This window comes from Schistocerca americana, chromosome 1, assembly GCF_021461395.2.
Source record: "Schistocerca americana isolate TAMUIC-IGC-003095 chromosome 1, iqSchAmer2.1, whole genome shotgun sequence".
Lineage (NCBI taxonomy): Eukaryota > Metazoa > Arthropoda > Insecta > Orthoptera > Acrididae > Schistocerca > Schistocerca americana.
The window spans coordinates 253,221,290-253,444,745 of NC_060119.1; the positions used below are offsets into that span (position 1 = coordinate 253,221,290).

General features: G+C 40.4%; 1 protein-coding gene across 4 annotated transcripts; it reads left to right on the forward strand.

The window, feature by feature from the left end:
* The first annotated feature begins 13,075 nt into the window (after positions 1-13,075).
* On the forward strand, positions 13,076-136,072 carry LOC124558188. 4 transcript variants are annotated; one of them, XM_047130904.1, is made up of 4 exons: positions 13,076-13,141; positions 91,441-91,542; positions 129,760-133,015; positions 135,822-136,072. In XM_047130904.1, the coding sequence occupies exons 3-4, from the start codon at positions 129,809-129,811 to the stop codon at positions 135,927-135,929; spliced, it is 3,315 nt and encodes a 1,104-aa protein (XP_046986860.1). In that variant the 5' UTR covers positions 13,076-13,141; positions 91,441-91,542; positions 129,760-129,808; the 3' UTR covers positions 135,930-136,072. The 4 variants fall into 4 exon arrangements, with proteins under 4 accessions (XP_046986860.1, XP_046986857.1, XP_046986858.1 ...); XM_047130901.1 differs by having other exon boundaries at positions 129,760-136,061; XM_047130902.1 differs by lacking the exon at positions 13,076-13,141 and adding an exon at positions 13,985-14,032 and having other exon boundaries at positions 129,760-136,061.
* Positions 136,073-223,456: the final 87,384 nt, after the last annotated feature.

The window sequence follows — 223,456 nt, forward strand, 5'->3', positions numbered from 1 at the left end:
ACGTAAACCCGATACTGAGCTTCCTACGATCAATGAAAGAAGAAGCTGATGAACAACGTAAGAAGGAGAAGGAAGAAGATGAGAAACAACGTAAGAAGGAGAAGGAAGAAGATGAGAAACAGCGTAAGAAGGAGAAGGAAGAAGCTGAGAAACAACATAAGAAGGAGAAGGAAGAAGTTGACGAACAGCGTAAGAAGGACACAGAGGCAATAATTTCGCATATAGGGGAAATTCGTGGGGAATTACTAACAATAAAGAAAGAATGTGGAGAAGCAAAACAATTGTCAATGGTAGCACAAAAAGTAGCAGGCCTAGCCCAAACAGCAGCAACAGGGGCAATGAAAATCGCAAAAGTAACTTCTCAACTTGCAGGTCGCTTGCGACGTGCGACACAAGCCCACTCAAAATCCCTAGCGTTCTTAAAAACCCAAGGTAATATTGCGGTTACGAACATCACGAAACGAATGAAAGAAGTAGAGTGTCGGATAGCGAAACTAGAGCGAAACGGGCACACGAGCACTGCGCGTTCGGATACCAATGATGGAGTACACAGAATTGTGTCTCCGAGGAGAAGCCCGCCGTGCTCTAGCCCAGTGACAGAGTGCGGAACTAACAAGGCACACGCAGAAACACTAGTAATAGCTCCAATAATTGTAGCCCACTTAGGAGAGTGAATTCTGAGTGCCACTGCCACTGTGATACAGAGGTAGCACATCACAGTTATCAGCAAGATAGATCAGGACACTCAGCAGACGTGCAAGTATCGGAAACGAGTGACAACACCCGTGCGAGGATCGGACCGGATTTTGATCACAATCACTTCCTGTCGATACTAAAATTCCACAAGTTCAGAGATAATGGAGGGTCGATGCATCCCAAGAGCTGGGTGATGCAGTTTACAAACTCATTACCGTCATCATGGCCAACCCTGGCAAAATTAGATTTCATGTGTGGAAACACCGAAGGCCAAGCCGCGGAAAAGATGCGGGATGTGGCAGCGACGTGTCAGACTTATCAGGAATTTGTTGATGCGTTCCTGGGGATCTACTGGTCAAAGGAAACGCAAGACAGGATTAAATAGGAAATAATATTTTGTCCTGAACTGGAAGTGTCCGGGCAAAGGAGCGCAACCAAATGTTTTGATGATTTACTCAAGAAGAATCAATTTTTAGATAGTCCATCTAGCAAGGGAGAAATCATCAAATTTTGTTTTTCCAAATTGCCTGTTAGGTATCAACAGACACTTGTCGGCAAGTGTGGATCTGATATAGAAGCATTCAATAGTCTATTGCGCGAACTCGAAGTAGTCTTCGATAAACAAGACGCAAAGGACAGGAAGAAGGCGCAAAATAATAAATACCACGGGCCAGCAAGGGCAGACGACAACAGATCGCATAATCGCGCTCGTCAGTTAGGAAATCAGGGTTACGGAAATCAAGGTTACGCAATTCAAGATTATGGAAACCAGAGACACGGAAACGAGAACGTTAGGGAACAGGATCAATCTAAACAAGGAAGCTGGGACAGGAGGAATAACGAACGGCAAAGCGACCGTAACTGCAGAGAGCGAAATCAAGGACCACAGGAGAACCAGGAGATTGAAATTAGACCTGCAAATCCTAATGCACGTCAGAGGAGGGGGAGTCTGACAAGGGATTGGCGCTAGTCCATGGGACTCCACCACATCTCTCACACAAAGAAGTTCGTGGATTAAGTAGTAGTGTAAGTGGTGTACATAGTGGAATAGGCAAATCTATGAACCTTTCTTCGGGGAACGAAAATCGTTGCATTAATAGATTAAGATTGCTAAAGTATTAACACGCTGCGTTGTCTCGCATAAGAATTTACTGCTGCTATCCTTTTTTTTCTGTTCGCGACTTCCAATGTCGGTGGAGTAGGAGACACTATCTTTCCATGATGCAATGTTTTAGTCCTTTCCTGTCTGGTGTCCATGTTGAGGGATAATGATGAGTGAGGAGATGTCGCACAAACGGGCGCATACAAGAACGTGCTCTTAGAAGCGTTCTGAGAAGTCGTGATACGCTCCATAGCGGCCACAACCAGTTCGTGAGACGTTCATACCAATGCTTGCAGGCACGCGTCAGTGCACTGCAAGATTGTGGTATATTGCGTGATTTCGAGGATGAACATGTGCAGTATAGTTTTTACAGTGATCGTTGTCTTGCAAGTCAGGGTGAACCTGTGAGCGTTTGACTCCAATGGTGCCCTAGGGCCTAGACGGTAGAAATGCGGGCATAAAGCCTACCATGCCAACGTGCTGGTTGGGGATTTAGCGTGCTGCTTGTGACTGTCACAGATGAATAACCAAGGAATTATACTTGGAAATTCGTGACATACTGTGTAGCTGATGTGCGGTGGGCGACGGAATCCTCAACAGGAACCAGTCCTGGCTTGGTCATATTACATTGCCTCTGGAAAGGTGTGCTTTGATCGCGAATACTGCATAACATAGAAAAAGAAGTTGCAACTATAAATTTATTGTCTTGTATAGCCATGGCTAACCCATTCTCTGGAGTTTCTGTGAGGCGTAGTGAGAACTCGGAGGCCATGTCGTACGGCGCGCACATCACTGTCGTCAATAGCGGCGAGCAGCGAGACATCTCAGCGTAACAGGAATTATGTAAGAGTGTTGTATAAGGTAAAAAAAAAATAATAATAATAGAGAGAGTACCATATACTAGGATAAATTAAACTTTAGGATTTTACAATAACTATATCCTTAATATTGTGGCGGTTTTCTACCACAAGTGTTTGGCGCGCGCCTGTTGAGATGCTATTTTTCAGGTCACCAAACCACAGACCGGAGATGGAGGGACGACAGGCGAGCGAAAGTAGCATAGTTGCATGTTCTTTATAGCACAGTAAAACTTAGACATGCATAACAACATAATTGAATTAAAAGACATAGAATGTAGATCGTTGGCAAATGGTAGTTAATTCTTGAGCATGTCTACTGTCGATCTATATAATTAATAGTAATATTAGTGCGGGCCCGCACATTTATTTCTTCATCCAATATAGCGTCACACACCATGTACAATAGTGAGATCGGTCTCTACACAAATATCAAGATAAATTATTTCCATGATTTTGTTATGATAGCTACAGATAAATAACTATGAAATTAAAAATTAGAGTGTCTGAAATGACAGACCATCAATGTATCGTTATGTAAATTTATTATAACATAGAAGGTCATGGGGAAAAGGTATAAGATTTTTGTAAGAATTGTGCAGATGACGGGTATCATGGCAATGCAGAGGCCAGCCGGAGCAAAAGCAAGAGGTCATCGGCTACCTGCAATAAAGAGCGTCAGCGCGCCACCTGACGTGAAGGGCGCGAGAGCATCCGCTCCTACAAGCTGACAGTCACCGGGCCGTATACCTGAGGGATTAGGCGGCAGACAATCCTCGCCGGGCCACAAGCGAAAGTGAGGCTGGCCGTTGACACTGACACGCGACCCACATGCGACAGCCTGCTAGCTCTCCGGACGTGGCAGCCGTTTGGAGGGATTCCCTGCGGCAGACCATGTTGTCGTGAGTACACGAAGAAGATCACATATTGTGTCAGAACCTGCACCTCATGTGCCTCAGGACAGAAAGGGACGCTATATACTCACCTGTTTGGGTTTTTACAACTCACTAGCATTGGCCGATCCGCATACACAAAGCAGTATCGTGCCACACACTCTACAAATGAATGGTCTCATTTCTAACTTCTCCTCTCTATTAGAGAGCAGGTGTAGCAATCGCCGCTCCTAGTTCGATCCTGTATGGATGACCTCACACACTTGTGGAGTCACTCCACATGCCATCATCCCTCGTCGGACTGCAATATTGGGAAACGTAAAAGTACTGTCCAGCGAGAGAAGAGACCTAGACTAGTGATGTATCCCAACAAGTAGACCTCAGAGACAATTAATCGACGTGAGGAGAGCCTATCACTGTGTCTTCCTACTGTACTGCCGTCATCACATGCGTGGGTCTTGGTTCAGTCTCAACAGAGTACTGCAGATGCTCCAGCATACCCTATTGCTGTTGCAACAACATAGCATCAACACCCGACGTTTAGCCCTATGTGATGTCAGTACTGTGGAATTTGTGAAGTGCTTCGAATATTTCTAACAATGTGATGTAGTGCCTCATTCTCAGCACAGTCGTGAACATTGTGCAATGTGGAAGCACAACTTGACACCCCATGAACCTTGTTTTTTTTTCTTAAATTTCTTTCTCTAGTGTTGTTTTTGTGATGTATGTTATACCTTGTATGTGTTTGTGTTTTACACTGTAATTCTTATTACAAATTACTGTATTGTTCTCCACATTGTGTTGTTTTTTTTGTATTTGGTATTTATTGTTGTGTGTATGCAAACAGTGTGCCTGAAGTCCCCATAAACTGAAGCAGATACCACCACTGTCATTTAGAATGGACCATCAGTTCAGGGAACATTTTGTAAAGGTTATTCTTGCTGCAGGGAGACAGAATGAATCGGAGGTTGTAACTAGATTCTGAAAGCTCACAAAGAGATTGTTAACTTAAATAGTATCATGTGTGAGTGAGTTCAGGTTAGTTTCATGATTCAAATTGTTGTAAAATCTTGGGCATTTAATTGCGGAGCACTCCAACTCTGATTGTAAAGAATAAACTGCTCCATATTTGGCTCACATGCCTGGGCCATATTTAGAGCGTGAATGTCTGTGTGAAACGGTGTTTGGAAGGGTCTCCCTGGGTATGGATGTGTGATGTGAGTGTTAGTGTTCCATATTAAGAAGGTGAAGTTGGCTACATCATAAATAATCCTCCCTCTATGAGCTGCATTTTTCGGTTGCAGTGGTTTTTTTTATAGAGTGTGGCATGTGGAGTCAGTTTGTAAGATTGTTCTTGGGCGATTGACTCACTACCTTGCTCCTAAGTGAGCCAACCGCTCACCAATTACAATCTAAAATGGCGTAGGGGCTATGAGAGGTTTCATGAGCCCCCACTCATATTTCTATCTTACGATTTTCCTCTGTAGTTGCATGCAGTGAAGGGTCGCTGTTCCTTCACACGCGGACTTCCCACGCAGCGTGTCTCGTCGCCCGGGTGGTCCAGTGACAGGCGGGCTCTGCGGATCTGGAGAGGGTTAGGCCGACGGGTGTGAGGAAGTCGAGTGAATGCTTTGCAGATGCTGACATTGTCAAGGGACGCGCCCAGAGGGATCTGAAGTGGCGGCTGGGCTGGAGGTTCCGTTGCTTTGCAGAAGCTTTGCGAAAACACTTTCTGGCGGGCTACCAGCGAGGCGTGGGAATGACTTGTGTACCCAGGCAGTTGTGGCGGGAAAATTCCCGCGCTTTCTGAAAAATAGTAACTGTGATTGGCTTGCTCAGGGCATAGCTCCGTGACGTAGCAAAACCAGCGAAGAAATTGGCGCAAGAATCTCCATTGGTGGAATGGCGGTGTTCCGGCAATGGAGTGGAATTTTCCGCCGGTTTTCGAGGTGCTGATTAGAACGTTTAACCACGGCCACTGTCATGGGGGTGGGAATGTTGTGTGTTCGGCCTGTACGGATGCTCTAAATAGTCGGCTCTCGCCTTTCGGTCGAGGACGTCGAAGCAACCAGCCATCGCCTCCGGTACGCCAGATCGTGTTCTGGCAGTTAAGAAGACAGTTTGGTAATGTATGTCCGCAGCACCGGCAGATAGGGATTTTCCTAGGTGATAATCAGAGCTCAGCAGAGCGCGCCTGTTCGTCTTTTTCTAACTTTGTTCTGTCTTGAGTAGCAGCAATTAATGTTGGATTAGCTGTGTGTCTCTCTTAAGATTTGAGTGGCAAGGAATTGGCTCCACATACCACTTCGTCATAAACCTCACAATCTAGTTTAGGGACAACTTCACCTTCACAGCATTCGTTTGTGTTTCCAATTTGAGCCAATTTGATGTATTATAAATGTTTCATGTGTTTTTGTTTATTATTTTGTGTTTAGTCTTAATAAATCATATTGTTATTTTGGACAGAACTTTCATTCTGTTAATCGGTAGAGCAACCCATCATTTCTCACTACGTTAATGAAACCTTCCTTTACTTAACTTATTTATCAAATTAAATTATTGCAGGTGTCAATCTCTTTTCTACTCCACTTGCATGGTAGATTACAGTCAGTTCGCGTATATTTTTTAATCCTTGTGCAACAGCAAAAGTCGGAGTTAGAATAGGGGGGGCTTAGAGCATCATTTACATATGTAGATTCTAGAATTTAGTGTTAAATACACTGCTACCCTGGCACCTCGCAAACTGATAGCGATTACACGCTTCCGCTGTTGTAGAAATCTGCTCCAGAGGCTGCAGATTCCGTGTTGAGCTGAAAGTGGTAACCAAAGTACGGAGAAATATTCTTTGGGGCTCTGTTGCATAGCAATCAGATTGCTTTGAGTTCTGAGAAATGTCCAGTTACTATTGTGGATTCGAATGATCCATGAAGTTACTTCATTTCCGAAGAAAACATCGAACTATTTCACTAGAACTGAACGCTCCCGTCGGAACTGTTCTCAGCTGGTGTTTATTAGTAAATCACAATAGCAGTACATCGTTGGGTGTATAATAAGACGTACCTTCTTGAAATGAACAATATGTTATTTATCTATTAACTGATTTCCTTCCATATGCACTTATATTTTACAATGTGAATCAAAAACTCGCAATGGCGTCGATTTTTTACATCACAAGAATGGCTCTCATCCCCTAAAATTACTCTTAACAAGAACAAACAAAAACTATCTATCCTAAGAATAATTATGTGAGCGCTGACCGCCACAGAGTAATAAACAATATCTTTGTCTCTCTCTCGCACTGTCACAGCAAGTTACTCTGCATGATACATCATAATGATACGAGGCAAGGATTTCCATGCACTTTCCTCATTTGTGACAGAATTGACAGTGGCGTGTTGCCTGTATTTTTCAACTATATAAAGTCACAGGTTGTACAGTTTTTCCCCAAGGTATTAATGTCAGATCTGTCGGAGTCATACAGTATTGCTTGGAACAGAATAATAGGAGCTCCTAAAATGAGACTTTTCTTTACTTGGCACGTGGATAGAGCATGGAGGAACAACACCAAGAGTAAAATTCTGCACAAGGAAAACAGAAATGAGGTATACAAGCTTGTTAAAATATTAATGCAGGAGGGAGAAGTTGCTATGTTCGAAGAATCGCTGCAAAAGCACTCCAGAAGCTGTGTAGTGATCCAAATACATCCGAATTTGGTCATTAATCCAAAATCTACTATGAAAAAAAAGTGAAGTGTTGGGCATATTGCCACAGGATACAAGCTGCAGTCAATAGTGTTTGAGGAATCTGGATTGTGTAATGCATTCCATTTCCTCTTTCCACTTCAAAAATTCTCCTTCATTAGAGAACTCCAGATTTCATACTATTTGCTGAGCAGATTGGAAATGATCAATCCAAAACTCGGCTTCAAATGTACCCATAACACACTACAACTTCTACACAACACTCCTTGTACAAGCAACCGCAGTAAAATAAGTGGACTGCAAAAAGGCGAGGAAAAAGCAAATTCTTTCTCTGCAACACACTAAAAAAGGCGACGAACAAACGCTCACGCTGTCAAACACGGCACACAAGCAAAAGCTCAGTCAACAAATCACTACAAAAAGCACACAATAAATAAATGCTCTCGCAATAAAACTAACTTAATAAAAACCGGTGCCCCGCACAGTGACAATGGCCAAATACCATAGGATGTGCACTACACGGCCTGGACCAAAGTCTTTACCCTCGACTGTTTTAGTTAGCATATGGGACAGGTGTGGATGGGGGTGAATTGACAGGACTTGTTCCATGTCCGGGACTGTCGGTAACGTTTCCTCATGCATAGATGTGACTTGCGCAATTATGATTGAACCATCAACTCCGATTCCACCACATTTAATATCTGTGTACCTGCTACAATCTCTCTGCACTGATGTTTTGTGCCCATACATGTATGATATGTGCACACATATCGTTGCGTGTGTACCATGATTTTAGATTGATAATCCATCGTACGTCCTTCCAGTCTGAAAGAAGTATTACCTATCAATATTTTGTATCGCAGTGCGATATGAATGCATGAAATTCTATAAAAAAGGTGGTGTGTTAATGTTGTGTACATGTGACAGTGAAAGCTATTACACAAAAGTTATTCACAAAAGTGTGTTCCTTTCGTGCTTTTTCTGATTGAAAGATTCATGAATGACAGATAGTAATTAAGTCTAGAGGAACACTAGTAGCTGTATGAAAATTATGAAGTTTGGAAATAGTTGTTGTTCTGCTAGGAGACTCTGAATACAAAAAAATATTAGGACGATATGTGGCGATGCCTCATTGCTTGCTTGTGAAGACACAGCTTCGTATTCTGCTTGTTCATCTAATGTTTACCTGTAAATATTGTTATCCCACAGGCACTTACTGACTAACTGAATTTTCTTAATTCCAAGTTTCCTTGGTGTGATACAGTGTTGTATAGTTGTTTACGGCTTTCATCCCTATTTGGCAGATGTGTCTGAACGTTTATTCTGGATTATTTGCCCAAATCACTTGAGCATAGTGCTAGAATCATTTCCGAAGCAGGACATGGACGATTTATTCTCGCAACCAAGCTGTAATTTATTCCGTGTCAGTTATACATCAGCTATCTATTTTACAATGGCAAATGGAAGAAATATGAATTTTTTATAATCTGAGCAACATCCTGAACCCTGACCGTCCAAAAAGATAAAAGGTGGGGTCAACTTATAATGTAGCCCTACAAACTCAAATTAAATCTACATCATACAGTTCAGTCGACCTGTACAGCTCAAACGAAGCCCACAATACCAAAAAAGCAATATCCCCAACCATGGAAAGTGGAGTAGGACATTTCCCTTAACATACTGTATATAGTTCAAATGAAGCCCTCGATACCAATAAACCAATGCCAAAACTCCTAAAATCCGAAACGGAAATTTCAAATAAAAAAACCACAACCACAAACTACACACTTACATAGCTCACAAAACACCACCAAAACCAAAATCCCGAAGAACTCAAAAACCCAAAAAGCCCCATGTTCACGAGATCAGTTAAATGATAAATGAAATACCATAATTATAAAGCAGGCAAAACATCACATTTATGAAAACACATACACACAAATTCTCCAGAAACGCACACAGCCTCCCACCTATAAACGAACACAGAACCAGCTGATAACGCTCCCCAGAAACAAAAGCAACAAAATAAAAGAACAAACGAAAATAAAAATCAATCACACCTATAAAAAGAGCAAATAAATTGATCCTTTCCTAAATAACCTCTAAACAACCCCCCCTCCCCAAACCATAACTTGCCCCATCAACCCCACAAACAATACCCACAATCTCCCTCCACTCCCCACAAATACACACAAAAAGCCCCTCAAATCAACACACTCAGCCCATACATTCTCATTGCAGGTTGGAGGAGCACCACTTTTCACTCCCTATAACATATTTAATTGCACGCCAAACCCCCTCTATGTATTAAAGCAAGCCTCTAACGTCATTGTCTTTAAATTGAATACTATTGTCAACTGCTAAGTGTTCATAGCTCCTCTTTCTCTATCCCCTATGCAATGAAAATGCGTCTGAAGTAACAATTCTACCCCTCTTAGTGAACCTCGCAAGTTCCCTGCTACTATGACTCCACAAAACCCTAAAAACACAATCAGCATACCCACCTCCCGAAATAACAACTCCCTCCCACACCCACAAACCAAACTGATAACCACCCCTTCCATGCTTTCTCTTACTGAACTGCGACCCATCAATGACCCCTGGCACACCCAACTTCCCCCTACACTTTACATACTTTGAAAACATCTCAACAAAAACAAAAACAATCTAAAACGGTTCTAACACTCCCCTCTGTCTCATGCACCTATAACAAAAGTAACATGTAAGCAAAACAATCCCTCTTATGGTCAATCTAAATGTAACGTGACATACTGAATGCCAGATAATGTCATGCTGACAATGCCGTCTGTATAGCTCTCTGGTCTAAGGTGCCAGATCACTTGTCAACTTCATGCACTGCCCACAAGCATGGCACCTAAGATATTGTGCTATTAATCCTCAGAGGTTGCAGAAACTTTATTATCAACAACATGTTACCACCCGGAGTGCCATGTAATGAAAAGCTGGTAAACTTATCAGTCATATACAACACTGGCAAAAAAGATATTAAATTTCATTCTGCATGACAAACACGAAACCAATCAAACCTAACAAAAATGTCACACACACACACACACACACACACACACACACACACACACACACACACACATACACACACACACACACAAACACGCATAGAGAGAGAGAGAGAGAGAGAGAGAGAGAGAGAGAAACACATAATAACTCACTGAAAACAAACCAATCACTTCCAAATCCACATTATTGCACTGACTACCTAGACTCAAATAAGCCGATGTTACCACAGTGATAACCAAGACTCAGATGAACCCCATAGCACATGCTAAACTCCACACGTAGCACACACCAGCAGGGGGCACTGTAATATACAACAACACGTCATCTACAAACATGACCAACTCAAAAACATTGCACCATAGTGATGTCACACAGCACAACACCATTCCATCATGGGTCGAAAGTTGTCAACTTCACTCATTTGCCATTATTGAGAAAAGAAAAAAATAATTTAAATCTTCCTAACATGGAAACAGAAATTAATATTAAGATTGGTGATGGTTGGATTCGCCCTAATAGTACACAACTTTATAAGATGGTCAATCAAATATTAAACTAATTGATAATTATGTTTTAAAATTGTGTGGTATTATTAAAATTAAAAAAGGAAATAATATTTTAACTAGAATTGAACATCATTTTATTTCTTATTCAACTCTTATTAAAGTAAAACTAAACAGAATGAAATAATTTATCTTTTAGAATTGTTTGGTGGATATTTTAAAGATTATAAAGAAATTGTTTTTGGAGGTGATTTAACTTGGAGTTCGACAAAAAAGTCAAGAAAAGTCTATTCTTCGTTGGACTACTGAGAATGATGATTCTACACTTCCAAAAGAAGGTAAAATTGTTATAAAAAGTGTGGAAATTCTTGTTTCTGTTGTTAAATATGAATCAGAATATTCACCTGAATTAGAACAAGAAAGACTTCAAAATCCAAAAATTCCAGTTCTTTTTTCAAACTACAAACAATCGAATTTGCTGGTTTACAGGGAAAATTAAATTTCGAACCAGATATTACTAATTGTTATAATTCTGCAGTAGTTCATATGCCTTACCTTACTTTTGTTGTTTTCCAAACTCTGTTTTATTCAAAATTATCTTATTTATGTATTTAATACATCTAGAAGAATGAATGTTTTAATTACTCAAAAACAACAATGAAAGTATTTGCGTCCTTTAATATCTCAAATGATACAACTGCATATGTTAGTATGTACAGTAAAAAGAAAATTTATAATTACGTAATATTAGAAAAATTAAAGAACTTTTAACTACTTGTTTTCATTTCATTTTGAAATATTTTAGAAAACTAGAGAAGATAAAAACAGAAAACTTTAGTTTTTCAAAAATTAAAACATTCCTGAAACGAAAACATTTGGAATTTAAATTTATTATTTTTTTCTTTATAAATAGAAAATCACTCAAATGGTAGCATTGTATAATTATTAACTGAACTTAACAATTAGAGCTAAATTATCAGCACTTAAACAAATATAAATCATGTTTCAAAAGCTGAAATTTTACCAACTACATTTGGAGAAAAAGTTTTATTACTTTTAGAAGATAAATTTATTATTACTCTTTCAGATCCTAATATTAAAATCTTTTCAAATTGTGATGATAAATTAGATAAAATTATAGGATTAGAATTTATTTATTGTGGTAAAATAAAACAAATAAAGATAGACCTTTTCATGTTATTGAATTTAAATAAGTTTTTTAATTTTTGTATTTATCCTTTAATTAAATTAAAATTTCTGTAAGCTTTTTTCAATAGCTTAGTTCTGTTGTTCATTTTGTTTTGGTTGAATTTATATAGAATTAGATTGGTATATACTGCAATTGCAACCTGGAATTTTTACTACAAAAGGCTTTTTGGCCCAGATTTCTCGTCAATATACTACTAACTAAGATTTGAGTTAGATTTGGAATTTTGTGTGGCTTTGTGAATTTGATCCATTTCATTGACCTCAATTTCAAGATCAGAACACTGTAACTGTACAGTTAAGCTAATTGAAGATCTAAATTTTTATTTTCTTATCATGATTTTCACACCATAATATTGACATACTGAAATTTTTAGTTAGAGGAACTTCAGTTTGATTTTACGGTTTGGGCATCCACAGCTTCGATACATGATAGAAATGATTAAAATTTTTTTATGATTATTATGCGTTCAAAATCAGTTACCTTTTTTATAGATGTATGCATCTGAGCGTACAATTAAATCATCGCAAAATCGTTTGTGTATGATCCAGTAATAAAGGAACTGCTATTAGGTACTGCACCTCCCAAAAATGCATTTCATAAGGTTTTACTAGTTTTTTAAAAAAATATTTCTAAATGACTTCATTTTGCTGTTGTATTCATGGGACTAACTTTAGCCATCTCAGGTTACATCTGTTTATGTTGTTCCACTTCTTTCCCAAGCGACCAATATTAATTACTTAATTAGTCTCACTGATGCAATTTATTAACTTAGTCCAATAACAATTTCGAGCACTTTAAGAAGTGAATTGTGGCATGGACACAAAAGGATTAACTGAAAAAATTAAGCATTAATGACAAAATATGTTCTCCAAAAGTTTAGAATACACTTAAATTTAGTAAAAAAAAAAAAAAAATCGCGCTTGCCACAAACAATTTGTTACCGTCAATCTCTCACTGATGTTTATATCGAAAATCCGTCGAAAGTTCCATCACTTCGGAACGTATATCGACTATCGATATATTTTAATGACGTGCGGTACGAAGCTGCGAAGAAGTGCCGTGCTTAAATTGTGTGTATGCGACAGTGAAAATTTTGCTGTTGTTATAAACTATTTCATCTCATTGAATTGCTTTACAAAAGTAAGTTCCTTACGTAATTTTTCCTGTTTGTCAGATTGTAATAAAGTCTTTCCGGAGCTGTAGAACTATTGTAGTGGAACCACTTCTGCATGTTTGAAAAATTAACTATGAGATAGTCTTTTTCGCTAGGAGATAATATAATCTGAATAGAAGAAAATGTGTCGATGGTTTATGGCGAGATGCTTGGTTACTTGCTTGTGAACACGCAAACGTATGTTGTTAAGTCATATCGTTTTACCGAAGGATTACCAATGAATATCGTCATCCACCACCTTCTTCTTAACTAACTGCATTTCGTAATTTGCACGTTTCTTCATCGACGTCGAAAAATGTTGTTCAGGTATGCAGTCGTATTTGGAAGGTGTATCCGCAACGTTTGTTTCGGATTATTACTCCAGATCACTTAAACGTAGTACTGGGATGATTCCTGAAGCAGGTCTTACGCGATTACCTCCAGCAACCAGTCTGTTATTTTCTTGTGTTCCGATACTGTTGTGTAGGTGAAACTTAACATTTATTTTCCGTCCTTTTTATTGTTTCAGTAGAGTTCCGTAAACGTAATTGTGGTTTGACATGCTGTAATATAAATTTCCTAAAGTGTGTCGCCCATCATTTTCTTTTATGAGGATAAGATTATCCATGCAGTAGAACGGTGTCATTAATACTGCAATACGGAAGTGCGCAATTCGGCCTGTCTGCTTTAACCCATGACGTCATCAAGATGGCGGACACCCGTATTCCCAGCGCATGCGATATGGCAACAATCAATACACTAACACCACATGCGGTACGAAGCTGTGAAGAAGTGCCGTGCCTAAATTACGTGTATGCGACAGTGAAAATTTTGCTGTAGTTATAAACTATATAATCTCATTGAATTGCTTCTCAAAAGTAAGTTCTTTACGTAATTTTTCTGTTTGCCAGATTGTAATAAAGTCTTTCCAGAGCTGTAGAACTATTGTAGAGGAACCACTTCTGGATGTTTGAAAATTAACTATGAGATAATCGTTTTTTCCGTAGGAGATAATATAATCTGAGTAGAAGAAAATGTGTCGATGGTTTATGGCGAGATGCTTAAACGTTTCGGATTACCAATGAATATCGTCATCCAACACCCTCTTCTTAGCTAACTGCATTTCCTAAATTGCACGTTTCTTCATCGACGTCGAAAAATGTTGTTCAGGTCTGCAGTCGTATTTGGAAGGTGTATCCCCAACTTTTGTTTCGGATTATTACCCCAGATCACTTAAACGTAGTACTGGGATGATTCCTGAAGCAGGTCTTACGCGATTACCTCCAGCAACCAGTCTGTTATTTTCTTGTGTTCCGATACTGTTGTGTAGGTGAAACTTAACATTTATTTTCCGTCCTTTTTATTGTTTCAGTAGAGTTCCGTAAACGTAATTGTGGTTTGACATGCTGTAATATAAATTTCCCAAAGTGTGACGCCCATCATTTTCTTTTATGAGGATAAGATTATCCATGCAGTAGAATGGTGCCATTAATACTGCAGTACAAAAGTGTGCAGTTCGGCCTGTCTGCTTTAACCTGTGACGTCATCAGGATGGCGGACACCCATATACCCAGCGTGTACGATATGGCAACAATCAATAAACTAACACCACCGAGGAACAAAGACATAAACCGCGCAAAGTAGAGGGCTTTTGGCGGGGACAAGCTTAATATAGAACAATAAGAATAGTGTCATTCAAAAACTAACAGAAAATCGAATATTTCATTTTACCTTTATAGCTCAAAGAACACACCGATACCAGGCACCTCCTCCTCCTCCTCCTCCATCCACTCCCCCCCCCCCCCCCCCCCCCGCAAACCCCAAAACGCGAAATAACAAATACTGAAACCCACTCCAAACAATACCGCATACACTCATCCCTAGTTTGAGTGACAGAGACATGGCTCAGATCCATAATTTCCATGCACTGCTGACACTTAATACATTCCACCAACTGGCCATATAACTGTTGAACTTTGATTGTATACGCCATATTGTTGCCAATAGCAGCAACCAACCAATTAAATTTCGTTGTTACATCATACATAGCACCAACAGAAATCATAAAATATGGTTTTCAGACTATTAACAACTCGAACTGACAGTTACAAAATCAAAAATAAATCACTTGCAAGTAACTAACAATACTAAAATAACACACTGCCAAGGCAACAAAAAACTCCCACAATATCGAGTAACACACAGTACTAAGTGCAATGCACACTGTCACCACATACAAACAATTTAGAAACATGAACATCCCACACTGGAGTGCACAAACGCTTACTCTAACACACCCTTTGCAAACACAGACCATTTAGATCACACTGTGCGTCAGTGATATGACACAACACACCACAGTTATGTCACGAGTCAAAGCAGATGGGCGGAATCGGACCCTTCCATTGGTTTAACAAATAGATTTTTTTGTGCTGTACAATCAAATGTTTTGGCAAGGGCACAGAATAAATTAACAGGAGACTATAATATTTTGTAATAAGCTCTGCCAGGACTTATGAGTATATGTATGTTTGGTTTTCACCATGCAGTGGCTGATAGGAGATACTGTAAAGGCATTCTTCACTTATGGTTACACCTATCAGCCACTGCACTGACTGTCAACTTAATTTGTGTGGACAGTATAACATTCCCATTGGTGTCACCGGCTAGTGAGAATGTCACATCTTTTGATAATACAAATGTCTGCTCTGGCAGTAAACACAAATGTTGGAGATGGTCTGTGTGGATACAACAAGCTGGACTTTACATCATTTTTTTTTCACAAGATTATAAGGCCAACCACGAATGACTGTAATGCATTCAGGCAACAAATACATGTAAATCTGATAGCAGCATTTTATTCACTTTAGCAGTCTCTGACTCTTCACTGTCCACTGACGAAGTAGAATAGGTCGTTATCTTTGTTATAGCCATTTCTGTCAACAAGTGTTACACACTGAAGCTGATAGAGACGTGGGATCATCCTTGTATTTGTGAAACAGTTTCAGCTTGGTATTGTCTTCATCATAAGGGGAAGCCAATGTATAGTGGGAATCAGCTCTGAAACAACTGTTGTGATGTCAAAATATGATTTTCAAGAAGTCACGTAAAAGTTTTACTGACCTCTTTAGCCCCTACAACCTCATCACATGGTCCTTTACCATGCACAGTAGCAAAAAAAATAACGTTCCAATATAACATCAGAATCTTCCTGTTGGTGGGACACATTCATGAAATTCTTTCTCTTTTGGTATTGGGCAGCATATCCATCCAAAATGTGATAAATATGCTTTGGGGTTCGGAAAATGGTATTTTAAGAAATTGTGCAGGTAAGAATGTACACACCTTGTATCTTGCTGGAGACAGATATTTCCACATATTACACAAGGGGTATTGCATTAGCATTTGAATCTCTGTAGTAAGCTACAAATGGTTGAATTTTAACCCAAGAATTATTCCAATAGAATCTGTGTTTCTTATCATGGATGATGGAGAAACTCTGCAAAATCTCAAAAAACAAAATATTCATTTATTTTTTCTTTAGTGAATTTAAAGAGGCATGATTGTTGCTGTGTGATAAGTGAGTGTGGTGGGAGCTGTTGTAAACTTGGGCCAAGTTATGTATTGGACTGCCCCTGAAATCTTTGTTGTGGTGACACTGAGCTGTATGTATTGGACTGCCCCTGAAATCTTTGTTGTGGTGACACTGAGCTGTAGCACTGCCGAATGTCTAGGTTAGGTTGGAAGTTGTCAATTTGTTTGTGTGTTGGCGAAGCCAATGAAAGTGAAAGCAGACAATCTGGTTGTGTTAACTATTTGACCTGTAGTGAAGCCTAATGTTTACGTTCATGCCATATTGAAAAATACAAGGGAGATCCAATGCGTAACTTTTACCCTAAACTTGATGTAAGCATTTCAGTGAAACCATGTGTTGTTGTTGTTATCATCTCTAAAACTAATTTGCCTGTAGTTAGCCATCACTTACACTGATCATCCAGAACACTATGACCACCTACGTAATATCCGGTATGTCTACCTTTTGCACAGATAACAACAGTGACATGTTGTGTCATGGAAGCAAGGCTTTGGAGGGAGTCGGCTCCACACCTGCACACATAAGTCACCTAATCCCCATAAATTCCAGGAAGTTGTGATTAGCTTTGACGCAACACTCAATCGCATCCTGGATGTGTTTTATTGGATTCAGATCTGGCAAGTTGGGGGCCAGCACATCAATTGGAACACAGTGGTGTGTTCCTCAAACCATTCCAATCACTCTCCTGGACTTGTGACATGCTGCAATATCTTGTTTATAAATGCCAGTTTCATCATGAGACATGATTGTTGTGAAGAGGTGTAAGTGATCTGCAACCAGTATACAAAACACCGTGGCCATCGTGGTGGCTTGCATGAGCTCCACTGAACCCATTGATGCCCACATGAATGTTCCCTAGAGCACAATGGAACTGCCACCAGCTTGTCTCCATCGTGCAGGACAGGTGTCAAGGAGCTGTTGCCCTGGAAGACGACAGATTCATGCTCTCCCATTGGCATGATGATGGTGTCAGGTTTCATCAGACCATGCCACAGTGCCAACGTGCAGTGCCAATGGTGATGTGTCCATTTCGGTCGAGGGGTGAACATTGGCACATGTGTGGGTCACCAGTTGCGAAGATCCATCATTAGGAGTGTTCAGTGCACTGTGTGTTCAGACACACTTTTATTCTGCCCAGCATTAAAGTCTGGTATAAGTGACAGTACATTCCACCCCCTATCCTGTGTTACCAGTCTGCCCAACCTACAACGTCCGACATCACAATCTCACCTTGGTCAAACTCAGATAGATCGTGTGCCATTCCCATTCTACACACAGACAGCATGCTCAGGGATACTATATGAACCATGCATGCACCTGACCAGCTGTCATTCCTTTTCAGGTAACGGCACTATCACCTGGACGAGTTATATCAGTAGTAGGTCAGTCATCATAATGTTCTGGCTGATCAGTGTACCTATGTGTAATTTTGTCAATGCCATTCATACTTAACAGTTCAGATAGGTAGACAGATATGATTATTCAGTCATCCTAGAGCAGTACGAGCTGTATGGATGTCATCAATTGTTGGTACAATGTTCCTTATTAAATAAACATTCATGGATTCTTGCAATTTTGACACTTCTTATAATTAGCTTTAGAATATTTATAATTATGCCATACAGCCCAGTGAAAGAAGACCAAAAAATGTTGGTTTGGTGGGTGGGGGGGGGGGGGGGGGGGTAGAGATCGAGGAGTAGTCACAAATTTTTGCACATTACTAGGAGGGAGTGACACAAACAACATACTAAAAATCCAGTGTGGTGTGAGCATTGGGATGGGGTTGGGTTTAAACGTAATTTTTTTTATATATTATTCTCAAATACTCAAAAATTGTAGTTCCTAGCAAAAATGTTTACTTATACAAAATCAGACTACATTCAATTTTCTACAAAATAAACCTTATTCAGTTTTTCCCTAGTTTCCACATTCAGGAGATAGAAAAATTGCAATTATTAAAAATATCATTCTGACAGTATAAAAGTAATGTATATCTTTAAATTAAGTGTGTTAGAAACAAATATGAAATGTGTGTACAACTCCTAAATGCAGTAGAGCCATATTGAAGGATAAATTGTGTTCCAGGGTGTAGCAAGGTAGGGGGGAGGGGGGATGTGGGTTGGAAGTGCGAGGGAAGGTAGGTCACCAGATTGTGTTCGTGCAGTTCCCTTCTTCATAATCCTGCTAACTGAAGGTCAAGCAGGAGATTCTCCAAAAAGTTCAAATGGCTCTGATCACTATGGGACTTAACTTCTTAGGTCATCAGTCCCCTAGAACTTAGAACTACTTAAACCTAACTAACCTAAGGACATCACACACATCCATGCCCGAGGCAGGATTTGAACCTGTGACTGTAGTGGTCGCGCGGTTCCAGACTGTAGCACCTAGAACCACTCGGCCACTCCGGCCGTCTGTGATTCTCCACTCCACCTACCACACTACATCACAAGAAGCAACTACAGCGTATTTCATGAAGTGATACAGGCTCTCCAAAGAATACTTTATGAATCACTGGCCAAGCAGTGTGCAGACATACCCAGGGAGTGTTTATTTTGCTTAAAATGTGTGGACATTACATGGAATGTAGATTTGATAACTAATAACAGTAAGACGGGTAATGCAAAATGACAGAATCTGTGTAAATCTCTGCACACAGTTCTACACTACTAGAAGGAAAAATGATTCTTAGTCATCCATAAGTGTGGTGCTGACAGTAATCTTTGAAAGTGTTGGTGGTAAAGGGATTACATTGGTAAATGTGACACTTTGCTGTTGTGCATCATTGGCAGCATATTGTGAAGCTATGTAATTATGTTGTAGTCATATGTTAGTAAGTTAGAGAATGACCAAAAAGTTACTACACTTCTCTCACCATCAGTTGTGTAACTGGTAGACTCGATAAATCTTTTCCATTCAGGAATTACTGGCACTTGTCGAAATGAGTGGAGCCACTTACCACACATCCATAGTGTATCGTCCAAGATGGGCGTGAATATGTCTGATCGAATGGGACTGATTATGTTCAAGTCTAGAACAGTAATCTGCTGTAATGCATTGCTTGACTTATGTTGAAAATTCTGACATTAGATAGACAATTTAAGCAACAGCAAATAGGTATTCCCGTAATAAACTGAAAATAATTCCACTAGATATATGCAAGCTGAGTGAAATTATTTTGTCTACTCACATAAGAGAACTGGACTGGAAATGCTGGGGCGCTATAGTTCGTCTGTAAACTGAAAAACGAGTAGTGCTCATGGTTGAGGAAGTTCTCTTTATCGGAAGAACACTGCCTCTGCTGCACAGGATAACTAAGAATCAATTTCCCCTCTAGAAATGTAGAACTGCGTGCAGAGATTTATGTAGATTCTGTCCATATGCATTACCTGCATTATTGTTGTTAGGAACTGAAATCTGCATTCCATGTACTGTTAACATGTTTTGAGTAAAATAAACACTTGCCCAGTATGTCTGTGCACTGCATGGCCAGTGATTCACAGAACATGCTGTAGTTGCTTCTTGTGATGTAGTGGAGTAGATAGAGTGGGGAATCGCCTGCTTGACCTTCAGTGTCCAGATCTATGAAGGAGGGAAGAGCACGAACACAATGCCATGACACATCTTCCCACACAGTTTATACCTTACTATAGCTCTGCTACACTTATATGTGGTATGCACATTTGATGTTTGTTTTTAGCCTACTAATTTAAAGATAAACATTAATTTTATACCGTTAGAACAACTTTTTTAATAACTGCGATTTTTCCATTGCCTGAACGCAGGAACTACTAGTCCTACAGAAAAAAATGAATAGGCTCACTTTTTAAGTAAATTTAATGTACTTTAATTTTGTACTGGAAAACGTTTTCGCTAGAAGCCGCAGTTTTCGGGTTATTCGTGAAAAACATGAAGAAGTCACCTTCTGACTTCCCCCACCCCAACACTCACATCTCACTGAATTTTAGTATGACACTCCCTCCAAACACTGTGCAAAGATTTGTGACTGCACAATTTTTCCTCCAATTTTTCTTCATTGAGTGGACTAATGTTGCTTAATACATGGGGTATTCATGAATATTAAGTAGCTGTCTATAATTATTTTAAATATTCACATACAGTGTAATAGATTTTACATAATAAATAAATTTTTAGCCTTTGGTTGAAGATATAAAGTTCATTTACATCTTTAATTTCTTGTGGTAGCCTGTTGCACAGTTTTAGGCTGTTATGTAGTGTATTATTGTGTTTTTTATGACTTGCTTTTCCTGTTTAGGTATAAGTAGCGACTGGATTTAGTTTCATGGTCATGTTTTGAGCTGTTTGTAATACAAGGGTGAGTATACTCTTTGTGTACATTGCAGTGTGGAAAAAATATTCACCTGGGACAATCAGAATTGCTAGCTTTTAGAATGAATTGGTACAATGGGTCCTATTGCTACCATTTGTAACTATTCATACAGCCCTTTTCCATACCTTGAAGACAGTCTGAAAGTTCACACTGAGGACTGAATGTATGTATCCAAAATATGTCAATATGGTGCAAGAATTCGCAAAGCATAACATACTGTGGATAGTCTCTTTGCCAAAGCTTTTATGTGCTCTGTCCAGTACGGCTGACAATCTACATTAAACCCCAAGAATTTGGTATCTGTTACTCATTCTAATACATCATCATTAATTTTTAATCTAGCATCAGTGCGTTTTCTGTTTAGTTGGAAGTAAAGCTATTAGTTTTCTTTAATTCTAAAGTTACTTTGTTTTACAGTGACCCATTGTTTGAGGACTGCATTAGCCTTTTCTTTCACCTGTGTTGGAGTTTTAGCTCTGATCACTATGTTACTGTCATCAGCAAACAGTTTCTCCATATCTGACACTCTGAGAAATAATTGATATAAATAAGAAAAAGGTTTGGGCCCAATACGCTCCCTGTGGGACACCTATATTAATATATTTTTTAATCTGGTTGCTGTTTTACTAGAAATCCCTGGAAATCCTTTGAAGTACATTAGATCTCAATTCATTGCACCCAGTTTTCTATGTATGACTAACATCACTTCTTAGCCACACCTCTTATTCCTACCGTTTTTCCAGCTTTTAGGTTTGGTCTCACCTTTTATGCCTTTTACTGTGTGTGTTTAATGTTCATTATTTTATAATTTGACTCTCCTGACTGGATCCATCCACTTTTAGTGGACCCTCTTTCTTCTGTGACTAACTTTGGAATCGTGGGACTGATGACCTCACTGTTTGGTCCCATAATCCCTCTCAATCAATCAATCAGTCAATCAATCTTATTCCTAGAAACTCTAATTTATGCAATAATATTCTGTACTCAGCTGCGATGAATGGCTTTGATAAGTCCAAGAAAATTCCATTCACATGACCACCTTTGTCTAGTGCCTCAAGAATGAGTTTTGTAAACTGTCCAAAAGCAGATTCTGTAATTCTTCTGTGCCTGAAATCTTGTTCTTTATTGCAAAGAAGTTTAAATTTGTTTAGGTACTTCATTAATCTGTTTTTCATTAGTTTTTCAATAATTTTGAAAATGGTGATTAGTAAAGAGATTGGTCTGTAGTTGTCTACATTTTCCACATAACCACTATTAAATATGGGTATTACTTTTGCTTGGTTTAGGTACTTGGAAAAACAGCCGGATGAGAATGCTCCATTGATTATTTTTGTCAGTGGAGTTTTTATGGTATTTATACATTCATTAAAGACAAAGGCTGGGATTTCATCTGGACCAGTTGATTTTTTATTTTTCAGTTGGTATATAATATGTGCCACCTCTCTGTTGCTGGATAGGGTACCACTGAGTTTGGTGATTGATCCTGGGTGAGTAAGACATATGCATCTGGATTTTTTTTTTAATTTATTGACAGTCTTGTTGAAGCAAACAATCACAAAGTTTGCTGTTTATTTTTTGTGGCTTCTTTGACTATCTCTGTTTTTAATAAAGGTAATCAGTCAATCTTGTCACACTTGGACAATAAGGGCGTGCATGTAAGCATTGTGATGGAAAAACAGGACTACATATAACAAATGTTGAAATGAAAGTGTCTAGGGCTGTTCACAGCAAGAAATGTTCACCAATTGGTCAAACCAATAATGATGCTGTTGTCAACCTTTGAGTGTGCAGAGTCAAATGTGACAAGATTTTGAATGTTTGATTGTGCTACTTGAGAGTCAGTTCCAGTGTGTGGTCAAATTGAAACTAACAAGTGGCCCCATGGTTGAGGCTGATTGCAAGAAGTTTTATACAAATATTGGGTTTTATGACATTTGTTTGACTAAGATGTGAAATAAAACTCAAGACAAATAGTTATGAAACAATATTTTCTATAATAATTAATAATGGAAATTATAATTAACAGAAATGCCCTGCCCTGAGTGACTATAGTGTAAAATTAGTGTATAGTGAACTACAGTCTGAAGGACGGTAAAACTGGATACATAGCTGCTTACTGTATTTTTTTACTGTTAGTGATGAAGGTGAAATCATTTTTTTGGATATTATGTCTTTGGTGTGTCACTTTGATATTGACTGTGTTTATAGTAACTTACTAAAGCAACAATTCTTTCCAAAAACATTGAAGGTAGGGTGATTAAGATATTCAGGGTCACTCAGTGAAAATTCTTATAAAGAAGCCATGTTGCATCTCAGTGTGAAACTAGCAAACTCAGTCCTCAGCAGTCAACAAACTCAAAATGAAAAAGTTCTGGCATCAGAAATTTCACTTGACCTATATAGCTCAAACGAAATCCACAATACCAAAAACCCACAACTCATACTGATACTTGTTATCTAAACCTAACATGACCAAAATATCTGCGAAACAATCAATAACATTATGCAGAGGATACATCACTACTCATCATACAGAGAAGATGTTGAGTCGCAGACAGGTGCAGTGAAGAGACTGCTGTACATTCAAGCTTTCAGCTAAAAGGCTTTCTTCTGAACTAGAAAACATGCACACATCCACACAAACAAAACTCACACACACATGACCACTGTCTCTGGATGCTGTGACCAGACCACAGACAGCAACTGTGCCTGATGGGAGCAGCAATCCGACATGGGCGATGGGGCTAAGGAGTAGGTATGAGGCAGGAAGGGGGAGGAATAGCAGAGTAGGGGTGGAGGAAGGTGTAATGCTGCCTATGGGAGCATACAGGGACTTAGTGGGAGCGGGTTAGGACTGCTAGGTGAAGTCGAGGTATTTTTTGGGTTGGGAGGGAGGGGGAGGGGGGAGGAGTTTGTGGAGACAGAAAAGGAGAGAATTAGAGAAGGGGAAAAAGAATGGGGTGCGACCATAGGTGACAAGGTTGTATGGAAGGGACTTCTTGGTATGGAATGGGTGGCAGCTGTCACAGTTGAGGTATTGCTGGTGGTTTTTAGGTCAGGTATGTCTGGAGGTACTGATGTAGCTATCCTTGAGGTGGTCAGTGTTGAAGAAGATGGCTTGTTGGCTTGAGGAGGACCAGTTATGCAAATGGGTTAAAAAGGATTGAGGTTCCGGAGAAACATGGGGTAGGGTGTCCTCATCCTCAGTCCAGATCAGGCGCGGCTCATAATTAAAGGCTCTGAGGCGGAGCCGCCCCAAAATATATGCTAAAGTAAATTTTGCAAGAACGTATTACATAATTTAAATTATCAGGACGAATTTCACATATTTCCCATTCCGATTAAAATAACGGCGGTCAACGTTTTTGGAACTGTTTGTATCGATAGACGTTTTCCGAACGGTTAGTAGTGTTTAGGCTGCGCCTTGGAACGTCTGTAAGCTGCATGTAGTAGCGGTTTGGGGGCGTGGCTTCTACGTAGTACTGCTCTTTATGGGCGACCCGAAGGCTCTGAGCTTGCAGCCTAAGGGTGTCATACCAACCACCACACATTTTTCAGGTTTCACTATCTATGTAATAAAGGAATGTAGAGTGGCTGAAATTTCGCTATCCAATCTCTGTATCTGCACATCTCTACTACGCTTCGATGCGTCATTAATCGACGTTTAGTATTATTGTTTTGATAATGTTTTACATAGTTGTTTTGTTTCAGCCATTGGCTATTTTATCTACATTTAGAATAAGTTTGCAAATATCCTGCCAGAGTGCACTACACAACAGTAACATACCAGTACTGCCATCTAGCGAGAGTTTCCTAAGTGGTTAGAGGACAAAGCGCGCGAAATTTGTCCCGTTACTTTACTTTCCTTGCTTGCTGATGCTGACTGCTTTTGTTGATACCATGTAATATTAGCAAGTTTCTTTTTCGGAGTATATTTTGCAAGATTTTAGTGAGTTTTACTTGCTGGTGAATATCTGCGACATACCGCGAGTGTGAAACAAGCGCAATATGAATTCAGTGTGCAATTTAATAGGTAAAAACTTGGAACACGGCCATAGAATGAAAGTGAAAGAACTTTGTGCATCCAGACCCGCATTAAAGATCTCTCCAAAACGCGTCTTTCCATATGATTTGCTGCAAAGTGTCAGAAAATGTAATGATGACGTATAAAAACACTTACCAAAGATTTTAACTTGAAGTTAGCTTCTAATGATATTTAGTACCTGATTATAGAAGATACAGTACGTAAAATTATGGGTAGAGAGTGATCTGCCCACCCCGTCCACCTGAATTCTTAGTTGTTTATGTCAGACTAATCTGTAGCATAACCCGAGGTCTGTGTTGGCTCCGATCGATAAATGTCGCAGCCTTCCCCAGTATAGAAACCACGAGCCGCGCCTGGTCCAGATCATGATGTCTTCAGCGAATCTGGAGTAGGTGAGGGGTTTGGGATTCTCTGTCTTTAGAAAGGATTCTTGTAGATCGAGTTTTCCCAAACTTTTCCTCTGACAAAACACTTTGAGAATCCTGGTACTTTGATGGAACACTTGGTTTATTTTGAAGGTTAATAAAATTTAAAAAAATGAGAAAAACTTTTTTACTCAGTGATCACTTCAATTTTAAATACGAACTGACAACCTAGAAATTATTTTTTTAAAAAAATAATTAGAACCCTCAAAACGTTAAAAAAGTTGCCACATTGTTCAAAGCTTTTCATGGAGCACTAACTCAGTTCTTGCAGAACAGCAGCATTCCATGGAACATAATTTGGGAAACCCTGCTCTAGATGGCCCCTGAGTAGGTTGGTATAGGATAGTACCATGTCGGTACTCATTGATGTGCGACAGGTTTGTTCGTAAGTGGTACCTCCAAAGGAGGCGGTTAAGGTAGTGTTCAAATAACAGCTGCATCATTGTCATTGGAGATGTTAGTGTAGAGGGAGGTGGTATCAACAGTGATGAGGAGGGGTCCTTATGGTAAAGGAACAGGTACTGTGGAGAGTCAGTGGAGGAAATGGTTGATTTGTTACGTATAGGAGTATAGGTTACGGGTAATAGGCTGAAGATTTTGGTCCATAAGAACAGAGAGGGCATGCAGCTTTACTGTATGGTTAAATGATGATGGCGTCCTCTTGGGTAAAATATTCCGGAGGTAAAATAGTCCCCCAATCGGATCTCCGGGCTGGGACTACTCAAGAGGACGTCGTTATCAGGAGAAAGAAAACTAATCGGGCAGGTAGGTTAGAAAATTTAAAAAGGGAAATGGATAGGTTAAAGTTAGATATAGTGGGAATTAGTGAAGTCCGGTGGCAGGAAACAAGACTTCTGGTCAGGTGAATACAGGGTTATAAATACAAAATCAAATAAGGGTAATGCAGGAGTAGGTTTAATAATGAATAAAAAAAATAGGAGTGCGGGTAAGCTACTACAGACAGCATAGTGAACGCATTATTGTGGCCAAGATAGACACGAAGCCCACGCCTACTACAGTAGTACAAGTTTATATGCCAACTAGCTCTGCAGATGACGAAGAAATTGAAGAAATGTATGATGAGATAAAAGAAATTATTCAGGTAGTGAAGGGAGACGAAAATTTAATAGTCATGGGTGACTGGAACTCGACAGTAGGAAAAGGGAGAGAAGGAAACATAGTAGGTGAATATGGATTGGGGCTAAGAAATGAAAGAGGAAGCCGTCTGTTAGAATTTTGCACAGAGCATAACTTAATCATAGCTAACACTTGGTTCAAGAATCATAAAAGAAGGTTGTATACATGGAAGAATCCTGGAGATACTAAAAGGTATCAGATAGATTATATAATGGTAAGACAGAGATTTAGGAACCAGGTTTTAAATTGTAGGACATTTCCAGGGGCAGATGTGGGCTCTGACCACAATCTATTGGTTATGAACTGTAGATTAAAACTGAGGAAACTGCAAAAAGGTGGGAATTTAAGGAGATGGGACCTGGATAAACTGAAAGAACCAGAGGTTGTACAGAGTTTCAGGGAGAGCATAAGGGAACAATTGACGGGAATGGGGGAAAGAAATACAGTAGAAGACGAATGGGTAGCTCTGAGGGTTGAAGTAGTGAAGGCAGCAGAGGATCAAGTAGGTAAAAAGATGAGGGCTAGTAGAAATCCTTGGGTAACAGAAGAAATATTGAATTTAATTGATGAAAGGAGAAAATATAAAAATGCAGTAAATGAAGCAGGCAAAAAGAAATACAAACGTCTCAAAAATGAGATTGACAGGAAGTGCAAAATGGCTAAGCAGGCATGGCTAGAGGACAAATGTAAGGATGTGGAGGCTTATCTCACTAGGGGTAAGATAGATACATCCTACAGGAAAATTAAAGAGACCTTTGGAGAAAAGAGAGCCACTTGTATGAATATCAAGAGCTCAGATGGAAACCCAGTTCTAAGCAAAGAGTGGAAAGCAGAAAGATGGAAGGAGTATATAGAGGGTCTATACGAAGGCGATGTACTTGAGGACAATATTATGGAAATGGAAGAGGATGTAGATGAAGATGAAATGGGAGATACGATACTGCGTGAAGAGTTTCACAGAGCACTGAAAGACCTGAGCCGAAACAAGGCCCCGGGAGTAGACAACATTCCATTAGAACTACTGTCGGCCTTGGGAGAGCCAGTCATGACAAAACTCTACCATCTGGTGAGCAAGATGTACGAGACAGGCGAAATACCCTCAGACTTCAAGAAGAATATAATAATTCCAATCCCAAAGGAAGCAGGTGTTGACAGATGTGAAAATTACCGAACTATCAGTTTAATAAGTCACAGCTGCAAAATGCTAACACGAATTATTTAAAGACGAATGGAAAAACTGGTAGAAGCCGACCTCGGGGAAGATCAGTTTGGATTCCTTAGAAATATTGGAACACGTGAGGCAATACTGACCTTACGACTTATCTTAGAAGAAAGATTAAGGAAAGGCAAACCAACGTTTCTAGCATTTGTAGACTTAGAGAAAGCTTTTGACAATGTTGACTGGAATACTCTCTTTCAAATTCTAAAGGTGGCAGGGGTAAAATACAGGGAGCGAAAGGCTATTTACAATTTGTACAGAAACCAGATGGCAGTTATAAGAGTCGTGGGACATGAAAGGGAAGCAGTGGTTGGGAAGGGAGTGAGACAGGGTTGTAGCCTCTCCCCTATGTTATTCAATCTGTATATTGAGCAAGCAGTAAAGGAAACAAAAGAAAAGTTCGGAGTAGGTATTAAAATCCATGGAGAAGAAATAAAAACTTTGAGGTTCACCGATGACATTGTAATTCTGTCAGAGACAGCAAAGGACTTGGAAGAGCAGTTGAACAGAATGGACAGTGTCTTGAAAGGAGGATATAAGATGAACATCAACAAAAGCAAAACAAGGATAATGGAATGTAGTTGAATTAAGTCATTAGGAAATGAGACACTTAAAGTAGTAAAGGAGGTTTGCTATTTGGGGAGCAAAATAACTGATGATGGTCGAAGTAGAGAGGATATAAAATGTAGACTGGCAATGGCAAGGAAAGCGTTTCTGAAGAAGAGAAATTTGTTTACATCGAGTTTAGATTTAAGTGTCAGGAAGTCATTTCTGAAAGTATTTGTATGGAGTGTAGCCATGTATGGAAGTGAAACATGGACGATAAATAGTTTGGACAAGAAGAGAATAGAAGCTTTTGAAATGTGGTGCTACAGAAGAATGCTGAAGATTAGATGGGTAGATCACATAACTGATGAGGAAGTATTGAATAGGATTGGGGAGAAGAGAAGTTTGTGGCACAACTTGACTAGAAGAAGGGATCGGTTGGTAGGACATGTTTTGAGGCATCAAGGGATCACAAATTTAGCATTGGAGGGCAGTGTGGAGGGTAAAAATCGTAGAGGGAGACCAAGAGATGAATACACTAAGCAGATTCAGAAGGATGTAGGTTGCAGTAGGTACTGGGAGATGAAGGAGCTTGCACAGGATAGGGTCGCATGGAGAGCTGCATCAAACCAGTCTCAGGACAGAAGACGACAACAACAACAACAACAACAAGAGCAGAGATTCTCTCAGTGGGAGCACAGTAACTGGCCACAATAGGGCATCTTGAGTGGTTGGGTTTACGGACTTAAGGCAGCATGGAGAAGGTGGGGGGTGGGGGTGATAGGGGTGAAGAGAGGTTCTGTAACGAGCCTAAGGATTTGGGACTGGAGATCCCGTTGGGTTTCTGGAATGGAGTCACCGTGGCAGGGTTAGTAGGCGGACAGATTTGGCAACTGGTATAGTCCCTCTGCAGTTCAATCACAGTGCTTGTAAAAATTTGTAAAATAGGTAAAAAACAGAAAATGTATTTTTGTGCAGTTTTGTCTTCCATTATGGATCCTAGATACCCTATCCTTAGCCAGAACCCAGCCCCACATATCATTCCTAATATATTTTTGCGCCTTTTTGTCTTCCACAATGCATCCTAGTTAACCTATCTGTAGCCAGAACCCAGCCCCACATATTGTTCGCGCATTGGAACCTACCTCATGTATTCCCACACAGACTGCCTAACCATCAGATTACAACCCCTCCTTTCACAGTGACATCTATCTGTTCATATTCCATCAGTCCATGGCCCTCACCAACTCAGTCTTGCAAAACGATGTAAATCCACCCCAAACCTCCTTGCAACACCTATCCACCATCCGTGTTATTCTCCTGCTGTGCAGTCCCAAAAGAAGAGGAGGTCTTTAACAAGTCCAGCATGATTGAATTTGGGAGTGGGGCAAATGTAAGGCTTTTGGAAAGGACTGATACTTCTGTGGGACTCAGGCATTTGGAGGCTCTTGCAGAGGTGTCGGATAGTGGTAATCCAAGGTGGCAGTTGAAACTCTTGCCCTCGAGGAAGTAGAGCAGCATGCACAGTGCGGCCTCAAAGAACTCTCCAACCTGTAAACCACCTACTGCCACCTTGGATTACCACTATCTGCCACCTCTGCAAGAGCCCCCAAATCTCCCTCACACCACCTCATAGCCAACAAACCCTGCCTTGCAGACCTGCTACATTTACGTCACCCGTAGAAACTTCTTCCCACCACCATACAGCACTGAGAACATAAACAGACATGAAACAGTTGTGAGCCTTTCTCCAAATGCCTTAGTCCCACAGAAGTATCAGTCTTTTCCAAAAGCCTCACCTTTGCCCCACTCCCAAATTAAATCATACTGGACTTGTTAAAGACCTCCTCTCCTTTTCACAGTCCGTACAGTGAAAAAACGTTTTTGCTATCAACCCTACCAATAAGACCCAACACGAAACCAATATTGGACCCTACCTGACTCAGTTCATTCTTCCATTCAACTGTGATCCACCCCCACTGACCTCAAACCATCCCTGTTAGCATTTCAGAATTTCTTAACCTTGGACCCTGCCTCACCATCATTTCCTAGATCCTACAACATGGAAACCAACTTAACATCTACAGTAGGAACCAAAATCCACCACCTAACAATTGATCCTGACCTGCCAACAAAGGCTCCACCACTGTGGTTTGAATTGCAGATATTATGAGGTGGAGGGACTCGACCAGCTGTCTGATTCATCCACCTTTAAAGCCTGCTACAGTGACCCAATTCCATAAATCCAACAGGATATCCATTCGCTCCTCAAATCCTTGGGCTGCTCCCAAAACATCTCCCCTGAGTCTCTCTGCCTCACCCCTATCACTCCCCACACTCTTGTCTTCTACATGCTGTTTATAGTCCATAAATGCAACCACCTAGGATTCCCGATTGTGGCTGGTTATTGTGCCCCCATGGAGAGAATCTCTTCTCTCATAGACCAAAACCTTCAGTCTATTACCCATAACGTCCTCTCCTACCATTTCCTCCACCAGTTCTTCACAGTTGCTGTCCTATACCACATGGTGCTCAGCTCATCACAGTTGACGCCACCTCCATCTACACTAAGATCACCAAAGCCCATGGCCTTGCTGCTATTGTACACTACCTTTCTCGACACCATGACCAACTACATCCTTACCCTCACTTGCTTCGCATTTGAAGACGTTACCTACAAACAAATCGGTACAGAAATTGTCACCTGCATGGCACTATCCTAGCCAACCAATTATGGGGCATCTAGAGGAGTGCTTCCTAACCACCCACAATCACAGATCCCTTATTTGGTTCATATTCATTGGTGACACCTTCGTGATCTCCAGAACATCGACTCAACACCTTCTCCCCCATTCACTTCACCTGGTTCTCCTCAACCCAACAAACCACCTTCCTTGATGTTGACCTCCACCACAATGATGGCTATATCAGTGCCTGTCCGTTTCAAATCTACCAACCACCAGCAATACCTCCACTTTGACAGCTGCTACCCATTCCATGCTGAAAAGTACCTTCCACACTGCCACCTGTGGTCATCACATCTGTAGTGGCGAGCAGTCCCTCTCCCGATAAACTGAGGATTTCTCTGAGACCTTCACAGACCAGAATTACCCTTCCAACCATGTACAGAAATAGATCTCCCTTGCCTTGCCCCTCCAGTCACCTACCATCTCCCACATACCCACCATCTAGCCACAATAGAGCACTCCTCTTGTGACTCAGTACCACCCAGGACTGGAGCAGCTGAATCACATTCTCCACCAGGGTTTTGACTACCTCTAATGATGCCCTGAATTGAGAAATATCCTACTAACTATCCTCCCCATCCTTCTCACAGTGCTATTCCACTACCCACAGAACCTGTGCATTACCCTTGTCTATCCCTACTCCAGTCCTGCTCCCAATCCCTCGCCTCATGGCTCATCCTTGCAATAGACCTAGATGTAAGGACTGTTCCATACATTCCCCACCAACATCTACTCTAATCTGATCACAGGCATCTCCTGCCCCATCAAATGAAGGGCTACCTATGAAAGCAAGTATGTTATCCACAATCTAAGCTGCTACTGTTGTGCTGCTTCCTACATGGGCATGACAACTAACAAGCTGTTTGTCATTGTGAATGGTTAGCGATGAATTGTGGCCAAGACACAGCTGGACCACCCAGTTACTGAACATGCTGCTCAACATGATGCACTTCTCTTCAGTGACTGCTTCACAGCCTGTGCCATGTGGATCCATCCCACCAACACTAGGTTTTCCACTACCCACAGAACCTGTGCATTACCCTTGTCTATCCCTACTCCAGTCCTGCTCCCAATCCCTCGCCTCATGGCTCATCCTTGCAATAGACCTAGATGTAGTGTAGTTGGAAACCGCTCTCTACAGTGTATCCTATGCTTCCATAACCCATTGGCCTCAGCCTGCACTAGTCCCTGTCCTCCATTTACCTAGTCACTTACCTGCTCTCACTCCGACACTACACAGTGTTTGATTTCACTAGCGCATCCTCTAGTCTTTTTCAACTCCTCTACTACTTTTCTCCTTTTCCGTGCTCCCCACCCCTCACCATCAAACCTCCCAACTGACTTAGCAGCCTTACCCTGTCCCCACCATGCCCCTGCATGCTCCCATAAGTAGCACTACACTTTCCCCAATTCATACCCCACTATCCTTCCCCTGCCCCATCCCATGCCTCTTCCTTACCACCACCACCAATGCTAGGCTGCTGCTCCCGTAAGGCACAACTGCAGTCCACAGTCTAGCCACAGTGGCCAGACCCTGTGGTCATTATTGTGTGAAACTCACCCTACTGTTGATACTTCACACATTTTGCCGTGAGGCCACATAACTGCAGGAACTGGATTGTAGTGGCCATGTAATTAACCAAAATGGCAACCAGCATATGACTCATAAATGTATTTATAAGATTCATAACTAGTAACAAACTGAAAACAAAAACTTATATGTGCAACATGAACTAAGTGGTGAACTAACAGTTCCCAAACTGAAAACAGATGTGTAGCCAATTACTAACAACTGTAAAATAACTCACTGAAAAGCCAACAAAAGCAAACTTCCAGAACACTGCCTCACTTACATCACTCATATACAACTTGTAAACATAGATACTCAAACCAAGAGAGCATCACTACAGATGACAAAATGCCATCTCCAGACACAATGCATTCCAAATATGTTGCACAAGCATGACATCATGTATCGCAACATATCTGTGTCGTGGGTCACAGCCTAAGGATGGTACTGCAGACTTTGTGTGACCTGGTCCCTATGGCACACTGTTCTTAAATTTATTCACAATTTGCTCCAGATGACATATAATATAAAATGCAGTTACGCATTTCATCACTGGCCACTCTACAGTGACTGCCAGACCATGAACATGTTGCTACGCTCCTTGCACTAATCGCTGTCTATTCGGAAAACTGACTCCGTGTTCATAAATGTGCAATTACACTCCATGCAAATCTTCATGTTCTCCCATCTGCCAGAAAAAACTGTGTCAGTGTTCACCCATGATGAGTGAGATGTTGAGCTCAGAAAAATCATTAATGTCATCCTCTACAGATACTGGCACATGATTTTCTTATAAAACATTATGATTATGATCATGTATTGTAATGTGATAGGTGTTCCTGTTATCACCTTTCCTTATTAACCACCACTCTGAGTTCTTTAAGTAATCTTTAATTGTGTAGTATGCATTACTTATGAAGAATGTTTTGGCTGCCTTTTAGGACAGATATATTTTAGTAACCTTTTTCATTTCGTATTATATAATAAATTGTATTCCTTGATAGAAAATGCTGTTTTGAGTTTTTGTTTGTTTTTCCCTGGTAAATGTAAGTCCGATTCCTTGGTATTTGCCCAACAGATTGGTAGATGTGCTCACTTGGTGCAGTAAGGATATCCAGTTTTTTTAAATAGGTATTTACAATAAGCCCTTCTACTACTTTTAGTTGCTATTCTTATAGTCCTTATCTGCAGTTTAAAATGTTTTTGCCATCAGTGCCTAGAAAAGGATCCTGTAGCAAAGAATATAATGTATGTAGGAATAGTATGTCACCACAAGTCATTGATTGCTACAAACTGATGATAGTATCCTTTTTGTCGGTGTCTTTGTGTTCGTTCCACAGTAATTGACACTCAGTATTCACCTCAAAAAAAATTGTGTGTCTGATTCAATCCACAGATTTGTTATCTATTCATAATACCAAATGAGGTGGCGCAGTGTTTAGCACACTGGACTCGCATTTGGGAGGACGATGGTGCAAACCTGTATCCAGCCATCCTGATTAGCCTAAATCGCTTCAGGCAAATGCCGAGATGGTTTCTTCGAAAAGGGCATGGCCAACTTCCTTCCCCATCCTTCCCTAATCCAATGGGACCGATGACCACACTGTTTGGTCTCGTCCCCCACATCAGTCAACCACCCTATTCATAACGCGACAGAATTGTTTTCCCTGAAGTGCATATTCTTTGTTTTCTTTATGTTCAATGTTAATTTTTTGCATATTGCCTAAACATAAATATCTTTGAGTGGTTCATTTGCTTTCCCTAATAGGCATTCAGTTGTTTTGTTAGTAACTATAAAGTTACTATCATCAACAAAGATCTCTTTTTTTGGTGTAGATTACATTGTCTGGAAAGTTGGTGATATATGTAAAGAACAGACTTGAGTCCAGCGCACTAGCATAAGAGATTTTCTTCTCTAACAACTATTTTACTAAAAATTTGTTGATGATAGACATGAACTATCTCTACCTTTTGCATCCTGTTTTTCAGGTAAGACTGGAGCCAACTTTTGCTGTTCTTCTTACGTTTAGTGATTCCAGCTTATTTAGTGGTGTTTTATGGTCAACAGTGTTAAAAGTCTTGGATGAGTCTAAAAATATGCCTGTAACACTGTCATCCTTGTCAAGACCCCCCAGAGGGCTCACAGCTCTTTTGTGAGTTACGTGCTGGGCTACCACATAGCCCCAGCCTTTGCAGCATTACTTCCTTTTGTGCTGCAAGCTGTCCTTTTCCCCTTCTGTCCCTCCATTAGCTGGTTTTCTGGTGCAGATCCCGTGTGGATCTGATTATGATTTGGGACTCAAGTTTCCACTTCTGAAGTTTTCTACAACTTTTCATTACACACACTTGGTCCCCGTTGTTGGGTTTGACCTGCCACCAATTTTCAAAATTATCCAGAAGTATAGATCTTGCAGGGAACATCACCCAATGCAGTGTATGTGCCACCTTTGTGCCTTTCCATATTTGCATCCTTCCATTTAATAAGGTAATATACCCAAAACCCTGCATGGTAGCCATCCTGTCGTGGGACGGTTGTCAAATACCTGCGCAATGGTAGCCACCTGACTACGCAGGGATCACACTGTTGTTGCCTGAGCTGAAAACTCCCCATGTATGCCAAAGCAGTATATCTCTGTTGTGACTGGAGCATGGGGGATTCCAAGCAATGGATTAGTAGTGAGGTGGTCGCTGTTGGGGCCAGGGGGCTCCCATGGGGGAGAGCCCCCATGTGGAGTGGATGGGACCATGCCGAATGAGCCACAGATGAAGTGCAAGAAGCTATCTCTCACTCGTGGCCATGCGGCCTCAACACTCTATGGAACGAAAGTCCTCTTTTAATGCAAAGAGACCTGACCCTAAAGTTTTCCCTTCCCAGGCTATGCTATGGAAGGAATGTAATGGCCACAAAGCCCTTATTCTCTGTGGAGAACTTAGGCAACAAGTTTGGAGAAGTGGCAGCCATCTCTAAAATGAAAAAGGGGCCAATTTTGATCAAAACAGCATCCCCTGCACAGTTGTGGGCACTGCTCACTTGTAACTCTCTGTGTGACATACTGGTGATTGTCATTCCCCATAATAGACTAAATGTGGTTCAGGGCATCATTTGCCACTGAGACCTGTTCTTGCAATCTGATGATGAGCTACCCGCCAACTTGGAATGATGGGGTGTACACTTTGTCCATCATGTACATAGGGGGTCAAAGGACAAAGGGTCACTACCAATGTCTTCATCTTGGCCTTTGAGGGCGATTCATTGTGTGAAAATGTTAAGATGATGGTATACCAGTGTGATGTGAAACATTATGCACTCTCCACCCCCCACCCCCTCCCCTATTCAGTGCTTCAAATGTTCGAAATTCGGGCACATGTCTTGGCATTGCTATGCTAGCCCCATCTGTAGAGATTGTGGACAGTTGTTGCATGCGAATGCTCCTTGTGCCCAACTCCCACCCCCAAGTATGTGTGTCAACTGTGGGAAGCACCATTCTCCCTGCTCATCAGATTGCCCTGTTTTCCAAAGAGAGGAGAGAATAGAAGAATATAAGACTTTGGACAAACTTACAAGAATACAAGACTCTGGGCACACTAACTTACCAAGAGGCCAAGAAGTAGTATGAGCCATTGTACCCAGCATGTAAAACACCCACACACCAGGGACATTGGTCCACATCTCCCAGTTGGAGATGAAACACCTTCCTGTGGCTTGGTTTTCACTGTTCTAACACCGGACACCAGCCAGTGGCTGAAGGAGTCACAGTCTGCTGGTCGCAGAGTTTGCGATTATCATCTTTACATGAAACTTATTCAGAGGAGCCCTTGTATTTATTGAAAGGAGAGGAAAGACAAGAAAAAGTCATCCAAGTAAAAGAACATTGCTGTGGCCTCTGCACCACCAGATCTCGCCTCTTTCACTCCTGTGGCCAAGGCGGAGGTTCTGGCAGCCTCTGAGGTCCCAGTACACGCCACATGACAGAACTCGGAACCTATTTATATTGATGCTGAAATCCCTCAGCCAGTTGCAGCAGGTGACGTAGGGTTTAACCTATCTCTTTGGTCCCTACATAGTGTCACAGTACATTGACAACATTGTTCTTGAGTAGAATTGTAGTGTTTTTTTTACCGCCTGCCTGAGCTACGACATCTTTTAAGCATTTCTCCTGCCTTCTGTGTTGCCCTGCAGGAGACTTGATTTCCAGAACGTGGACCCTGGCCCTTTGTGGATACTGAGAATATTAAAAGAATTGTGCCACCTATAACAGGGTGTCAGGCGGAGGAGGTTGCACATATATTCTGGACACACTGTATGATGAACTTGTGTCTTTTGATATATGTTTGGAGGCTGTGGCTGTTTGGGTAGGGGCATTTACCATCTGCAGTGTTTATCTCCCTCCTGCTGGGGAAGAACATATTGTTTGCATTGGTTTCTCAGCTCCTCCCACCTTTCGTAATCTTGGGTGATTTCAATGTCTATTACCCTTTGTGGGATAGAACCACGATTACCAGCTGCAGTCAAGACATGCGGAAAGACCTCTGGCACAACTTAACGTTTACCTCTTGAGTATTGGTACCACCGCACATACTTCAGTGTGGCATACACAACCTTCTTGGCCATTGACCATTCCATTTGCAGTCCTTGTCTTCTCCCATCCATCCACTGGAGAGTCCAGTGACCTTTGAGGTAGTGACCATTTCCCAATCTCTCTGTCCTTCCCTCATCATCACTTCCATGGATGCCAGCCCAGGTGGGCTCTCAACAGTGTTGCTGGGGTATTTTCACCTCTGCTGTTGCCCTTGGCTCCCCGCCGCATGGAGATGTCGATGAAGCAGGTGCAGTAACTACAACCATTCCTTCAGCAGCAGATTTGGCGATCTCCTGTTCCTCGGGCCCAGCCCAATGGAAGACAGTACCTTGGAGGCTCTCCAGTGCCATAAGCGGCACCAATTGATGGAGCACCTCATTGCCTTTAAATGGCTTGATGTCCGGGTCTGCCACCTAATAAAATGATGGAAGTGAGAATGCAGGGAACAGTATGTATCAACATCGGACCACGTATCTCCCCTTTGTAGGTTTGGGCAAAGGTCACATGTCTTAGGGTACCAGACATCTGCAGACGAAACTGGTACAGTAGAGTGTCGATTATCCGAACGTCGGTCAACCGAACGACCGCTTAACCGAACTGTGTACTTGCTCGCACCTGTTACTCTCTTAAGAAATCATAAGAATATTGACTTGAAAGACGCGTCCTACATGATCAGCACAGCATGGAATAGTGTAAAGGAAGAGAATTTGAAGAAAGCCTGGAATAAAATTTTTGACACAGAAGAAAATTCACAAGGTATGATTGAAAATGACGAACAGAATGATATGTCCGAAATTCTCGGTATGCTAAAAGAAATAGATTGCCGGGAATGTGATGAAGAAGACGTTCATGAATGGATGAATATCGATGATGCAGATCCAGGACACCAAATCATGCAGGACAGTGAGATTGTAAACATCATCACTGATAAAGATGACGCCGCCAGTATCTCATCAATCAGTGCTCCAGAAAGTGAAGATGAAAGTATACCAACCGCTTCTGAGGCATTCACTTGTTTAGATACTGCCTTGCGATGGTTTGAAGCCCAAGATGAAAGTGACCAGTTTCAGATATCTGTAATGAAAAAAGTATGTGACTTAGCTGCTTGTAAGCATGTAGGCTTGCTTAGACAGACCAAAATAAAGGATTTTTTTTAAACGTTAATTTTGTATACTGTGTGTATTGTTCATGCAAAATGTGTATGTAATATGTATATATTTTTGTTTAATAAATTGTGCCACATACTATATATTCCTACTGAAATTGCCTTTGTATGTTACTTTGTATGTTACTAAAAGAGATGCCTGTTTTTATGAATAAATTTACTGTACAGTACTTCTTTTTGGCAAATAAACATGTACAGTTCGATTATCCGAACAAACCAGTTTTCCGAACACCCATGTCCCCCAATTACTTCGGATAATCGACGCTCTACTGTATTACCTTAAATGTCACTGTCTACACAACCCAGATGCCATAGCCAAACATTTTACTCTGCATTATGCACAAGCCTCTGCATCTCAAAATTATAAAACCTGCCTTTAGTGTCCTGAAACAGTGGGTGGAGCAAAAGCAATGACCTTTTACTATACTCCACGTGAGCCATATAATTCGTCAGTGTTCTAGCCCACTGCCCTGATACAACCCCGGGGCATCCACAATCAATTGATCAAGTACATACCAGTGGATTGTCAACGTTATATCCTTGCCATCTTTAACTGCATCTGGAGTGAGGAAACGTTCCCATTGCAGTGGAAGACAGCATCATCGTCCCAGTACTGAACCTGAGTAAGCACCCTTTAGAGGTGGACAGTTATTGCCCACTAAATTTCAGAAATGTTCTTTGTAAGTTGCTTGAATGCATCTTGAGCCGGCAGCTGTGTTGGCTTCTTGAGCCTCGGGGTCTTCTGGCTCCATCCTAGGGTGATTTGCCGAGGCAGCTCCACTACTGATAATCTGATTTATCTGGAATCTGCCATCTGAACAGCTTTTGCTCAACGTGAACACCTTATGGTCACCTTCTTTGACCTGTAAAAGGCTTATGATGTAACATGGTGACACCACATGTGGGCTACCATACACGAGTGGCGTTTCCGGGGTCCGATCCTGATTTTTATCCAAAACTTCCTGTTGCATTGCACTGTGTGTTCCAGTTCAAGTTGGTGCTTTCCAAAGTCTACCCCCCCACCAACCCCCCCACCCCACCCCACCCCACCCCATTGCCAAGAGAACGGGGTCCCAGAGGGCCATCAATGGTGTAGCAGCAGCTGCGGAGTCCACAGTATCACTCTCTATGTATACTGACGACTTTTTCCTCTGCTATTGCTCCTCTAGTGTGGCTGTCACTGAACATCAATGGATCAATGGCAAGGTGCTATACAAAAGATACAGCCATGGGCTCTCATCCATGGCTTTAGATTTTCGGCTGCCGAGACTCGCATCATGGACTTATGTTGACAATGTACTGTTCATCCACAACCAGAAATTTAGCATGATGACCAGCTTCTCAGTGTGGTGGAGACTCATCGCTTTTTAGGACTGGTCTTTGATTCTCAGTTGACATGGATTCCCCATCTTGACAAGCTTAAGCGAAAGTGCTGGCTGCACCTTAATACACTTTGTTGCCTGAGTGACACCAGCCGGGGTTCAGACTGCACTACTCTTCTGCAGCTTTACAATACCCTGTTGTAATCCCATCTCAGTTATGCGAGTCTGGCATATGGTTTGGCATCGCCCTCAGGAATGTGGATACTGGATCTGATACACCACTGTGGTGTTTGACTTGCAGCAAGAGCCTTTTGAACTAGCCTAGTGAATAGTTTACTCGAGGAGGCAGGGGTTCCTCCATTTTGGATCAGGTACCACCAAGAGCTTGTCAGTTATGCTACACATGTTCGCAGCTCACCTAAGCATCCAAACTACCATCTCCTCTTTCCAACAACAGAAATCCATCTCCTGCACAGTGGCCAAGACCAGGGATTATGATCGAGGTCTGCATCCAGTCCCTCTTCTCTAAACTCCAGTACCTCTTCCACCTCTCCTCTGGGTCCACTCACATACACCTCCATGGTGCATCCCTCAGCCACAGCTTCATCTTGACTATCACAAGGTCTGAATGACTTGGCCCCTCCGGAGGCCCTCTGCCACCAATTTTTCTCCGTCCTTTGTGCATCCCGGGGCTCAGAAGTAGTCTTTACTGATGGCTCGACGGTTACTGTCCACATGGGCTTTCCTTATACCCACACGGGGCATACTGAACTTACTGGATGGCTGTAGTGTTTTCACTGCAGAGTTGGTAGCCATCTCTTGTGCTCTTGTGCATATCTGTTCTTGCTTCAGTGGGTCCTTCATCATCTCCAGTGACTCCTTGAGCAATTTGCAAGCTCTTGACCAATGTTACCCTTGTCATCCCTAGGTCATTGCTATCCAGGATTCCCCGTATGCCCTCAAGCAATGTGGACACTCAGTGACCTTTGTCTGGACGCCGGGCCATGTCGGGATCCCGGGTATGAACTTGCTGATAGCCTGGCCAGACTGGCTACCAGTAGACTGACTCTTGGGATTAGTATTCTGGAAGCAGACTTCAATTGGTGTTACCTTGTGAAGTTTTAGGAACCTGGAATAAGGAATGGCTCACTCTGACTTCACCAAGCAAACTATGGGTGATAAAAATGACTACGAATCTGTGGAGGTCCTCCACGCAGGCCTCTTGCAAGGACTTTACCATTCCTTACTGGGTCCACATCGGCCCTGCTTGGCTGACTCATGGTCGTCTCCTCTGCTGTGAGGATCTACCCCACTGTTGTTGTGGCACTTGTCTGATGGTGGTCCACATTTTGCTGGATTGTCCCAACGTAGCCACCCTGTGGAGGACTCTTTAATCTCCCTGACTTGCTACCACATGGTGTTAGGAGATGATGCCTCAGTGGCTGACTTAGCTTTAAATTTTATTTGTGAAGGGGCCTTTACAACTCTTTTTAGGGAAGGGCCACTTAACCTTATCAGCCTATTGAGGTATTGGCAGAAAACTCTGTTGCCTCCTCTTACCAGACTGGGTTCAGCTGTCTGGGCATGGTGGTCCAATACAGTCTTCACCCAACCGGCTCTTCGTACTCTTCTTCCTTACTGTCAGATTTGCTTATCTTTTGTGTCTCTGTTCTTCCCTTGCTCTGTATGTATTGCTAGTCTTTTCTAGGCAATTTCTGAGTGGAGTACCTGTGATACGTTGCAGGGACTGGGGAATGTATGTCTAATGAATACCTCTGGTAAGTGGCAGGGGCTGGGGAATGTGCCCGCCCCCTCATTGTACTCTGCTTTCGGAGGCTTCCAGCTGCTCCCTCAATGCGGTGCCTTGCCTGCCTTTCGTCCTTGTCTCCATTTCTTCTTTGTGTCCTTTATCTTGCCTTCATTGACATTTCATAGACCTGCGTGTTTTCTACCCCTGGGTTTTTTTGCGGTAGGCTATCTCTGATCTGCAGTCATGGATACCTGTATGTCTGAGGAAAAAGGGATTGATAACATAGTATTTTGTTTCCTTTTATAATCCTACCAACCAACCATGCTTGTCAAGAGCTTCAAGTGCCAGTTTTGTGAACTCTGTAATGACTGATGTCATGCTCCTCCTACTTCAGAAAACAAATTGTGCTTTGTTTAGAAGATTGTTTCTATTTGTGTAGCTTTTTAGTCTATCTTTCATGTTTGATTCAGTTAGTTCTGAGAATGCACACAGTGATAAAACTAGCATACAATTTATTACAATACTACCCATATTGCTTCCTTGCTCCCTTAGCAAGGGCAAAGCTTCTGTGAGGTTTTGGCACTCTGGAAAATACGTGATCTAGAGGACTCATTTATTACATTTGTTAATGGGGCTTGGATACTCTCTATGCATGTCTTCAGCACAGAGACTGGAACCTCATCTATGCTAGCTGAGTTCTTATTTTTTAATTTCTGTATTGTCTTTGTGACTTAAAGCTCTGTTGTGGAAAACAATAATGTTTTGCTTACTATGTGTCTTTGTGGATGCTTCATGTATTTTAGTAAGATTTTGCTGCAACTTCTCTGCTTTACCAGAGAAATAGCCACATAAAATTTGCCAATACTATAGGATTTTCTGTTATTCCACCCCCATTGTCTTTCATTTGCATGTTGTTGTACTAGCATCTGCCTTTTTCTGTTTCGTGTTCTGTGTCATCCCAAATTTCTACACTACTGTTTGTGGAAATTGCAACACCAAGAAGGAAACGCACGAATTCAATTAATTTAATACCACAGGTTAGGTAGATGACAAGTAACAAATGATTACCTTTTCAAATCTGTACATGTTCTTTGAGCTCTACTATTAATATGTTGTGTGGCTTGTATCTGAGCCCACAGATCCGTGACACCAGTTAGTGGAGGACCGTGACGCACCAGGTGCCGTTCAAAGTGCACGCAATATGTACAAGACAAGATCGCTTGTTGTAACCAATGGCACCCCAAACCATCACACCTGGTGTTTGTCCTCTATGTCGCTCCACAATGCAGCCCTCCAGGTTGTGCTCACCACAGTACCGTAGACACATATGCGGCAATCACTGCAGGACACATTGAAGCGGGACTCATCCGAAAAGATTACTTGTTGCCACTCAGCATCCCAGTGACAGCGTTCATGTGCCCATTGCAGTTGGAGGAGCTCATGATTTCTGGACAATGGAAGCCGACATAATGGTATGTGTGCAACCATTCCAACCTGCAGCAGATGGCAATGAACCGTCAATGCAAACAAGTTCACACCTGTTGCAGTGCTCCAGCGACAAGCCAACACTGTGGATGACACTGTACAGTCCGTAATGGCCATGTGGACAAGATGATGGTCATCCCTTGTCATGCTCATGTTCCATGTCCAGTTCCCACTCTTTGCTGCTTATGACCTTCCTCTATCCACTGTTTCCACACACCTATCACTGTCATAGCATCATTCTCTGTGCGAGCTGAAATGTCATGGTATGACAACCCTGTTTCCTGGGGACCAATCATTCTGCCCCATTCAAACTCACTCATATGCCGACACGGCTCCCTTTGATGTTGGCGAAGCATACTGGCACTCACTGTATTGTTTCCACTTTGTGTGACAGCTCTGCACCGAATGCATTAGACGCAACATCAACCCTGTTGGACCAACTTGAGAGGGCTCTGCTCGGCCTACATGTACCCCATCTTGCTGCAAAATGTATTACGTATTGCGTGCACACCTGTCGCCACTTCCACCAAGTGTGACACTATTCGGGTAATTCCTTCTTGGTGTTGCACTTTTCACAAAAAGCAATGTATGTTTTTATTTTCTGCATTATACAGTGTCCCAGGAGGAATGGTCAATATTCAGGGATGTGACAGATATAATCATTTGAAGCAAAAAACTTCATATGGACATATACCTGTTCCCGAACGTCTTCCTAAATAGAACTTATTTAATGTACATTGTTATTTATTTTCTGTATTATTCAATACTTCGGCAGGTTTACACATGTACAACAGTTAGTAAACATTACAATATGCATTTTACAAAGTACATTACACCTGCTGTACAGTTCACCATAAATGTTTGAATATTCCACTGTCAACTTTAATGTATTTGTGGACTTTTGGGAGGAAGTGTTGTGCTGCTTGTCTTGAGGCTTCTTCATGTTCCCTATTGACAGCAGTAGTGTCCGTGAGGCAACCAAGCAGTTCATCTCAAGTATTTAGCTTTTGTTTGTACATCTCAGTCTTCATCCAGCCCCATAAACAGAAATTTAATGGTGTAAGGTCTGGCAATCTTGATGGCCGGTTAATTGTAGTACCGTGACCAATCCAGCGATTATGGTAATTGCGGTTGATACACTGTGTGATCAAAAGTATCTGGATACCCCCAAAAACATAATTTTTTCATATTAGGTGCATTGTGCTGCCACCTACTGCCAGATACTCTATATCAGCGACCTCAGTAGTCATTAGACATCATGAGAGAGCAGAATGGGGCGCTCTACAGAACTCACTGACTTCGAACATGGTCAGGTGATTGTGTGTCACTCATGTCATATGTCTGTACGCGAGATGTCCACGCTCCTAAATATCACTAGATCCACTGTTTCCGATGTGATAGTGAAGAGAAATGTACACCACAAAAGCTTACAGGCCGATCTTGCCTGTTGACTGACAGAGACAGCCGACAGTTGAAGAGGGTCGTAATGTGTAATAGGCAGACATCTATAGAAAACTTAGATTTCATGGCTGAGCGGCTGCTCATAAGCCACACATCACGCCGGTAAACGCCAAATGATGCCTCGCTTGGTGTAAGGAGCATAAACATTGGACGATTGAACAGTGGAAAAACATCTGTGGAGTGATGAATCACTGTACACAATGTGGAAATCCGATGGTAGGGTGTGAGTATGGAAAATCCCTAGTGAACATCATCTACCAGCGTGTGTAGTGCCAACAGTAAAATTCAGAGACAGTGGTGTTATGGTGCAGTCACGCTTTTCATGGAGGGGGTTTGTACCCCTTGTTTTGCATGGCATTATCACAGCACAGGCCTACATTGATGTTTTAAGCACCTTCTTGCTTCCCACTGTTGAAGAGCAATTCGGGGATGGCGATTGCATCTTTCAATATGATTGAGGACCTGTTCGTAATGTACGGTCCGTGGCAGAGTGGTTACAAGACAGTAACATCCCTGTAATGCACTGGCCTGCACAGAGCCCTGACCTGAATCCTACAGAACACCTTTGGGATGTTTTGGAATGCCGACTTCGTGCCAGGCCTCATCGACCGACATCGATACCTTTTGTCAGTGCAGCACTCCGTGAAGAATGGGCTGCCATTCCCCAAGAAACCTTCTAGCACTGACTGATCATATGCGTGCAAGAGTGGAATCTGTCATCAGGGCTAAGGGTTGGCCATCACCATATTGAATTCCAGCATTACTGATGGAGGGCACCACAAACTTGTAAGTCATTTTCAGCCAGGTGTCCAGATACTTGTGATCAGATGGTGTATGTTCCCTCACATGTCTGGTAAAGTGTAGAGGGGCTCAGTCATCCTGGATGTACATTGCAGTCCACATTCAACAAACGAATTTTCCAAAAAATGCGAATAATTCTTGTCTCATCATTCGCTCTTCTAAAATGACTGGCCCTATCAACATGTCACCAATCATGTTGCACCAATCATTGATTGATAAATGAACTTATTTCCACTGTAGTGTGTGGGTCTTCCTGTGAGTATTGATGATTATTACTTAAGTTGTTTCCATGCTGTGTAAATTTGACTTGATCGGTGGTAGTATTAAAGAAAGCAAATCACAGTTGTCATTTAACCAGTGACAAAATTCAAGTTTTGTGGCGTAGCCTCCAAAGTCAAGATTTTGCATACACTGTATGTTTAATGAACAAGTTTTCTGCATTTAATGTTCACCATACTCATGTTTGTGACATATTGATACATGCAGAAAATTACCATGTGCTGGTAGTAGGACAACACTGCACCATTTCAACACATTTAAACAATGCTTTTTTCTCATACACTCTCAATCCCTCACCCTACTTCACTGACAACACACCATGGACAACTGTGCCCTCAGCATGCTAGTTTAACGGCAGAAAGACATCCTGGGCAAAAAGGTTGAAAGGAATGAGGTAGATCGGGCTAGAATAAAATGTCAGAAATTGGTGGGTAAGACTCATACATGTGTGTCCCTAGCCAAGAAAACAAATGTACTTTAAATGTGTTATGTCTCAGAAACCATTTGGAATGAGGCATATGTCTATGTGAAGTTTTTTTGCTTCAAATGAGAGTTTCCGTGATATCCCTGAATATTGACCATTCCTTCTGGGGCAACCTATATATTATTTTATCAGTGAATAAGTTTTTGCAACAAGCAATAAACTCCTGTATATTTTCATATCCATGATATTAATCTAGGAACTGTGGATTAGTGTAGTGCTTTTGTAAAGAACTGAGAAATTTAAGTGTTTAGAAGGACTTCCTTTCCTAAGCTGCTGTTGGGAAACTTTTGAAAACATCTCAAAAATGAAACACTTTAAGAAATTTAGAGAACTTAGCATCTACTTTGTTTTCCATACTCACTTAATCCCAGCAGATATGGAGAAAATGTTGACAATGACTAACACAGACCTCGCCCTGCTACATATTGGTCTGCTTAAAAACAATCTTGTTTTGTATTCGCAAGTGTTCCTTCACCAACTCACAATTAAATTGCCACAGTTGTATATAGTGAATTCCACTCACATGTAAACCTATCAATTACTCTTCTTCATGAATAGCAATTTATTAAAAAATTTTCCTTAATGGAACACTAACACATTTTTGAAAGTGAACCAGTCTCTGGTGCATATTCGTACAGTGATGTGATGTTTTATGTAATAAAATAATAAGTTATCCAACATTTGATTAAAATAACATTGTACTACAGGAACCAACTGGGCAGCACAGCTTTTGAGACTCTGAACTCATATTTGGGAGGATGCAGTTTGCTCTTTTTGACCACCCTGATTTAATTTTTTGTAAATCCTTGCTTGCAGATGCCAAATGGTTCTTCAGCAATGCCACGGCCAATTACTTACCCTATCCTTGTAAAAACCTGGGGTACTTATGTATTCTGTTTGTTACTACATTTGAGCATCTGTTTTCGTTGTATTAGTATGACAGCTCCTATATCATTGTAAGATGACCACTGGATGAATAAATTAATAAATAGTTACAGTGACTGATTGCTGTGGTTTAGATGGGTAGCAGTTTCCCTCTCCCCCAAAATAGAAAAACCTTGCTTATTGTCCAAGTTTTACGTGAATACAAAGCTGCACTCCAGCCAAATACCTCCAGAAAAGTCTTCCTAACTTTGAAATTTATATTTGATATTAACAAATTCTCTTCTTCAGAGATGCTTTTCTTGTTGTTGCAAGTCTGCATTTTATATCCTCTCTACTTTGACCATCATATGATATTTTGCTGCTGAAATAGCAAAACTCATCTACCATGTTGTGGTCTCTCATAATCTACTCCTATTCCCTTAGCTTTGTCTGTTTTAATATTACTACAGTCCATTTTTGTTCCTCTTAAAATCTGTTTTCAATGCACTATCCATTCCATTAAACTGTTCTTCTTAGTCCTTTATCATCTCTGACAGAATTAGAAAGTCATTGGCAAACTTCAAAGTTTTTATTTCTTCTCCCTGTATTTTTTTATTCAAAATCTATTTTTGGTTTTCTTCTCAGCTGGTTCAGTGTACAGATTGAATAACATAAATTAGGTTAGATTAGATTAGTACTTGTTCCGTAGTCACTTTGCAGTGACGTGGAACGCGTGTCAGGTTAATAAAAGGTGTCTATACAAGATATTACACTACACAAAATATTACATGACACTTGATATTTTTATTTTATTTATTTATTTATTTATTTATTTATTGTGGGGAAATTACCCACTTACTATATCCAAAAATTCATCTAATGAGTAGAAGGAGTTGCCATTAAGAAATTCTTTTAATTTCCTTTTAAATGCTGATGGCTATCTCTCAGACTTTTGATGCTATTAGGTAAGTGACCAAAGACTTTCGTAGCAGTATAATTTACCCCCTTCTGAGCCAAAATTAAATTTAATCTTGAGTAGTGAAGATCATCCTTTCTCCTAGTGTTGTAGCCATGTACACTGCTATTACTTTTGAATTCATTCGGATTGTTAATAACAAATTTTATAAGTGAATATGTATACTGTGAGGCTACAGTGAAGATCTCTAGCTCTTTAAATAAGTGTCTGCAGGATTAGCTCCAGCAATTATTCTGATTACACACTTTTGTGCAATGAACACTCTTTTACTCAACGATGAGTTACCCCAGAATATGATGCCATACGAAGGCAGAGAATGAAAATAGGCATGGTAAGCTAATTTACTGAGATGTATATTGCCAAAATTTGCAATGACCGTAATAGCATAAGTAGCTGAACTCAAACGTTTCAGCAGATTTTCAGTGGGGTTTTTCTAGTTCAACCCCTCATCAATGCATACACCTAGAAATTTTGAATATTCTACCTTAGCTACCAAGATAAAGGATAGGTACAACCCTGTCTCACTCCATTCTCAAATACTGCTTCCCTTTATACGTCCTTCAGTTCTTATAACTGCAGTATGTTTTCTGTACAAGTTGTGCATAACCTTTCACTCTCTGTATTTTATTCCCAATTGCTACTTTCAGAAAGTAAAGAAGTGTTGTCAAGTCAACACAGTCAGAAAATTTCTCAAGACCTACAAATGCTATAAATGAAACTTTGCCTCTTTTCTACCTGTCTTCTAAAATAGGTCATAGTCAGTATTGCCTCATGTGTGCCTACATTTCTATGGAACTCAAACTAATTTTCTCCGAGGCAGCCTCTAGCAGTTTTTCATTCTTCTGTCAGCATTTTGCTACCATGAATTACAAAACTGATAGTTCAGTGATATTCACAACTTTTTATAAATAATTACAACTTCAAACAAAATTAAGATATGTTGAACTATGAACTTTTGGTACTACACATACATTTAAAAATAGGGAGTGAGGTTGTAACACAATATTACTATATTTATAAGATTGTAGAGAGACAGAATGACTCGCCAAACATATCTTCATGAGGTGAAATTGCAGTCAGCCCTGCAGTTAATAGGCACTAGGCACAGAACACAACAGGTGTAAAACAAAGCCTAAAAATCTAGCTAGGGAGCTGGTAACATAAACACAATAGGCTGTCAGAAGGGCACTACATGAACCCTTCCATGACTACTGTAACAAACTGTAACTAAAATCTCTCTCACAGGACCAAAAGAAATTGTAGCCACAGATGAAGACTAGGGATGGCATTAAAGTAAGATTCTGCACACTCGTAGATTCGGGGTAACTCAGGGGCTGAGATTGAGGATAGCAAAAGCAGAAGTGCTGGGCTCAATTTTAGAATGTTTCTTTACAAAGGAAAGGAATCCAGGAGTACTCCTGCAGTTTTTAATTCTTGTGCTATTGCAAAGATGAGCAATGAAGACATTAGTCTCAGTGGGGTTGAGAAATATCTGAAATCTAAAATTGGACAAGACTGCATGCCCTGATGTAATTCCCATCAGATTCTGTTCAGAATTTGCAGCTGATTTAGCTCTTTCAACCATAACATATCTGATATCCTCAAACAGAAAATTGTTCCCAGTATTTAAAAATCTACAAGTGACACCTGTCTTCTATAAAGGCAGCAGAAGAGAGTTACAAAACTACTATCAGTTGCATTGCCATCCATCTCTTGCAGAATCATGGAACACATTCCAAGCTCAAATGTAATGAGGTGTCTAGAGGAGAATGACCTTGTCCATGCCATCCAGTATAGATTCTGATACTATTAGTCTTGTGAAACTTACCTCATGCTTTTTTCGCATCATTGTGACAGCCATATATTGAGGTGTGCAGATTGTAAATTCCCCCTCCTTGCTACTTTCATTGTCCACATTAAACAATAAACTAAGTCTTTTATGAGGATTTGAGAGAAGCAAAGATTACAGTAATCTTTCTAGTTTACTTAGCTTGTCATGTTGAATTGGGTCCAGTTCTTCTTGTCCTAGGGTCTGATTCTTGAAGCTGAAAATCTCACATTTTTGGCCCTCACAGTTGGATTGAACTAAATAAGTTTGAAGATTGTTGTTACAGAATTTTTTTTACATTAATATATTTTCTCACATTTTAGTATATTATACAGTATTTTGATTTTTCGTGTTAGTAAAGCCAAAATTACATTGTTCGCTCAAAAATACGTCTGATCACATCAGAGGCATGCTAACAAATCCTACACTGCGAAAGTAATAATGTTCCAAAGAGTTTACAATTTTTCTTAACAAATGAAGTTCTACCAGTTTCTGTTACCATATTAATTTCAATTATTATATCATAAATGATTACAGAAATAAACGTAGTAAACAGTACAGGATTGTGTAATTAATAAAAGAAATTTTAAATGTGCCAGTAATTCGTAATTCCAAATGTTTGTAAAAAAAAATAATTTTATCTGTACATTCAGAACCAGTACTTATTGATTATAACATCGAAAATGAAATATTTTATAAAATAATTCCTTTTCATAAATTTTAGCTTGAAAATAACATACTGTGTATAAAATATTACGAACGTCTTCAGAAAAGCAACTGATATAATATTGACTTGTCCAAAATTTGAAAAATAATACTGGTATCGACAACTACTGTTGAGGGAAAGTAATGCTAGAGGAGGATGTCCCATTAGAAGGTGGATGCATTATTTGCTGACTTCAAAAAATCATTAACTCATTATTACCACGCCAACATTTTCAAGGTGTATTCGTAAAGTTTTGATTGTCACATTGGAAAGAATCAAATGTGTGACCATGGAACTCGGGGTTAGCTTTTGTTCTCCTTTACATAGTCACTCTTCAAATGTCTAAAATTTTCCTAATGATGGATGACTTGGTGGAGACCTTAGTTGTAGAGCTCTGCATTTTGGCTCTTTACGAAATGTTCCAACTCAAGACTCACCTCATTGTTGTTCTCAACATATGTGGCAGGCAGTTGTTTCTTCATCTGAGACACCTGAAGAATTTGCTAGGTAAAAATGAAAATGCTGTTTGGCTGGGGCTTCCTGTCGGGTAGACCGTTCACCTGGTGCGAGTCTTTCGAGTTGACGCCACTTCGTAGACTTGCATGTTGATGGGGATGAAATGGTGATGATTAGGACAACACAACACTCAGTCCCCGAGCGCAGAAAATCTCTGACCCAGCCGGGAATCAAACCCGGGCCATTAGGTATGACATTTCATTGCGCTGACCACTCAGCTACCAGGGGCGGACATTTACTGGGTGCCAGCAGGTGTGGAACCTAGTGGCTGGTGAAGTTCGTCGTTTTCAAAATGTTTTGCAAGATGCCGAAAACTGATGCAGCATGAATTCTCAAATTTCACAATCACCTTCATTACCAGTATCATAGTCATCCTTCAAATGTCTCACATTTTTTCTAATGTTGGATGACTTGGTGGAGTCCGTGGGTCTTTGAGTGATTCGTGGCTCTTCTCAGAGAGGGCATTTGAAACTTCTTTCATCGTTGTTCAGCCCACACTGGAAACATCTACATGCCTGACCACTGTGTAATTTGACAGTGCGTTGTAGCCTTAGACTTTGAACAACTCAGTAGGGGTCGTTGCAGTATTTTTCCCTTTTCAGAGCAACAAATGAATTACATAGTTCTGCTGGGGAGAATTTACTTGCAGAAGAGAAGGGTTTAGGTTTGACTCCCAGTTTAATCTTCTGGGAAGTTTCAGAACACTATATATCACACAACAAGGAAAGATTTATTCTTCAAGGAAAGCTAATGTTTGAAGGTTGAAATTAGGAGACACGGAGTAATTTACTTTGTTTTGTTTCCAGAAATCATCATCTTAATCTGCATGCTCAGAAAGCATGTTTAATAGGGTAGTCAATCTACTGCCCATTTCCACAGAAAGGATGATTTATAAGGCAGAGAAGTAACTTCAGTTTTATAAAAGCAAAGTTATAGCAATTAAAGCATAAAATAATAATCACTTACCAATACTTTATCAAACTTTCGGTAAGTTTGGCAGAATAAATTTTTATAAAATGACTTACTTTAGTTAAATCTAACTTTTAGCTATACTTTGCATAATTACAGAATTATTAATAGGTTCCCAGAGGGTGATGCTGCAAAACTAAATACTGTATATCTGGCTCAAATGGTGTAAGGAATGAACAAAGATATTCTCTTTTGGAATCATTCAGGCAGTTTCTTTATTCATATAGAATATGATTAACAGCAATAAATAAAGCTTGATTCCATGAGATGTGACGTAGGAAAAGGCATCAATAAACTGAATGTTGTTTTCGACATATAAGATAAGCTTCTTTTTCTGTAGATTTTCGTATCCACCACTACTGAATTTATGTTTACCTTCTTTATCAAATCTCATTTCTAAAACGTCTTCTTGGCAAGTTATATCAGCCTCTTCAATATTTATGATAAAAGGGGTTTTCAACCAGTTACACACTTTCGGTTACAAAATATCTTCAAATTCTTTTTCCGTGCCCAATTTAAGTTTATTGAGGTGGCTAGTAAATCTATCCATATCCTCTGCATCTGAACATATCTTCTAAGATTAGAATGCAGGAAACATGCAAAATTCCATCTTCAATAGATAATAATGAAGTGGTTCAACTTTGTCGATAAAAAATGAGAATACTTTGGCAATCTGTAAGAGCTCTTGACTCTGCAGGCTGTCATAATTAAATCTATCGGAAATACCTGCCAAATAAAAGGCATCATTCTATACTGTTTTTAACTATTGACACAGATTAGTCTCTATTGCTTTCAAAAATTGTATGAGCCTATCATAAATATTACAAAATGAACCAAAAATGTACCCTTTGCCAGACACCAATCTTCTGTGTGCAAAAGTTACCTATTGAAATCTTTGTTACATTGTTGACAAAGCTATCAAAACATTCTATCAGTTTTTGAGTTGGATTTGATCTTGTTTCTGACTCAAAATCATATTAATGATGAATGGTGCCATGAACATAGATGTTTTTCTACAAGGTTTTGTCCTTTCACCACAAAATGAACACACAGAACATTTGACACGTCTTCTTCCAAATAAGCAACAAATCAACCATAGTGATGTACCATCGTTATGCTCTATCAGCAGCATTTGCAACAATATTATTCAGAGGAAACAATATTATATACTGATAATTCTGTTGTATCTGTAATGAGGTTTATTGTGAATAGCATTTCTTCTCGTAATATGTTTTCATCATAATAATGCGCACGTTGTTGTTGTTGTGGTCTTCAGTCCTGAGACTGGTTTGATGCAGCTCTCCATGCTACTCTATCCTGTGCAAGCTTCTTCGTCTCCCAGTACCAACTGCAACTGCAACTGCTGTGTTCGGATGCAGGCTGAGTTGGCATCCCTTCGCTCCCAGCTTCAGGCAGTGTTGGCTTCGGTCACACAGCTTGAGGCTGTTGCCAATGGGCATCACTGTGGGGGTCGGGATGGGGGTTTGTCGGGGACGGCCAGCTCGTCCCACGCATCCCCTGATCGGACTACGACTGTGGTTGCCCGGGATACTGCCCGCATTGAGGCTGATCCCTCACCTGTGGTAGAGTGGGAGGTCGTTTCAAGGTGTGGCAGGGGGCGAAAGACATTCCGGAGGGCTGAACGGAAAGCCTCTCCAGTTTGTCTGACGAACCGGTTTCAGGCTCTGTCTCAGGCTGATACTGATCTTCGGCCTGACATGGCTGCTTGTCCTGTTCCAGAGGTTGCCCCTCAGTCTGCAAGATCCGGGCAGTCGCAGAGGGTGGGCTTACTGGTAGTTGGGAGCTCCAACGTCAGGCGCGTAATGGGGCCCCTTAGGGAAATGGCAGCAAGAGAGGGGAAGAAAACCAATGTGCACTCCATGTGCATACCGGGGGGAGTCATTCCAAATCTGGAAAGGGTCCTTCCGGATGCCATTAAGGGTACAGGGTGCACCCATCTGCAGGTGGTCGCTCATGTCGGCACCAATGATGTGTGTCGCTATGGATCGGAGGAAATCCTCTCTGGCTTCCGGCGGCTATCTGATTTGGTGAAGACTGCCAGTCTCGCTAGCGGGATGAAAGCAGAGCTCACCATCTGCAGCATCGTCGACAGGACTGACTGCGGACCTTTGGTACAGAGCCGAGTGGAGGGTCTGAATCAGAGGCTGAGACGGTTCTGCGACTGTGTGGGCTGCAGATTCCTCGACTTGCGCCATAGGGTGGTGGGGTTTCGGGTTCCGCTGGATAGGTCAGGAGTCCACTACACGCAACAAGCGGCTACACGGGTAGCAGGGGTTGTGTGGCGTGGGCTGGGCGGTTTTTTAGGTTAGATGGCCTTGGGCAAGTACAGAAAGGGCAACAGCCTCAACGGGTGCGGGGCAAAGTCAGGACATGCGGGGACCAAGCAGCAATCGGTATTGTAATTGTCAACTGTCGAAGCTGCGTTGGTAAAGTACCGGAACTTCAAGCGCTGATAGAAAGCACCGAAGCTGAAATCGTTATAGGTACAGAAAGCTGGCTTAAGCCAGAGATAAATTCTGCCGAAATTTTTACAAAGGTACAGACGGTGTTTAGAAAGGATAGATTGCATGCAACCGGTGGTGGAGTGTTCATCGCTGTTAGTAGTAGTTTATCCTGTAGTGAAGTAGAAGTGGATAGTTCCTGTGAATTATTATGGGTGGAGGTTACACTAAACAACCGAACTAGGTTAATAATTGGCTCCTTTTACCGACCTCCCGACTCAGCAGCATTAGTGGCAGAACAACTGAGAGAAAATTTGGAATACATTTCACATAAATTTTCTCAGCATGTTATAGTCTTAGGTGGAGATTTCAATTTACCAGATATAGACTGGGACACTCAGATGTTTAGGACGGGTGGTAGGGACAGAGTATTGAGTGACATTATACTGAGTGCACTATCCAAAAATTACCTCGAGCAATTAAACAGAGAACCGACTCGTGGATATAACATCTTGGACCTACTGATAACAAACAGACCCGAACTTTTCGACTCTGTATGTACAGAACAGGGAATCAGTGATCATAAGGCCGTTGCAGCATCCCTGAATATGGAAGTTAATAGGAATATAAAAAAAGGGAGGAAGGTTTATGTGTTTAGCAAGAGTAATAGAAGGCAGATTTCAGACTACCTAACAGATCAAAACGAAAATTTCTGTTCAGACACTGACAATGTTGAGTGTTTATGGAAAAAGTTCAAGGCAATCGTAAAATGCGTTTTAGACAGGTACGTGCCGAGTAAATCTGTGAGGGACGGGAAAAACCCACCGTGGTACAACAACAAAGTTAGGAAACTACTGCGAAAGCAAAGAGAGCTCCACTCCAAGTTTAAACGCAGCCAAAACCTCTCAGACAAACAGAAGCTAAACGATGTCAAAGTTAGCGTAAGGAGGGCTATGCGTGAAGCGTTCATTGAATTCGAAAGTAAAATTCTATGTACCGACTTGACAGAAAATCCTAGGAAGTTCTGGTCTTACGTTAAATCAGTAAGTGGCTCGAAACAGCATATCCAGACACTACGGGATGATGATGGCATTGAAACAGAGGATGACACGCGTAAAGCTGAAATACTAAACACCTTTCTCCAAAGCTGTTTAACAGAGGAAGACCGCACTGCAGTTCCTTCTCTAAATCCTCGCACAAACGAAAAAATGGCTGACATCGAAATAAGTGTCCAAGGAATAGAAAAGCAACTGGAATCACTCAATAGAGGAAAGTCCACTGGACCTGACGGGATACCAATTCGATTCTACACAGAGTACGCGAAAGAACTTGCCCCCCTTCTAACAGCCGTGTACCGCAAGTCTCTAGAGGAACGGACGGTTCCAAATGATTGGAAAAGAGCTCAGGTAGTCCCAGTCTTCAAGAAGGGTTGTCGAGCAGATGCGCAAAACTATAGACCTATATCTCTTATGTCGATCTCTTGTAGAATTTTAGAACATGTTTTTTGCTCGCGTATCATGTCATTTCTGGAAACCCAGAATCTACTATGTAGGAATCAACATGGATTCCGGAAACAGCGATCGTGTGAGACCCAACTCGCCTTATTTGTTCATGAGACCCAGAAAATATTAGATACAGGCTCCCAGGTAGATGCTATTTTTCTTGACTTCCGGAAGGCGTTCGATACAGTTCCGCACTGTCGCCTGATAAACAAAGTAAGAGCCTACGGAATATCAGACCAGCTGTGTGGCTGGATTGAAGAGTTTTTAGCAAACAGAACACAGCATGTTGTTATCAATGGAGAGACGTCTACAGACGTTAAAGTAACCTCTGGCGTGCCACAGGGGAGTGTTATGGGACCATTGCTTTTCACAATATATATAAATGACTTAGTAGATAGTGTCGGAAGTTCCATGCGGCTTTTCGCGGATGATGCTGTAGTATACAGAGAAGTTGCTGCATTAGAAAATTGTAGCGAAATACAGGAAGATCTGCAGCGGATAGGCACTTGGTGCAGGGAGTGGCAACTGACCCTTAACATAGACAAATGTTATGTATTGCGAATGCATAGAAAGAAGGATCCTTTATTGTATGATTATATGATAGCGGAACAAACACTGGTAGCAGTTACTTCTGTAAAATATCTGGGAGTATGCGTACGGAACGATTTGAAGTGGAATGATCATATAAAACTAATTGTTGGTAAGGCGGGTACCAGGTTGAGATTCATTGGGAGAGTGCTTAGAAAATGTAGTCCATCAACAAAGGAGGTGGCTTACAAAACACTCGTTCGACCTATACTTGAGTATTGCTCATCAGTGTGGGATCCGTACCAGGTCGGGTTGACGGAGGAGATAGAGAAGATCCAAAGAAGAGCGGCGCGTTTCGTCACTGGGTTATTTGGTAACCGTGATAGCGTTACGGAGATGTTTAATAAACTCAAGTGGCAGACTCTGCAAGAGAGGCGCTCTGCATCGCGGTGTAGCTTGCTCGCCAGGTTTCGAGAGGGTGCGTTTCTGGATGAGGTATCGAATATATTGCTTCCCCCTACTTATACTTCCCGAGGAGATCACGAATGTAAAATTAGAGAGATTAGAGCGCGCACGGAGGCTTTCAGACAGTCGTTCTTCCCGCGAACCATACGCGACTGGAACAGGAAAGGGAGGTAATGACAGTGGCACGTAAAGTGCCCTCCGCCACACACCGTTGGGTGGCTTGCGGAGTATCAATGTAGATGTAGATGTAGAACCTACAGCCTTCTGAATCGGCTTGGTGTATTCATCTCTTGGTCTCCCTCTACGATTTTTACCCTCCATGCTGCCCTCCAATACTAAATTGGTGATCCCTTGATGCCTCAGAACATGTCCTACCAACTGATCCCTTCTTCTAGTTAAGTTGTGCCACAAACTTCTTTTCTCCCCAATCCTCTTCAACACCTCCTCATTAGTTATGTGATCTACCCAACTAATATTCAGCATTCTTCTGTAGCGCCACATTTCGAAAGCTTCTATTCTCTTCTTGTCTAAACTATTTATCGTCCATGTTTCACTTCCATACATGTCTACACTCCATACAAATACTTTCAGAAACGACTTCCTGACGCTTAAATCAATACTCAATGTTAACAAATTTCTCTTCTTCAGAAACGCTTTCCTTGGTATTGCCAGTCTACATTTTATATCCTCTCCACTTCGACCATCATCACTTATTTTGCTCCCCAAATAGCAAACCTCCTTTACTACTTTAAGTGTCTCATTTCCTAATCTAATTCACTCAGCATCACCCGACTTAATTCGACTACATTCCATTATCCTCGTTTTGCTTTTGTTGATGTTCATCTTATATCCTCCTTCCAAGACATTGTCCATTCTGTTCAACTGCTCTTCCAAGTCCTTTGCTGTCTCTGACAGAATTACAATGTCATCGGTGAACCTCAAAGTTTTTATTTCTTCTCCATGGATTTTAATATCTACTCCGAATTTTTCTTTTGTTTCCTTCACTGCTTGCTCAATATACAGATTGAATAACATCGGTTAGAGGCTACAACCCTGTCTCACTCCCTTCCCAACCACTGCTTCCCTTTCATGCTCCTCAACTCTTATAACTGCCATTTGGTTTCTATACAAATTGTAAATAGCCTTTTGCTCCTTGTATTTTACCCCTGCTACCTTCAGAATTTGAAAGAGAGTATTCCAGTCAACATTGTCAAAAGCTTTCTCTAAGTCTACAAATGCTAGAAACGTAGGTTTGCCTTTCCTTAATCTAGCTTCTAAGATAAGTCGTAGGGTCAACATTGCCTCATGTGTTCCAATATTTCTACGGAATCCAAACTGATCTTCCCCTAGGTCGGCTTCTACTAGTTTTTCCATTCGTCTGTAAAGAATTCGCGTTAGTGTTTTGCAGCCGTGACTTATTAAACTGATGGTTCGGTAATTTTCACATCTGTCAACAACTGCTTTCTTCGGGATTGGAATTATTATATTCTTCTTGAAGTCTGAGGGTATTTCGCCTGTCTCATACATCTTGCTCACCAGATGGTAGAGTTTTGTTAGGACTGGCTCTCCCAAGGCCGTCAGTAGTTCTAATGGAATGTTGTCTACTCTCGGGGCCTTGTTTCGACTCAGGTCTTTCAGTGCTCTGTCAAACTCTTCACGCAGTATCATATCTCCCATTTCATCTTCATCTACATCCTCTTCCATTTCCATAATATTGTCCTCAAGTACATCGCCCTTGTATAGACCCTCTATATACTCCTTCCACCTTTCTGCTTTCCCTTCTTTGCTTAGAACTGGGTTTCCATCTGAGCTCTTGATATTCATACAAGTGGCTCTCTTTTCTCCAAAGGTCTCTTTAATTTTCCTGTAGGCAGTATCTATCTTACCCCTAGTGAGATAAGCCTCTACATCCTTACATTTATCCTCTAGCCTTCCCTGCTTAGCCATTTTGCACTTCCCGTCGATCTCATTTTTGAGACGTTTGTATAATGCACATTAGCCATCAATAAAGCATTACTATTTGCAGTGTTGGACTCATCCAGTTTCATGGAAAATGATGAGTTCTGGACAATACTTGAAAGTTTTTTTTTTTTTTTTCTTTTCTTTTTTCAATCATTATCTGCTATTTTTTTCTATTTGTCACTTTATTGTGCTATTGCTTAGGGACAACATTTTTAAACTTTGTGTATATCCTTATGCACTGTCATTGACATAAATGCTTTTACAGAGGGTATTATTACACGTTCTCCAATATAACATTTTGCATTTAATTATGAATTGTGATTGTTGGCAGTCAATGTATCTTCGTTCACTGTATGTTGATTTTTAAATGATGCATTGATTGTTGAACAATTTTTAAATTTTTGTATTTTTTCTGAAAATATTCAATGGGTTTGTGTGTAATTTGGATGCTTTATAGAAAGATGTTCTCGCAGTTGACTTCATTGCCTAATTGTATAATGTTTATTGTTGCAATAAACATGTTGGATGTTGTTTATAATTTACAAGATTCTGTAAAGTTGCCTTCAGATACTCTGACAAATAGCCAGGTGTCCACATTATTTTGTATGAAGCTAAAGGCTCACGTTCATTCTCACAAATCTAATTGCATACGACCAGTGCGACCATGTACAAGAGCCTGTGCTGTGAATCTAAGGAGACTAGAGTAAATGGAGATGGCATTATGTTTGTTGAGAAAAGACATTGGGTGAAGCCAGAGGGTGTGGCAGTCTGCTATCTTGTAAGACCAGGACAAAATTTTCGATTAAAATCCTTTGTGAAAATTGCATTTTTCTACTTAAAGCCACAGTCATAGCTGAGTATGTGCTGAGATATGAAATATAGGACTTCTCACAATCAGATAGTTGATAAATTAATTTGTTGATGCAAAATTTGATTTGTTAAGCATGGACCACATCGTGGCGAAATAGACAATCATTTTAAGTCAAACAATTAGTTGTAATAGTTAATAGTACAAAAGGCACAAGATCCTTCCAGTCGTTTCACTACTAGCATGTATGATTTTCAGAATGTAAGCACAGAAATGGTTCTTTTTAGTCAGAGAAACACGGCAGTATTATAAGAAAATTACTGATTGAGCTTAGGTGCAATTAACCATTACAACTAAAATGAAAAGCGTACTCTGAATGTCAGATGAAGACTACCTTTGTCTCTTACACTTTTTCATTTTTTTCCACCTTCTAAGAATAGTTATGCCATTCTAAACACTGTAAATTTCATTTGAAAATGTTGGACAGTAAGGAATATATATTTCAGTCTAATTCTAACTTACCATTACTATCACTAGTGCACATAATATGTTATCTGTAAAAAGGAAAATTTATAGACTTAAATAATCATGCTATATGCAACAGAACACAATACTCCTGCACTGTATGAAATGAAATTTTTATTTCACTTTTACAAAAAAAATTAACTTAAAACTTATTAACCCGTGATCATGTTCACAATTTCAGTTCACTGTACTTCAGAGGTAATTACATTACTGTGTTTGCATTTATTTTTGTGCATGCAAGAAAAGACTTTCAGCGTTCTCACCGCATTCACTAAATTTCAGGAATAGTCGTGTTTATAAACTCTTCTCATAACTTCACTAACCATTAAAGTAATGGAATTCTGTCAATGTGCATATTGCATCATATGTGGAAGTAAGTGCACCACTTTACCACCAGTTACTTGTTGTGCTGAGACATGACAAGCAAATATCAAATATAACCCTGATACAGTCATATGCTCTTGTACAATAAAACGTAAGTGTTGATGGAACAAGCTTCAAAGTTGAGCCACATTCCGTAAAAACTGCAGCACATGTCTTGGCAAACTAACATGATAACTCCTCATTCACATGAGACATACTGTTAAACACTGAAGTACTCTCTTCATCCATGAAGTTGTTCTTCTGCGAGACCTTTGTCACATGATTCAAATGACTGTTTCTACACCTGAAATGAGAGTTCGTCTGCTGAGGAAGTGTGATTTTATTTCTGCATTGGATATTCACTTCATCAATGGGAGAAGACAGATTGCTACGTGCTGTAAAGAAGACACGTCAAGTTGCAGACAGGCACAATAAAAAGGCACTTGCATAAAGCCTTCATCAGTAAAAGACAGGCACACACCATTGACACATACAAGCAAGTACACCTCACATATACACGACCACCAACTCCAACATCTCGGGCTGGAATGCAAGTGTCTCATGGGATGCAAGCAGCAATCTGAAGGGGGAGGAGGGGGGAAGGGACAATAGTTTATGGGAGGGGAGAAAGATGAACACTGCCTGGTGGAGTGGGCAGGGACTAGACTGTCAACAGATGCAGTGTCAGGAGGTTGTGGGGCAAAGAGGTGGGGAAAAAAGGAAAGGAGTGGGGAAAGGCAGGAGAATGCATTGGCAGAGGGCTGCAAATAAACAGGGTAGGAGATGAGAATGGGGAGAAGATGATGGACAGAGCAGGTGGAAACTGTTGGATGGAGGATGTAGGGACAGTTTGTTACCAAAGGTTGAAGCCAGGATAATTACGGGAGTGGAGAATGTGTTGTAAGTATTGCTCCCATCTGTGCAGTTCAGAAAAGCCGGTGGTGGTGGGAAGGACCCAGATGGCTTGGGTAGTGAATGAACCATTGAAATAAAGTGTGTTGTGTTGAGATGCATGTTGTGCCACAGGGTGGTCTACTTCGCTCTTGGTTACAGTGGCTGGTTGGTTGTCATATCAATATAAAAAGCTGTGTAATGATTGGAGCGGAGCTGGTAAATGACATGGCTGCTTTCACAGGTGGACCATCCTGGAGGGGGGGGGGGGGGGGGGGGGCACAGGGATATAATCCATGTGGCGAGGATAGGTATTGGGACTGGCATAGGGATGGACAAGGATGTTTTGGAGGTTGGGTGGGTGACTGAACACCACTTTAGGAGGGGTGGGAGGTATCTCAGGTAGGATGTGTCCCCCATGATGATACATAGTCAAAGCCCTGGCAAAGGATGTTGATCATTTGTTCCAGTTCATATTGATACTGGATGATGAAGGGGACATTCCTGTGTGGTTGGTTCTTGGACTGGTGGGAGGAAACTAACCTAACCACCCAATGGTCACCATCCAGAGATTCCTTACCTCCAACCTAGCCTCACCATCCTTCCCCAGGTCCCTTCCTCAGAACACTAACCTTTCAATAGAAGAAAGAACAGCCATACAAAACCTCAAAACAAATCTTGATCTAATCGTCCTACCTGTAGATAAAGGTTCCACCACTATTGTTATGAACCGCAGTAACCACTGACAGAAGGCCTCTGCCAATAATCTGACTCCTCCACCTATAAACTCTGCCAGAGTGATACCATCCCAGAAGTCCAACACTAACTGCAATCCATGCTTAAAGCCTTAGGTCCTTCACAGAACATCTCCCCTGAATCCATTTCCCTCCTCACCCCTATGACACCTACATGCTCCCCAAAATCTACAAACCCAACAATCCTGGACACCCCATTGTGGCTGTTCATTGCAGCCCCACTGGAAGAATTTCAGCCCTCATTGACAAACACCTTCAACTAATTACCCATAATCTGCTGTAATCTAGCTTCCCACTTTGAAGACATCAACCACTTTCTTTACCGACTCTCCACCATCCCCACCCCATTTCCTCTTGGATCCCTACTCATCACTGATGATGCCACCTCGCTACACACCAACATCCCTCATGCCCATGGTATTGCCATTATTGAACCTTACCTTTCCCAATGTCCTTCATACTCCAAATCTACCACCTCATCCCTCATATACTCTACTAAATTTATCCCAGCCCACAACCACTTCTCAATTGAAAGGAAGGTATATAAACAAATCTGCAACACATAAAACCGCATCTACCTCCTAGCCACACTGTATCAATGTTCTTTTGCACACAACACAGACTTTGTGACTGTGCAGATTGTTGATGGTGCATCTAATGCCCCAAATTCTTTTCTCCAATAGTTATAATTATATTTTTCATATTGATCCCACTTCATCCCTCATCCTGCCGTACTTTAGCGTTTTGTTTTCCACACCTGTCCATGCCATACAAAATTTTATCCTCAACCTAACCCATCCCCCCTCCCTCTCTCTTCACTTATCGTAATGCTCACTCCCATATCTCACTATTCCTTTTCACCCACATTTCTGTACCCTTTTTTTTTGCATATTTGTGTGTATTTTTATGTATCTGTGCATATTTTTGCGTATCTATGTAAGTTTCTACGTGTCTTAATGTATTTCTTACACTTCCTTACACTTATCCACCTCCTCTCACAACCATAAATTCTTATTTTGCCCATTTCTGCGTCATTCCCATTTCCTTTACACCATTCCTGCCACAATGGACCCTTTCTCCATCTTTCTGCACCTGTTCAGAAAAGTATCCTTTCTCTGGCTAAAACCCAGTCCCACATCCTGTTTCTCAAATGCTGCCTAAACCACGGAATCCCCCAAATGTTCTAACTGTAAAGCTTCCTTCCTCTGGATATCCACTCCCTCCCCCCCCCCTTTCACAATGACTTACATCTTTTCAGATTCTGCCAATCTCTGTCCCTCATGAACCTGGTAGCCTACTGCAAAAACACATCTCCATGGCACAGGCATCCCAGAACCACCTCTGCTCCCTCTGCAAGATACTACTATTCTGCAGTCCCTACTCCAGACGTCACATCTCTGAAATTGAATCCCTTGCTCTCCAGCACCACCTCCATAAGTTATCCAACCTGCTGACACCCTTGGGGCACCACTATCGAACCCCAAATGTGCCCACAGTGTCCCTCCTTATCCATCCCTCATAGCAGCTAAACCGTGCCTATCTGACGTTTTCAACTTGCCACATTCCCCAAAACTTCCCAACAACTCTCCACCAAACCCAGAGCCAAAACATTCTCATAACACTGTTGTTAGCCTCTCCATCAAAATCCTCAGATCCACAGAAAATTTGCCCTATCTAGAGGTCTCATCTTTAGCCCTACACCAAAATTTAAGCATGCTGTGCTTGTCAAAGACCTACTCCACTTTTCCCGATCCCTACTGTGGAAACACTTCTTTGCCGCCAATCCCTCCAACTCAAACCATGTTAATTCCAACTCTGCATCTTCCAGTTTGTACCACCATCCAACCGTAGTCCTCCCGCTTCCCACCTAACCACCTGCTGGTCACATTCCAGGAATTCCTTACCTCCAACATAGCCTCACCATCCATCCCCAAGCCCCTTCCTCAGAACACAAGCCTTTCTATAGAAGAAAGAACAGCCACACACAAACTCAAAACAAATCAAGAACTAATCATGCTACCTGCAGAGAAAGGTTTTCACCACTGTTGTTGCGAACTGCAATGACTATGGCAGAAGGCCTCTGCAAATTATCTGACTCCTCCCTCCACCTACAAACTCTGCCAGCATGATCCCATCACAGAAGTCCAATACAAACTCCAATCCATGCTCAAAGCCTTAGGCCCTTCCCAGAACATCTCCCCTGAATCTATTTCCCTCCTCACTCACACACCCACATTCCACATGCTCCCCAAAATCCACAAACCCAACAATCCTGGATGCCCCATTGTAGCTGGTTATTGTGCCCCCACTGAAAGAACAGCAGCCCTCACTCACAAACACATCCAACCAATTTCATGTAATCTAGCCTCGCACATCAAAGACACCAACCATTTCCTTCACCAACTCTCCACCATCCCCACCCCTTCACCTGCTGGATCCCTACTCATCTCTGTTAACGCCACTTCCCCATACATGAACATCTCTCATCCCTCATACCCATGGTCTTACCGTTATTGAACACTACCTTCCCCACATCCTTCAGACTCCAAATCCACTACCCCATTCCTCATACATCTTACTAACTTTATCCTAACCGATAACTATTACTCATTTGAAGGGAAGGTATATAAACAAATCTGCAGCACATACATGGGCATCCACATGGCACCCTCCTATGCCAGCCTTTTTATGGGCCATCTAGAGGAGACCTTCCTAGCCTTCCAATACACCAAACCCTTAGTCTGGTTCAGGTTCATTGATGATATCTTCATGATTTGGACTCAGGAGCAAGACATCCTATCTTCATTCCTTCACAGCCTCAACACCTTCTCCCCCATCCACTTCACATGGTCTCCTCAATCCAGTGTGTCACTTTCCATCTTTCTATATATTGACCTCCTCATCTCTGATGGCTCCATGCACACCTCTGTTCACATTAAACCAATCAAACACCAACATTACCTTTATTTTGACAGCTATCCTCCCTTTCGCACCAAAAAATCCCTCCCATACAGCCTGGGCACCTGCTAATGGCATATATGCAGTGACAAAAGCTCCCTTTTTCTGTATGCTAAGGATCTCACCAAGGCCTTCACAGTCAGGCACTGTCCCCCAGACCTAGTATGCAAAACAAATCTCCTGTGCCACTTTCCTTCACACCCCAATTCTCTCACCACCCCCATGAACCAGCCACAAAGGAGTGTTCCCTTCATCACCAAGTACCACCCCAGATTGGTACAACTGAACCACATCCTATGCCAAGGCTTTGATTATATATTATCATGCCCTGAAATCAGGGATATCCTACCTGAGATACTTCTCACTCCTCGTGAAGTGGTGTTCCATTGCCCGCCCAACCCCCACAACATGCTAGTGTATTGGTATGCCTCTACCAATTCCAGCCCTTGCCACAAGGATCATATCCCTGCGGAAGACCCAGGTGCTAAACCTGCCCATTCCACCCACTCAGCACTTCCCATTCCAGTCCTGTCACGTGTTTATCCTACCCCATCAGGGGCTCGGCCACCTATGCAAGCAGCCATGACATTTACCAGCTCTGCTGCAATCATTGCACAGCTTTGTATTTTGCTGTGACAACCAACCAGCTGTCCACCAGGATGAACGGCCACTGCCAAACTGTGGCAAAAAGCGTGTTGCGGTACAACATGCAGCTGAACATTACATACTTGCTTCCCTCCACCACTAGTTTTTCTGAACTGCACTGATGGGAATCATCCTTACAACACATTCTACACTCCCGCAATCATCCAAGGCTCATCCTACAGCAACATACTGTCCCCACACCCTCCACTCAACAGTTTCCACCACCTCTGTCCATCATCTCCTCCCCATTCTTATCTTCCACCCTGTTTATTTGCATCCTTCTGCCAAAGCACTGCCCATCTTTCCCCTCTCCTCTCCTTTCTTGCTCCTTTTTTCCTCACCTCCCTGCCCCACAACCTCCTGATGCTGCACTTTTTGGCAGTCTAGTCCCTGCACACACCACCAGGCAGCATTAGATCTCTCCCCACCCGTACACTACTGTCTCTTCCGCTTCCCCGCCCCCTCCAGATTGCTGCTTGCATCCCACATGGTAGTTGTATTCTGGTCCAAGATGCTGGAGCTGGCAGTCTTGTGTGTGCGAGGTGTGCTTGTTTGTGTTTGTGTGTGTGTGTGTGTGTGTGTGTGTGTGTGTGCGTGTGTGTGTGCGTGTGTGTGAGTTACTAATGAAAGCTATGGCCGGGTGCCAGGAACTTAACATGTCTTCTTTACAGTAAGTAGTACTCTGTCTTTTCCTACATGTTTGATATTCCTGCCTAATGTTTCCATTGTTTGATTTTTTGCATGTTGACTTCAGACACTGAACAACTTTTTCTCAGTATGAACAGTAATAGTATCATGAGATGGTGCATTTGGATTGAGGGGACATCCTTTGGCAACACTAGAATACAAACAGCTGCATAACATAACAAAATCAGCATTACATATGAAAGTTTTTGGTCCACAGATATTATTACTACTTTTCTGAGCAACAGTTTGCAAAATAAAGAAAAATTTTTGAACATAACAATTATCACAGAGGAGAATAATCATATATGCAGGGGAGAGAGAGAGAGAGAGAGAGAGAGAGAGAGAGAGAGAGAGAGGGGAATTAATGTGTTGAAAGCTATAATCAATAATTTGTTGCGTAGTCACTCACTCAGTTAACTCAAACATAAACATTCATGGACAGCTGATATGACACCAGCTGTCAACAGCAAAGGAAAAAAAAATTAACACTAAATTCTGTCAAATAAATAGGTATCATACAGTGCAGCATTAGTCATTTATGAAGAATCTAGCATTAATTACATTTTGCATGTAAGAGAGAAATGATGAAAAAAATTGCAAAGCTGTGATGCAAGCACATGACACTGATGTTCGATCAAATTGAGCTTTGCAGAAACACTTTGAACAAGTACATTATGATGTATTTGGATAGATAAGAAAACTACTTACCAAGCAGTGACAGGAGAAAACACACACAAGGGTTAAAGAAATGTGCAAGCTTTTCAAGCCAGTGGCTTCTTCTGGTGAAAGAGTTGAAGGGGTAGGAAGAGGAATGAAGGAACAGTATTGGTGAAGTTTGGGAAAGGGGGAGAGTTTGGAAAAGTCGCCCAGAACCCCAGGTTGGGCAGACTTACCTGATGGGATGAGCAGGAAAAACTGATTGTTGGGGACACCACTGGATGAAATTTGAAAACCTAAGAGCTTAAAGAATGAAGATGGGGTAATAAGCAACACAGAGATTACTGACAAGACATTGTGGAAGAGTTATGAAGAGTGGAAAGCTAAGTGCATGTGGTAAGAGGTGGGGTGCAGGGAAAAATAGATAGATCAATAAATAAGAGAGATAAAAAACAAAAAGGGGATATGAAAGAAATTAAAGAAAGTAGTTAATGTAAATTAAGGTCAGGTGGATGGCGAGCATCAAGGACATGCTGTGATGGCAGTTCCCACATGCGGAGCTCCGAGAAACTGGTGTCGGAGGATGATTCCAGATGGCAAATGTGGTGTAACAGGCACCAAATGTCACGACTATCATGTTACAAAGCATAATCTATAAAAGGATATTGTGTGTTGCCAGTATACATCCTCTTCCTAAGCCCGTCCATCCAAACTGAACTGATAAAATGGTGGTAGTCATGTGAGTGTAAAAATCTGAATAGTGTATACATAACATCTGGTACACGATATCTCACTTAACAGGTGGCTCCCTATTTGATAGCATGTTTTGCCAGATGCAGAGCTGGTATATAGGTTGTGGTAGGAGGATGCATAGGGCAAGTCTTAGGCATGGGTGGTCACAGGGGTAGGGGCCATAGGGTAAGGAAATGAGTGCAGTAAGGAAATGAGTGCAGTAAGGAAATGAGTGCAGAAGGATCATAGTGTCTGATAAGGATATTGTGGGGAATGGAGGGGTGGGGGGGGGGGGGAGGGGGAGGGCAATGAAAAATTATTCTAGGTGTGGTGGGAAAAATATGATATGAGATGTGACTTCATTTCAGGGCATGCTTATAAGAAGCCATAGCCTTGTCGTAATGTCTGATTGATACATTAAAGACCAGGATAATACTGAGTGGCAAGAGGTGTAATTACGTCCAGTGAAGGCTGAGGTGAGAATGGAGGTGTATTGCTGTATAGAATTTGCACTGAGCAAATAAGGTTGCCTTGAATGCCAAGGCTGCGTGGGAGAGAACGTTGGTCATAGAAAGGATGGCAACTCTCAAAATGTAAGTATTGTTGTTTGTTAGTAGAGTTAATGTGGACAGAAGTCTGTAACTGATTAGCAGTGAGGATGAAGTCAACATCAAGGAAAGTGGCATGGGATTCGGAATAGGGCCAGTGTGTGATGGGAGTGGAACGAGCACAGCTTTCAGGTGATCTAGGAAATGGTTATCTTTAATGTTGGAGGAGAGTCTTTGCACTACAGTTTGCAGGCTTTGATCAACTAAGCATGTACGAGATCTGTTAAAAAAATTCTGGAACTATGTCCACAGTGTCCTTCCAGCTACACTCCTCCAAAATTGAGACTCCACTCCCAATGCCATTTCCACTTCCCAAAGCAGTCTTGGTTGTTGGATCACGCAGTGCGCCATCTGTGAATGGTCTTTTATCGCAAATCTTCGTCCTTTCAGGGGGTTTTCAGCTTTGGAAATAAAGAAAAAGTCCACAGGGGTCACATCTGGAGAGTACGGACGATGAGGCAGCACTGTGATTTCGTTTCTTGTGCAATAGTTACACACCAACAGGGATGCATGTGCGGGTGCGTTATCGCGCTGAAAGAGCCATGAACTGTCTACAAAACTCTACATTATACTCCACAAGCCACCTAATGGTGTGTGGCGGAGGGTACTTTCGGTATCACTATCTGATCCCTCCAATCCTGTTCCATTCACAAATAGTGCATGGGAAGAATGATTGTCGGTAAGCCTCTGAATTGGCTGTAATTTCTCGAATTTTCTCCTCGTGGTCAATATGCGAGATGTATGTGGTGGGAAGTAACATGTTGTCTGACTCCTGAAAAGTGCTGTCCCAAAATTTCCATAGTAAATCTCTCCGTGATGCACAATGTCTCTCTTGTAACGTCTGCCAGTGGAGTTTTTTTCTTGTTTTAGCATCTACGTAAAGCTCTCACGCCAGCTAAACGATCCCGTGACGAAACGTGCCGCTCTTTGTTGGATCTTCTCTATCTCCTCTATCAGTCCTACCTGATAGGGATCTCAGATATATGAACAGTGCTCAAGAATCAGGCGAACAAGCTCCCTATAAGCCATTTCTTTCATGGATGAGTTACATTTCCTTAAGATTCTTCCGATGAATCTGAGTCTGGTGTCTGCTTTTCTCACTAACTGTTTTATATGGTCATTCCACTCAATGTCGCTCTGCGTAATTGTGCCTAGATATTTTACGGCAGACGCTGTCTCCAGCTGTTAGTCATCAAGAGTGTAACTGTACAGTAGTGGATTTCATTCCCTATGTATGCACAATATGTTACATTTATTTATGTTCTGGGTCAACTGCCAGAGCCTGCACCATTCATCAATTCTCTGCAGGACGTTCTGCAAATTCTTACTACCTTCTGGCGTTGCTACTTTGGTATAAACAACTGCATCATCTGCGAATAACCTTAAAGACCATCCTACGCTTTCTACTAGATCATTTAAATATATTGTGAACAGCAACGGTTCTACTACACTTCCCTGTGGTACATCGGTTACTACCTTTACATTTGTCAATTTAGTTCCGTTAAGAGTGACGTGTTGAGTTCTTTCTGCAAGAAAGTCTTCAATCCAATCACAGGTCTGCTCCGATACTCCGTAAGCTCGTATTTTTTTCATTAACCGGCAATGCGGGACTTTATCAAATGGCTTACTGAAATCAAGGAACATGACATCAACCTGGGCGCCGTTGTCCACTGCGCTATGAATCTCATGGAGGAACAGAGCGAGCTGAGTTTCGCAGAATCTCTGTTTGCGGAATCCATGTTGATTTTTATAGAGGAGCTGTTCATTTTTCAAGAATGTCATAATTCTTTAACATAAAACATGTTCCATAACTCTACAACAGATTGTCGTCAACGATATAGGTCTATAATTGTGTGGATCTGTCTGACGGCCTTTCTTAAAAACGGGAATGACCTGTGCTTTTTTCCAGTCATTAGGTATCTTTCGTTGCTCAAGCGATCTACGATAAATTACTGCTAGAAGGGGAGCAAGTTCTTTCGCGTAATATTTATAGAATCTTATAGGTATCCCATCTGGTCCTGAAGTCTTTCCACTACTAAGCGATTGTAGCTGCTTTTAAGTTCCGCGATCATCTCAGTATCTACCATTTCGACGTTCGCACAACGATTGAAGGGAGTGACAGTGTTACGATCTTCCACGGTTAAACAACTTCGCAAGACCGAATTCAGTATTTCGTCCTTCTCTCTGATCTCCAGTTTCGGTGCCGGTGTGGTCGCTGAGAGAATGAATAGATGATTTTGACCCACCTACTGATTTTACATATGACCAAAATCTCTTAGGGTTTTTACTCAGTTCGGTTGACAACCTCTTACTTTCAAAATCATTAAACGCTTCTCTCATTGCTCTCCTTACGCTCATTTTCGCTTCGTTCTGCATTTGTTTGTCAGCTAGGTTTTTACTTCTCTTGGATCTTAGATGAAGTGCTCATTGTTTTACGTTAATAAACATCTCGTTCTCATTTGCACGATCCAAAACCCCTTCACAGATTACGAGGCAAAGATCTTTCTTGTCTTGACTCAGGAGCCGTGGAACGAACTTGACGGCAACAGAATGCATTCCAAAGACACTGTGTCAGGATTTCATGACATGATCCACTGAAATATTACATTCTTATGCAGTGTCTCGGCCAATCAGCCTTTGATTGGCACACACAATTTCGTTGACGTTCCTGACATGAGAGTCGTCGGTACTCGTCGAAGGGCGTCGCGAACGAGGAACACCTTTAACTTCCGTCTGGGCATTTTTAAGTCGCCAGGCTTCCTGCATCACTTGGTGTGTCTCTGTAAATGTTTTCTTGAGTTTCTCGGAAAAGTTGATGCAGATGCGTTGCTTCTCTAACTTGGACATCGCGAAATTCGCAAACTGTGCGACACAACGTTCTACCCAACACAGCACTGAACAAAACTAACAGATATACAACAATGAAACTTCCGGCAGTTACATATTGAACACAGGTGTATGCAGGGGTGCCAACCGCATTTTGCACCAACCACGGCCGCCTGTATGGCAGCCGTGCTCCAACATGCCACTACCACAAAATTACGAATGTTCCTGTGGTTTTTTTTTTAACAGACCTCGTATACGTTCGGTGAGTAATTTGAAGTCACCAACTATAGTGCTACCAGGGTGACTGGGTTTGTGGATGTTAGGAAAAAGTTAAAAGGTGAAAGTATTTGGTTTGTGTGGGATAAGAAGTTCTAGGTTTGAGCTATTAGTCGTTGTGAGGGAACTGAGATTTTAATGAGGGGCTGTAGGTCAGTTTGTATTGACCATATTGTTCTATATTTAACTGGTGTTCCATATTTTGACGTAATGCCTCAATTCACAAGCTTTTCTTTGCACTGTCCTTCCTGGCCCTACAAGCAACCATTTTTACACAAATTTACATTTGTATTTCGACGACTAACACTACAACACTGATCACAATTTTCTGGGATTTGTGGCCGGCCGGCGTGGCCGGGCGGCTCTAGACGCTTCAGTCCGGAACCACGCTGCTGCTACGGTCGCAGGTTCGAATCCTGCCTCGGGCATGGATGTGTGTGCAGGTTAGATGTTAAGTCCCATAGTGCTTAGAGCCATTTGAACCATTTTTTTCGGATTTGTGACTGCATCAGTCACTGGCTTGTTTATGGCATTAGGGTATCGCCATAGATTTTAACGTCCTTGCTTTTATCGTCATCTGCTCATGTGTCGCACTCATCTTGGACCTTTTTCTTGGGGGGGGGGGGGTAAGTTAATGGTATATCAGTAGTAAAAGCATTCAGTTGATTGTAACAGGAAAGACAATGTCAGATGCCGTACGTGTTCACTCACCTTAATGTAGTGGATAGAGGCATGGAGCTATGAAGCAGAGATAAATATCTTCCCAACCTGCAATATGCTAAAATTTGATTAATACAATTTCATATTTGTAACATATTTCGGACTTTATTATTCTATTACAAGGATGTTCTGCAGTATTCGATCTCATTCACATAAAGAATTCTCTCCCTCAAGAGTGAGTTTGTTCGATTTTGTGATCTCACTCTAATTCAAAAATAAAAGACGAATAGCAGTGACATTTATATTTTTGCTTGTTACAAATATTTGGCTGTTTTTTTCTGAACATGTCACAATTCCTGAGGGTGTGTTTAGTGTAAGCTCTCACATCTTCATAATTTCAAGAGAACTGACCATGATCCTAATGGAGAATGACTGACTTAACCCTCGATTACATAGAAATTTATAGGAAAACCTAACTATATTTGACATTACTTATCATTTGCTGCCCAATTTACTTTAAATTTTGGCAATGCCCTTCTTACTTTTTATTTTTATTCAATGTGCTTGTTCAACTTTCAACGATAGGAAACATGCCTATCTGTTTCACATTCATTCACTTTTATGAAACTGACAAATTCTAAAAAGATACTCACTCTAAAAAGTCATGTACGATTCAGCATTTCTATTCCACTGCAATATTTCTTTCAAGGCACTCTTAAACTCTTTATAATTCAACTTTGCATATTTCTGACTCACGATTCTTTCACTACATATTCACACAACCGACCCCACTCCATTGCCTACGCATCGTCGCCACTAAATGACATTGCCGACGCAACACAACAAAGCCCTATTCAACGGAAAAGATGGGACACTACAGAAAGTTCTAGAAAAGAATGGTTCAAATGGCTCTTAGCACTATGGGACTTAACATCTATGGTCATCAGTCCCCTAGAACTTAGAACTACTTAAACCTAACTAACCTAAGGACATCACACATAACCATGCCCGAGGCAGGATTCGAACCTGCGACCGTAGCGGTCACGCGGTTCCAGACTGAAGCGCCTAGAACCGCACGGCCACACCGGCCAGCAACGTTCTAGAAGCTACAGCTTGCCAACTAACGCCAGCTGCTGGGTAGCCCTGTGGGAAGGATATTGATCATGGTATCCTTATGTCCCCTCTGGCAATTGTTTTGAAAAATGCAAATTTTAGCCAAAATTACAACTCAAAATCCTATGACATTTACAAACATCTAATTTAGATTAAAAACAACAATTAACACCGATACAATCGAACAAATGTCTATGGCTTTACTAGATTTTTCAGTAGAACGACACTCCAATTCATTCATATACCAAAAGTTTACTGAAATTAACGACTTTGACTTGCATTGATTTAAGTTATTGATATCCAGTGGGCTATGTGATGGTAGATATCAAGCAATTATTGAACACAAAAACTGCACCAAAATTAGATAAATGACAATCATATAGAAAGATTTAACATTCAGTAAAAACTCAGACTGTATTGGCCCCGTGGTGTTGAGGGTCACTCAGTGTGCGGCCCCGGTTTCGCCCGCTGCTGGCTAAGTTTCATGCACAAGCACAAAACCAGTCGTACTTGAAAGGGGCGCAGGGCACCTCCGTTGATGCGTTCGCTGAGCTGCCATCGGCTAGACCTTTGTTGTCGCCGAATGAATAAGAGGGCGTTGTCATCCTGCAGAAAGGCTGTTTGATTGGGTAGCAGCAAGTGCTGTTAGCTGTAGATTTGCAGCTGGCAGTTAAGGCCTGGCCAGACAAAATCCGGCCTGCCGCTGAGACGAACGGCGCAGCAGGTGTCAGGACCCGTCAGTGGCCAGGGACGCCACACAGGCAACGGCCGGCCGCAGCGACTGTTGCTGCATCAGCTGTTACACTGTGGAAGGGGCTGAACCCCATTATTAAGCTTGCATTCGTAGCGCGATTGTCTTGGCGTTAGAAGATTTGGAATCTTCACGCGGGACATGTTATGTTTGTGCGAAGTCTTTTTTTTTTAATTGCAGAAATGAGTAACTCGCACTAGCAATACGAAATGGCACCAAGAAGAGGAGATTTTGGGTGCACGACATTAATAGCAAGAGAGAAAGCGTAGGAGAATACCATCGTCTGTGTATTGATCTAGAGTCTGACGAGGATAGGTTCTTCAAATATTTTCGTATGTCGCGAGAATGTTTCGAGGAGATACATCACCCGATAAAAAGGTAGCACCGAGAAGTGCACAACGAACTGGAGGAAGCCAATTGATACAAGGGACTGACTAGCCATTTGTTTGAGGTAAGTTTTACCGTTTGTGGCTCTTTGTGCTTCAAATGTTGTTGTTGTTGTTGTTGTTGTGGTCTTCACTCCTGAGACTGGTTTGATGCAGCTCTCCATGCTAATCTATCCTGTGCAAGCTCCTTCATCTCCCAGTACCTACTGCAACCTACATCCTCCTGAATCTGTTTAGTGTATTCATCTCTTGGTCTCCCTCTACAATTTTTACCCTCCACGCTGCCCTCCAATGCTAAATTTGTGATCCCTTGATGCTTCAAATAGAAGTCATATTAATTATTCCATTTCAGTTTTGCTGTATCATAGGAAAGGTTCGGCGGAAGAAAGTGCTATCCCACAACGTAGTTACAAGGGGAGTGATAAATTTATCTGCAGTGTTTACAAATACAGCAAACGATAGTAACATCTAGTTCCGTATGTCCCGCTAGAGAGAACTTTCTACTTAATAGATTGTTTTGTTTCATTGTATTCATAACATTGTTATTGAATTTAAACAAACATATCTTTGGTCGTGAATTATCTATTTGTTTTATCGGCATAATTGATTTTAATCTTTTCCAGATACTTGACTACAGGCGACAGTCACCAGACCATAGTGTTTTATTTTCGGTTAGGACGTTCAACAGTCTCAGATATCGTGAAACAAGTGCGCCAGGCAATATGGACTGTTCTACAGCCCAAGTATTTACCTACTCCAACAACAGAGATGTGGAAGAAATCTGAAGAGGGATTTCTAGAACTGGGGGTTTCCGAACTGCCTTGGAAGCATAGACGGAAAGCCTATCAGGTTAAAATGCCCGAAGGATAGTGGATGCCAGTTCTTCTGTTACAAACAGTTCTTTTTGCTAGTTCTCCTGGCGATCGTTGATCCATACTACCGAGTTTACAGTAGTTGATGTTGGAAGTTATGAACGTCACAGTGACAACACTATTTCTGAGAATTCAGCTTTCTATCAAGAGTATATTGAGGGCAAAAGTATTATACCTCCAAATCAGGATCGCGTGTATCATACAAAAAGTTGTATTGTCTGACCTCCTCTATAAGTCTGTCTGTGTCCATGATGCATGCACTACGAGCTGCAAGACAAAACCCACCTCACGCCACTGCTTCCAGTCTGACCATAGAGTAGTTGAGTGCGCCAACAGAGGCAAGCAGCCACTCCGGCTTGTGTCGAATCTGTAAAGGCCTGGCCAGACAGAATCCGGCCTGCTGCTGCGACGGACTGCGCAGCGGGTGGCCGGGGTCTTCTGTGGCCGGGGACGCCACACAGGCAACGGCCGGCCGTTGCGACTCTTGCTGCGTCAACTGTTACACTGTGGAAGGGACCGAACCCCATTATTAAGCTTGCATGCGTAGCATGATTTTCTTGGCGTTAGACGATTTGGAGATTTGGAAGCTTCACGGGGAACACGTTATCTTTATGCGAGGTTTTTTTTTTTTAAGTGCAGAAATGAGTAGCTCGGACGAGGAAGGACTCCTCCTTGCACTAGCGATACGAAATGGACCTAGAAGAGGAGATGTTGGGTGCACGACATTAATACCAGGACAGAAAGCTTAGGAGAATACCATCGTCTGTGTACTGAACTGGGGTCTGACGAAGATAGGTTCTTCAAATATTTTCGTCTGTCGTGAGAATGTTTCGAAAAACTGCATGTTCTGATTTTTAGGTAGCACCAAGAAGTGCATAACGAACTGGAGAAAGCCAATTGATACAAGGCACAGACTAGCCATTTGTTTGAGGTAAGTTTTACCATTTGTGGCCTCTTTGTGCTTCATACAGAAGTCATATAAATTATTCAATTTCAGTTTTGCTGTATCGCATGAAAGGTTCAGCGGAAGAAAGTGCTGTCCTACAACGTAGTTACGAGTGGAGTGATAAATTTATCTGCAGTGTTCATGAATACAGCAAACGATAGTAACATCTAGTTCCGTATGTCCCGCTACAGAGAACTTTCTACTAAATAGATTGTTTTGTTTCATTGTATTCATAACATTGTCATTGAATTTAAACCAACATATCTTTGGTCGTTAACTTATCTATTCGTTCTATCGGCATAAGTTTTTTAATCTTTTCCAGATACTTGGCTACAGGTGACAGTCACCACACCATAGCTTTTCTTTTCGCTTAGGGCGTTCAACAGTCTCAGAAATTGTGGAAGGAGTGTGCCAGGCAATATGGACTGTTCTACAGCCCAAGTTTTTACCTACTCCTACAACAGAGATGTGGAAGAAATGTGAAGCAGGATTTCTAGAACTTTGGTGGTTTCCAAACTGCATTGGAAGCATAGACAGGAAGCATATCAGGTTAAAATGCTCAGTTCTTCTGTTATAAACAATTCTTTTCGCTACATCTCCTGACGATCGTTGACCCATACTACAAGTTAACAGTAGTTGATATTGGAAGTTATGGACGTCACAGTCACAACACTATTTTTGAAAATTCAGCTTTCTATTAAGAGTATATCGAGGGCAAAAGTATTCTACCTCCAAATCAGGATCGCGTGTATCATACAAAAAGTTGTATTCTCTCACCTCCTCTATAAGTCTTTCTCTGTCCATGATGATAAAAACTGCCTCAGCCACTGCTTCCAGTGTGACAGGCAGAGCAGTTGAGTGCGCCAACAGAGGCAAGCAGCCGCTCCGGCTTGCGGCGAATCTGTAATCTGTGACAACCCGGCGGCGGCCGGTGCGGCAGGCTATATGCCGGTGCGTCAGAGCCGCACTCTGTGTGACCGCCGCCATAGTAACGAGCAATTCAACAGTGCAGCCTATCGGCTGCGGTTCAAGGCCACAGGCCGGACGGCCAGGCCGCATTCTGTCTGGTCAGGCCTTAATCTGTAACAACCCGGCAGCGGCCGGTGCGGCAGACCGCATGCCGAAGCGTCAAAGCCGCACTCATTGTGGCCGCCGCCATACAATAACGAGCGATTCAACAGTGCGGCCTTCCGGCTGTGGTTCAAGGCCACAGGCGGGACGGCCAGGCCGCATTCTGTCTGGCCAGGCCTTTAGTCCGAACATTGCGTACCTTCCGTGTGCGTAACGACATGTCACTCCTCTACTGGTCTCTACGAAACCATCATGGTGCTGATTGGTTGAGACACTTCGCATCTCTGTTCCTGACTGCGCGAACTCCAGATATTGCCGCCTGTGCTGGCGCTGCAGACCTGTCGTTGGTGACGTTCACATGACATCTATAGAGCTGTGACTGGACCTACTTGTTGCTTGTTTTCTTCTATGCGTTTTAAAATCGTTTTTGCGTGCTCTTCCATTTTGACAATTACACAGTATTATACATCGCTGGCACCATGTTTATTACGCATTTTATTAATGTTTTTTCGCTATGGTATGTCTAAATATCTGTTTAATTCTAGCGACTTTTCTAACATGCCAAAAAGCAATCCCCCCACCTGTCTATTATACGCCCGTAGTTTCATTTCATCTTTCACTACTTCCCACTTTTCCTGTAACCAATATTTCTCAACAAACGCCTTCTCAAACTCATCATACGTCATCCTGTCTAAATTTAGGGAATCAGCCCAGGTTGGAAGCCCCGTCTTCCTTGTGCCTCACTGCAAAATCTATCAATTTTGTTTCTACCCATTGATCTTTCAAGTCTGCCCAAAATGAAATTAGGTGTAGTCTCTGCTGGAATCTATTAAAATTCCTAACAAAAGCTTTTACTTCTTGCAAAGCACTTATGGTAATACTAGGTTTGTCACTCCTGTGTTGAGGTTTCCAGCTTCTGTCTGTAAAATATACATTACGAAATTTCCATAGTTGTTATTGTTAGTTGACCCGTTGCTACCAGTTCTTGATTTCATCTTGACCTTGTTGATTTCAGCTTCACTTCTTTCACTAATTGTGTTTACCTTTTTGCCACGTTTTTGCCTTTTCTTGTACAGAGATTAGTTGTGTGCTGGGGTGGCTACAATTCTCGGCGTAACCCGTCACAACTACTTCAGCCTCCACAATTATTAGTTCATACATATGATGTCATGCCTCATATTCTTCGATCCGCTAATTCCACTTGGTTATGAAGTGCTTTATATGCCCATCCTAAAAAAAATTAAGAAATGCATCTTCCGTTAATTGTTGTTGACTCTAACTTACAACATACTTTTTAAAAAGATATTGATGTGTAAATAAGGTCCTGAACCTGAAATACTGAATGTGAAAGTTATTGGAGAAGTGACATCTACTACTAAGGCTTAAGGTTTTTCATTATGTTTAAGTGAAAGATTTAAGACATTTATGGAATCTGATGAAATAATTCATTCAAAGCAATAAATATATTTTCAGAATTTTGGGATATAAAGTACGAAAAACACAGTTTTAATCTGCCAAGAAGTTTCATATCAGCGCACACTCTGCCGCTGCAGAATGAAAATTTCATTCTGTATAAAGTAAGAGACTGGATTAAAATGTTTTAAAAAAAGGTGGGCATAAAGTACCCCACCCCCACCTCCTTGGCATTGCAAGGGTTAAATCCGGCATGGCATGGTACGCCAGGTATTGACTCTCATCCCTTGTAATTTTAACCCTTTGCTCCGCAGTGGTATTCTTACAATACCACCATTTTATAAGCTTCTGTGCCTTTTCAACATTGTGGTATTGCCTGGCTACCACGTCCAGTAGCTGCCAGCAGGTGCCTTGTAGTGGTGTTTCTTGGAACTACGTCGTAAATTTCATGGCTACTGTTCGCTTAGCAGTTGTTCCAAAGTGTGCGTTACTAGTGAGTGCCTGTGCCTGCGTCTGTTGATGTCATGTGGAATAAATATCTACATATCTGTTGTTAATACTGCTAAACGTTAGTGGTTTGCATCATTTATTGTTAATGTACACAAGAATAATATCCAACACTGATATTTAGAATTTATGAACGCATTTTGTTTTTCTGTTCGGAATCATGGGTGGTATCGCTACAATACCAGTATAACCTATTACAGCCGGCCGAAGTGGCCGCGCGGTTCTGGCGCTGCAGTCTGGAACCGCGAGACCGCTACGGTCGCAGGTTCGAGTCCTGCCTCGGGCATGGATGTGTGTGATGTCCTTAGGTTAGTTAGGTTTAATTAGTTCTAAGTTCTAGGGGACTAATGACCTCAGCAGTTGAGTCCCATAGTGCTCAGAGCCATTTTAACCATTTTTTGAACCTATTACAACTATCGACAATATTTTCCGAAAATAAGGTTTACAATGTCATGCTTTTGATCATTTACAAAGTATCATACAAACAATATGTATAACTTAGTTGATATATGTAAGTGTGTATTACATAACTGTAATTATTTTGTAGGTCATTGTTAGACATGTCGAAGCTAAATAAATGTCTTAGAAATTTTGTGAAATTGATGAAGCCTTTGTGGAGGAACTCTTTGCAAACATACCCAGTGAGGGATCAGATGATGATCTGTTATCATGTGATGATGAAGAAACCGCAAAAACGAATGAAGCAGTTTCATCACCTATGATTTTTTATGAGAACCCTGAAGCAATAACAGGTGATAAATCTATCTCTGTTGGCGATTTAGGCCTAGGTGACCCAGTTCCATGCATTCCAGTTACTGTAAATCACAATAACTCAGTCTGTAACACTACTGTTGATGCGTCTGTAGACATGACAGATGATTCAGAGACAGACTTAGATGATTTGCCACTAATATACAGGATAGATAGTGATAAAATATGGGCACAAGTAAACAACACAAAACAGAAATTTCTTTTCACAGAACTGACTGGGCCATCAGTCTCTGATGACAGAATATCCTGCTGAAAATTTTCATTTGCTCTTTCCTGACATCCTAGTAGAAAGAATTGTGTACGAAACCAACGTTTATGCAACACGCAGAAGAGTGGTGGCATGAATCGAGTTCCCACAAACTGCTGTACTGAAATAAGATCATTTTTGGCAATTAATATTCTTATGGGACTGAAAAAGGTTACCTAGTTTCAGAGATTACTGGTCGTCTAACATGAAACTCCGAGACTCGTGCCTAAGCAGTTACATGTCTGTCAACAGATTTTCATGGCTTCTATCCCACATTCATTTTAATGATTTAACTACACAACCTCAAAAAGGCTCTCCTAACTATGATAAAATGTATAAAGTGAGACCTGTTCTTGATGTCTTGCCAAAAGCATTCATGGGTTACTACAAGCCCACCCAACAACTGTCCACTGACGAAGAAATGATTAAATTCAAGGGTAGATCATCCTTGAAGCAATACATGCCAGCTAAGCCTATCAAGAGAGGTTATAAAGTCTGGTTGCTTGCAGACCAAAGAGGATGTGTGTGTCAATTCGAAATTTACACTGGCAAATTAGGAGAGGCCACTGAGAAAGACCTAGGAGGACGGGTTGTAAAAATACTCTGCAAAATCTTAGAAATGAAAGTTTATGAAGTATAATTTGACAAGTAATTCACCTCAGTTCTATTGATGAAATATTTAAAACAAAAACAGATTCATGCCTGTGGAACTGTTGGGAAGGAAAGATAACACCTGCCAAAAGATCTAAAAGATGACAAAGAACTACAAAGAGGAGATTCAGATTGGTGGAGTAACCAAGAGGAATTCTTTGTCTCAAGTGGAAGGATAGAAAACGGATATATTTCTTGAGCAATTTTCACGCACCGTATGTGAAAAGTGTACTACAACCAGAAGACAGAAGGATGGAACAGAGCTGTCAATGAACGGCCCATTGCTTGTCAAAGACTATAATGTCCATATGGGGTTGTTTGTTGTTGTGGTCTTCAGTCCTGAGACTGGTTTGATGCCGCTCTCCATGCTACTCTATCCTGTGCAAGCTTCTTCATCTCCCAGTACCTACTGCAACCTACATCCTTCTGAATCTGCTTAGTGTATTCATCTCTTGGTCTCCCTCTACGATTTTTACCCTCCACGCTGCCCTCCAATGCTAAATTTGTGATCCCTTGATTCCTCAAAACATGTCCTACCAACCGATCCCTTCTTCTAGTCAAGTTGTGCCACAAACTTCTCCCCAATCCTATTCAATACCTCCTCATTAGTTACGTGATCTACCCACCTTATCTTCAGCAGTCTTCTGTAGCACCACATTTCGAAAGCTTCTATTCTCTTCTTGTCCAAACTAGTTATCGTTCATGTTTCACTTCCATACATGGCTACACTCCATACAAATACTTTCAGAAACGACTTCCTGACACTTAAATCTATACTCGACGTTAACAAATTTCTCTTCTTCAGAAACGATTTCCTTCCCATTGCCAGTCTACATTTTATATCCTCTCTACTTCGACCATCATCAGTTATTTTACTCCCCAAATAGCAAAACTCCTTTACTACTTTAAGTGTCTCATTTCCTAATTTAATTCCCTCAGCATCACCCGATTTAATTTGACTACATTCCATTATCCTCGTTTTGCTTTTGTTGATGTTCATCTTATATCCTCCTTTCAAGACACTGTCCATTCCGTTCAACTGCTCTTCCAAGTACTTTGCTGTCTCTGACAGAATTACAATGTCATCGGCGAACCTCAAAGTTTTTACTTCTTCTCCATGAATTTTAATACCTACTCCAAATTTTTCTTTTTTTTCCTTTACTGCTTGCTCAATATACAGATTGAATAACATCGGGGAGAGGCTACAACCCTGTCTCACACCTTTCCCAACCACTGCTTCCCTTTCATGCCCCTCGACTCTTATAACTGCCACCTGGTTTCTGTACAAATTGTAAATAGCCTTTCGCTCCCTGTATTTTACCCCTGTCACCTTCAGAATTTGAAAGAGAGTATTCCAGTTAACATTGTCAAAAGCTTTCTCTAAGTCTATAAATGCTAGAAACGTAGGTTTGCCTTTTCTTAATCTTTCTTCTAAGATAAGTCGTAAGGTTAGTATTGCCTCACGTGTTCCAACATTTCTACGGAACCCAAACTGATCTTCTCCGAGGTCGGCTTCTACCAGTTTTTCCATTCGTCTGTAAATAATTCGTGTTAGCATTTTGCAGCTGTGACTTATTAAACTGATAGTTCGGTAATTTTCACATGTGTCAACACCTGCTTTCTTTGGGATTGGAATTATTATATTCTTCTTGAAGTCTGAGGGTATTTCACCTGTCTCATACATCTTGCTCACCAGATGGTAGAGTTTTGTCATGACTGGCTCTCCCAAGGCCATCAGTAGTTCTAATGGAATGTTGTCTACTCCCGGGGCCTTGTTTCGACTCAGGTCTTTCAGTGCTCTGTCAAACTCTTCACACAGTATCTTATCTCCCATTTCGTCTTCATCTACATCCTCTTCCATTTCCATAATATTGTCCTCAAGTACATTGCCCTTGTATAAACCCTCTATATACTCCTTCCACCTTTCTGCCTTCCCTTCTTTGCTTAGAACTGGGTTGCCATCTGAGCTCTTGATATTCATACATGTGGTTCTCTTCTCTCCAAAGGTCTCTTTAATTTTCCTGTAGGCAGTATCTATCTTACCCCTAGTGAGACAAGCCTCTACATCCTTACATTTGTCCTCTAGCCATCCCTGCTTAGCCATTTTGCACTTCCTGTCAATCTCATTTTTGAGACGTCTGTATTCCTTTTTGCCTGCTTCATTTACTGCGTTTTTATATTTTCTCCTTTCATCAATTAAATTCAATATTTCTTCTGTTACCCAAGGGTTTCTATTAGCCCTCGTCTTTTTACCTACTTGGTCGTCTGCTGCCTTCACTACTTCATCCCTCAGAGCTACCCATTCTTCTTCTACTGTATTTCTTTCCCCCATTCCTGTCAATTCTTCCCTTATGCTCTCCCTGAAACTCTGTACAACCTCTGGTTCTTTCAGTTTATCCAGGTCCCATCTCCTTAAATTCCCACCTTTTTGTAGTTTCTTCAGTTTCGATCTGCAGTTCATAACAAATAGATTGTGGTCAGAGTCCACATCTGCCCCTGGAAATGTCTTACAATTAAAACCTGGTTCCTAAATCTCTGTCTTACCATTATATAATCTATCTGATACCTTTTAGTATCTCCAGGATTCTTCCACGTATTCAACCTTCTTTTATGATTCTTGAACCAAGTGTTAGCTATGATTAAGTCATGCTCTGTGCAAAATTCTACAAGGCGGCTTCCTCTTTCATTTCTTCCCCCCAATCCATATTCACCTACTATGTTTCCTTCTCTCCCTTTTCCTACTGACGAATTCCAGTCACCCATGACTATTAAATTTTCGTCTCCCTTCACTACCTGAATAATTTCCTTTATCTCGTCATACATTTCATCTATTTCTTCATCATCTGCAGAGCTAGTTGGCATATAAACTTGTACTACTGTAGTAGGCATGGGCTTTGTGTCTATCTTGGCCACAATAATGCGTTCTCTATGCTGTTTGTAGTAGCTAACCCGCACTCCTATTTTTTTATTCATTATTAAACCTACTCCTGCATTACCCCTATTTGATTTTGTATTTATAACCCTGTATTCACCTGACCAAAAGTCTTGTTCCTCCTACCACCGAACTTCACTAATTTCCACTATATCTAACTTTAACCTATCCATTTCCCTTTTTAAATTTTCTAACGTACCTGCCCGATTAAGGGATCTGACATTCCACGCTCCGATCCGTAGAATGCCAGTTTTCTTTCTCCTGATAACGACGTCCTCTTGAGTAGTCCCCGCCCGGAGATCCGAATGGGGGACTATTTTACCTCCGGAATATTTTACCCAAGAGGACGCCATCATCATTTAATCATACAGTAAAGCTGCATGTCCTCGGGAAAAATTACGGCTGTAGTTTCCCCTTGCTTTCAGCCGTTCGCAGTACCAGCACAGCAAGGCCGTTTTGGTTAATGTTACAAGGCCAGATCAGTCAATCATCCAGACTGTTGCCCCTGCAACTACTGAAAAGGCTGCTGCCCCTCTTCAGAGGTATGTATATAAAAGTGATATGCTGAAATCTTGCTATGAGATTAACAGGAAGAGTAAGAGATGGTATTTACATATCTTCTGGCACTTTGTGGATGTAGCAGTTCTCAGGTCATATATAATATTTTCTGAAAGAAGTGATGAAAACTTGATGAGCCTGAAAGACTTTAGATTAGCTGTGGTTGATAGACTTCTGCCATCGAACACATCAAAACAGAGGCAAAAGATGAAGGCAAAAATCAACAAATTTAAGCCCAAGATTCTGCAGGAGGTGAGATTTACATAGAATAAGCACCTACCAGTCAGAGGAACGTGGAAAAGATGTGCCAGTTGCAGTTCATCATCAAATCGGCAGCATTCATAGTGGTCTTGTGAAACATGTGGTGTTGCATTGTGTCTCTGAGACAAGAAAAACTGGTTTTTAGATTATCACCGGTAATAAACTATTTTTACATTTGTTTAGAAGCAGTGACATTGCACTTCAGATTATAATATGGTATGGCATATGTTTGTAAGTGTAGGATTTTAAGGCACTAATGCCATAGTGGCATTGTGAGAATACCACCTATACTTTTGTAATTATGTGAAATTAATATCTGAAAACATTAGAGGTCTTTTTTGTTACTTTGTGCAGAACAGCTGCTGATTTTCAGGAAAGTCTAATCTTACGTGCATCAAAGGGTTAATAGATCTGACCGTGAACCTAGTGGTTGGTTATCGGACTACAGGAGAGGTGGCCCAGAATTCATCTCGCAAGCCATACTTTGGCAGGTGTGTCATAGCTCTCAATGCACATTTACTCCACTGCCATGCTATGTTTTCTGCCCACATGGAGTGGGAGAGGGGGAAACTGCGAACGTACCACATTTAAATGGCAGTGTAGTCGCACAGCTTACGACTTGGATATTCCACATTTCTCAACACCAACGATCAATAACAAAACAGATTTTCAGCTTTTTTTTTATTTTTGGAGCGCTCAGGACATTAGTTTTTTTTTTTTTTTTTTTTTTTTTTTTTTTTTTTTTGATACGTACTTTCAGCATACAGACGGACAGACAAAGACTATTTCACAGATTTTTGCACTCAGGTTGGCACGTAATCGTGACTGACTTAATTCCGTAATCTAAAAAAACGCCTTTCACACACACATGCTGATCGAAATATTGTAGCACTTTTGCATCTCCATTATGGAGACGTGGAAACTCTACCCGAGGAAAGCAATGTAGTCGTCCTAGATAGTTTTAACGTTCAAGGTGTTTGTCTGTAAAACGGGAATTGCCTTGCAGATCAAACTGTTACATCTGCACATGCACAGGTACACTTTTAACTGAACTGGCAAACGGTCCTGAAAACAACTTTAAAACAGATGGCAGGTTGGCAGTGTCCTCAAAACGTTTAGGAAACTATCGTTGTAATTCTTTCAAGTACACAATGAAGTTTTCAAATTTCGCGTTTTCTTTAACACCAGTGAGCTTAGGGAGCTTGAGTGTTTTTTTCAGAATGTGTCCCTTCTACAATGACCATCAAATCAGAAAGAAGTTATCTTGCAGTGTCTTACTGTGGGCAGTGTGTAGTCAAGTCCAGTTAAAATGTGAAGTCTGCAATCCATTCCAGATGTTTTGAATTTTGTTCCTGCACTCCTTTTTCCTTCATAAATTCAACAATAGCGATTTTGAAATCGACAAATTGTTCCACGTATGCGCCTTGACTTCACCAACGTACTTTGCAGTAATATAGGCAGTCCCCATACTCTCCGTTCAGTTCTATTGAAAACTGTTGCAACTGACTGTGGAATAATGCGTGCGACTTCAGAAGTTTTACTGTTAGTACCACCAATTTCTTCACGTGTTCCATGCCTGCAAATTTAGCACAAAGTGCTTCTTGGTGTGCAGAACAATGAACACCGTCTGTGGATCATTGTAATTTTTTGCGCTTTCATTGTCAACTAAATCTTTAAGTTCTTTCTCCACGGTATTGTAATGCCGTTTCATAGCAAATATGCAGTACCCGTTCCTTACGTGAATTCTCAGTTCTCGTTCCTCTCTTCTGTCATTTCCATTTAATTTAAAGGATTGTGACAGTAATTCGCTAGATTGCCTCTTTTTGTGTGAATAGCTACTGGACCTGCGAACGTCCTTCATACCGTGAGCAAATAGCGAAGGATAAACAGTGCTAACAACACGATTCTTCCGAACTCGAAGGTCTGTGCTGTCCGAAAAAATGCCGCACCGCAATTCTAAATGAAATGTCACGCTGTTTCGAAATGTCACGCTGGATACTACAGAGGCCCTAACTACTTTTTGATTTGACTGAATACAGGAAGAATCGTACCCCAAACTATATTTCTAAAATTAAATTTTACGAGATTTTAAATTGTCACCCAGATTTTACCAAATGTATGGGCTACAGGCTTAGATGCAGCCATCTCGTGCTTACACTAGCGCGAGTTGGCACTCTCTTGGAATGATGAACTATCTTGTCAGTATCCACAGAGGACCCACACACACACACACACACACACACACACACACACACAATAGTGGATGAGTCACTGGCCACTTGCATGCAGCAGGGCTGTTCTCCAACTCACATGGTTGCTACACGGCTCACAATGCAGTCTTGCAAATTCGTATTTATCTGTGATAGGACGACAGACAAAGGTATCACGGATCAGCGTAAAGAGTGCTTTATGATCATAAACTGTTTTTATTGAGTAAAGTGCTGGAGGTTAATTACTCGGTGTTCACGTATTTCCGTACCTTACGAACACAACGCCTGCATAACCCTGACAAATAGCACGGGAGGTCGTCAGCTAAGGATACTAAACCGGTAACCCCTAATAGAAGTGGTGTCAGTAATGGGATCAAATGTTAAAATCCTACAGTCCTATGGAGGTGCAGTGAGAATTCCGAGTGCTCCTGCCATCTGTCAGTGGCGCAGCAGAAGCGTGGACATCATCCGACAACACGGGGACATCCAACGCTGAAAGTCAGGGTGGTCTGCTCAAATTTGGCTAAAATGAGAAAGGCAATGATTGATTTGTTGAACTTTTTCCTGTACTTGAGTGATTAATCAAAATGGTGGAATTCAATCCAGTAAGACGGTCGATCATCAACCATTATAAACGATTTGCGAAGAGAGAGACAGCAATTCAAACTAGAGAAACGAGTGCAGCCTCCCAAATGACTTGTCAAATATAGCTCATGCAGTGCTGGTGCAATAAAGAATTTTTCATTATTGCCATCAGTACCATTGTTTGCGGGAAACCCGAGGAAGACATGAAAGTATTCTTTTGGAAACTCGAAGGAGCTGCCTTATTGGGTTAATGGACTGATTCAAATAGGTTAGCAGTTGCTAAATTAAGAATTCAAGGATCTGCGTTAACACGAAGCCAACTTGCATGAAATCAGAAGATTACAATGAATTTAAAGTGACAGTTGATCGGAGACTCAAACACAAAAATGCTATCAAGTTCTACAGAGAGGAACTTCATAGTCTGCGCATGCGACAAGAATCTACTGAGCAGTTTGCCGACATAATTCGAAACGTCAACGCAAAAACATATGAGCTGGCAGAAGACGAGAATGAGAATCACATTTAGCTGTTCGAAGCTGGTCAGAGAGGTTTAGACACACAGGTTGTATGGAGAGGAAATAAGCAAAGCAGTCAGATTGGCGCGATGTAAGGCCATTTGGAAGCAGTATATGCAGCTATTGGCGTCGTGGAAGCATTTATTGTATGTCCTTAAAAGTATTGCGTTTGTAAAAGAGAATGATGAACTGAATGTAATGAATAGAGACATACAAAATTACAAAACACAAACCAGATGTGATTACCATAGGGTACTGACTGATGAGATCTGTTGATCACAGTCCACTTGAAGCTGGGAGGCAGTTCTATAATAGGTAGCCAAAAAATATAAAGAAACTCTGTGGAAATCTTTTTAAAGTAAAACTGAAACAGCTGTTAATTCAAAAATGTTTATTATCATTCAAAGATTTCTGACAGTTGACAGTTCTAGTTTGTATGCTATAGTATATTAATGTTGGTATACGTTTATATAATAGTATATAATGTATTACTTGTTATACAAATTCATTATATGTATGGCATTACATCTCTGTAAATGTACAAATGCTGATGATGTCCAAAACTGTAAAGTTATTATTACTACTACTACTACTACTACTACTACTACTATTAAAGCAGCCGAATGATAATGCGAAGAGAAGAGCGTCGCATGTTCAACACAAATGTAGTGTGCTACAGATGTAAGAAGCATCGTCACAAGCATAAGGGCTGTAAGGAGAAACGAATTTACTACAGTTGTCGAATACAGGGTCACGCATCGAGAGATTGCCGCAATAAAAGAAAAGATCAACAGGCAACTCAGTAGATCAAACGAGTACGCGGACGTACGTGCCACCCCACCGTCCGCCCCCTGCCTGAGACAGTAATTCCTGTTAGGTCCACCGAAAATCAGATCCAAAAATGACTTTGATAGGTGCTGTATATCGTGGATGACAAATCAAGCTACTTACTGACACGGGGAACATAGTCGTCACTAATGTGATGTTGCATTGATAAAAGGGTAACTGAAGAACACCATAGTTAAAGGTGCATGGGTCAAACGGCGGGGAGTTATGTACCACAAAGAAGTTGACATAGAATTATGTTAAGGCCAAGAAAAATACACAGTGATGGTGCAAGTAGTTTCAAACAATGAAACATGTTAGAAAGGTGTACTTTGCATTTGTGCCTTAATCTGGTTGTTATTGTTACTACCTTGTGCTGCAATTTGTGCAGACAAAATTTTTAACAAATCGATCATATTCAGTGGTTTTTCGCTTTCTTGTTCTAAGGTGTCCTCATACTCAGATTCTACTTCTCGTGTTTTGCTCGGTTCACTTTCGACTTTCGATGAATTGATTATATCCATCGAGTCATTAACATAACCACTGTCTTCATTCGTGTCGTGTTCCCTACCTTGTTTTATTTGAGACGAGCTCATCATGTGAAACTAATCGCTGATGTTCGTATGGTTCGCAATGTAAGCCTGTTGCCATCCTATGGCGTCATCTCTGCTCTCGTCTAGTGAGCTGCTGCGACCTAGTATACAATTTGTTTTTACGTTTTGTTCGTTTAGACCTCCTGTCGTCTTTGTTTCCATTTTAATTTAGTTAACACTTTATATTTTATCTTTTAAAGACCTGCAAATTTTTCTGTTAATTATTTTGCCCGATCTATTGCAAGTTCGCACCGCTGGACATTCAGTGCTCGTCTTGCAATTGTTTTACACCCAATATTTATATTATAATCTGTACTTTAGTGAGTAAAACTGACAAATGTCCTGTCACGCAGCGCCCCGTATAACACACTACCGTGTTTATGTCACTCTTCCCTAACAACCGAACCATTAGTCTTGTCACGGGAAAAGCCCCATATATAACGCTAACGTGCCGTGAAACACGCTAATGTTACCCTCTGAGAGGATTTCCAATTTTGACTGCGCGTGTGTCTCATGAACAAAGGTATCGGACTATAATTTTGAATATGGAGAAATTAACAGAAAAACTAAACGGACTTTTAACCTTGGGAGTTAATGAAAGTGGTAAAATGATAACACCACTTTGGATCAAAGAAACATAACTCCAAAACCAGTTATTGTGTCTGTATATGTGTGTGTGTGTGTGTGTGTGTGTGTGTGTGTGTGTGCGAGTGTATACCTGTCCTTTTTCCCCCAAGGTAAGTCTTTCCGCTCCCGGGATTGGAATGACTCCTTACCCTCTCCCTTGAAACCCACATCCTTTTGTCTTTCCCTCTCCTTCCCTCTTTCCTGACGAAGCAACCGTTGGTTGCACAAGCACAATAAGCTGGTCTACGCCTCTAAATGGGTTCATATTAGTTCTGCATGGATGAAATAGTCTTTCTCTTGCTGTAGATTTATGCTTACCATATTCACCTACAAAATCTTGACCGTGTCCATGATATAGTAATTGGATCTTCGTGATAACTTTGAAGTACACAGGTGAGCATCTTCAATTCTTCTATATTACAGTACTACTTGGAATAATAACTCAGTTTTTCACTAACGAAATACGAATGTGTTATTTCTTCCAAATACATCAAAAATAGTCATTTCACTTATTCTCATAATCAAAGCGGTAACCACAGATTACACTCTTAAATAACGTGTGTCAACCTTCGTTCATTAACTGAGAGCAAGCCCTTCCTTATACTGCAGAACAGGAAAAACATCTTATGTTTCTTAACATTTGAAAATAAAAAATACATGATGGTAAGCGCAGGGTCTACGCTTGGCTACCGCTCCTCCTTTTCTCTTTGCCTTTAAAGAAAACGAAAACATAAAACCAAAAAATGTAAAAGGTACATCACAAATGCCCCCCCCCCCCTTACTGCATACTGTCTAAAATAAGTCTCTTTATTTAGGGGGACAGTATACAGTATACTTCTTTATATTGGGGCTCATAGTTTGGTCACTTAGTGCACGTCAGTGGAGTTTTAATATCCTTGTGCTACTACTAGTGTATCTACAAAGCTTCATTTTTTGTCCACTGCAATTTTATACACATAAATACATTCACATATATTTATATACATTCACATATATTTGTATACATAATAATATAATTTTGTTATTTATCCTTACATTTGTTAAGTTGTATGGGATGAACAGGGGAAAAGTGTAAATTACTTAAATTGTCATTTCACTCTGTTTTAAAAATTGTTTTTCTCACTTGCTTTCGGTTCATTGGCAATTCTGATAAAGTGTCCTTTCGGCACACGCTATCTCATTGTTCGCTGCATGGCCAGCAGCAGCTCATTGTTTAACGCGCCCGCCGCAGTAACACAAGCGCCACGTGAGCACCAGCACTGCTCGTGCATCCATTGTAATGTCTCTCCAGGCTAATGAAGTCGGTGTTGTGTATGCCCTCCAGCCCAGAAACTGGATACGACGGATTCAGCTCCAACGCCCAACCTGAAGATCACCAGTACCTCATCTCGCACCTGGACGAGTTTTTCGGCCAGTGAAATTGAAGGTAAGCGCCGCACTGCAGGACTCGGATTATCTTCCGATATGCATGGTAGTTCAGTGGTCCTCACGCATCAATTAGTGGTTATACGGATTTCCTTTGATTTCTCCGTCGCAGACGCATCACACTCACTGTATTCACTTCGCTAAACTGTAGCGTTTATTCTTATCACGGCTCAGCCATTATTTTCACTATCATCAGGCCGTAATATTTTTGTATCACTTCCCCAATTCTGTTCAATACCTCCTCATTAGTTATGTGATCTACCCATCTAATCTTCAGCATTCTTCTGTAGCACCACGTTTCAAAAGCTTCTGTTCTCTTCTTGTCTAAACTATTTATCATCCATGTTTCACTTCCATACATGTCTACACTCGATACAAATACTTTCAGAAACGACTTCCTGACACTTGAATCAATACTTGATGTTAGCAAATTTCTCTTCTTCAGAAACGCTTTCCTTGCTGTTGCCAGTCTACATTTTATATCCTCTCCACTTCGTCCATCATCAGTTATTTTTCTCCCCAAATAGCAAAACTCCTTTACTACTTTAAGTGTCTCATTTCCTAATCTAATTCCCTCAGCATCACCCGACTTAATTCGACTACATTCCATTATCCTCGTTTTGCTTTTGTTGATGTTCATTTTATACCCTCCTTTCAAGACACTGTCCATTCCGTTCAACTGCTTTTCGAAGCCCTTTGCTGTCTCTGACAGAATTACAATGTCATCAGCAAACCTCAAAGTTTTTATTTCTTCTCCATGGATTTTAATACCTACTCCGAACTTTACTTTTGTTTCCTTTACTGCTTGCTCAATATACAGATTGAATAACATCAGGGAGAGGCTACAGCCCTGTCTCACTCCCTTCCCAACCACTGCTTCCCTTTCATGTACCTCAACTCTTATAACTGCCATCTGGTTTCTGTACAAATTGTAAATAGCCTTTCACTCCCTGTATTTTACCCCTGCCACCTTCAGAATTTGAAAGAGAGTATTCCAGCCAACATTGTCAAAAGCTTTCTTTAAGTCTACAAATGCTAGAAACGTAGGTTTGCTTTTCCTTAATCTTTCTTCTAAGATAAGTCGTAGGGTCAGTATTGCCTCACGTGTTCCAACATTTCTACGGAATCCAAACTGATCTTCCCTGAGGTCGGCTTCTACCAGTTTTTCCATTTGTCTGTAAAGAATTCGCGTTAGTATTTAGCAGCTGTGACTTATTAAACTGATAGTTCGGTAATTTTCACATGTGTCAACACCTGCTTTCTTTGGGATTGGAATTATTATATTCTTCTTGAAGTCTGAGGGTATTTCGCCTGTCTCATACATCTTGCTCACCAGGTGGTAGAGTTTTGTCAGGACTGGCTCTCCCAAGGCTGTCAGTAGTTCTAATGGAATGTTGTCTACTCCCGGGTCCTTGTTTCGACCTAGGTCTTTCAGTGCTCTGTCAAGCTCTTCACGCAGTATCATATCTCCCATTTCATCTTCATCTACATCCTCTTCCATTTCCATAATATTGTCCTCAAGTACATCGCCCTTGTATAGACCCTCTATATACTCCTTCCGCCTTTCTGCTTTCGCTTCTTTGTTTAGAACTGGGTTTCCATCTGAGCTCTTGATATTCATACAAGTGGTTCTCTTTTCTCGAAAGGTCTCTCTTTTATTTTCCTGTAGGCAGTATCCATCTTACCGCAAGTGACATAAGCCTCTACATCCTTACATTTGTCCTCTAGCCATCCCTGCTTAGCCATTTTGCACTTCCTGTTGATCTCATTTTTGAGACGTTTGTACTCCTTTGTGCCTGCTTCATTTACTGTAGTTTTATATTTTCTCCTCTCATCAATTAAATTCAGTATCTCTTCTGTTATCTAAGGATTTCTACTAGCCCTCGTCTTTTTACCAACTTGATCCTCTGCTGCCTTCACTGTTTCGTCCCTCAAAGCTACCCATTCTTCTTCTACTGTATTTCTTTCCCCCATTCCTGTCAATTGTTCCCTTATGCTCTCCCTGAATCTCTGTACAACCTCTGGTTTAATCAATTTATCTAGGTCCCATCTCCTTAAATTACCACCTTTTTGCAGTTTCTTCAGTTTTAATCTACAGGTCATAACCAATAGATTGTGGTCAGAGTCCACATCTGCCCCTGGAAATGTCTTACAATTTAAAACCTGGTTCCTAAATCTCTGTCTTACCATTATATAATCTATCTGATACCTTTTAGTATCTCCAGGATTCTTCCACGTATACAACCTTCTTTTATGATTCTTGAACCAAGTGTTAGCTATGATTAAGTCATACTCTGTGCAGAATTCTACAAGGCGGCTTCCTCTTTCATTTCTTAGCCCCAATCCATATTCACCTACTACGTTTCCTTCTCTTCCTTTACCTACTCTTTAATTCCAGTCACCCATGACTATTAAATTTTTGTCTCCCTTCACTACCTGAGTGATTTCTTTTATCTCATCATACATTTCATCATCATCTGCAGAGCTAGTTTGCATATAAACTTTTACTACTGTAGTAGGCGTGGGCTTCGTGACTATCTTGGCCACAATAATGCGTTCTCTATGCTGTTTGTAGTAGCTTACCCGCACTCCTATTTTTTTATTCATTATTAAACCTACTCCTGCATTACCCGTATTTGATTTTGTATTTATAGCCCTGTATTCACCTGACCAAAAGTCTTGTTCTTCCTGCCACCGAACTTCACCAATTCCCACTATATCTTACTTTAACCTATCCATTTCCCATTTTAAATTTTCTAACGTACCTGCCCGATTAAGGGATCTGACATTCCACGCTCCGATCCGTAGAACGCCAGTTTTCTTTCTCCTGATAACGACGTCCTCTTAAGTAGTCCCCGCCCAGAGACCCGAGTGGGGGACTATTTTACCTCACGGAATATTTTACCCAAGAGGACGCCATCATCATTTAATCATACAGTAAAGCTGCATGCCCTCGGGAGAAATTACGGCTGTAGTTTCCCCTTGCTTTCAGCTGTTCCCAGTACCACAACAGCAAGGCCGTTTTGGTTAGTGTTACGAGGCCAAATCAGTCAAACATCCAGACTCTTGCCCCTGTAACTACTGAAAATGCTGCTGCCCCTCTTCAAGAACCACATATTTGTCTGGCCTCTCAACAGATACCCCTCCGTTGTGGTTGTACCTACGGTACGGCTATTTGTATCGTTGAGGCACGCAAGCCTCCCCACCAACGGCAAGGTCCATGGTTCATGGGGGGTACCCCATTCATTTAATTTGGAAGTGACTTCAATTTACCTGCGATATGTTAGTGAAAATACATAATTAAAGTCCGTAGTAGGCATAAACGGCAGTCCAAAATTGCTCTAAATGCATTCTCTGAAATTTATTTTAAGCCCACACGAACTGCAAATGGTTGCGACAACATACTAGACCTTGTGACAACAAACAATCCGAAGCAAATATGAGCTACAGACCCAGGTCCTACATATGACGTCAACTCGTAAACATACAGTGGGGCCTTCACAACTACACATGAAAATTCATTCCAACACTACTCACTACATGGAAAAAAAGAGGATTTGCTAGAGTCTGCTTCAGAGGTTGCTTCTAAACTTGTAATGCGTCATTACTGTACTTATTCTATCCTTGGCATTTGATAAATCTTCATACTATGTACAATATTGACAAGTGCTCGTTTGTAAGGAGTATGGGGATTGTTTAATTCTTTGACGATCCTGACTTTACACATTCGTGTACACATATTTCAAGCCGTATACCTGCTTTACTGGTGCGACGACATATAGATGTTTACCTTCATAACATGTGACCAGTAATTTTACTGTATTTTCGTCATGTGTAATTCCACTCATAATTCATTTCAGCTATGGAAGAACGTGCTTATGTTAAAGTACTGTTTTCGCTTCTGCATGTGTCAAGAACTCAGTGTAGAAAATATTGTTTCATTGCATTTTATGTTCATCCCTTGTACGAATTGTATATCATATTTTCATTTATATTCACCTTATAGTTGCTCACGATGTAACAGTTAGTCACTAAGGAAATATTTTTTATACATTCTGATGTATTTTTACATTCTGATGTATTTGTAGCAAATTATTGTGCTGTGGTGTACGTTAAATATACCATGTACCTTTGTTACTATTGACTTCACTGTTTCTTCTTTACTCTTTACTGCTTCTTCAGGATGTTCATTTTCACAATTATTTCTATGCATGTATCTTCATACTTCGCTTTCCACGCTCATACAATCATTCATTCTGAGACTTAAAACTGTATAATCTATTCTTTCTTACGTCGCCTTCGTGGCCTTTTCGTAGGTACCCCTGTAATATTCATCTTCATATTCATCGCCATATACCCATATAATGATTCATTAAAAAGCTTCCACATAAATCGTACCTGTTGGTTTCTTAGAGTAGCACCACCACCCTATTTATTTCTTCCCACAAATATAAATAAACTCATATTACTCTAACACACTTTCATCTCTTTTTAGTGTCACTCCATGTATGATATGTCACCACAAACGTGGATTAACTAATTGATATCTCCAATTGAATCAAAAATTTTTACACTCTATTTCCTAGTATTATCCATCTGTGAAATTCATTTATTTCTCCGTATTGCTTTTCAAACATTTCGTGTTCAAAGTTTTATTTTGCTGCTTATGCTTTTCCTATAAGGTACCATGTAATTAATAGCTACTAACATAAGCGAGTTCTGTAATAACAAATTTGTGGGTATGTATCCTCCCTGTACATTAAGCTCGCTACTTCTAATGTTGTCTGTAAAGAAGTGTAGTTCTATAAGCGCACAGCTGCTCCTCTCGCCAAATCTTGTACGATATGTTATAGTTTCCGTCTTAGTCACACTCATTTTTTTTCTGTGTGTATATTTCATTCTATCTTTCCCATCGTCACTCACTTGCGTGCTGTATGTAAGTCGCTTAGTTCTCAAGTTCTGTGCTAATCGCGTTCTTTTAAGTATACCTGTTGTAACTTCTCTTTCAGACCTATCTTAATCCTGTGTATATACTCCTCTACTTTTAATCCTTATACTTATTTCTAACTCTGGACATTCAGTAGCGTATGTTAACTTCACAAATTTACCGTATTCTACGCTCCTTTGTTTACTTGCGCTGATGCGCTCCTTTTCTTAAAACTATGTATGCTTAACCTAATGATATACTCTTAAAAGTAGTACACTTTATATTATAGTCTCCGACTTGGGAATAAATGTCTATATTCGTTTTGTTTGTGTAATTGATTTACGTTAGTCAGCTGATAGGTACTCGCATTTCCCATCGCTTCTGTTTTGTCCAGTTGGCTGCGCACCATGGAGCAACTTCAATTCTAAAATGGTTTCCGTCGCTGTGTGCAGTGTGTCTTTGCGCATCTTAGAGGGTACACCGAACGTATCCGTGCATTTTGCATACTCTGCCCCCTACGATCTGCTATTAGCCGCTTTGCATATAGTTGTTAATGTACGCTGCTCTTTAAGCGCGGCTGCGCATCTTAGTACATTTCACCGCTTATGACTCTCACTTAAAGCTCGCGCACTGCGAATTCCTTTCTTTTCCATCATTGTTATCCAAGTTTCTGCGCCTGATGTAGTATAACTACGTCATCTAATGGTTTCCACTCGTTCAGTATTGTGTGTAGTTGTTTTAGTTCTTGTTGTATATTCTCGTGTTTCCTTAAGGAATATCAAAAGGTTTCCTTTGCTTCTTTAGATATTTAAGTATAAAGAAAGTACAATATCAGAATACAAGGAAAATTTATATTCACTAAGTTGCATCTCATTCTTGGCATGTTAGATACTAAAAGAAAATTGAACATTCCTCATTAGCTAAACAACAGGATAGTAAGAAGAGGGAGAGGAGAGGGTATCGGAAATATGAGTATTGTACCACCTAGCTGGAGAGGAACCGAGCGCCAGTAAGTTTATTCGTCAAAGGGCGACAAACCTCCTCCGGTCATGTGTTTTATTGATACAACACTCAGGGAAAGAACGAGACTTGAATTTTAATTTAATAAATCTTTATGTGGATACATGCCTTTTATTTTACCATTTTTTTTTATATTTCTTATCAAGTATCACCCAAGATATGGCTTGTCAACAACGATATGTGGACCAACGTATAAAAATTGCCATTTTTTATTCAATGCTTTTAATTCGATGATTCTGGAGAAGTTCTTAGTAGTACCTCCTGTCCAGTCTGGAATTCTGTTACATTTTTCGGTTTCCTTTTGTAAATTCCTTTCCTTATTTGAACTTGCTCTTCCAATGTTATTAGTGCTCGCTGTATTTTCTTATCTAAGGCTATGCCTTTGTGCCCTAGTTTAGGTATTGGTTTTGCCCATTCATCTAGTTCTACCTTTTCAAACATGAGTTCGGCTGGTGTGTAGGTGATTTACTATATGCTGAAACGGACCCAGGTATTTTATCCATTTCTTTTGATTCTGTGGTATACATGGTGGTTCATTAATCATGACCAGGCCAAATGTCTCACGAAATAAGCGTCAAACGAAAAACTACAAAGAACGAAACTTGTCCAGCCTGAAGGTGGAAACCAGATGGCGCTATGGTTGGCCCGCTAGATGGCGCTGCCATAGGTCAAACGGATATCAACTGCATTTTTTATATAGGAACCCCCATTTTTTATTACATATTCGTGTAGTACGTAAAGAAATATTAATGTTTTAGTTGGACCACATTTTTCGCTTTGGGATAGATGGCGCTGTAATAGTCACAAACGTATAAGTACATGGTATCACGTAACATTCCGTCAGTGCGGACGGTATTTGCTTCGTGATACATTACCCGTGTTAAAATGGACAGTTTACCAATTGCGGAAACGGTCGATATCGTGTTGATATATGGCTATTGTGATCAAAATGCCCAACGGGCGTGTGCTATGTATGCTGCTCGGTATACTGGACGACATCATCCAAGTGTCCGGACCGTTCGCCGGATAGTTCCGTTATTTATTTAAAAACGCATCCTCAAATTGGTCATATGTCTCACTGAGTTCCGACATCTCTGTAGCCCCTTCTATGTGTCCTACCACATATTTGATCTTTTGAGCTTGTGTCCAAGTCCTTAGGCAGTACATCCCTAAGGGCTTGGACAAACACTATCGAGTGCGTTCGCTTTGTTTCATTTGAAAATACAGGAAACTGTCGGTGTTTTATTAAACTCTCGTCCATTAACAACGCTGTCCAGCAGGATGAAACAGCATTTACATGCGGTGATGACATATCCGTCTCACAAAAGTTTTGCCCGTTGCTCGCGTCGTGCGTCGGCATGCTCTCGCGCGGCGTGGGTTGGGCATTGTTGTCCACGCCACTGATTTCTCTCACTGGCGGACGGCTGTTTACAGCTCCACATAGCGCCCCCGGCGATGATATTACCGTATATTGATAATTTTCACTTATGGACCGTCTGACAGCAACTGAATAAAACACAATTTTAGTGCCATACGCGTTTCGCCTTAATTTTCTGCAAGGCATCATCAGTGGCAGGTTGCGTAGACAGTTTCTTACATATTACGCTCCTGTTGCATTTTTGGTGTTGTTCTTCTTCCTATGAGCGCCAACTTGCTGTTTTTTCCACATTCCACAGCACTATGCACTGAACGCTTGTTTTAATGCAATGTTTTTAAACATTTGCTAACTATTTCGTCCATTAATCTTTGTTCTACCAGATTGATATCATGTTCGACGTGTTTTAAAATTTCTTCTTCCTTGTCCCCCCCGTTACATCCTTTTACTGCCTCCACATAAGTACGCTATTCACGTACACATTTTTCCGCGAACGTTGTGTTTTCATCTTTTGTATTGCCCTTTACTGTTTCGTAAAATTGCACATTGTCTTGGTTGATTCTTTTATGTTCTAACTTAAGTAATCCTATCTCGACTGTGATTTTCTCTACATTTTCTGTTAAGTTGTCACAGAAAGAATGCAGCTTCACTACTTCTGATTGTACATTATCTATGTCAACCTGCGTATTCTTTTGCATTACCTTTAAATTACCCTGAGTTTCTGTGATTCCGAATAGCTCCTGGCCATACGTGCGTGTGAGTGTTTCAAATTTTTCTTCCACTGTGCCTTTTAATTTGTCACTCATATCGTGAACTTAAGTTTGTACTTGTTCGTTACTTTTTCTATCCACTTCCGTGGACATTTGCACAATCTGCTGTGTGAACATCGTATCCAGATTATTGAGTTCTGTGCGCACATTTTTTACCTCGCCCGAAATGTTTGTCGTGTTTGTGTTTACCTTCCCGATCTCGGACTTTGCTGTGGTCATGTTCAAAAATGTTCAAATGTGTGTGAAATCTTATGGGACTTAACTGCTGAGGTCATCAGTCTTTAAGCTTACACGCTACTTAGCCTAAATTATCCTATGGACAAACACACACACTGATGCCCGAGGGAGGACTCGAACCTCCGCCGGGACCAGCCGCACGCTCTATGACTGCAGCGCCGTAGACCGCTCGGCTAATCCCATGCGGCTGTGGTCATGTCTGCTTTCATATTAGTCATGTCCACTTGCATTTTTTCTAAACTCGACATTTTTTAATTTATTGTGTTCAAATTGGTCTCTAAACCCATTTTTGAATTTATGTCTGTTAAGGCTCGAAATAAGGCTTGCATATCTTCCCTAGTCACTTCTGGCCTACGCCTGTCAGCATCTGCGTTTGTACTACGCGTACTACTTTTATTTAAAATATTCGTTTGCCTTGAAGTGTCATTAATTTCATCTACTGTCATCATTGTTACGTTTTGCAATTGGAAGTCTACTACATTGGCATTATTTCCTTATTGTTTTGTCCATCCATTGTAGAAATCTTTACGCCTCTGCAGTTACCGAAATTAATATTTTCTCTGTTTGGATTTTGCTTCCGCACTATTTCTCGCGCGACAGACTTCACATACAGCAATATGTAATTGTCATCTCAATAGTTGTTTACTCAATATGTTTTTCGTACTGGTAAAGTAATCTCATTCTCTCTACTTGATTGCACTTGCATTAACCTCTGAAGCTTTAGGTTCTGGATTTTAGGAAATAGGTGCTTGGATTTTCTAATAGATCTAGTAGGAACGCATTTTCTACACGCATTGGGCGGTTCTGTCTTATTGTTGTCTTGTGACTGGTACTTCCCTCTATTGTAGTTTTAGTTGTCCACTCCTGGTATTGTTGTCGTCTTCCTTTTAATTTATTTATTATTTCTTTTTCTTTCAGTTAATATTTTTCCAGTGTTACATCATCATCTTCGTCATGTCATCAGCGTTCGTGGAACATAAAGAAATTATTAACATACATGTATATTCATTGTGTTAATAATATTAGTACACACAGTTTTGCCCACTATGTATCGTCCGGTCATGGTTGTCACTTTATAATATAATAAAAAATGTTAAGATATATGAAAATAATATGATTAATTTTTCGGCACTCGGACAAGCACAATAAGCTGCGCTATGCCTGTAAATGGGTTTGTATTAGTTCATATTAGTTCTGCATGGACGAAATAGTCTTTCTCTTGCTATAGATTTATGCTTACCAATTAATAATACTATGTCAGATCACCATATTCACCTACAAAATCTGGACCATGTCCATGATATAGTAATCAAATCTTTGTGATAACTCCAAAGTACACAGGTGGGCTTCTTCTATATTACAGTACTACTTGGAATAATAACTCAATTTTTCACTAACGAAATACGAATGTATTATTTCTTCCACATGCGTTAAAAATACAATCTTTTCACTTATTCTCATAATGAAAGTGGCTACCACCAATTACGCTCTAAAATAATGTGTTTGTACCTTCATTCATTAACAGAGAGCGAGTCCTTCCTCTTACCGAGGAACAGGAAAAACATTTTATGCTTCTTTGCCTTTTAAAGAAAACGAAAACATAGAAGCAAGAAATGCTAATGATACATCACAATACAACACAGACATTTCAACGAGCCAAAATTAGTGGTTTACATGAAATGAACTGGCAACAACGTTAAAGGAGACAAAAACAGAAAATAAACATGAAGTCTATTCCTGTGATTCTTCCACATATTCTAAATTGTTAGCATCATTGAGTACTTGATATAATGAGGAGGTATAATACCCTTACTACATGCATCTATAAGATCTTTTTTCTTTTGTTTACGTATGTACAGAGGACAGAGTACTGTCTTCAGGTACTGAAGTCGAAGAATTTTGTATAGGCCAGGTCTTTGCTTGGTGTGCAAAACCAGAAAGTCACAATCATCGTAGGAATACTTAAAAAACGTCATGTCAGGCTGATTTTTTCCTGTATTGCATCCAAAAAATCTTAAGCCATTTCACAGTTTCCCCATCCTCTGCAGTTTTCCTATTCTGAATTATTGTCTTCTGAAGCTGGTTGAAATCTAAAATTTGAGTGTTATCCATTTCTGTCTCTCTGTACTTGTTGGAGGTCATTCTTCCAATTGTATACCAGCCAATGGGATCAAAAACATCCACGTATTTACTTTTTCTTTCGATGCTCATACGCACTGAGTCTATTTCCATTTGTGAATGTCCATGCTTTGACATATTTACTTTTTCTTTCGGTGCTCGTATGCACTGAGTCTACTTCCATTTGTGAATGTCCATGCTCAGAAAAGCATTGGTCTATAGTTTGAATGTCCGGTGTATTCACTGCATGCAAACACATCATCCCACAGACATGAAGCCACCTCTATGGATCCCCTTTTTGTTGTTGTCTCGTCCCACATGTAACATTCGGTTTTGTTTTCTCCTACACTGAGAACTATGAGGTTATACACGGAGAGAGTTCTTTTATAGAATACTGCCTTTGAATTCACTTTAGGGCAGTAAAGCACAGCTTGTAAATCAAATTTAGCTAGGAAAGATTCATCTTTTCTTGCACTTACTTTTTTAATGTTCATAAATTCCCTTGCCATTTCTTTCCTTTTCAAATGCTCTTCCTGTTTCCTTTTAAAATCTTTGTCTTCCTTTTCCTCACCCGAAAGGTGTGAAAACTTTGAACATTTATCACACATATCTTTTAGTGGCCTGTGGAATTTCAGATTAAATTCCTTTGCAAATATCTCCCTATACAGCCATAATTTCTCAACTGTATTTCCTTCTTCATAGCATTTCTCCCGATATAACATATTATCTTAATACTCATATCAGCAGGTAAATAATCTGCTGTACATTCTTTCCTCTTGTAATGACAAGGAAGGGTAGGAAAACTCTTAATGTGTTTCCTTATAGCTTCTTTACTTTCTTCGGGTCTCTTTACACCTGGCTCATGACATCCTTTTTGCTCTTTCTCAGTTACGTGATGTTCATCTCTTTTTTAATAGTATTTCTTACAAAGCTTTCAGAAATGTCAAAATTCTTGAGAAAAAACTGCATACACACTTGAATCTTATCAGATCCCTGTATTAGATACAATTTCTTGGTCGTATTCCTTCGTGAGTTATCCGATTGTGTCAAACTTCGTTTCTCTTCTTCGACTAACTTATTTAGAAACTGCCTTTGTAGCTAGCTCAACTGATCCAAGATCGCAGTAGGCTCTATGGATATTTTGTCTGTCCTGCTCGGTAAACTTACTGGTGCGCTGTCATGGACATTTAGAGCAATCTTTTGGCTTCAAATTTCTTGCAGGAACTTCGCAATTCTTCGTAGAAATATATGCCCTATCATGCTGTCGACTGATTATTCTTTGATTTCTTTTCCATTCCTCTTTAACTGCTACCCTTTTTCGTTTTCTTGTTTTGTTACTATTCTCAGTACCAGCATTGTCATCTGTGGTTTCCTCATCCTGATTGTGATGATTTACTTGGGCATTAGTTGCATCCTCAGCAGTTTTTGTGACACTCTTTACAAGGGACGTTCCATGTTCAACACTGCTCTCCGTAACAATAACATGACAGGTATGCAGAGGAAGGGAAAAGAAAATTAACTGGAACTGCTGTAGTGTCTAGTAATTGTTTCGCTTCTCACCAGAGTCTGTACTGTTGTCTGGTTCATAGGAAGGATCATCATTTGTATCTGAACCAATGAATGCCCTGAGCATCTCCACATCATGTTCTTCCACAGCTATGAATATCAACAATAATAATAATTATAATAATAATAATGACAACAGCTGTAATAGTAATAATAATAATTATCATTATTATAGTACTTACTACCGAAATATATACACTAAGAAACAGGTTCTCATATTTACAAGATTCCACTAAATTCTGTTCCTTCTCCAGGCACATTTTCACCATGCTTCTTTCTCCGCACTGCATAGCGCTCCTACTTGCTTGTAAACCCATTCACAAATGGAACAGTATTTATCTTCCTTGCCAGGAAGTCGCATTTCATTGTTGTCGCAGAGTGACGGCGACAATGCTTCTAAATAGAAGTAGCGGGAAAAGCAAGTTCTAACAGTTCTATTAGGATCAGAGAAATGTAAGAGCTATTCCGTTTCACAAATTAACATTGCATCCAGTGGTCTAAAAATAGATCAGCTCTTTCGTCTGTCTGATCCTTACTATTTTTCATAAAATGTAGATACGTTGACAACTGAATGGAAACCACATAAGATAGTGTTACACTTGTTTGATTGTAATGTAGGTCTTGACTCCATGTACCTTATGGTACTAACAACTCAAAAGTGGCAAAAATGCAGTTACGTCCGTCTGATCTTAAATGGGCAATAAGTGAATGGGGGGGGAGGGGGGGGGGGGGAATGAACAGTCACTATCTCAATGAGGCACATTTATTTGGAAATAAATGTTTAAGAAAATTGAATATCGGTTATTGAAGTTACTTTCGTTGAGATTTCCCTTTGAATAGCAAACAGGATACAAACTGATACAGTGCACTCTAAACTGTGTGCAGTAGCAGTTACCAATAATGCACACACCAGTAAATTATAGGGAGTCGATTTGCACCAGGTTCATACTAAAGGCAGCTACACTCAAAAGCATTACTCAATCAAATACTGAAATGTTACTGCATGAAGTGCAGAACTAAATTTGGACATTTCAGATATGAGGGGATTTTATCATAACTAATATGAATAAATAAATAAAATAAAGATGAATAATCTCACAAATATACTGTTTAAACTCCTCTATATGTATCAGTTTTGCTTAGCAACAGTAATAGTTCAATTTTCTTTCTGATAGGCGGAGAATATGATGGAGACCCATAAACTAGTATAGTTTCACTAGTCAGTGCTCTCTGATTATTACAGTAGAAAAGTCTAATTCGAAAAGCTAATCATTCAGTTCACTTGGAGCAGTTCATAATTTACTTTACAAGACAATAAAATACAACACTGGGCTTAATTAACTTCAAAAAAGGAACCATGTTTTTTGCTCGCGTATCATGTCGTTTTTGGAAACCCAGAATCTACTCTGTAGGAATCAACATGGATTCCAGAAACAGCGATCGTGTGAGACCCGACTCGCTTTATTTGTTCATGAGACCCAGAAAATATTAGATACAGGCTCCCAGGTAGATGCTATTTTCCTTGACTTCCAGAAGGCATTTGGTACAGTTCCGCACTGTCGCCTGATAAACAAAGTAAGAGCCTACGGAATATCAGACCAGCTGTGAGGCTGAATTGAAGAGTTTTTAGCAAACAGAACACAGCATGTTGTTATCAATGGAGAGACGTCTACAGACATTAAGGTAACCTCTGGCGTGCCACAGGGGAGTGTTATGGGACCATTGCTTTTCGCAATATATATAAATGACCTAGTAGATAGTGTCGGAAGTTCCATGCGGCTTTTCGCGGATGATGCTGTAGTATACAGAGAAGTTGCAGCATTAGAAAATTGTAGTGAAATGCAGGAAGATCTGCAGCGGATAGGCACTTGATGCATGGAGTGGCAACTGGCCCTTAACATAGATAAATGTAATGTATTGCGAATACATAGAAAGAAGGATCCTTTATTGTATGATTATGTGATAGCGGAACAAACACTGGTAGCAGTTACTTCTGTAAAATATCTGGGAGTATGCGTGCGGAATGATTTAAAGTGGAATGATCATATAAAATTAATTGTTGGTAAGGCGGGTACCAGGTTGAGATTCATTGGGAGAGTCCTTAGAAAATGTAGTCCATCAACAAAGGAGGTGGCTTACAAAACACTCGTTCGACCTATACTTGAGTATTGCTCATCAGTGTGGGATCCGTACCAGGTCGGGTTGACGGAGAAGATAGAGAAGATCCAAAGAAGAGCGGCGCGTTTCGTCACAGGGTTATTTGGTGACTGTGATAGCGTTACGGAGATTTTTAGCAAACTCAAGTGGCAGACTCTGCAAGAGAGGTGCTCTGCATCACGGTGTAGCTTGCTGTCCAGGTTTCAAGAGGGTGCGTTTCTGGATGAGGTATCGAATATATTGCTCCCCCCTACTTATACCTCCCGAGGAGATCACGAATGTAAAATTAGAGAGATTCGAGCGCGCAAGGAGGCTTTCAGGCAGTCGTTCTTCCCGCAAACCATACGCGACTGGAACAGAAAAGGGAGGTAATGACAGTGGCACGTAAAGTGCCCTCCGCCACACACCGTTGGGTGGCTTGCGGAGTATAAATGTAGATGTAGATGTAGATTCATGATAGAAATCACAACCATACTATTTTGAAAATGAGCTTAACTTATTTGCCTTTTTATCATCTGTGAAGCAGGTATTCTAGACAATAATATTTACACAATTTTGCACTGTAATACTACAAAATTATATTTTGTAATAAATAAAGGATACTTTAGCAAGAGCCTATCCAACTTCACTTTTGTGGTTTTAACTTTAACTTTTACTACTCCGTTTATATTAGACAAAAAACCACTTATAAACACTGGAATGCAAGAATTGTTCATTTAAATCAGGAAACTCAGTTTTAGTAGCACTTAGGTGAGGACCTTGCATAGGTTCATGATCAGGATAGAATATATGGTTCCAGACAAGGATTTATACTGTTGTAATAATTAGTAAAACAACACTCAAATTGACTGGTCCATGCCCATATACATTACTGAGTGTGTGAAGTTAGTGAAGCAGTGACGAAGATTGGTGGCATGCAACATGGCAGCTAACTGTATTCCTGGCTGTCGATGTTCAAATGCTCTATAAATCTGTTCTTGGCATCAGATTTTTAACATATTAGAGCCATTCCTTTATGCCGAGAATACCAAATAATAGCCAGATCCACATCTGAGGCAAATCCTTTAATAAAGCAGCTTCCAGTTGCCTCTCTTAGCACCGTCGAAGCGTACGTGCTACGGCTAGCTGCATACTGCATACTGCATACTGTTCACACCAAGGAGCTGCTCAGTTCGACCACCAAAACCACCTTGTACATCACACCATTCCACTGCCGTAGTGGGGGGACTTCCCTACAGCTTTTACATGTTACAAATACAAGTGCCCTAAGCATGAACCAGCTTTCAACAAACATTTTCTTTTTATGGACATGCACATATTATAATAATTTATCATTTTAACATATCATTTTGCTTTTTTCGTATATACATTACAAAACTCTTAATTTTCTTGCCACATATCAAGGATTTTAACTAAATTAGAATACACACTCCACAATTGCAGATACACAGCTGCATAATATAAACCTGCTTCTAATCGATATAAGTGTTACAAAGGGAATGTCTAGAGTGGAGACATCAATATGCCACCTGGACGGCCGAAGAGCAGGCCTATGTTGTTTTCACCAGTGAGTCGCGATTTATTCTGAAGAGTGATTCTCGATGAATTCACATCTGAAGGGAATATGGAAACCGATTTCGAGACCCAAACATTGTGGAAAGTGATCAATATGACAGAGGGTCCCTAGGAGTGTGGGCAGTGATTATGTTTACTGTTTGAACCCTTCTCCAAGAAATTGTAAGGGTGAATTGGCAGGGTTTAATTGCCGTCAGGTATCATGATGAGATCTTGAGACCTCATTTGTGATTGTTGCGAGCTGCTGTGGGGCCAAACTTCATAATGATAGTTAATAATGCTCAACCTCATAGAGCACAGGTAGTCGAATTTTCTTCGAAGGCAGATGTTGCATGCATGATATGCCCTGTTCGCTGTCCCAATTTGAATCCCATAGAGCATGCCTGGGATGCACTAGCGAGATGGCTTGCATCACATCAGCATCCACCAACCATTCTCCAGAACTGTGAGCAGCTCTGGAGGAAGAATGGGCATTACTGCCTAACCTGAGATTGATGATGTTTTCACAGCATGCCCCATCATTGTCAGGCCTGTGTTGTTGCCAGAAGTGGTGACACCCCATACTGAGCACATTAACTGGCTGTCGGAATTATGTGCAAATTCATTAATTTGGAAGAAATTAAGAACACTTCTGTCTACCACCATGCATGTCACAGTTGTTTACATTCTGTATTCTATGCTTTGTTTCTGCTTTACTGTCACCTGTTTATACTATTTTGTGGCAAAATAAATGCAACCTTGCAAACTTTCCATTTGTTGCTTTAATTTTGGACACCAGTGTAGTTGTTGGACTCATTGCCTTTGTTTGCAGTAACACATAATAAGTCCCGGGTAACCACAGTGCAGGCTGACTGATATGTCGTCCTTCGTCCTCCAAAGGTCTGTTCTTTTGTGAGGTGAGGTGTTTCACTTGGTAGAGATTTTGGCTGTATCGGCATCGGTTGGATGCTAGGTTGTTGTTTGATGCCAGCGCCATAAGTTGGTGTTGATCGAGTCCATTCATCATGGTGCTTTCAACTGGTGGTGGAGATTAGTGCCAAAGATCAATACCCCTCTTCTTCAACGTTCTCTATTACATTATAACATATGTGGTCTACATTCATGGTCACTATCTCTTGTGTACTCAGTCTGATAGTTCTGACTGCTATGAAATGTTTTAGCTCTCCTCTTACAATCTGATATATGAGAGAAGTAAGGTCACAGTGGTCTTTCATAGTTGCCATGGGGATCATATTCTGGAGCCAATTATGTGTCTTTTGTTGACTCTTTTATGTTGCATTTTCTTCTTTCTGTTGCATTTTCTTGATACATTGGCATACTTGATGAATTCTTCTGTTGTTGTGACAGCCTTTAGCAGAACAGCATGATACATGTGTTCTGTAACTCCATCATCAAATGTGAGATTTTGTCCATTTCCATTGTACTGGGATTTACAAGCTTCCAAAAGGTCAAAACAGTCTGTATGTGTGATTGTGTCATTTTGCCATGATGTTAGACCCTGTTCAGTTGTTGTTCTGTTAATTGAGTTTCTGTTGATTGTCATCAAATGATTTCTTCAGAATAGCCTGGAATTTGTCCAAGCTGTTGAGTTTCTCTTTGTTGCTTTTGATCTTTTGAACAATTCCTGCACTGGGCCTTCCAAACATATCATTTCATCTCATCTGTTGTATTCAACTGCTCTTTTTAATCTTTTCAGCCATACAGCTTACACTTGTTGTTGAAGCAATCTCTGTTTATACAGGGTGTTTCAGAAGTGATGGTCAATATTCAGGGATATGTCAGGGATGATCATTTGAAACAAAAAATTAAGTAAACATGGGCTCCAAAACACGTACCTTAAGAACTATGAGCACTTGTTCATCTTCACTACTTTGAGAAACAGCTCTTCTAATGAACAAGCGCTCATAACTTTTTGAAACCAATAATTGGAATTAAGGTCGTAAAATCAAGCATTCTTGGCTTTCACAAAAATATATATACTTTTCAGCTGTTTCATCATGTCGCCAACGGAAAACACTAATGGGGGCCTGATGTGCAGCTGATTTACTACTATTTTGCAATCCATCTTTCTCCTGCATGTACAGGTCTTAAGGATGATGTAATGATTGTAATCTGGTTTTTACCTGTGTAGGCAATGACTTTTATATACGAATGCCTGGTATCGTGATAATATTCTCTAGAGCTTCCAGTCACATCAAGTAGTTTAAAGTACACAAGCCATTGGCTGAGTACTCCTTGGCCATTGTCAAATGTTGACTGTCTTTTGGTTGCTGCTACTGTCCTTATATATCTGCGCTGCCATCTGTGACATCAGAGCACCATATAATGTAATTTTTTCACTGCACAGCCGCCATATTATGGTCATCTTTGATGTGGTGTCATTATTCGTGTACGTTCCCATCCAAGATTCTATAGATCTGCTCTCCCAGTTATTTGACAACGCTGTCATCAATTTAGTTAAGCACACTCCGATGTCATTGTATTTTTATATATATATATATATATATATATATATATATATATATATATATATAATGGAGAATATTTTAATCAGATGGATAGCCTCATGATTGGGAGCCCATTAGCTCCAGTTATAGCCAACCTGTTTATGGAGCACTTTGAGGACATTGCCTTGGACAGGCTTCCTGCAAAGCCTAATTGATTTTATCATTATGTTGATGACACATTCATTGTCTGGTCTCATCGCTGTGAAAAGCTGGGAGAATTCTTGGACCACATCAACAGTATCTGTTACAACATCAAGTTCACAATGAAAGTGGAGACTAATAGTGCTTCGCCATTCCTTGATGCACTCATCCACCATATAGCAAATGGGTATCTCAGCCACAGAGTTTGCCGGAAACCCACCCATATGGACCAATATCTGCACATTGACAGCTATCACTATCTGTCACAGAAACGTTCTGTTCTGATAAGAGAAACACCCCATCAAACTCCCCTCAGATTTATTGGTAAAGTGGCCCAGTGGATAGCTCATCGAAAACTGAACACAAATCAAGCTTGAAAACAGGAAGAAGATGTACTGAACTATGAAAAAAGAAGCAAAGTAGAAACAGTGAATGGTTCAAGCTCAAGAAGTGCACCATCGGGTGATCTGCAAGAACAACGGAGTCAGGATATACAGGTATGATCACGGTGCCTCTTTTTTTTTTTTTTTCACTGAATTATGAACCTTCCATACGGTCATTGATGTGTCCATTCTCCTTCCGTAGTTTTGGCAACTCTCATGCTATACATTGGTCATAGAATATGAGTCATGTGGTAACAACATATTTATGTTGCAAGTAAATGTGATGAACAGTGAGAGCAGGAGAGATGTCACATAGACCTCTCTCAGAATTGAAAACAACAAATACACAGGTGCAAACTATGTTACAAGGAATTCAAGAGTCAGAACTTCCAAAATGGAAGGCAAGAGTCATAGCACATGGAACTTGCATATAACAAATAAGAGATATCCAGAATGAGATTTTCGCTCTGCAGCAGAGTGTGTGCTGATATGAAATTTCCTGGCAGATTAAAACTTTGTGCTGGACCAAGACTCAAACTTTTGGGACCTTTCCCTTTTGCGGGCAAGGTCATAGAGCACTTGCCCGCAAAAGGCAAAGGTCCCGAGTTCGAGTCTCAGTCCAGCACACAGTTTTAATCTCCCAGGAAGTTTCATATCAGCGCACACTCTGCTGCAGAGTAAAAATCTCATTCTGGAAACATCCCCTAGGCTATGGCTAAGCCATGTCTCCACAATATCCCTTTTTCCAGGAGTGCTAGTTCTGCAAGGTTCGCAGGAGAGCTTCTGTGATGTTTGGAAAGTAGGAGGTGAGGTACTGGCAGAAGTAAAGCTGTGAGGATGGGGTATGAGTTGTGCTTGGGTAGCTCAGATGGTAGAGCACTTGCCCGTGAAAGGCAAAGGTCCCGAGTTTGAGTCTCGGTCTGGCACACAGTTTTAATATGCCAGGAAGTTTCAAATAAGAGGTATGTATGTCTGGAGGTCCCATCCTTACACCTTGCTGTTGCAAACGGAAGTTACACCATGACAAAGACATAAATCTGAATACAGGGAACAGACATGTCAATGACCGGACGGATACTTCACAATTTTGTGGAGGGTGGTTGTGGTTGGGACCTCCCTTCATGTCTTCTCAGTCTAGGACCCCATGACCACTCCCCCATGGAAAGATCAACCTTTTTTCCAATTTTTAGATGTGCTCTCACCTTTTACGCCTTTTACTGTGAGTGTATCCATCCACTTCTAATGGACCCTCTTTCTTCTGTGAGTAACTTCGGAATCACAGGGCTGATGACCTCACTGTTTGGTCCCATAAACACTCTCAATTAATCAATCAATCAGTTTTGTGGAGGAGGGAAAAGATAAAAGGGGGGCATGAGGGAGATTTGAACACAGATATCCGCCTTTGCGGTCCAATACCCTACCACACAACTATGACATGCTGGCTACTTACATTCGCTCAGTGTTGCACATTTTAAGCTCGGACCATTCACAGTTTCTATTTTTCTTCTTTTTTCGCAGTCCTAGTACACCTCCTTCCTGTTTTCATGCTTGATCTGTATTCAGCTTTTGATGGGCTATCCACTGGGCTACCTTACCACTAAATCTGAGGGTGTGCAATGGGTAGTTTCCCTTATGAGTACCTAGGTGTATCAAGTGAAAGCTGCCTCACATGCTGTAAACCTGCTGAAGGAACTGAGCCACTTACAGAAAGTGTTCGAGGAAATCGGCAACAACCACCACCAGATTTCGAAAGCCATCTGTCCAAAAACACAGAAGCAGAAGGACTCCGAGGAGGACTCAGAGAAGCTTGCGTTTTGCTGTTCTGTGTCTCAGTAACAAGAAAGATTAGCTAGCTCCTAAAGAGGCATAACACTGATTTGGTCTTCATAGCGCCAACAAAAATTCGACGAATCATAAGGCCTGTGAAGACAATGTAAGCCTCACAGCACCATGAGTGTGTAGCATACCGAGTGGTTGTGGACAGTTTTATGTTGGACAGACCATGCACGCTATTGAACAGATGCTTCTGCCTTCAGTAGACTGAGAAATCAGCGGTAGCAGAGCATGATCTAGAAAACAGACATCATGTTGCATTTGAAGAAACAACTGTTATTATGTGGACTAATAGTTTCTGGGATACCATAACTGAAGAAGCAATAGAGAGAAAAATTTGTGACAACTCTCTCAATAAAGATGGCGCATGCAGCTAAGCACAGCTTGGAATCTGGCCATGGGGAGGTTGAAGCTGACGTGATGGAAGCACAATGAAAACATTACCTTATGTGGTGCTGGAGTGAGGGCCAGTGATGTCACAGAAGGCAGTGTGGCTGTATAAGGACAGTAGCAGCAACCAAAAAAAGTCACCACTTGACAATGGCTGATGAGTACTCAGCCTAAACCTCATGGATTTAAAACCCATTGATGCAGCTGGAAGCTCAAGAGAAAGTTCCCAGTACCTCCACCAGTGCCACATCAAAACCCCAATCGAGTCCAAATCCGAAGGCAGGAATGTTAACTGAGTTCAACACTTAGTACTGAACGCATGTTTATTACTGACACCAAAATAGTGCTCGAACACATTGACCTCCTACACAGAGAGTGCAGCTATTGATACAAACATTAGATATTCCAGAATACAGGTATTTATATAGACATCAAACAGTCCAGAATATAGAAACACTACAAATGCAAAAAATTTCAGTTCAATGATAAATGCTAAGTAACAAATAATTGCTGGTGGTCAGTTTGGAACCGGTGACCTGTGGCACACCAGGCAGCAACACTAATTACTATGCCACACTGCATGCACCACAGCTTGTGGAAATATTTAATAACCATTTCCTGTTAATATTTGTAGTTAAAATCAAAATTCTATTTGTACAGGAAATTATTCATAACATTTGGAAGCTGGTGTTCTGAGACAACTATGTGACTTACATCTACAAGAAATAAGCATGGAGAAAACTGGATCAGTTTCTAAATTACTGAATAGTAAAGACCTGTGATTAAGACAAAATGTCAAGTATAGACATGGAGATCACAAGCAGAGTTGCTCTGTTCTTGTGATTGACAGAATATCAAGTACACACATGGAGGTCACAAACAGAGTTGCTCTGTTATGCCATCTCTGTAACGTGTCTTGCAGGTACAATGAGTTTCCATAAGATTAAAATACTCATTAGTAAAACCATAGCTGAGAGTGCTAATGCGCTGCTTCCTGGACTCGGGTAGGCGCGCTGGCCCTGGATCGCATCCGCCTGGCGGATTAATGAGGATCAATATGCCAGCCAGCCTGGATGTGGTTTTTAGATGGTTTTCCAAATCCTGCTAGGTGAATACCAAGCTGGTCCCCACGTTGTGCCTCAGTTACATGACTCTCAGACATTTGAAAACATTCGCACTATTTCCTGGCTTACACCAGATGCAGACAGCTGGGGTACACCAATCCTGTCCCGGAGGGGGGGGGGGGGGGGGGGGGGCGGGGGGAGTTTGAGGTGGCGACAGGAAGGGCATCCAACCACCCTCTGCAACTGACACCACCAAAATCCATAGTAACAGGGCTGACCCCGCGTTGTAGCAGGACAAAGGCCCAAAGAGAATGATGATGAATTATGGAGAAAGGTACGATGTAGATAATCACAGATCAGTAACCTTGTGATCAGTTTTGTTGAGTGTTTTGAGAAAGCCTTGTACAAGAACATAGTATCGCATCTCAGTACATGAAATATCAGGCTTGCAGTTTGGCTTCAGTAATAAGAGTGTCGACAGAATATGGTTTCTTTTGCAAGTGAGTTACTTTCAGGTTGAAATGACAAGTTAAGTGATTGGTATCTTTTTTGATATAACAAAACTTCTTTTTAAGATGAAACGCTATGGAATGACGAAGGAATTTGAACAATGATAAGAAATAGAAGATTTTACTTCATTGCCAACAAACAGACAACAGTATAACAGACAAAGATGCTGTGAGGTGTGCTGTGTCACAGGATTCTGTTTTGTGTCCATTTACTTTCTTAATATAAACTGAAGGTCACTAAAATTGCAACATCATGAAAGCAGCATGTGATGAACATCAAACTGTTATGAAATGTACTACATGCTTGGATATGCAAATGATTAGCACTTCAGGACAACTGCACAAAACAGTTAGGAATAACACGGTCTACATTCTGTATGTAACAGAAAATTAAGCAGCAGGTTTCACATTCAGAAATCACATTTAAGAGTGGATTCTTTGTGAGGAGGTCTTGTTATACCTTGTGTAGGAAGGAGAAATATGTAACAGGATATAATTTAATGTACAGTATAATGTAATTGTACATATAAAAAATCTACTCACGAAGGGGCAACAGAACACACACACAAAAGAAGGTTATAATTAGGCAATCTTTTGGATCCAGTGGCTCCTTCAGAAATGTTGAAGGGGAAGGAAGAGGGTTGAAAGAAAAGGACTGGAGAGGTCTAGGAAAAGATGCAGATTTCAGAAAGGTCACCCAGAACCATGGGTCGAGAGAGACTGACCAGACGGGATGAGAAGGATAGACTGAGTGTTGGGGACAGCACCGGGCGAGATTTGAGAACCTGAGAGCTTAAAGGTGGAACACAGGGTAATATGCAAGACAGAGATAACCACTAAAATATTGTGTACGAGTTAATAAGAGTGAAAAGCTAGGTGCATTGAATATGTAACAGAGGTGGGGGGGGGGGGGGGGGGGGGGGGAATAGACAGGTAAGAAAATGAAAGATGTAGAAAACTAAAACAAGAGTGAAGAAAGGAGTAGTTACTGGGAAGAAATGCTGAGACAGAAGAACTTAATGAAAATTAAGGACAGGTGGATGGTGAGACCCAAGGACATGTTGTAGCTCTAGTTCCCACTTACGGAGTTCTGAGAAACTGGTGTCTGGGGGAAGAATCCAGATGGCGCGCATGGTGAAGCAGGCACCGAGGTCATGATTGTCATGTTGTAGAGCATGCTGTGCAACAGCATATTGTGTGCTGCCAATATACACCCTCTGCCTATACCCATTCATCCTAACTGATAAATTTGGAATGGTCATGCCAATGTCAGAGGCCAAAAAGTTTTTACAGAGAAACTGGTATGTGACACGTGTTGTTTCACTGGTGGCTCTCCCTTTGATAATATATGTTTTGCCAGTTACAGGGCTGTGTAACATCATAGATTAAGGGTCGACCTGCAACAGCAATCGCACAACTTGCGTACGGGCTGCTAGATGCTGCCGCGAGCACTAAGAGTGCATTGCGATCACAGGCACACGTGTTGCGTACAGGCTGCAAGGTACCGCTACGAGCGCAACCGTATATAAGTGCCGACGGTGTTTGGCCAGCTCTCATTTGGTTGGCATCTCATTTTTGCCTATTCTCTTATTTGCTTAGTTGCTTAGCTCTTATTCGTTTATGGCTCATGTTATTGTGCTCTCCTTCAGCCATTCTGATTGTTTTGATTTACTCCCAATTGAGAAGTGCTCATTTTGGCATTTCACTTTTGCATATTTCTCATTTTGCTAATAATATGCTCCTTAGCTTTTTACAGTTGAATTGATTAACATAGTCTCATGTACTGTTTGTTCATTTCAGCCTGTTCATATTTTGATGTTCTTTAAGTGCTGTAATAATTATCGGAAGCATTTCTTCCCTTAAACTTGTGTAAAGTATTCTCGATGTAGGATTTGTTCTGTGACACAGGTGTAAGGTTTTGAATATAAATTATATACGAAACTGTGCTTTAAAAGGAATTTATTTTTTCAGTTTGTACTACATCAGATGACAATTTTGTGATATGAGGGAGAAATTTGAGGGGCGAACCCATGGAAATAGTCTTAAGTGATCCCCTTTAAAAATAAAAATTTGTGTGACACTGAATGACGTGACACTGTAGGCACCGAAAATTTATATATATAAAATTATACATCACACTGGAGGCACCGGAGGGATTTCGCTTAAGCCTATTTCTATAGTAAGTTCACAATATATTCATCAAAATAGGAGTTATATGTATATATCTATTTTTCTGGTAAAAACTGGCATTCTGCTAATCTATGTCTGTTTTGTTTTGCATGTAAACGAGTGTATGAGCAATTGTAAATATAAATGGATTCTTCAAAATCGACGGTTCAGCTGGTTAAACGAGGTATTTGGTGAGCAACATACTTTATTTTGTCCTAGTGGTTTATCTACCTGTAGAACACCCAAGTGTAATGAATAGTTTCCAACCGATACTTAGTGAACAACTTTCCTTTCCTATGGGACGTAAGTGAACAATTTTCCTTTCCTACGGTACGTAGCATAGCGGGTAGTGCTGTAGATAAGTGGAAACACGGCCAAGTGTAATCAAAACAGGCCGCCGTGTAAGCAGGGACATGCGTCCCGGAATATTTATTCGTATTTCGTGTGACGACTAGCCTAAGATTTGAAATTGACGTGTGTAATCATGGATTTAAAGGAAGCAGGTGAAGTACAATTGGGGACTAGTGAGACTGAGGAATTAGAAGTTGCTGAAAATCTTTCCAGTATACAAAAGCAATCACGAATCATGACGAGTACCATCTCCGCTATATTTTTTCAAGTAGGTGAGATGAATAAAAAACAGGAAGCCATGTCGATACGAGTAGATGACATACATACACGAGTAGATGACATACATAAAAGTCAGGAATCAGTGTCGGCACAAGTAGGCGAAATGTCTCGTAAGATAGGGCAAATTTCTCAAAATCAAACACAAATGGCTCAAGAAATAATAAATCTCAGACGCGAACACAAGGACGCGGTCAGAGACTTAGATTCGGATGTAAAACAATTAAAAGGAAATCAATGCGCTCTCGAGGTCATAGTAAATAAATTGTCTATGACACTTGACATATTGTCATTAAAGCATACGGAAATATCTGTAGAAATAGATTCTCGGGTAAAGGGAGCTGTAAATTCCATTTCAAAAGAACAAGAAATACAATCGATAGATCCAGCTGCTCAGATTTCTGAAGTAAAAATGCAAATTACTCAGGAATTATCTCAGTGGTGAAGGGGAATAAATGAGCAATTAAACAAATTTAGTAATGAGCTTACCGATATTAAAGAGGAAGTCAAGAGTGATGTTTCCACGCCGACACGTGGAGAGAATGTTGTAGATGCTAGTACACAAAAGCGGGGGCAAGCCACCGAAGTAAATTCTGAGGTAACTCGGGATGAGGTATCATATTCTTTACTGGGGCTACGACACCTTATGTAAATGTCATTATGGAGGAAAACATTATCAAACACAGGAGGGGTCAGTCATTCTCACCTGACATGAGTGGGGTGCGTCCATTCGTATTTATTCATTCTTTTCGCGGTGTGTTACCCACAAAATGGACGGAATTACAAAAGTTGCATTACATAAGCGGATTGATGTTAAATGATGCGGCCTTGTGGGCCACTGAAGTCATTGAAAAATGTTCCATATATGACGAGTTTGAAAAAAGGTTTCTCGCAAAATATTGGTCTTTATGGGTACAGCAATGACTTTGTGAGGCTGTATTGTACCCCGAACAGTTTAGTTATAGCAAAGGAACGCTCCGAAAGTATTTGGAGAAGTATCTGAATAAAATGAAATACTGGGACGAGCCAATTTCGCATAAAGATTTGTTGTGCATTCTTAAGAGTAAGATGCCTATTGATATATGCAAAAAATTAATTCACGCCCCAGACGAAAACATAGATGAGTTTATGCCCATCCTAGATGCAATTGATTTGATGCAGGAGGATGTGCGGGCAAGATCTCTAAATCACAGTCAGTCGTGGAGGAATGGAAATATTCAGCGTCGCGAGCCGGCTGGCAGAGAACCCAGCTCGGTGTACCAAAGCCAAGACAATAACAACGCCTACGGCTATGGTGGAAGAGGCCGGTGGGAATGAGGTACTGCGGATAGGAGGCAGGTACGTAGGTTCACTCCAGGATACTACAATAATAACGAAATGACACAAAACAGAAATCAAAGGAGACAGAATACCCAGACACAAAACCCGATAAATCAAAACTGGCGACAGCATCCACCACCAATAGTAATCGACGAAGTAAATGATACCGAAATGCGGCCGATTTCTCAGCCAGCGGAAAACAAATTACCACCGCATTAAGTCCCGAAGTGCAGGCGGGTGGGTGAGATAGGGATGATTCTGATTTAAGATTAAAAATGTTAAGGTAGAATGATGGCACTGACATGAGAAGTGAATTGTATAACGAGGACACTAAATACAGCACCAATCATCCAGCAGTAATAAAACCTGCCATTAAAATATTAATCAAAGGTATTTCAGTGAATGCAATATTTGATACTGGGTCTGATATTAATGTGATTTCTATGGACTTATTTAGACATATCACTAAAGCAAAACGGGTGCCAATATTGCCGGTTAGCAATTGTAAGGTTTTGGGAGCGATTGGAGGGAGAAGTAGAAGTGTGAAAATACAAGCCCAATTAGAGATAGAATTTGGAAATGTAGCGATTGAATGCACGTTCCTCATAATTGATGTGCTGATGGGGGACTGTATTTTACGGTTTTATTTTTTGCAAGAAAAGGACGCAAAGATCAACTTTTCTAACGGGATATGTGAGTTGAAGGTCAAACAGAAAATCGTCTCTCTAAAATTACTGAGGTTAACCGACACACATGGAAGGTTTTGCCCGGGTATACAAATGAAGTTCATTTCAAAAAATAAAACTACAGGCTCAGGGAATCAGGTTCAAGAAATAAAATTTGACCGACATGAACAAATGTTAAAAATAGTCTCTGAATCTGCTCAGCTACACTGGACTCGCATTCGGGAGGACAACGGTTCAATCCAGCATCCAGCCTTCCTGATTTAGGTTTTCCATGATTTCCCTAAATCGCTCCAGGCAAATGCCGGAATGGTTCCTTTGAAAGGGCACGGCCGACTTCCTTCCCCGTCCCTCCCTAATCTGATGAGACCAATGACCTCGCTGTCTGGTATCCTCCCCCAAACAATCCAATCCAATCCGATCTGCTCAGCTGTCCTCAGAGCATCGTTCTGAATTGTGTAAGGTTCTCATCAAATACGAACGAGTATTTGAAGAAAAACCTGGTGTGATTAGTGGATATGAGTATAGGATGACCATACACATAAAACCTTCTGTCATTGTTCGTTCCAGGTACCATGGACAAAAATAAATGCAGTTAGTAATGAAATTCAAAAGATGATTGCATGGAACATCATAGAACCATCTGACAGTCCCTATTCGAGCTCCTTACTTGCTGTAGACAAACCAAATGGACAAGTACGACTAGTTCACAACACAAGAGAAATCAATAAAATTATAATACCAGTGTGAACAAGGCCCGAGAGTACAGACGAACTGATACAGAGATATCATAGCGTAAAATATTTTTCTAGCCTCGATCTGAGAGCTTCCTACTGGTAAATTCCTATTGCGACACAATCTAGGAAATATACAGCCTTCATTCATGCAGGAAGAAGTTATCAATTAAAAGTTTTACCATTCAGTTTAAATATAAACTCAGGTGTCTTTATTGCGGCACCTGCTGAAGTGTTGGGTCCTGAACTTGTGAGTAAGATATCACTGTTTGTAGACGACATTTTAATCGGCAAAAACATTTGGGAGGAACATATGGAAATACTGGAGAATGTATTAAATAAGTTTTTGTGCTGGTATTACAGCTAATCTGTGTAAATCGAAGTTTGCACTAGAGAAAATTAAATTTTTGGGCCATATGATTGATTCGTATGGTTTCCTCCCGCAATTAAAAGCTTTTCTGGGACTGGCGTTATTCTATCGTCGATATGTTCCAAATCAAATACTAAATGCCGAACTGTTGTTACGTCTTCTCAAAAAGAATACGTACTGGAATTGGTCTCCGGAATGTCAGTTGGATTTTGAAAAAATCATAGAGGATTTATTAAATGCAAAATTACTCTATCATCCTGATATGAGTATTGAATTTTGTTTGTATGCAGACGCATCCAATGTGGGATTATGATCATGACTGTTCCAAGTTCAAAATATTGATGGACAACCCACCTTTTGCACAATTGCATTCACAAGTAGGACTTTAACCTCATGTGAACGATCTTACTATACTACAGAATTAGAACTACTTGCGTACAGGCCGCGAGGTGCTGACACGAGCGCAACTGTATGTAAGTGCTGACGGAGTTCGGCCAGCCCTCATTTGGTTGGCATCGTATTTTTGCCTATTCTCTTATTTGCTTAGCTCTTATTCGTTTATGGCTCATGTTATTGTGCTCTCTTTCAGCCATTCTGATTGTTTTGATTTACTCCCAATTGAGAAGTGCTCATTTTGGCATTTCGCTTTTGCATATTTCTTATTTTGCTAATAATATGCTCCTTAGCTTTTTACAGTTGAATTGATTAACATAGTCTCATGTACAGTTTGTTCATTTCAGCCTGTTCATATTTTGATGCTCTTTAAATGCTGTAATAATTGTCAGAAGCATTTCTTCCCTTAAACTTGTGTAAAGTATTCTCGATGTAGGATTCGTTCTGTGACACAGGTGTAAGGTTTTGAATATAAATTACATACGAAACTGTGCTTTAAAAGGAATTTATTATTTCAGTTTGTACTACACCAGACGACATTTTTGTGATATGAGGGAGAAATTTGAGGGACGAACCCATGGAAATAGTCTTAAGTGATCCCCTTTAAAAATAAAAATTTGTGTGACACTAAAAGACGTGACACTGTAGGCACTGAAAAATATATACGTCACAGCTGGTGTAGGTGGTAGTAGGAGGGTGCATAGGGCAAGTCTTGCAGCAGGGACAGTCCAGGAGTAGAAGCCATAGGGTAGGGAGATGGGTGCAGAAGGAGCATAGTCTGACAAGAATATTGCAGCTATTGGGAGGGCGACAAAAAGCTATTCTAGGTATGGTGGGGAAAATCTCAGACAGAATGTATCTCACAGGCATGATTTTTAGGAAGTCATGGCCTTGTTGAAGTAGCTAATTAATGCCTTGTTGAAGTAGCTAATTAATCCATTCCAGATAATACTGAGTGACCAGTGGTGTGCTCTGAAGTTGTTTTTTGGAGGGATCAGTAGTACCATGATTGGATGTGATGGCTTGGGAAATCTGCTTTTAAACTTGGCTGGTGGGGTAATTATGTATAGTGAAGATTAAGGTGAGAATGCTGATGTATTGCTGTAAAGAATCTTCATCCAAACAAATAAATTTGCCTCGAATGTCAAGGCTGTATGCTGCCATCTGCTTCACATCTGCTGTGCAGCGAGCTACGTTAAGTATTAACTGTATTTTTCTTACTTGTCTTACTTCTTTTTGCATGTTTTTGCTTTTCGGAAGCTTTAATTTTCGAGTACTATTAATAGTGTTCCATAGATTTTGTGTTTGTTTTGACTACAGTCAGAGAGAGTCCCTTTATTCAGCTGTAGTGCCAGTAGTGCTAGTGTTCGTTTTGAATACAGTCCACAGATAGGTAGTGCTTATTTTCATTGTTTTCAACAAGAAGTGTCTAGTAACCACAGTTTAGTCAGCTATCAGCCACCTTTAGTGAATTAGCAGTCTAGTTAAAAGTTGATTAACTCTCTACAGTAAATTGTTGATTTCTTAGGATGGATAGGTGCGAACAGCTGAACGTGTTGATGGCTGCGGTCAGCCAATCTTCAGGCTCCTGCCTCGGAGTGTAGCGGCAGTGGGGAGTCTGGTGCGTCGCATGGTACACCCCAGGTGTTACATGCTTCACCCACGGTCCCTGTTGTCGAGACATCTTCATGGGTACTGGGTGCAGTTGGGTCACCTTCTCCCCAAGGGGAGTGGCGGGTTCAGCAGCGTTCGCGGCACACGAGGCAGAGGGTCAATGTGGAGTCTGGCCCTGTGGCATCACCCGCTCTGCCTGTGAGTGGACGTGTGGCCACTCCTTCAGCAAGGTCTGACCAGGCACATGGAGGGGAGGGGTTTATTAGTGATTGGGAGCTCCAACGTTAGGCAGGTGATGGAGCCCCTTAGGGAAATAGTGGAGAGGTCAGGGAAGAATGCCAGTGTTCACTCTGTCCCATCCGAGATGTGGAGAAGGTCCTGCCGGCAGTGATAGAGAGCACTGGGTGCACCCAACTACAAATTGTTGCGCATGTCGGCACCAATGACTCCTGCCGTCTGGGTTCAGAGGTCATCCTCAGTTCATACAGGTGGTTGGCAGAGTTGGTGAAGGCGGAAAGCCTTGCTTGCGGGGTGGTATCTGAGCTAACTATCTGTATTATCATTCCCAGAACCAATCGCGGTCCTCTGGTTTGGAGCCAAGTGGAAGGCTTAAACCAGAGGCTCAGACGATTCTGCGGGGATCTGGGGTGCAAATTTCTCGACCTCCGCTATCGGGTGGAGAAATGTAGGGTCCCCCTGAATAGGTCAAGCATGCACTACACGCAGGAAGCGGCTACAAGGGTAGCAGAGTACATGTGGAGTGCACATGTGGGTTTCTTAAATTAGAGAATTCCCTCCCTAGGCCTGACAAGACACCTCCTGAGACGTGACAAGGTAGTAGTAGGCAAAACGCAACAGGGAATAACAATATTAATGTGGTAATAGTAAACTGCAGGAGTATCTGTAGAAAGGTCCCAGAACTGCTCTCATTAATAAACGGTCATGATGCCCACATAGTACTAGAGACAGAAAGTTGGCTGAAACCAGATGTAAACAGTAATGAAATTCTAAACTCAGATAGGAATGTATACCACAGAGACAGGCTGGACAGTGAAGGGGGAGGCGTGTTTATAGCGATAAAAAGTGCAATAGTATCGAAGGAAATTGACGGAGATCCGAAATGTGAAATAATTTGGGTGAAGGTCACGGTTAAAGCAGGCTCAAACATGGTAATTGGATGTCTCTATAGGCCCCCTGGCTCAGCAGCTGTTGTGGCAGAGCACCTGAAGGAAAATTTGTAAAATATTTCAAGTAGATTTCCCGACCATGTTATAGTTCTGGGTGGAGATTTTAATTTGCCCTATATAGACTGGGAGACTCAAACGCTTATAACAGGTGGCAGGGACATAGAATCCAGTGAAATTTTTTAAGTGCATTATCTGAAAACTACCTTGAGCAGTTAAACAGAGAACCGGCTCATGGCGATAACATATTAGACCTTCTGGTGACAAACAGACCAGAATTATTTGAAACAGTTAACGCAGAACAGGGAATCAGCGATCATAAAGCGGTTAATACAGCGATGATTTCAACCGTAAATAGAAATATTAAAAAAAGTAGGAAGATTTTTCTGTTTAGCAGAAGTGACAAAAAGCAGATTTCAGATTACTTGATGGCTCAATACAAAAGTTTTGTCTCAAGTACAAATAGTGTTGAGGATCAGTGGACAAAGTTCAAAACCATCGTACAATATGCATTATATAAGTATGTGCCAAGCAAGATCCTAAGAGATGGAAAAGATCCACCATGGTACAACAACCGAGTTAGAAAACTGCTGCGGAAGCTAAGGGAACTTCACAGCAAACATAAGCATAGCCAAAGCCTTGCAGACAAACAAAAATTACGCGAAGCGAAATGTAGTGTAAGGAGGGCTATGCGAGAGGTGTTCAATGAATGCCAAAGTAAAGTTCTATGTACTGACTTGGCAGAAAATCCTAAGAAATTTTGGTCTTATGTCAAAGCGGTAGGTGGATCAAAACAAAATGTCCAGACACTCTGTGACCAAAATGGTACTGAAACAGAGAATGACAGACTAAAGGCCGAAATACTAAATGTCTTTTTCCATAGCTGTTTCACAGAGGAAGACTGCACTGTAGTTCCTTCTCTAGACTGTCGCACAGCTGACAAAATGGTGGATATCGAAAAAGATGACAGAGGGATAGAAAAACAATTAAAATCGCTCAAAAGAGGAAAGGCCGCTGGACCTGATGGGATACCAGTTCGATTTTACACAGAGTACGCGAAGGAACTTGCCCCCCTTCTTGCAGCGGTGTACCGTAGTTCTGTAGAACAGCGTAGCATTCCAAAGGATTGGAAAAGGGCACAGGTCATCCCCATTTTCAAGAAGGGACGCCAAACAGATGTGCAAAACTATAGACCTATATATCTAACATTGATCAATTGTAGAATTTTGGAACAAGTATTATGTTAAAGTATAATGACTTTTCTGGAGACTAGAAATCTACTCTGTGGGAATCAGCATGGGTTTCGAAAAAGATGATCATGTGAAACCCAGCTTGCGCTATTCGTCCACGAGATGCAGAGGGCCATAGACAAGGGTTCCCAGGTAGATGCCGTGTTTCTTGACTTCTGCAAGGTGTTCAATACAGTTCCCCACAGTCGTTCAATGAACAAAGAGCATATGGACTATCAGACCAATTGTATGATTGGATTGAAGAGTTCCTAGATAACAGAACGCAGCATGTCATTCTCAATGGAGAGAAGTCTTCCTAAGTAAGAGTGATTTCAGGTGTGCCATAGCAGAGTGTCGTAGGACCGTTGCTATTCACAATATACATAAATGACCTTGTGGATAACATCGGAAGTTCACTGAGGCTTTTTGCGGATGATGCTGTAGTATATCGAGAGATTGTAACAATGGAAAATTGTACTGAAATGCAGGAGGATCTGCAACGAATTCACGCATGGTGCAAGGAATGGCAATTGAATCTCAATGTAGACAAGTGTAATGTGCTGTGAATACATAGAAAGAAAGATCCTTTATCATTTAGCTACAAAATAGCAGGTCAGCAATTGGAAGCAGTTAATTCCATAAATTATCTGGGAGTAGGCATTAGGAGTGATTTAAAATGGAATGATCATATAAAGTTGATCGTCGGTAAAGCAGATACCAGACTGAGATTCATTGGAAGAATCCTAAGGAGATTCAATCCGGAAAAAAAGGGAGTAGGTTACAGTACCCTTGTTCATCCACTGTTTGAGTATTGCACACCAGTGTGGGATCCGTACCAGATAGGGTTGATAGAAGAGAGAGAGAAGACCCAATGGAGAGCAGCGCGCTTAGTTAGAGGATCATTTACTAATCGCGAAAGCATTACGGAGATGATAGATAAACTCCAGTGGAAGACTCTGCAGGAGAGACGCTCAGTATCTTGGTACGGGCTTTTGTTGAAGTTTCGAGAACATATCTTCACTGAAGAGTCAAGCAGTATATTGCTCCCTCCTACGTATATCTCGCGAAGAGACCATGAGGATAAAATCAGAGAGATTAGAGCCCACACAGAGGAATACTGACAATCTTTCTTTCCACGAACAATAAGAGACTGGAATAGAAATGAGTACCGATAGAGGTACTCAAAGTATCTAGCGCCACACACCATCAGGTGGCTTGCGGAGTATGGATGTAGATGTAGAAGGGAATGTTTGACATAGAAAGGATGGCAACTGTCAAAATGTAAGTACTCTTGTTTGTCAGTAGGTTTAATGTAGACAGAAGTGTGTAGCTGGACTTAGGTGAGGGTGAGATCAGCATCTAGGAAAGTGGCCAGGATTTGGAATAAGACCATGTGAAATTTAATTGAGAAAAGATATTTAGAGATTCCAGGAATTTCAACAGGTCAGCCTCATGATGAGCTCCTACAGTAAAGATATCATCAATGTATCTAAACCAAACCAGCGGCTGAAGACTTATGGATCCCAGGGAAGCCCCCTCCAAGCGACCCATGAAAAGGTTGGCATAGGAAGGTGCCAGCCTGGTTCCCATGGCAGTACCCCTGATCTGTTTGTATGTCTGCCCCTCAAAGGTGAAGTAGTTGTTGGTAAGTAAAAGTTGGTTAAGGTGAGTAGGAAGGGTGTCTTAGGTTTGGAATCAGGTGGGCACTGACTAAGGAAATGTTCAGCAGCAGACAGACATGTATGTGGGGGCTAGAGTGAGGTGGCATCAATGGTGACAAACACGGTGGGGGGGATGGATATGGATTTCGAATGATCTAGGAAATGGTTGGTGTCTGGATTCTCGCCACCAACCTGGCCTTATTATAAATTAATTTCTTCCGTCTCAGCATTTCTTCGCAGTAACTACTACTTTCTTCACTCCGTTTTAGTTTTCCACATTTTCATTTTCTTAGCTGTCTTATTTTTCACTGGACCCCTCACACCTCTGATACATACAACACACTTAGCTTTTTACTGTTATTAACTTGTACTTGATGTTTTAGTGGTAATCTCTGACTCGCATATTACCCCGTGTTCCGCCTTTAAGCTTTCAGGTTTTCAAAACTGCAATCCCCAAGAATTAGCCTTTCCTTGTCATCCTGTCCGGTAAGTCTCTTCTGGCCCAAGGTTCTGGATGACTTTTCCCAAATCTACCCTTTTCTCTAAACCTCTCTAGTCCTTTTCCTTCAACACTATTCCTTCCTCTTCAACCCTTCTGCCTGGGTCTGAAAGCTTGCCTAATTATAACTTCTTTTAAGTGTTTGCTCTGCTGCCACTTAGTGAGTAGATTTTTTTCTATTCAATTACTTTATAACGGCATGTATTGAAATTTGACAGTGTCAGAATTGTCACTACCGAACTGCAGTTTATTGTTTTGCTTTGTTGCTGGTTATGATTCAATAACTGTCTCACAAATGTGGAGCCAATGTGTCTGAGAAGGCCACACTCAACGCTATACAGGGTGTCAGTGGTCTCATGCAACCAGCCTCCTAGAGGACAGACATATTGTTCTTTTGGACAGGCAGGATTGTATACTCAAGACACGTGCTCTAAGTTAAGAAATTGGCTTGTTTGCAGCAAGGCAATGTCCATGTATATGGTGTGAAGATATCTTAGAGCTCCACGGTTGGTGATTACGGTGATTGTTGTTGTGCATATGTGCCCTGGTTCTGTGTACAGTATCACACTGAATATATCCATGTCTGAAGACTTGAAGAGGAGAACCATTGACAGATTGCATTCATCTTAGTCATAGGGGCCCTTTCCATTGGATATATAAAATGTATACCTTTGGTTAGCATAGCTGGTAATTTGGACAGCTGTTGTTACATTTCTAGTGTGTTAAGTCCAGCGGAGACATCTTATCTTCGAGACCTCCATTACATCTTTCAACAGAGTAACGCAAAAGCTCATGTCGCATGTGTGGGTCTGAATACATCAATACAGATAGTGTTAGATGTTGCCCTGGCCAGCACATATTCAGGTTTGCTGACCCGTCGAAAACCTCTGGTCATAGGTTACTGACCAGCTGCTGTGCCACATCTCGCCAGCCATTATGACTGACGAACTCTGGCACAAAAGTAGAAGGAGCTTTTAATTATGTACCCATATCTGTCATGAAAGCTGAGTTCACGTGATTCCCAGTTACATTAGAGCAATCATATTTAGAATCCTGTATTCCCTCAAATCACCTTCAAATGTAATCATGTATTCTTCCTAGTATGCAGTACGCGCACAATAAGTAAAAGTTTGTTATTTGCTGTTCTTCCTGGTGTTGCAGTTTTGTTGTGTGTGTGTGTGTGTGCCGGCCGAAGTGGCCGTGCGGTTAAAGGTGCTGCAGTCTGGAACCGCAAGACCGCTACGGTCGCAGGTTCGAATCCTGCCTCGGGCATGGATGTTTGTGATGTCCTTAGGTTAGTTAGGTTTAACTAGTTCTAAGTTCTAGGGGACTAATGACCTCAGCAGTTGAGTCCCATAGTACTCAGAGCCATGTGAACCATTTTTGTGTGTGTGTGTGTGTGTGTGTGTGTGTGTGTGTGTGTGTGTGTGAGAGTGAGTGACAGACAGACAGAGAGAGAGAGAAAAAGAAACAATGATCTGACACTAAAGATGATTCAGAATTTTTGTGTGCAAATGACTTAATTGTCATATTGAACTACGTGGAATGGAATGTAGTTGATCCAACATTTTATCTCTTAATTTTTCTCTCTGAATTGCACTGATAGTAATTTGGGTCATGGTGGCTATAGTCTGATTAAAATTACTTGATAGTTGACACTTCACACATTGGAGCTGGTTTCCTCCAATCAGAGTGCTCAACGTCATGCCCGAACCGTTTGCCATTGCCAAACTGCCTCAACAGTTGGTTGATTCACTTCCAATTTCTTGTCTGGCATTCTTTCTTTGTGTGTTTGGATCCTGAATCACAGGTCTGGCACTTTTATTTCGTATATTATCATACATGATGACCACCCCCCCCCCCCCCCCCACACACACACACACACACACACACACACAATGATGCTAATAAAATACACACGTCATACACAGCACTAATTAAAAACACTTCTGGATACTTCCGCACAAGAAGCGATTGAGCATCATGCGTGCAGTTATCATAATCACAGAAATTGGCTTACATCAGATAAACTTTGCACAACATTGTGTGGAACCGGGTTTTTTAAGGCTGCAGTTCATCATTCCGACTGGATGATCACAGTTAAAAATATAACAATGTGACTTATTGTTGTACTTTAGTGCAGTGGTTAGAGTATTAAACTGCCATGCTGAAGGTTGTTGGTTCGAATCTCGTCAAATGTTGTGAAATTTATTTATTTCTAAATCTAATCAAAAGAATTTGATTATCATTTTCATTCAATTAATTGCTTTAAATGTAATTTTTATATTTATAATTATTCCTTACATCATTTTCATCATCACATTGATTTTTTATTTGCTCTTATTTTTTTACATATTATTCTTTTTTTGTCTGGAATCTGCCTATTTTGTGTATAATTTGCAACCAAGTGCCAACAAGGACTGCTCATTGGTTGGTAATGTGGCAGTTTGTGTAGCCAGTGAGAGGATAGCTTCAGGTAACCTATGATAGCAAGAAACTAGTTTGCTTTTAATTCTGAAACTGAACTTTTTCTGTCTTGAGTGATCGTAGAGGTTAACTTTAACAGCCATGAACAAAGTGATCATGATTTTTGTTCTGCTACAGAGTATTGACCACTGCTTTTGCAGATACATCGCACATAACAAGGTTGTGTGTAGGACTCAAGTTTAAATTCAGGGCTACAAAACACATCTCCTGCCACAGTTTAGTCATTGGTCACTTAAAATCAGCTGTCAACAGAGCATCTCACATTTGTGACATACCTTGTGGCAGCATCTTCCAACAATGCTCCACGTTACACATTAACATCATTTGTGAAGTGACTTGTCATGTTTCTGTGTTTCCTGAAACAGAGCAGTAGCTGGCAGCCGATGTGGCAACACTGTAGCAGCAAGTGAAAGACCTCAACTATCAAGTAATTTTAAATGGACTAAAGCTTCAAATGTGTCCATTCATTATTACCAGACTGGTTCTGAAACGCTTACTGAAAAAAGATTTATGCCTTTTGAGCTATTCATAACTGTTTAACTTTAAACATTCTGTATACATAATTTAAGTACCTATAATTCGCTGTATAACTGTTAATTATCATAGTTCTGTGAGTGAACTAGTATTCAGATAAAGCACAGTGGAATATGTCTGAAAAATCTCTCTACTTTTTCAGGATTCATCTCTGCAGTCTTCAATGCCAGTAATTTGCTTGATTTGACACAATGAATTACCAAGAAACAACAGAAGATTTAAATACATTTGTCGACAAATTAGCCAACCTGATAAATGATACTTTCAAATCCTGCATAAAGAACTATGATACATTACTGCCGTTCATTAATCAAAAGGAAATAAATGCTAAAATACATCACAGATTAGTATTTGTTAATATACTGTTGAACAAGTTAAATGAAGAACTTTCAGGACTTATAACTGAATATGTAACTGTGTCACCATATGAACAAAAAGGGGAGACTGTTCTGTTTGAAGGAGGGAGGAGGAGAAGAAAGTCCCATATGCTGAAGTTAGACGGACAACAGACTGAAAGTAAAAAAAGTCCATATTCCGATAATAGAAAGTGTTCCATTGCTTTAACTTCACAAACTGGAATCAATATACAATCAGATAATTTATTATTAATTGGTACTGAGAAAGCAATTAATACACAGCCACAGAAATTGGACATGCAAGAGAAGAAAAATGTAAAAACAGAAACACAAGATTTAAATAAATTTGAAGGAGGTACGCAGAGAATAATGTCTGATGTGGTTGATTTAGACAGACATGAGACCAAAAGTATAAAAATGGAATTGCCATTTTCCGATAATTCGAAGTGTTCCATTCCATTAACGTCACAGACTGGAACCAATATAAAACCAGAAAATTTGGTATTAAGGGATAATGAAGAAACAAGTAACACACAAGCACGGAAGGCGGACATGCAAGAGAAGAAAAATATAAAAACTGAAGCACAAGAGTCAAATAAAGTTGAAGAAGGTAGAAGGGGAATAATATATGATGTGCTAGATTTAGGCAGACATCAGACCAAATGTATAAAAGTGGATGTGCCATTTTCTGATAATGCCAAGTGTTCCATTCCATTAACTTCACAGACTGGAACCAATGTAAAATCAGAGAATTCACTGTTAAGGGATAATGCACTGAAGTTGGATATGCAAGGGAAGAAAAATATAAAAACAGAAACACAAGATTCAAATAAAGTCAAAGGAGGCAGGAAGAGAATAACAAGCGATGTGCTTGATGTAGGCAGACACGAGACCAAAAGTATGAAAGTGGAAGTGCCATTTTCCGATAATACCAAATATTCCATTCCATTAATTTCACGGACTGGAACCAATATAAAGTCAGAGAATTCGGTATTAAGGGATAATGAACAAACCAGTAATATACAGGCACAAAAGTCAGACATGCATGCAAAGAAAAACATAAAAACCGAAGTACAAGAATCAAATGAAGTTGAAGATATACATGAATTCCCCATAACTAGTTGTCAGATTCCTGTGGCTCACAACTTCTATGACACTACAAATAATGGAGCAACAGTTCATTTTGCTGGTGATGGGGTAAATGCATCTGTTGTAGATAGACATGTAGTGGGTAATGTGTGTAATACACCTTTTGACACTCTTACTCACAGTGAAAATAATGAAATGTGTGTTCCATTACTAAATGTAGGAAGTGAGACTAGCAGTCAGGAGAAACGTGAAAACACTGTCAACATTCTTAGTAAAGATCATGACATTTACAGAGGACTGCGAGAAGAAGTTGGCTGTACCACTTCTCTTTCTGCCCATGCAAAAAGATCATTTGACAGTAAAGAACCTCCTGTTACTTTCAGTACTTGTGATAATCAATCTGCTGTGTTACTAGGAGGGAGAGAAAATAGCTTTTACGGGGGATGGAGAGAAGCTCCTCATTGTCCTAGGACATATATAAACGGTGATGTCCCTGCTCAGAGATCAGAGAAATGGTGTAGAGCAGAAGATTCACTATGTGGTATCATAAAGATCAGGAATGGGATGTATAGATCTTCACTTTTTTGTGACATGGCAGTGTTTGGTCATGTGAGAGGAAAGCAGTATAAAAGAGCACGAATAACTGCCAGGAGAGAGAGAAAATTGGAGAATTTGATATTAATTGATAGAACAGTAACAAGTGATACAGAGGAAGAGAATTTGTTGTACATGCTTGCAAAGAAAAGCATAAAGATGAAACTACAAGATTTAAATAAAGTTGAAGGAGATGAGAAGAGAAGAATGTCTGATGCACTCGATTTAGGCAGACAGGAGACCAAAAGTATAAAAATGGAAGAGCCATTTTCTGATCATAAAAAGTATTCTATCCCTTTAACTTCACAGACTGGAATCAATATAAAGTCAGATAATTTGGCATTAATGGATAATGAAGAAACAAGTAATACACAGGCACAGAAATTGGACATGCATGTGAAGAAAAACATAAAATCAGAAGTACAAGAATCAAATGAAGTTGAAGGAATACATGAATCCCTCATAACTAGTCATCAGATTCCTGTGGCTCAGAAATTGTATAACACTACAAATAATGGAATGACCGTTCGTTTTATTGGTGATGAGGTAAATGCATCTGTTACAGATAGATATGTGCAGGATAATGCATTTGATAAACGTTTTGACACGTTTACTCACAGAGTAAATAATGAAGAGTGTATTCCATTTCGAAATGTAGGAAATGATACTAGCAACCAAGAGAAATGTGAAGACAGTGGCAGTGTTCTTAGTACAGATTATGACATTTACAGAGGACTGCAAGGAGAAGTTGGCCGTACCATTTGTTTTTCTGATGAAGTAAAAAGACCATTCGACAGTAAAGAGCCTCCTGTTACTTCCAGTACTTGTGATAAGCAATCTGCTGTGTTTATAGAACAGAGAGCAAATAGCTGTATTGAGGGAGGGAGAAGAGCTCCTCATTCTCGTATAAAATATGAAAAAGATGATGTACTAGTACAGAGATCAGAGGAACGGTGTAGAGCAGAAGATGCACTATATGGTATCACAAAAATCGAGGATGGGTCATATAGATGTTCAGTGTGTGATTGTAAACTTGTTTGTGGCATGTCAGTGCTTAGTCATGTGAGAGAAAAGCAGCATGAAACAGCACGAATAACTGCCATGAAGAATGATTGTGCCAAAGGGCCTGAAGTTCCAAATAACAGTTGTGGAGGTGAACTTGTTAACTACCAGGCAGAGGAGGATCATATGAAAGGAAAGAAGCATAAAATAAAACAAGAAACTGCTGAAAAGAACAATTGTCCCAAAAAGTTTGAAACTTCAAGCAACAGCTGTGAAAGTACTACACCTGTTTCTTTGTGTTCAGCTGTTTCTTGCTCACTTGCTGACAGTGTTGCTATTGTAGAGGATCGACATCAGGTAATGTCAGTGAAACGTTCAGTTATGTTAAATGATATTTGGACATATTTTTATGCACCATTCCACATTAACAAACAATTCATCAGGTTTCATTCCAGGCAAATAATCTGCTCCCTTTGTTGGGAACAAGTAGGAAGATACATATTAAATGTAAGGGTACACATTTCTAGCTTAAGTCATCTTGATCGGGTAAATATATTACGAAATATTGAACTGAAAAATAAGTCATCCAATAAACAACTATTGGATATACCAGGCAGTCTAAAGAACATTGTTCCTGCTACTCAGTTTAGCTTGAGAAACAATGGTTTCTTTTGTAGTGTGTGCAACTGTTTCTGTGAAAAAGCACTTATATTAAGTCATATGACAGGTGCAAGCCATGGCAGAAAGCTAGATGAAATGAAAAACTTGGTAAAGAGCTAACAACGGTAACAGTGTGAGAAAGCCGAAATGATGAATTAAAAATGTGTGAGATTATGATGTTAATTTTACTGTATATATATTATTTCCTTTGATTGTTTGTTAATGTAGTGTGATGACTATTGCTTAAGCTGCCAAGGCAGAGATTGGATAGCTCCAGAGTCCAGTCATCTAATATTAAGATTTTTTTATTACGTAAAAAGAAATACTCTTCTGTAGCAAAGTTTTATATGGCTCAACTGTTTAGTCGGAGGAAAGAACTCCTGTGGTATTATAGCCAGAATCAGGATTATTTTGTCCTCCCCCCTTTTCCTTCTTTCCATCACCCCTTCCCACATCTCTCTCTCTCTCTCTCTCTCTCTCTCTCTCTCTCTCTCTATCTATCTATCTATCTATCTATATATCTACCTTTAAATTTACAACTGCGTACCATGGAAATGATAACAGGAAGATCAGTGTACAGTTATTTAATTTGTCACATGTTGTAAATGTGTATTCAATCAGTCTGCTGATATGTACCGATTATTATTAGAGATTGAGTGTCTGCCAAAGAAAAGTGAAGAAATAATTGCATCACACAACAGTTATCCAAAAGTGTCACCAAGGGTATCATTTTTAAGGAGGCGCCATTGGGTAAAGTGAGATGAAAATTAACAATGAGACAAGTATGTGAGATAAATTGAAAACATCAAACTTATTTAAAGGGAAAAAGTAATTTACCATGGAACAGCTGATGGATATATTAGTTAAAGTTTTCAAGCGCAGTACCTTGTCAACAGCAGGTTTAAACATGTTGTGAGGAGTATGTCTGTACCAGTTTCATGTGACTCTTGCCTTGCATATTGCTTATTTTTCCTGATACACACTTACTTAAGTTCATATCACTGTGTGTTGTTTAAATTAGTTTGTAGTTATTTGCTTGGATGTTCCAGTGACCATATATTGTAAGATTACTCTTTATAGATGAATTTGTCATTCATTTAGTTAAGATAGTGTTTCCCCCTCCTGCCGGTGTTGCTACATGCCAGCCATTTGCTCAGATATCTTATATGTATAAACTTATTATCTATTCAAAATTCCAGTTTTCAAGAAAGAGGATTCCTGAGTTGGAATGCTTTCAGTTAGTCTGTAATGTTATTTTTATTAAAAAATTTATTATTTGGAAGGTAGAAGATGACAAATTGTTATAGTTATGTATTCCATTCCTTTTTACAACATATTATAATGATAATTGTGTGCACCCCTTCTCCTCATATAATTCCTTAATTTCATCTAAACATCACTGGCTTGCCCTGCCCTAAGTTCCATCTGACTTACCAGTGTAACTTTCCACCCCGGCTTTATATGTGTACTCTTTGCTATTTACCTTTTCTTCACCAGTCGTTCATGACGAGCAAAGTGCCCCAGTAGTTACAGCACTGGACACACATTTGGTAGTAGCGGAGTTAAAATTGCATTTGGACCACCCTGATGTAAGTACTCTGCACCTAACATAAGTACCTTGAGTAACTGCAAGGATTGCTCCAATCTGAGTGTGTGCCAGTCTTTAATGGCCTCATCAGCTGGATTTTAGTCTCTAATCTCTCTTTCTTCCCATTCTTCCTGCCATCCATGCTTTCTGTATTATACCCTCACATCGAGTTCTTTCCTGCATATGACATGCTGTTCTTTCTACATTCTTAATCATTCTGTTCATTCTCCATTCACACTGTTTCTTGATTTAAACCCAAACACCCCACACCCCTATATTGGGCTAAAGGCACAATGAATTTGTTTCACACACAATATCAAGCAATCAAATTTAGACACAAAATGAGTGTCAAATTTGTTCACAAGTCATTGTATAAGTAGTAAGTCATATTTGCACTGTATTTTTGAGTGATTCATGATTATTAGAACCACTAGATCAAGTCAAGATATTTTTTCCTCCTCTCAAAGCATCTGTCAGAGAAGCAGTTGTACCATGTAATGAATGTAATGATGGTGTTGCTAATGTAAACAATGTCAGTTTCCTTACAATTCATATTTATGTAACCAAATTGACTGCTATAATACATAGAATAAGAATATGGCTTGTATAATGTCTTTTTACTGTGTGATTCGAAGACAACATATAGAGGGTTTTAATTCTTTATTTCTGGTGGAGAGCAATTAGAATTATCACAATTGGTTTTAAAAAGACAAAAGAGTGAAAAATACTCAAACATTATCAAATACAGTGATAGTGGCTTCATGGCATTGCAGTCAAGCAACATCCCACACTATAGTCAATAAGACTGAAAGGGAAAGCAGTGAATAAGCCCACAGTGTCACACTCATCAGAAACAGCGACAAAGTAGACATGATTATTATTATTATTATTATTATTATTATTTTTTTTTTTAAGGAGACAGTCATCAAATTGTCAAGGGCAGACTATGTGGTGGTGACAATGGTCGTGCACACACTCTCTAATGATGGAATGTGGCTGATTCAAACTCCTCTGTACTACTGAGATGGTGGATGCAACCACAGAAGAAAAATTAAATTTGTATCAGCAAATTTAACTGTGTATCTTGTGTGCTTACTATGTGGTAACTTTAAAGACAGAGTTTAGTTTGTTATTATGTGAGACAATAAATAGATGTTCAAAGCAGTCAAAAAGACAACCAGTTTCAGTGACTCACAAGCAACATCTTCAGTTCATACTGACACCTAGAACCCTTTCAGTTTTCCATTGTTCACACATTGTAGTCTGTAAATTTAATCTTGAAATAGAGTATTCGGGGGTACAAAACGAGTCATGTTACACATTAATGTGCAGAAGTAGCTGCACCTCACTACTTCTGTGGAGTATACTAATAACAATTATGGCAAGTCCTACTCAACTGATGCCAATAATTGTTGCAATTATTTTATGCAAATTAGCAGAAAAAGCCTTGCTGCTTCACCTGTACCACTCAGGTGCTGTTTTTATTTCATTCATTGAACAAGCAGTTACGTAATTGTGCAATCACAAGTGTCAGCTGTTTATGTAATGGCAAATTTAAGATCTGATTCATACTAATATTAGAGTTACATGAAATTCAAATATTCATCTCCACAATTCTGATAAAATGCAGGAAGAATGGAAATCGAGGTAGTCTCTTAATTCTTTTTTAATACCCAGGAGTTTTCAATTCCATGCTTGATATCTACTGGCAATCAGTTGGAGCCAAGTATCAAATTCCATTCTGAACCCTACATAGTACTATTTTTACTCCTAGTATTGTGACTGTGTTTCAGAGTTCTTAGTGTATTCACTTTTGTTGTTAAATATTTATCGAGTTTGTGTATTGCAAGTATCCAGAGGCTCTACAAGATGTTGAATGCATGTTGGATGCTTCTACAAAATGTTTGATTATCAATTTTGTATGAAGTTCTTATTGCATGTTTCAGTAGGATAAATATCTTTCTGCCCTTAGCTACTTTACTCCAGCATCTTATGCCATAGGACAGTACCAGAATGAACGTGTGCTACTAATCTTGTCTGCAATGACAGGTGAGCAACATAGGATCTGATAAATGCCAACTTCTCCACAGGTGCAAAAATCACAATTATGTCACAAGTGTTGCAGCATGTAACTTGGTTTTTGGTATTATCAGGGGACCCTAGATATGTATGAATACCAGTAGTTTTGCTTCATCAGTGTAGTGGGCCATCCTCTCTGCTCAACATGAACACAAAGCAAGAATGTATCTGGCACCTAATTTAAATTTACTATGTGCAGCAGACAGTTGTGATCCTGAGGTCTTTACATGTGCAACACTTAATGCTTCCGATTACATCTTCGGCAAGAAACTAGGCAGTTTCTAGAGTTTCAGAAGCCAGTCACAACGTTGACAACAGAGTAATGGGTTAGGTTATCAATGCACACTGTTATCCACTTAATTTCATTTGTTACCTCCCGAACAGTTCAATTTAAGGGGAGACTGAAGGCAGTTTTTATCCCTATTCTGCCAATGCTATTTCTTCCTTTGAATAGATACACTTTTCAACAGAACTGTTAGTGTTAGAACAGTGTAATTTTTACAGAATGTATATAACACACATGCCTGCATTTACAAGCAAAATGAACAAAATTCCTTATATAGATTTGAAGGGAATTTATTCTTTTTTAAAAATCTTTCACTAAGAAAATTTCATGTTACTGTTTCTGTAGTGTTACGTTACACATAGATATTTAGTTGACTTGATGCACTAAGCAGCACACAATTAATACTGTATTTGAACATTGTGGCATTGTTTTTCGTACACATGTGCATTAACTTGGACTTTACTATGTTTAGACCTAGCTGCGATACATCACACCAACTAGAAATTTTCTGTAAATCATCTTGTATCTTCCTACTGCCACTCAGTGACCACCTTTCCATACTTCATAGGATCATCAGCAAACTCCTGCAGGTTGCTGTTCATCCTGCCCATCGGATCATTTACCTATATAGAGAATAACAGTAATTGTATCACACTAACCCGGGACATTCTAAACAATACTCTTGTCTCTAATGAACACACTCCATCAAGGACAATGTAGTGACTCCTATTTTATAAGAAGTCTTTGAGCCATTCACAAATCTGGGAACCTATTCCATAAGCTTGTATGTTCATTAACACTCGGCAGTGTAGCACTGTTGAAATTTAATAGTGAAACAGAGAGAGTGTGTAATGGCTGTACTGAGCCCAGGATTCATGTTGTCACACTGATGCTGCTTGTGAACTTAAACCTTGGCTGTTTTCTTGTGGTCATCTTCATGTGGTTTCTAAATGCTGTGGATCTGCTATGGAGTACCAACAATGCTCAATGTGTAACTTGACTTCCATTTGCAGAGGGTCGTGGACTGTAAGAGACCTTTATAGTCTTCAAGCTACTAAACAGCATAATTGCCTTTTAAACTCTTTTCTATTTTGTTGTTCTTGTCTAACATTCATATACATTGGGTGAACAGATTTCATATGAACTAGAACAAAATTTCTCTAGCAACTCTCATAACATCACAGAAGAAAGTGACATTTTTCTTCAGCTTTGTTCAACTGTTTCTGGGCACTGGCATTGTAGGCAGTGCCTCTTTCTCTCAGCCTTGGAAAACAGTGCAAAGCCACAATGGCAAAGCATAAGTGATCTTTTCATAACAGGTGGAGACAACAGATTACTGTCACGCTTTGCCGATGTCGTGTGCCCAACTTCATCATAGGTATGTCAATGCAAAGCACGCACAGTGGAGATTATCTAAATGTGAACTACCTTTACAATGTTTTTATTTAACGCTTTTCATCTGACTGCAAGGAAGTGGTGGAACAATCTGATCTACCATAGATCCGCCCCCACCCCCCACCCCCCCACCCCCACCCTCCCCCCACCCCCCACACACACAGACACTAAAGTGACAGATGTTGTGTAAGTTAACTTAATTAACTAATTACAACTGTACTATGATATTGAGCTTTTTAATAAATTATTACCATTATTAAAATAAAGGTCTTATGAGGCTGAATTCAGTTTCCCCGCTCAATATAACCAGATTCCTCATACGTCTTAAGTTTGTCTCTTTGTTTACCAATGGTAAATATCACAGTTTGCATTTGCATTTTTTGGTAAATATTTATTACTCAGTTTAATTGATAAAAGATTGTCTCATCCTTCGATGTCTTCACTCTTAATGTAACATCTTTACATTAATAGTAAATATTAATTTAAACACTAAGTTGTCATTTTTGTTACACTCTAGTAAACAGTTTTATCTTTATCTACTTCACTACATTTTTCTAAACAGCCAGTTACGTTGATCGTATGTCACTGCATTCTCAAAACCCATAGGAAGTTGTTGTCATGATCGATCAGTCTCTACCATGATTTCATTATTCTTAATCAGCTTATAAAAACAAAATCTTGTCAACTTTATTGAGATGTACAAGGTGCAGATATTCATCTACCATAAGGAGTTACATGCTGACTCTTTCCTCTATAGTAATTTCCACAATTCCAGGTCTTCGATTTGTGACAAGACAACATCTATAGAACCAAAGATTTAAAACATCAGTCATTGCCCAGGTAAGTCTGTTTGCTATTAACTACTTTTGAGAATGCTTCAACAGTGTGACTAACTGTCACTGTATAGTTTCATACCATTCTAAGAAATATACTCACACCTTGCCCTTTGAGCCGATACTGTGAACATACATTGTCATTTGTGCAGTATGGGTATCTCTCTCCTTAGTCTTCTCCATAAAGATATAAGCCATCCCTTCTAAGGGTCCAATCCATCGATAATATGGTACAGTTTGTCACAAAACAGCGGGTTGCTAGACTCCTGAACTCGACATTGTGTTCTAGTCACAGTGAGAATTAGATATGAACAAATGTGTGGCTTTGAGTAACACTTTATTTTGTTAAATAGCATGCCTTCACATTCAACATGATAACCAGACAATGCAGTGTAGTTGCTAACACAAAAGCATGAGCACTCAAGCTTTTGCTAGGTAATCAAGTGAACAATTAAACTAGGAAAGAAAAAACACAGACAATATTAAGGTCATGGAACTCTACACTGCAGCAAGGAGGACGCATTTCTTGGTGCTCCTGGTAGCCAGTGTATGAACCCTGTTGATGTATGCCAAATGATCATTTAACATCTGCTATTGCTGTAGCTTGTCATCACTATATAGCACACTATGGGAAAGTGGATGCATGAAGCACCATCCATGAATCATGTTGTGAGTGTACCAATCATCCAGAATGTGTTTAATGTTGAGTCAGAGTCGGTGAACGTTCCAGTGGAGGCTGCTTGGTGGTGGATGGTTTTGTCTGGTTATGTGGAAGATGCAGGTGTGAAGATTCTTGTATAATGAATGCTTGCTTCACTCTATCAATGGAGACAGTGTTGTCTTACTTTTTATGATGACTTCAAATCTTTTATCACCTCTGTTAATGATGTGATGGGGACCAGTATGAGGTAATGTCAGTGGCTATTTGATGCCGTTTCTTTGCAACATTGCATGCATACGTTATTGTACCTTGCAGTGTATGAAGGTTTGTGGAGTACCGTGGTTTGATGCATGTCATGGCCGGATCTGCATAATTCTTTCTCTGAGATGGGTGTTGAATTCTGGTGTATTAGCACCAACCATCGAAAATGCACGTGGATTGATGAACTCACCGGGAAGCCATAGGTCTACTGTAGGTGAGGCATCCAGCTCTTGTTTGGGCGTGTTGCATAGGCCAAGCAAAACCAATGGTAGGGTGGATCTCCATCGTGATTCATGGAAAATTAGAGAAGCTTTAAGCAACCAGTGCCAGCGTTCAACCATTCCATTACTGGTATGGTGGTAACTTCTTGTTCTGTGGTGCATTGTGCCACAAAATGTATTCTGTTGGGCACATAGACTGGATGGATTCGAACTGCCAACCTCTGTCTGTTATTATGTGAAGCGGAAAACAAAGACTGGAGACTCTTTGACACAAATGTAGTGACTAGTGTCTCAGCAGAAATGTTATCCACTGGAATGGCTTCTGGCCAGTGCATGAAACATTCTATTACTGTCAGTGGGTAATGTTGTCCTGAAAGAGGCAGTGTATCTATGACATCAGTATGAAATGCACAAATGGTGTCTGGAAAATTGCCTACCCATGACCATGGTAAGATAGCTTGCTGCGTTAGTATTACACACATGCACAAGCCCATATTTGACAGTCCTTTCGTATTCCAGGCCACAGAAAATGACCAGCTATTAGTTTGATTTTTGTCTTAATGCCAGGGCTGCATAAGTTATGTAAGCTTTCAAATACTTGGTTGTGTAATGCTGAAGGAATGAACAGACATCTACATCTATACTCTGAAAAACACCATGAGGTGGATGGCAGAGGGTATGTCCCACTGTACTAATTATTAGAGTTTCTTCCCATTCCATTCACATATGGAGTACGGGGAGAATGAATACCTCTGTGCGTTCAGTAATTATTCTAATCTTATGCTCACAAGCTCTATGTGAGGAATATATAGGGGATTGTAGCATATTCCTAGTCATCATTTAAAGCTGGTTCTTGAAACTTTGTTAGAAGACTGTCTTAAAAAGTCTGACAGTTCAGTTTCTCCAGCATCTCTGTCACGTGCCTCAAACACACCTCTGACCATTCATGCTGTTCTTCTCTGCATACATTCAGTATCCCCTGTTGCTCCTATTTGGTATGAGTCTCACACACTTGTGCAATATCCTAGGATGGGTTGCAGAAATGATTTGTACATAATCTCCTTTGTAGACTGATTCCACTTCCCAAGCATTCTACCAATAAACTGAAGGCTACCACCTGCTTTAACCACAATTGAGCATTTGTGATCACTCCATTTCATATCCATACAAAGTGTTATACCCAAGTATTCGTATGAGTTAGCCAATTCCAATAGTGACTCATTGATATTATAGTCATAGGATACTATGTTTTTCATTTTGTGAAGTGCACAGTTGTACATTTATGAACATTTAGAGGAAGTCACCAGTCTTTGAACCACTTTGAACTCTTATCAAGGTCTGACTTAATATTTATGCAGTTCCTTTTAGATAGTACTTCATTATAGATAACTGCATCATCTGCAAAAAGATTGATGTTACTATTAACATTGTCAGCAAGATCATTAATATACAACATAAACAGCAGGGTTCCCAACTCACCACCCTCAGGTACACTCAAAAGTTACTTCTACATCTGATGATGACTCTCAAACCAAAATAACATGCTGCATCCTCCCTACTAAAAAGTCCTCAGGCCACTCATAAATTTCACTTGATACACCATATGATCGTACTTTTGACAGTAAGTGTAGGTGTTGTAGTGAGTCGAACGTTTTTCAGAAATTGAGAAATACTGCTTCTGACTGACTGCCTTGATCCAAAGCTTTCAGTATGTCATGTGAGAAAAATGCAAGTTGGGTTTCATGTGACTGATGTTTTTGGAATCCATGCTGGTTGGCACTGACGAGGTTATTCTATTCAAGATACCTCATTATATTTGAGTTCAGAATATGATCTAAGATTCTACAACAAATCAATGTCAAGGATACTGGCTGGTAGTTTTGTTGGTCATTTTTGCTACCCCTCTTGTAAATGGGTCTCACATGTATTTCTTTCAAAGGACTGGTCATGGTTTTTTGTTCGAGGGACCTATGATAGATTGTAATTAGAAGAGGGGCTAACTCAGCCAAAATTCAATATAGACTCTGGCAAGGATTACATAAGGTCCTGGAGATTTGTTCAATTTTAACAATTTCAGCCATTTATCAGCATCTCTGACACTAAAACTTATTTCATTCATCTGCCAGTGGTACGAGGATTAAATTGGGGCAGTTGTCTTGGGTTTTTGTTTGTAAATGAATATTTGAAAATGGAGTTAACTATTTCATCTTCTGCTTTATTATCCTCACAAATTCAGTTCCTGCCTCATTCACTAGAGACTGGACATTAACTTTGGTGCCACTAATGGTCTTTACCATATGGCTAGAGTTTCTTTGGGTTCTGTGAAACATCATTTGACAATATTCTGCTATGCTAGTCACTGAAAGAATCACGCATTGCTCTCTTGACAGCCAATCGCGTTTCATTCAGCATCTCTATACCTGCAGCCCTACGCTTTGTTTTACACCTATTATGCAGTAATCTCTGTTTCTTTAGAAGTTTCTTTACAATGACTGTATACTACGGAGGTTCTCTCCCATTATGAAGTGTTCTACTGGGTACACAACCATCCAGTGCATGGTCAACTATTCTTTTAAACTTGAGCCATGCTCCTGCCCTGTGCTGAAAGTTTCAAATTCCTTACTGAGGTATTACACTACTGATTTTTTATCTAGTTTACTGAACATGTACATTTTTGTGCTTACTTTAGTTGTCCTTTGGACTTTGTAATTATTGTTACCACAACTGCATCATGGTCACTGATACCAGTTTCAATGTGCACATCCTCAAAGAGGTCAGGTCTATTTGTTGCCATTAGATGTAATATATTTCCATCGTGAGAGGGGTTCCTAACTATATGTTCTAGGTAGTTTTCAGAGAAGGCATTTAGAAATGTTTCATAGGATGTCTTATCACATCCACAACTAACATAACAGTAATTTTCCCAATTAATTGTTGGTAAATTTCCACCAATGATTACAATATGATTGGAGAACTTACATACAAGTGAACTGAGGTTTTCTCAAAAGTTTTCGGTTACATAAGGAGATAAGTCTGGTGGCCAATAGAAGGATCCAATTATTTTATTCTCACCCCTGATACTGAGTCTTGCCCAAAGAATCTCACATGCAGCTTCAATTTCTGTCTCCATGGATTTAAGTTGCTTGTCTACTGTGACAAATACAGCACCTCCATTTCCCATTTGCCTACCCTTTCAAGATACACTTAAGACTTTTCCCAAAAATCTCACTGCTATCAATTCAAGATTTCAACCAGCTTTCTGTACCTAGTATTATGTGAGCTTTAATGCTTTTCATGAGCACTTCAGATTCTGGCACTTTGTTGTGAATGCTTCGGCAGTTTGCCATTAGGATTTTAATACTCTCTCCTGTGTAAGGAATTTCTTTCAGTCTTACACTGATACTTCTGTGTTTCCTAGATCTATCATTATCTGTATTGGATGGAAAGTCACCTAATCCAAAAAAATACCTTGTGTGCACCCCACAAAGTCAGCTACCAGAATAGCAACCTCTGATCGTAGTGCACACCTTATCCATTTAGAGGGACCGTACAGTTCACAACCCAATGACTCAAGTCCAGGAAGTCATTGCCTATCTTGTCACAAAACCTTTGAAGTCTCTGGTTCAGTCCTTCTACTCAACTCAGAACCAAAGAGCTACAATCAGTTCAGGGAACGATGCAGCAAATTGTGAGCCTTGTTGAAACTCCATGTGCAAGGCTGGTCTTCTCAATCGTCTATGACTGTCACTGGGATGTCCCAAATATGACTTCAGAGCACAGACGACAGGCATCGTTTGTTCCAATATGCACCACAATCTGGTTGGTTGCACCCTGTTCCCTCAATGGCTGCTGGAATAGCCTTTTCAACATGCTGAATAAGGCTCCCAAGCTTACACACTGATAAATAAAAAGCACCAGTTTGCTTTTGTTCTACATAAACACTGAGTTGCATCTGGTGTCCTTTGCTGTCATTTCCCTAAGGGGAAACACATTTGCCGTGTGTTTGAACTGCTGACAATTAATACACCCCATACCTTGTTGCATTTCCTCCTCTTGACACCTGACAAAACAGGTTTCCCTAAAACAGGTGAAGTGAGTCCCACTGGTTCAGTTTCAGTGAGATACAGAACCTCAAACATGATGGTGGGGGGGGGGGGGGGGGGATTGGTAAAGCACTCTAGTCCACTCTGGTGCCCGTCCACCCTGTACAGGATGCCTGGATCTACTGTTGACACACCACTTGCATTCAAGTGGACAAGTAATGAGAGATTGTGAACTTTCTGCAGTGGATACAGGACCCACAGAAGAGGACAGGACTTGAGGTACCTCGGATATTGGTATCACAGATACGCAACTCTCAGGAGCTGTTTCAACACAAAGATTTGTAGCAGTTGCCAATCGTTTGACAGTAGTCATGCCAATTTCCAGCTGCTTACAAAAGTCAACCAATTCATCCTGTGTTTGAGAACAGTATTCCCAGTGGGGATGGATTTTGGTTGGCACAATGTATTACAAGTCAGTGAAGAAATAACTTTAAATGTAGCCCACTGATTTTCTTTTAATCTGTTAAGCTAAAAAGTTGCTAATTCCCTACAATAATTGAAGCAAATACACAAATCGCAAAAACCTGTGGGAAAAATTACTTGCTTCCTTCAATATTTTGAGGTTAATTATAGCTATATGTATGTTTTTTGCCTTTAGAAAAATACAGTTTTTGTTTTTTAACCAAAACATGTTTTACTGCAGTTGCAGCATCTTCAGTGGGCTTTTATTATTTTCCATCTGTTAAAAATAAGTGTTCTATGCTGTTTGCATACATGTAACTATTAGTTTTTAAATCGTAATTACAGATATTTGAAAAAACACACAAATTACGAATTCATACCTTTTACCACCAAGTGTGGTTTTTCTGATGTCTGGTTTCTACAGTGACCGTTCCCCCCCTGCAGTTTGTCATCTGCTGCAGCCACTTACCACTTATACCTTAAAGTAGACAAATTGTTTAATCCAAAATTATGATTTGAAAATCTATTCAAAATTCACCTGGAACTAGGAAATCACATTAAAATCTCTGAAATATTTAATGATATTATGAATACAGTCAAACAAAACACAGAAAAACAAATAAATTCTAAATGGGATAAACAACAACAAAAACTAAACACTCTTTTAAAACAGAACAAAGCTTTTGCACATAAAAATAGAAAGCAAAAAAACTACACATTCCACAAACGTCTGGTAAACCTTACTGACATACAACTAACCAACCAAGAAATAAGTTTTCTAGAACAAGGCCCAAAATACAATGTGAACACACACAAGACATTGGAGAATCTTATCACGGAAAGTGAGTACATTATAAAACAACAAGAAAGAAACTATAGCCCAAACTTCAATTCAAGTCTGACAAGAGAATTAGTCACAGAAGAAATAAGATGCATTATAAAGGAAAACAAAAACCAACATAATGACAGGAACAAAAACTGAAGAAGAAAAAACCTCCAGAAAAATAAAGAACAAACTTAAAAACAATGAGGCACTCATTACAAGATCAGATAAGGGCAACACCATGATAATAATAAAACAGGATGAATACAAAGAAAAAAAACCTTAACATTTCTGGAAGACAACAACATAACAAAGCTAACCAGTGACCCAACACAAAGATACTAGAAAAACACACTAACACTCCTAAAAAATATCTCACATATTCATAAATCAGAAAAGCAAAATGGTTGAAACAAAAGAACCCCCAAGCACCCACACTGAACAGCCTACTAAAGCTCCACAAGGATGGCATTCCGATACGCCCTGTAGTCAATTTCAGAAGTGCACCCACATACCACTTAGCCAGAGAAATGCACACATACTTACAGAAACATTACATATACACAAATAACAGAAGCATACATAACACTGAAGAGCTGATACAACAAATCAAAGACATCAACATACCTACAACAGTCACACTCACAGCATTTGACATCACATCCATGTACACCAATATCCCCACCACAGATACCATCAACATCATCAAACAACAATTAGAAGAACAAGCCAAAATTCCCAAACCCCACATAAAAGAAGTAGCTAGCATTCTAAAACTAATCACAGAGCAAAACTACACTCCTGGAAATTGAAATAAGAACACCGTGAATTCATTGTCCCAGGAAGGGTAAACTTTATTGACACATTCCTGGGGTCAGATACATCACATGATCACACTGACAGAACCACAGGCACATAGACACAGGCAACAGAGCATGCACAATGTCGGCACTAGTACAGTGTATATCCACCTTTCGCAGCAATGCAGGCTGCTATTCTCCCATGGAGACGATCGTAGAGATGCTGGATGTAGTCCTGTGGAACGGCTTGCCATGCCATTTCCACCTGGCGCCTCAGTTGGACCAGCGTTCGTGCTGGACGTGCAGACCGCGTGAGACGACGCTTCATCCAGTCCCAAACATGCTCAATGGGGGACAGATCCGGAGATCTTGCTGGCCAGGGTAGTTGACTTACACCTTCTAGAGCACGTTGGGTGGCACGGGATACATGCGGACGTGCATTGTCCTGTTGGAACAGCAAGTTCCCTTGCCGGCCTAGGAATGGTAGAACGATGGGTTCGATGACGGTTTGGATGTACCGTGCACTATTCAGTGTCCCCTCGACGATCACCAGTGGTGTACGGCCAGTGTAGGAGATCGCTCCCCACACCATGATGCCGGGTGTTGGCCCTGTGTGCCTCGGTCGTATGCAGTCCTGATTGTGGCGCTCACCTGCACGGCGCCAAACACGCATACGACCATCATTGGCACCAAGGCAGAAGCGACTCTCATCGCTGAAGACGACACGTCTCCATTCGTCTCTCCATTCACGCCTGTTGCGACACCACTGGAGGCGGGCTGCACGATGTTGGGGCGTGAGCGGAAGACGGCCTAACGGTGTGCGGGACCGTAGCCCAGCTTCATGGAGACGGTTGCGAATGGTCCTCGCCGATACCCCAGGAGCAACAGTGTCCCTAATTTGCTGGGAAGTGGCGGTGCGGTCCCCTACGGCACTGCGTAGGATCCTACGGTCTTGGCGTGCATCCGTGCGTCGCTGCGGTCCGGTCCCAGGTCGACGGGCACGTGCACCTTCCGCCGACCACTGGCGACAACATCGATGTACTGTGGAGACCTCACGCCCCACGTGTTGAGCAATTCGGCGGTACGTCCACCCGGCCTCCCTCATGCCCACAATACGCCCTCGCTCAAAGTCCGTCAACTGCACATACGGTTCACGTCCACGCTGTCGCGGCATGCTACCAGTGTTAAAGACTGCGATGGAGCTCCGTATGCCACGGCAAACTGGCTGACACTGACGGCGGCGGTGCACAAATGCTGCGCAGCTAGCGCCATTCGACGGCCAACACCGCGGTTCCTGGTGTGTCCGCTGTGCCGTGCGTGTGATCATTGCTTGTACAGCCCTCTCGCAGTGTCCGGAGCAAGTGTGGTGGGTCTGACACACCGGTGTCAATGTGTTCTTTTTTCCATTTCCAGGAGTGTATTTCTCATTTGACAAGCAGTTCTACTCACAAGAAGATGGGCTCCCAATGGGGTCACCAGTCAGTGGACTCCTAGCCAACATTTTTTTCAATCACATTGAAAATAAAATATTTGAAACAATAATAAGACCCAAACAGTACCAGATAATATATTGGTAAGAAACTGTGTGTTAATCTGCTGAATGCCATCAAAAGTCCACTGGTAACAAGAAGTGCCATAAAACGTGTTACACCAGGACATCAAACATGTTTGTGGTCCAATGAAGCTAATTTGGTGGACAACCTCAGAAGAATGAGCAATACTGCAGCTGAACCAACAACAACACCAGGAGCTGAAGAGCCATCAGTAACAACAACAAAAGTGAATATGCAGTCAGGGTCACCAAGGAAAACATCAGAAACAGTTTTAGAAAAGAAGAAGATATCCACAGTCAGCACCAAGTCACCACCAGCATCCTATGCAAATATTTCGTCAAGTGCCACAAATCAGTCAGCGTGCAGCCACACTCCAAATCAGTACCACTGGAAACTGTGACAAGATCTTCAACACAAAAACGCAGACCTCCAGCCCACAGCCAGGATTTTTTATGGGCAAGAACACCAGTAGCTCCCTGCTAGCAGCAAACCAAAGGAAAACAGATGCAGAGCAAAATCTTCATGAACCAAAACTACAAGAAAACCCGGTGAGTGGTGTCAAAAATAATTCCATTGGAAAACAGTCACTATTATCCCTTAAAATATTACACCATAATGTGCAGTCAATGTTTAAGTTACTAGAAATAGATCTCTTCCAAAAGACAAAGTCACACTTAGATGTTCTCTGTATTACTGAACACTGGTTAACAGAAGACAAAATAAAAAAAACGCCACTTGGCGAATCTACTCTAGCTGGTTATTCTTGTCGGAACAAACATAAGGGAGGTGGTACAGCAATCTATGTCAAAAAAAATTTAAGATACAAAAGCCTCACAAAGTACAATAATATGCAAATAGAAACAGACTTTGAATTCTCCTTAATTATCTTAAGAGACTATAACCTATTGATACTGAATGTATATAGAGCCCCTGATGGGAACATCCAAACCTTCAAACACTCCCTCGAAGCACTACTAACAAAAATTCACTCACTAAACAAAAATCTATTAATAAGTGGAGATTTTAATATTGGCTTCCTCACACCTGGAAAAAACAAAGATGAATTGTTGAATATTACAAATTCATTCAACCTATCCCAAACTGTAAACACACCAACCAGGATCACAAAAAATTCAAAAACAGCTCTAGATCAGATTTTCATAAACGCAGACAAACTACGCCACTCAATTGAAGTCATCAGCACAGGTTACAGTGACCGTGAAGCCCAAATACTAACAGTGAACTTAAATTACATAGGAAAATATCCCACAATAACTAAAATGCAAAGTCAATTTAATGATGATAATATAAGGCTTTTGAACTATCTGTAAAGGGCTGAAAACTGGGCAGAGGTCTATAAAGAAAATGATGTAAACTACATATTTAATTCCTTCCATGAAACATTTCTCCACCACTTCTATACCACATTTCCACTGAAATCCAGGAAAATTGGAAACAAACTCATGGGTAACAAAAGGGATAAGGATTTCCAGCCAAAAAAAGCGTGACTTAAAAAATCACATGAAACACCATGACGTCGATGATCAGTTTAGGTCATATTGTAAGACCTATTTTGCAATCTACAGAAAAGTTATCCAACAAGCAAAAAAATTATACAATGATAAATTTATAAAGGAATCTAACAATAAAATGAAAGGCTTGTGGACAGTTGTAAAAAATGAAACAAACAGTAAGCAGCATGTTATAAACAAAACATTAAAACTAAACCTAAATGATGAAGTCACATCAGATCCCCAAAAAATAGTAAATGGTTTAATGACTATTTTAGCAAAATAGCAGAAAACCTGATAAAGAACAACTGCCACAGACCAAATACTCAACACCAAACACTAATAGAAACCATACCAGTACAGGCACCAATGTTTCTTCACAAAGTCTCCAATACTGAAGTACTTACAGCTATAAAAGGACTAAAAAATAAGTACTCCAGTGGTAGTGACAACATTCCTGATTTAATTTTAAAGAAATGTGGAGAATCCATTGTAGAACCCCTAACACACATAATAAATGCATCCTTTACAAATGGAGTTTTCCCTGACCTACTAAAGACTTCTAAAATTACGCCACTTTGTTATAACCTTTAATCACTAATAAATTGCGTGGATATACAAAAGTAGAATTAATAGCGGGTTACATGTTATTAACTCCGTATCTGTCATTTGACTGCCGTGCCGTGACATCTGGCCGGCGCCGTTCATAGCCAGGTGGCGCTCCCGCGCTCGGCCGAGCTGCGGAGCGCCTCTATCACCGTGTTCGCGTACTGACGTAGCGGCACTTTTAAATCTCGTGGCACTGTCACAACGCTTTTCCCCCCTTGAAAAATAACATTCACTTCCTTGGAGACACGGACAGTGCGGAGACATCCATGGCCTCTTGGGAGGCCGCGAGAAGATCCCGCGGAGAAACACGAGAGTATGGTCGAAAATGTCCAGGACGGAAGCTTGCGCGTGGAATGCGCCTCCTGGACGAGATGATGGGTGAAAACTCCGGAGCAGCATCCATAGGTGTCGTGGACCTGGGGGTGTGCCCCAGCGAGATGGGTCCCGGAGAAGGTGGCGTCGCGACTGGGGCCGGTTCCGGCGTACTCTGAAGCGGTAGCGACGTAGTCTGCAGCAACACGCCCGGAAGATTGGCAGCAGCGACAGGACTGGCTTCTCGGGCTGGTGGAGACGAAAGAAGCGGCGGCGGCACCGGCGTGGCCACCAATCGTGGGCACATCTAGTCGTAATGGCGAACAACCATGCCATTGTCCGTACGTATTTCACAAAGCCGGTGGCCGCGAAGAGCCTGGACCACCCCTGGAATCCATTTAGGGCGAGATCCATACCCCCGTGCCCACACGTCGGCGCCCACCGAGTATTTTCCCGCACTAGGGGACACAGTACAAGGCCTGACAGGGTGAAGCAGATGCAGTAGAGTGCGCGGTTGGCGGCCATGCAAGAGTTCAGCAGGGCTGCGATCACCCAGAGGCGTGAAGCGATAAGAACTCAGAAATTGCAACAGAGCGTCATCTGTGGAAAAATCACTAAGGAATTTTTTGATCTGGCATTTGAAAGTGCGGACAAGTCGCTCGACCACCCCATTCGATTGCGGATGGAAGGGCGGTGCTGTAACATGATGAATCCCTTGTCCAGTACAAATATCACGGAAAGCCTGCGAAGAGAACTGAGGGCCATTGTCCGTGACAATCGTGGATGGAAGACCTTCTAGCGCAAAGATTTTGGACAAAGCCAGCGTCGTCGCCGCAGTGGTGGGCGACGGACATCGAACAACAAACGGAAACTTCAAGAAGGCGTCAATCAACAGTAGCCAATAAGTGCCGAGGAAGGGGCCGGCAAAGTCAGCGTGCACCCTTTCCCACGGCTGCGCCGGATCAGGCCACGGAGAGGGCATAGTACGAGGTGCAGCCAGTTGTTGAGCACACTGACCACACGCAGTGACCATGTGGGCAATGTCCGAATCAATACCGGGCCAATAAACGTGCCTGCGGGCCAGGGACTTAGTCTGAGAAATCTCCCAATGGCCTTCATGCAATAGTTTGAGAACATCTTTGCGAAGAGAGGCTGGCACCACAACCCGTGGAGATGCGCCATCCGTGGCCAGAAGAACAACACCCTCACGAACAGACAGACGAAGGCGCAAGGCATGGTAGTTGCGAAGGAGATCCGATGCCCGGCCCTTGGTCCTGTCCGGCCAACCCCGTTGAACAAAACCGATCACCTGACGCAGGACCGGGTCCCGCGCAGTAGCCGACGTGATGTGCGAAGCGGTAAGTGGAGAACCCTCGACCGCACAACGTTCTTCCTCATCAATGTGGAAACAGAGTAGTTCATCTCGATCGAAAACCGAGTCGGGGCCCATCGGCAAACGTGTCAGCATTGGCGTTCTGGGCCGTGGGGCGATAGCGAATCTCATAGTGAAAACGAGACAAGTACAAGGCCCAACGTCGCAGGCGGTGAGCTGCCTTATCTGGAAGCGACGCTGAGGGGCTGAACAGAGAGACCAGCGGCTTGTGGTCGGTGATGAGGTGAAACTTAGAACCATACAAAAAAACGCTGAACTTTTTTAGAGCATAAATGATGGCGAGCGCCTCCTTTTCGATTTGAGAGTAATGCCGTTGGGCATCGTTGAGGGTCTTGGAAGCGTAGGCGATGGGTCGTTCCGACCCATCCTCATACCGATGGGCAAGAACAGCCCCTAGGCCATACTGTGACGCGTCAGTCACCAGAACCAAGTACTGACCCGGACAGAATGTGGCAAGACAAGGCGCCGACTGCAAATGAGCCTTCAGGCGGACAAAAGCCTGCTCACACTCGTCGGACCAGCAGAAAGGAACGTTTTTGCGTAACAGCTCATGCAGAGGATGAGCCACCGCCGCCGCGGAGGGAATGAATTTGTGATAATAAGCAATCTGGCCTAGAAACGCCTGAAGTTCCTTGACCATAGACGGCTGGGGTAGAGTGGTAATGGCTGCAACGTGCTGTCGTAGAGGACGTATACCCTCACGGGACAAGTGGAAACCAAGATAAACAATGGAGGGTTGGAAGAACTGTGACTTGTCCAGATTGCACTTCAACCCAGCCGAATGTAGAACCCGAAACAGTGAACGCAAGTTGCGAAGGTGCTCCTCAGTGGAGGCCCCCGTGACAACAATGTCATCCAGATAGTTTATGCAGCCGGGAACGGAAGCTGTGAGCTGTTCCAAAAACCGCTGAAAAATGGCCGGCGCGCTAGCGACACCAAATGGTAACTGCTGGTACTGATACAACCCACAAGGAGTGTTGATGACGAGAAATTCCTTGGAAGACGCATCCAACGGCAACTGATGGTACGCCTCCGATAAGTCAAGTTTGGAAAAGAACTGGCCCCCAGCGAGCTTGGTAAATAACTCCTCAGGACGGGGAAGAGGATAAGTGTCAATGAGGCTCTGAGCATTGACAGTGGCTTTAAAATCACTGCACAACTGCAGACTCCCGTTTGGTTTAGAAACCACGACGATTGGCGATGCCCATTTGCTGGAGGTAACAGGAAGGAGAATCCCTGAAGCTGTTAACCTGTCTATCTCAGCCTTGACAGGCGCACGCAACACCATCAGAATAGGGCGTGCCTGGAAAAACTTAGGGCGAGCTGTAGGTTTAAGAGTAATGTGGGCTTCAAAATCCTTGGCCCAACCCAGACCAGCAGAGAACACGGACAAGAATTCAGAACACAATCCATCCAGCTGTTGATACTGAATATCCTCAGATATGAGGTGCACATCATCATCAATGGAGAACTCGAACAACTGGAAAGCATCATAACTGAACAGGTTTTCCGTGCCCGCATGATCCACCACATAAAACGTGAGGGGCCTAACAACAGACTTGTAGGCAGTGGAAGCATCAAACTGGCCAACGATAGGAATTTTCAGCTTATTATAAGTTCGCAGATTTCGCGTAACGGGAGACAAGGGAGGGGAGCCCAACTCTAAATACGTGCGAGAATTAATGAGAGTTACTGCAGAGCCAGTGTCCACTCGCATGCAAATGTCTTTATCCAGAACACGAACAGTAACAAACAACTTATTTGTTTGAGAAAGCACACAGTTAACATCCATGTCCGATACCTCATCCTCATCGACAGGAACTTTAGGGGACTGACACACAGAAGCAATATGGCCTTTTATCCTACATGAATTACACGTGGCCCAACGTTTTGGACACACGGCCCTGTCATGCTGTACGAAACAACGTGGACAAGAAAGAAGTGCGGAACGAACCTGCTTCTGTGGTTACTGTTTTCACTGCAAGCGTGGTGGCCCAATGCGACGTTGTTGACGCGAGTGAACCGCCGCCACATCGTCGTTTCCCTGTGAAACAGGCACATTGTCCGCAACGAAAGTGGTCTGTTCAGCGCCCACATCACACTACGCGTCTATTTGCGCACCAGCAGCGTGAGACACTTCAAAAGATTGAGCGATGCTGAGAACTTCTGTCAACGACAGGTTAGGCAGTTGTAAGGCACGTTTCCGAACTTCTTTATCAGGAGCAAGTCGTAGAATAGCGTCCCGAACCATTGAATCAGCATAAGACTCATGATCAGTGTCCGTGACAAACTGACATTTCCTACTCAGACCGTGTAGTTCCGCCGCCCAAGCCCGGTAAGATTGATGGGGCTGTTTACGACACCGGTAGAACGCCACGCGGGCGGTAATGACATGGGTGTTTTTTCGGTAGTAGTTAGACAATAATTCACACATTTCTTGGAAGGAGAGAGAGGCAGGTTCCCGCAGAGGGGCTAACTGAGATAGCAGCTGATAGATCCGTGGGGAAATCCAAGATAGAAATAACGACTTACATATAGGAGCTTCGACAACGCCGAAAGCCAAGAAGTGTTGCTGCAACCGCTTCTCATAATCCTCCCAGTCTTCAGCGGCCTCGTCGTAAGGAGGGAACGGAGGTGAAGAAGAGGAAGACAGACGATGAGTAAGCGACATCGACAACGCCTGAATAGCAGCCGTCAGCTGTGTTTGTTGTTCAATGAGCGCTTGCATAAGCTGTTCCGTGTCTGCCCCGACACGAACACACAATTCCATGACGCAGGGAAAAAAATATCCGACCTCGTCGCCAAAAAGTGTTATAACCTTTAATCACTAATAAATTGCATGGATATACAAAAGTAGAATTTACATGTTATTAACTCCGTATCTGTCATTCGACTGCCGTGCCGTGACATTCGGCCGGCGCCGTTCATAGCCAGGTGGCGCTCCCGCGCTCGGCCGAGCTGCGGAGCGCCTCTATCGCCGTGTTCGCGTACTGACGTAGCGGCACTTTTAAATCTCGTGGCACTGTCACAACACACTTCACAAAAAGGGCTCTAAAAATGATGTAGCCAATTACAGGCCCACAGCACAACTCAGCGCATTCTCAAAATTATTTAAAAAATTATTTTACACCAGATTGGAAGACTTTACTAATAAACTATTCTTATTAACAAAACACCAGCATGGTTTTAGAAAGCAAAAGACAACAACTGCCACAGCTATTTATGAGTATCTCAACAAAACCTTAAAAGCACTGGATAATAAGGAAATCACTACTGGTATCTTTTTAGGTTTATCCAAAGCCTTTGATGTAATTGACCATACCATACTCCTTAAGGAGTTAGCAAATAAAGGTATAAGAGGAATTGCAAACAAATGGTTAGAATCTTACCTGTCAAACAGATTTCAAAAAGTTGAAATTAATTTTGAAAAAAAGAATACAACCACCCATCAATCTACTGTCCACTCCTCTGACACAATGCTTATTAGATATGGTGTGCCACAAGGCTCAATCCTGGGACCCATACTGTTTCTGCTATACATTGATGATATAAGCACGAAGCTTGCTGCAGGACATACCACACTATTTGACGATGAAACGAGTATACTAATAACAGGTACTGATACAGAGGACCACAACCAAAAAATTAAACCGCTTATGCCGTCACTTAGCAAATGGTTCAACGAGAACAAACTGATTATAAACATACAGAAAACAACGTACATCAACTTCAGACTCTCATCCCAAAAACAAGAAATGCCTCATGTGATTCTAAATAACCAAGAGCTTATGTGTGTGGACTCTGTCAAGTTTCTTGGCATATGGCTTGAAGAAAATCTTAAGTGGGAGACTCACACAAATTATGTCTCAAAAAAGCTATCAACTGTGCGTTACATTTTAAGGATACTCAAAAGATCAGTCATAAAATCTGTTCTCATACATGTATATTATGCTTGCTTCCATTCTACATTACAGTATGGAATCATATTTTGGGGGAACTCACATGGAGGTAGATATATTTTCAAAATGCAAAAAAGGGCAATACGCATAATATGTAATCTAAGAAATAACGAATCATGCAGACAACATTTCAAAACAAATGGCATTATGACACTGCCCTCTGCTTACGTTTATAATATCGTCTCATTTGTCAAGTCATACCTGTTATACAATGACTGCACACTAAAATTCAATGGAGATATTCATAACTATGCAACAATGCAGCAATCTGACCTACATACGATTCAGTCCAGAACTACCTGCTACCAAAAAAGTGTTTTAAATGTTGGAATACAAATGTATAATAATTTACCAAATGAAATCAAGGCAACAAAGAACCCAAGAGCCTTCACACATAAGTTAAAAAAATATCTCTTGGACCATTGCTTTTATGAAGTTGATCATTTTTTTGAAAGGGGTTAAAAATGTTAACAATTTTATGATAAATGTTCAATTAGGTATGAAAATTATATACTGTGCATGTCTATGAAATATACTGGATTATTATATACTGTGCATGTCTATGAAATACACTGGACTACTTTTCTATTACATTTATATTGGCTATTTGTATTTTACCATACAACATTTGTATTTACAGTTTTGTTAAAGATAGCTAATTTCCTCATTGCAAAATATTGTAAAATCAATTTATTAAAAATTACTTGCAAATATGTTCTCTTGACCTGTCCAATATCATATGTACAATCTCACAATTCTATGATTTGTATTAACTGTTTTGTTTAAGATAGATAATTTCCTTGCTACAAAATAATGTAAAAATCAATTTGTAAAAATTACTTGTAAATAGCTCTCTTGACTTGCCCAATATCATATGTACAGCTGTACAATACTATGACTGCCTGGATCAATACAAATACAAATAAAAATACAAATATCATATGCCGTATAGATGAAACACCAAGTCGCATCCAACAACTCCACAGTGATATAAGTACAACCAAAAACAAAATTCACTGTAGAAATAGAACATGACAAAAGATTAAACTTTCTTGACCTCACAATATACAGATACAACAACCAACACCAATTCTCTATATTCAGGAAAGTGACCACCACTAGCACAGCCATTCACAAAGACTCTATAGTTTGGGAGACGAGTCTTTGGTATTGACAGCTCGGTAGCATCTTTCCGTTGCCTAGCGACCGCAGGCAGCCAGCCAATGAGGGCCTGACTTTGAGCGGGTAGCAAGGGCCACGTTGCCGCTCTGAAACCCGGTCGCGCGCGCTTATGAAACTTACCAGTGTCTCGCATGCAGGCGGTGCGGTCGTTCGTCTGAAGTTGTTTCGTTGTAAACAATGTCTAGTACGGCGGGTAGTAGCAACCCAACACAAGAAGTGAAACGGAGGAAGAAAAGTGTGCTACACACCCAGGCCCGTGAATTCGTGTGCTCTGTGAGGGATTACTTTGAGAAAGAAAAGGACAAAGGTGGGCCCTTAATTCCTGTTGTTCAGGTTGTGAAGAGAACTGCAGCAGCATTGAAAATAAGTAAGAACACTGTTCTAAAGATAGGGAAAGTACAGTATAGTGTAGATTGTGACGAGAGTGGCACACCAAGGCTGCACACACCAGGAAAGAAGCGACCGAGAAATAAGCAGGTGAAAGCTTTGGACGATTTTCAGAAAGACACTATTCGTCGTCATATATACAGCTATTATAAGAGAAGGGAACTTCCCACTCTATCTAAATTACTGGTGTCGCTTCAGAAAGACGATCTTTTTAAAGGGAGCAAATTTTCATTGCGTATAGTGTTGAAAGACATAGGCTTCAGCTATTCACTGTTTAACAGACGCAAAATATTAATGGAAAGGACAGATGTAGTTGCATGGCGGTGCAGATTTCTGCGCAGGATCATGGGTGTGGAATTCGAAAGTATAGTGTGGTTAGATGAAACTTGGGTCAATGCCAGCCATTCTTTACGTAGAGGCTGGAATGATGGATCGCCCGAGAGGACAATGGCAGTGCCTGTTGGCAAAGGAGGGCGTATTATTGTCTTACATGCAGGAACATCGAAAGGTTTTGTGCCAAACTGCTGTGAAAATGTTTCGGTCAAAAAAGACGGGAGATTACCATGAAGAAATGAACAGTGTAGTATTTCAAGAATGGTTCGAGACATGGCTTATGACGAATCTGACAAGTCCATCAGTGATTGTTATGGACAATACGCCTTATCATTCCGATGTTCACGATAAGGCACCAACCTTGGCAACAAAAAAAGACGATATCATTCAGAGGTTGAAACGGCGAAAAGTAGATTCCAGAGAAGATTTAAGGAAGGCGGAACTGCTCGAAATTGTGACACAAAAGAAACCCCAATTTCCAACATATGTAATTGACGAGATTGCTAAAAGGCACGGGCATGAAACCGTTCGGCTTCCTCCATACCACTGTCACTTCAATGCAATTGAACGAGTGTGGGCGCAGATAAAAAATTACATTGCTGCAAACAACAAAAAATTCATGATCTCTGAAGTGGAAACTCTCCTTCCAGCAGCTATCAATAAAGTGACAAGCGAGACGTGGGCTAAAATTGTAAACAGCACTGCAAGTGCCTTCAGAGAGGCGGCCAAAGCCAACGGGGTTATGGAAGAATGCATCGAAAATTTAATTATACATCTGGGAGAGAGCAGTGATAGTTCGAGTAGTGCTGAGGAAGACAATGTCAAATCAGATTCTGACAGTGATGTGAGTGGTGTTTTTCCATTACAGTAACTACAACGTATTCAGGAATGTAAGGAGGGAGTTTGCTATCGATCTACAACCAGATCATCATATTGTGAGTACTTTCTTCAGATTATAACTCTTAATACACTGACCAATTATTCTGTAGCTTGTAGTAGAACAAATTAATAATGATAATACTTAACAATGGAAACCAATACTGCTAATGTTCAACAACTTGCGAAAATAGTTTTCAATTCAGTTGTGAAGTTTAACAAATAACTTTATTATGTTTCAGCATCTTAGATACTTGTACTAAATAGCTCTTATCAGTTTTCGAGTTAATATATTTCAAGCATCAACTTTAAATAAATTCACGCGTACCAATACGACTTGTATTTTGTCTCGCTTTTATTTCTGCTGCTAGAGAATGTGTGTAACAGACAGGGCGCCGCGTGCTGTGAGCCACGTTCGGCAACAGCGCCGTCTGCCCGCCGGAACTGTCAGTACCAATCACTAGTCTCACGGACTATAATCATCCCAGTACACACAAACTAGCCAGCTTCCAATATATGCTACACAGACTGAACAAAACCCCAGTCACCGAAAACAACTACAAGAATAAATTGCAGACAATCAGACAAATAGCAGCAGAGAATCGATATGACACAAACACTATAGATAAACTGAACCACAAAATTAAAAAGTACACCCAACACACAAAAACAAAATCCACCTTATCAATTTACAAACACATAGAACCCACTCACGAGCACACATGAACAGGAAACACCCACAATGATAAACAGATGGTTCACTCTCACCTACAACAAGGCAGTCCACAGAATAGGCAACATACTCAAAAAAACAAGGGGTAAAAATAGCCTACAGGACAGGCAACTCAACACAGAGAAAACTAAGAACAACCAACACAAGCACAGACAAACACAACACATCTAGTATTTACCAACTAACATGCCAGGACTGAAGCAATTTATATAGGGCAGACAAGCAGAAACTTTAATACCAGATACACAGAACACAGAAGAGCATTAAAAAGTAACAGCTGTCATTCCACATTTGCTGAACACCTCATGGACATGAAACATAATCCAACAAACATCAGTACAGATTTGAAAATTCTCAAATGCAGAAACAGCCCCCCACAAAAACTAATAATTGAAGAAAATTATCAGATACAAAATGCCAAAGTGGAAGGCAAACAAGTGATTAATGAATACACGGCTCTCTGCAATGGCACTCTGTTCTCTGCCCCCAAGGAATTATTAGACAAGACCAACCAATAAAGCTCTCACCGCCCCCCCCCCACCATCCCCACACACAAAAAAATAAAAAAAATAACTAAACCTAATGCCACCCTCTCTCTCTCTCTTCCCGCCCCCTCCCTTTTCACACACACACACACACACACACACACACACACACAACACACACACACACACACACACACACACACACACATAAAGGAAAAAAGAATCAGTGACACCTCTGAAAGATTCAGAACAACCGGCAGGAACACCTTCAACTTTTCCACTGTCAGCCATCTTGTTTTTACATCTTCAATTGTTCCACTGCCCACCATGTTTGTTTTTACAGCTGGTAAAGCAGTGAAACAGTTACAGTGACAGTGACAACTCAATATACAGGGTAGTCAGAAAATGCCTGAAACGCTTGTCGTGATGTTGTAGGGCAGATTGTACTGAGACATAGATGTTAAGAAAAAAATGCGATACGTTGCGCCGTTTCCGAGTTATTTAATATTGAAGTTAGCAATCAGATCGTCGCGCGCGTAAATTCAAGTTTCAGCAAACGAGACAAAGCACTCGTTGGGCAACACCGCCCCTGGCAGACCGTTTGAGTATGAGCGCGCGACGCCCCGATTGGCTAAATTCTATTCTGAATAGCTCGGAAACGGCGCTACGTATCGAATTTTATTTTAACATTTATGTCTCAGTACAACTTTCCCTACAACATCACTTCAAGCGTTTCAGACATTTTCTGACCACCCTGTATAGTGTTCGACAGTGATGAAGATGATTAAAAGAAAAACGTAAGTGAAACATTATGTAAATAGACACACACATAGAATTAAATAATTTAAGACATAAAAATAACAAGTTTTCAATTCGTAATTTTGGCTTAAACAATTTGTCTACTTTAATGTGTAAGTGGTTGCAGATGACAAACTGTGCAAAAAAAAAAAAAAACGGTCATTGTAGAAACACAACACATCAGAAAAACCACACCATGTGGTAAAAAGGTACTAATTCGTAATTTATCTGTTTTTTTTTTCAAATATCTGTAACTACGATTTAAAAACTAATAGCTACATGTATACAAATAGCTAAGAACACTTTTTATCTTTAACAGATGGAAAATAAAAGCCCACTGAAGATGCTGCAACTGCAGTGAAACACGTTTGGGTTAAAAAACAAAACATGTGTTTTTCTAAAGGCGGACCCTATCCTAAAACATAGATATTGTTAAAGCAAACACAGAAGGAAAGAGCTTCAACGCCAAGATGATTATTGATAGCTGTTGGCCAACTCGAAAGCAGAGTTAATTTACAATAAATGCAAGTAAAGTATAGGGCTACTCCTCTTCAAGGGTAAACTAGCCGTAACACAATATGTTAGAAGTTCTGCTACAGTAACTTGCTCATAGATCATGCAAAGGATTTATTTAGCAGCTTATGATGTGCATCTATGCCGGCCGCGGTGGTCTCGCGGTTCTAGGCGCGCAGTCCGGAACCGTGCTACTGCCACGGTCGCAGGTTCGAATCCTGCCTCGGGCATGGATGTGTGTGATGTCCTTAGGTTAGTTAGGTTTAAGTAGTTCTAAGTTCTAGGGGACTGACGACCACAGCAGTTGAGTCCCATAGTGCTCAGAGCCATTTGAACCATTTTTTTGTGCATCTATGGAGTAAGTCCAAGTACATATATGCTGTGTCAGTTTTCCAATAAAATACATTACTTTTACTGATTCTAACTATAGTTTTGCTGAGATAACTAATAAACGTAAGCCACAACATTTCTGGAAGTTAACATCATAGTTACAAAATTTTTGGTATTGTAAACGGAACGGATTCTATGAGGCATACATAATCTATATACCTAAATTACAGAACATTTAATTGCAATAGTTCTATGGTATGAGTCCATCATTTTATATATGAGGTATAACACAGTCACATAGCACATACATATTCTAGATCCCTTTTGTTTACATTTATAAAAAAAAATTTAACAGCAATAGTACTGTACAAAAACCAAATCTTTAGATAAAACAATGCTGTTAAGAAGTTAACACATTTTACTTTTTCTCTATACCTGTGTACATTTTTCTTTTAGTGTACTTTGTCTCTTTGCTTCTGTTATTTTCGTTTGAAAGAAATTCTCTGATTGAATACAAAGGGGTTTCTAATAGCAGTTGTTCGATTGACTGTTTGAACTTATCCTTCGATTTGGTATTGGTGATGTGTGGTGGTAAAGAGTTGTACAACTTCACTGCCATGTAACCACTGCTCATATTGAGTTGTGTCCGCTGCGGAACTGGTAGCTTCCGAAAATTCTCAAAAGAGCACGTTTATTTACGTCGATATACAGTGACATTCTGAGGTGATGAATTCTTTGGCAGAACTGTGCAACACAAACGCCGGTTTGCAATGAAATAAACTACGTATCCAAAACACTGCTACTGGTAACTTACGAAAATATAGTTTTATAGGCGTCCGAAAATTATCAAAATTACGTAATTATACAATGAAATTAGAGAACGATTGTTTTGTTCGAGGATAGGCGTAGTGTTTTCAAATTTTTTTAAAGGGTCACATTAAGTTTAAGACTATAATTGACTACAACAGTACGAGTTTATCGCGGCACTCTCGAATGTTCGAAATTTCGCAATATGTGGTATCACAACACAAACGGGTATTGATACAATCAGTGTAAGAGAAGCGAAGAGAACAGTAAAATATTCAAATCTACAACTTCAAATCAGCACGATAGTTGATTTTGTGCACACTTCAACACTGGAGTCCCGAATAACACTGAGTTTATGTCGGTCAAAATCGCTAAAATGTGCAGCATCAATAAAGCACGTCTTCTGCCTGTTGCAGCTAACACTAACGTGTTGTCCCACTTGAAACCTCACAATAAAAATTGGCATTCGCGGCTGGAATGTCGACCGACTGAAGTTGAAGACCAAATGTGGTACCTTTTAAAAAATTCTCAAGTTCTCAGTTAGAATCTTGCACTTGCCCTCCCTGTGTAAAGTCAACTGTTTTCATGATACTGCTCACCCGGAGCAGCCTGTCTCCCAGTACATTGTCAGTTCCTTGTAAGTGCCTTACATCGGCGGTTTAATTTTGTGCTGTGAATTCCAGGTGATTGCACTGTCTCGGGGAACATAGTCTGTATAAATGATGGATCTCTCGCTTCCAACTGTGTACGAAAATATATAATAGACTCTTAAACTGCCAACAATTCACGATCGTAAGCACTCAATTACCGCTGAGCCAGAGAGTTTTCGTGGAAAGAATGCGACAGATAGCCAGGCCTCGTCAACATGTTGTTGCAATGTGTTCTTTTCGAAATAATACTGGCTTTTGCAACAGAAATAAACAGGGTGTGGCAGCATACATGATCGTAGCTGTAAAATTTTTCATTTGAAACCCTATAATGTATATATCAATGTAATCAGGAAAGACTATAGAATTTAAGAAAGTCATTTTCCCATCATTTATAAGAACCCTACATCCTTAAACAACTTGCTAGTTCATATAAGCCTTATGAAAGAAATTCGACAGTAGAAGCTTGGAAATATGCATAGTTTACTTGGTGACTGAATGGAAATATTACATTGGGTTTCTGTCTGGTATCATCTTCATTACTGTTCATAATATTGTGAAGTAAGCTGTCAGGACGGCAATCTGCAGTACAATGTTTGGAACGTTATTCTTCCGATATGTTGTCGGCTTCTACTTAACTGTACTATATTTTACCTGTGAAAATACCAGGACTCCTGAAAAGCTGTAATAAACTAATCAGCAGTTTCTTAAATATCGTAACATGTGTGGGACTCAGTATGTAAAACCCGGCTCTACTTAAATTTCTTGTAGAAATTACACGTAAGTGTCAAGTCAACCCTCCATTACTGTAATTGATGTGAAAGGTCTGTGGTCTTCAGTATCTGAGCTTTGATTTAGTGACACCTGTTTTACAAAACATGTTGATACTGGGAATGTGTTACATTTTTAAACACATGTTTGTATGAAAAGGGCATAAGCAGAATATCTAATAATATGAGCAATACATTCACAACAGTTTTAAAATTTTATTTAAATTTTTGGCGAAAAAAGAAAAAGAAACTTTCGTTTGTTTCATTCATTGTGCTGCGGCCTGCACGATTTTAAGTTCCTACTCTGTGCTATTGAACAGAACATGCATTGCAAATTTTATATTAAACTTCTTAACTAAGCTTTTTTTCTTTGAGGAAAGGTTATTTTTATTTTATGTTGGAACACTAGCTGCATTTGTGTGTAGATGTAACAGCAGTGTTCACACAATGGCAACACACCATGTCAACTGCCATCAAGGCTACGTAAACTTTGTAGTCTGTCTTCTCTGACCACAGAAACCGCTAAAATGTTATAATAATAAGTGGGATAAGAGTCGATCCAGCACACTTCACTGCAAGAAACTGCAAAAATTATTTGCCTTTTAACCCTAGTGAGACACATTTAGTAAATGCTAACACAGCAGGCACACCGGGGTGTTAAACATCGCAATTTTAATTTTAACGGTATGTTGTCATATAAGTACATATAACTTTAAACCAACTACTTATTATTTGTTTGTAGGTTATTGTTGTTGTGTGTGTGTAAAATTATTAGATTATAAGTAATACTCTATGTATTATTATACTAATAAACCATTAAGTGTACAATTTTGCACGATATGTACATGGTAAATTTTGGATTTTTTTGTAATTTTTTAAAATTGGTTTAGGGCAATAATAAATTGATAAAAGTATGTAATACAGAGTATATTTACATAAAAAATACAAAAGTTCAAAGGTATAAACAATAGTGTGGCTTATGCCGGCCAATAATTATCCTACATTTTCAATTCTCGCGCTCGCAGCAGTGTCTGACACGATGTTCGTCACACGTATACCTTTTGCAGGAAATACATCTAGTCTTTGTTTTTCTGTCTCTATTTCAGGGGCAGAAGTTACATCGTCTCTGAAGAGCTGGTCTTTCATCTTGTGGGCGAATCATTGCTTCATTATTTTGCACACCTAGTATTTCACAAATTGAGTTGCAGTACTTCGTCTGAGTGTACAAACTTCCAATTTTGCTTGGATATGCTTTTATCATTGACAGTGACAACTCTATTAAGAACTTACGTCTCTTCATCTTTGTGTTTTGTGGCTGCAAATTGTAAAGAACCATGGCATTTATACCATTTGGTCCATCACTCCATACCACATTGGAAATGGCCATCTGTTGGACTTACTGCTAACTGTGTACGAATGACATAATTGATCAAATGAATCAGTCCCTCCTTTTGTTGAATTATAAAATAAAACAACTTTTGGAATTTGTGTGGTTTCATCAATCTCTTTGCTGAGATGCATAGAAAACAACAACAAAACATTTTTGTTAGGTTTTGGGGAATATGAAACAAGCATCTTGTCATTATCAAAAGCAAAGTAAGAAAGTCCTCTGGTTTTCTTGCCATGAACGATGGAATATTTCTGCTTTATTTGAGCTCAAGGTTCCCACCGTAGCTAATTTATGATCTTGAAGCATATGGTGGAGTAAAGGCACAGAGGTGAACCAGTTATCAACTGTTGTATTACGATTAGTTCCATGGTCGGGCTCAGACAAAGTTCTTACATAATAAGATGGTATTGGTTCTTTATTTGTGGGTTTCAATTTTCCTACATATGGTGATGCATTTAGCATATAAAATGTTTTAGCATCATTCATCATAACAACCTTCAGGCCATATTTATCAAGCTTGTTTCTCATATACACTCTAAATGAACATCTGCCTCTAAATCCTAGAAGCTGTTCATCTATTGTCACATACTCTGATGGTATATACAAGGATTTACTGTTCTCTACAAAATTTTCCCAAATAGCACATATTGCTGCAAATTTGTCTATCGATTACCTTTCTTGTCTTGTGGCTTTGCCATCAAACTGCAGGCATGGTGCTATAAATTTGAAATGGTTCGAAGACACAGTTGAGCGGTAAACAGATGATCCAAAAGCAACAGACCACAGTTCTTCTAAATTTGCATGGCAAACTCGTTGTAACCCAGACAAATAAAATAAACCTAAAAATGCCAAAAGTTCTTCTTTGGCTACAATCCCGTGATAGCTTTGTTTTGCATTAATTTCTTGGACTTTTCGTTCTATGTCTTGATTTGTTCTTAGTACAATCTCGTCTAAGATTGTATTATCTATTAGTAAATTCCAAGAAGAGAGAGGACTACTTACATCCTTAGCCAGTGCTTTCGCTCCAGGCAAGTGTATGACCAAATTTCTAACTATTGTTCAGCCTCATCACTCAGGTACCTGAACGCTCCAAAAATGTCCATTTCTTCCAACGCAAGCAGCTGCATTTCTAACTCTTGCAAGTAACACTGAAGCATTCAAAAGTCCAGGCACTAACTGTCTGTTGCTTTCATTTTGTGGTTGTTCTGGGTCAGCTTCTTCATAGGCCATTTATTCGTCATAAATGTCACTTTCTTCAAACACAAAGTCTGGATCTTCATCTGTATCATCACCACCAAAAATGTCCTCAACACTTTATCGCTGTTCTTGTCCATGATCAAGTCTCTGCTGCTATCACTTCATAAAACCATATTATCACGAAAACTACACTAAACACAATATAAGGATAATGTTATGTAACAAGACACACTGGTGTGTTCGATACCCGACTATTAGTATGTAAAGGACACACTGGGGTGTACAAGACACCTCAAGCGAAAAATAATAAAAGCTGGTGACTCAGAGAAAGCGCGGTAAACAATGACAGTGGTCAGTGGCTGTAGGCAATGGTACCAACTGAATTTAGAGTGAGACCAAAATTTCCTTCTCCCTAAACTGTGGAGCTATAAAAAAAAAAAAATTGTTGGGGTGTTTAACACCCCAGTGTGTCTCTTTATGGTTAAATTAGAAAGACAGTCTCAAGAATATTCAGAACATATTTGCATCCCAGCTAAAATTCCGGCAGCAAGGGAAACAGAAGCCAAAAAAGGGACTGTCCTGTTTCCTTTACGAGACGAATTCCAGCCAGCCGGTGTGCTTCTACTATTCACTGACAACAGAAAAACAGGTGACAATGAAATTAAATTATTCTGGTTTGTTGTTTTTTCATAGCACGGTTACGTTGAGTAATCCAAATTGGTCAGTTCATGACTCCATGTTTAAAGGAAAAATCTTTGTGCACATGTGCCATGTTTAAAAGTAAAAAGCTTTAAGCTCATGTGCGGTGTAGTACGATTGGCGCTGGATGCAGTCTTTCCTTCTTTTCTTTTACAAATTATTTTCTTTTGTTTTGACTGTTGGTTGACAATTTTGTAAGTACCTTGACATGAATAACACTGAAAAAAGCAAACGTGCAAAGTTAAGTGGGGTGGCATTTCGGAAATTATCGAAGGAAAGGAGAGAACGAGAAGCAAATGTTCTTAGACTGCTTGGCAGAGTAGGTAAATTTTTCGCAAAAGATGTTGCTAGTTCGACTTCGTGCTCAACTAATAAGGATGATATTTCTGGCACTGCAGGTGTTGTAAAAGAAGTAAATACAGAGGAAACAAAAGTTAAAAGTGAAGAAAAGCAAATTGTTCCTGATTTCGAGTTTCACGAAAAACTAAGGATCGAATCAGAAAGAACCTCATCCGTGATGATCCTGCAGAATGGTGTGTCAATGAATCAATAATCGACATCCTCTTACAACGTGGCATTAATCAAAATCGTAACAGTGATTTTTCTAATCCAAGAAGATCAATAGGCGATAAAACCAGATATTTGAACAAAAATGTATTTTACTGTAAACTTTTAAATGGTGACTCAGCTTTGCGTGATTTTCTAGTATACTCCTGTAGCACCGGTGCTGTTTTTTGTGCACCATGTAAATTGTGGGGAGGTAAGGTCGGGATTGCTACTAATAGTATTGCAGATTGGAAAAATATTTTTAATATTTTATCTCGTCATGAGACTTCACTCGAACACAAAAATTCTGAGTTATCACTCTTAACAAGAAAAAAGTCACTTGGAACAATAGATAACCATTTCCAATCATATGTTGAATCAGAAAAAATGTACTAGTGCAGTGTGTTGAAAAGGAGTTTGCAGTAATGAAGAAGCTAACAAGTCGTGAACTTCCCCTGTGTGGGCACATTGGAAGATTCCATTCATTATATAATGGTCAATTTATGATGTCTCTCGACTTATAGCCAACTTTGATCCTTTTCTCACAGAGCACATTGAATGATATGAAAATACTGGGCAGGGACATGTAAGTTATCTTTCTTCAACAATTTGATGAAATAATAGAGCTTCTTTCTGAACGAATAAAAAGAATTATCATAAGTGAAATAAAACAGGCCAAATATTTCTCTATAATAGTAGATTCTATTGCATGCATTGCATGTGTTGATCAATTATCTTTCATTTATGTTAATGAGAATGGTGAACCTGTTGAACATTTCCTTCTGTTTTTACCAAACTTGGGACACAAGTCCGAAAACTTAGCTCAGACCATACATAAAATCCTGTTTACAAATTCCAGTGATATTACTGACTGTAGAGGCCAGTCAAAAGACAACACAAGCAATATGTCAGGAAGCTACAATGGTTTGCACACACGCATTAAAGAACGGAATCCGAAAACGCATTATGTGCCTTATGCAGCACATTCCTTGAATTTAGTTGGCACTAGTGCTGCAAGCTGTTGTCAGGAAGCATGTTCATTTTTCGATGTAGTGCAAAACCTTTACAATTTTTTTCTCTGCTTCTCCACAGCGTTGGGATAAACTTCTTTCTTTCATGAAGCCAGGAAGCAAAACGGTAAAAAGTTTATCAAAAACACATTGGTCAGAAAGAGAGGAAGCATGTGTAAGTCTATATGAAATCTGGGAGGGCGTAATCAATGCCCTCACACATATTGCCAATAATACGTTTGAAAAAACCACTCATGCGAAATGAAGCAACAGCTTTATTGAATCAACTCAGCAGACTAGAAACAGTATTCAGTTAGAAGGACATACTCCAGAGATTTAATAGTGTATATCTGAAATTACAAAGTTAAACGTTGATATTAAAATAGTGCATGAATTATACGAATCATGTGAAGGATTTATTGCATCTATTCGTGGCATGTGCGACTATTATGAAAATAAATCCATTGAGATTGTGACTGATACAGACTATGAATTCACCAATAAAAGATCACGAAAACGCAAACTTCATGATGACAAAGAAGCGGACTCTGAAGAAATTTTTCTGACTGGAAGGGAAAAATTTAGAGTTGAAACATTCTCCAAGTACTCAACAACTTGTACACCGAATTAGTGAGGAGGGAGGAAAGCTATAGAACACTGTTGGACTCCTTCACAGTGCATGATGACAAAGAAGCGGACTCTGAAGAAGTTTTTCTGACTGGAAGGGAAAAAGTTAGAGTTGAAACATTTTCCAAGTACTCAACTTGTACACCGAATTAGTGAGGAGGGAGGAAAGCTATAGAACACTGTTGGACTCCTTCACAGTGCATGATGACGAAGGAGCAGACTCTGAGGAAGTTTATCTGACTGGAAGGGAAAAATTTAAAGTCGAAGCATTCGCCCAGTACTAGACAACTGCTACACCGAATTAGTGAGGAGGGAGGAAAGCTATAGGACACTGTTGGACTCCTTTACAGTTTTCAGTAACCTTAAGAACAGTTCATCTGACGGTATTGGTGAACGTGCAGCGAAACTCCAAGTGTCTTATGACACTGATTTAGAGCTTTCTTTCCCTAGTGAATGTGAGTAGTGGGACTACCTTTGTTCTGCGCCACTCTGCATTGTTGCCAAATTTATTCAAGATGGCGGCGATGACGTCATCCAAGATGGCAGTGTGTAGACTTGGCAACAGTGTATGACGTCATTCAAAATGGCGGATTTGACGGGAAAATAGGTCAGTTGGGCTATGTCCACTAACCTAACCCCCAGAAAAAATTGGTGCTAAATTCAAATTCCAACAGGATAATAGCTCAAAACTGTACTTGTCTTTATTATTATTCATTATTATTGATTATCATTTATTATCATACATTATCATTTATTATTATTGGCATACCTCCACTAGAACATGACGCCAAATTCAAATTCCAACATTATAATGTCTCAAAACTCTGCTTCTATTTTTATTATTATTATCATTTATTATTTATTCAAGATGTCCGATTTCGGCAGGGAGGAAGCCATTTGCGTTACATCCATACCAAAAATCTGTCACACGTACAAATTCCAACACCAACGTACGAAATATTCCACATCCTACGATCTTTGACTGTCACTTATATTTTTTCACTGCTAACCTATCAAAAATGCGTCAAATAATAAACTGCACTTGTACTAATGTATTTCACATCCTCTGATTTTGCAAGGTAAAAGGACTGAAGTCTTTATTTCAAACAGTACCATTATCACTTGTTCTCCAACAGGCTTAGTACATATCTTCGAGATGGTGACACCCAGTGCACTCGCCATTAGGTCCAGACTCCAACTGATTTAGTTCAAATCGTCGCCAGCAGAGGAGGCTACCCCTGGCACCACTAGTCAGTGGTAGCCCATGCGCACGCCAGTGGCCAAGCGCCCACTCGGACTACATGGGTCCAGCGACGTAAACATGTTTTGTCCATTCGAAACTGCCGATTCTGACATCACAGTAGTAGGTGGTCCGTTCACCACATGTATTCGTCCCTCCCACACGTTTCGTGCCAAAATTGTTGGCCTGGGAACAGAATCTTCCCCCACATCACACAGTGGTCAGCTGTTTGGTCCAGCACACAGTGGGCAAGGAACACCCTGCTACACTTTTGGTGAGAAAGCTGTTTTCCTGGAGAGCGGAATCTGCCCTGATATCACACAACCACCGGTCCACCACATGGCATGCTCGACAAAGAACGCTCTCTCTAAGTTAACTGACTCAAGATGCTCGCTCTCTCTCTCTCTCTTGCGCGTGGGCGTTATAACCGGACACGCGCCATGCCGCCACCTGGCGGGCGTCTGATCGCTTACATCACACACCCTCGATCACCACCTCCATACAGGTGCCAGACATAGTCTTCTGTAAATATGCTAACACCCACATTGTGCATCTAACCTATCAATTACCTAAGTACTTACTTCCATTTCAACTTTAATCATACTAAATAGTTCAACTTAAAATTTCATATAGCTATGAAAAAGTGTTCAACTACCTACTTTCAACTACTTTTCAAGGACCAGACTGCCACCTCTTCCTAGGAGCCCTAGCCAAGTTTGAATTCTGTCTGTAAAGAAAAGTCACTTGCACTTTTGCTACCAACCTAAGAAAACTGCGCGTAAAGAAAGGACACTTGTACTAACCTCAGCAACCCCAACTGCCACTTCCTCCTAGGAACCCTTGTCGAGTTTCCATTCTGGCAGTAAAGAAAGGTCACTTGCACTTTCGCTACCAAACTAAGAAAGTTATGCGTAAAGAAAGGACACTTTTAATAACCTCATCCACCCGACTGCCACTTCCTCATAGGATCAGGCGCTAAGTGTAAAATCTGCCAGTAAACAAAGCTAACTTGTGTTTTCGCTACCAACGTAAGAAAACTGCTGCAAACGAAGCTCACCACTTCCTAGGGGGTTGGTGGCAATAGGACTCAGCCCACACTAGACTGATGGAGGGGGGAAGGAGTGTACTTTATTTATTTGCGAGCAGTTTATTTAGGGATGGAGTATATGTATCACAGAACACACCCTCTGAGATGCCCCACAGCATACAGAACTGCAAACCACTGCTACGTAACTCATGTATAAAGCTCGACACACACTCTTCCTAATTGTAAACCATCAAAAATAACATATTGCACAGCCTACAGACATGCGAACCACTCATAAACAATGTACAGCATTTACGTCCATATAGCCAAACAACTCCTAAATTGTCAAAATAATAATCCATGTAAAAGACAACTGTCGAAATCATACCAGCTCTTATTTAAACAATTAGAGGCAAGACCACCACCAAGTGTATTCGCCACTGAGTCCATAGCCCAACTGACTTAGTTCATATCGATGCCACTAGAGGACACTGCAGTGATGCAAGCACCATAATCTAAGATGGCGCCACCTAGTGTGTTCACCACGAGCTCCAGACCCCAACTGTCTTAGTACATTTCCTCGTCGACAGAGGATGCCACAGGGACACCAGCTGATGATGGAAGTACAGTTATCCATGATGGTGGTAAACAGTGTGTTTTACACAAGGTCTACGACGCTGTCGTCCGTTTCGAGATGTAAATCAACATCGTGAGGGAAGACGACTTAGCCTGCTCTGGGCTGCTGGGGGGAGTAAAGCACGAGTTCACGCTATTTAGTTTCAAACATTTTCTTTAACGATCGAATATATACATCACACTGATATAAAACAGTTTCCTCCTCCTCCTCTCTTGGCAGGTCCCCAGACTCGCACACGCATAGTGAACATTCGCGCGCCGGAGATCATCGCCATCAGTGTCTCATGTGTGTGCCTTCGTTTGTGTTTAGTGTTTGTTTGCCGTCACGCCGCCACTGTTCCCGTGTACCGTCGCCATCATCCATGTTATGTGCGCCGTGTCAACTAGTGTCAGTGATGTTTTCTCGTCCAGCGTGAACGGCTCCATGTTTTTTGTTTTTTGGTGTCTAAATTGTTTTGCCCGCCGTTTTGATTGTATTCTCTGTGCCCCCTCTCTGTTTTACTTATCGTAAAACTCAAAGCTGAAGAGCGGCGTACTCTGCTGCTGACAGCCCGCCTTGTGTAAGGTGATAAAATCACAATAAAGAGAAAAAAAAAAAAAAAACAGCCACCCTAATGTGAATGGCGTTGCAATATGCAGTCTGCAGACACGCAAACAAACTCCTAATTTCAGTACACAACAGCAAACTGCTGCTAAATAGTGCAGTACACGTATCTACAAACACGCTCAGTACTCGTAAACTGTCCAAATAACGCAGTGCATAGCCTACAGGACTGTTCGCAAAATAACGCAACAGACGCGCACTAGCACCCACCACCACACCCTCTCCCCCACGAAGTCACATGCCTGACAGCCCTCAAACTTCGCACGGGTCCCTGCTCGGCTTCTGTAAAAATGAGGTGGCGACAGCTGCATTCACACTCCACACCCGTGAAATCCCTGTCCAAATACGTGTTCACCTAGACAGCTCCTGGCGTGACCGGCCAGGGACGTGTGCTCCACTGCACCCGCCAGCCACCACCACCGAACACTGGGGAAAGTTGCATCCCACTATACAGTCACCATTATACTGTCATAGCACACCAAAGTGCGTTCACGCTAGTCTCATATTCGAGGCATCTCCAGGCGCTACTTGTCTTACCATTTAATGCAGAGCAGCACAGAGCATGTTAACACACGCACTCAACCGCACGTACCCGGCCCCCCAGCATGACCGATGCAACACCGCTAAGTGCGTGCACATAATTATAAACTCATCTAACAGCCTTCCCAATCTTATTGTTACATCACATCTATTTGTAAAAAAATAAGAGCCAAGTCGATCTCCTGGGAACTGTATAGTGCCCCAGAAATAGTTAACGCCCACTTTCTTCATGCCTCAGCTTGCATGCATGGAAATTCTCACCCTAACAGAACCTGTTTACCAAAATATCGTCTGATCCAGTCTTCCTCCCAGACATAACGTGACAGCCATTCTGCTCGCAACACACGCAAATGTTCTCACCGCTCCTATCTCACATCACAATCAATAGAGCATTCCCATTAGCTCTTATCGAATTTACCAGTAGAATTACTAACGCCGTCGCTATCAAAGCACCATCCACCTTTTCTTTCTGGGGCTCTCTCTCGTTATCTGGCAAAGATTGCTAAATTGCACAGACAGTTCCCTCAGTCTATACTATGCCAACCTGTTCTTTCTTCTACAGACGCTACACTCATTCATCATAAACTATTTTACACTGATCACCATTTTTCACAGACAACTAAACATCGCAAGGTTGTGTACAGGTCATCAAATACAAACGATACTCGCAAGAATATTGGACCGTCAAACCGATCTCCAACCAGGGAATATATCACTGAGTACCGTCAATTTTCGCTGTACTTCTCAATATCAAGAACACCGCACTAGCCTCCCGATCACTAAAGCAGCGTAATTATTTCTCCACAAACACCAAACTTTAGCGATGTGCAGCTTGCTGTAAACCATTGACTAACTAGAAACAAGTAGAGTAAACTGATATTCACACTCTCGAATACGGAAGTCGGTCACCTAACAGATCTGAAATGATCAATATTCTCTACAAACCAACTATGGTCGTTCCCACGTCTAGAGAACAGGCAAAGGTGTGTTCAACACACCATAATCCATATTCATCAAATAAATAAAAGCATCGACTGCGCAGAAGCAGTCGAACGAACAATTTACAAAAAATGGGTTCAAATGGCTCTGAGCACTATGGGACTTAACATCTATGGTCATCAGTCCCCTAGAACTACTTAAACCTAACTAACCTAAGGACATCACACAACATCCAGTCATCACGAGGCAGGGAAAATCCCTGACCCCGCCGGGAATCGAACCCGGGAACCCGGGCGTGGGAAGCGAGAACTCTACCGCACGACCACGAGCTGCGGGCAACAACTTACATGGGAGGGAACAACGCTCCACCACAAACGCGCAATATTCTCAAATTTACACTTGATCACGAAAGCAGCCCAGGACATACTTAGTTCGCTATTTGGTCGCCTAGAACATGGTAAAGTTAACTAGCAAACATTCCTACACTCCAACAGGCCTCTGCATTCGGAAGACCACTACCATTAACGTGGGAAGGCGAATCAATACCACCACAGACTTTGCATACACGAACACATTCTGGAAAACGCCTCACATATTTCTTCATTATACTTACAATTAACTCTTACGATCTAGGTCTCATCTGAAAGGTATTTGGCAATGAGCGAAGTATTGGAAATCCACTCTGTTCAACGTTGTGGCTCTGGAAATACCTGTACCTTCCTTAGCACTAGACATACTCTTACCTTCGCTATCACAGTACCTTAAGTCAAATCCGCCCCCCCCCTCCCTACAACAGCACATAGGCATTTCCTTTACACAAACAGATGTCCTTTATAAACCTGATCCTCAAATGTGGACATATCTCACACCCGCCTGATGAATTTTGAAAGTCATTTGGCTAAGGAACGCAGTATGTGACCGGTATTTGCAACTCCCTCACGCCACTAGATATTTATCCAGTATGTGTAACGTATTGTGTCTCGATACCATGTCAGATGTTCCGTTATATATCCACTGAGTTAAAGGCGATGACTCATTGAGAAGGATGACAGCCACAAATGATTCATAACTCGAAACGAGCCACCTTTCTCGAATCTATCTGCTACAGTAAAAATCCAACATGGTCTTAGTCAGTCCATCCACATCTTGCAACTGCTCCCATTTATACATTTGCGCATGTGATCATCCATTTTAAGTCGGGACTGAGCAGAACTCAGACAAAGCCATATCCACCACCTTCTGCAGTCCGTCTAGAAACAGAGTGAACTGTGTTACTGCGACAAGACCGTGTTTTGACCATTCGGCGGAAATGCGCGCATTGTGGTGCGTCCCCAATCTACATACAAGAAGTACTGCAGAACCACGTCCATTCAAATCTACAAGCCCGACATCCAGTCGTTGTTATGCTCGAGGAGCTCCAATAACTTCATCCAATATAGAACTCACACAGACGCCATTACTCGCGCGTTGACGCAAAGCTGCGTTGGGGGTCCAGTGCGGAGAGAGAGAGAGACAGAGAGAGGGAGATAGAGGGGGGGGGGGGAGGGAGAGAGAGAGAGAGAGAGAGAGATTTCGCAATGCTTCCCAGAATAGCACAGTGTGCAGCCCTAACGGCATACTTCGCCCCTCACTGAATTCACCCCTCAAACTGCTGCTGCTACTGCTCCCTGGGTCGAACAAACCTACTAAATACACACTTGCAACAAAAGGAAACTAGAAGAGTTTGGCAGCATTGTGGACAGGGATTTCAAGGGGTGGAGCATGAACGTGGCTGTCGCCACCTCATGTTTGCGGAAGCCGAGCAGGGACCCATGTGGGGTTTGAGGGCTGTCAGGCATGTGACTTCGTGGGGGAGTGGGGGAGAGGGTGTGATGGTGGGTGTTTGTGCGCGTCTGTTGCGTTATTTTGCGAGCGGTCCTGCAGGCTGTGCACTGCGTTATTTGGACAGTTTACGAGTACTGAGCATGTTTGCGGATATGTGTACTGCATTATTCAGAAGCAGTTTGCTATTGTGCACTGAAATTAGGAGTTTGTTTGTGTATCTGCAGACTGCATATTGTGACGCCAAGCACATTAGGGTGGATGTTTTGTATCAGTGTGATGGATATATTCGATCGTTAAAGAAAATGTTTGAAAATAAATAGTGTGAACTCGTGCTTTACTCCCCCCGGCAGCCCAGGGCAGGCTAAGTCATTTTCCCTCACGATCTTGATTTACGACACGAAACGGACGACAGCGTCGTAGACCTTGTGTAAAACACACTGTTTCCCGCCATCATGGATAACTGTACTTCCGTCATCAGCTGGCGTCACTATGGCGTCCGCTGTCGGCGAGAAATGTACTAAGACAGTTGACGTCTGGAGCTCATGGTGAACACACTAGGTGGTGCCATCTTAGATTACAGTACTTGCATCACTACAGCATCCTCTAGAGGCATCGATATGAACTAAATCAGTTGGGCTATGGACTCAGTGGAGAATACAGTTGGTGGTGATGTTGGCTCTAATTGTTTAAATAAAGGCTGGTGTATGATTTCGACAGTTGATGATTAGCAAGGAGAGTCTTTTACATGGACTATTATTTTGACAATATAGGAGTTGTTTGGCTGTATGGACATAAATGCTGTGCATTTTTTATGAGTACTGACAGAATTCAAACTCGGCGAGGGTTCCTAGGAAGAGGTGACGGTCTAGTCCTTGAAAAGTAGTTGAAAGTAGGTAGTTGAACACCTTTTCATAGCTATATGAAATTGTAAGTTGAATTATTTAATATGAATAAAATTGAAATGGAAGTAAGTACTTAGGTAATTGATAGGTTAGATGCGCGATGTGGATGTTACCATATTTACGGAAGACTATGTCTGGTGCGTGTATGGAGGTGGTGATCGAGGGTGTGTGACGTAAGCGATCAGACGCCTGCAGGGTGGAGGCGCGACGCGTGTCCGGTTATAACGCACACTCGAAAGAGAGAGAGAGAGAGCAGACCATCTTGAGTCAGTTAACTTGGCGAGATCGTTCTTTGTCGAGCATGCTATGTGGTGGGCCGGCGGTTGTGTGATGTCAGGGCAGATACCACCCTCCAGGAAAACAACTTTCTCGCCAAAAGTGTGGCAGGGCTTTCTTTGCCCACCGCGTGCTGGACGGAATGGCTGACCATTGTGTGATGTAGGGGAAGATTCCACTGCCAGGCAAATAATTTTGGCGCGAAAAGTGTGGGAGGGACGTATACATGTGGTGAATGGACAACCTACCATTGTGACGTCAGAACTGGCAGGTTTGAATGGGCAAAACATGTTTGCGCTGCTGGACCTACGTGGTCCAAGTGGGTACTGGACCAGTGCCATGCACGCAGGCTGCCACTGACCATTGGTACCAGGGGCAGCCTCCACTCCTGGCGACGATTTGAACTAAATCAGTTGGAGTCTGGACCTAGTGGCGAGAGCACTGGCGGTCGCCATCTCGAAGATGTGTACTAAGTCTGTTGGAAAAAAAGTGATGATGGTACTGTTTGAAATAAAGACTTCAGTCCTTTCACCTTGCTAAATCAGAGGATGTGAGTTACGTTAGCACAAGTGCAGTTTATTATTTGATGCGATTTTGATCATAGGATGTGGACTATTTCATACGTGACAGATTTTTGGTATGGATGTAACACAAATGGCTTTCTCCCTGCTGAAATTGGACATCTTGAATAAATAATAAATGAGAGTAATAATAAATAGAAGTACAAAGTACAATTTTCGAGACATTATAGTGTTGGAATTTGAATTTGGCATAATGTTCTAGTGGAGGTAGGCCAATAATAATAAATAATAATAATAAATGATAATAAATGATAATGAATGATAATCAGTAATAATGGACAATTAATAAAGTGCAGTTTTGCAGCCATTATCGTGTTGGAATTTGAATTTGGCATAATGTTCTAGTGGGAGTAGACCAATAATAATAAATAATAATAATAATAATAATAATAATAAATCATAATGAATAATAATGAATGATAATAAATGACATTAAATTGTCATAAATGATAATGATTAATAATAAAGACAAGTACATTTCTGCAGCCATTATCCTGTTGGAATTTGAATTTGGCGCCAATTTTTTCTGGAGCGTTAGGTTAGTGGACTTAGCCCAGTTGACCTATTTTCCCGCCAAAATTCAAACTTCCCACCATTTTTCTGGGGGTTAGGCTAGTGGACAGAGCCTAATCACAATCTAACATAACAGTCGTGGCACTCACTGCTGTGTAAGTTGTTACCGTTTACAGATGGAGCGACACTAGTGATCCAAGCGGCGAGTAAGGTGAACATCAGATGCGTCAGAAGCGTAATGCTCGTTTTGCATCCATTTCCTACGTAATTTTCGAAATATTTGAGTTATTTTCTTGCCTCCAAGGGTTTGCGTAGTGTCAGAAGGCATGTATGTTTCTAAAAATGATTCTAAAATAAGCTTAAGTATGGACAAAAACGATGAATCGAGTGGCAAGCTACAACACATTCATGAAGAAACACTTGAGACACTGGACAGAATTGCAGTTTACCACATTGATATCAAAAGAATATAAACACACAGATTCACACATAAGAAGCACAGACATGTACCTCTACATGCAAAAGCGATCGACAGCTCATTTATCGTTTTGTAGGCCTGCTGTGTTTGTCATTGTCATCAGTTGCCACAGATATGATCTTCATTTTCATGTTATTCTAAGTGGGACAAGCAACTGTCTAATAGTGGGAGAATATGTTGAAAACATTATAATGAGCTGATTACATTACATATCACGTAAAACCAAATATTTGAATAATTTTCAAACAATCTGTCAGTGAACAAGGTGCTAACAAAATAATGTCATCACACAAAGGAAGCAATGGAAATTAATTAACAACAGAAATTAATGAAATACATACCTACAGTCTTCAACTTGTCCTTGTTCACTTGATCCTTCTTATAGTTTCTGTTGCTGTCTGTAAGCACTTTCATTGTCCCGTAATAGTTTTGCTTCAAGTCTAGCAATCTGCACATTCTGACACTTCACACACATTTGTAAGACACGAATAACTGCACTTAATCCAACCACATCATTGTCAAAGCAGGTCTGTGTTGACGATTCACACGAATCTGGCACTGATTCATGGAGAGTTGAACTGCCTGCTTCTGTGTCATAGGACTGTTTTACAGCTTTAGATGGATGGTCGAATCTTTGGGGCAGTTTCCTCTTCATCGTCAGTTGAGGTGGCTTATTTAGGATGTCAAACAGTGTGGGTACTACATTCCACACGGATTTATTATTAACCGCATTCATGAACTGGTTTTGTTCGAAATGTAGCGAACAAAACCTAATATTATTACGCAGGTAAAAATGGTTCAAATGGCTTTGAGCACGATGGGACTTAACAGCCGTGGTCATCAGTCCCCTAGAACTTAAAACTACTTAAACCTAACTAACCTAAGGACATCACACACATCCATGCCCGAGGCAGGATTCGAACCTGCGACTGTAGCAGTTGCGCGTTTCCGGACTGCGCGCCTAGAACTGCGAGACCACCGCTCAGGTAAACTGTGTCTTTTTTCATAAGGTCTTCTTGTCTGCTATTAACTAGCCATTTTCTGCTCCTAAAACGAAATACTAATCATTAATACACATGTAGTTTGCAAGTGAATCCTGACGATACAGTTTAGTAACATGATGATATATACCTCTCAGGATCCTTAGGAAACCTAAAAAAAGACAGCTGTGGTGTTATTGCTGCAATTTATTGCGCTACAAACGCTCCCACCTGTAAAAAACATTGTAGAAATCAAAATAAACAAGCACTATTCGCTTTCACGATCGTGCCAAACTCACACTTTAACTTACTGGCCGCTTGGGGCGCTGCTGTCGTGGTTGGCAGCAAAATCGACATGAAGTGTCACAACTGTTATGTTAGACTGTGGCCTAATTGACCTATTTTCCCGCCAAAATACCCCATCTGGATGACAACATGCACTGTTGCCAAGTCTACACACTGCCGTCTTGGATGACGTCATCTTGAATAAATTTGGCAACAGTGCAGAGTGGTACAGAATTAAGGTAGTCCCACTACTAACATGTACATTTTGCGGAACTTTTGAAATCTTCTAATATAGTCATATACCAGTTGAAATGAGTAAATTTTTACGAAAAGAGAGGTTACAGTCCATGTTTCCGAATGTTGACATTGCTCTTAGAATATTTCTCTGTATGCGACTTACAAATAGTTGGGCAGAACGCTCGTTTTCGGCTTTTAAAAGACTGAAGTCGTACCTACGTCCTAAGTTATCTGAGGAGAGATCGAACACCTTGTCCATTCTTCACATTGATGCCGACCTCCTCACTGATAACCATCTGAACTATGGAAATATGATCAACGAGATTTCTGCCATCAAAGCCAGATGCAAACTTTGCTGACTGGCGATTTTCTTTATTTATTCATATTAGTTTTAAAAATGTAATATTATGTCATTTTTATTATAACTTTCATTGGATTAACATTTGCCAATGTCAGAACATGGAACTAAACCTTGTTTACATGCAGACAAGACCGGAAGCATCCGACAATGCTAAACAATACCCGAATGACCCAGGCCGCTCGGTGGTGTACAGTCAAGTCATACTGATACTGTAGTGTGTTACAACTGATGCGTATTCTTGGCCTCTGCTGAAAGGTCTAGTTATCGCCGAAATATACGTTATCGGAGAGTATGCTCAGATGAAAAAGTGTTAATAAATAACGTAATTCAGTTCAGTCGATAAATACGTAAATGATTTGCTACTGAAACATTACTGTATCTCATTGCTACCTATCAGAACCCCTCAGTGAGCATTAAAGATAAATACCAGTCCTAATTGTCCGATTGTAAAGTGACCTGCATCCAAATTACATACAAAATAACCACTATTTCAGTATATGTATAATTCGAAAACGATGCTTTGCAGATTAACATTGTTCTTATGTGAGAAACATAATATAAATGTGAAATTAATACTGTAACTTATCGAAATAAATGTATCACATGGTCAGGATGTACCAGTAAACCTATCAGTATAAAATTACTACAGCAAATTAAATAGAACATATCAATAAAGCATGTTAATTGAACCTCTGATATATGTTAGCACTAAAATTCAGGCACTAGTTGATTTGTTATAAACAAATTTAGAAATGTAATTGTTACTTGTAACATAATTAGTCAGAAAATGTTATATTAACTCGTAACTAAGTTGAAAATAGGTTCACCTTGTTCAGCACTGAGATTGTAAATTTTTAGCAATGTGTAGCTCACATTCGGTTTAACTTTTAATTGTAATTTTACATAAAATTGTAATTTTCATTTTATGTAATTGTTAACAGAAGTATAAATAGAGGTCATGCAGGTGCCTTGGGGCACTCGTTTTTTGGCTAGGGTTGCGAGCAAATGTATTGTAGGCTCACTCGTTTGTTGATTGTTGTGAACTCGGTGTTGTTTGATGTCAATTTTGGGTACATGTGATGTAACCGGTACAGTTCACCAGGCTCAGACACCAGAGTCCTGGAAATATATTGGTATTAAAACCGCACTGTACTTTGGAATTTATTTGGGAGTCTTCCGCAATCCTTCTCATAGGCTGCACAGCGACGAGGCATGAATCCAGGAATTTTACAAAACCCCGAGAACTAAACAACCCTCAGTGTTGGTAGAATTGACGTGAAAACAACAGCGCATCGACTGGGCATTTCACTCAAAACATTTGCAACACGGAGGTGGGAAAATACAAACATCTCACTACTACCGTTAGAAAGAGCTATGGTGAGAGCAGTAGCTGCAGTACAAAACTGTTCAGTCCTTACATGGATTAAAGGTATTGTGTACACTTATTATGCTAAAGAAAGCAGGTGTTGACAGATGTGAAAATTATCGAGCTATCAGTTTAATAAGTCACAGCTGCAAAATACTAATCCGAATTCTTTACAGACAAATGGAAAAACTGTTAGAAGCCAACCTCGTGGAAGATCAGTTTGGATTCGTTAGAAATGTTGGAACATGTGAGGCAATACTGACCTTAAGACTTATCTTAGAAGAAAGATTAAGGAAAGGCAAACCAATGTTTCTAGCATTTGTAGACTTAGAGAAAGCTTTTGACAATGTTGATTGGAATACTCTCTTTCAAATTCTAAAGGTGGCAGGGGTAAAATACAGGGAGCGAAAGGCTATTTGAAATTTGTACAGAAACAAGATGGCAGTTATAAGAGTCGAGGGGCATGAAAGGGAAGCAGTGGTTGGGAAGACAATGAGACAGGGTTGTAGCCTATCCCTGATGTTATTCAATCTGTATATTGAGAAATCAGTCAAGGAAACAAAAGAAAAGTTCATAGAAGGTATTAAAATCCATGGAAGAGAAATAAAAACTTTGAGGTTCGCCGATGACATTGTAATTCTGTCAGAGACAGCAACGGACTTGGAAGAGCAATTGAACGGAATGGACAGTGTCTTGAAAGAAGGGTAAAAGATGAACATCAACAAAAGCAATACGAGGATAATGGAATGTAGTCAAATTAAATCGGGTGATTGTAACACAACTTTTTGATTTTCATTCTCAACGGTATCGTGTAAATGAACATATTAAAAGTGAACATATAACAAAAGTCTGTTGTCTCCTACGCACTCTGCTGAATTTTTAGGCCATAAAAGAAAAGTTATTTTCCTTGTGGTCGTTTGTTTTCTTTCGACAGAAGAAATGTGTTAACACTATCTAGTTTAAAGTTTGTTTTATCCGCTGCTGTACACCAAGTGCAGGAACCATATTACATTTTAATTGAGCGCAACTAGACTGCTGACGCGTCCTTCAAAACAACGGATGGCAGAGTACGGAAACAGTTCACAGCGCTCCCACCCTAAACGGCAATTGTGAAGTGATTGGGTATTAGTTATTATTTAAAACGTATTTCTTTCGGGGGAGGGGGGCATATAATGTGGCGTGCCTAGGGGCGCAAAATTTTTAAATTCACCACTGATTGACATTGCTGGTGTGACTGCCATTTCCCTAATTTCCGATTCTTCGATGTTTACTGCAATACTTGTGTGTTGCTCATTTATTTCCTGTAGCTGCGATCACGTCGGGGTCATCACAGTTACAAGATGGTGGATTGCTAGACTTGTGAACTCGATATTGTGTTATAGTCGCTGTGAGAATTAGGTATGAATAAATGTGTGGCTTGTAGTTACGCTTTATTTTGCTAAACAGCATATCTTCACATTCAGCATAACCACGAAATTCGATGTACTCAGTAACATAAAAGCAAAAGGAATCAAGGTTTTGCTAGGCAACCAAGTGCTTGAATAAACGAGGAAGGTAGAAAACAACTCAACACGGAACTCCACGCTGCAACAGCACGGAGAAAGCATTTCACAGTACTGTTGGTAGCCAGGGCGTCAACCCTGTTGACATTTGCCAAACAATCAGTTGGTCACTTGATGTCTGTCATGGCTATCACTTATCGTTGCTACAAGATCATTGTTTCCATGGTTTCACCTGACCAAAGACTTCATCATGCCTCCTAAGGCTCAATTATCCTTCCTCTCTCCCATACATAAAACTGGATGCACCTCATCTTAAAATGCCAAATTTTAGGCATAGAATTTCCATCATGGAAGTTTCTCCATAGTATAGTGGTTTTTACCCAGCTAATTAAAACCCAAGTTTCCTGCCTCCTTCCTTTACGCTTGTCACAGCACTGTAACTCACATATATTTCATCAGAGTATATTATAAGAAGCGTTCACACATGTAACAGTCTTTAAGGGATGTTCATTGAGAACTCATAATATTGTTCCTTGTTCTTTGTTAGTTACACAGTTACGTCCCATTAAAAAAAATTGGGGACGTGAAGGAAAATGTTATTTTTCCCTTTTGATTGTATGTACAAATACTAACTTCATATATTAAACTATAGATACTTAGATCCTGTTAACAACACTTCTTCGTTGACTGTAAATTTCTATTTAATCTTTTTTATGACCACAATATACAAAGCATTTACTTAATAGCTCTTTATTTTTTCTTTCTTAGTTGAAAGACTTATATCCATAACGTTATTGCGGCTTTCTTATACTCACACAGACCCTTCTGGCACTAGTGCACTGCACTGAGATCATAAGAAGGGCAGGAACACAGCAATCAGTCGGAATCCCGTTGTTCTTTTTTTTAATTATTCTTGCCTCTCCAGATTTCAGCTATATATAGCCATCTTCTTCTGTGTGCTCCTATCCTTACCTATAATAATATACAGTCTCTATGCACAACTGTTCCCTATACTATCAAAGTTGAAGACGCTTCTGAGATAACGCGAGTTTTTTTAGATCAGTTTCTCTCCTCATCTGTTAAACAAGTCCTCCACATATTCTTATCGGCGATAAGAAAACTCGTTTGTTGAACATGGACTGCAATGCACTTTCAGCATGACAGAGCCCCTCTACATTTTACCAGACATGTAAGGGAACATGTGATCAAAAGTATCCGGACACCTGACTGAAAATGACTTACAAGTTCGTCACACCCTCCATTGGTAACGCTGGAATTCAATATTGTGTTGGCCCACACTTAGCCTTGATGACAGCTTCCACTCTCTCAGGCGTACATTCAAACAGGTGCTGGAAGGTTTCTTGGGAAACGTCAGCCCATTCTGCATGGAGTGCTTCACTGAGGAAAGGTATCGATGTCGGTTGGTGAGGCCTGGCACGAAGTCAGCGTTCCAAAACTTCCCAAAGGTATTCTGTAGGATTCAGGTCTGGACTCTGTGCAGGCCAGTCCATTACAGGGATGTTATCGTCGTGTAACCACTCCGCCACATGCCGTGCATTGCGAACAGGTGCTCAATCGTGTTGAAAGATGCGATCGCCATCCCCGAATTGCTCTTCAACAGTGGGAAGCTAGAAGGTGCTAGAAACATAAATGTAGGCCTGTGCTGTAATAGTGCCATGCAGAACAACAAGAGGTGCAAACCCCCTCCATGAAAAACACGACCACACCATAAAACCGCCATCTCCGAATTTTACTGTTGGCACTACACATGCTGGCAGGTGACGTTCACTGGGCATTCGCCATACCCACACCCTGCCATCGGATCGCCACATTATGCACCGCGATTCGTCACTCCAACAACGTTTTTCGACTGTTAACACCCAGCGAAGCGTCGTTTGGCATTTACCGGCGTGATGTGTGGCTAATGAGCAGCCGCTCGACCATGAAATCCAAGTTTTCTCAGCTCCCGTCTAATTGTCATAGTACTTGCAGTGGATCCTGATGCAGTTTGTAATTCCTGTGTGATGGTCTGGATAGATGTCTGCCTATTACACATTATGACCCTCTTCAACTGTTGGTGGTCACTCTCAGTCAACAGATGAGGTCGACCAGTACGCTTTTGTGCTGTACGTGCCCCTTCACGGTTCCACTTCAGTATCACATCAGTAACAGTGGACCTAGGGATGTTTAGGAGTGTAGAAATCTCACTTACATCCCTGTGACACAAGTGACACCCAATCACCTGACCACGTTCGAAGTCTGTGAGTTCCGCAGAGCGTCCCATTCTTCTCCCTCACGATGTCTGATGACTACTGAGGTCACTGATATGGAGTACCTGGCAGTAGGTGGCAGCACAATGCACCCAATGTGAAAAACGTGTGTTTTTATGGGTGTTCGGATACTTTTGATCACTTAGTGTATATTATTTACACTCAGATAATAGGCTTTCCGTGTTACCTTCATGTTGTAAGGCAGGACAATAGTAGAGGGACGTAAATTGTACTCAACAGGATAGTTGAAGACATAGACGTTGCTTCTCAGAAAAATATATGTAAGGAAGTAAACCAAGTAACTCATAACTTCGCTGTTGTCATTGTGCCTAATCTGTGAAGGTAACAGATCCTCCTTAGGGTTTATTCGTTTGTCCAAACAAAAATTAAATGAGTGAATGAAATCATTTTGCCTCCCTTTAATTCACAAAGTTGTATTTGTGTCCTATTAACTACTAACATCATTCAGTTCAATGTACTACCATACCCAAAGGTATCCACATGACCGGAATTGCGTTTCGCTTGATTTGCAAGCAGCCAGCATAATGTAGCTGTCTTGAAGGTTCTCTAATCTCTTTGCAGTGTAGTCGTTTGACTATACAAAATGCATACCACAAGAGATCAGTATAGAATATTGCTGTTTCAGGTAATCATTCCCGAAGTATATCAGTACCACAATATTACAAATAGTAGGAAACACGTCATTAGAGATGGGACAGTCCGTAACGCTTGAAAGCTCAATTTTATTACAGTAAGTGATATTCCAAAATCAGTATCACACTCATTAGAATTTAAGTCATTCCAGCAATCTTTAAGTAAAATTAGATATTTTATGAACAATGGATCTTGAGACAGCATCTGCAATACTAAAGTCCTATGACAATTCGAAGTATTTTTGCTCTTTAAAAGGTTTTCCCTTACCTGTGAAACGTCGCTCCTGATACGAGTTGTTGGTCATACACTGGACGTTGGGGTCTACTTTAGCAGGGGATACAACACAGAACACCAATATAGTAGAAGTGCAAAGACCACGTTATTATACGGAAACACAGAACGACACCAGCGCTACTTGTGGCCTGGCTGTGAACTTCAATACGAAAAAATATGGCGCGAAAATCTCTTATGTTTATTTCCAAATACGCGAATTAGATGACAATATTTTTCATTTACTCTTTGAATGTGAGCCACATAATGCAGTAATAAAGGTTTTTGAGATCTTGCAAAGTAATATATGAAAGAAATCTCAATCAAAAACACACATTAACTACTCGTAGCTGCAGTTTACATTGCGAAAATTTTCGTAAATTACGTCACCTTTTGACTGTGAAATTTTTTTTGTAAAACTCAATATTGCGATTTTGGCCGTGTGGCCGTTATCATGTGGAAATAAACGAGCTTTAGCACATATCAGACTAAAAAATCATCTGACATTGCATGCATATATAAATTATTTTTACGTTTCCACATATCCTAAAGCACATTATGTCCACTCACATGATCGAAAGTGGAATAGTAAGTTACACAAATAAATAACTACACAGCTAATGGATAATCAAGAGGTCATTTACAAAAAAATCTGTGCTACAAACCAAGGATGTACTGTAAAGTCTACAAAATCCGATTTATTATTTTTTCTGTTGATTGTTATTTTAGGATATTCAGTCATCTGAAATTGAACTTCTGCACAGTTCAAATAAATTTATGAAACACACAAAATGCTACTTTACATCAACTGAAAAACAAAATTGGGAGCAGAGCAGGTAGACACTCCATGAATGTAGCCAAAATGTTTTTGCCAATGAGACATACAAAGAAAATTAACTGCAACACACAAATTTTTTTTTCTTTTTTCCCCAACTTGGCTGTTATTTTGGCAACACCCATCATGTTTAAGTAATGAAAGAAGACACTGGTACAACATTTATTTTTAACATTTTTATTTATTTACTTCCTCTTCGAAAACACTGTTTGGTACACTACTGAAAATTAACACAAATTCCCCTTGACAGCACTTTATTCATTATACTTTTAGAATCCAATCATCACATCTAGAAAGTGTTAAGTTATGTGCCTGCTGAATTACCAGATTTTGTCATAACAAGTCAAAGGCATGATTTTGATACAAGAACATTTGTATATGTATAGGGAGCTTACTCTCATTGTACACATAATAAACAAAATACAAAGTCTTTTAACATGATTTGAACTTCTTTTTAAGTTGTTGCATACACAATTTCCTCTTGTTTGTAAATTTCTTTTCTTTCACATACTTGTATATTATAAATGGAATACTTGTCTTCAGAAGTCACTCTTCAATGTCATGTTTATTACAAATTGTTGTATGAGACAGAACAAATGTTTTTTTTTTTAAATTATCATGTAGTTTTGTTGTGTGACCATGACTATTTAGATACTCATACAGCTGATCATGGAGTGCCCTTAGGAAAATCATGACTCTTTCACTTCATATTTCAAATGAGAATGCTCCTCACTATTCTCTTTAAATGAGGTAAACAAATGATTTTCAGTCACAACAGAGGAGTAGAGACTGGTATTACATGTTTTACAATCATCTGGTACATCTATGGCTTTTAGTACATAGCCTACTACATAGGCTAAGGACTGTTTATCTTCTACAGACTCGATGATACCATCTGAGTAAGAATAAATTTGCTCAGGTGTATCAGAGTCTTTCATCTCACATTCACTTAAATGTTCACTCCTACCACTAGCAGCCAAAAAGTGACACAAACTGCTCAAGGGAGTGTAATCATCATTTTCACAGTTACTTACACTCATGGCTTTGAAAGGCAAAGTCATATGATTGACAACACAAGTCTTCAGAGCTTGTACAAACTGAAAACAAGTTGGGTTTGTATTAGCAATGCCATGTTGTCTTATACAACAAAAGAAATGTTCTAAAGCATCTTGATTGAACGCCTTTAAATTTAAGTACTTAAAGCCAACCACTTTCAACGTCTTCCACAAGAAAATAATAGACTGTAATGTAATCTGCCAACCTTTTATGAAGCTAAACATATTAGTCTTGTTTCTTCCCGTTTTTAAATCTATTATTTGCCAGCTACCTATTTCCCTCAATATACTATACCACATTTCTAAATGTGGCGAATTTTCTGATAAAGCACACCTAAATTGCTCATTACTGTTGAGTGAATCAAAGAGATTATCTACCTTTTCCACAAACTCAGCTGTGTGTATCGCTTCAGATGGTAATGTGCGAGTAGAAACATATGTTTCAATTGCAGCTGCAACAGTATGGCTCATTTGTGCAGCAGCAACTTTTACCTTCATTTTGACATGGGAATCAGAAAAGTTAAAGTGTTGTGCTTTTAATTTGGGCAGAGTTTTGAACAGTTTTTTTTTTTATCCAAAAAGAAGACTGTACTGATGTACTCAAACTTTGCTGCTTTGTGAGGTTCAAATTGAATTTTATTATCTATCAAAGCATTTCTAGTGTTTTTGAGCAGATGTGGTACATCATAAATGGTAACAATTGGTTGATTATTGACGACAAAATGAAATATACTGGGCTTCAACAAATTTGCTTCACACAGTTGCTTAAGGGCCTTTTGGTTTGTTGCATTCTGGTCACATACAGTACAAACCACTTTGAACCCAATATTCTGTAGTTCACTTATGATGTGAACAATGAGTGATTTCAAATGGGTGTAGTGGAAAGTGGTTGCAGTAAAGTAATATGCTAGAACTTGTTTCCAAGTTCTGTGAATGCCTTTCAGCATAAAAACCAATGCTTGACTAGCAACTACAGGTGAACGCCCTAAATGACCCAAGTCCTGATACCCATAGATTAGCTGTTTGTGTGCATCATAGTACATACCATCATCCAGAGACATTTCATCAAAAAGTAGAGCACAATACTTGTCATTTTCATGCATATTACTTGCTTCCCTTCCTAAAAAGTTTAATAAAGCTGGATTAAGTCCTGTATCAAATGGTATGTGGGAAAGCACTCCCTTGAGCAGCCTGACAGATGGAAGGGAGAAGTATGTGGCCAAATGTCTGTACAACCGAGGACTACGCTTATAAATAGATAAAGCAAATGCCTTATCTTGTATAGACCACCGTACTGCTGTGGGCTGCATATTGGCATTTCTTAACTGACTATTAATAAAAGTTTTAGTCACATCATTCAACTCTTCTTCAATTAACTGAAATTTCCTGTCATCATACAACTCTTTTAGAATTTTCAATTTATTCCTCTCATTCTGTAGCTGTTTTTTCAATTTACACACTCTGGAAACTGTAATTCTATGCAATTTATACATTTTGTGTTTTCTTGGAGTTAAATCACGTTTAGAAACGCCAGATCCCATTACACCTGCACCACTTTCAACATGATAAACAGGTGAGGATAAAAAGCTGTACTCACCATCATCTGTGCTCTGTAAAGGGGGACTGCTTCGTTGTATTACTGTAGATCTTGCATTGTGACCTGTCTCATGCACACTTATATTTGCACCCGATGTGGTGAAACCACCACCACCACCACCACCACCACCACCACCACCACCGCCGCCGCCGCCACCACCACCAGTGTAACACAGATGGGTGGGGGGAGGATGATACAACACCAATTCCATGTGCTTTGGTATAACACCAGGATTTAGCCTTTGGCTAGTAAAGTTCACAAAATCTGCTTCATAAAAATGATCCTCACACACATAATAATAACTGCAGTTGACACCTTCATCTGTATTACAGATCAATTTCCACTTCTTTATAGTCTCACTTTCTGATGCAGCTGGAAATTTATAGAAATGTTTATTCCTGTGTTTGGAATTTATTTTTATATAATAACTACTCCTGCATCCAGGAAACTTGCACGAGTATTTCAATTTCAATCTCAAACTGGATTCTTCTCTTCCTGTATGATCCATCCTCATGTGTCTGAAGTGTTATTCAAACCAAAAATTAGGAACGAGAAAAAAGATCAGGTATGGTTTACATTGATTAATGTTAAAGAAAACTCAATGTGAAATTAATTTCACTATCAAAAATCATATTAGCTTATGTCTAAATGCAGCTATCCTGTACTGAAGTATTGATGGGTCAACAGAAGCGTCCGATCTTACCCGTCGGCTTTGACCCGTGACGTAAGCGTGTTGTGGTGTGTGACGTCATTACGGCGCGGAGTTTGATTTGCGATTGTGGCGTGTTTGTAGATGTCTTGTTTTTGTTTGTCGTGCTCTCTGGTGGTGTGTTCATGGTTTTCGTTTGTTTCGTTTATTTCGTGTGGTGGGGTCAGTTTTCTGTTGCTCAGGTGTTGGATTTGAAGCGGAATTTCTATTAGTGAGTTAATGGTTAGTGTGTGTGTGTGTGTTTTTGTATGTGTGTGTGTGTGTGTGTGTGTGTGTGTGTGTGTGTGTGTGTGTGTGTGTGTGTGTGTGTGTGTGCGTGCGTGCGTGCGTGTGTGCATTTGTGTGTGATTGTGGTGGCCAATCTAGTTTGTGGAGCTGGAACTTTTTTGAGGTAAGTTCCGTTTTTTTTTTTGGTTATTTATGTATGTTGTGTGTATTGGGTATAGGTTGGAAACATCCGATCTCACGCGTCGGCTTTGACCCGTGACGTAAGGGACCTACACATTGATCTGTAGCGTAGCCCTGAATACGAGGTTAGGTTGGGAGTTTTTTTTTGGAATGCGGCAGCGGCCGCCTATGATTCGAAAATATTGATTTGACACTAATGAACATGTATACGTAATATGAAGCAAATTGATGAACATATTGATCTGTAGCGTAGCCCACTTGAGGTTAGGTTGGGAGTTTTTTTTTTGGAATGCGGCCGCGGCAGCGGCCGCCTATGATTCGAAAATATTGATTTGACACTAATGAACATGTATACGTAATATGAAGCAATTTGATGAACATATTGATCTGTAGCGTAGCCCACTTGAGGTTAGGTTGGGAGTTTTTTTTTGGAATGCGGCCGCGGCAGCGGCCGCCTATGATTCGAAAATATTGATTTGACACTAATGAAGCCTGTGGGGGGATGGGGGGGCACTGCAGACCCCCCCCCCCCCCCCCACCGCATAACGACACATGATGATCAAATTTTGAAAAAAAATGAAAAATTTTTTCCGTACCTGCTAAACTGCATAAGTGCCGATGTATGTAGGTGTAAGGGAAGCTTTCGTTTCTTAGTTTTCTATTGGGGGATGTGATCGGTAGGTTCTGTTGAGCTATATAGGTTAAGGGAAGTGTCCGATTATGGATAGGAATGTGTTTTTTGGTATTTGGTCAGTTTTGTGATGTTGATTTATTTCGTTGTTTTGCGTGGTTTTGAATGGCGGTCGGTGGCTACATTTCTGTATATTTAGTTTCTCCGCACCCAAAAACCCCTAATTTCCCACGCTTGTCCCGTTACAGTCATTAGGCTTTTTGTGAAACTTGTGTATTTCAGTGTTTACAATACGTATGCGATGTTTTTATATCCGCCATATTGGAATTGTTTATAGTCGTTTCCGCGGTATTTGTGACGTCATGGGTCAAAGCCGACGGGTAAGATCGGACGCTTCTGTATTTCCGTATTGATAACTGCTATCATGGCTTGTAATCTGATGTGTTATTGCTACAAAATAGTGAAAAAACGAATCAAATTCTCATTTCTACTACGGATATGCACATCACTCTATATATAACTGCGTGAGCATAGTTGCACTATATTCTATATTCAACACTACTTAGTTAAACAGTGCTAAACAGTGCTATCAGGCTTATTGTACCATTTCAGTATATTTCAGCATCTAGATACCATGGTAGATACCAAATTCAACTGTACATTATCAGTAACAGTTATAGCTGTAAATCTGTATTACATTGTGTTGAGCATTAAAGTGCGAGAAGATTTCTACTGCATTGGATATTGCCACAATAATACGTGTAAATGTTCAACTGCTTGAAGGACCTGCTTTGTGTGACTTCGAAACAAATGTCTTATTATGTGACAACACAACCTTTGTCGATACAACAGCAACAAATACTTTTTACCTGGATAGAGTGTTATGTACTGTACAGAATATTTACTGTCGAAAACGGGAAATAGAACACACTCAAGGCGTTACGAATCAATTGTAACACGTCCAATATTTGGTATGTAGTAAACGGCACAATAAATGATACTTATTATGTCACTAAGAGTACTTCGTGGCAAAAAGGAAGACGAATCAAAGCCAGAATTATATTCCATTACAGGATTCGGAAAGTTGAATACAAACTATGTAAAAAGCTGCTAGCATGGGATTCTCTATGAAATACAAGGAAATATTAACAGAAATAAGAAATATACTTACCCTTTAAGTAAACTGAGCAATGGAAATTGTATTTCTTTGCAGGAACAAATATACAAGAGTCCACAGAACGTAATGTGATGATACAACCTCGTGTTTTATATGAAACAAAAGTAAAAAAGTAAATACTGAATCATCACACCATCAAATATTACAAATGCATCCAAAAATTAAGCAGAATAATAGCAACATACTTACACTGCAATTTAAACGAAAAATCACGATCACGTTGCTACGATACCAAAACAATTATGGAAGACTACGTCATCCAATAGGAACACGAGACTATAAATTGCTAAACTTGCAGCGCTCCAAGTGGCCTGGGACCAAACCAACGTCGTGTTACCGGAAATCCCTATATGAGTTTCACCCCCCTGGGATACAACCCGTCGGCTTTGACCAATGACGTCAGAATTCACCAGAGAGCATGTATTACAAATATGAAAGAGCTGAGAAGAATGTTCAGAAACAAAGGAATGCGAGAGAGAAAACTGTATTTCACATATGTAAGGGCCAGTAGTATTTTCACGTTAACGATATCGGGTATTTATATCTTAGTATTTATCCGCAAAATACAATGGAAAGAAATGAATGAAATATGTTACTAGCAAAGAATACATCACGTGAGATGTATGTCAGTTGTATCTCGAAACTCTTTTGAACTATATAAGTGCAGTAAGGGATACAAGTTTAGCATACGTCGATTTCTTAATTTTAAGGGAAATACAGAAGCGTCCGATCTTACCCGTCGGCTTTGACCCATGACGTCACAAATGTAGCGGAAACGACTATAAACGACAATTCCAATATGGCGGATATAAAAACATCGCATACGTATTATCCAATATGGCGGGAAAAAAAAACATCGCATACGTAGGGCCTATTATAAACACTGAAATACACAAGTTTCACAAAAAGCCTAATGACTAACGGGACAAGCGTGGGAAATTGGGGGTTTTTGGGTGGGGACAAACTAAATATACACAAATGTAGCCACCGACCGCCATACAAAACCACGCAAAACAACGAAATAAATCAACATCACAAAACTGACCAAATACCAAAAAACACATTCCTATCCAGAATCGGACACTTCCCTTGACCTATGTAGCTCAACAGAACCTACCGATCACATCCTCCAATACAAAAAAAAAAAAAAAACGAACACTTCCCTTACACCTACATACATCTACAACAGCTCCCAATCACATAAATTACGATCGAACACTTCCGTTGACCTATATAGCTCAACAGAACCTACCGATCACATCCCCCAACACCAACCTAAAAAACCAACACTTCCCTTACACCTACATACATCTACAACAGCTCCCAATCACATAAATTACGATCAAACAAAGATAATAATAAACAAGTGGTACTCGAGGCCAGGCAGGGGGGGGCTGCGCCCCCCCCCTGACCCCCCCCCGCAAAAAAAAAAACCTCCCAACCTAACCTCGTATTCAGGGCTACGCTACAGATCAATGTGTAGGTCCCTAACGTCACGGGTCAAAGCCGACGCGTGAGATCGGATGTTTCTGTTGACACAAAACACACATCAAAAACAAAAAAAAACGGAACTTACCTCAAAAAGTTCCAGCCCCACAAACTAGATTGGCCACCACAATCACACACAAATGCACCCTAACTAACCACTTTCGGCCTATACATTTTACCCACAGCCCTTAAAACAACCCGAAAAATGCAATAGGCCTCTGGGACACTCTTCCACCAACAGTACTCATCTAAATGAGACTGAAGGTTGGAAGAGCGCCTCTTCCCCCTCCCAAGAACTGACTTAACCGCCCCCCACATCCCCTCAATTGTGTTAGTGCAAGCCCCAGTATCATAATTCTTAAATTCTAGACTGTGGTTCACTACTAAATGATTAAATCCCCTGTCACCCAACCCCCTATAAGAAGAAAAAGCATCAGAAACTATTGTGGACCCGGGCTCTACATACTCCTCAATTAACCCCACTAATTCAGCCTTCGACCTCCCCTCCACAACCCTAAAAACACATTCAGTACCCCCACCCCCGTGAACAACAGCCCCCCACACCCAAAGACCAGCCACAGACTTCCCCCTCCCATACTTCCTTTTACCAAACTGCGACTCGTCCACCTCCACAAGCACCCCATGCCCACCCAACTTACCCCTGTACTTAATAAATTCCGAACACACTTCACGACAAAAGGAATACCAGTCTAAAACAGTCCTCTCACTCACACCAGTCTCAAACGCGCAAAAACTCTGTGGGCATCTATAACAAAAATAATATGTAATAAGCACAATCTCACGCATGCCCAATCTAGACTTCTCGAACCAGGTACCACGCCTTATAGAACGCCATACGCCATCTTTCCGGCAACACCACATGTATCCGTCGCTGGTCCGAGAGGCCGGAACTTTAACCAATTTCATCGCCTCAAGGCAAAGAGAACACTTAACAACTTCGGCGATTAAACCGAATAGTTGTAAGAACTTGATAAGTTCTAACGCTGTCTCGCCCATCATCGCCCTCAACCGAACACTATTAAGGCAGTCTTTCATATCCATTCCTAAACAAAAAACCACAACCAAATACACTCAATAACAAACTCACCCGACATACAGCAATGAGCATTAAATTAAAACAAACGAAAACCATGAACACACCACCAGAGAGCACCACAAACAAAAACAAGACTAAACTCCGCGCCGTAATGACGTCACACACCACAACACGCTTACGTCACGGGTCAAAGCAGACGAGTAAGATCGGAGGTTTCTGTTGACCCATTTTAAGTAGCATTACTGTCCTGTTGTTCACTTGAACTATGTATCACCTGTTTCACTGAACTGTAAATGAAACACCACATACAGATTTAAAGCTCATTCGAAGTGTGTTGCCTAAGTACAGTACGGAATAAGAGTGTGTTGTAAGTCGATTTCTTCGTTTTCATTAGCATTACTGTTGTGTTCTTCACTTGAACGATGTATCCTCCGCTTCAGTTAACCCTAAATGAAACACGGGATACAAATTTTAGTTGTGACGGGGGTTTCGCAAGTACACATTCGAAAATGTCGTACTGATACTACAGCTGGAAAACGAAACAAGATCGACAGCTGTCAGATTTCTGTTACGTACTTCACAACACGAAAATACACGTATTGGTGGAATAAAACAGTGAAATATGGCAAAATAGTGAAATACAGGGAAAGAAGCAAATGGAAAAGTGAACTTACCACATGGAAATATCGAGGAATAACGGAAGCTCGCCTAGACAGACAGTAACGAAAATCACATACCCACACTCTCAACAAACACATTACGAAACCTCTCTCTCTCTCTCTCTCTCTCTCTCTCTCTCTCTCTCTCTCCCTCTTACACACACACACACACACACACACACACACACACACACTCATTCACCAATCCCCCTTCCCTCTCCCCCTCTCTGAAATTAACTGAGATGTTTGGGATGGTACATTTTGCCAACATGTTTTATTAAACATTTAAACGGGCAATATGTCCGCGGAATACTTTGTATCCATGAATACTCATCTAGATGGCTTTGAAGCGTCGGAATCTGACGTTTCCCTTTCCCTATAAGAGATTTTACCGCTGACCAGTACCCCTCTATGCTGTTCGTGTAGGCGCCTGTCGATAGAGATCTAAATTCAATGTTGTGGTTTAGTACTAGATGTTGATAACCCCTATCCCCTAAATCCCTATACGAAGAAAACCCATCTGAAATAATAGAATCCTCTGCAACCTGATCTTCAATTAACCTAACCAAAACTTCCTTACTTCTATTTCGTACTACTCTGAACACTACATCGTCACAATGCTGACCTGAAACTACTGCCCCCCACACCCCTAATCCCACCGGAGGTTCCCCCCTATTGTATTTCCTTTTCCCAAAATGCGATTTGTCAATTTCGACCATAACACCCGGCCTCCCCAATGGCCCTCTATATTTCATATATTTCCCACAAACTTCCCTACAAAACGAATACCAGTCTACCACCGTACGCTTACTCACACGACATTCATGCACACAGAGCCACACAGGATATCTTAAACACCAACAGTATGTGATTTTCATTATGTCTCTCAGGGCGAGCTTAGAATTCTCGAACCTCCTAATGGATCGCCATAATCGGTTTCTGCTGCAACTCCATACAAATAAGTCGTGAATACGGCGACTTGATACACTCGTGAGGTGCATATGTTCGCCGCACTCACAACATTGGACGTATTCCGCAATGAGACCACACATTTGCAAGTAACAAATTGTGGTCAACATGTTTTGGCCCATGGCTTCTCTTAAATCGTCAAGATTCATTGGAATAGACAAATCCATTCCTATAAACGAAAATAAGACACTAAAAATTGTTCTACAATAAAAAACTAATACTCCACATTACCTCAATATCATTACGAAAAATATTAAGTACCATCTGAATAAGAAACAAACAATTAACTTAATTAAATCACACTTTTAATAATTTAACGAATATCAAGCGATCGCTTTTACATTCACATTCAATTATTTTAATGATAGCGCTTATTAGAACACAGAACTGTTTTATTATCTATGCCTCGAAGTGAAGACATTACTACCTATGACTAAGGTGTGACGTCATTGGTCTAAGCCGACGGGTTGTATACTTGTATCCCCTGCTTCAGACTTGCGTCTAGGGCAGGCTCATCCAAGAATTGCGCCCGGCGGGCGCAAGGCGGTGTAGTTGAGCGCCCCGTCTGAGACCTTGTGTCACTAGTGTCGGCATAGGAGGGAGGGAGGGAGAGAGAGGGAGAGAGAGAGAGAGAGAGAGCTGCAGAGCGAGTGGAGTGAGACCGCACAGCAATGCTCTGCGCTGGACTGTCCCGCGGTCAGATCTAACGTAAACAAAATATTCCATTTTAGAATTAATTTTATGTAAGGGATACACAGTCTCATTCTTACTGTTAGTAGTTACAAGTAAGTATTTTTTGTTATACTTCGTGCTACAATTTTTTGTATCCCTTTTCAGAGTTTAGAAATCGGATCCTTAGTTTGCTGTTTTGTAGGTAATAATTTTAACTGACCAAGTTTGAAAACTTATTAAAATAGAATTAAGGTTATAAAGCTCTTTAATTCTTACAGTCAACATTGTTAAAGAAGACAATACTTTACACGTTTTTCTTTTTCGAGGAAACGATTTTGTCTAGGCTTGGTACAATACTCCGTGAGATTGCTAACCTCAAAGAATTGGTCAAATCTTTATCGCCAAGGAATGAACGGTTCTTAGTTTTAGCAAGCTTTAAAAGAGAGAAAAAGCGCTCACAAATATACGTGGAACCAAACATTGAGAGAACTTTGGCCGCGTGCTTGTGCAAAAGAGGATATTTCTCTCGTGGAAGATAGTTGTAAAAGCCATCCAAAGTTTTACACATAAGAAAGCGGTCCTTCAGGCGGATATGGCACTGTAGGTCAATCAGCTCTAGTTGAAGCACTTGTGAGACGTCCTCTGTCCGAAGGGAAAACGGGCGAACAAATATATCTATCGGCTGGCGTTCGGGCGGTCCGCACGGCCAGCTAAGCGGCACGGCTCGGCCACTGCAGCAACATACGAATTCGCACGGGGCACTGGCCGCGGGCGCTAACGCCCCAGGGGCACAGGTTCGACGAGCCTGGTCTAGGGGACGCCAAGGAATTGGGTTTGCTGATTGGCCACGTCGTGCCATGACGTCGTCTCCCATACCAGCCAATCCAGATCATTGCTACTTTCTGAAACGCGCTGTTCTTTAAACGGGGCAATTTGCCGATACTCGATACGTTGTGTGGCAAACTCGTTATAGTACTTCACTGTTGTATGTTCTAGGCCTATGTCAATAATGGCAGATTCCAACACGTGTTTTTTGTGCGATAAAGCATTTCGGCTTCGAAGAACTTTATACGCGCACATCAGGAAAATGCATAATGTAGGGTCAAATACAGAAGGTACGATTAAGTGCCCAGAAGACGACTATGGTTAGAACTGAGGATGAGAAGACTGTATTCCAGTCAATGGACGGTAAGAAACATCGTGTAATAATTAGTTTTTACTATTCAGTAGTAGGAATGTTTCTGGTGAAACTACAGAAATTCGTTCTTTGTGCATTCAGTAATCAGGTGCAATGTTGTACTGCAAAGATTCTTTCAGTTCATATGAAAGGATTATTTGCATTAACGGTCATGTCTTAGAAGACATTAAAGTCACAATCATTATAATCCACAAAGGGTAATTAATAAACTTTTTTTGCTGTCCATAAATTGTGTAGAAACTTTTTTTTTTTGTATCGCTTAAATATTTGCTGTCAGTAACATTCTTACACACACGAAAACTTTTGAATATTTAGAATTACAAGCCATTTTAGCTGTTCTTTTTTTACAGCCAAATAGGTATGAATGATTTACAGTGAACAACCAAGGCTTTCAAATAGTACAATGTTTTTCCTATTTGATGTTTCAGACTTTCTAAAATGAAAGTCCAAGATGTAGCCTTGTAATGCATGGTGGTGGTAAGCATGTGAAGTGGCACGAAAATCATTTATGTGTGTCACACATCTGGGATATTCGTATCTTGGTCAAAGGGCAAGAGGCTGCTGAAGTCTCAAGGCAGTAACAAAATGGGTGGCCACTGCACGTCTACCATTGAGGTCAGCCAAGATAAAAATGGAACGTGTAGGTCTATTTGTGTTTATTTCAAAACACATTTCGGCCATGAACTGAATATTGGTTTTCTGCACCTTAGTAATTCTGAACGGGAAATTATTGCGGGCGAGTTCAACGTTAGAATAAATGTTTTTGCTATGGCAGTTTTTATAATTTTTAAGGCAATTAAATTTAGTTGCCTATCTGGAATCAACAGTATGTAAAGGCAATGTGTTGTATTATTCATTCAAAAGAGATTTCTGTGGGTTCGTATGTATGCATTATGTAATGTTGGACCAGAAATTATGCATTATTTTCGTAACAAATTTTGTGGAAGTATTCATCTGATAAGTCGTAATGATTGGTGTTCGTGCTTGTGGAATTCACATGAGGAATGTAGATAGTAATTGACTTAAATCATTGTGTGATGATGATGCTATTTTCTTGGAAATGAGTAGTTCCAGTTTTCTACCAACGGGAAAAGTCTGGGAGCACACTTCAAATAACCTTTTAGGGTGCTTGAATAGGTTGTGGGGCTAAATTTTACAGTGAGCGATTCACACACAATTCTTGCTTGTTGACTTCAACTTGTAGTGACGAACTAACCCGTAGCACAGCCCGAGGTATAGGTAGGTTGTTGCAAGTTGGCAAAGCCAATGAGTGTGGTAACAAAATTGACTAGTTAGTGAAGCCTTCAGCAATAGAACCTCATTGATTAACAGATACACAGATGACTTTAGTCATATTTTAAGCTCCTTGCCTTTTAACAGTCTATTTGCAACTGTTACATGTACAAAATGTGTGTGTTTTTTATTTATTGCATTGTTTCCCTGCATGTACTAAGATGGAGTAAAAGAAAACACTGATACATCTTTGCTTTTAAATGACAAAACACTGACAATACTTGTCCATCAACAGGGCTAGAAAGAATAGGTGCTGTACATGCCATTATGCAGTAAAACTATGTCACAATGATACTGCTCTGAAAATCCATTCACTAACCAAATGCTAAACTAACGAAATTCTGAGTAATGGCACAATGCAAGTGTGGACTCAGAACGAAATACAGTGAATGTGTGATGTTAATATCTTTCTCATAAAATATTGCTAATTTTTTGATCATGAATTTTTCATAAATTTCTATCACATTTTCGCTATCGTAATTACTACTAGGTCTGTAGTTTCCTCCACTGCTATACAAGAATGGGCTACCTGGTTCTTCCTCTTGCACACATGTTTCCTGTAGTAACAAATTCCTTCCTGAATCTTTTCTGTGGCTTCTTGGAGAGATGTCCGGGAAGTATCTTTCTACTATTCTTTTCCTTTCTTGGTGCATACACTCGAATAATCACATATTCCTGGGTAAATCATGATATTTCAACTGGAACAATATATTTACTGATCAGTTCCCATTTTTTAATTCTTTGATATTTTCTTTCTATATCTTTGATATAATTAATACTTTCATATACACTACTGGCCATTAAAATTGCTACACCAAGAAGAAATGCAGATGATAAACGGGTATTCATTGGACAAATATATTCTACTAGAAGTTTCATGTGATTACATTTTCACACAATTTGGGTGCATAGATCCTGAGAAATCAGTACCCAGAACAACCACCTCTGGCTGTAATAGCAGCCTTGATATGCCTGGGCATTGGGTCAAACAGCTTGGATGGTGTGTACAGGTACAGCTGCCCATGCAACTTCAACATGATACCACAGCTCATCAAGAGTAGTGACTGGAGTTTTGTGGCGAGCCAGTTGCTTGGCCACCATTGACCAGACATTTTCAATTGGTGAGAGATCTGGAGGGTGTGCTGGCCAGAGCAGCAGTCAAACATTTTCTGTATCCAGAAAGGCCCTTGCAAAACCCGCAACATGCGGTCGTGCATTATCCTGCTGAAATGTAGGGTTTTGCAGGGATTGGATGAAGGGTAGAGCCACAGGTCTTAACATCTGAAATGTAGCGCCCCCACTGTTCAGTGCCGTCAAAGTGAACAAGAGGTGATCAAGACGTGTAACCAATGGCACCCCATACCATCACGCTGGGTGATGCGCCAGTATGTCTATGACGAATACACGCTTCCAATGTGCGTTCACCGCGATGTCGCCAAACACGGATGCGACAATTATGGTGCTGTAAACAAAACCTGGATTCATCCCAAAAAATGACATTTTGCCATTCATGCACTCAGGTTCATCGTTGATTACACCATCGCAGGCGCTCCTGTCTGTGATGCAGCATCAAGGGTAACCGCAGCCATGGTCTCCGAGCTGATAGTCCATGCAGCTGCAAATGTCGTCGAACTGTTTGTGCAGATGGTTGTTGTCTTGCAAACGCCCCCATCTGTTGACTCAGGGATAGAGACGTGGCTGGACGATCCATTACAGCCATGCAGGTAAGATGCCTGTCATCTCGAATGCTAGTGATACGAGGCCGTTGGGATCCAGCACAGCGTTCCGTATCACCCTCCTGAACCCACCGATTCCATATTCTGCTAACAGTCATTGGATCTTGACCAACGCGAGCAGCAATGTCGCGATACGATAAACCACAATCGTGATATGCTACAGTCCGACCTTTATCAAAGTCGGAAACGTGATGGTACGCATTTCTCCTCCTCACACGAGGCATCACAACAACATTACACCAGGCAACGCCTGTCAACTGCTGTTTGTGTATGAGAAATCGGTTGGAAACTTTCCTTATGTCAGCACGTTGTAGGTGTTGCCACCAGTGCCAACCTTGTGTAAATGCTCTGAAAAGCTAATCATTTGCATATCACAGCATCTTCTTCCTGTCGGTTAAATTTCGCGTTTGTAGCACGTCATCTTCGTGGTGTAGCAATTTTAATAGCCAGTAGTGTACATTGCATGGTAACCTAATATATTGTACTAATTCAGAATGTAATAAATTTTTAATTTGAGGTGACAGAAGCGAATATGTTCGTTGTGGAAGTTTTCTGAACAGTTGGTTTTAAAAGCACAGCTGACTGGCAATTTCAACACTGTGCCATGACTCAATGTGCCAGCTTGTGTATAATAAAATGTTGGCAATGAACTTTCGGCTGATGTTTGAGGAAATACGTTGTTGTTGTTGTTGTTGTTGTTAGAGAATGGACGTGCATTTCATAGTATGTAGGAGATTTCTATTGTTCGTGTTATACACATGTAATCGCTTTTCACTAAACACCTGTTGCAGGACATTTTTAGTTCATCCACACTGTAGTAATTAGGTGCTGCTGTGACCTTAGAAGTTTTGCCCACCACCTGTGGTACTCTTCACCTGGTACATTATACACAATTGAACACATGCTGTCTGGATACATTACCGATTTAAATTAGAAGTAAAGATATAGTTTAGATCTGTGAAAGGTGTAATTTCTATATACTTGAGTTGTAATGACTGTTTTTGGGACCGTAACATCATAACTTACAGCAATGATGATACATTGTGTTAACTGTTTATTTACTGGCAACCAGTATTTGTCTTGACAGAATTGTGCAAACAGTGAAATATTAGGTATAGGTAGTAGTATTTGTTTAATGTTATGGTTGTAGTTTTATTCATAGTGGAAATGTTGCACGGAAAATAGCTGAGGGTGTGATGTTCCAGAAGATTTTGGATGATGTGAGAGATTCCATACATTGTGACGAGGTTGAGAGACAGCACTTCCTTACTTGAATGGATCTTCACAATATCAAAAGGGAACCAGTAATTAATCCTCACCAGTACCATTCTAGTGATGAAATTTGTGTGTGTGTTTTTTTTTTTTTTTTTTTAGAAAGAATGAAAGACTGTGTTCTGATGCACAAACAAGCTTGTCAAAACATGGGAAATTTATCAAGTGAAGACACAATGATATTTTTAATGACAGCATTACAAAGCGAATTGCTTAGAAAATATGGTTCCAATATTGTTTGTGTGGACTCAACACATTGCACAAATGTGTACAAATTATTAGTGACAACATTGTTGGTTATAGATGAATTTGGGAGTGGTATTCCAGTGGTATTTTGCATTTCTAATAAAGAAAATACAGCCATAATGACACAGTTTTTTACTTGCGTCAGGGAGAAAGCAGGAGTGATCAAAACAACTGTGTTTATGACGGATGACACAAATTTAAATTCAATGTGCTTGGGGAGGTGTAATGGGCCTGGCAGAACACAATTTGCTATGTACATGGCATATTGACCACAGTTGGAGAAGCAACTTGAGGAAAGTGCATGGTGACCCAAACACGCAAATGCAAGTTTATAAAGCTTTGCATATGCTGTTAGAAGAAGCAGATATAGAAAAGTTCATTGGGTTGCTCGAGTTATTAGAGAGGGAGCTTCAAGAGGATGAAGACACAAGAGAATTTGAAATGTATTTCACAAATCAGTACGGATACAGGCCCCAACATTGGGTGTATTATCATCGTAATTCAAACACAAACGTGCATCTGGAAGCCATGCATAGAGTATTAAAGTACTGCTACCTTGAAGGCAAGACCAATAATAGACTTGAAAAGTTGCTGATGGTACTAATGAAATTAGTAAGGGACAAATGTTTTGAAAGAATTATTAAGCTTTACAAGGGTGGACATACTCATCAAATAGAGCAAATTCAAGAACAGCATAGAGAATCTAAAAAAACTGAGAGGCCAAATCAGGGCCAATAGTTATGGCAAACAATTTTATGTGAAACTGATTTATTGATCCATTTTGATTTTTGTTGTTGTTGTTGTGGTCTTCAGTCCTGAGACTGGTTTGATGCAGCTCTCCATGCTACTCTATCCTGTACAAGCTTCTTCATCTCCCAGTACCTACTGCAGCCTATATCCTTCTGAATCTGCTTAGTGTATTCATCTTTTGGTCTCCCTCTAAGATTTTTACCCTCCACGCTGCCCTCCAATACTAAATTGGTGATCTCTCGATGCCTCAGAACATGTCCTACCAACCGATCCCTTCTTCTGGTCAAGTTGTGCCACAAGCTCCTCTTCTCCCCAATTCTATTCAATACCTCCTCATTAGTTATGTGATCTACCCATCTAATCTTCAGCATTCTTCTGTAGCACCACATTTCGAAAGCTTCTATTCTTTTCTTGTCTAAACTATTTATCGTCCACGTTTCACTTCCATACCATGGCTCATGGCTACACTCCATACAAAGACTTTAAGAAACGACTTCCTGACATTTAAATCTATACTCGATGTTAACAAATTTTTCTTCTTCAGAAACGCTTTCCTTGCCATTGCCAGCCTACATTTTATATCCTCTCTACTTCGACTATCATCAGTTATTTTGCTCCCCAAATAGCAAAACTCCTTTACTGCTTTAAGTGTCTCATTTTCTAATGTAATTTCCTCAGCATCCCGCAACTTAATTCGACTACATTCCATTATCCTTGTTTTGCTTTTGTTGATGTTTATCTTATACCCTCCTTTCAAGACACTGTCCATTCTGTTCAACTGGTCTTCCAAGTCCCTTGCTGTCTCTGATAGAATTACAATGTCATCAGCAAACCTCAAAGTTTTTATTTCTTCTCCATGGATTTTAATACCTACTCCGAATTTTTCTTTTGTTTCCTTTACTGCTTGCTCAATATACAGATTGTATAACATTGGGGATAGGCTACAACCCTGTCTCATTCCCTTCCCAACCACTGCTTCCCTTTCATGCCCCTCAACTTTTATAACTGCCATCTGGTTTCTGTACAAATTGTAAATAGCCTTTCGCTCCCTGTATTTTACCCCTGCCACCTTTAGAATTTGAAAGAGAGTATTCCAGTCAACATTGTCAAAAGCTTTCGCTAAGTCTACAAATGCTAGAAATGTAGGTTTGCCTTTCCTTAATCTTTCTTCTAAGATAAGTTGTAGGTTCAGTATTACCTCACGTGTTCCAACATTTCTATGGAATCCAAACTGATCTTCCCCAAGGTCGGCTTCTACCAGTTTTTCCATTCGTCTGTAAGCAGTATCTATCTTACCCCCAGTGAGATAAGCCTCTGCATCCTTACGTTTGTCCTCTAGCCATCCCTGCTTAGCCATTTTGCACTTCCTGTCAATCTCATTTTTGAGATGTTTGTATTCCTTTTGCCTACTGCATTTTTATATTTTCTCCTTTCATCAATTAAATTCAATATTTCTTCTGTTACCCAAGGGTTTCTACTAGCCCTCGTCTTTTTACCTATTTGATCCTCTGCTGCCTTCAGTATTTCATCCCTCAAAGCTACCCATTCTTCTTCTACTGTATTTCTTTCCCCCATTCCTGTCAATTGTTCCATTATGGTCTCCCTGAAACTCTGTACAACCTCTGGTTCTTTCAGTTTATCCAGGTCCCATCTCCTTAATTCCCACATTTTTGCAGTTTCTTCAGTTTTAATCTACAGTTCATAACCAATAGATTGTGGTCAGAGTCCACATCTGCCCCTGGAAATGTCCTACAATTTAAAACCTGGTTCCTAAATCTCTGCCTTACCATTATATAATCTGATACCTTCTAGTATCTCCAGGGTCCTTCTATGTATACAACCTTCTGTCATGATTCTTGAATCAAGTGTTAGCTGTGATTAAGTTATGCTCTGCACAAAATTCTACCAGGCGGCTTCCTCTTTCATTTCTTAGCCCCAATCCATATTCACCTACTATGTTTCCTTCTCTCCCTTTTCCTACTCTCTAATTCCAGTCACCATGACTATTAAATTTTCGTCCCCCCTCACTACCTGAATAATTTCTTTTATCTCATCATACATTTAATCAATTTCTTCATCTGCAGAGCTAGTTGGCACATAAACTTGTACTACTGTAGTAGGCATGGGCTTCGTGTCTATCTTGGCCACAGTAATGCGTTCACTATGCTGTTTGTAGTAGCTTACCTGTACTCCTATTTTTTTATTCCTTGTTAAACTTACTCCTGCATTACCCCTATTTGATTTTTTATTTATAACCCTGTATTCACCTGACAAGTCTTGTTCCTCCTGCCACCGAACTTCACTAATTCCCACTATAACTTTAACCTATCCATTTCCCTTTTTAAATTTTCTAACCTACCAGCTCAATTAAGAGATCTGACATTCCACACTCTGATCCGTAGAACGCCAGTTTTCTTTCTCCTGATAACGACGCCCCTCTTCAGGAACCACACGTTTGTCTGGCCTCTCAACAGTTACCCCTCCATTGTGGTTGCACCTACGGTACGGCTATCTGTATCGTTGAGGCACGCAAGCCTCCCCCCCCCCCCCCCCCCCCCCCCAACGGCAAGGTCCATGATTCATGGGGTGGGGGGCGTCTGGGGGCATTTTGATTTATTGAATCTTAATCATTAAGTGGGATCATATACACTGTTCCTTTACAATCACTAGAATGTAACCTCAGTTGCAGACTTTTGTGTTGCACTTGTAATATTTGCATTCATAGTTTATGTTGCTGTTGTCCGGACAATTTAATAAATTTGAACATTTGTAAACACATTCGTGCTGTATCAATGACATATGACATACATTTCAGTAAAACAGTCAAAGATAAAGAAACCACTTCGACAGAACAGGCATCTGCTATTTTGTCCTCGATGAAAAAGCAAAACGGTGAGGCAACTGCTTCATGGAGAACACAGTTGAATGCTAAATTAAAAGCCCTGCTAAACCATGTTGATTCATTAGATATTGAAACAGAAGAGACAGTGGAAAAGCAATTGACCGTTTGCTGTCACTTGTTAACTCTTGCTCCAAGAAAAAAGGTCCACACTGTGCCAGCAATAAGAAGGTGAAAGTGCAACGATCATCTAATAAACAGTACTTCAGTCCAAAAAGTGTCTTTGGTAAACCAACCCTGGCTGGAAAGTCAAATGTTGGAAGTGCTTTGGTGCAACCTGATAGTGAAGTGTTGAGTGTACATGTTGGCTTTGATCACATATACTCTAAGAATTAAATTTATCTGTCCTATAGTTGCGTGTGCATGTTTGTGTATCATGCTTTATAGGCCTAGTGGGGAAACTCGCCATGTAAAAAAATGAATAACACATCATACTCGGTACCTCAGGGTGATGTGGAAATCCAAGTGTTCTTACTAAAGAAAATGTCATTATTTGTGTGTTTCTTTTGACTCATTTATCCTATTGCGTATAGTTAACAAGATGTAACTGAAATATCTACTAAACTATAACATTAATTGGACTATGTACACAGTCCTTTCAAATGGTTTTGCTATTTTGTACTGCTGAAGTATGAGTATTCACCGGAATTTTCTGGTACGAATGTTTCCCAGTTGACAACTGAATGAAGTCAAAAAGCAAAATTTGCTTGGATAAACAGAAAATTCAGTTCCAGTTATTTTGCTGACTTTCTTGGTCTAATTTACTATATTTAACACGTCGGTTACGACATGCTTGGTGATGGATGTTTAGTCACCAGGATTATGGCATCAGGTGTGTGGCTTGTAGTGACAGTACTGTAGTGTATGTTTTAACAGCTTTTCGGGACCTTGAGCATGAAGTATATGCATCTAGAAGTCTTGTTTAAAAAGTGCAGCCAAAAGTCTGATGTCTGTCTGAGGAATTTTCCTTTAATGGAATGTTTTTTCCCAATTATTCAGTAAATGTCTGCTAATTACTTAAACATGGTAAGTGCTGCGAGGCCAACACCAGCCACAGCAGAGCCGTTTGCCATGGCTGCTGACAACTTTATGACTGTTAAGGGATAATATACAAAAGTGGGCTGTGAAAGAGGTTCAACCTAGTTTTCTTTGGTTAAAGCAATTAAAATCAAACTTGTGAAGCATGTTAGAAATCGCATACTCCTCACCATAATTTAAATGTTTACATTGAAATGGTTCTGGCATGTGCATAATATATGGAAATGTTATATTTTGTTGAAACCTTAAGAACCAAACCTGTCGGATGAATTAACATATGAGTATACCCATCACAATAGCACTGTTATGCATCAATTACTGTAGTTACAGGATAGGTAAACATGTACAGAAAACTTTTCATATAAATTTTATTATAAAGCTTGCAAAAGTTATAGAAAAGATGGACAACAAGATAAACTTGGGTAGGCATTATTGTAAATACATTTTTACTTTAAGCTGAATAGGATAATAATCTCAAGAGTACCTTAAATTGTTTGACATATATCACCAATCAGGTATTTTCTGTTGGAGAAATAGTCTGGTTTTTCAAAATTTTTTTATTTGTTTTTGTGGAAAACCTTTTATCAAACAGCTGTTTTTCTACGATCAATCCATTATTACATGCATGTAGTTTCGGTGACTGAATGGCAGCCATCTTAAGGCTCAATGCAAACCACCAGATAAACGTGTCTACATAGTTGGTCTGCATTGTGCAGGTCTCAGCAGTTTTTTTTATTAGATTCTGTGAATGTCTCCTTCAGTTGCATGTGGATGCCTCTGACAAAAGTATTATGATAATTTTATTAAATGCTTTCTTGCTGTGTTTACCTATATCAATGGTGACAAGAAAATTTTTACTGGATTGGGATTTGAACCCGTGTCTCCTGCTCTCAAGGCAGTTGCACTGACTACTTCACTACCCAGACACAGTGCCCATCATGACTATGTGGATTACCTCAGCAAGTCTCCCATCTGACCCAAAATTCCATGTCACTACTACTGCAGTAGTACCCTCACTACAGCAGTCCATCTCACTCGCCGTATCCATGAGGTATTCCTGCATATGGTTCTGAGTATATGAGTGCATCTGAACTGAAGAAAGTTCGCCAATGCAAAGCTAGGCTATGTATAGATACAATTGTATGCATTGTGACTGTTCTTTCAGATGTCTGAAAGAATGGATACCATGCATATAATTGTATAAATATAACTAGTTGTCTTATGACTGAGGTGTGCATGTCAGTCTGAAGAAGTCCATGGAATCTAGTAAAAAAACTGGTGGCACCTGCACAATGCAGACCAACTATTTGATATATTTATCCGATGGTTTACGTATAGCCTTAACATTAATGGAATGTCGAAGCTAGTTGCATATAGTAAAGGATTTATAAAAAGAAAAACAGCTGTTTGGTACAAGATTTTTCACAAGAATTTGAAGTCAGCTGCAGTCCTATATCCTACCTCTGATGGATTCACAAAAAGAAGAAAAAATCATTCATTGGCCAAAGAAATTCTCCGAAAATATTATGAACAGATGGTGTGTTCAGAACAATAATTTTGGAGACCTATGCCTGATAAATGCTAGATCAAAATATGACCACTTCCAACACCACTTCATTTTCTACCTCGTTTCCATTTTCTTCTTCTTCACCTAACCCTGAAGTACTGTCATGGCTGCTATATAATCTGGATAAAGGTCCCACTCAGAGTTGTAGCTGGTTACTTTCAGTAGAAGAGGACAAAAGGAAGGCATAATTCCTAAATTTTGCATTTAAGAACTCGTTCACACAGAGTGATCATACAGACATACTTGATTTTGCCCATCACACAGACTGGCATGTGATTGAACTTGAATGTGGCACCAGAGCTCACTCCCCAGAATTTACAAGAATTAGGTGACTTGTGTGTGCAGATGTGGTGCCAACTCCCTCCAGCGACCTATTAAGGCTTCATTGATTCCATGCAAAAATGCATCGTCACTGTTATCCATACTGAAGATAAACATACTGGCTATTACGTAGGTGGTCAAAATGTGGTTAATCAGTGTGTGTAGCTGTACTTAGCCAATGATATACTGTAGCCATTCATTGAGTTGATTACTTATTTTCATTTCTTTACGAGAATATAACATTGTTTCAATCTATAGGAACAGGAAACAGTTCGTTAGAGAAATCCCACAAGCAGTATGCTCTAAACACAACCACTTGATTTTATAGTTCAGAGTGCAAAGTATGCAGACCTAAAGCAGTGCAATTTTACAAGCATTCAATCTAAAGATAAACAAAATTCCCTGGCATCCATATGACCCCATCACACTGGTTATGGGTTAGACAGGCTACGCCTGATGACTTGGCAGACATTTGTAAAAGAATGAAATGAAGGAAGTTAACTGAGTTGATGGAAAAAAAGAGGAAAGTGAAAGAAAAGAATAAGTATCACTGAAGTAAATATGCACTTGAAAATTGCATAAAGGAAGTAAATTTTGTGAATTACTTGGAATATATTTCAAAATCTTGCAGCGTACAGAAACAACTAACTTTCAGTTTATTTAAATAATATTACTATTTGCCTAAATAAACACTTGCATAATATTGTACATACATTTTCAATAAAAATGTTTTGGTTGCCAACAGCTTTTCAAGAAGTGATGTATATTATACAAATTCATCCCACCAAATACAGTAATAAATTCTAAAGTGAAAGAGTTAAAATGATTGTTTCGATAGTTTTCTGTAAAGTGGTCGGAATAATGGTATTAACTCATTCTACAGAAATTCTTAGTATTTCAGCAGGTTATATGATTCATGTTTTATGTAATTTTAAATTATTCATAATTTAAGTGAACACACTGAAAACAGCAAAAAACATTACAGTAATTCAATTAAAAATAAATACAAACTGAAACACTAGTAGGACTATGAAACAAAAAATAAAGATTGAATTTCCAAGTACAATGTACCATTATATCTGTATAGGAACTGACCTTTTTTTTTTTTTTTTTTTTAAATAAATGCAATAGGAAATAGTGTGCAAGGATTAAATTATTATGGATAAATCGCCAGAAAATGTTTAGCAAACAACAGTATATGTTTTAGCCATGTCTGACCACTACTTAGTAATGCATTTCAGACATTGCCCATCATCAGAATATCTGTCCAGAAACATCACAAAATATGTATGACACATTAAGTGTACTTAGATTCATAGGCAAATAAGTTAACATACCAGAGAAAAAAACTTTACTTCAGAGTATCATGCCAAGTGTTACGATAGATAACATTGGAGCTCTCAACTCACAGCATTCTGCCATCACATATTTAGCTGTTATAACAAACCACTGACTTGGTTGTAGAAGTGCTGAGTTCATTTGTCATATTTTGACAGATAATTAATAAAAATCAACTGAAAAACCATAAAAACAGTACATCATGCTAAATGATTTTTTTATTCCTTTAGGAAAACTAATAATCACAATTGAGAGTGCAAAGATCACATTGGAACAAAAGTACAGTATTAAAACGGGTGGTATGGGCAAGAGACGGAGGGAAGGGAAGGGACAAGGGGGATGTGGTGAGAGGGTTCCAAATTAATCTCAGCTTATGTAAATGAGAACCAGCAATCTCTGGTATCAATAAACTTAAAATAGAGAATAGAGGCTTACTATAAGTCTATTAGGTATTGCGCATTCACATAAGTTGAAAGTGAAATTTCTTTGAAGTCCATAAACAGGTTATTAAATTATTCCCACATTTAGGTAAGAACACACAGACATATTCAATATAATGTTATTTGAGTGAGTACAAGCCATCAGCCTCTGTCAAACAGTAGTCAGTCACATATTTAGCTTTTTTTGTTTGTTTTCATAGTTTAATTCTTAAGTTAGAAATGATAGGACGGATAGGGTGTGTGTTGGACACGAGAGGAGCTGGCTGCAGTTCATGATCGGTTGAAGGTGCTTTTAACTACGGTCAGCTGTCTTCAGGCTGCTGCATTCAGATGTAGTGGTGGCGGAGAAACTGGTGCGTTGCTTGGAATAGCTCGGGTATCATTTGTTTCACCATAGGCTCTGCTGTTGAGGCACCTTCTAGTGTATCTGATGTGGAGGGTCTGCCCTGACCATAGGGTGAGTGGTGGTTGGTAATACATTTGCATTGCTTGAGGCAAAGGGTCAGTGTTGAGACAGATCATTGGGAGGGGGCTTGGATTGCACATGGTAAAGTGAGCATTCATGATTAAGGAAAGATGTAAGCAGAACACAGATTAAAGGGTAGGTGGAATGAGGGTTGGGGCATGGAGGTGTACAAAATAAGAGCAGAAGTGAGGAATATCTTTGTTTGATTGTGGAACTACACTCCAGAAAATACCCTCTATATGTTTTGATGGCTATCAATGTCAACAGTGAGGTAAATTTGGATATCATCATATAATGATTGGTATTGGCAGTCATTAGGTGTAGTATGATGGTCTTTGTGATACTAGTCTGCCCTGTGATTTTGGAATCAGCTGAAGGCATTTTTACTTCTACACTTGTTTTGATGTATATACAGGGTGAGTCGCGTAAGACGTAACACCCCCTTTATTCCGGGGGCGATTGCATGTATCGGCAAGCGGTTTACAGTGAATCATAGCGGACTATGGGGCACATACATTGGTACATGCACAATAATCTCAACGTTTATATTGACTGAGATAATGAGGCAAGTACATGTTTTTTTAAATGGGACGCTATACTTTTTTTTTACCATCATTCGAACGCTCTGGATAAGACACGGGTGGGATTTACCTAGGTAGCGTAGGCCGGGCATGCTGCTTGGAGCATGGCAACTCTGTCTGCAGGTCGTGCAAGGCTTGTTTACGTTCTGCAGCCGCTTCCAACCGCCTCAACCTTAAAACTTACAATATTTCCCAGCGCCTTTTAAGCGAAGCTTGTATCACTATAGCAACATGCGTTAAATCACTATACGCGTCTTTTCCAGAGCGTTCGATTGATGGTAAAAAAGTATAGCATCTCATTTAAAAAACATGTACTTGCCTGATTGACTCTGTCAATATAAACATTGTGATTATTGTGCACGTACCAAAGTATGTGCCCCATAGTCGGCTATGATTCGCTGAACACCGCTTGTCAATACGTGCAATCGCCAATGGAATAATGGGGGTGTTATGTCTTACACGACTCACCCTGTATATATAGTACAAACAATATTTTTTATCCTCATGATTATTATTGAATTAGTGTGTGTGTTTGCATATTCAGCAAAGCATGATATTGTTTATAATGTTTGCATTATTAGGTATGTAATATATGTATTGGCTATCTATGCAAATTCCCAGTTGGAAGTCAGTTTGCTATTAATAGAGATAGAACACTGCTGGATAAATTGGGGTCATGCGTTACGACATGTAGTCCGTAGTCTTGTCATAATGCTGTGATATAATCTCTCCTGGTTTTGTATTTATTGCGACTCCAAACCACCCCCACCCGCTTGACACCACCATTTAGTCACTATTTATCTTTCTTATACCCTTGACAATACCTTCTCACCTTCCCATTGCTCTTGCACAATCCAACTTCCCCCCCCCCCCCCCTCCCTCCAAACAAACATTCTGCAGATGAAATTAGGTCAAATCTGTTGAATAAATCTTCAGCCAAGTCATGAGGATGAAGACACAGCATGGCTTCCATTCTATGGTCCAATGTGTAAGTTAGAGCGTAAACAGGCAAGTAATTAGAGGAGTCTTTTTGTCACCAAGGAAAATTAAAGAAAGGCTGTGACCTGACAAACATATTCTCAGGCTCAGTGTACCAGGGATTTATACTATTCCTTGTGAGTATGGTATCAGTTATGTGGGACAAACTATACAAACTACTGCTAATTGCTGCGTTGATCACCATCACCTCAAGGATGAATAAATGAAAATCAGCAGTTTCTGAGAACTGTTTAGTGAGCAAATGCAATATAGCCTTTAAGCAGATGAGGTTCTGACCCATATTTCTAGCTGTTGAGTCTCTGTAATTACGGAAGCAGCTGAAACTAGACTGTATGATCACAACAATACACACATTGGCTATGTAATTATCAGTTTATTTATTCGCTATTTTCTAATACAAGAACAGACCACATGTTGCACATGAGGCAGTATATGTGAATATAACACAATATTTTCACACAATTTCAAATTAATTAGTATAATTAAGCAATGCGTGGAAGAATGCACTTCGGAAAGAAAAATTACAGAGAAAAATGTCACATAGTTCACCATCTATTACAAGTGATGGCACTGCAAGCTATGCTGGACAGCTTGCAAAAATGTAACCTATGGATGCAGAGGGTATTGCTTTAGCATGTGCTTTCTCCGCGATGTAATGTAGCCAATTGCATTGTGCCCACTGAGCATAAGTGTCAACCTCATTAATTTTATGACTGTCAGACTTGACCCATGACAATGGTGATGGAGGTAGTAATCAAAAGCATGGGATTCTATTCAGATTTGATGTGGAATCTTATGAGAGAACTTTTTATCCGCGTGAGTAAGATTATTGTGTAAAAGTAATAGTGTGACATCTTACAGAAGCCTACTCATTGTCCTTGAGTTTTACACACTCAGGTCAATATATTAACCCCCTAATTTTATTTGCTGCTAATAAGAAGTATGAATTTAGGATTATTTGTGAAATTAAATGCCATAATACTTGCATAAGATGTTTCTCTGCCTGGGATTCAGAATAGAAATTTACATTCTGGTGCAAAATCGGAATTTTATCCATGATGATGGATGGTGCTGGTCTCCATGACTGTTCCTTTATTCTACACCCTGTAGTCTAACATGTTACTGGCAGGCATCAGACAGAAAACTGGAAACCCCAGATATTAAATAAATGTAATTACTTTTCAAACAGTGATTTACTGCCATATGGAGTTCTGCTCCACAGACAGCCACTGCCAATGGATCTGAAGATGACCACGTAAGTAGTCAAAACCAGTCACCACAAATAAATTCAAATTGTGATAGAGAATGATTTAAAGTAAATTATCCAAAATAAATATAAAGTAAAAGAGTATATCATTAGCCTCCTCTCCTATAATTAGTCATAATGTTTGGACTCAAGGATGCATGTACTGGATAACAGTAATGTTCATATTAAACAGTTATTTAACTTTATAGTTATATGAACAGCTGATGGTGCTCTCAAAAAATTATAAAATGGTTTGTATGCACTATTAAAGGAAACAACAGTTGAGTAAAAAAAATATTTCTAGCTTTCTGTACTCATAGTTCCTTCCTCTGCAAAAATGAATACATTTGGGAAGATTGGGAATGAGGGGAGTGTAGCTCAGACCACAAATTGAGATTAAACCACCCGTATTGAACACTGTTGCAATTCATTCTGGAGTACCACTTGAATTTTTGGGATCCCCACCAGGTCAATTTAAGGAAGAAACCAAACAGTTCAGAAGTGGGCTTCTAGATTTCTTACTGGTAGGCTCCATCAACATGCAAGTATTATGGAGATGCTTCATGAACTCAGATGAGAAAACCCTTGACAAACATGTTCTTTACACGGAACACTATTGAGAAAATTTAGAGAAATGTCATAGAAGGTACTCATCACCACATACCGTATTGTAGCTAGCAGACTAGGCCCTATGTTTGTAATACAGAATATGGAAAAGAATTATGCGTGAATGTCTAATACATTAAAACATACAGAATCACTCTGAAACTTTGCGATTTATTTCAAATGTTTTGTTACACATTTCACTGTAACCGATAAACTGTGATTACCAGTGGCCTACGTCTGTAACAGTCTCACGATTTGGAGATGTGAGTATTGTCTAGAGCTATTAATAATTACTCATTCAGCTTTGTTTATCACAATGCCATATGAATGTAACCCAGATTCTAAAAAACTAGATAAGGTAAGCTATAGGAAGATGCAGTTCGTGCATAAAATTGACATATAGTTCTTTGTTTACACAAAAATGACAATTGAAGCATAACACACAGTTTGCCCAAAGCACAATATTGGAAACCCCCCTCTGGAAATCTATGGACTTCTCTGTGATGTTGTCAGAGGCCTAGGTTGGTTGAAGGGTAATAATTTTGTTAGTTGTGGAACACATAAAGTTTGAGTGTGGAATAATTGTTGTGGTGACAGACGGGCATATGGCATTGTCTAATATTTACTTTGGGGTTCTATTTGAAGGTACCATATTTATCGCACTTCTTGCAATAAAACCTAAAAGAACAAGGTAAAATGACAAAATATAGTTAATGAATAAGCATTCAAAGAATATTTTGATACATATTATGAACAATAATATACATAAATTGCAGAAAATGCAAGGAATATTTATGTAACTTTTACATATATTTGGTCCGCTTTTCTGCATTTGCTACAACTACAACCAGGCTAGTCTGTCACCGCATTCGCATAAGTTAAGCTCTATTGAATAATCTGGACTTATATGACGTTGCAAAATGACAGCTGTGTGCAGGTCTACATGTAATGGTTTTTAAACAACAGGTGAGCGACGTCGCTAATGTCAATAGAGCTCATTACATTTCTCGTCACCAGGTGACACTGCTACACACGTTCTGTCTCCCTGATGACGTCATGAGCCTCAACCAATCGGAAGACTCAATTGCTTGGCATCCCCTAGATGCAAGTCTGCTTCACTCTTTGACCATAGATACTTGGTTGAAGGCTTCACTACACAGTAGACCCGGTTTACTCTGGTGTAAGCTACACAAGAAACTGTTCTTTTTTCTGAAAGAAATTTGTATTCCATCTTGTTAGTAGCTTTTTGCAGTGATGTGTAGATCTAAACCTGATTGGAAATGCTACATAACAATATTGCAGAGTACGAATTAAAAAAAAAAAAGGTCAAACTCATCACATAGCAAAATATTATGGACTAGACTCTAGCCATGGAGGTAAAAATAAGAGGAGTTGTCATGACGTCACAAACTTGTAGCCAACCCGAAGAGCTCTCTGGGTGAACGCTTTGAGAAGGAAAGATTGGAAACCAACCAACCAAGTACAGTAAAATATGTTCACAGCATTTCCGGGGGAAGATATTGATCGAACATCAGTTTCGTCATTCCGCATTAGGGAAGATGCTGTGCCATCAATTTTTGCCGCTTATCCTGCTCACTTGCAAAAGGTTCGTGAAATGTAGCATATCAATATGGAATTCAGCTGCCATAATATTACGGTATCAAACCTCAATACTCGGAACTACTTGTCTGGAGATTTCAATTGTAATAGTTACGAACGTGTAGTAACTGAAATGTGGAGATTGCAATGGAATTAACTGTATGTAGTAAAAGTGTAGAATCTGTTCATCGACATGTTAATTTCACTTTGTTAATGTATTACATGTTACAGATATTTGAAGGGGAAGTTCATTTACTAATGTCCTTAAGCTAACACTCTCTCTCTCTCTCTCTCTCTCTCTCTCTCTCTCTCTCTCTCTCTCTCTCTCTCTCTCTCTCATGTGTTAAATCAACATTTACTGTCCTTTATTGTCATATATTGTTGTTTGACTGTTTTCTGGCAAGATCTTATTTCTGCTGCTGTAGGTGTTAAACAAAAATTTATATTTAATTGCATTGAAACTGGCAGGCCTTCCTAGGGAAAGAAAAAAAGAAAGCTCTGTCCCTAGCTGATTAATGAACTTTAAGCACCAGTGTTCAGTGTCTTCTCTACCATATATGCATGTCCCTTCATTATTCCTGATACTGCACCAAATCTGTTTGTGCACAAGATAATAATTATGTTCGTTTAATAAGTTTCTATGAGAATGTGACATTTTACATTTAACTTTGGAGTTTCTAGAGTGCTGTGAGGCAAGTTTGGTTTTTTTTTACATGTGACACATTTCAGTTGCAATGTTTTAGCTAAGTTTTTTGTTTTCATTTTTTTTTTAGAAAGAGAGGAAGAGACCACCACCAGCAGAAAGGCAGATGGCTACAAACAGCACTGCAGATCTAGCCACCAAGAGTGCAACTGAATCTGAAGTGTCTTTACTTGCTGCTGAGACCACAAAGTGTTTGAGTAGTAGACATGATGAAGCATCAGTTGTGGTAAAAAAAACTCAAGAGGGTTGTGAGTTTTTATCATAAAAAAATGAAGAATACAAGAAAAAATAAAAGTTCTTCAGCAGTCAAAACGATGTCTAAAAAAGAAAGTAACATTTTTGAACAGTGTTATTAATGAACTTAGGAAAAATAATTTTATTGATGAAAGTGGCCTTACTGTCCTGGAAAGTATTCCTGGAATGCAGGAGTTGTTGCAACGGCAAACTGCAAACTGTCAGAGTGTGCCTAGAACATACAGACCCGAACTACAATCATTTGCATTAACCTTACACTTTTACTCTCTAAGAGCATATAAGTTTGTCAGAAATACTTTTAATACATGTCTACCACATCCTAGAACATTATCAAGGTGATAACAGTGTGTGGGTGGGACACCTGGATTTACTTCCGAACCTTTTGCCATAATTAGAGCTAAAGCATCAGGATCAGGTAAGAGTATTCTCTGCAGCCTATTGGTTGATGAGATTGCAATTAGGCAACACACTGAGTTTGATGGTAGTCAGTACAGTAGCTAAAGAGGCATTTGTGCTGCTGATGTGGGCTATTAACGCCTCTTGGAAGATACCAGTGGATATTTTTTGACTTGTGGGATAACGGGGGAGCAGAAAGCTCAAATAATTCAACAATGCATTAGCCTTGCCAGTGCCAGTGGTGTTCAGGTAGTCTCTCTGTCTTGTGATGGTTGTGCCACAAATTTATCCATGGCCAAATACTTGGGATGCAATCTTGTCCTTGATAATTTAAAGACAACATTTATTGTTGAAGGTACCACTTGTGAAGTACCATTTATGCTAGATCCTCCACATATGCTGAAATTAGTGAGAAATTCCTTAGGAGAGAAGAAACATTTCTGGGATGAGAAAGGTGGTGTAATTTCTTGGTACCTTTTTGAACTGCTTCATAAGGTACAGGTAAAAGAAGGACTTCATTTAGGCAACAGCATTACAGGCTCTCATATAAATTTTTTATGCAACAAAATGAAAGTTAGATTAGCAGCCCAGCTACTCTGTGGCAGATGCAATGCAATATTGTTGTGATATGAAGATCCCTGGTTTTGATGATGCATCTGCAACTATACAATTTATCCACATATTCAATAACCTTATTGATGTGCTGAATTCGAGGAGCCTAATCCAGAATCAGTGGAAGAAGCCTCTGACAGTTCATAACTTTAGAGTTGTGGAAGGATTTTTGTTGGGTGCAGAGAAATACATCAAAACACTTCCATTGTCTCCAGTGCCTCGTAACACAAAACTTGTGGACTCCAACAGAAAGACGGGATTTGTTGGCTTCATTATTTGTATACACAGTGTTTTACACTTGTATGCAAAGCTAGTTGAGCCTCAATCTTCTGCGGCTTTGCTGAAATTCCTACCAATTTACAATTGCTCTCAAGACCATTTAGAAATGTTTTTCAGTGTTATTCGTAGTCATGGTGGGTGGAATAATAACCCAACTGCACGTCAGTTTATGTCTGCCTACAAAAGGCTATTAGTACACAATGAGATTCGCGAGTCTGAGAAACGCAACTGTATAGCATTTGAAGATATCTCTATTCTAACTTACTGTGACCAGAGTATTGAAGAACACACAAATCTCACCTCAACTCGCTCACAGTTAGTAGACATGGACAGCTATTTAGTGACTCATGACGATGACTATGTTGAAGCTGGCGTATTTCTCTCTGAAGTAGCTGCCCATATTGTAGTGTACATTGCAGGGTTTGTCGCTCGCCACTTAGAAAGTACACTTCAGTGTGAACAATGCTTATCTGTGTTGTGAGGTGATGGTAGTCATACTTTATATTCCCTTATACATATGAAGAGTAGAGGTGGTTTAATTTCACCATCAAATGATGTTGACATTTGCCTTTCTGCAGAAAAGACATTCAGAAAATACACTGCTGGAGATTGGGACGTTCCAAAGAAGCACCTATATACTAAGTGTGTGTCAGAAATACTCACAACATTTCTGTACAGACCAATATTCACTGACTTGACAGAACACATGAAGGATCAGCATCAATTAGACAATCATTTACTGCTGCTTATCAAAGCTATTGCCAAAAGGTATCTGCTGACACGGCAGAAACACTCTGCAAAATGTGCAACAAATGTACTGCATGCAAAAAAGTTGAGATCAGCATACACAAAGCTGGTGCTTTTTAAGGGCCAATGAATTTGAAAGTTCTCTCTCAATGGAGCATTTTTTTCTGCATGTTGTTAATACACCATAAATAATGGTAAAATGCTGTTCATCATTAAGTATAATACCATGTTCCTTAAATATTTCTTTCGTTTCTATTTAAACTATTTCCCAGGTATGTTTTAAAATTTTTAATACTGTGTGTTATCCAAGATTTGTGTGTATGCCCAGATGAGTTGACTTCGACTAATATTTTTGGAACACACTTTCAAAATCTGTCAGTGAGTCAGATCTTTTAGACTACCAGTTGCATCTACCAAACACTTTTTACTTAGAATTGAAAATGTTAATCAAAGAACTGTGTAACTTAGTCAAGTACAAGTGATTAAAATTGGCAGCATGTTGGCACAGAATGTCATGCAATTGAAATGTGAATTTTGAAACTGGAGAATTATCTCTTAGAGCAATATTGTGTAAAAGATTGCTTTTCTTCTGCATATTGTATTGCATTAATCAAATTTGTCTCATTTCAGATTACTCTGTAAAAAGTAAATTCTTAACTGCTTATGTATGTTTTGCCATGTCAGCATAAATTATAAAAAATAAATTATTTTTCATACTTGTTTTCACTAATGTGCTGTATTGAAAATGTCAAATGTACTAAATGTTATCTGGGTGATGGATGGATGAAAGAATGAATAAATAAGTGATTGCATGGGATATTAATATTGTTACTGACTTATTTGCTGTAACTCTGTCTACTCTAAAACCCTCAAAATGGAATTTGAAATTAATTGGAAGGATGTGAGCAATACACTTGATTTTCATTGTTTGGTTATTCCCAAGTAACTGAAAAGTCCTGGCAAGAAATATACTGGAAATGGGGGCTAATGTTCTAAAATGCAATAATTTAATATAAAGATGTAACTACATGTAGTTAGTAAAATCTCGAGTAAGATGTGTGGAACACCTGTTACTGTGATTAAATTATAGGTACTTAAAGGGTTACATATTTGTTAAAGCAAAGTTCCCTGTCTAAGTCCAGGCTATTTAGATCATTACATTAATCATTGTGCTGTCGTGTTACCCTGTAAATTGCTGTTATTTGCCACACTGAATGTCACTTGGTAGGTACAAATTGAAAACAAAGCAGACGTGTGAACTACAATGGGCCTGACAATCCTAAATTCAGTTCTTTTCCTTCGTCATTTAACGAATCTTTCACTTTGTTGACATGACAGCTGGCTTGTCTATACCATCCCTGTATATGTCTATGGGATATCAAAGAAAATGCGGTAAGTTTCTTGCAAACTTGAACATTTAAAATACGCATTTGACTTGAAAATGCGACGAATACAAATCGGTGCCTCTAAACTATCAATCATTGCTTTTGGCGTTCTAGCTTTATCAATAATCGACAAAAACATAATGAAAGTGAATAGAATTGGATTACGATAGCACGCTTTTCATAGCACATACTTTTCTGCTCGGTTATTCGAAATGTATAAACAAAAATGAATTACAGTACTGAGGCCAGATGCGTCGTATTTTCGTGTCGTATTACTGTATCGGATACGCATTTAAGACAAGAAAAACGTTTGAAGTTGCGTTCCTTATGCTTTGTTGTTCACTAGAACTGTGCAAAATTTACTATATATCACAAATATCACGTGCACAAGACAGAAATGATGAAAAAGAAGCAATTGTAAACACTCGTCTGCTAATGTTTTGGGGGATCCAAGATGGCGGCAGGCCCCGCCCACTGGCTTCAAAACAACGTACAGCGTACGTCTGTAGTGCCATCTCAAAAATGGTTCAAATGGCTCTGAGCACTATGGGACTCAACTGCTGTGGTCATAAGTCCCCTAGAACTTAGAGCTACTTAAACCTAACTAACCTAAGGACATCACACAAATCCATGCCCGAGGCAGGATTCGAACCTGCGACCGTAGCGGTCACGCGGTTCCAAACTGACGCGCTTAGAACCGCACGGCCACACAGGCCGGCAGTTAAGATCCAAAAATTGTCCATTCTAACACTGAAATTCAATACTTACATCCTAAACCATTTACTCCTTAGTGGTCAGTATGATTAATAATGAAGAGTGAATTTACCAGACACTGATCTGATTTACGAATTTTTTTGAATGCCAGGTGAGACATTCTAATGAACCCTTACCTGCTATTCAGCATCTTATTTTGCAAATGCGAATTTCCCACAGCATCTCCAGTTTTGCTGCATTTTCTTCCTGCTTTTAGCTAGTTTCATCGCTATATACTTCAGTGGCTAAAAAGAAAGTCCAAAAACTCCATTAATTAGCATCTCAACATGTTTAAACGAGAGTTACATTTGAAGAAGCCTTCCAACAGCCACTACAACAGGACTAAGTTGCATACAACACAGCTATGGCGCTAATTCTGCCGTTTATAACGTTCTTAAGCACAACACTACACGTGCAGCTTGAGTAGATACGTGTCAGTATTAAATAACTCTTAAACATTTATTTTCTGTGCAAAAATGCGATATTCTTAAAACAATCATTTTAATCGATCAGCTTGCTTGCCTCCCAGAATGCGAATGTATATTACGTTTC

Excerpts from the sequence above, each read along its gene's own strand:
- LOC124558188 (XM_047130901.1), top strand. The coding sequence starts at position 129,809 with ATGAATTACCAAGAAACAACAGAAGATTTAAATACATTTGTCGACAAA.